At 44.7% G+C, this 218,252-nt stretch overlaps 5 protein-coding genes and 1 long non-coding RNA gene across 11 annotated transcripts; 3 read left to right on the top strand and 3 right to left on the bottom strand.

Moving 5' to 3' along the window:
• The first annotated feature begins 4,591 nt into the window (after positions 1-4,591).
• TMOD1 (tropomodulin 1) lies at positions 4,592-89,437 on the top strand. 2 transcript variants are annotated; one of them, XM_043487003.1, is made up of 10 exons: positions 4,592-4,742; positions 24,882-25,025; positions 43,869-44,025; positions 52,060-52,179; positions 60,680-60,769; positions 61,697-61,827; positions 63,160-63,267; positions 68,525-68,668; positions 81,824-81,968; positions 88,859-89,437. In XM_043487003.1, the coding sequence occupies exons 2-10, from the start codon at positions 24,906-24,908 to the stop codon at positions 88,921-88,923; spliced, it is 1,080 nt and encodes a 359-aa protein (XP_043342938.1). In that variant the 5' UTR covers positions 4,592-4,742; positions 24,882-24,905; the 3' UTR covers positions 88,924-89,437. The 2 variants fall into 2 exon arrangements, with proteins under 2 accessions (XP_043342938.1, XP_043342939.1); XM_043487004.1 differs by having other exon boundaries at positions 4,614-4,742; positions 24,879-25,025.
• Positions 89,337-115,270, bottom strand: TSTD2 (thiosulfate sulfurtransferase like domain containing 2). Of its 4 annotated transcripts, none has more exons than XM_043487000.1 (11): positions 115,010-115,254; positions 114,329-114,424; positions 111,736-111,947; positions 107,369-107,682; positions 104,912-105,032; positions 99,542-99,667; positions 98,608-98,713; positions 95,365-95,483; positions 94,728-94,886; positions 94,034-94,172; positions 89,337-91,996 (listed from the first exon to the last, which is right to left on the bottom strand). In XM_043487000.1, the coding sequence occupies exons 3-11, from the start codon at positions 111,901-111,903 to the stop codon at positions 91,707-91,709; spliced, it is 1,542 nt and encodes a 513-aa protein (XP_043342935.1). In that variant the 5' UTR covers positions 111,904-111,947; positions 114,329-114,424; positions 115,010-115,254; the 3' UTR covers positions 89,337-91,706. The 4 variants fall into 4 exon arrangements, with proteins under 4 accessions (XP_043342935.1, XP_043342936.1, XP_043342937.1 ...); XM_043487001.1 differs by lacking the exon at positions 114,329-114,424 and adding an exon at positions 113,383-113,587; XM_043487002.1 differs by lacking the exon at positions 114,329-114,424 and having other exon boundaries at positions 115,134-115,270.
• A 67-nt stretch (positions 115,271-115,337) lies between these two features.
• Positions 115,338-153,059, top strand: NCBP1 (nuclear cap binding protein subunit 1). The gene is made up of 23 exons (XM_043486997.1): positions 115,338-115,655; positions 123,609-123,697; positions 124,256-124,356; positions 126,184-126,340; positions 128,371-128,478; positions 128,832-128,953; positions 129,874-129,943; positions 130,441-130,656; positions 133,286-133,383; positions 134,122-134,185; positions 135,742-135,852; positions 136,569-136,633; positions 138,165-138,227; positions 138,460-138,534; positions 140,391-140,494; positions 142,476-142,598; positions 143,557-143,659; positions 144,473-144,566; positions 145,372-145,475; positions 147,135-147,249; positions 148,591-148,719; positions 149,480-149,593; positions 151,223-153,059. The coding sequence occupies exons 1-23, from the start codon at positions 115,622-115,624 to the stop codon at positions 151,334-151,336; spliced, it is 2,373 nt and encodes a 790-aa protein (XP_043342932.1). The 5' UTR covers positions 115,338-115,621; the 3' UTR covers positions 151,337-153,059.
• A 1,647-nt stretch (positions 153,060-154,706) lies between these two features.
• On the bottom strand, positions 154,707-181,534 carry XPA (XPA, DNA damage recognition and repair factor). Of its 2 annotated transcripts, XR_006272958.1 has the most exons (7): positions 181,257-181,534; positions 174,234-174,344; positions 170,684-170,789; positions 166,636-166,801; positions 164,823-164,940; positions 161,460-161,696; positions 154,899-154,929 (listed from the first exon to the last, which is right to left on the bottom strand). XR_006272958.1 is itself a non-coding variant. In XM_043487005.1 (6 exons), the coding sequence occupies exons 1-6, from the start codon at positions 181,426-181,428 to the stop codon at positions 154,781-154,783; spliced, it is 822 nt and encodes a 273-aa protein (XP_043342940.1). In that variant the 5' UTR covers positions 181,429-181,531; the 3' UTR covers positions 154,707-154,780. The 2 variants fall into 2 exon arrangements, 1 of the variants encoding a protein (XP_043342940.1); XM_043487005.1 differs by lacking the exon at positions 161,460-161,696 and having other exon boundaries at positions 154,707-154,929; positions 181,257-181,531.
• A 4,768-nt stretch (positions 181,535-186,302) lies between these two features.
• Positions 186,303-190,928, top strand: LOC122453075. Its single transcript, XR_006272938.1, has 4 exons — positions 186,303-186,387; positions 186,713-186,801; positions 189,172-190,550; positions 190,644-190,928. It is a non-coding gene; the product is annotated as an uncharacterized LOC122453075 (long non-coding RNA).
• Positions 190,929-192,937: 2,009 nt separating this feature from the next.
• LOC122453074 (non-histone chromosomal protein HMG-14-like) lies at positions 192,938-193,249 on the bottom strand. The gene has a single exon (XM_043486934.1). It carries the CDS (start codon positions 193,247-193,249, stop codon positions 192,947-192,949), a length of 303 nt encoding a protein of 100 aa, XP_043342869.1. The 3' UTR covers positions 192,938-192,946.
• Positions 193,250-218,252: the final 25,003 nt, after the last annotated feature.

Here is a 218,252-nt window from a genome sequence, read left to right as displayed (position 1 = left end):
TTGTATGCCCTTCTCTCAAATGTTTGATTTCACAACAAAAGGATTTAAAATTTTAAATCTGAAATGTTACAGCATTGCATTGTTTAAAAATATAGGGTATGTGCCCCTTGACAAGAGTATTTTCTTATAGCCTTGAGGGTTTTGCAATGTAGGAATACATTTCGTGGAAGCAAGTTTTCAAAGGTGTTTCTCATTAGTGATCTGTACACCAATATTAAAAAGTTTATATAAACAGGCTCTACCCCACCAGAAACTTTCCTGTGATAATCCAAAGATACATTCCATCTACACAAACTCCTTTTTATGAGCCATGTTTAAAATTAAAACAGAACTTTAATTTAAAAAAAACACAGAAAAAAGTTTCTGTTTGGGTTTAAGTGGTTTGTTCTGGAAAACACATTTGGCTTTTAACACTTTTGAACACAAAAGTAAAAATAAACAAATGGGACTACATCAAACTAAAAAGCTTTTGCCCAGTAAAGGAAATTCATCAACAAAACAAAAAGGCCACTTACTGAATGGGAGAAAATATTTGCAAATGATATATACAATTATGGGTTGAGGAGGCCTTACAAATAGCTGTGAAAAGAAGAGAAGCTAAAAGCAAAGGAGAAAAGGAAAGATATACCCATTTGAACGCAGAGTTCCAAAGAATAGCAAGGAGAGATAAGAAAGCCTTCCTCAGTGATCAATGCAAAGAAATAGAGGAGAATAATAGAATAGGAAAGACTAGAGATCTCTTCAAGAAAATTAGAGATACCAAGGGAACTTTTCATGCAAAGATGGGCTCAATAAAGGAATTTCTGAATGGTATAGACCTAACAGAAGCAGAAGCTATTAAGAAGAGGTGGCAAGAATACACAGAAGAACTATACAAAAAAGATCTTCATGACCCAGATAATCACGATGGTGTCTGATCACTCACCTAGAGCCAGACATCCTAGAATGTGAAGTCAAGTGGGCCTTAGGAAGTATCACTACAAACAAAAGCTAGTGGAGGTGATGGAATTTCAGTGGAGCTATTTCAAATCCTAAAATATGATGCTGTGAAAGTGCTGCACTCAATATGCCAGCAAATTTGGAAAACTCAGCAGTGGCCACAGGACTGGAAAAGGTCAGTTTTCATTTCAATCCCAAAGAAAGGCAATGCCAAAGAATGTTCAAACTACCACACAATTGCACTCATCTCACACGCTAGTAAAGTAATGCTCAAAATTCTCCAAGCCAGGCTTCAGCAATATGTGAATTGTGAAATTCCAGATGTTCAAGCTGGTTTTATTATTTATTTATTTTTACTTTTATTATTTTTTATTTTTTCCATTTATTTTTATTAGTTGGAGGCTAATTACTTTACAATATTGTAGTGGTTTTTGCCATACATTGACATGAATCAGCCATAGATTTACATGTGTTCCCCATCGTGATCCCCCCTCCCACCTCCCTCTCCACCCGATCCCTCTGGGTCTTCCCAGTGCACCAGCCCTGAGCACTTGTCTCATGCATCCAACCTGGGCTGGTGATCTGTTTCACCCTTGATAATATACATGTTTCGATGCTGTTCTCTCTAAACATCCCACCCTCGCCTTCTCCCACAGAGTCCAAAAGTCTGTTCTGTACATTTGTGTCAAGCTGGTTTTAGAAAGGAGAGGAACCAGAGATCAAATTGCCAACATTTGCTAGATCACCAAAAAAGCAAGAGAGTTCCAGAAAAATATCTTTTTCTGCTTTATTGACTGCCAAAGCCTTTGACTGTGTGGATCACAATAAACTGGAAAATTCTGAGAGGGGAATACCAGACCACCTGACCTGCCTCTTGAGAAACCTGTATGCAGGTCAAGAAGCAACAGTTAGAACTGGACATGGAACAACAGACTGGCTCCAAATAGGAAAAGGAGTACGTCAAGGCTGTATATGTCACCCTGCTTATTTAACTTATATGCAGAGTACATCATGAGAAACACTGGGCTGGAACAAGCACAAGCTGGAATCAAGATTGCCGGGAGAAATATCAATAACCTCAGATATGCAGATGACACCACCCTTATGGCAGAAAGTGAAGAACTAAAGAGCCTCTTGATGAAAGTGAAAGTGAAGAGTGAAAAAGTTGACCTAAGGCTCAACATTCAGAAAATTAAGATCATGGCATCTGGTCCCATCACTTCATGGCAAATAGATGGGTAAACAGTGGAAACAGTGGCTGACTTTATTATTTTGGGCTCCAAAATCACTGCAGATGGTGACTGCAGCCATGAAATTAAAAGATGCTTACTCCTTGGAAGGAAAGTTATGACCAACCTAGACAGCAAATTAAAAAACAGAGACAGTACTTTGCCAACAAAGATCCATCTAGTCAAGGCTATGGTTTTTCCAGTAGTCATGTATGGATGTGAGAGTTGGACTATAAAGAAAGCTGAGCGCAGAAGAATTCATGCTTGTGAACTGTGGTGTTGGAGAAGACTCTTGAGAGTCCCTTGGACTGCAAGGGGATCCAACCAGTCCATCCCAAAGGAGATCAGTCCTGGGTGTTCATTGGAAGGACTGATGTTGAAGCTGAAACTCCCATATTTTGGCCACCTGATGCTAAGAGCTGATTCATTTGAAAAGACCCTGATGTTGGGAAAGATTGAAGGCATGAGGAGAAGGGAATGATAGAGGATGAGATGGTTGGATGGCATCACTGACTCAATGGACATGAGTTTGGGTAAACTCTGGGAGGTGGTAATGGACAGGGAGACCTGGCGTGTTGTGGTTCATGGGGTCGCAAAGAGTCGGACACGACTGAGTGACTGAACTGAAATGAACCCAAAATATACAAAGAACTCATACAACTAACATTTAAAAAAAAAATCCAATTTAAAAAATGGGCAGAAAATCTGAATAGGTGTTTTTCCAAGGAAGACATATAGACGACCAATAAGCATATGAAAAGATGTTCAACATTACTAATCAGCAAAATACAAATCAAAACCTCAATGAGCTCTTACCTCACACATGTCAGAATGTTTATTATCAAAAAGACAAGACATAAGTGTTGGTGAGGATGTGGAGAAAAGGGAAGCCTGCTACAGTGTTAGTAACAATGTAAACTGGTGCAACCACTATGGAAAATGGTAGACGTTCCTCAAAAAATTAACAGAACTACCATACAATCCACAAATTCCCTCTGGGGATTTATACAAAGAAAACAAAATACTAACTTGAAATGATACATGCAGCCCTAGTCAAGATACAGAAGCAACCTAAGTACCTATCAATAAATAGATGAATGGATAAAGAATATGTGGTGTGTGTATATATATACACAATAGAACATTACTCAGCCATTAAAAAGAATGAAATCTTACTATTTGCAACAACATGAATGGATTTAGAGGGTATTGTGCTAAGCAAGATAACTGAGACAAATACTTTATTGATTTCACTCATATGTGAAATCTAAAAAAGCAAAACAAATGAACAAATATAAAACAGGAAGAGAGTTATAGACAGAGAACAAACAGGTGGTTGCCAGAGAGGAGCAGGATGGAGGGAGGAGAGAAATAAATGAGGGAGATTAAGAAGTACAAGCTTCCAGCTGTAAAATAAATGAGCAAAGTATGAAATGTACAACATGGGGAATTTAGTAACTATGTAATGTCTTTTTATGGTGACATTATCACTGGGCTTGTGATCAGTTTGAAATGTATAGAAATATCTAACCACTATGTTGTGCAAAAGGAATTAACATGTTGTAGGTCAATTTTACATCAAAAACAAACTCTAGGAAAAAAGATAACATTTTTTTGTTTTGAGAGCGGGGGGTTGGATGAGCAGTCAAAAGGTACAAACTTCCAGTTGTAAGATAAGTAAGTACTAAGGATAAAATGTACAGGATAAATATACTTAACACATGAAAGTTTTTAAGAGTAAATCCTGATTTCTCATTACAAGAAAAAATTTTTTTCTTTTATATCTATGTGAGATGATGGATGTTCACTAAACTTGTGACAATAACTTTATTATGTTTATAAATGAAACCATTATGACGTGCACCTTAAACATGCAGTACTGTATGTCAATTATATCTCAAAAAAACTGGAGGAAAGAACAGGTGGGGCTTTTTTGGGTGGTTGTGATTATTTTAACCATGTGCCTCTGTTGGAACTACGTGTTCACAAACTGATCGTGACTAAAGCTTGGGTTCAAACAAGACTCAGCTGGGTTGCTGATGAGACGGGATGGGTCGTTGCTTCAATTAAAGCAGGTAAAGGTGTAGCAACCGCTTGGCTGGCTTTGCTCCATCCGAGGACCTACCGATTCTTACGTCTTAGACCCAGCAGGAATGAAATCCGCCCACCTTTTTCTAGACCTGGTACAAGAGGGGGAACCGAGACGAAGACAGGAGGCGACGTGCACCCACTTGGCCAAGGAGCCCATCTTCCGGGGGGCTGGAGCCCTTGCCCCGCGCTTCCCCAGCGGACGTCTCTACCCGGCGGGGGACTGTGCGCTGCGCCCCGGCGCCCCCGAGTGGAGGGAGAGGTAAGGAGGGAGCGCCGGGCGGGTGGGGCGGGGCGCGGTGACAACGCAGAGCCGGGCCCGCCCCTGGCTCCTACCCCCGGAGCCCACAGCGCCCGCCCGCTCGCGGCCGCCCGGGAGCTCGTCCAGCCCCGCGCTCCGCTCGCCCGCGCCCGTCCGCCGGCCGCCTGCGCTCGCCCAACCGCCGCCCGCGCCCGTCCGCCGGCCCCCCGCGGCTCCACGGCTCGGTAAGCGTCCTACTGGCCAGGGGTCCCCCTCGTGCTCGCGGGGTTCCCTGCCCCCGCGCCGGGGCCCCAGCCATATCTGGGCAAAATATTCAGCTGTCGCCGCCGCAGCCGCCAGGAGGGACTGAGCGTGGCTCCCTCTATAAATAGCCGCCGCCTGGGGTTGCCTCCGGGGCTGGAGAGCCGGTGTCTGGGTCCGGAGCTGGGCGCTCGCGTCCCCACCACTCGGCGCGCGTGGCCCCGGCCAGGGCGCCCTTCTCTCTGGACCCTGGCGCCGCGTCTGTAAACGGGAGACGGACCTGGGAGCTCCGGAGGGCTGGGGTCATGGCGGGGCCAGCGTCCCCGCCGCGCGCTCGATTCCAGCGCGGCGAAGCCAGGCGCCCCGGGCGCTCAGCCGGTACAGGTGCAGCCGAGCCGGCGCTCAGGCGCAGCCTCGGTCCGGCTGCCGAGGCTGTGCGGGTGGGAGCGGGGCGCCTCCGCGCTCAGGTGGACTTGCTACCTGGGCTCGCGCGACTCCTGGTTGCGGCAGGAAAAGTTTCCCAAACTGCGGGAAGCGACAGGGTTTAAAGCCCCACGGTAACTCGCCCTTCGCTCGGAGGCGGAAAGAAGAGGGGGAGAGCCTGAAGGCAGAAGTCCCCCCACCCCCGCCCCGGCTATCGTCTACCCACTGGGTGGACTTGATAAGCCTCCTCCCTCTCCGGGCCTCGATTTCCCCATTTGTGGGGGCAGGGTTTGATTCCGCGCAGGAGCTGGTGGCTGGGCCGAAAGCAGTAGGGCGCGCTCTTGACCGTCGGCGCTCCCCCCACCTGTTCACCAGCTCCAGGCCTGGGACCCTGGGGGGCACAGACGCGCACATCCAGAGGGGCTGCGGAGACTGGCGACTTTGCCGGTCCCTCTGACTCGGATTTTATACTAGACCTAGCAGGCCCCTCGGAAAGCCTGGGCCGTATACACCCAGGAAGCGCGCTCCACGGTAATTATGGGCATCTCTGCTGGGTGGCAGCCATCACCTTCGCAAAGAAGCTTGTGAGTCAAACAGCTTTAGATCTACTGAACTGGGCAGGGCTAGAGGCTCCAGTCCCACTGCTCACTGCCCTCTGTTTTCACATCTGATGCTGCTGCCTCGGAGCCCTACACACACCTCCTCCCCCTCCCCATCTCTTCTGGCCTTGACCTTGGCCCTCTCAGACCCTTGGAGATGGCCTGGCCTAAGCTTTTCCCTGTCCGAATCACAAAACCAGACTCTAACCCAGGTTCTAGGCACTCCGCGGGGGCACCGGGAAATTTCCCATTTTTCTCCCAGTGGTGACAACCATTTTGTTCCCGGGGAAGGGACGGCAGAGCCCCCTGCTCAAGGTCACACACTACTGGGCATGCCAGGCAGCCTCCACCAGCCTTTTCCACTCTTTTCTGACACTTGATACTCAAGCAGGTCTTGGGGATCCACGAGCACCCCACCAATGCTCCCCCCTTCTTTGGTTTGCTATTGTCTAGGACTTTCTCTTGCTCAGACAACAGCACCCTCGTCTGGAAGTTTCGTTTTTGTTTCTCCTTTACTTTGGATCTTCTTTTTTTTTCCCCCCTAAAACCATCTTAAAGCCTCACAGATAGAATTAAGAAGAAATGGAGACAAATAGTAAGGGTCTTCTCAATCGCAGCGACGGATCAAGTAGGCTGAGCGTGAGAGCAGAGAGTGCTGTCTCTCTGATGTGTTCATTCTTTTTAATGAACCAGCCTTGCAGATCCAGGATTCAGAAGATGTTGACTCCTAAGTTTAAGTGGAAAGCCTGTGTTGTCTAAAAATAGCCTCTGCCCCACCTTATCAGGGTCTCACACTTTCTGCCTCCTCTGGGGTTGGGCTGCTTCCTGCTGCTCAGCAAAAGCACAACCAGGAGAAGGTAGTGGCCGCTGTGAGTAACAGGCGACCTGGATGTTAGGACACCCTGCCTGCCACTGACTTAGCGTGACCTTGAGCACGTGGGCGTGATGTCTCCACTGGATTCCGAGTTTCCCTTGGAAGGTTTTCTATCATGAGAAGAGTGAAGGGCCAGGGATACAATTCAGGGGAACCCACCCTGTGAGGAGGAAGGAAGGAGCAAGGGGAAACTGGCTCCCAGGAGCCACGGGAGGAGAGGTTGGCGGTGCCAGTGGGCGCAGAGAGACAGGATGAGGGCTGGGACAGGGCCACCATGATTGGCAGGCGCCATGGGTGACTTTGGCCAGGGCATTGCCGAGGGTTCAAAACGGGATCTGCTGCTGCTTTACTGAAGCCAGTGGCCCAGCCGGTCTGAGCCCATTTCCTCCTCCACACAATGGGGACAATAAGAGCACCCATCTCATGTGGGTTTCTGTGGGGACTGGTGTCAGGGCGATGATGCGGGGAAAGCCCCGGTCCTGCGCTTGTTCCCTGCGATGCTGTGAATGCGGGCGAGAGGAGGAAGAAGCTAACGGGAGCTGAGGGTGTGGAGACAGAGCCCACGGCTCTTCTAAGAGCTTGGAGGAGAAGGCAGGGAGAGAGAAGGTAGTAGGAGCTGACAGGAGCCGCAGGGGTTTCCAGGCTGAGGAGTGTGAGAAGGGGCTGAGCCAGGCCACAGACCCCGGAGAGGGGAAGAGGGAGAGGAGTGCATCTGACGGACTGTGCATGGGAGGCTGGGCCTTCCTTCATCACCTGCTGAATGTCACAGGCTCTGGAATTAGTCTCAAACATCACATTCCTCTAGATTCAGGCTGAGCGAAGAAAGGGTAAAATGAAGCCAGTCATGGCTCAGAAACTGGTGTCCCCTTGGGAGACTTCAGTATCTGTGACGGGGGGTAGTGATGGGCCACAGAGGGTCGTTTGTGGCTGCCAGAGGCCTTGTGACCTTGGCTGGCTTATTTCTGAAATGACATCATCTATCGATGACTCCTGCTGAGCCCAGTCATAATGGCCTTTTCCAGGCAATGTTTTGATTTTTCGGTCGTACTAATGGGCCAGCCAGGCTGCCAACATTTCTAAAGAGGCCATTTCACTTTTCACTTAAAGCCAGAACACCAAGTGATCAATTATTTGGCCACTAGGAGCTATTACCAGTTTAAAGCCACAAATGTATCTGTATGAAAAAACAGGAATCACATGGCAGGATTGGGGGACCGTCTCCTGTTTCTTGTTGTGTAAAATCCTCCTTTGATTAATCACGATAAGACCAGACTTTCTGCTTTTAACAATAGGAAAGAGTGAGCTCATTGAAGTCAACCTAGGACAGCCTGGGAGTTTTTCTTCAATGTTAGGATGTGCTGGATCCAGATCATTTCTCATCTGAGAAACGAAACAAGCTCAAGCATTTCTTTTGTTTCTCCTTTTCTTACATCCTTTTGTTTTCCTCTTGGAGAAAAACAGATCTGTCTGTCTCGGTTCTTCTCAGGGCCCCAGCCCCGGCCCCCACTCATTCTGGGGCTTCTAGAGAGGTCCATTTCTGGGAGATGCTTCTGGTGGGTGATGAGCAGAAGGGCCCTGAGCCTCACTCAGCCTCCTTCCTGGACTCATCTCTGCCATCTCTTGAATCTTAGTGCCACTCTCAACCCTGTTCCTTTTCACCCCACACCCTCCTGCTGTCCCGTTCACTCCCAGGGCTCCTACCACCCGCTCGACACTCAAACTCCCAAATTCACATGCCCAGCCTGGACCACTCTTCTCAGCTCTAGGCGTCTATGACTCTAGCCTACTGGACAAAGCCAGAGGGTGTCCCGAGCGCACCGCGCACCCAGCAGGCCTGACTCAGGCTCAGCACCCACTCTCCTTCCTGTGTCCCCACCTCTTGGTTAACAGTGACGTCCTTCACCCAGGCTCGGAGCCAGAAAGCCCCTGCCTTTCACCATCCCATTCGTTTGGTCAGCAGTCCTGTCAGTCTCCCTTACTTAGTATCTCTCCGCTTCACGTCTGTCCCCATAGTCACTACACCAGTCAAACACTTTGCCATCTCTCCCCGGAGCTAGCATCAGAGCCTCTTAAGTCTTTCTGCCCCAGTGTTTTCTTCTCATGCTGTAGTGAAAAGATCTTTGTGTTAATAAAACGTAGCTTAGACAGCATTATTCCTCTCCATTCAGGGACTCCCCACTTCCTACCAGATTCCTTGGCATTGATCCCCAGGACCATCAAAGATCTGACCCTAAGCTACTTCTCCAAAGCCATCCCTTGACACTCCTCCCAGTTCTCTGTACCTTCTGGTCACGGTGCAAACATATATGACTTGATGCCTTGCTGCCTCGCTGCCTTTGCCCCTGCTGTTCCTTCTGCGTGGAATGCTGTCCTCTTCCTTATCTGCCTGGCGAACTTGGGCTGTTCATTCGCTAAGTCACCTCCGACTCTTTGCCATTCCATGAACTGCAGCATGCCAGGTTTCCCTGTCCTTCACCATCTCCCAGAGTTTGCTCAAACTCATGTCCATCGAGTCGGTGATGCCATCCAGCCATCTCACCCTCTGTCGCCCCCTTCTCTTCTTGCCCACGATCTTTCCCAGCAAACTTGTAATCCTCCGTTAAAGCGAGCTCCTCATTGCTCACCTGCGCTCCCCCAGCCCCAGCTATGGGGAGTTCTAAGTGTAATCAGCTCTTTCATCCTTATCTCTGACCAGATCGATAGGTCCTTGAAGGCAAGAGTTTATGGCTCATTTATTTCTGCCTCCCCAATGTCGAACCCTGGGCAGAGTGCAAATGTTTTACATTTTAATCAATGACAGATCACCGAATGAATGAATATATAAAAGAATAAGCAAATGAAAGCCCTGTGTAACCGTGATGATTACACAACAGCTACACTGTTTTCCCATCCCACCACCTTGCCAGTTCCCTGAGGGCAGAAACCACACCTGTTCTGCTCCCCACCAACCCTGCAACCTCTTTGGGCCTTCTCACAATAAATGGAATGAACCCACGATCTCATTGGAAACTCACAGTAATCCTTAAAGGGAAGGAGGGCTGGTATAATGACCCCTTTTTGTAGCTAGCCCAGTGAACCCCAACAGGAATCATCCCAGGTCATCCAGTTCGGGTGTGCTGTCCCTGGAGAAAAACCCAAGTGCTCTCCAGGGTTTGGTCAACTTGAGAAATCGGAGTCCTTGTGTTCTGTACTAGTGAGTCTCTGGCATTAGCATCTCTTAGGATATTGTTGATGCAGATTCTGCCTCTGTAGGCCCAGGAGGGGCCTGAGACTCCGAGTTTCTAAGAAGCTTCTTAAATAAGAGGCTTAACAATTCCTAATAAGGGCTAATGCACAACTCATAACGTGAGGGTCATCCTGCACACTCTGACCACCAAACCTTGGGCACCAAGGTGCCCATGACTTCTCTCAGTTTTCCCTTGGTGATTGCATTTTTTTGTTGTTTGGTTGCTAAGTTGTGTCCGACTCTTTGCAACTCCATGCAAACCTCCCTGTCTTTCACAATCTTCCAGAGTTCGTTCAAACTCTTGTCCATTGATTCGGTAATACTATTCAACTGTCTCATTCTCTGATGCCCTCTTCTCCTGCCCTCAGTCTTTCTCAGCATCAGGGTCTTTTCCAATGAGTCAGCCCTTTGCATCAGATAACTAAAGTATTGGTGCTTTAGCATCAGTCCTTCCAATGAATATTCAGGACTGATTTCCTTTAGGATGGACTGGTTTGACCTCCTTGCTATCCAAGGGGCTCTCAAGCATCTTCTCCAACACCACAATTCAAAGGCATCAATTCTTGGGTCAAAGGCATCAGCTTTCTGTGTGGTCCAACTTGATGGGCCATTGCATTAAGATAGTGCTTTTATTAAAATCTACAAATGAATTAATTTAAGCCTTGACTCCGAATCAAAAATCCAGGGCTCTTTCTGTTTTGTTGTTTGGTTGGTTTTGTTTTTGCCACAGCGGGGGCATGAGGGGCGTGACAAGGCCAGGCGTGAGGTGTGCAGTGGGGCATGTGGGAAGCCGGGGTAATTGGAGGTGCAGGGGGCGGAGACTAGCAAGGGGGCAGGGTGTTGGGGAAGGGCCTAGTGGCCAGGTGGCTGGGGCACATGGTGGGGTCACGTGTCCTGAGCACACTGGCAAGGAGGAAGTCCCAAGGAATGGCAGGCTGCTGGAAGGGTCAGGCCTGCAGCTGTGGGTTATTTCCACCTTCTTCTACCTTCCTGCCTTCTCCTTTCCTCTTCAGAGAAATTTAGGTCCAGAAATGGCTTTAATGTCAAGCTGCCTAGTTCCTGGTCAGCCTAGAATCCCCCCTGAGCACCAGAACTCCAGGTTTCTTGTCTGATTGGGTTTTTGCAGGGCACACCGCTTACACGTTTGCTGTCTATGAACCCAGGGTGAGCACCTGGCCCGTGCAGGGGTGGGAACCCGACTCCTGCCTCAGAACCATTCAAAGACAAGAAAGAGGGGAGCCGGGAAGGCGAACTTCCTCCTTGCAAATCCAGGAAGACTTAAAAAGTCAGACTGAATGGCAGCATTGAGCACCTTTGTTTATGGTTTTTCTATTGCATTTCACTTACACCATTAAAAGGCTATGAGATTGCTTAAAATAAACCCACACCAGCCACATAATCAGTAAGAAGAAAAGAAAGGAAGAGAGGAGGGAGAAATGGCAGAAAACTTGAAAATTAGGATCATGAAACTCTGAGAATCTGGTGGGAGTCATGGTCCCTTGCTCCAGAAAAATGAATATACCCATGCACACAGCAGTTTGCATGTCGTTTCTGTGGATGCATGGGTCACTCTGAAGGCCTTTCAAAATGGACAACACAGAATAAGGAGAGGAGTTATTTCATGTCCTAGCTGAAGATGGACCTTCCAATCAGCTCTGAGATAAATCATGATGGCCAAAGGGGAAAGGGAGAAGAGATGAATTAGAGGCCACGTCATGTCTGATTGAAAAACACCAGTCCTTCAGGAGAAAAAAATGTTTTCTTAGCCCCGGTTCTCAGAGTCTTGGGAGATAGTTTTGCATAGTGGTTATAAACATAGCTTCCTGGGTTCAAATCTAAGTTCTGTCAGTTACTGGCTGTGTAAACTCGGGTAAATGTTAACCCCATGTGCCTCAGTTTCCCTATCTATAATGTAGGGCTACTGTGGGGATCTCAGTTCACACATGTATGAAGTGGGGTTGTTGTGGGGACTCAGTTATTATAGGCAAAATGCTCAAGCCAGTATCTGGAACATTATTCATATTAGAAAAGTGTGTGCCATTATGAGAAGGCGGCGTGGAGCAGCGGTGATAAGTACGGGTTGCCTGTCTGGATTCAAGTCCCGGCTCTGCTACTTACGAGCCTTGTTACCTAGGCCACTGTAGTAGGCTAAATAGTGTCCCCTGAAAAGTCATGTCCACCCAGAACCTCAGAAGGTGACCTTCTTCAGAAATAGAGCCTTTGCATATGTAACGAGTTAAGACGAGGTCATGCTGGGTTGGGGAGGGCCCTAAATGCAATGACTGGGGTCTTTCTGAGACATAGAGTGGACTGACCCAGGGAAGAAGGCTGTGTAACCATGAGGCAGAAATTGGAGGGACGCAGGTACAAGCTAGGGAATGCCCGAGGTTGCTGGTCATCACCGGACGCCAGAGGAGCATGGAGCAGGGTCTCCCTGGGAGGCCCCCGAGGGAGCCAACCCTGCCCATGTCTCAATTTCCAGTTTCTGGCCTTCTGAACTGCAGCAGGGTGAATTTCTGGAGTTCAGAGTCATCCAGTTTGTGGTAATTTGTTATGGCAGCCCCAGGAAACTGCTGCAGTCAGATTACTGCTTTTCCGTTTCTTCAACTAAAATGGGAGTTAAAAAGTACCTACTTCACAGAGTTATTAGGATTGCTTGAGATAATCCACATAAAGGGTTTGGCACTGTGCTTAGCTTGTGGTACATATAGAAAAATGGTTGCAATTAGAAGGTACCTTGACATAATAAGCAATGGTAGCCTCAAGGATGGTGTTAGTAGCATCCTATTGTACATCTGCATTATAATTCATCTGTCCTATTGATGAATTTTTATGTGGTTTCCAATTTTGGGATAATATAGATAATAACCAGATTCTCTGGTTATTCTGGTTATTCTCTGTCCCAGATGGTAAAGAATTGGCCTGCAATACAAGAGACCTAGGTTCACTCTCTGGGTCAGGAAGATCCTCTGGAGAAGTGAAAGGCAACCCACTCCAGTATTCTCGCCTGGAGAATCCCCATGGACAGAGAAGCCTGGCAAGCTACAGTCCATGAGGTCGCAAAGAGTCAGACACAACTGAGTGACTGACACTTTCACTTTCAGATAGTAACCAAATAATTTGTATATATATCTTTGTACAATTCAATGATTAAACTAGCAGAATAAACTCCTAGGAGTGGAATTGCTGTGTTAAAGCATGTGTGCATTTGGGTAGATGTGGCTTCACCCGTCCTGAGAGACAGTATACCAAAGCATCCTTCTATTCTGTGTGAGAGTGTTGATCTCCACATCTTGTGAACACTAGGGATTCTCACTAAATCTTACTCGTCCTTTAGATATAACTCAAATGGTCCCAAATTATGAGGTCTTCCTTATTTGTCTTACTTTCAACCAGAATTTATGTCTTCCTTCCCTGTTTCCCTTGGAGTCATTTATGCATCCGTATGTCCATCCCTCCCTTTCTCCAATCTTCCCTTTCTCTTTCCTCCCCTCTCTCCATTCTTTCCTCCTTATATCCCTCCATCCATCCATCTATCACCCAGCATTCAAGGCACTTCTTATCTTTTTTGATCTGATAGAGGAGAACTGGTGTCTCATTTCTCGATTTACTTTTCTCTTATTATGGGTGGATTTCATTCTCTTCTCATAGGTTTATTGGCTATTTGTGTTTCTTTTTATGTGAATTGCCTGTTTTTTTCCCTCTTCCCATATTTTTGCTGGGCTCTTCTTTTTTTTTTTTTTCAATTTAGGAACTTTTGTCTATTAAAACAAATTAGCCCTTGTTCAATGTACAACAAATATTTCCCCCTACAGCTTGCCTCTTGGCATTGCCCATGCTACTTTTTCATCTTGACTTTTTAGAAAATACAAAAATGTGCTTCATAAAACTGTACCTATGTTGACTGCTGCTGTAAGGCAAGGTGACAGAGTTCACAGGTGTGGAATGGAGAGTGAGAATAGGAGTGAGTTCGCAAGCTTTTCTACAAGCCAACTTTTAATTCCACCAAGGCTTTTGTTTTATGACTGTCAATGCCAGTAATAATGCCAGGCATTCATTCATTCACTTATTCCACAAACCTGATTTCAGCCCCTGAGAGAGGCAGGACTCTATGATGGACCATGGGAGACAAGGATGTTTGTCTTGAAGTAGCTTTCAGTCTTGAGGTAGATGGGGTACAATAACATGATGCTTCTGATGGCAGAACTCTGATGGCCTTGGTGTTAGCTATTTAGCTTGCTAGTACCCTTTTCAGCTGGTGTGGAGAAAGACATCATGGGTTAGGGTTAGGGCAAGAGGCTGGTGAGAGATTGTGGTGTCCTGAGTCGGGGTAGTTTCAGAGGGGCAGGAAGAAGGAACTATAGTGGGGAGTGTGGCAGGATTTGCAGGGCAGGTGGACCGGCCAGCTGGGACAGGGCAGTGGGTTCAGCATCTTCTCCTGGAACACGGCTGCTTACAATGATTCATGTGGTGACTCAGACAGAGCGATGACCTCAGGAGGTGCAGAATGAAAACACACCCTGGTGCTCACACACACACGCGCACTTTTCTAATTTAAACCTGTTGACCACTTTGACGTTTGGACCTTTGAAGCTCCGTGTGAACTGGGATCTGGCTCACGGCCACTGCAGAGAGTGATGGAGTCAAATGATGTGTTTTGTTGCCCTGCTTTTTTCAGAAGGCCCCTTGTGAGTAAGAGAATGAGATCAGCCACAGAGAATAAGGCAAACAAACCAAAGAACAAGTCTTTCAAAGAGAACTGATCATCTCTGAGTCCCCACATTCTCTCCTCAGGGGCCCCAAACGTATCTTTCATAATAGAACCAGGTCTTGAGGGGCCTTATAATCTCACCTTGTCAATTCCCCAGACCCGCCATCAGTCGAGACGCCAGCCCTCCCTGGGAAACCTCATCTAGGGCTCTAGGCTCTGTGCTCACATGCCTGGCATAGCAAGTGCTCACCACCTCCTGAATCAGCCCAGCTACTCCTCGGGCGTTTTGTATTTTTAGACAGTTTCTTGTGCTGATCAGAAATCCACACCCTGGTCACCTTGGTTTTAAATCTGTGTCTTCTGAGCGCTGAGATCCACAGACCACTTTTGTTCCTCCCTCCACAGGTCAGTCCATTAGAAGTTTGCTGAGTGTGACCGTGTTCCCTCTGTCCTTCAGCTATTCATATGACACCCTGCCCACCTTCTCTGGACTTAGCTGGAAATACTCAAGAGAAAAGGCCCAGAGGGATGGGATGGGGAGGGAGGTGGGAGGGGGGTTCAGGATGGGGAACACATGTACACCCATGGCGGATTCAAGTGAATGGATGGCAAAACCAATACAATGTTGTAAAGTAAAATAAATAAGTTAATTTTAAAAATAAATAAATAAATAAAAGGCCCGCTTCACAGGAGTGGTCACCCATATGGCCAATAGTCATATGAAATGTGCTCAGCTGACATCCTTAGTCATCAGGGAAATGCACAATGGAATACAACCACCCACCACTGTAATGGCTAAAATGGAAACTTACTGACAATACCAAGAATTAGCAAGGATGTAAAACAACTAGGTTGCTCAAACACTGCTGGTGGGAATGTAAAATTATACAATTACTTTGGGAAACTGTTTGACAGTATCTCCTGAAACTAAGCATATGCTTACTCTGTGATCCAGAAATTCTACTCCAGGTACATACTCAAGAGAAATAAGTGACTATTTCTACCCAAAGACATTCATAGCACTGCTTATAATTACCAAATCCTGGAAATAACTTAAATGTCCATTGACGGCAGAGTAAATAAATTATATAATTCATGTAATGGACTACTACACATCAGTGAAAAAGAACGGCCTGCCACTGTAACACACAGCATGAAGAATCTCACAGACATAATGTTGAGTGAAAGGAGGCAGACAGAAGAACATAACCAATGTGTGTGTCCATTTACATGATGTTCAAAAATAGTCAAAGCCAGTTTATTAGATGGTGTTAAAAGGTCAAATGCTAGTTACCTTGGAGGGTGATGAATTGGGATGGGGATGAGAAAGCCTTCTGTTGAGCTAGAAATGGTCTGTATCTCCATCTGAGTGGTGTTGGCATGGGTGTATGCGTATGGGAAGATTCAGTGAGCTGTGCTCCTAAGACTTGCCCACTTGACTGTATACAGCCAATGCCTTATTTAAAAAGAAGAAAAAAAAATCGCACACCCCCAGTGCAAGAGTTGGAGCCCAGAGGTGAGCTCCAGCCTGAAGCTGAGCAAGACCATCATGTGCTTACTTTGTCTACTTTATTAATGCAACTCAGGTCACACCATGGCTCTGGGTCCCACATTGATTTATGTTGAATGGACAGTCTCTGGAGAACCCCCGAACCTTCCTCATGGTTGCCCAGCCGTGACCACCCTTCTAACACATGTAGGGTAGGCTTATTGGGCTGGAGCTCTGTGGGACTGAGAAAGAAGAAAGAAATCAGTTTGTGCCCTCACCGGACAAACGAATCCATGAAGCTCAGAGGCACTGACGCGCCCGAGTCTGCCCAGCCAGTTAGAGGCAGGGCAGGGATTTCAGCCCAGGACCGCGTGACCCCTGGTCCATGCTCTCACCTACCATCAGCTCAGCCTCCCCTGAGGGTGGTGGGGGAAGAGAGGATGTGTGTGATACCACTTCAGGAATTCCTATGTGGGTCTTATCCTCCCGACTTAATTGTAAGCTTGCTGAGGATCGGGACTCTCCTATTAACTTCTGTCTCTCCCAAGAAGCAGAGAAGGCGATGGCACCCCACTCCAGTACCCTTGCCTGGAAAATCCCACGGATGGAGGAGCCTAGTGGGCTGCGGTCCATGGGGTCACTAAGATTTGGACACGACTTTCACTTTTCACTTTCATGCATTGGAGAAGGAAACGGCAACCCACTCCAGTGTTCTTGCCTGGAGAATCCCAGGGACGGGGGAGCCTGGTGGGCTGCTGTCTATCGGGTCGCACAGAGTCGGACACAACGGAAGTGACTTAGCAGCAGCAGCAGCTCCCGAGAAGGCCCTCGATGCCCTGCACAAAGTGGGTGCTCAGTAAACACTCAGTGAATCAGCTTGTGGAAACAGACCCAGAGAGGTATAGCAACTTGCTTGAGGCCACACAGCCAGCCCTCAGCCACAGTCAGGACGGGTGGTCGGGTCCCCCGGCTCGGGTCCCGGTGTCCCTCTGCCACTGTGCCATGCCTCTAGCTTCCTGTGGAGCCCAGGGGCTGGAGAGTCCAGGGACTGGAGGATACTAGGGAAGAAAAGGACCCTCCTCGGTGAGCCAAGGCTGAGTCTGGCCCTGGGGCCTCGGGGCAGGGCGGTGCCCTGGGAGGCGGGCTGGGAACGGGCTGCAGTCTGCGCAGCCGTGTGGACCCCTGTTCTCAGAAGTGCCCTGTGCTTGGCAGTCATTTTCCTGAAGTTCTTCATTTTACTTTTGGATGTATATTTTTAAGTGAAGCCCTGTGGACAGTGGCGCACACACCGGGGCTTTGAGTCTGACCTCGCATGAGCTCTCGTCTGCTGCTGCCTACCTGCTTCCTGGGGACAGGTTCTTAGACTCCAGCTGCCTGGCCTCCTGACACCCCCAGATCCAAACCGCCTCCCCCTCCCTACCCCCACTCCGCGGCTACCCAGGCTCTCGCCCCGGGTGCATTCAGCTGGGAGCCCTGCAAGGCAGTGTTCTCGTGATCCCTGGATCCAGGCATTTAGTGTCCTGGTGCAGAAGTTGGGGTACCATGGGGATCACCCATCTCTGGGTATTGGACAGTGGTCCCACTGGAAGGGCAGATACCTGGCCCGACTGGCGGGTGCCCTCCCAGGGCAGAGCGTGTGTGTCCCGCCCGGGGCAGGGGAGGGAAGCCGGCAGCCAGAGGGCTTGGCCTGCGTGCCCTGAGTCGCAGCACCCAGGCATCTGTGTGCACCATGATATTCACTCGTAAACGTGAAGGACAGTGTGACAGGTCAGGGCAGAGACCATGAGAGAAAGGGAAAGCTCTGTGTCTTGGTACTTTTAATGGCAGTTTTTCCCTGTGTGAACTCAGGATGCCACAGTCCTCTCTGGCGCTGGGCTCGGCGGGTTCTGCAGCCAGCCCTGGCTGGCAGAGTCCGTCCTCAGGCCGAGGTGGGACTCGGGCTGTCACGCAGGAGATTTGGCGCTCCTGGTCCTTCTCCCTGTCTGTCTGGACCCAACCACAGGTGACAACACGCCGAGGCACCCGTGTCTTGCCTTGCACGGGGACGTGAGGCTGCAGGCTTGACTGGTGTCTTGGTTTTGTTGTGTTGATCTGCAAAGTTAATCTGCACTTTGGAACTGTTTCGCTGTAATCGTTGCCGCATGTTTTATGACGCTGTTCCAAAATGTAGACATTGAGGAAAGAGCCGCAGCCTTCCAATACCCACTGGTCTACCTCTTCCACAGCCTAGCCCGCCCCATCCCGTCAAGGGACAGCTGACTTTCTTCCCTTCGCAGTCCCCGGCCTGGGCTAGAGTTCAGGTATCCCCCCGGCTCCAGGCCTTTGTATCTCCGGCTGACCTGCGGTACCGGCGCTGCAGCGAGGCCTCAGCCCTCCAGTGTGGAGGTGGAGAGAGGGCGTGCAGGCCGCGGGCACCCGAAATGTCTGGGTGCCCAGGGAGGGGTGCTGGGTGCCGCTGGAGGGGCGGCTTTGTGGGGGCTGGGAGCTCTCCGAGCGCCTCAGGCCCCGGGCTGGGGAGTCGGCCCTCCATCTGTCATAATGGGGACTGTTCAAGGCGGCTTCACCTCAGGAGCGGCATCAGGGCTGACTTTCGCAAGCATCGTGTGGAGGCCGAGGGACATGCGGACAGAAGGTAGGAGAACTGAGGCAGGGAGCCTGCTGTGACAGCACAGATCCAAAACAGGCAGTCGCCGTGACGACGGGGAGGAGGGACAGGTACCAGGAGGACAAGGAGATGGGAGTCCGGTCCCTGAAGGACAGTAGTGCGTGGTTCCGCCCAGACGAGTCTCTTGGAGCAGTCAGGTCGGTAGAGACCAATAGCAGAACGGTGGCTTCAGAGGCTGGGGGAGGGTGGGGGGCTTAGGGCTTCGAGGGGGACAGAGCTTCCGTTGGGGAACATGAAGAAGTTCTGGGGATGGTGGCGGTGATGGTCATACAACAGTGTGAATGTATTTAATCCTACAGAACTAATTGCATGCTTAAAATGGTCACATTCATTTTGTGTTGGGCATTTTACCACGAACAACAGCAACAACCAAACCTGTACCATTCAAAAGAATAAATGGGAGGGAGGACTGACAGGTGTGGGGACCTCCCAGAGCTGGGGGAGTCGAGGGGTGGGTTCTGGGCTGGCCCCCAGGAGTCTGGATTGGCCGGCTGATGGCAGCAGGGTGAGAAGGTGGCAGCCGCAGCAAGGTGGCCACACGCAGGGCTGGGCTCATGGAGCCAGAGGGGCTCCCGGGGACGTGCAGCAGAGCCTGGGCCGCAGAGACCATGGGAAGGTCATCAGCTTATCACTGGTCACTGACCCCCCGCCTCGGAGATAGCCCCCGGGGAGGGTGTGAGATGTAAGCAGAGGGCAGTAGCCAGGCGAACAGGCGGGCCAAGAAGAACGTGTCACCAGGAGCCCGAGAAGGAGAGGGGAGAAGGGAAGGAGGCAGATGGAGACAGTCACGTACTTGTTAGGCTACAAGGGGCAGGGGGGGAGCGTGAGGAGGGCCTCACATGGATGGTGGTGGACGAGGGTCTGATGGGAATCCAGCATGAGCTCCAGCCGTCCAGGCCCGAGGAGCCGGGACGGGGCTCTTCTTGCGACGCCGCGATGCCCATCTCTCAACTCACTGTCAGAGCCTCCAGACGGAGCCCTCCCCACCACACCTAGATTCTGGACTTCCAGCTCCTGAGCTGAGAGACAGTGAATTTCTTCTGTTGAGACCCCTCCATTTGTTGGAACCAGTACAAAATGCCAGGAAATGAAGGAGCTCATTCATCCAACTCTTTTTTTTTTTTAATCCAAGTCACCACATAGGTCATCGATTAGCCAGTGGATGGGCTGTCCATGAACCCACCATCCAGTCTGTCCAGTCATCAGGGGCGGTGGGGCGTCATGTGGTCTAAAGCGTTGCTGCCCCCAGAGGTGCCCTCGGGAGGAGGGCAGTGGGGAGACTGCTCTTGCGGAAGGGACGGGACATCTGGGGCACTCTTATGTCCCGGACCCAATGGAAGGGAGAGGCGCAGGGATCATGGGCTTAAATCACATGTGGCCAAAATGTCTCCCCAAAGAGAAGATGAGACAAAAGCAGAGGAGAGAGGCTGTGAGGAATCAGCTTTATTTTGTGAATCCACCTCCCTTTCCTGTGGCTGAAATAACAAGACGGTATAACTGGAAAATAATCATTTGAACTTGTGACTCAGCTCTTCCCGACCTCGGGGAAGTGCGGTCCGTAAATCAAGATGCGGCTCCAGCACCTCCCGCTCAAGTGTCCCTCGGGGCAGACGCTGGAGGAGCCATCAGCCTACGTGACTGCGCCCGCCTCCTGGGAAAGATCTGTTGGTCCTCTGGGGGCTGCTTCCAGAACTTCCATTCCCGAAGCTTCCTGAGAGGTGGCCTCAGTGCTTGACCCGTCCGTTTTTACTGTCCATCCTGCCTAGTTTTCCTCTGGCACAGGTGGCAAATTCTCTTTTTTGCATATTTAGCAGCAGCTTAAGGCTCCTGCCCTTGAGAAGCTGGGAGGCCAGACATGCCATTCATGTGAAAATACACAGGGTTTGGAAGACTTCCGTTTTTAAATGTGTTTTAAATTGTCCTTTTCTTTTTCTCACCAGCTCTCGCTCAGGAGCCCGTCTGTAAGGCAGGCAGCAGCATCACCCCTTCCTGCCCATCCCTCCCCTCTTGGGTTCCCAGCCCTCCGAGATCTTTCCACTTTAAAGATGGGGAAGCAGAGGACCCGAGAAGAGAAGGACTTGCCCCAAGTTCCCAAGACACTAGATCAAAGCCCAGATGTATTCGTGCCCAACTGACACCGTCCCCAGGCGCAGGGCTAGGCAGCAGGGCCATGAGGATAAGACACAGCTCTTTACCTGGGGCATGGCAGTCTGAGGAGAGGGCAGGGGATGCAGGGGAAGGGAGGCAGCCGCAGCAGTGGCCGTCGCCATGGCAGCCTCGTAATAACGCGTCTGATGGGTACGGTGCCCATGCCAACCACGCCCCAGCCCCAGGCTTTTGCCCCTTACCCGCGTGCCGCAGGCTCATCCTCACAGCACCTGTGGCTGCTCCTGACTCAGAGCTTGGGTACTGTGATCCTCTCACTGTGCAGATGAAGAAACTCAGCCCACTGGATATCAACCTTTTATTTTAGTAGGTGAAGCCTTTTGTCAAGAGCAATCTTCTGTGGAATCCCCATAAATCAGGCAGTACTGCGGAAGCACCCTTGCTTAGCCTCTCCCACTTAACCCCCTTGCAGGGGTCTGGGAGACCTGAGGTCTCCCCAGAGCACAGTGTAGACACCACCCCTGGGGACTAGGTTACGAGTAGAACTTCCTGGTCCATTGATACTCATTTTACCGATGAGCAAGCAGAGGTCCGGGGAGGGGAGGGATTTATCGAGGGTCACTCCAGCGAGTTACCAGCTCAGCTAGCACTCCGGCCAAAGTCCTGTGCATCTCAGGCTGTGTCCATCTGTGACACCTCTTTTACCAGGAAACAGAGGCTTTTACTAACAGCCATAAAATACCCTCTCTTCCAAGCCATCATTTAAAGCCGAGCTTTCAGTGGGCTCTTGTTAACACGGTGTTTCCACCTCCCTCCCGCCCTGTCTCTCCCCGACCTCCAGTTTCCACACGTCACTGAGCACAGGAGAAGAATCTCACTTTAGAGAAACCACCCCTGGGAGCCAAGTGGATGAGTGTGGCTTGACGCCGACAGCTTCATGGTTTACCTTTGGCGTTCTCCGTTCCTCTCAGCTTATTTAATGAAATGCCTGGTCGCGCTGTTCACAGGACACTTGACATTAGAAAGGGCCTTTTAAATCCTTTGAAACAGGATTTTTAAATTCACTGGCACCTCGGAGTGTGTAAGTGGAACAGTGACTTTCCTGTGTGCCCTGAGATGGAGACTTCTCAGGAGCTTTAATGATTACAGCCCTCAGGAGGGCATCCTTGAAGGTGCCTGCCAGCCAGCCCCACCGCTCCTTTAGCAGGCCCCTAGCTGCCACCTGTGTGTCTTCTGCCTCTTCCCAGCTCCTTTCTCCGCCGACTGCTTTGACATGGATTCCTCTCTCCCTGTCTGTTCCGTTGTCCCAGTGTGTCCCTTCTCCGGGGTCTGTCCATGACTTTTTCTAAGGATTTTAGTGCAAACCATCTAGGAAAATGAGCCAACCGGCTAAGGACTCAAGCATGGGCAGCTGCCGGGGCCCCAAATCTGTCTCAGCTGGTCCCCTCCCCGAGTCCCTTCTTGTCCCTCATGTGACCCAGAGGTGAATCTAAGGCTGTGTTTCCCACACTTTGTTCCGTGAGACTCCGATTCCAGGAGAGGCTGCTCAGAGATTTGGTTTCATGGTCCAGAGGACAGGGTAGCTCTGCCTGCACCCACACCATCGTGGTGACGGACCTCTGCCGCAGCAAGCTCACCGACAGGTTTGAGAAGTCGGGGGGAGTCCAGAGTCCTGTGCAACTTTGTCCAACCCAGGACCTGTCTGAGCACCAGAAACGTGTTCCGCAGCCCACCTGAGAGATGCTAGTTTGGAGATGTCTCTGTGATGGCCTGGAAGCATCTGAGCCCTTCACTAGGGTCCTCTTGACCCCGAGATGGAAATCACAGGGCCTCTCCTGGCTCCCTACTCAGGAAAATCCAAATTAGGTTATTCTCTGAAAGCCTTCAGGAAGGGTTGTTTTTTTCCATCGATACCAGAGCATTGTCAGTTGCTTGTGTTTTCTTTGGAAACAAATAGAAATGAATCAAGGGGGACCCATTTATGGTCTGAACACTGCAGTCTTGGGGTCTGGTCAGAGGAAGACATCAGGTCAAGCTGAGCTATGCTTAAAAAAAGGGATAGCGCTGGCCTTTTCTGTATTTGGGAAGCAAGCCCTTTCTTATCAAGCCAGCTGTCACACACACGGGCTTCTCCTACAAACAGGCCCACACAGGCACGGGCTTGCACTAATAGCATGGGTCTCTGCTTTCTTCCTGAAATGGAGGCTGCTTCTGGTAGCTGAGTCAACTTTGGTTTTTGTTTATTTTTAATTACTTTGTTTTAGATTAACAATTACTCTCAGCTTTTTGATTGATAAGTTGGTTTTTTCCCTAGGTTTTGTTTTTCTCTACTCTGGAAAATTCCATCAGTCGTTTCACAGATGAGCCACGGGTTTTGTTTGTATTTGTTTGCACTGGAGTCTGAAACCACAAACTGCTGCAAGAAAGGTGATGCTGATTGTATTAGTTGCTGTGGTTGCCATTAATAAAGTACCACACACTGAGTGATTTAAAAAGCAGAGATTTATTGTCTCAAAGTTCCAGAGGCCAGACGTCCAAGATCAAGGTATTGACAGGATTGGTTCCTTCCAAGGGCTGAGGGTCTGTTCCAGGCTTCCCCCCAGGGTCTGGCGGCTCGCTGGAATCTTTGGTATTCCTCGGCTTGTAGAAGCATCGCCTCCGCTTCTGCCTTCATCTTCACGTGATGCTCTTCTTGTCTGCCTGTCTGTTTACATTTCCCTTTTTCATAAGGACACCAGTCCTATTGAATTAGGGGCCCACCCTTCTCTGGCATGACCTCACTGAACTTTAATTACATCTGCAACACCCCTCTTTCCAAGTACTGTCACATTGTTTCTTGGAACATGGTACTGGGTTATTGAGGTGGGGTGGGGAGGTTAGAGTTTCAACGTAAGAATTTGGAGGGGATACAATTCAGTGTTAGGTGAGAGGTGGGGTCCGGTGACAGGGATTCTGAGTCGAGGCCTAAGCCATCCCTCAGTTTCTTTGTTGATAAAATGGTTTTAGTTAAACTCAATTTACAGGGCGTGGCACCAGGATTGAATGAGTTCTCAGGTGTGGAAGCGTCCTGGTGATGGAAGTAGCAGAGACGGGATCCAGACACGGGTGCCAGGTACCCCTGTGCTGTGGGGAACGCGCAGTAGGCGTCTCCAGCAAGGAGGACAGCTGGGAAGTGGCAGACCTGGACCCCCTTTTCCCAGAGCCCCTCCCTCCCGTTATTCACTGCCTCTCTCAGCCAGCTCCCTCAGAGGTGAAATGAGAGGTCTGGACGAGGAGGTCTCCTTCTGGCCGGGAAGTCAGGGGATTCTGTGAAAAGGTGCAGGTGCAGAGGCTAGAACACTGCAGGCTTGGAACACAGCAGATCTGGTTCCAGTCGTGATTCTTCGGCCTCTTAGTAGTGTGATTTGTGAGTCCCTCACCCTCTCTAAACTCAACATCCTCATCTACAGGATGGGAATGAATGCCTGCCGCAGAGGTTAAATTATTAATAGGATGTCCTTGGGAATTACTTAATCACAGCCTGGTGTATGGTAGTATAAGTTAGCTATTAATGTCAGCTGTTCTTTGCGAAGATTGAATGAGATGTGGGGAAAGAGCCTGCATACAGCAGGTGCTCAATGAACCACTGACGCTCACCCTGCTTTTAAGATAGGCCTTGGCAGGATGTCCAGCCTTCATGTTTTCCATAAGGGTATATAGGGTGGAGAGTTATACAGAAAATATTTGAACTACTTGAAGAATGAAACACTTTTCAGGCACTCATAGGCCATTTATAATCATCTATTACTTGTAACAAATGGCCATGCCAATTACAACAGTTACATTTTGTTAAACCGCATATGCCCTCGGGACTTTTACCTTGCACAGTTTATTAGAGAACTAATCCAGCTTAATTCAGGATTCCATTATAGTAATTATTATCCTGACAATTCATAAAACATGCCCAGGCCTCCTTGTGAGTGACAAGCATCTACTTGCTCTGAGAATGAATCCAAGGAGGATCTTTCTAAGATTTTTCTCTTTCCAGTAGGTCAGCACAGAAAGCTCTTTCACAATGTCATACAGACGAGAACTAGAGAAATACCGTGACCTGGATGAAGATGAAATCCTTGGAGCCCTAACAGAAGAAGAGCTGAGGACCCTGGAAAATGAGCTGGACGAGCTGGACCCTGATGTGAGTAGGCACTAAAGGGGGCACATTGTCACACGTGCAAGGACGGTGACGCTTACCGCCTGGGGGAGGGGCAGGCTGACCGCCTGGAGTACCATGTCTGCTTTCCTTCTACGGCAATAGCTCTAGGGTCATCTTGCCTTTGTGAGGGTGTGTGCGTGCGTGTATGTATGTTGTGCTAGTCACGATTCTCTAAAGTAATAGAACAAATAGGATATATATATATAGATAAATAGATTTAGATATAAAGAAATTTATTATTATAAGTAATTGGCTTCCATGATGATTGAGACTGACAAGTTCCAGGATCTGCAGTTGGCAACCTGGAGACCCAGGACAACAGAAAGTGTCATTCTAGCCTGAGTCCAAAGGCCTGAGAACCAGGAAAGCTGATGGTATAATTTCAGTCCAGTAGCTGGCAGCCTCAAGACAAAGGAAGAGCCAGTGTTTCAGATCAAGTCCAAAGACAAGAAAACAAAACAAAAGCGATGACCCAGCTCAAAAAGGTCAGGCAGAAAGAAACTCCCTCTTGCTGGTAGGAGTTTCGGCCTTTTTGTGGTACATGTATTCAGACCTTCAACTGATTGGATGGGGCCCACCCACCTTAGGAAGGGCCAAATGCTTTCCTCAGTCTCCCGATTCAAGTGCTAATGTCATCCAGAAATACCCTCACAGGCACATTCAGAATCATGCTTAGCTAAATGTTTGGGCAGTCTGTGACCCTGTCAAGTTGATGCATAAAATGAATCATCACATGTCCACTTGTGGTCAACTTGGCACCCATACACATCTTTTAAAATCACACTTATCTCCATATAGGACAATAGCAAGGTCATAATTCTGCCCAATGTGATACAACTATCCTGGGTACCTGCCAGAAGAAGTCAAGTCCTTGCATGATGTTTACTTTTCTCCTTGATAGCCTGAAGCTTAATCCTATGATACAAAATTAACCATACTTAAATGCCACCATATAAAATCAGTACATGCCTTGTGACATGTTAAGAGAATGAGGGAAGAAAACAAAGATATTTACTTAATGCATACATACATACATGGACTCACACATACACAAACATGTTCATAAAAAATACAGAGGAGATGCTCATAACAGTATTGTCCTCATTTGTCTAACTGATCACGTGGCCATAGCTGGTGTTTATAACTGCCTCTTCTCCTACCCATTCTCTGCTCCCTTGGCCTTCAGCAAGCACCTCAGTCTTTGCCTGATGGAGTGAATCTACTGAAGGGCCTGGACCATTAGTAGTCCTGCCTGGATTGAGTTATTATAGTTTTCCATTGACTTTAATCCCTGGGCCTTGTAATACTGAGAAAGCCCTATAGAAATACAAGGAATCCCTTGTATTTCAGGGGATGCCCTTCTTTACCACCCCTCTGGAGCAGCAGGCTAATTTTCCCCTCAGTAATCAACACACATCACCCCAGCCAGCACAGAAATTCCCTTTCTGCCTATTCATTCAGAGGCAAAATAAGGAGCCGCAGAAGTGGCAGTTTTAACTTCCAATCCAATGGAGTCATTGCTGTGTCTCCTGGTAGAAGTATTCCTCCCTTTGGAACGAAGACCTTGAGGCCAGCAGAGCATAAGGTCTTAGGAACAGGAAGCAAAACTTTTGCCGGTCGGTCACTAGGGTCACCGGTTGTGATAGTGAGTGGGTGGTTGTTTTTTAGTCACTCAGTCATTTATGACTCTTTGCGACCCCGTGAGCTACAGCAGGCAAGGCTTCCCTGTCCTTCACCATCTCCTAAAGCTTGCTCAAACATATGTCCATTGAGTCAATGATGCCATCCAACCATCTCATCCTCTGTCATCCCCTTCTCCTCCTGACTCTAATCTTTCCCAGCATCAGTGTCTTTTCAAATGAGTTGGCTCTTCACATCAGATGGCCAAAGTATTGGAGCTTCAGCTTCAGCACCAGTCCTTCTAATGAATAATCAGGATGATCTTCTTGCAGTCCAAGGGACTCTCAAGAGTCTTCTCCAACACCACGGTTCAAAAGCACCAATTCTTCAGCTCTCAGCCTTCTTTATGGTCCTACTCTCACATCCATACATGACTACTGGAAAAACCATAGCTTTAACTAGACGGACCTTTGTTGGCAAAGTAGTGTCTCTGCTTTTTAATATGCTGTCTAGGTTGGTCATAGCTTTTCTTCCAAGGAGCAAGCATCTTTTAATTTCATGGCTGCAGTCACCATCTGCAGTGATTTTGGAGCCCAAGAAAATAAAGTCTCTCACTGTTTTCATTGTTTCCTCATCTATTTGCCATGAAGTGATGGGACCAGATGCCATGATCTTCATTTTTTGAATGTTGAGTCTTAAGCCAGCTTTTTCACTCTTCTCTTTCACATTCATCAAGAGGCTCTTTAGTTCTTCTTCACTTTCTGCCATAAGGGTGGCGTCATCTGCATATCTGAGGTTGTTATTTCTCCCAGCTTGTGCTTCATCTAGCTTGGCATTTCGTATGATGTACTCTGCATAGAAGTTAAATAAGCAGGGTGACAATATACAGCCTTGACGTACTCCTTTCCCAGTTTGGAACCAGTCCATTTTTCCATGTCTGGTTCTGACTGTTGCTTCTTGACCTGCATACAGGTTTCTTAGGAGGCAGGTAAAGTGTTCTGGTATTCCCATCTCTAAGAATTTTCCATGATTTGTTGTGATCCACACAAAGTCTTTGGTGTAGTCAGTGACGCAGAAGGAGATCTTTTTCTGGGACTCGCTTGCTTTTTCCATGATCCAGTGCATGTTGGCAATTCCTGGATCCCTGTGCCAACCCTTGACTCCGGGGCCCGTGAGTCCTGGTCGTGGGAGAAGCAGCAGCACATCCTGGACACTGAATCAGAGCGTGCAGGGACTCATGGGGATCCTCGCCCTGGCCCTGCAGGGTGTCACCGCCCAGCTGCGCTGTAACTGAGTTTTCAAAAGCCCTACCCACCATTCCCTCAAGCCAGCTGCTTCAGGGTGGTAGGGAATGTGTCATGGCAAGACTTAAGTGAGAAGTAGAGGGCTTCCCCGGTGGCTCAGGTGGTTAAGAATCTGCGTGCGATGTGGGAGACACGGCTTCGATCCCGGGTTTGGGAGGATAACCTGGAGAAGGGAATGGCAACCTACTCGGATATTCTCGCCTGGAGTATTCCATGGATAGAGGAGCCTGGCGGGCTGTAGTCCATGGGGTTGCAGAGAATCAGACACAACTAAACAACTAATGTACAAAGATCTAGAGGAATCCCTTCCACTGATGTCTTTATCTTTGCATTTCATAAGTAGTACATGTAAATGTGTTTAAGCTCAGAATTTGCCTCTGCAGCCAGGTGATGGCATCACAAGACAGGAAGCTCACTGGTCACATCTGTGGCTTGGCCAGTCACCACAGAGCTGCGGCAGAACCAAGGGCGGGGCCCCGAGGTGGCCTGCTGCACTCTCGTTGTATCTGTACATCCTGGGTACCCCGGCCGATGACCAGTTCAGAGAAGGTACAGAATGAATATTACTGAATTAAGTAAATTTCCCATTTGATATACTTTTATTTAAAAATGGGATATTTCACATCTTTTTTAAAAAGCTGTCACTCTTCAAACCTAGTTTAACAGTGATCCGTACAGTAAATCCTACTGTACCGTTTCACTAACCCTGAAGTAGCCACAGCTCGTGTAGAAGGCAGTGTAGGTTAGCAGAGAAGATGCAAGACAAGAGCTTAGATGTTCCAGGGCAGCCCTGGCAGGGTCCCTTACATTCACATCACCGTGAGCCCGTTGCTGTCCTTCAGACCTTATTGCCCCGGTCCATGGAATGATGGAGCCTCATTGGCCCCACTCAGGGCTAAGTCTCCATGAGCTTATAAACCGATCCTACCTCCAGATTTGACTAAATGTCGTCTTTTAGATAACCTAGCATCCTGGTCTGGGGGTCCTGAGTTTTAGGTCCCACAGAGTGACAGACCCCTCCGGGAACGTATCCTCTGCTTGCTCTTCACAACCTCTTGCCCACACCGACAGCCAACCAGGGGGAGATGGTGCCCGAGGTGAGGCCACTGGAGTTGACCTTCAGGCGCTCAGCCCAGTGGGGAGCGGCCCGGTGAACCACACCCCCCGTGGAGGCACGTGGAGGGTTCAGGGAGGGGACGAGCTCCGCCGGGAGGAGGCTTTACAGAGCAGGTGCCGCTGAGACTGGGCCCTGGGTCTTTCTAAGCCGTGAAGAAAAACGAAGAGTTCTGTGCTGAGTGAAGGCCACAAGCAGAGGCTCGGGCACAGAGCCGCTGGTGCAGGGGGTGTAGGCGGGGTCCCGGTGGAGGGCCAGCCGAGCCTGGAAGGGAGCTAGACCTGGGGGGAGAGGGAGGTGAAGGCAGACTAAAGACTGTGGATTGTCTCAGCAGCCCGGGGAGTTCCGAGGACAGAGAGTGGTGGGTTTGCTGACAGAGATCTTTCCTGAAGATCAGCAAGGGCCCTGCCCTTCTCTGCAACCCTTCCACCATCTTGCAGAATCTTTGCTGCTCCCAGGGTGAAGTGCAGACTCCCCGGGAAGCCAACAAAGCCTTCCGCCTCTGACTCTTCAGGCTGTTGGACTTGCCCTGAGTCCCTAGACGGAGATGCGTTAGGATTAAGCTGTGGCTGCAAATTGGATGTGTGATGACAAGGTTCAGAGCCAGACGTCAGACCTTGGAGTAGGCAGAGAGAGGAACCCTCTCAGAGCAGAGCCCCTGAGAACTGTTTGAGCCTCAGCTGGGAGCTCCATTTCCCCTTCCAAACTGGCAAATGGCCCCACTCCTAATATCAGAGTATCTGGCCCCAGAAGCAAATTCCCAGGGCCTCTGTGCCCTGCCACACACGAGCCCTCCTCACAGGTGGTTAACAGGAAGGTCTCTTGTGAACACAGGTGGGATGGGGAACCTGGGGCACAGAGAGCTGACTATCTTGCCCTGCATCACAGGACCAGGGCGTGGAGACTCGGATTTCAAGCAGGCTCCAAAGAGCGCCACCTCCCCCTCTGGCAGGAGGAAGGTACAAGTACATTTGAATTTTGGAGTGGGGTTGGCAATCCGAGACCTGCGATCCTCATACCACTGTGGTTTCAAGTGGACATTCTCAAAGACCGCTTTCTCTCTAAGTTCAAGAAAAAGAGATGAGAAATCAGAGCAAGGATAGGAGATAACTGAGACCAGTGGGGTTTTTGTCTCCACTTCACAATTGGCCCTTCACAGAGGTGCCTCTATTACCTGATTTGCAAGTCAGGATGGGAGCTTTGAAAAGATCTAGTGGGGCTCCATTCCTGCTGGGAGCACAAACATTCCAGCTTGAGTTTCACCCGACCTCCACCCGTGTTCTGAAATCACAGCGCAGGGAGAGGCTGAAGGTATGCAGACCACAAGAGGCCTCCAGCCGCTGGCCTGGAGGGGACGCAGAGGCCGGCGGGTGTCCAGCCCTCCAACTCACAGAGCAGAACCAGAGCCCAGAGAGAGGAGGGAACTTGCATTGGTCACTCATCTGAGGAGAACCAGCCCAGGTCCCGGGCCCACTGTCCTCTCTCTTATATGCTCCACCCTTCCTGTTTTAATTCTGGTTTAACAAGGGCTTAGATGGCACTTTTTATGTGCAGACACTGTTCTTGCATTTTGAAAATATTAATTCATTCAACTGTCATCCTAATCCTGCGCTGCGGGCATCCCCATTTTGCAGATGAGAGAACTGAGAGGTGAAGTAACCTGTCCACGAAACTGCAGTGAGGCGGTGGCGGAACCGTGACACAGCTCTGAGTTCACTCTTAGCCCCAACACTCTAAGGCTCCACTGGAGTCCTCAGGAAGATAGTTTGAGCCATGCATGTGCTCTGGCCTTATAGTTGGGGGTGGGGGGTTACTGTATGAAAACTTGTCCCCTTTCCTTCCTAGGGACAACCTAAGATGCAGAGATCCTTATTCAATCCTGGCTCTGCTCCCAACTTAGGCAAGTGCTTTTCCCTCTCTGGATCTCAGTTTCCCAGTCTGCAAAATGGACACAGGTGGCCTAGCTGCCCTCTGACACCCCCTCCAGCTCTAAGCATCTCTGAGTTTATGAGCAGTTGTTGGCAGTCTCATGACCTGAATTCAGTTAACAGGTATGTTTGCAGCGATGCAGTTGTTAAGCCCCAGTGTCATGTGACACAGTAGAGTACGCAGAATTGGAAAGCTGCTTTGTTTGCAGCAGAAGATTCCAAACTTGTGCACAGTTTAAAAAAAAAAAATCCTCAAAACTGTCTTAGTCTGCGGCCTGGAAAAACTCGAGCTTATCATGAGATTGTTGCACTTGGACTCCCACGGGAGAGGAATGCTCCATGTGCTAAAAGTATCCGCTGTGACTGATTCCCCAAGGGGCCCTGTCCTTTCTTGTCTCTGTGGGGTTAAGTGGATGCTTCTCTGAAGCTGAGCCAGCTGCTCGGTTCAGACTGCCTTTGTACCAGACGGCGGGGAAAACGGGCAATGTATAGCGATGTTTGAGAATGACAGGTCACACCACGACTTGAGCAGGGTACAGTATATGAGCTCTTGGAGCATCAATAGACAGTCGACATTTACTGCGACAGAGCCCTTCATGGCTTATCTTCTTTAGTCCTCCGAAAGCTTTGGGTATCAGCCCCATTTTGCTGGTGGCTCACACAGTACAGAAGCTGCCTGCAATGTAGGAGACCCAGGTTCAATCCCCGGGTCAGGAAGATCCCCTGGAGGAGGAAATGGCAACTCACTCCAGTATTCTTGCTGGGAAATTCCATGGACAGAGGAGCCTGATGGGCTACAGTCCATGGGGTCGCAAAGAGTTGGGCACAACTGAACGACTAACACACACACACACCCATTTTAAAGATGGGGAAACTGAGGCTTAGAGAGATGAAGTAGCTTGCCCAGGAGTTGGGACTCCAGCCCAGACAGTCAGACCCAGTAGCCTGTGCTGTTAACTACCACCTCCAGTGAGGGCATGTGGGATGAGCCTGGAAGGGACCTTGGAGAGCAAAGCTGGGAATTACCAGCAAATTATTTTTTCTAACTCAGTTTCTTTTGAAGTTGTTACATTATTTTTACATAAATACAAATCTTAGAGAAGAAAAAAAAAAAAAAACTACCAGCCTAAAGAATTTAACTATACACGTTACTTGTTAATGAGGCTTTGAGGAAAAGGAGTAATATTTTTTAGTGTCTCAGTAAAAGGATGAAAATATTTGCATGAAAGAAGGTAGAGATAATCCCAGACTTATAAAGAAATTGGATCCTTCAAGTGGATTCTGAAGTCTGCAGTTGGGAACCTGTGACACATTATAGAGACAACAGTAGAAAACAGCAGGCCCCTGCCAGCAACAATAATTTAAAAACTGCAACTATTCTCCGTTGAGATCATCTCACGTGTCAGGTGCTGGCCTGTGTTTTATGGGCCTTGTCTCATAAAATCTCCACGAGGATTCTATGAGATTGATCCTTGCAGGTTGGGGTTAAAAGCACTCTAAGGAAAGGGATGCCCGAAATCACACAGCTGGTAGGCGACAGACCTGCCTCCCCCAGCCCATTATGTGTTCAGAATTCTGGGACCATGAATTGCAGGGAGAAAGGATGGTGGAGAAGACCTCTATAACTGCAGGATCTCAGAACTAGATGACCTAAGCCCCACCCCAACCCCCGCCTGTACGAACACAGTGCAGGTCAAAGAAGCCCTGGTTTGCAGAGTTTCTCCGCACACGTGTCACTCGCCTGGTGCTTTCTGTAGCTCATCGAAGCGTTACTCCTGAGGTCAGGAGTATTATCTGTGCTTTCTGTAGCTCATCGAAGCGTTACTCCTGAGGTCAGGAGCATTATCGCCACTTTGGTGATGAAAAGCCAACGTAACAGCAGTCTGAAACCCAGGGGAGGGAAGGGACTGGTTCAGGGCCACACCGCAAATCAGCCGCTGCCCCAGGACAGAATCCTGGGACTCCTGGTCACACTGCGTGGCTTCCAACCACAGTCCACAAAATCATAAGCCCTCCCTATTCGTGGCCCACATCCCATCCTATACACCGAAGACACTCTTGGCCATGCAGGAAGCAGCCACGTCTGGTCCATGGGGCTGTGGTTCTCCCTTGTAACACAAACCGGCAGATTCACAAGCCCAGGACAGAAGTAAACAGTTGAAATGGAAAGAAAGAAATCTCTGCTCTAAAAATAGGCACACATCCTTAGAAACACTGCCGGCCGCGCAGGGAGCCAAGGGTGGGCCTGGCGGGGTGAGGGCGAGTGAGGCCCGGTGTCCCTGTGTCCCCAGCCCACCCTCGGTCTGCTGGCACCCTGACCACCTCCCCACCCTCCTCTGCACCCCGCTACTTCCCCCAGGCAGGCCTCCAGCCTCCCCGGAACCCCCTCCTCCCCGCCTCTGCTTCTGGGCGACCTCTTGGATCTGGAGCCCTTTATTCTCAAGTCAGAACCCTCCCATCTCTCAAGGCCCAGCCTCTCCACCCCTCCCTTGGGAACCCTTCCTGACCCTCCCCTCCACGCTCCCAGTGAAGAGCCTGCCCCACTAAAGAGGGCCCCCCTGAGCCGTTTCCCTTTTGATTGTGATGTTTTTAATAGGCAATATGTTAAAAATACAGTAGTGTACAGAATACACCTGTGTTCCCATTATCCAAATTTCACAAATGTAAACATGTTGCTTTATTTGATTCCGATCACCCTTAAAGAAAAGTGATGGTAAAGTTTTAACCCGGCCTTCCCACCTCCCCCAGTTTCTTCCCCATCTCTCTCACTCCCTCACTTTCTGCTCAAGAGACAGCAGACAAAGCCCCCACAACATCAGGGAGGTAATATAATGAAGGAAGGAAGCTGGGCCAGTTTTCTTGAGGCACATGGCCGTCTTGGGTCGTTTCTTACTTTTCTGCTCTTGAAAAGAGATGGTGGACGTAAGGCAGTTCTCATTTACCACGTCACCCTCAAGGAATAAAAGCAACAGCAGAGCTGATGATTGTTAACTGTTTGTCGGCCTCTGTGTCAGAGACAGTAGGGAGTGGTGGGGACTGAGGCAGGCAGGAGGGTTTGTGTTTGACCAGACGGCACCTGCTATTCCAGTCCCCCAGCTGCTCCCCGGTACTGTCACATCATCTAAGTCTTCAAGAAATGCTGGAAATCTGAATGTTTATGTGCAAGTTTCCTATCTGAAAATGTTGGCCGGCTCATTCAATTATACAGACAAAAGCAACCAAGTTTTGCCATTTGATTGGACTTTAGACCTCCCCGTTTCCAATTTTGATGACTCACATGACAGATTTTTAGACAGATAAACAGACAGATGGAAAAGTACCTATCCCAGTGTCTGGAACATAATAGGTGCGTGATAAATGTTTATTGAATGTGAATGTATGACCTGCCCACTGGAATCTAGGGTTTTTGCAGTTCAGAGCCACATTGTACCAGCACAGATGTAGGGCAGCCAGGCACAGCTGTGGAGGTTGCGCACTGCATAACTTCAGGAACCACTGCTCGTATAAACCAGAGGACGTATCACGCCCGTGGAGTTGTGCAGTGCACAGTCTGCGCAGTCAGAAGCTGCTGCCCTCACAGGGTTTCCCTGTAATGCGGCGTCTTTTCAGTTGAATGGAAGTGAACAGTTATGCCCTGTGGTGACAGAACTGATCGCCATCATCTGCTTCTCATATAGAGTTCAAACCTTTATTCTGAAGTTTCAAAAATGATGTTGACCATTTTACAGAAAGGGGAGTCAAGGTCCAGGAGCACCGGTGCCCTGTGTGTGGCCTCAAAGCCCTGGGATGAGGACCCAGTTGTCAGTTAGAATAAAGTTTGTCTATAAGTAATAGAGATTCAAAATAACATAACATAAGCAGTGGTAGCTCAGAATTTGCTTGCATTTTAGGAGACCTGGATTTGATCCCTAGGTCTGGAATATCCCCTGGAGAAGGAAATGGCAACCCACTCCAGTACTCTTGCCTGGAAAATCCTATGGGCGGAGGAGCCTGGTAGGCTACAACCCATGGGCTCTCAAGAGTTGGACATGACTTAAGAGACTAAACCGCCACCAAGAGGTGTTTTATTCATCTCTCAAGTACGCCCAGAGGTGGGAAGTCTAGGGCAGGTACGGAGCTTAGGTCCCCAAACTTCCCAGAGTCCCAGGTAGCATTCAGCTCATCTTCCTTCCATCGCTAAGGTGTAGCCCCCATTTCTCATGGTCCAAAGTGGTGGCCATAATCACTGCAGTCCAGACATTAGAATAGAGGGAAAGGGTGGGAGGTGGGGAGAAAAGGAAAGAAAGCCATTTTTCAAGTATCTTTTAAGGAAAGTTACTGGAAATCGCCCCTGGACATTTCTCATACTGGGACCCAACCTAGCCACAGGGGAGCCTGGGAAATGTAGTCTTTTACCTAGGTGGCCATTGCACAGCTAAGCGCAGAGTGCTTCTATTATTGCAGAGGGGGAGACATGATACTGGGGGCTATTTGAAGCCTGTCGCTGTGAGTTTGGCAGTTTTATGGCCTGATGTTCTGCTCTGCCGAAGGTTCCGAGGGGAAGTGAGAGGAGCTCACTTCCAAACCAAATCCAGATCCCTGAAGGGAACATTACAAAGGTCTTACTCTCTAGTTTGGCATTTTCCCCAAAATCTCCATCAGTAAATTCTGGCCCCTTGGTGGGCACCTCCACTCTAGCACCTTTCATAATGTTTCCCCTTCCCCAGACCTGCATGGGGCGGCAGTTGGATAGATCAGCAAACATCTCAGGGTAGCAGGTGTGATGCTGACCTGAAGGGCGTCTAGGAAATACCATCTTTTCCCTGCTGGAGCGTCAGTGCTGTGTGATTCTGGACAATTCAAAACACATGAGCACCTATTACTTGGGATTGGGGATTCAGAGAAGACTAGGATACATTTCAGCTGGCCTTTGAGGGGCACTCAGTCCCTTTGGGGAGAGGGATATGGCATAAATGTGCTCCAAGACAAATTAGAAGGAGCATTATATAAGAACTGGCAAGATGCCTCCGGGTGTTTGGAAAGAGAATCACCAGATCGGTGTGGGGAGCACTGCAAAGGCTGGACAGGGTGCCCAGGAGAAGGGCTTTGAAGGATGAATGCAGTGGGGGAGGAGAGGTGGAATTCCAGGCAGAGGGCATAGCTTGAGTGATGCCCTGGCAGGGTGATGGTGTGGGGCGAGGCTGCGGAATGCAGAGCAGCCTGGAGTGGCTGGAACATGGAATACTTAAAGCGAGAAGATGGGGAGGCTGGAGTCAGTTGAGGTCAACTCAGGAAAAAGCTCTCTCTGCCAGCCTGATGAATTGGATAATGATTCTGTGGGTTAGTGGAGGTGCTGAGTATCTGTGACTGTGCTGGGGAGTGACCTGGTCAGGTACACAAGTCGGTGTGGTACCCACGCCAGCCTGAGGCTACCCTGATGCTTCAGCAGTAGACACCATGGCTTGAGCTGGGCTGGTGTCTGGGACAGAGATGATTCTGAACCCTGTAGCCTCCAGTTCCTTCCCCTGACAAGCCAGGCGCCCTCCTTCTGCCAAGCCTCCGTGCTGTGCCTTCTGTCCCCCGGTAACCTCCCTCTTCTCTCCTCTTCACCTGGCTGTGTCCCACCTGTGCCCTGGGACCCATTCAGCTCAGGAGCCCCTCCTGCAGGAAGCCCCGGGGGAAGGAAGCTGCTCACACTCATGTGTGTCTCCCCATCTGAGAGCCCCTGTGGAGTGCGGTCACTCATTCATTGTCTCAGGATGCCCAGTGTCCTCCAACAGCAGGGAAATGGGACATCTTCCTTGAACGTGAGGCAGAAAAGGAGGATCAGGAGAATGCCCAGAGGGACAGGTTCAGCCCTGCCTTGTGTCATGAGACCCGCTGTGAAGAATCAGGTTAAAAGACATTGTGTATATGCTGAACCCCTAGTCTGAAGACAGCCATGCTGATCCTCGAGATGCTAGTTATGGACACTGTCACCTGTATATTAGCTCAGGCTTCCTGGCTGTGTGACGAACGAGGTGTGTGACTTTGGGCAAGTGACTTCAGTTTCCCAAGCCTCAGTTTCCCCAACTGAAGACGAGAGAGTTGGCTCAGGGGCTCTCCCCAGGCTTTGCAGCTCTGAGCTGCCCGTCTGAGGTCCTTTTAACACACGTGTGTGTGAGCGTGTGCATGCACGTGTGTGTGTGGCCTGTGTGTGCATGCATTGTGCACATGTACTCTGCTAACCATCCTGCAGTGGTTCTGGCCGAGATGGCTCCTCATGTAGCCCCGACTATCTATAGTAGTGATAATTGTGCAGATACTTACTATTTGGCCTTCACTGCACCTGTTTCCAGTGTGTTAGAGCTCCCAGCAGCACAGCTGAGGGTTTGTCCACGTTTCCATCATCCTCTGGGCAGCTGGATTCCAGAGCTTGGGTGAGAAAACTAAACAAAGATGCCAACCTATCAATCTGTACATCCAACTTTTAAATTTTACAACATTTGAAAGAGAATTGCCATTTAAAAAACTACAGCTAGGAAACTACAGGAAGAGATTGCTTAACTTTACCTCTTATGATTATTAGAAACAATTTTTAAAACCTCTGGATTAAAAAAAAAATGTATATACCTCTTTCTTCCTCTAGCCCAGAGCCTGAAATGAGCAAGATAGTAAACATTTGAGGGATAAATGAATGAGTGTCTTGACTTTCTCTATCTGGAATTTTAGTCTGATAGGAACTCAGATCAGAGGTGGCAAAATCGCAGCCTGTGGGCTGAGACTGGCCTGCAGCTGTGTTTTATTTGGTCTGAACATTGTTTTTAAAATATTTGGATCATGTGTCAATATTTTAAAATCAAGAGCTTTCACATAAAGATCAGCAGATCTAATAACACCACCCACGGCAGTTCTTAGCTAGAGCTGTGTAGTGTGGAGGCATTGAAATCTCCAGGATGCCACAGTCCTCCTCACTCCCAAGTGTATACCAGCTCTAATTTTATATTTTGGCTAAGATCAAAGAGTACCTAGAAATTCTTCCTCCTTAAAACCAACACTAGGGACTGCCCTGGCAGTCCAGGGTTAAGACTCTCTGCTTTCAGTTCAAGGGATGCAGGTTTGACCCTTGGTTGGGGAGCTAAGATCCCAATGCCACATGGCTTGGCCAAATTAAAAAACCAAAAGCAAAACAGCACCACCAACTTTCCTGTTTGGAGATAACAAAGAGATCGCGCGTACATGAGCCACTGCCCTCCTCACGTGAGCAAATTTCTAAGTAAGGACCTTGAAGGCATGCTCAGGGTCGTATACCCCAAAGCTATCTCCCAAAGCAAATCTCACCCTAATCCACTGGTCTTTGGAGTGAAGATGTGTGTATGTGTGATGGGTTAAGGTTAGGGTTAGGATTCCCTCTTGCAGAAGTGACATCTGTCCTGGAGAAGCAGACTGCTGCCTCCCTTTGAACTAACCGTAAAGAAAGCACATCCCCAGCAAATTTACACTGTGCAGACGTCAAGATTGGGAAAACGAGACTGAAGTGCCTTGAAGGTTAGATGCTTCCACTTACCCGCGGGCACCACGGACGCATGTGACTTTTACAGCAACGTAGAGGCTAGTTATCAACTATTCTTTGCTATTCAGTAAAGTGGACCCTACTTTAGCATCTTGATTAACCTTAAAAGCTAAAACAATCCATTGTTTTGCATACATGCTGTAACTGAGACTTTTCTCTCCTTTTACCCTGCTTTCCCCGTTCACCTTCTGTCTCCTGTCACTCCAGATTATGGAGTCCTTGGTGGGGTCCTGGCCCTGTGTCTTAGCACACTGCCTGGCTTTGTAATACTCACCCTGTAAATGTTTGTAAAATGAGTAAAGAATTTAAGGAAAGATACATTTCTACACAAACATCTTCAGCAAATATTCTCCTGGTCAAAGGTGATGATAAAATGTTGTAGGAACTCTTTCTTTACCAATTGGATAGCTGGAACTGAGAGTCAGTTTTAGGTTCTAATAGTTATGAGAGATCTAAGGCAATATTTTCTAACCCATGTAACACCTCCATGCCTAGTTTACATAGTACGGCTCCTCACTCTGTAAAACAAAATGCCACATTAAATCTGGCCAGCTCTAGCCTGCCCAGTCTCAGCATCATTTTTGGCCACGGACACACAAAGAGCCTTAGCATTCTATGGGCACTTAATGTATTGCATTGACCATTTTTGTAATCTTTCCCTCAATAACATTTTTAAAAAACACCTTTTTTTGGAGATATAATTCTCATGCCATAAAATTCACTCATTTAAAGTGTACAGTTCAGTGTTTGTTAGTATATTCACAGAGATATACAACAATCACCATAGTCAATTTTAGAACATTTTCATCACCTCAAAAAGAAACCTGTCCCTGATAGCTGGCATTCTGCATTTCTCACCATCCTCCTCAGCTCTGGGGCTTCCTTGATAGCTCAGGTGGTAAAGAATCCACTTGCAATTCAGGAGACCCTTGCAACGCAGGTTCGATTCCTGGGCCGGGAAGATCTGCTGGAGAAGGGACAGGCTACCCACTCCAGTATTCTTGGGCTTCCCTTGTGCCTCAGCTGGTAAAGAATCTGCCCGCCATGCGGGAGACCTGGGTTCCATCCCTGGAGAAGAGAAAGGCTACCCACTCTACTATTCTAGCCTGGAGAATACTATGGACTGTATAGCTCATAGGGTTGCAGAGAGTTGGACATGACTGAACAACTTTCACTTCACTTCCTCATCTCCAGGCCACCATTAATCTACTTTCTGTCTCTATAGAGTTGATGTTCTGGACATTGCATATAAGTGGAATCAGACACTGTGTAGGCCTTTGTTACTAATGGCTTCTTTCACTAAGTATGATGTTTTCAAGGTTTCACCTATGATGTAGCATGCACCAGCCCTTCATTTCTCTCTATTGCAAAACGGCATTCTGTTGTAGGGGTATACTACATTTTCTTTACCCACTCATCATTGATAGAGATTTGAGTTGTTTCTACTCTGGGGCTATTATAACTCAGGTTACTATGAACATTCATGCATAAGTTTTTGTGTGAACATATTCTTTTATTTCTCTTGGGTTTTACCTAGAAGTGGAATTGCTATCTCATATGATAACTCTGTTTTTAATCTGTTGAGAAACTATCAGCTTTCCAAAGGGGATGCATTTTTTACATTTCCCTCCACAGTGTATGGATGTCTCAATGTCTTCACAGTCTCACCAACACTTGTTTTTACCCATCTTTTTTATGGGTAAAAGGGTGTGAAGTGTAATATCTCATTCTGGGTTTGATTTGTGTTTTCTTGTTAGTTAACGATGTTGAGAAGCTTTTCATGGGCTTATTTTTTATATCTTCTTTGAAGAAATGTCTATTCAAATCTCTTGCCCACTTTTAAATTCTGTTATTTGTCTTATATTTTAAGTTAAGAGATCTTTATGTATTCTGCATACTAGATCATTCTCAGATATATGATTTGTAATAACTTTCTACCAAACTGTGGGTTGTCTTTTTACTTCTTAGTTTCCTTTGAAGCACAAACATGTTCAATTTTGGTGAAGTCAAAGTTATTTTTTCTTTTGTTGCTTATTGTTTCAGAATCATATCTAAGAAACCATTGCTTAATCCAGGTCACAGAGATTTATGCCTGTTTTCTTTCAAAAGTTTTATAGTTTTAGCTCTTACATTTAGGTCTTTGATTTATTTTGAGTTAATTTTTGTATATCAGTTGAGTTCATATGCTGTTTTTTCTATCATATGCTGTTTTTGAAAACAAGTTAAAATGATAAATAATCAAGAGTTTAAAAATATGCAACTGGCTATGGTTTTAATTGAAAATCATGTTGTATTTCACTAAACGTACCATTTAATGGAATGAAAATAAACTCCTAACAAGGCTAATACTCTCAGTGTTTACTTTAAGGAGTCAATAAGCAGAGAATGGTTAGAAAAATTGTTTTTGTTTTTTAAAAATGAACTGCTTTCAATGAAGATAAATAGAACTGCATTTTAACATGCCACATAAGTAATATTTTTAAAACACATGACAAGCATCTTTACTCCCATATTATAATGATATGGGTTTCAGTTCTAACACAGTGGTTCTTAGTCAGGGGTGATTTTGCCCCCCAGGAGACATCTGGGGGTGTTGGGGGATATTTTGGTTGTTACAACCTGGAGAAGTGCCAGTGGCATCTGCCAGGCAGAGGACGGAGATGCTGCCAAACAGCCAAGAATGCACAGAACAGCTCCCGTGACAAGGAAGCATCCAGCCCCAAATCTCGCTTGTGCCGAGGTTGCAAAACCCTACTTTCCCCATCCCAGTTTTATTGAGATATAACTGACATATAGCAATGTAGAAGTTTAAGGTGTACAGCGTAATGACTTGACTTAATACATCATGAAATGATGACCACAATTAGTGAACATCCGTTATCTCATGTAGATACCAAAAAACAAAATTGTGAAAAAACTCTCCTTCAAATCGCTGGCCTCTATCAGATATATTCAAAAAGAGCTGTAAGTTCGCAAACCCCTTTCCCCTCAGTTACAACCTCGTGGGTTTTTACCACCACAATACTGATCCTTTCAGAGGCTAGAATGCACCCCAGCACCTCACCACCATCAAAATCCTTTATGGTAACAAGAATCTGTCAGATCTTCCCTTGTGGGGATCGTTGGGAACCACTTGCTTTACATGCTTAATTCATTTTATATTTGTATTTGTTCATTTTTTAAATTTTAAGACATATTTGGATAACACATCCCCTGTCCAGCCTACATATTTGGGTAGCCTACCTCCTGGCAAAATGTATTTTATCTGCTCACAGAGCAGCAACAATCCTCAGCATTAATTTGTGTGCTCACTGTGTCAGGCCCTGTGTGCTCAGCCCTCTTCCGCGTTATCTGATTGAGTGTTCTCAGCTGTTCTGAGAGAGTGACTGTCATTATTCACATTTTACAACTGTAGAGATGGAGGAACAATGAGGTTAGTTGACTTGCCCAAGATCATAGTGCTGGAGATATCGTTACTCCAAGTGAGGGCATAAGCCTGGGGTGGGGTCAACTGTGAATTGCCAGCATGTCACAAAGAATTTGATTGCTCATCACGGGCAGTCACAGATGGACATTTGCAGGACGGGTAGGCTGTCCCCTCACTCAGCTGAGCTATAGTAGATGTAGTTACTCGGAGTGGACGCACACAGGTAGCCACAGGAAGTCTCATCTCACCTGGGACATGGCTCATCCACGGACAGTCATCACGTGGAAAGTGTCTAAGGACTGCTGCTTGGGGAAAATTAGGGTGTCTGTGATACCACTTACGTTCCTGATGGTCACCCACGAACCAGTCAAGGCTCGGTCTTCTACCTGCTGGCCATTCTCTCATACTGTCCTCTCCAGTTCCCAGATGTCCCTCCTGGCTTGTGGCCTAAGTCCACTTGCATGGACACCAGCCCCACTCTCTGAGCCCCGGTATGTACTGGCCCTGATGTCTGTGCCAGGCCCTGCTCACCCCGACTCTCCCAGAGCTGGGCTCACACTCCAGTGTCCTGATCTCGCACCTACTGCTCTTATGGAAATGGCACAGTGGTAAACTGTCCTGTAAAAAAAACATCAGACTGCAGCCAAACAGTAGTATTTCCCTCCCAAGCTTTATCCCTCCGTATGCCAGGCCCAGAGCTCTCTTCGTGTGCCCAACAGCATTCTCCTCTCAGAGGCGGCGTTTAGGAAAGGATCTGGAGTGTGAGTGGGTGGCTGAAGAGATGCATGTTCTTACTGAATGGTGCAGAGATGGGAGATTGAATGGCTCTCTGATTTGCCCAGTTAGGGAGTACAGCAAGGAGTGAGGTTAGACTCTGCTCACATCACCCTTCCTGGGATCCTCCTGATCTCCCTGAATGAAAGAGGGTCGGGGAGAGCACTGATCTGACCAGAAGATTTCCCTTTTCCCTCAAGTCTGAAGAAGGAGCCTGATTTGGGTTCTAGATTTGTGCAAGTCTTTCTCTGCCCTTGGCCTCAGTTTCCTCCTGAAGGGAGTGAGTGTGCACTGGCTGATCTCTGAGCATCCTTTCCAACCATGAGTGTCTTTGAATCTCTGCATTACTGAGTTAAAGTGAAGCCCGTGTGATTCAAATCCACCCTGATTAGGAGCCTGCTTTTGTAGTGAGCCCACACCTAGAAGCCTGCCCATGTTTGAAGAAGAAATCACGGGGATTGGTTGATGATATCTTTCTTGAGAGACCCATCTCCAAGGGCAACGTTCAAAATATTTAACAGCCAGCGTGCATGAGCACGCGGTCAGGAGGGTAGGAAGCAGCGGGTAGGGCCAGCCGGGGGCCTGCAGCCTGCCAGCCTGCCTGGCCCTTCCCGCCGTCCTGCCCCACTTTCTCTGCCTGTTTTGGGGGGCCTGCCTCTTCCTGCCTGATTCTGCATCCGAGGCCCTAACTCGTCCGCCCCCTCCAGGCTGCTTCTGTCCCCAGCTACTTTCTACGCAGCGGCTGGAAATACCCTCCTGCATCCAAACCCCAGTGTCATCCTATTTCCCCCTCAGCAGATGCTCTGGCAGCCCCCTGCTGTGCCTGACCCCTGGGCAGCTGACCCTCACCCTCATGCCTTTGTAGAATGTTCCAGACTGGGAACGGGTTTGGTTACGAGAGCTGAGTCCTAGCCGAGCTCGGCCCCTGTCTGCCGTGACCTCTGGTGTCTCTCCGTGACCTCGGCCAGTCCCTGCCCCTCCCAGGGTGTTAGTTGCCTTACCTGTGAACGAACAACTTAGATGGCGCTCCCCTGGTTCCGTGAGGAGTTTCTCCGGCAGCTGACCGCTCTCTCTCTCTCTCTCCCTCTCTCTCTCTCTCTGCACCCGCCCCGCAACCACCACGGTAGAACGCACTGCTGCCCGCGGGCCTGAGGCAGAAGGATCAGACCACCAAGGCGCCCACAGGCCCCTTTAGAAGGGAGGAGCTCTTGGATCACTTGGAAAAGCAAGCAAAGGAGTTTAAGGACCGAGAAGATCTGGTCCCCTACACGGGGGAGAAGCGAGGTACTGGACGACGTTGCGCCTTTGAATATGTCAGCCCTCCATGCACCCCTGAGTGCCATCTGTCAGCCAGGCCCCGTGTCGGGCCAGATGTGACCGGGTCGCCTTGCCTTCATCCCTGCCCGGCCCGGAGTTACAGCCCAACTCCAAAAGCATCGATGCGTGGGGTAGATTTAGTGAAGTTTTGGGCTCAACCAGGCCTGCAGCACTTCCCCCTAAGCCCCCTCTAACTGGGGTGTCCTGATTACTCTTCATCCAAACCTGATATGGTTGAAAGGGAAAGAAGGGACTATTGAAATGATATCAGGACGGGAGGCCCAGACAAAGCCTGTTCCCTCCAACCAGAACCAAGAGCTACCTTCTCCCTAGCCTAACTGTCCCCGCTCTTTGCCCACAGCTCCTCTCTCCTTCATCTGTCCCCCTATGACTCTCTGCCCCAGCCTAAGGCACACCATCTAGAAGAGTCAGGGAGCAGAGAGGCACCCCGACTACCCAACCCTTCCAGAACTTCCCCTGCACTCCAAACCCTCCTCCTGTCGTCTGGGATCATGTTCATCCTCGCTTACTACCCTGCTGCCCCCACAGGCCTCTTTCTGTCCCCCAGGCACTCCCAGCTCTTTTCCGCCTTGGGACCTTTGCACAGATGTTTTCCGCCTGAAATGCAGGCCCTCTGTCTGGCTCCATGCTGTCTTCAGGGCTCCCCTCTTCTGTAAGAGATGTGATGGTTAGAAGCACAGACCGGAGCGGGGTCTACTCTGGCTGCAGCCTGGGCACTCCCCCTCACTAGCTGTGTGAACTTGGGTACGTTTGTTTGCTTGTTGGCCGCACTGCAAGGCTTGTGGGATCTTATTAGTCCCTGACAAGGGATGGAGCCCGCACCCCCTGCAGTGGAAGCTCAGTGTCTTAACTACTGGACTGCCAGGGAACTCCCTCAGGTGCATTTTTAAACCTGCTGTGCCTCCATTTCCTCATTGGTGAAATGGGGGTGATGAAAAGAATATTCTTACCAGCCTCCTGAGGGTGTTCTGAAGATTGAGTGAAGATATATATATATATAAAGCACTCAGCAGAGCACCTGGCCCATCGTGAATGCAATATCAGTATCAGCTATTATTACCCTCTTGGTCTCAACTGTACTGTCTCCTCTTTCAGGAAAGCCTTTCCTGTCTCCACTGGTTAGCACATTCCATCCATTCATCTCCCCCTCGGTTAGTCTCCCTCTCGGAAGCCTTTGTGTGTTCTTCAGAACGATTTATTCACACTGGCCTGTAAGCTCCATGAGGCAGGCACTCAGACACGTTCGCTCACAGTTCCCCCAGCACCCAGCAGGGCTCAAGGGAGAGGTGCTGAATGAATGAATGAGTTCAAATTGACTACGTGCATAATGGATCTTGCAGACTTTTTCCTTAGAACATAAGCTCCGTGGGTACTAGTACCACATCTGTCTAGTTCATTGTTATATTCCTGGACCTCATAAACCCTAGCACGTCGTAGGCACCCAGTATATAGTTGTTGAGTGAAAACATTAGCTCTAATGAATTAATTGAGTAATTGTTTATTTTCTGCCTCTTCCGTTGTCACCCCCCCAAGGATGAGCCGCGGGTCCCTGTCTGTGGCTGTGTCCCTGTGTCAGCTGAGCTACTGAGCAGGCATGCCCTGCTGTGTTAGCACAATCCAGTTCGCAGAGTAACTGCCTGGTAAACGATGAAATGAAAGAGCAGGCAGGGGTGGACGGTGCAGGGAGGATGTCAAGCCATCCAGCGCTTGCCGCTGGCGCTCAGCCCAGATTTTACCAAAAACTTGGAAGGTCAGGTAAGACCAGGAGGCATCTGGATCACGGAGCTTTGGAAAAACTGTGCTCTGAGGCATCCTGGAGTGGGAGGCAGGGGAAGGGAGCCTGGACCTTAAAGCCCGGGTGTGCCTGGCTAAGAGTATAGGTGCACGCTGGTTTTAAGCAAGGTACTTGTGCCTTGAGGAGTGATTTCAGGTGCAGCAGGTAAAGATTAAAAAAAATCTGTGGATTTCAAGGGGGTCTTAAAACTCCCACTAGCCCACCTACGCATCTGAAAACTGGGGAAAGCAGGGCTGTGAGAGTCAAGAGCAGACCTGGGTGGACAGTGAGTCATCACTGCCATCTGCTCCCTGGTGTAGCCCTCCCCTGCCCAGGGGAGCAGCTGGAGATGAGATGGGAGATGGGCAGGGAATCTGGGCCGCACACCAACCAATCCTGCTGCCCCTTCTCAGAATGCTGACCTGGCCCTGAGCCTGGAACAGCTCTCCAGACTCCCAGAGCCTGAGTGCCTTCATCAAAGACCAGGCTGACCCAAGCAGGGTAGAATAAATATAGTTTATTCTATTTTCACAATAATGACAAGCCTAAAAGGTTTATCATCACTGACATCATCACCCCAACATCGCCATCATCATCATCATAAAAGATTTACACGATGATCGTCGGAGTCCATGTATATTGAATAAGTGCGGGTCTCAACAGAGAGTGTGTGGAAGGAGACATTCTGGCTGTAACAGGCAGACTCGGGGCCATTCAGTCCAGCCTGCTGAGCACGTGCCCCACACCAGGCCTAAAGGGAGCCTAGGCTGAGGGGAAATAGCGTATCAGTCACTACAAGATCTGGCAGGATGTAGTAGGGGCCATAAACTGGTGCAAAGTCCTGAGGAATTTGGATTTTCCTTCACTTTCATTCAAGTGGGGGAATCAGAACAAAGTTCCAAGCAGGGTACTTTCATTATGCAGATTTGGCTGCATGTGCTGGAGAAACAAGTAAAGTAAAAGAGGCTTAAGATGAAACTTTAGGTTTCTTTTTCTTAGTAGAGCTGCAGGGTTAGACATTCCAAGGCTGGTAAGACGTCTTTCTTGGGGTTAGGAATCAAGAGCTTTTCCAGTTTTTCATTCTGCCATCCTTGCAATACATCCTTGTCCTGATGGTTCTTTTGGCTGCTGAAGCTCCAGTCATCATAACCATACCCCAACTAGTAAGATGAAGGAAGGGAAGAAGTCTGAGTCTTGTAAAATCTGAGTCACCACCTCTATGGAGGCCCCTGCTACCGTACTATAATAAACCATAAGTCTTAAACATTTACTGAATGTTCGTCCTAGTCACTGCATCAGCTGTTTCCACAGTTTGTTTTCTTTTTCGCCATTTTTGCCATTTTCCAGATCCACCTCTGGTGAGTTATTATACATTTTATCCCAGATGATTTTTTGCCTGTTCTGCTTATATAGGTAACTGATCCTTGCTGTAAATATTTTTAAGTAATAAAACAAAGTAATTCTTTCCACTGAGAGATGGCCCCCTGGTCCTATTTTAATGAATATCCTTGTGGACATTTGTCTGCACTTCCCATCCCTCTTTATCTGTGGTCCAAGTCACTATTATCTCTCATCTAGACTTTTGCAGAAGCCTCCTAACCATCAACCACCTCTTGGCTTCCATCCTGGCCCCATTTCAGGTTATTCTCCATCAATAGCCAAAGTGAGCAGTTGTTTTTTTTTTTAAATTAAACTCACATAACATTAACTATTTTAAAGTGAACAGTTCAGTAGCACTTAGTATATACCCAATGTTGTGCGACTACCATCTTTGCTGCTGCTGCTGCTAAGTCGCTTCAGTCGTGTCTGACTCGGTGCGACCCCATAGACGGCAGCCCACCAGGCTCCCCCGTCCCTCTCTATCTAGATCTAAAACATTTTCATCCAAAATAAAACCCTGTGCCCAATAAGCAGTTAGTCTCCATGCCCCCCTGTCCCCCACCCCTGGCAATCACCAATCTGTTCCTATAGATTTACCTATTCTGGATATCTCCTCTAAATTATATCATATAATATGTGACTTTGTGTGTCTGGCTTCTTTCACTTAGAATATAGTTTTCAAGATTCATTCATTCCCATTACTGAATGATATTCCACAGTCTGTCCATTTATCCATTGATACACTTTTTGGTAGTTTTTGGGCTATTGTGATTAGTGCTGCTATGAACATCCCTGTATAAGTATTTGCTTGGGTAATTGTTTTCAGTTCTTTGGGGTATATACCTAGGAGTGGAGTTGCTAGATCATATGTAATTCTACGTTTAACTTTTTAAAGAACTACCAAACTGTTTTCCAAAGCAACTGCACCGTTTCACATTCCCACCAGCAAATATATGAGGGTCAGTCTCTCCACACCCTTGCCAGCACGTGTTACTTTCCATTTTAATTTTTGATTTTTGTTATAGTCATTGTCACAATTGTGAAGAGGTATCTTGCTGGGATTCTGATTTGCATTTCCCTAATGACCAACGTTGTTGAGCACCTTGCCACATGCTCGTTGCCCATCTGTACAACTGACCCTCCATATCTGTAGGTTCTGTATTCAACCAACCATGAATCAGAAATATTTTTTAAAATTTCACAAATTTTAAAAAAGCAAAACTTGAATTTGTCTCACACTGGCAACTATTTACATAGTATTTACACTGTACTAGGTATAAATAATCTGGAGATGATTTAAAGTACACAGGAGGATGTGTGTAGGTCATATGCAAATATTATGCCATTTTATATAAGTGACTTGAGCACCCAATCCCCCTCAGATACCGTGAGGCAATTGTATATCCTCTTTGGAGAAATGTCTATAGGCCCTTTGCTCATTTTTAAATAGGTTGTTTTTCTTTTGGTAGTTGAGTTGTTAAAGTTCTTTATATATTCCGAATACTAGACCCTATAAAAATATATGACTTTTGAATATTTTTTCTTCTTCTCTATGTTGTCTTTCTACTTTCTTGATGATGTCCTTTGATGCTCAAAGGTTTTAAATTTTAAATTCAATTGATCAATTTTTCTCTAGGTGCGTATTCTTTTTTGTCATATATGGGAATACTGTGCCAGATCTAAGGTCATGAAGATTTATGTTTATGTGTCCTTCTAAGAATTTTATAGTTTTAACTAGTATACTTAAGTCATTGATCTGTTTCCAGTTGGTTTTTTGTGTATGGTGTGAGATAGAGATCCAGCTTTATCTTTTTGCCTATCGATATCCAGTTGTCCCAGCACCATTTCTTGAAGAAACTATTGTTCCCCATTCAATGGATTTGACAAGTTCATCAAAAATCAATCTGCCTAAGATGTATGGGTTTATTGCTGGACTCTCAATTCTACCCCATTGTGTTCTATGTCTATCCTTATGTTTGTGCCACATGGCTTAATCTTACAGTAAGTTATGAAATCAGGAAGTCTGAATCCTCCAACTTTGTTTTTATCAAGATATTTTGACTGATTGGAGTCCCTTACAATCATATGAATTTGAGGTTTGGCTTTTCTATTTCTGCAAAAAAAAAAAAAAAAACATTGAAATTTTTATAAGGATGGCTTTGCATCTGTGGGTTGTTTGGGGCAGTATTACCATTTTAATATTGCCTTCCAATCTTTGAAATTGGGATTCTTTTTTGCTTGTTTAGCAAAAAAGCAGTGTTTTGTGGGCTTTCCAAGTAGCTCAGTAAAAGAATCTGCCTGCCAGTGCAGGAGATTGTACAAATCCTTCACCTCCTTGGTTAAATTTATTCCTAAGTATTTTGTTCTTTAGGATGCTATTGTAGATGAAATTATTTTTCTAATTTCCCTTTAAGATTTTTCATTGCTTCTGTATAGAAATACCACTTAGTTTTGTATGTTAATCTTGTATTCTGTTTCTTTTGTGTGTGGAATCTTTAGGGTTTTCTACATATAAGATCATATCATCTGAGAACAGAGATAATTTTACTTTTTCGTTTCCAGTCTGGATACCATTTATTTCTTGTCCATTAGGTCTGACTAGAACTTTATGTACACAGTTGGGTAGGAGCCGTGAAAGTGGGCATCCTCGTCTTGTCACTGATCTGAGGGTCTCATTTCCCCACTCTGTTAGATTCCAGCTCACAGATCATCTTCCCTGACCACCCTACCCCAAAGAGCAGAGTCCACCTCACCCACACCCCAGCCTGGAACTTCCTAATCTTTTGCTTGGCTTTATTTTCCTTTGTGATGCTTAGTACTATCTGCTATCTTTACATGTTTGCTAATTATCTGTCTTCTTTCACTGAACTGTAAACTGTTCCCTGCTGTCTGCCTAGTGCCAAGAAAGGTACCTAGAACATAGGAAGGACTCAATAAATTGTTAATTGTTGTTCAGGTGCTAAGTTGTGTCCGACTGTTTGCAACCCCATGAACTGCAGCATGCCAGGCTTCCCTGTCCTTCACTATCTCCCGGAGTTTGCTCAAACTCATGTCCATTGAGTCAGTGATGCCATCCAACCATCTCATCCTCTGTCTCCCCCTTCGCCTCTTTCCCTCAGCCTTTCCCAGCATCAGGGTTTTAATGAGTCAGCTCTTCACATCTGGTGGCCAAAGTGTTGGAGCTTCAGCTTCAGCATCATTCCTTCCAATGAATATTCATGGTTGATTGCAACTCAGTAAATATGTTGCATGAATAGATATGTGTGTGTGTGTCTGTGTGTATGCAATTTTTCAGGCTTCCCAGGTGGCACTAGTGGTAAAGAACCTGCCTGCCAATGCAGGAGACATAAGAGCCGTGGGTTCAATCCCTGGGTCCGGAAGATCCCCTTGAGGAGTGCATGGCAACCCACTCCAGTACTCTTGCATGCAGAATCCCATGGACAAAGGAGCCTGGTGGGTACATAGGGTCACACAGAGTCAGACACAATTGAGCAACTTAGCACGCACACATGCAATTTTTCATAACCAGAATTAAATAATTTATGCTATTCTGTAAGCTTGCTTTTGATAGCTTACAGAGAACGGTGTTGGATTCTTGATCTCCGAAGAAGAAGATTTAGCTTCAGGACCAGGGACCAGGCTTGATCACTCAAGAGCTCTTGTGTAGCAGAGTTTTATTAAAGTAAGAAAAGGGACAGAGAAACCTTCTGACAGAGACATCAGAAGGCGGACGGAGAGGGCCCCCCCTGCTAGTTTTAGCGAGCTGTTTTATGTCTGTTAGAAAGTGATTAATCAGATAAGAAAGACACGTCAAGGCTGACGGAGCTTCACCAGGCCCCTCTCCCACATGTGCATTTTTGAGATAGGGTGGCACGGAGGTGTATCATCCCCCAGCCATAAAACAATTGATATGAATATGGGTTTTTTTGAGCTATTATCAGCCAAAAGTTAGTCTTAGGTGGAACCATTCTGAAGAAAGGCAAATTCCAAAGCAAATACACAGTTTTCATTAACATAGCTTAAGGAAAACATTTCCATAAGAAAAACGCATTGGTTAGCTCAAGGTTTGAGAAAAGGTAAGTTCAGGTGGAACCAGGTGTCATCATAGCAACACACAGTTTTAAGAGACACTTACAGCCTATTTCCTCCGTTTGGAGACCCCTGGCCTTCCTGCCTGTTAAGCTGTCACCCTTTTCATACATGTTGTCTTGGGCATTTCCCTTTCTTAGTGAGTAGAGCTCTCCATCGTCCTTTTGTGGGATCGCCGTTGTGAGGATGCCCCATAATTTCTTCAAAAGGCCACCTTGGTGCACTCTGCGGCCGCCAACCATCCCCGTGTGTGCCTCTTTGCTCTGTCATTCAATTATGAGCCTGACACTTTAAAAATATAATGTCCCAAGTTTCTCCCTATTCCTCTTTTACTAATCTGAGTGTGTGTATTTGTGTTAGAAATGTTTCTAAGTTTTTCTGTCATACGAGAACCCTTGTTTAGAGCATTCCAGACCCTGGCACTCTATTATATTTTTCTTTTGCATTTTTTTCTACTTACTGATTGTTAAAATTAATGACCAGTGTTTTCAATAGTGAGCAGTCTCCTCTGACCAAGTTCTAAAGTTCTTCTTTTTAAACATAAGGGGTGCTCTGCTGGAGATCTCGGATTCCCTTTCTCTGAGCCAGTTTGGCACTGGATCCCCAGAGAGAGAAGCTTTAAGGGCACCTTGGCATGGAGGAATCCGCAAGACTCTGGACAGTCCACCTGGGGTCATCCCCAGAGGCTGCCCCGGTGCAGTGGCGCTCCGTGTAACAGGCATCTCATGTGTTTTCAGGAAAGGTCTGGGTCCCCAAGCAGAAGCCGATGGCCCCCGTGCTGGAAAGTGTGACGTTGGAGCCAGAGCTGGAGGAGGCCCTGGCCAATGCCTCGGATGCGGAGCTCTGCGACATCGCAGGTAGGAGGCGCTCCTGCCGCTTCCCCACGTCCTCTAAAGCCTTTGACCTGCATCAGCAGGGGAGCCTTGAGTGATTCATTTCAACATAAATACCCTCTCTGTTTCTAAAAAGGACTGGAGGAGATGGAAACCTATTACCAGGAACCAAAATGAGTGAAATAGAGATAAAAACACCCAAACCCTTTCCACCTCGGAGCCCATCCCAGAGGAATGTGGGAGGCAGCCTAAGCCCTTCCCCAGCCATTGCATCAAACCCTGCCCAGGCCTCCTGGGAAGAGAGGGGAGGAGACAGAGGGCTGCCGGTATCTCAGGTCCAGGCGGCTCCCAGAGGCCTGGAACAGGTCACCTGATGTTACCACTTTGCACAGTTCAGAGAGCTGGGCTTGGAGCCGATCACTGCATATCTCATATTCGTAGAGCACCCTCCATCTTCATGTGTGCTTCCATGTGATCTCACAGACAGCCCCTAAAACTCCAGAAGGTGGCCGGGCATCCAGAGCCCGTCACCACCCGCTCCCGTCCCCCTCTTCCTGTCTGGTCCCCGCCCCGCTTGTGGGTATCGCTTTCTCCCCGGGGGTCAGGCTCTGGCTGTGGCGTGCCCACCTTCGTGCTGTGCTCCCTGGCCCCATGGGGTAGGTGGTCTTTTTATTCAGCAGTCTTGGGGGGCTACTAACCCTCACCCAGATGATGACAGGAGGGTGGATGGGATCGGGAGAGACTCAAAGCAAGTGGGAAGGGGAGAGGCAAGACAGGGTCAACTGTGAGGTCAGGGGAGAAGTCCAGTTCTCCGGAGACTAAGTCGGTATCACTGGTGAAGGTGGGTTCCCTAGTCTGCTTGGGCTGCCCTCACGAGATGCCACAGGCTGGTGACTTAAACAACAGCACTGTGTTTGCTCAGTAGTTCTGGAGGTTAGCTGTCCAAGGTCAAGGTGTCCCCAGGCTTGGTTCCCTCTGAGCCCTCTCTCCGGGCTTGCAGATGACCGTACCTCTCTGATGACCATATCTCTCTGTGCAGGGGTCCCCTGGGGTCCCTTTGTGTCCTATCTCCTTCTTGTAAGTACACCAGGCAGATTGCATTAGGACCCATCTTAACAGCCTCATTGTCATTTAATCACTTCTTTAGAGACCTTATCTCTGAAAACAGTTACAAATTCTAAGGGGCTAGAAATTGAACTGTGGTGTTGGAGAAGACTCTTGAGAGCCCCTCGGACAGCAAGGAGATCCAACCAGTCCACCCTAGAGATCAGTCCTGGGTGTTCATTGGAAGGGCTGATGCTGAAGCTGAAACTCCAGTACTTTGGCCACCTCATGCGAAGAGTTGACTCATTGGAAAAGACCCTGATGCTGGGAGGGATTGGGGGCAGGAGGAGAAGGGGACGACAGAGGATGAGATGGCTGGCTGGCATCACCAACTCAATGGACATGAGTTTGAGTAAATTCCGGGAGTTGGTGATTGACAGGGAGGCCTGGTGTGCTGTGATTCATGGGGTCACAAAGAGTCGGACACGACTGAGCAACTGAACTGAACTGAGAAATTACCTTATTCAACATAGTAGAAGGACAAAGCAGGACACAATCAACAATTTTGGAGGGACAAAATTCAGCCATAAGAGTGAGGGAGGGACAAGTGTAGGGGAAATAAGGCCAATGGCCACCCACGGGGGGCAGGTGTATATGAAAGTCCTTGAGTTCTTCCAGGGTCCACGCTGCAGATAGGGAGGTGGGTATCATCAGTATCGTCAAGCTCTAGGGTGGAGGGCCTGGCAGGAGTGGGGTCTGGGGCTCTGGATGCTCGGGCCCTGGCTGGGGTAGAAGTCTTTGGGAGAAGAGTGGAAATAGGATGAAAGTAGCCACCGTGGATACCACGAATGCACTGCGAACCCAAGGCTGAATCAAGATGGGCAGAGCCTAACGCGAGAGCTAGGGAGACAGTATGAGGGTTCAGGGCCTGCCGGGAGACTCAGAGGCGAGGCCAGAGGCCAGTGAGGCTGCCGTTGCCAGGGGCCTCAGCTGGCTGCAGTGTCTTATGCTTTTTGCATCCTCCAGCTTTTTGTGCGTGTTGTGGACCAGTATGATGACATTCTTAGGGGAGAGGAGGAAGGGGAGCCAGAGCCAGGTTGCAGCAACCTGCAAGAGTGAACAGGGGGAGCCAGTGTGCAGACCCTCAACCCAGATAGCCTTTCCTGGGGAGGCGGGACATTTGGGAAAGGACAAAGGGCCGTGGCTTGAAGGGTGTCAGGGCTGAGGGGGAAAGGTGTCCACTTTCACTGTGAGGTACACAGCAGTGAGGGTGTGACCCTGGAAATGCAGCACTTAGGTCAGGATACTCAACTGCTGTGCTCATCAAAACCCACACATGTCCCATTAGATCCCACGTGAGGCTCCGGTATTAGGACCCAACTGTCTTCCCGGCTCAGAGTTTGCTTGAGTTCCGGTTCATCTGTGCACCTGGGCAGGGGGTGGGGGACACAGCTGTGGACCCAGTGTCTGCACACCGGCTCACCCCAGTGACTGTGTTTGTCCTGGTCCTTCTCTGATCCCCCTCGTGACGTCACGCTCCTCATTAGGCAGCTCAGAAGGATTATCAAATGACTCCACCGTCAGAACCGCCAGTTCCTATGCCAAAATAGAACTGTAATATCATGCTAAGTTTCTGTCTTGATTTCTTGAAACTCTTCCTCCTTGTTTTTGTTGGCATGGCTAATTACTAGTATCTGTTCATGATACCATACACTTCCAATGCCCAGAAAGGAGAGGGGGAGCTGCAGGACACCACCAGTGTTCACGGGCTAGCCTTGGACGCCTATCGTTGCATGTCAGCTGCTTGAAAGGTGGCCGTGGAAGAAGGTGTGGAACACTTGTTGACCACCAACTATGTCCTCGCTGCTGTGGGCGTTGCTTTCCACACCTTGCTGCATTTATTGACCACAGCGATCCTATGAAGTGAGTTTTATTGAAGTCCCCGTGTTACAGATAGAGAAAGTTGGCATCGTGAGGTTATCCTTGCCCACGGGTTTGAACTCCGGCAGCTTGGTTCTAGGGTCTGCTCACAGCATCACCACCCAGTCCACCCTGGATAAAGCCTTCCGCAGAGTAGCGGAGTGGACACAGAGTAGGGAGGGGGTGCATGGTTGAATCTCAGAGTCGGCCGGGGCGAGGATAGGAATTAGGAAAGGCTCTAGATGTCACACTAAAGCATTGAGGCCTGGGCTGGGGAGTTTTGAGAGAGGACAGATGAAAGCAGAGGTTTGGGCAGAGAGGTGGTAGTGTTGGAAGGATGAGGGGATGGAGGGGACAGGCCCCAGGTGAGGCCAAGGGCCAAGGTGGCCTGTGTCTGAGATATGTTTCTGAAAGACCAGCTCCTCCTAGAGCTGGATCAGAGGACAAGAGGCTCAGATGATGAGATGAGTGCAGGCTTTTGGCCTGAGGCTCCAGAAAACAGAGCTGGGTGCCTGCAAGGACTGAGGAGAGCTGCCCAGCCTGGAGTCAATTTAAGAGATGGAGTCGCTGGAGGTGGGACATCTTGTTGGAGTGCTTGGGGGTGTTGCCGGCAGTAGCTGGAGCCCCGAGTGAATGATGCATTAGGGAACGAAGAGGAGGGCGTGCTGGGCACAGGGTCTGCAGGTCCTCTCTGCTCCCTGGGACTTGACTCTCGGGCAGAGCATTTCTGTTAACTAAGCTTCCAATTGCGCTGGACTAACGGTAAGAAAGCAGCCTGGTTCCTGCCCGTGCAGAGCTGAGGTTAAACAAACCCCGAGGCCAGCATGCAGGGACAGGTGGGAGCAAGTGTCGCAGGGAGAAAGGGCTGAGTGCAGGAGGGGGCTCGGCAGGTGGTGGGGCCGTCAGACGAGGTGGGGACCGAAGCTGGGCCGAGAGGAGGAAGAGCAGAGGTGAGCTAGGCCAGGAGATGGGTCCCAGTGGGAAAGCGGCCCTGAGCTGGGGCTGAGGCAGCCCCCCTGAGCCGTTGCTCCACAGGTGCACGTGTGGCAGGCCTGCTACCTGGCTGAGATGGGAATGTGTAGGGGGACACCCAGGAGGTGTGTCACACGAGCCAGACCTGTGAGCTCTCACTCACTCGTGTGTTTTCTCGTCTGTGCATTCCCTCACCAGTCAGCGTACACTGCTGGGATGAATCAGATCCAGTCCCGGACCGGGGTGCCCCAGGATGTGATGAAGAGGACAGAGCAGAGACATACAAATATCCACATGCAGTGTCATCATAGGTGATGAGCAATGTGCTGGCCCCCGACCAGGCTAACTCCTTGGCATGTGGCCTTGGGTTGTGGCTCCGAGGCCACTGGGAGTCAGCTGCAAGCAAGTACATGATCACTGCCTCCCCTCCCCAGTCAGGGGTATGACCTTGACTCACTTTTGGGGAACTTTCAGGCAGGGCAGGACCCAAGAAGGAATTGAGGGTAGGGAAACTTACCTTTCAGAACCCCCAGGCCACCCCAGGGCGGTTGGTACCCCCAGCTCCTGTGACGATCAGAGGCGGTCTTAGTCAGACCACCCAGCTTCTGCTGTACTTTGATGTCCTTGGGCATCTCTTCTCCTCCGATAAACAAGGGTCAGGGTATGGCTTATTCAGGAGTAGCGGGTTCAGCTGCTCTGAGGTCCTGGGCTGGAGCCAGCTTCTCTCACCTGCTCCCAGGATTCAGGAAGTACCTTCCGGCCGTCTGCCCGAGTCAGCCCAAGCACTTGGCAGCTTGAGGAGCCAAGGATGTGTGCCGCTGTCTCTCTGTGTCCTAAGTCAAATTACCAACTGGGTGAACCCTGCCAAGGCAGAGTGAGCAAAGAGAACTTGATGTTCTTTTTCAGAGTTCAAAAATAGGCCTTTTTGAGTTTTGAGGAAGATCTAGACTTTTTTTGTAAGAAATCACATTCCCCTGTGCTAAATTCAGCCCTGCCAGTATCTACAAAGAATGAAGCAGCAGGCAATGTTGATGTGCTGTTTTTCTCTGTCACTCACTCCTGGTGACATGGGGTGTGCAAAGCCAAGCAAGGAGAACGTCATGGTTTGGTCCTTAGGTCGGGAGAAGGAAATGGCGGCTTCGTAGCCACGGGCAGCCTGCTCGGTGCTGGAGATTTTACCTGGCCCCTCCCCCTCCAGTCCTCCTCCCTCACCTTCTTAGAACTTTAATCTCTGAATTGCAAAGTTGTTTTATTTCCTCTTCTGGCTGCTACTGATATACATTACCTCCTAGAATATATGTCGTCTGTCTTTAGAATTCTGAGGTCGAGGGGAAATTTTAGAACTTTAGACCAGTCGGTGACCTAGCATGTGGAGGTGTGGGTGAGGACATTAACTTAGAAGCCAGGAGGGTCTTCACCAAATGGTCTTTGACCAACCATTACCCTCTTGAGCCTGCTAGGAAAATGGGGGTTGACGGTACCTGTCCTGGATGCTGCTCATAAAAATCAAACACATAAGACAGTGAGAAATTGTCAAGTGGCTATTAAGGCCCATGAGAAGGTAAGAGATTGTCCCTCATATGTGACCCATTTTAGAGGTGAGTACACTGAGGCGCAAAAAGTGGAAATGATCTGGACAGAGTTACTCGGTAAGTTAGCACCAAGGCTCAGGCCAGAGTCCAGGTCTCCTTCCTCTGTTCCCCGGCACTTCCTCGTAACCTTCCTGCCTTGGCCCCCTCTTTCTGGACCATTAGGAAAAGCTATCATTCAAGCACAAAATTCATTTCCCATTTTCCCACCACTCTATACACTCTAAGCAGGAGAAGCCATCTGAGGTTACATCTTTCCAATGATTCCCAGCAAACTGTTTTTCCAAACCTAAAACTCAGCAGCAGCCCAGAACCACCATCAGAGCCACTGTCTGGGTGGGGGCTGGAAGAGCCCACCCCAGAAGGTGATTCCAGGTGATCTGATTCACCTGCTGCTGACGCAAGCCTCGGCTCCCTCTGCCCACGGAGATGCAGCCTAAATTAAGGCCCAAAGAGCTCAAAGCAGTGCAGAAGCCTCTCTCCTTACCAGTTCTTAACGATGAGCAGGCAGGTCTAATTTTAGCAGAGAAGACTCTCAGAATGTGAGAAACAGAAGGGACTTTCAGATCATCTTGTCTTGTGGTTCTTAGCTCCCACTGAGCATCAGACATTGTCCAAGGAGATTAAAAATACATTTCCAGAGATTAGATCAGTTTGTCCAGGAGGACCACTGGTATTGTTGTAAAGTTCCTGGGTCATTTGTATGTGTAGCCATGATTGAGACCCAGTGGTCTAGTCTTACCCCTCATTGTACAGGGGAAGCTGAAACCCAGAGAGGGGAGTGGACTTATCCAAGGACACAGCAGCATCAGAGGCAGAGTCAGGACTGGAACTTGGGTCTCTTGACTCTTCGCTGAAGGTTCCCGTGTTGTCTAACTAGAAATCGCATCTAATGAAATGGCCAGGGGAGGTTTGTTTTTTGTTTTTTTTTCATGAACAAATGTTTACCAAATATCATCTTCTGAAAGAGGTCCCAGACAGAGAATACTCTTCCCTGACCTCTGGAAGCCCGGACAGCTCTAACACTGTGCTGACTCTACAGGGACCCCAGGTGCTGTGAGAGAACTAGAGGGGAGGCGGAATGCGGGGGCTTCTGGGAAGGAAGCGTGATTCCAGACTCAGAGTATGGGGAGGTAGAGTTGTTAGATACTGGATGTTCAGTTGGATTTGAATTTCAGATTAAACACTTAAGTTTCCCGTAGAAAAAGTTCTCAAATGCTGAACGGGGCGCGCTCATATCAGAACATTATTCATTGTTTATCTGAAATTACCGCTTAACTGGGTATCCTGTCATTTTATTTGCTAAATCTCAAAACTCTCCGGTGGGGGTGGGGCTGCATTTCAGCAGTGGGGGGTGTAGATGGAAAGAGGATCGATCGCCAGCGAATGGGTGGCGTTGGCAGAAGCAGGAGCAGCCGCTGAGCATTGGTGTTGCCGGAGCAGAAAGGGCCTGGGCGAGGGACAGGGCGACTGAAGCAGGACCAGCCCAGGGAGGATGGGTGAAGCCAGGCCTTGGGGTCACAAGGCATTGTCCTCCCAAGTGAGCACTGCACCAGCCTCGCAGTCCCACAAGCTTGTCTCTCCTCTCTGTGGTCAGTGCTCCGCATTCAGCCTGAATAACGGGAACCTGAGTCAGACCATCTCACTTCCTGCTCAGGCCACACCTAGAAAAAGATATCGGAACTTCTTCTCTCGACCTAGAAGGCCCTAGAAAGTGTGACCTGGCCTATTTGAATCAAATCTACTCCAAAGCATTGTTGTAAAGATTCAGGCAGTGTTCTCAACCTTGGCTGCCCACTGAAACCACTTGGAGAGCTTTTAAAATTTTTCTTGGAATATAGTTTTGATTGATTTACAATGCTGTGTTAGTGTGGGGAGCTTTTAAAAAGGCAGATGCTTGCCCCCAGCCCTGGGGATTGTGGTTTCCTTGGTCTGGGGGAGTCTGGGCATCGGGAGTCTGGGCATCAGGAGTCTCAAAAGATTCCCAGGGATTCGGATGCATGGTGACTGAGGGTCACTGCTGTAGAGCGTGCTCTCCAGCCCCACCGCAGCAGCTGGTGAGGCCACGTTGCCCTCTGCCACGGGTCCAGCTTCCCCTCTGTCCATCTTCAGTTTCCCCTTCTCTCCCTGGCCTGTGGCTTCCTACCCACCATCCCTCTGTCCAAAATATTCTACCTTCTTTCTTTCAACTTGGCCACCATCTCATTGCTCCCATCCTTCTGTCCTCTTCTCCCAGAGCACCTTGAACTTCTTCTTGACGACACTGGGCATCCTCTGCACTTAGGTTTTCAGTTGTGTGGGTACTTGCTTAGTCTCTAGTTCCCGGCAGACTGTAGGCTGCATGGCAGAGGCCCCGTCTCTCTTAGTCCTCACCATCCCCACCCCCACCCCAGCCCACCCCGGAGCTGGACACATGATGCTGGATTTCAGTAGATGCCGAACAAATGAAAGGATGAAAGAATGACTGATGAGGAGAGGGATACGGTCAGGTTTGCATTTCCAGAGAGATCTTTCTGGCTGCTCTCTGCTGAATGCTGCTGGGGGAGGGTCGGAAGAGACTGAAGCCAGCATCCCAGTGATTCCGCAGCTGGAATCACTGGCGAGAACTGATAGGGCCGTGACCAGGACAGAGGTGATGGGGTGGGAGATGGGACAAACGAGAGATCCCGTGCGGGAGGGTGAGGGCTTGGGGGGAAGGGTGCCATGTGACTGAGGTTCTACCCCAGGGCACAGGCAGGGTGAGAAGATGAGAAGGAGGAGTTCTGTTTTGGCCAAGTTGGGTTGAATATGTCAGAAGGACACCTAGGAATCTGAGGCCAGGGACTGGAGACACCTAGGTTGGGGATAGAGATTGGACAGTAACATCAGTATAGCAGCAAGAATAAAAACCAAAGTGTTTCTTGCCATTTCTGTGAGCAAAACTTCCTGGGGCATGGAATGTCTGTGCCTGGGAAGCCGTCTGTCTGAGAGGCGCGTCACGGGCCCTTGTGTCCCCGCAGCTATCCTCGGCATGCACACGCTTATGAGCAACCAGCAGTACTACCAGGCCTTGGGCAGCAGCTCCATCGTGAACAAGGAGGGACTCAACAGTGAGTACCGGCCCCGCTCCCTGCCCCACCATGAGGGCATCTCAGAAGTGAGGGATCCTCCCGAGTCTTGCTACCTCCACCCACTCTCTGCAATCTCAATGCAGAAGATTTCAAATTCTACTAGCTAAGACTGTCCACCTCTTCTTTTTACCCTCCTGGGATCCTTGTGGCTTGATTACAAAGGCGTTCCCCATCCCAATATTATCAGAACATCCTCCTTTATTTTCTTCTGTAAGTTTTAGAGATTTACTTCTTATACTCCACTTCTTAATCCTCCTGGAGTTCATGTTTGTGTGCAGTGTGAAATGAGAGCAAGCTTTCATTTTCTTATGTCAATATTCCATTGTCCCAGCACCACTCTTTGCAAAGTCCATCCTTTCATCCCTGATATGGGGCTCCACCCGGATCATAAATGTTCATGTATCCACACCGGTCTGTGTCTGGGTGCCTCTCCTCTTCCACAAGTCTCCTTGTCCCTTCCTGTGCCAACACTGCATTGTCTGAATTGCTCCACTGCATTGTTCCAAGCTGGCAATTTGGCCCCAAAGAGAAATGAAGGCGCCCAAAGCACAATTACCTTTTCCTCTGGAAGGCCTACACATTTCTTTCCCATCTAGTCTTCATTTTATCCTCACAAGAACCCACTGGGTAGAACGACTCTTCCCACTCTACCGTGAGGACTCCCAGCTTCAGACAGTTTAGTGAATTCACCTAGTTCTTGCAGGTCGGCAGAGGCATTGTCCAAGCGGGGCCCAGACTCCTGGCCCCATCCATCACCATCCTCCTCCAGCCCCTCCCCTCGTAACCCCCGAGAGGCCCAGGCTTCCACGTCCCTGGGCTCCACCGCCACTTCCTTCTGAGGTCCTGGTGTCGCGGGAAAGTGACGCCCGTCTCTGTGAGCCATCTCCCTGTTGTCGGTCACTCTAGGTGTGATCAAACCTACACAGTACAAGCCTGTGCCCGACGAAGAACCAAATGCCACAGACGTGGAGGAAACCCTGGAGAGGATAAAGAACAACGACCCAAAACTTGAAGAGGTCAACCTCAACAACATCCGGGTGAGGCTGCCTTCACTCTGCTTCCCCTGCTCTGGGAGTGTGGGGGAGGCCGAGTCCACTCAGACGCAGACAGCCCAGGCCAGGCTGCACACGGACAGCAGCGTCCTGCTTGGCCTCTGGGTGCTTCTGCAACCCTAAGTGGGAAGCATTTGCCCAGTGTCCAAAGACATACTCTAGGCTGTTGGCCCACATCTCTCTCTGGGCCCTTCCTGTGTGACCAGCAGGCAGAGCGGGGACGGGTGGCCAGGCTGTGGGAGGAATGCAGAAGCAGGCCCAGCTGCCCGCTCACCTGCTCAGCCCGGGAGCCAGAGAGATTAGCTCTCAGGGGGTGTGGATGTAAGATAAGAAGTGGGCCCCTCACTTCCCCCCAGCTCCCTTTCCCTTTCTTCTCCGCTTTCTTCGGAGTGGCTGCCAGCCTCATGGCATGATCAGATTGGAAACCTGCGCCTGCAGCGTCTGCCCCACCTGCGCTCCTCTCCCACGGGGGCTAAAGTGACGCTCTGAAACGCGAGATCCCTTCGGGTGCCTCCGCTGTCTGCCATGTGCCGTGGGAGACACTGGCACAATTCAGAACTGGGCACCCTGGCAACATCTATGGGCTCAGAGAAGTGTGGGATGGGGGGACCTGGCCAGGCACTGTGCCTTCCCCGTGGGGCCTCAGGCAAGGGCTTACCCTTTTCAGGCCCGTTTCCCCTCTGCATGTGAGGTAGTTGGACTAGGTCAGTGGTTTTCACTTGAGATTAAAATAATAATAAATACCAATGCCCAGCCCCTCTTCCCACAGACATTCTGATTTTACTGGTCCAGGGCAGGGCTGAGCATCAGCATTTTATGAAAGTTCCCTAGCACCTCCAATGTGTGGTAGGGCTGAGACCCTCTGGGGCAGATGTCTGTTAAAGATTATCTAGGGCAATGCCCCACCTTAGTTTATGGGAACAAGCTCAGAGACGGGCAGAGACTTCCCCAGAGTCACACAGCAAAGTCAGAGACATCGCCCGTTGCCCACACCCCCAGGCTGAGCTCTCAGCACGACACTCTCCTGCAGCTTTGCCTTGATGTTTTCTGCTCCTCCGGTCTCTGCGTGTACAAAGAGAAAACTGCAGGTGCTATCTGAAATGTTCAGGGAGGACTTTCTCAATCTGCTTACCAGAAAGTTCTCCCCAAATCTCAGCCATCCGGGGCAAAGCAAGAACCCTTTGCCCTTTCAGCTCTTTGGTCAGAGACGTGCTGGGCATCAGGTTGCATCAGGTTGTGAGAGAATTACTGCCCCATCTCTCTGCCCTGCCTGCTCCCGGCAGGGCTGCTGGTCACTGCTTGCCTTTCTCTCTGCAGAACATCCCCATACCCACTCTCAAGGCGTATGCAGAAGCCCTCAAAGAGAACGCGTACGTGAAGAAGTTCAGCATAGTGGGAACACGAAGCAATGACCCTGTGGCATTTGTACGTACCTTTCTGTTCTGTTGCATTGAGAGTGGGAGGCCTAGAAACAGGAAAGTTGACATTTGTGGCCCCAGGACTGGCCATGTGCCACCGATGAAAAGCCCTGTGTGGTGAGGTGTGATGTGGTGAAAGGCACACGGCGAGGAGCCAGGAGGGAATGTGGACGGAACAGCCGTTAGCCAGGCACCGTCTGTGCATTATCCTAGTTAACCTCCACCATCATCCCCGATCCCGGAGGTGCAGAGCTCCCCACGTTACAGATGAAGGACCGGGGGTAGAGGGAGCTCAGACAACTTGCTTTGTCCAAAGTTTCACAGCAAGTGAGAAGTGGAGTTGAGGTTGGAATGCAAGTCACACGGACCTTAGAGTTGGATCTCTGTCTCCACTCTGCGTAGACAAGGGCCTGCCCCTGCTTGGTCCTCAGTTTCTCCATATCTAAAACTATTGTCTTCACTGGTGGTTCCCAATGATCAATTTTATTTGATTTTTCCTGTGTCTGAAAAATATTTCTGATTAGATTCAGTTCAGTTCAGTCACTCAGTCATGTCTGACTCTTTGTGACCCCTTGGACTGCAGCATGCCAGGCTTCCCTGTCCATCACCAACTCCCGGAGCCTGCTCAAACTCATGTCCATCGAGTCCTCTGTTGTCCCCTTCTCTTCCTGCCTTCAATCTTTCCCAGCATTAGGGTCTTTTCCAATCAGTCAGTTCTTCGCATCAGATGGCCAAAGTCTTGGGGTTTCAACTTCAGCATCAGTCTTTCCAATAAATATTCAGGACTGATCTCCTTTAGGATGGACTGGTTTGATCTCCTTGCTGTCCAAGGAACTCTCAGGAGTCTTCTCCAACACCACAGTTCAAAAGCATCAGTTCTTCAGCACTCAGCTTTCTTTATAGTCCAACTCTCATATCCATACATGACTACTGGAGGAACCATAGCTTTGACTAGATGGACCTTTGTCAGCAAAGTAATGTCTCTGCTTTTTAATATGCTGTCTAGGTTGGTCATAACTTTTCTTCCAAGGAGCAAGCATCTTCTAATTTCATGGTTGCAGTCACCTCTGCAGTGATTTTGGAGCCCACAAAAATAAAGCCTGTCACTGTTTCCACTGTTTCCCTATTTGCCATGAAGTGATGGGACTGGATGCCATGATCTTCGCTTTTTCAATGTTGAGCTTTAAGCCAACTTTTTCACTCTCCTCTTTCACTTCCATCAAGAGCTCTTTAGTTCCTCTTCACTTTCTGCCATAAGAGTGGTATCATCTGCATATCTGAGGTTATTGATATTTCTCCTGGCAATCTTGATTCCAGCTTGTGCTTCATCCAGCCCAGCGTTTCTCATGATGTTCTCTGCATATAAGTTAGCTAAGCAGAGTGACAATGTACAGCCTTGATGAACTCCTTTCCCAATTTAGAACTGTCAGTTGTTCCATGTCTGATTCTAACTGTTGCTTCCTGACCTGCATACAGGTTTCTCAGGAGGCAGGTCAGGTGGTCTGGTATTCCCACCTCTTGAAGAATTTTCCAGTTTGTTGTTATCCACACAGTCAAAGGCTTTAGCATAATCAGTAAAACAGAGTAGATATTTTTCTGGAATTCTCTTGCTCTTTCTAAGATCCAGTGGATGTTGGAAATTTGGTCTCTGATTAGATTAAATTGTACTTATTATAAAGTCACCATCAACTCCTTTTTTAAAAATATTCAATGCATATTTATGGAGTGTTTATGTCCAGCACTGAATTAGGCTCTGAGAATACAACTGTGACCAAGATAGTCATAGCCCCCACTTTCATGAACATAATGGTCCATGTAGACAGATAAAGGATAACAGTACAGTATGATTACTACAATACTAATAGCAGGTTAAAAGGTACATGAATTAGCCTACCAGCCATGGTAATTAACCATTTAGTAGCAATCAGTTTTGTTGATATCCACAAAATAACTTGCTGGGATTTCAATTGGGATTGCATTTAATCTATATCAAAATGGGAAGAACTGATACCTTGACAATATTGAGTTTTCTTATACATGAATATGGAATATATCTCCATTTATTTAGTTCTTCTTTGTTTTCATACAACAGAGCTTTGTGGTTTAGCTCATATAGATCTTGTACATATTTTGTTAGCTTTATACCTAAGTATTTCATTGTTTGGAGTGCTAACATAAATGGCATTTATGTTAAATTTTAAATTCTGCTTGTTCATTGCTATCTATGGGAAAGCAGCTGACTTTTCTTTATTAACCATATCCTACAACCTTGCTATAATTGCTTATTAGTTCCAGGAGTTTTCTTTGTCAGTTCTTTTGTATTTTCTTTGTAACCAATAATGTCATTTGCAAACAAGTGCAGTTCAGTCGCTCAATTGTGTCCGACTCTTTGCAATTCCATGGACTACAGCATGCCAAGCTTCCCTATCCATCACAACTCCTGGAGCTTGCTCAAACTCATGTCCATCGAATTGGTGATGCCATCCAACCATCTCATCTTTGCACACAAAGACAGTTTTATTTCATCTTCCCAATCCAATCTATATGCTTTTTATTTCCTTTTCTTGCCTTAGTGCATTGGACAGAACTTCTGTTACAATGTTGAAAAAGAGGGCTGAGAGGTGGCATCTTTGCCTTGTACCTAATCTTAGAAATAGTTTCAAATTTCTTACCACTAAGTATGAAGTTAAGGGTAGGGATTTTTTTGTAGATAATCTTTATCAATTTGAGGAAATTGCTCTCTGTTCCTAGTTTACTGAGACTTTTTATCACGCATGGATGTTGGATTTTGTCAAATGCTTGTTTTCCGTCTATTGAAATGACTGATTTTTCTCTTTTAGCTTGTTGATGTATTGAAATGTCCCACTTAGTCATAATTCAAAATACTTTTTAATTTATCTTGAGATTTCTTCTTTATTAGAAGTGTTATTTAGAAGTGTGTTGCTTAATCTCCATGTATTAGGGGAGTTTTCTACTTATCTTTTTGTTATTGAATTTCTAGTTTGATTCATTATGGTCTGAGAACAGACATTGTATGATTTCTGTTCTTTTAAATTTGTTATAGTGTGTTTTATGGCCCAGAATGTGGCCTGTTTTGGTGAATGTTCCAATGTGCATGAGAAGAATGTCCATTCTACTGTTGTTGGATAAAATAGTCTATAGACATCAATTATCTCTAGTTGATTGATGGTGGTGTTGTGTTCAGTTATGTCTTTCCTGGTCTTTGACCTGCTAGAGCTTTCCAATCCATAGAGGTGTATGGACGTCTCCAGCCATGATAGTGGATTCATCTCTCTCTCTCTTTGCAATTCTATTAGTTTTCGCCTCATATAGTTTGATGCTCTGTTGTTAGGCACATTCTCATTAAGGATTGTATGTCTTCTTGGATAATTGACCCCATACTTTCCTTCTTAATCCTGATAAATTTCCTTACTTTGAAGTCCATTCATAGCAATCAATTATTTTCTCATTTTTAAAATACACAGGACATTTCCATGGTTGTTTTTGAAATGATAGGAATAGCTCATAGTCTCACTGCTGCCGGTGGAGAACCTCTGGTTAGATGTTCTCTGACCTCAGGATGTCTCCCGTGGGTCCTGAATTTGCCCACAGAGACTCAGCTGGCAAAGTCACATGCTCTGCCCACTGCTGTTACTGGATCAGAAACCAAGCCCATCTGTGCTGGCAGCCAGCTCCGCTCCTCAGATATTTACGGGGAATTGACCCTGCGCCAGATCGACAGCTGATGTCATCCCCTTCACACCAGGAGACCCATTGTTGAAGATGAAAATTCTTCTGGGACGACTGGGAACAAGCTCCCAGAGCTCCCTTAGTGTCCGCACTGCCTGCCCCAGCTCTTCTCCTGCCCACTTCTTTACTCTGGTCCAGCAGACAGAGTGGACACCTGGTCTGACACTGTCTATAGGACCAGCCCAGTCACTAGTGTGTCTACTTGGATCAGCCTGGTACACTTACATACTAGCTGCCAAGTATTTTGATTATCAGGCCACCCCTTTCCTGGGGAGCAAGAGGGATGCTGTGGGTGGGCACAGACTGGGTCCATCCCCACAGGAGGGTCCAACCTTCGCAGGGCTGTAGAGGAAGCTGACATGTCATCCCGGAGTATGTGAAAGCAGGGGAGCTGAGGATGTGGGCTCTGAAGGCATCCTAGGAGCTGAGCCTTGTGAAGGCTTCAGCAGGCAGGGCCAATGGAAAGGGCATTCCTGGACCAGATCGTCATTTCAGACAACCAGGACCCACTGATCTTACATCCTGGCTCATCAGCTGCTGGTGTCTCCTTTCCTCCATGACACATCATTTCCACCACCTGCTAATTACTTCATTTCCTCCAGAGGCTCTGATTGTCATCTACACCCCCTGGCTGAAGTCCTCCAACGTGCTGGGGCCACCCGGGCTCCTGTCTTCCGGTTTGCGCTGGTTACCTGCCCAGCGGATGGCTTCCCAGGCTCCCCTCTCTGCTGTTCACAGAGAATGACAACTCCATGGAATTCCAACAGGGACACAGAAGAGACACGTTGAAAGCATACAGGGGACTTGGGACTCTGCTAGTCTAGTGACCAGTGGCTGAGGACCTACTATGTGCTGAGCACTGTGTGGGTGGGAGGCTCCCTTGGGGTGAATGAGGTGCACCAACAGCCCACCAACAGCATATCGGCTAATGGAGGAGACAGAACCGCTATGAAAACAGCTCTGAACACAGAACACAAGTCCCATGAGGGAGGTTATGGATAAAGTCTGTGAGGTTCAAGAGGGCGGGCACAGCAAGCTAGCGGGCAAGACTTTTAGAGAAAGGGGAATCAAGAATGGCCTGGGAGGATGGGCAGGGCTTGGATGAGTGAAGCAGAAAGGAAGGGCGTTCCAGGCGGCGGGGAAGGATGAGGAAAGGCAGAGGGGAGGGAGAGCGCTGGGTGCCGGGGCGGGGCGGAACTGAGAGCAGCACCACCAAGAGGGGCAGCTGGAGTTGAGGCTGATCAGGGCGGGGGAAGCAGGTAATAGAAGGTTTGGATGCAGGTTACGGAGCTGAAACTCTCCAGCTGGAGTTTGGGGCCACGGCAAGCCAGAGGGGAGCAGAGACGCAGAACGGTGCTTGGTGAAGGACGCTGAGACCTTCCTGGTCCCTGACTGCGTGTGAGGGACTCTCACTCCCAGCAAGGCTCCCCCAGTATTTTAGGTTCTACCCACAGGGGTTCCAGCCTTAATCAGATCATTCATGGGTACCCTACCTTTTTCTCCTATGGCTCAAGGCCCTTGCCGAGATGCTCAAGGTGAACAAGGCATTGAAGACGCTGAACGTGGAATCCAACTTCATTTCCGGAGCCGGGATCCTGCGCTTGGTGGAAGCACTTCCGTTCAACACTTCTCTGGTGGAACTGAAGATCGATAACCAGGTGGGATGGGCAAGGGCCTCCTCGTGTCCTTCACTTGATGCTTGCAGTTCTGCACTTTCTCATTTGCTGCTGCTTGTGAAAGCTCCAGAGCCCAGCTTTAAAGAGACCTCCAAGGTCATCCAGTCCATCCCCTCTACCATGCTCACAGTTCCTTCTTCATCATCCCCACCAAGTGCTCCGCCAGCTTCTGCCTGGGTACCCCTAATGATGGGAGGCTCACTCTTTATTGAGATCACCCCTTTCATTCTTAGTGAGGATATCCTTCCTTATATCCAGTAGAAGTCAGCTCCCTGTAAGTCCTGTTTGCTGAGTTTAATTCTGTTCTCGGCAGCATACAGGGCACATCCGATGCACAGATCTTATAAACCACTGGAGCCTTCCTCACTGGGCAGAACAACACCATTTTTATCCATCACCCCCCCACACCCCACCACTCAGTGGGCGTTTGAGTCTCCTTACCATCAAGGTTATTCACTGGGCAAATTCTCGTTTGCCTTTTTTCCTTACAGGGTTATCATTTCTCTATAACTTCCGTAGTTCAGTCATTTATTTTCAGGGCAACCATTTCAGCTCTAACTCTCTAAGATGATCCTGATAACAGTATCATGTCTGTTGCATGTGTTGCGGGTTCCCTGTGGGCCGGGCTCTGTGCCGTGGCCGGGCTCTGTGCCGTGCACCCGATACACATCATCTCTGATCCTCCCAGCTGCCCTGCAGGATGTGAGTGTTACAGTCTCAGTTTTCAGAAAAGAAAGCAGCTCAGAGAAGCTGAAGGCTAGCAGCTTTCTCAGGGCTGCCAAGTGAGCACTTTCAGAAGCAGGATTTGATGCAGGTCTCTGACCCTGAAACCCACTCTTTTCCAGTACACCATGTTGCTTCTCGTGCTAAAATGCTTTCTTCTTTATGGTCTGATAGACAGCTTGCTTTTTTTCCCTACATGAAAATGTTTGCTGAAGGGTCATGTAAATGTGTGCATAGGAAAACGATTGGATGAAATATAACAAAATTGTATACAGTGGTTGTCCCTGAATGAGATTATCTCTACTTTTTATCCTCATTAAAAAAAATACTACAGATATATAGAAAAGTGCATAGAAGTTAAGTGCACAGCTTAATGACTCATATAGGCAGGTAACCTCTGTCGAGAGGTTAAGCATTACCAGCTTCCAGAAGACTTTGGCAGTCCCTTCCTTGGTGGCTCAGACAGTAAAGAATCTGCCTGCAACGTGGGATACCCAGGTTTGATCCCTGGGTTGGGAAGATCCCCGGGCGAAGAGAATGGCTACCTATTCCAGTATTCTAGCCTGGAGAATTCCATGGACAGAGGAGCCTGGCAAACTACAGTTCATAGCATCAAAAAGAATCGGACACGACACGCTGACACTCCTCCCAATCTTAAACCTTCACAACTCTTCACAGTTTGCTCCCTACTTACGTTCATGGCTCCATGACTTAGAGCTATACTTTTCTCTCCCGAGGAACGTCCTCCTCTGCTCTGACCTCTTCTCTGCCTAGAGAAATCCTCCTCTTCCTTCTGGATTTGCTTGTAGCCTCTCCTTCTCCCAGTGGTTCTAGAGCCAGCCTGAACCAGCCTTCTGGAGCTAACTGTATAGATCCCTTCCCGACTCCACTTGAGTGATGGCATACTGGTACCGTGAAGTCACTCCTAGTGAGAGCATTTACACTGTGGAAATTGGCAAACACTACAAATCCAACCTTTTTTTCCCCCGCCAAGAGCCAGCATATAACTGCTTTCTCCCTTCAGTCTGCCACAGGGCCTCTGAGCCTCCCTGGAGAGAAAGTTTAAGCGCTCCTTCCCTGGTTCTCCTAGCACCTTGGCTTCCTTGTGAGCATCTCAGAAGTGGGGCTGTGTCCAAGTCATCTCCATATCCCAATACCCAGCTCAGAACTTGGTCCTGCAGTGGCACCTGATAAGCAGGGCTGCCCTGGATGGTTGTATGTGTTGTTCACTGTACAATGAGGAGACAGGGGACAAAACCCAACTCATAATCTACTCTTTAAAACTTTGTACAGGGCTTTATTCATCCGGAGAAGGCACTTTTCTCTAATTCATAAAGAGAGGCGACATGAGCCTGCCGCAGCCATGTTGTGTGAATTTGCTGCATTAAATTCTTTCCGTCTCTCACATGCCAGTAGCCTGCTGTAGCACCCATTCCCAGCCCCCACTGCTTCCATCCTTTCTTCCATTGCTGACCCTGCTCTATTGCAGGCAGAGGGGGCAGATCAGATGGAACAAAGGCATGTAACAGGCTTGGCAGTAGCCTTAGGCCAAGCCCTGGGATTGGCTACTCATGTGACGCCAGGCCTACCCGGGCAGGGAGTCAGGATCTACCCAGCGTCAGCTGAAACCTGATTTCCTGGGGCAGAATGTCGGCCAAAGATGACCAGGGCACTGGCTTCAGGTCATTGTGGTAGCAGCTTACAGAGAGCAAGCTGCCCACTCCCCTCCCAGTGCTCCCGCCCGGAGACAGATCCCGTGCCGACCATCACCCTCACCCCGGCTAAACATCTGTGCAAGGACATTCACTGCCCTGAGCCTCAGTTTCCTCATTTGTAAAATGGGGATAATACAAATCTCTCCTTCTTAGGAGCTAGGAGATGAATACTATGAAGTTGTCCACTTTTATATTTACTCTGAAGGTGACCTAGGGAGTTCACACATTTTTCTAAGAGTTAATGTACTGAGCAGGTACCATGTATCCATTATCTCATTTAATGCTGGCAAAGACTCTCTCAGTGGATGTCACAGCCTACTCTAGTATTGTGGATGAGGAAACTGAGGCCCAGGCAGGCTGTGTAACCTGCCTGAGGTCATACCGGAAGTAAGAGAGGCAAGGTTAGAATCCAGGTCTATGTGACTCTAAAGTCCGTGAGCTGTGCCTGTCTGGGTTCTTGAATCTCCTGTAGTTTTGTGCAGGTCTTGGTTCTTCTCAGCTGTCCCTTCCCCTTGACTGGTCACCACCTGCTCCCACCCCATCCTAGGAGTGTCTCCTGTTGTTTTATCTCAGGGTTTAGTAAGTGCCTGCGGGACCCAGGGCTGTGCTGGGCTCTGTGTGTGAATACTGGCTCTGTCCTCTCGAGATTCCACACTGGATGAGATGACAGACAAGTGTACAGTTGATCATCCAGCCAGGTGCTCTAGCAAGCCACACACAGTGGGGTACTGTGGGGAAAATTTTCAGTCAGGAGAAGGCATCAGGGAGGGCTTCTTGGAGGAGGTGGAATTTGAGAATAAACCCTAGGGTGGACAGTATGTCAGAGGGTAAAGGGGAGGCCGTGGCATCCCCGGTGTAGGGGACCACAAGAACAAAGAGAAGGCGAGAGGACGGCTGTGGAGTCAATTCAGAATCGACTGATGGGACCACCTGAAGAAAGCCAGAAAGGGAGCTGGGGGGACCCCAAAGGGCTGGGAGCGGGTAGTTCGAGGGGAAGTGGCCTGCGGGCTGTCATCAGCACCCCTCACAGTCATGCTCTGCAAAGATGGTTCCCGGCTGGATGGGAGAGGGTTGGGGGCAGGAAGAGGGCATCAGGGCTTGGAGACCAGAGGGGGCTCTGACCACCCACATGCAGGGGGCCTGTGGGGAGGTGCTCCTGAGAGCCTGAGTCTGGAGAAACAGGTCTCGAGGAGGGGGCTCTGCTGGCTCGGGCTCGGGGAAGGCCACCCATGCCTGTCTCAGTGCCCCGGGAGGCATGGGCTCTGGGGGAGGGTGGCCAAGAGGAGGTGATGAGTGGTGTTGGATTTATTCCTCGTTCTTGTTAGTCACCGAGGTCCCCAGAGGCCACAGCTTTCTCCTCGGCCCTGCGCCTGTAACCTGTGTCAGAGTCCTCCCTTCTCCTTATACGGCCAAGGAGAGGGACTCGGGGAGTTCTGCCCAGGGTGTCACAGAGCCTCGCAGGACGCAGACAGGATAGGGCTCTGAGGCTGCTTGCTGACTCAGCCAGACCCTCTTTTCCTTCCACGCTCTTGCTGCCTGGAGTCACCCTGGGACAGTGATGAGGCTGGGCACGCGGGAGGGCAGGGGGCCGACTGCAGCTGAGGGCACTGAGACGTGTCTAGCCCAGCCCCCCTTTTGCAGATGGGGAAACCAAGGATTTGAGAAGGGATGGAACATGCCCAATGTCACAAATCAAGTTAGGCTCAGAACTGGGCTGGAACTGAAGCACCCAGCTTCCAAACAGGCTGCATTTATGAGCAGACAGGAAGACTCTCCCAGAGCCCAGGAGGCAGGTAGGACACATGGGGTGCCTGCAGGCCCATCCGTCCCGAGCCAACCATGTCCCAAGCGGTGGCTCTTCGCCCCTCTTGATCCACTTTCCTCTCCCACAGAGCTCCCTCCAGCAGGCCCTTCCCAGGACACTTGGGGCATGGGATACGCCCTGCCCCTCGGCAGAGACGAGGCCTGAAAACAGGCTCCCTCCCCACGTGAAGACATGTGCAAAGTTTAGGGGGATTTCGCTGGGTGTCTCACATTTCATTCCAATATTTGACAGCAAGAATGTGCTTAATATTTTGAAAAGAAGCTAAAGGGAGTGGATCATGTTTTCTTGTTTTTCCAGATTGGATTGTTTTCCTAGTGGAAGTAAATTTAGAAAACAAAAGCTATGCTAGAATAGGATCCTGAAGGTTTTCACAAATGGTGACACCCATTAATTTTAGATTCCACAGTCAGGGCAGCTTTTTAAATGAGGCTGAATATAGCTTTTGGTGTTGCAAGATATAAGGAAAACACACTCTTGAAAACCAAGAGAGCAAGACCAACTGTGTTTTATTTTGTTCCTTATAGTTTTAGCTTCTACGCAGCAGGTCTCCGTCTGTGCATGGCTTTTGAGTCTGCAGGCTCGTTTTGTACTGAAGTAACTCAGTCTGGAAGTATTCAGCCTCCTTAAGAGGCCAGGCATGTGTCACTGTCCCTTCCTCTAAATGTCAATTATGCTCTTTTACTGACCTCACTCTAAGGGAAAGATGAGATGAAGTCAGTGGAAATGACAGAGAAAACCCTTTTCCTGTGCAGATCAGAATAAGCCAGAATAAAGATTTGGGACCGTGACCATCCCACACCATGTCAGGTCCCCACTGGAGGCTGTACTCTGTTTGGAAAAGCTAGGCAGGAGACGGGCTGACCCAGGGGCTCCCTGGCTTCAGATCTCTGACGTTTGAAGTCAAACAAGGGATCGAGTCCTGGCTAAGCCCCAGCTGTGTCGTGTCTTTCTGGGTAACGGGGGAAAGTCACTTATTGTATCCATGCCTCAGTTTCCTTACATGCAAAATGGGAATAATACTCACACTTGCCTAATAGGCCTATGCCTCATATACCTGACATATAGTCTCTCCGCAATCAAGGGGGGAGATGTTTCTATTGTTAATTAGGCCCAGTCGGTGGTGGGGAGGACATCCAAGAGATTCTAGCTCATGCAAGGAACAACTTTTAACCACTTTCTTTTCCTCTCTGAGTCCCTCTCTTCCTTTCCTACTTGAGTTTATTTTTTATTGACGTTAACTTATATATAGTGAAGCAAATGCATCTTGAGTAGACAACTCAGTGGATTTACGTATTTATGTGTAGCTGTGTGATCCCCACCAAGTTCAAGATGTGGAACACTTCCAGCACCCCAGCAGGCTCCCTCAGGCCCCTTTGCCAATCAGCACTCTGCAAATGCGTGAATATTCTAATTCCTGTCATCAGAGGCGAGTTTTGCCTGTTCTTAAACTTCACTTAAATGGAATCTTTCTGGGTCTGGCTTTTTTTGGTCAACATTGTGAGTCTATCAGCTGTCTACAGCTGTGTAACAAAGTATGCTCCCTTCCCCCCAAAAACTGAGCCTCTTAAAACAATATGAACGTGCATTTAGCTCACAGTTTCTGAGTCAGGAATCCAGGAGCAGTTTGACTGCATAGATCTAGCCCAGTCTCTAATGAGATTACAGTCAAGGCTTGCCCAAGTCTGAAGGCTTGACCAATGCTGGAGGAACCGCTTCCAAGTGGCTTCTTCCATGGCTGTTGGCAGGAAGCCTCAGCTACTTGCCATGTGGACCTCTCCACAGGGCTGCTTGAGTTCCTCATGGCATGGCAGCTAACTTCTCCCTGAGCTAGCGATCCAGGGCAGGGAAAGAAGAACGCCCAGCCAAAAATGCCTTTTATGAGCCAACCTTGTGTCTGTTAGAAATGAGTCCCTAAGCAAAACCACCCTCAAGGGGAGAGGAATGAGGCTCTGCCTTTTGAAGGGAGGAGTGTCAAAGAGCTTGCAGGCGTTTTTATTTTGGCTGCACTGGGTCCTTGTCGCTGCGCTCGGGCTCCTCTTTATTGCGGTGTGAGGGCTTCTCGCTGCAGTGTCTTCTCTTGCTGTGGAGCACGGGCTTGAGACCGCCCTGGCTCACTAATTGCATACATGGGCTTAGTTGCTCTGCAGCATGTGGGATCTTCCCAGACCAGGGATCAAACCCATGTCCCCTGCATTGGCGGGCTAATTCTTAACCACTGGACCACCAGGGCAGTCCTGCAGGCATGTTTTAATTGGCAGAGTGAGAATCATTTATATCCTTTTTCATTGCTGCAGTTTGACCAGAAAGGCCTTTCTAACCAGCAGAGCAACCCAAGGATGGAGTAGGCACCTCAAAGAGTGGTGTACTGCCATCCCCAGGGGGTGTGGAAGTGGAACAGAACAATCTGGGAGCTGTAATAAAGGAGGGAATGTTAATATCAGCCAGGATCTGGGACTCTGAAATTGGATTCGATAATTCCCAAGGCTCCTTTCTGTTGTTTTTTCAAGTGTTCTCAGTTGTCTGTATTTTCTGGATTAAAGAAAAGGCCATAACTGGCCCCGTGAAATGTATCAAGTGAGCTTCTCGGTGTCCATGGCACCTCTGTCCAGCTCCAGGTCACAGCTCAGCTGCACCTGAGTTGTTGGATGGTTGTTTCGTTAAGTGGGGAATCTGATCATCTGCTCCTCAGATTGATAACACACGGCCAGAGTAAAGGCTGAGGGAGCAGGAGGTGGCATGCCCTCCTGAAGGGCACATCAGTGTTGGTGCCCTTTGCGCACGGCAGTCACACGTTTCGTTCAAAATATGCTTATCTTTTTAACCCACCAACACTGCGTCTCCACATCCAGCCTGAAGAATCCTCCTCCCTCTCCAGCAAAGCCCACTCCTGCATCATCTGTGACAGGGAAAACTGGAAGCACACACGATTATCTGTCTCTACTCGGGCATCCCATGAAGCAGTTAGAAGGGATGAGGTAGTTCTCCATGTGCTGACCTGGAAAGAGTCCAGAAAACATTAAATGAAAAAGATAAGTTACCTAACAATAAGTACAGTATGAATCCATTAAGGTAAAACATGAAAAATAAGAAAAATCTGTATATTTTTGTTACATATTGCATAGAAAAAAAAATGCATAGGAACACATCCTGTTGGTCATGGTGGTTTCTTCTGTGGGAAGTGGGTAGGACCGAGGATAAATGATGTGAAGGGAGACTTTTAATTTACTGCATCTGCTTTAGTATCATTAGAATTGTTAGTAATGAGATTATACTTACTCACAAGTGATTTATTTAATTTTCAAGCATGTCTGAAGTGGGGCAAGAGTTCTTCCCGACCCCCTCTCCCTGGCCCTGCCAGAGTCTGCTGCTCCACTTCAGTCTCCCCGAAAGAGGCTCCTAATTGTCTCATACACACTGTCAAGGTCACCTCTTAATTTTTTATGCCCTCCCAAACAAGCTAGTGATAGACTGAATGCAGGCTCTGGAGGCCTTAAAGGTCATGGAGCCTAAGCCTCCCCCAACAACATCTAGGAGACCCTTACGGGATGCCGTCTGCCATCTCGTCCCCAGGGACGAGCAGTCCACTCGCTCACCAGGCACTGTGGATGGTTAGATGATAATCTGCACGCTGAGCCAAGCTCTTTTAGAGGCACTTGACTGAAGTGGAAACTAGCACAGGCTCGGAGTAAACTGTGCAAATCCTTTCTGCAACTGACTAGCTCTGTGATTGGAGGGACATTTCTTAATATCTCTGCTTATCATGTCTCTTGTTTATAAGATGAAAGTTATAAGAATACTACATATTCCATTGGTTTATAGGGAAGAGAAATTGACTTAGCTTATGTAAAGTGCTTATGCCATGCCTAGGACATAATGATCACTAGATAATAAGAGACCAGAGTTTTAGTCCTGACTGTCTGCAAGGCTGCCTCTCTCATCTGTGAAATGATTGAGGTTCTTCTGGGCTCAGAGTCCCTGGAGAAAGGAAGGGCTTGAGAAGGTAGTAAGTAGGAAGCTTCTTAAGATGTATGCACATTTTCTATTTTAATGTAAAAATGTGGTTTGGGTCAGAGATTAACACTCCAGGCAGACAGGCAGTGATTATCTAATGTACCCTCTGGCGTACACCTGACATGTCTGCATGTATTCCAGGGCTGTCGGAGAAGGTGGTGCTGGAGCATCCTCTGAGGTCCTTCCAGCTCCAGCCTCAGCTCTAGCCTTGGCTCTCATTTAAGCAGAGGAAGCACAGCCTGGCTCCCATATGCACACGGGCTCAGTTTACTCATCCCCAAGCCCGGGGTTGCCTCTTCTTGCCTGCCCTGCCAGCCTCCCAGGGAAGGAGGGCAGTCGAATGGGGCAGTTTGCATCTGAGTGCTTCGTGCCCTAGACCAGGCAGCACGATGTGCCAGCTTTGCCGAAGCGGCCCCTGCGGTCATTGGCAGTCCCTCCGCTCAGGGGACACTGGTGCTTTCAAGACTAGTCCATCTTGCTTTCTAGCAGAGCTCGCCTGACAGGTGACAGCAAGGACAGGCCAGGTTTCCTGCTTAGTGGGGGGGCAGGGGACATGCCGGTTCCTTACCGGGGTCTCAGACCGTCTGAATCATCTGCCAGGCCGAGCCAGCCAGAGCCCAGGACTGTGCTGGGTCCTTCGAGGACAGGCCTGAGCCCTTCCCAGCACTGTCAGAAGCCTTGCCAGATGGGCTGGTGGAATCTTACCATCCTCCCTCTGCCTGCTCTAGTCAGCAGTTCCGGCTCTGTCTGAACCCACACAAGCTCCAGTGAACTCAGGAGACCTGGGAGGAGTTCTCTATCGAGAGTCTCAGCTGCAGTTCCACACCTGTCCTTCTGGATATTGGGCTGATGTATCTTCTCAACCTCCCCAAGCTGCTGCGCACTGATCATGTTCCTATTTTTTCCATCCAGTTCAATGCCTTGCCCTTGCCCTAGAGATGCAGGGTACTATGGGCTCTCTAAGGGCTCACGGTCTGGGTGAGCCACCATCCAACAGAATTTTGTGTTGATAGAAGTGTTCTGTATTTGCACCAACATGGAAGCCACTCGCTAGTGGCTCTTGCACACTTGAATGCAACTGAGGAACTGAATTTTAAATTTTATTCAGCTCTTAATTCAAGGATGGTTGCTTTACAATATTATAGTTTCAGATGTACTGTGACTCAGTATTTTTACAGATTATACTCCATTATAAGTTATTACAAGATAATGTTTATAATTCCCTATGCACTACAAGATGTCCTTGTTGCTTGTCTATTTTATATGTGGTGGTTTGTAGCTTCTAACCCCCATCTGTATACTGCCACTCCCCAGTTCTCTAACCCCTCTGGTAGCCACTAGTTTGTTTTCTATATCTGTGAGCCTGTTTCTATTTTACTATATATATTCATTTGTATTTTTTTTAGATTCCATATAAATTTTATTTATTTAAATTTTTAAGAAATCAATCAAAAATGGGCAGAGAATCTGAACAGATAGTTTCCCATAGAAGACATACAGATGACAAACAGGTACATAAAAAGTTGCACAAAATCACTAATCATCAGGGAAATACAAATCAAACCACAGTGAGCTATCACCTCACACCTGTTAGAATGGCTATTATCAGAAAGACAAGAATTAACAAGTGTTGGCGAGGATATGGAGAAAGGGAACCCTTAGGCACCGTTGGTGGTAATTACAATTGGTGCAGCCACTATGGAAAATAGTATGGCTGTTCCTCAAAAAATTAAAAGTAGAACTAACATACGATCCAGCAATTTCACTTCTGGGTGTTTAGCCAAAGAAAATGAAAACACTAATTTGAAAAGATATGTATCCCTATTCATTACACCAGTATTTACAATAATCAAAACATGGAAACAACCAAAGTATTCACTGCTGGGTGAATAGATAAAGTAAATGTGGTATATCCAATGGGATATTATTTAGTCATAAAAAGAATGAATTTTTGCCATTAGTGACAGTGTGGATGGGCCTAGAGGATATTGCGTGAAGTGAATTCAGAGAAATATAGATACCATATCCTCTCATCTGTGGAATCTAAGGGAAAAAAAAGATTAAACCAACCAAGCTCATACATACAGAGAACAGACTGGTGGTTGCTAGAGGCAGCGGGTAAGGGGTGAGCGAAATGGCTGACAGATGTCAAAAGGCACAAACTTCCACTAATAAGTAATGCATGGAGGTATAATGTACAGCATGATGATTATAGCTGATAATACTATATTGCATATTTTAAAGTTTCTAAGAGAGTACTTTTTTTTTGGTTGTGTGGCTTGTGGGATCTCTGTTCCCTGATCAGGGACTGAACCTGGGCCACAGTAGTGAAAATCCGGAATCCTAATCACTGGGCCACCAGGGAACTGCCAAGACGAAATCTTCAAAGTTCTCATAATAGGAAACGATGTATGTGACTATGTATGGGGACGGACATTAACTAGACTTAGTGTAGTAATCATTCACAGTGTATGTAAATATCAAATCATTATATTGTTATGTCTGAAACTAATGTTATGTCATTAAAAAAAGATTTAAAGAGCCCCATGCAGCTGGTGACTGCTCTGCTGAACAACACAGGTCTAATAGGAGAGACAGTTACGGAGGCAGGTGACCCCATAATGCAGATTGACTGGGCTGGGAGTGGAGAGGAACATAACAATGCTTGAGTGGCAAGTAGGGAAAGATGGTTTCCAGGGGTAAAGATCGGGAAAGGCCTTGTCAGGGAGGGGCATTTCCACTAGCTATCAAAGCACTGATGCTGGGAAAGAGGAAGGCGGGAGGAGAAGGGGATGACAGAGGGTGAGATGGTTGGATGGCATCACCGACTCAATGGAAATGAGTTTGAGCAAACTCTGGGAGATGGGGAAGGACAGGGAAGCCTGGTGTGCTGCAGTCCATGGGGTCACAAAGAGTCGGACATGACTGAGCGACTGAACAACAAATTAAAGCACCAGGGACACATCAGCAGGAGGGTGAGGGAGGGTAGGCGCATTCCACGTGGAGGCAAGAGGACACAGGAGCCTTGAGAGGTAGACCTCTGCCTGCATCAGGTACCAGACTCTCCACGCCGGGGTAACCAGCCTGAGGAAAGGAAGGTGAGGACACAACTGTGCAGGGCCTGAGCGCCAGGCTGCAGAGAAGGCAGGGTTTATCCTGTCTGCTTAGTGAATGAACTGAGACCCTACAGGTTGGGCACAGGGCACTGAGAACATAGTGAACTCCCAATAAACGGCAGCAGTTATCAGCCGTGGGGAGTCGTCGGTGGTGCTTCTGTGTTTCGTTGCTGCTTCTCCAGGTCAGTTTGGGAGTATTGCCCTCTTAGCAGTACGAAGTCTTCTGGTCCATGAATATAGGGTGTTTTTACATTTATTCAGGTCCTCCTTAATGTACAATGCTGTTTATAGTTTTCAGCATGCAAGTCTTTGTTTCTTTATTGAATTTATTCCTAAGTGTTTTAATGTTGTTGTAAATGAAATTATTGCCTTAATTTCACTTTGGGGTTGTTCATTGCTGGTGTGTAGAAACCCAGGTGGGTTTTGAATACTGATCTTAAACACCCTGCAAGCTTGCTGAATGTGGTGATCAGCTCTAATAATTGCTTTTTGTGGATTCCTTAGGGTTTTCTAGATACAGTACTGTGTCACCTGCAAATAGAAATAGTTTTGCTTCTCCCTTCTCTGTATGGTGACTTTTCTTTCTTTTTCTTACTTAATTGTCCTCCAGACAATGTTGGTGAAAGTGGACATTGCTTTGTTCTTGTTATGAGGGGGAATGTCTTTAATCATTAAATAATACTGTGTTAGCCTTCCTTCTGTGTCTAAACCTTTTTAAAATTATGTTTACTTTTTAATATCTTATTATACATGGTAACAGAAAACTCAAAACAATACAAAAAGAAAACAAACTCCCAAGCTCATCACCATCCGTTTGCATATGTATGTGTGTGGGAAATATAGCTAACTTTACATAATAAGTACAACCCATCTTGTCACTAGGCTTTGTCTGTTCAATATTGTGTCACAGCATCTGTCCAGGCTTGGGCCCAAAGAGTCACATCGCTATTGTAGAGCTGCCCATGTTCTACTGTAAAGCTTAACCATCTTTTATTTGAGAAACTGCCTCTTGATGAATGTTTGTTTCCCTTTTATTCCCACCGTTACAAACAGGAAGGGTGAATATCCACATCATATCCTTCCCAACACTGTGTATTGTCATGTTTTACTTTCCTTTTCTTCTTTGTCAGATGATCACTGTGGATCTGGGAGTAGAGAATTAGCATAATTAGAGTGAGGCTTTAGGAGGCTAACTCTGGCAGTCCCAACTTTCGGTGTGACCTCAGACAAATCCTCTTCCCTCCCTGGGCCTGTTTCCTCATTTGTAAATCGGAGAGATTTACAAATCTCTAGTCTAAAGGACTGGTTAGCCAACCTGACCTTGCCTGGAAATCACCTGGGGAGTTTTAAAAACCATGGACACAAGAGTACCGCAGCCAGTGATTTAATTAGTATGAGAGATAGCCTGGGTTGTAGGATTTTTAAATCTCCTTGAGACTAAACGATATGCAGGTCCTTCCTGCTCAGATAGTCCAAAAAGGCTGCTGTGGCGCAGCGTAAAGATCTCTTCCTGGCGTTCAGCAACCCAGGGTTTGAATCCCAGCTCATTGGCTCCCGGCTGCCCGACCTTTCAACTTCTCCACACTTCCGGCTTCCGGTTGCCCTGCTCGTGGAGTGGGCGGGGGCAGGGAGGTGCTAAAATCCCAGCCCCGGCGTTCAGGGCTTCTGCGGGTAGAGATTTAGGTACCTCACAAGTGAGCGAGAAGTGACTGTGTGTGTTTTCTTTCTTTCTTTTTTTAAATCAAAGAGCCAGCCTTTGGGCAACAAAGTGGAAATGGAGATTGTGAGCATGTTGGAAAAAAACGCTACGCTCCTCAAATTCGGCTACCACTTCACCCAGCAGGGACCCCGGCTGCGGGCGTCCAACGCCATGATGAGCAACAACGACCTTGGTGAGTAGACCTAAGCCCCCCAGCCGCCGCCTGTCATTCTTCGTACCTGTCGGACGAGATATGGCAGAGAAAACTCCACTGCCGATTTGCCCAAGGCAGGCCTCTTCCTGGGCCTGACTCTCGGTTTTCATACCAATCCCATATTCTTGTTCTCGGTGTTTGCGCCTTGCTTCCCCCCACCCGGAACCTTCCCCAGACTGCCAGAGCCCTGGCTGCAGACGCCGAGGCCAGGCCCTCCTCCCCAGAGGTAGCTCAGCTCAGCACAGGGCTGGGCCCAGAGCGCACCCTCAGCCTGTTGGCCTAGAGAGTGAAACGTAGGAGGCCCAGAGCCAACGCTGAGTCTCTACGTCTTCTGAATACCTTTTTTGGAGCCCAGAATTCTCTCCAAATCATACAGTCTGGCCCAAGCCCCAGATCCCAAAGCCATCAGTCAGCCTTACCACCCACACCTGAAGCCTGGGGGACTTCATGTTGCTTTTAAAGTAAAGGTTGAAAATGTTGACTTCATAGTCAAGTATAACAGGTTACATTCTCAGTTACAGGCACAGTTTGTATTTTTTCCTTAAAAAATAAAAAGAAAATGTCACAGTCTTTCTTAGACAACACTGAATAGACAAGTCAGTTGAAGAAAAAGAGAGATCAATCACCGACTTAGTTCCAGACGCTAATTGTTCTCAAGCTCAGTGGGTAGTTTCTCCTGTGTTTTCCTGCTGCTTGCTTGAAGAACTCGATAGTGTCCAAAGAGGAGTATGTCTGATGAGGCTATAGGAAAATAAGAGAAAAAAAAACAAGAAAAGGAGTAGGCCTGTTAACTTAATTGATCATTATATTTAGCTGTGAGTTACCTAGACTCAAAGGCAGGAGGAAGACAAAGCAAGTTATACTATTCTTAGAAGGAAACAATGAATTTTTTAAAAAGAAGAAAGCTTCTTTCTGAGATTGAATTATGAGCTAACTGTGTTTCTAAAGGATGATGTGTTCAGTGAGTTTTTCATCAGATTTGAACCTGCTCTAAACATGTTTCTTTTTGTTTGTTTCTGACACTCAGTAGAATGCAAGGAGCTTAATACTAAAGCACATCTCAGAGTTCAGGTGTATCACTTCCTGGTGATGAATCCGAACTAGGTTAATACACGGAAGGCCTAGAAGAATGGGCATGAGTATGTAGGTGTGTATGCACGAGGCAGGTACTCAGAACCTGTGCATAGATAGCCACAGAGCTACTCAATTCAACAAACATTTGTCAGAGACCTATAGTGTACTGGGTGTTGAAGGTATAGGTTCATGTTCTTAAGAAGCTGTTTATTCATTTCTTACCCCAGCTGTTACTTTTTTCTAGAGCTGCAGGTCTAGAAAAGTCCATCAAACAAAAACCCACACCAGGTGTCCTGGTTTGTGAAGTGTCCTTGTTTGAAATAAAACATGAGCAAACACAAACCACTAAGAATTATAATTATCATGTGTAACAGAGGTTACTGTTGTTAAATCACTTAGTTGTGTCTGACCCTTTGCAACCCCATGGACTGCAGCATGCCAGGCTTCCATGTCCTTCACTATCTCCTGGAGTTTGCTCAAACTCGTGTCCGTGGAGTGGATCCAACTGTCTCCTCCTCTGTCGCCCCCTTCTCAGCAACAGCTACACTGAATTGTTGAGGACGGCCCACACCCTGGGCTCTCTTGGCTCTGTGGTGATCTGGCTGCAGAACCAGCACTAAAAAGCCTTGAGATCTAATATGCGGTCACCTCACCTTTTTTTTTTTTTAAATCTCAGATTAAACGGCTTATGTGTCCCTCGGTCCCTGTCTCAGGGCTGATTGAGCTTTGGCCTTCCAGTGGCAAGATGGCTTGGAGGACTTCTTTCTAGGGTTAGACGTTTCCAGATGAGTCAGGAGTGCTGTAGGGGGGACTCCGGTATCAGCTGGAGGCTAGAGGAAATGGCCCTTGAGGACACTATGTCCTGAGAGTCTGTGTTCCAAAATCCAGGCCCAGGTCCTATCACCAGAGACTTGGTGAGGTCATGGCAGGAGCCTCACGTGCCTTTGCGGACGGGACTTTAGGCTCCTCCTCCCGTTCTCTTCTGGAGGAACTGAGGCCTGGGAGGGACTGCACTTCGAGGCAGTGGCTCGGTCACGTCGCACCTTTGTTGGTTCCAGTGTCACACCTTAGTTACAGTGAGCACTTTGTGAGCACCCTTTGTGTGCCCAGGGCTGTGCGGGGCGACATAAAGTGGTAGCAGAAAGCCAATTCCCTGACTCAAAGACCTTTACAACTCTTAGGAGAGAAAAAGACTCCAAGTCGGACCCCTAGGTTCAGGAAGGCCTGCAAACCGTATGCAGACGAAACAAGCAGATAATTTGTGAGGACAGAGGCCAGCTAAGCCATGCCTCCTGGTGGGGCTGGGCCTGAGTCAGCCTCGTGAAGAAGAGAGAGGTTGTGCGGGGGGTCGGCCGCAGTTCCTGGTGGGGTTGCTGGCGAAGGCAAAGGCAGGGTGACGGGACCCAGCTTGCAGGATAGGAGAGACAGGAAGTTCTGAAGGGAGGAGGAACTGATACAGGAAGTTCTGAAGGGAGGAGGAACTGATACAGGAAGTTCTGAAGGGAGGAGGAACTGATACAGGAAGTTCTGAAGGGAGGAGGAACTGATACAGGAAGTTGCACCTGGTAGGAGAAGCAGGAGGCCTCAGAGAAGGGAGGGAAGGGCATTCCAAGCAGAAGGAACAGCATGGGCAAAGGCAAGGGCGATGGCCAGGCCATGGTGTGCTCGTGGGAATGGGGCTGAGGGGGCAGGGGTGGGAGGCTGAGAGCCACAGGCCTCTCATGCTGAACTCAGGACTTTGGTGAGGAAAACCGGCGGGTCGTGGGACAGTGGCAGTTTCCTAGGCGGGAATGACCGGGTATTAAAATGGGTCCCCCCCCCCCGCCGGACCTGTGCGGCAGTTGCCTTGGGTTTTCCCACAGAAGGAATTGGAGCAGAATGATCTAAGTGACTGCCCACTACAGAGTACCAGTTGGTGAAGTAGGATTTTTAGCTTTAAAAGCAAATTGTGCCTGTCTGCTAACTTTTTGTGAAAGAAACGCTTCCAATCCTGATGGTGCATCAGTGTCCTCCTCTCAAAGAAATTCTGACTTTCTTTCCAACGTGGCTTTTTCATCCTGCTCCTGATGCTCTGATGAAGCCGACAAGCTTCCGCATTTCCCAGCTGAACCCATTTGTCATTAGAGCCCAGCCCCGGTGGTTGTGACTCGTCTGCTGCTGCAGTCCAGCGGCAAGGGGCAAGCTCTAGATGGAAGGGAACAGGCCTCTCCGGCTTCCTTCTCACTCCGACCAGCCTCTGAGCTGGGCCCTGGCCATGGGCCAGGTCTGCGGGACTGTGGCATTGCTTGCCTGCAAGGCACGTGGGCTCCTCCTTGGGAGACATGGGTCCTCAAGGCCATGGGTCAGCCAGTGGCTCTGCAGACAGACAGCCTGCCCAGGACCCATCCTGACTGGCGCGTCTTTGGTCCTTCCCGCCCTGGGCTCTTAGCAGTGTTCCATGGGAGAGAGCAAGGTGTCAGGAAGGAGCCGAGGATCCCCATCTCTGCTTTCCCAAGGTGATAGTTCAGATGACTCCTGGCTCCGCACTATTATAGCTGACAGCCAGGCTGCTGCTCAGGGTCCTGTAACTCTGCCACTGATGCTCTGGTCCGTTAACGAAATCTGAATTGCAGCCTCCAGGTTAAGACAATTGTATGTTTTTTGGGGGGTGGGGTGAGGAGAGAGTGGCATGTTGAAAAGCAGAAAACATCTCTTTCTGGGAAAGTCACTCCTTTGCTGTTTTCTCAAGGAAGACCTAACAGGCACCCCGGACACAGCACACACACATACCCCACATCAGTTTCATCATCTTGGGAAAGAGCACTGCTTTCCTCACCATTTCCAGCCAGAACTCGGCACTTCTGTCTGCGCTTCCCTCAGCCCGGCCAGCCACCTCCTCACCATCCACGTCCCCTGGTCCCTGGTCCCGCCCTCATCACCTTTACCCGGCATCCTGCAGCGTCCTCGGGCCCCTGCAGCTCCTCTAGGGCCTCTAGGGCAGGCATCTCTCTCAGTGCTCATCCCAAAGCTTGTCCCAGCACTCTGCTTAGAACCCCGCCCGCGTTCCCACTGCTCTCAGGGTAGCTCCGTGACATGGCTTTCCAGTTCCCTTTGCAGTCACAGCTGACACCTGCGTGGCCATTACTGTGTGCCAGGCACTGCCCTAAACACCTCAGTCTTACTGACTCGTGTAACATTCCCAGCAACCAGGTGAGGCCGGCACTGTCGCCGTCCCCACTCTGCGGTAAGGAGGTGGGGCCTAGAGAAGCAGTCAAGGTACTTGCTGTCGGCGGGCGGAAGTGGGCCTGGACCGGGTGGTCATTCTGGCCCCGGGACCTGTGCTGTCCACCTCTGTTCCAGGTGGGGCCCTGCCAGATTTCATCTCTCGACACCCCAACAAGCCATCCCCTTGCCATATTGGTATCAACCAGTCCAGGTAGGCTGAGTGTCTCCCAGTGACCCAGGCAAAAGCTGCCCTTTCAGAGACTATTGCTCCCTGCACTTTCCCACCATCTACCCCTTTACTGTTTAAGATTCAGTGGACAACTTACCCACCATCCTTGGAAGATCTGACCACTTTGTTCACTGGGCCTCTCATACTTAATGAGATCTACCAGCATACTTGTGATATTTTACCTCATTTCTTGTAGGTTTATCTTTATTATAGGTATAGGTATATACCTTGTATATACCTATATGTACCTTGTAGGTATATCTTTATCTGTTGATCCTTATTTCTGATCCTTGTGCTTGGCACATCACAGCACTCAGTCAATGCTGCTGCATATAAATGTACATACGATGCGCCACAGAGGCATGATGGAGGTATAAAGCTTGGCAGGAAGTGGTGGAGGGAGCGTTAGATGCTGATGGGGATTGGCCCAGATGACTTGAGATGCTGGAAGCCTCTGACAGTTGTAATGATAAGCAACATAGAGGAGTTTGCTTTAATGGACGTAAAAAGCAGGTTGATTTGAAGGAACCTGGAAGACCTGGCTTCTGCTCCCCGTTGTGTCTCTTATTCACTGTGACTTGAGGCAAGATACTTTTCCTTTCTTGGCCTCAATTTTCTTCATTATTAAAGTGGGGGGAAATAATGCCGAAGTGGTGTCTTTCTTTTCTCCCCATCCAGTTCCTGTAGAAGCCAGTGCCTGGGGAACCTTGTGCATGTGTAGCCCAGCATGCTTACTGAGGGCACGTTGGGGGAGACACCACGGGGTCCCTTTCTTACCTCAAGCCACGGACTGGCGCCTCAGGTTCCAGTCCTGGCTCTGCTGCCTCGCCCTCAGGAGCCCTGGCTCCCTTCTCTTCTCCGGGGGAAGGGAGCTGTCCCCTCGTGAGCCCCAGATGAGACGTATATGTGGACAGCCTGCATAGACAGGGCCTGATGTGCCGGGAGGCGCTGGGCTGAGGCTCGAGATGAGTCACGGCCTTGGTCCTGTCTGGTGCCGGCTCTGTTGTTTTGCTCCTGCCACGCTTCCCTCATCCATGACACAGCAGTGGTGACCACGCTGACACCCTGGAATTGCTGGAGGGGCTCCAGTGAGGCTTGAGTGCACATGGGGTGTAATGCTTACACAGCTGACGTGGAGATGCTGCCAAGCCTGGTTTGTGTAAACCCTCTCATCACTCTGGGCAGACCTCTTCTGCTCTTTGGGCGTTGGTGGTGGTTCCCCCCACGTCTCCCCCCAAGCTGCTACACATTCTGATGGTCCCCAGGAATCTGGCCAGACACACTGTCTTCTCTCTGGGAGACGGCCCGCTGATTTGCGTCCATGGCTCTTTCCAGGGAGGCGCAGGGGAGAGGAGGGCCCAGGCAGAGGCTGAACTCCAGGCCCCAGCTGGGTGAACTGTGCACCCCCAGGCCTCTCCCGCCAGCTCCCAGCCGCACCCGGAGTCACACACCTTCCCACGGGGTTCCGCTCAGTGCCACTCACAGGCCGATTCGGTTCTTGTTGTAGCCTGTGAGCATCCACCTGAGATCTAAACTTGTCTAGCTCGGGAACTGGAAGTTGTCCAAGTATAGACAAACTTTTCCTCTCACAGTAGCATCCTGTCTCTGCCACACCTGCAGCCCCCTTTGACGGCCGTCACTGGCTCCACAGCCTCTCTGACCCGCCTTCCCTCGTAGCTGACACGGCCTGCTGCTTTGTTTTCATCTGCAGACACTGTTTTGTTTCAAACACTCTCCCTTATCACAACAAAGGGGATCCTTCCCCCTGCCCCCCTCCGTCGCCGCCATCTCCTAAGCTAATGACCCCGCCTGCAGTCCCCTGGCTAATGCTTTCCTCTTTGCGACATTTTAACTCCCTTGCTATGTGAACAGTGTTTGGACTTGATACTGTCTTGCCTCTGGGAAAATGTCAAGGTTAACCGTAAGGGGATACAGATAATGCAGAGTAATCTTCAGGGCAGATGCTGTTGTCTACACAGGCAGGCCAGGGACCCGGAGGAAAGGCCGAGGGAAACCTTACCAGCAGGTTAAGATTTCACTAAGATGGACTGAACTTAACCCCTGTCTGACCTGGAGTAAGGGTCGTCAGCCGCGGGGCCTCTGTACACAGAGGCTGACGGTAGAGTTGGATAAAGCGGGTTTTACACCCGTGTGGCCAGCGCTTCACAAGTGCTTTATGAGCGAACCTACGCCACCTCAGGCCCTCCTCACAGTGAAGACTCACACGCTGTCCTTTAAAAACAACAGACTTCAGAGCGTGCTCGGCAAAGTTGTCAAGAAGATTCCCAGCGCTCTCCGAGCCACGGTGGTGGTTCTGGGACCCAGGGACAGCTGCTCACATCTCATGTCCATTCCTTTCCAGTGAGGAAGAGGCGGCTGGCAGACCTGACCGGGCCCATCATCCCCAAGTGCCGGAGCGGCGTCTAGTGTGTGCGGGCGCCGACCACGCCTTTGAACTGGACGTGTTCTGCTGATAAGCCCTGCTTTGCGGTGGGAGCCGGAAGGCAGAGTGCAGCGCAGACCCTGCTGTGGTTCAGTTCTTCATGCACTAAGGTTTTAGGTTAGCTAGTGGTTGTAGCTGAAAACTTTATAAACCATGGTTAATGTGAAGTTTTTCTTTAGTCACAGAAATTCAGTCTGTTTATTATTTAAAAACTAAGAGGCCCCTGAACTGGCAGATCTTACTGAAGACGATGTTAGAGCAGCACTGACTTAGCCCCGGAAGTCCAGTCTCAGTGACCTAGGAGTGTGGTGTTTCAGGTGTATTTTAAATGTGTAACACGAACAAACAGCACCCTCTTCCACATGGTTGAAAAGCATTACAATTATTACAGATTTGATTTTAGCTCTTTAACAAACAGGTCATCATTCTTTATTAATTCTCCTTTAAATTTTAAGAACCTCAAGATTAAAGTTGCTAAATTGATTTCTGGGTCAAAAACAGTTTTTTGTTTTGTTTTGTTTTCACCTCAAGAAAGACAAGCCCACAGAGCTCTGCCAGCAATCAAAGAACGATCCTTTTGCTGGTTACCAGGAAATGACAGAAAAAGCCAGTAATGAAAATTCAAATTTTAAAATCATCCTTTTTTAAAAAAACAAAAACCAATTCCAGGCAACAAGCATTTCCCTGGATGTTCTTTATCAACATCTGGGATTTATTTACAACACTGGAGTCAGAAAGAATTGTTTCCTTACTGAATGCCAACCTCACAGTGGATGTGAGAACCTCTGGCCAAATACTTGAGAGCACTCATAATTGCAGTCAGTAGTGGGCCAATGCCTTATGTGAAGTAAATCATTATCGAGATGAATTTCCAGTCCATCATGGCTTATGCTTACAGCGTTCAGCCACCCTGTCACATCACTTACTAGACAAGTCACCACTGATCTCGCCTGTAAATGAAACCTCTAAAGGGCAATGGTGAAGAAAATCTAGATATTGAAGAATTAGGAAACCTGGCCAAACCACCCAGGAGGGTGAATTCTGAAAATGTAATTTTGGCATCTCCGTCAGATCCCTCTTTAACATCACGTGCCTCCTGGGATCCAGCAAAAAGGCTAAGTCACACTGCCCTTGTGCCTTTTACTATGCCACAGTGCCAGTTAAACTAGTATTTCTGTTGCTTGGGGAGTTCTTTTTATGAGTGATTCGGCAAATCTTACGACAAAGGAGAGGCCAAAGAGCAGACGAACACAGACTTAAGCTGCGGAGCACGGAGCAGAGGCTTTTGATGAAAAAGTCTCGCACACGGACTGTAACTGTAACGATGTGGACAGGACAGGGCAACCAGAGACGGAGCCAGGGCCTCCCCTCCACGGAGGGGCGTCTACGGAGGCTGCAGACGGGCCCAGGGCTGGCTCCATGCGGCAGGCACGGCCAGCCCTGCTCGGCTTCTCCTTGAAACACAGTTGCAGCTGTATTCTGCATCACTGGAAACTGCAATATAACATTAAATCTGTTGGTCTGTGGGTGGCTGTGCATGTGTTTCTTGGGACGTGTGGGCCAGAGGCTGGGAAGCCGCCGCAGCAGTGCCCAGCAGCCTCACGCAGGCTGTCTTTGTTCTGAGGTGTAACCTAAAAACTACAGCCCAGATGTCCGTGTCGTCGAGCTCATAAAGTGGTTCTCTCAAAGACGCTGAAGAGCTAGTAGTGTGGGTGTTGAGGGAAGCAGAAACTATTACAGGGAAATCTCTCAGAAAACAAACCCATAAAAAATGAAGATGGCCACATCTTTAGGACTCTCCTTCACCAGATGAGCTGTTCATCTAGACTAGAGGTGGCAAGGTTTTTTTCTTTTTTTTTTCCTGTAAAGGGACCGATAGTTCAGGCATACCTTGCTTTACTGTGCTTCACAGATATTTCAGTTTTTACAAATTAAAGGTTTGTGACAACCCCACATTGTCAGATGATAGCATTTTTTAGCAATAAAAAATTCTAATTAGGTGATACACAGTTTCTTTAGATACAATGCTATTGTACACTTAATAGTCTACAGCATAATGTAAGCATACCTTTTATATACACTGAGAAACTAAAAAGTTTGTGTAACTCATTTTGATGTGGTAGTTTGGAACTGAATCTATATCTCCGAGGTACACCTGTAAATACTGTAGGCTTTGCAGGCCATAATGTCTTTCTTGTAAATGCTTAATTCTGTCAAAGATCATATGTAAGTGAATGGCTGTGGCTAGTCCAGTAAAACTTTACTTACAGAAAGAGGTGGGCCACATGCTGTAGCTGGCAGACCCTGGTGCAGTGCTGAGGCTGGCAGGGAAAAGAAGGGCAGGGGTGGATGGTGGATTGACCTAAGAGGCCCGGTTCTGAGAAGTCTGCTTCTCGGGCCGCCCGGCTTTCATTTCTGCCATCAGGACAGACAGGTTTGCTGCTAAGAGCAATGACCGGCCAGTCCTGCTGGTGCAGAAGGGGCAGGTCAGGTCACGAGGCTCAAGGCTCTCCCTTAGGAACTTTAGGGTCCCACAAAGCTCACCTTTTTCTGTGGTCTAGCACCGCTGAGCCAGAATGTCTCTGGTAAGAGGTCAGCACCCAAATTCCTCTTCCCTTCTCCTGTGGAGGACAGGGGCCAACATGGTGGCCAGCTGACCACAGTGGCTCTGGCGGCCCTGACCTTCCCTGTTCCTGTTAGCGCAGCCCTGACATCCTCCAGACCTAGCTGTGTGAGGGCCTGGGGGATGCAGAGGGGGCTGCTCCCGTCAACGTCCAGCCTGGGCCCCGGGCGGGAGGGCAGAGGCTCCTGCTGCGAGAGGCCCCCGCTGTGAGCGCTCCCTCGGTACCCGTGGCCGTCGGGCGGTACACTGGCATTCCTCCTTGAAGTTGCTCTGGGCTGGGCTTGCAGCCTGTCTGCTCCCCTTGTCTTGACACGGGACACAGCAGGCTGTGCGTCCTCGTTCCTGGCAGGCAGGGCAGGTCAGGACGAGCTGGCGGCACCGGGGCGTGGAGCAGAGCTTATAGTGGTCCCAGGGCACCCCACAGTAGGAACATGCTGGGGAGAAAGCAAAGCCTCGTCATAAACACAAGCACGCGTGTGTGCGCACGCCACGCAGACAGGCACACACGTGTGCGCACACCACGCAGACAGGCACACGTGTGCGCACACCACGCAGGCACACGTGTGCACACACCACGCAGACAGGCACACACGTGTGCGCGCACACCACGCAGACAGGCGCACGTGTGCGCGCGCACACCACGCAGACAGGCGCACACGTGCGCGCGCGCCACGCAGACAAGTGCGCACCACACCGACAGGCGCGCACGTGTGCGCGCGCACCACGCCGACAGGCACACTTCTCCAGGTCCTAAACCTGGCCCTTTGCTCATCAGCATCTGACGTATCCTTTCAGGCCTGGGGAAGGTTTCTACACAGTGTAAACCTCTTGTCTTCTAACCAGCAAGGTTCCCCCATCCATCCCCACTTTTTTGGGTTAGGTTGCTCCTGGGAATTGTCTTTTGATTCTAGCATTCATGGACCATATTTCTTTTCCCCATTTAGAAAACAGGTAGTAACTTTTTTCTGTTCCCCAAGCTGGCCAGCACCCTTTGTTGGCCTTTTTCCTTGACACCATTCCCTTCTGCCCTGAGACACACCTCGCCTGAATACAGGTGACTGCACGTGGAACTTCTGCATTCCACACCCATCTCCCCAGGCTGTGGATCTGCTCTCGCCAGGGTACACTCCGCCATACAAGTCCTAAAGCTCATGGATCTACTTTCTCAGCCCCTTTCCCTGCTGACTTCCTATGGCCACTGATGACATCATTCTTCAAGTCTCCTTACCCAGCTTATCTGAGCTACCTTTGGGCCTCTCTCCCTCCTTTCTTCTCCCTCTAGCATCATTAGAGATCTGAAGTTGCTTCCAATAAGACAGACAAAATAAGACCATTAAAATGAATAAAAAGATTAAGAAGAAAGGGGAGAGGAAATCAAACTCCCATCTTATTTATTATCCAGGTGTTAATTCAATCTCGGTCCCTGGTCAAAGAAGTTCTAAAAAATTCTGACAGTCACTAGGGTTGTCTGCTTATGACCTTTCCCATTCAAAACAGTGGCATCCAGAAGGAAGATCCATTTTCTTAAAGATTAATTTCATCCTCCTCCTCCTGACTGCTCTCATCTGGTACCACATGTTATTGTGGACTCCAAACTACAGTCTCACCACAGGCTTCCTGTAGCCACTCTGCCTCTGGCCCTGGGCTCAGCTCCCACCCTGGAATGCCCCACCCACCACTCTAAACATGCATAACACATGTGTCCACACACCATCTAACTAGGGGTTCTTTGACTTGTCCCATGATTTACTTTACAGTCTAGTGAAGACTATTCTTGGAAAATGTTTTTAAAATGTAGAAAATAAAATACATAGGATCACAAAGGAAACCAACTATATAGAAATACAAAATAACAATATTCTTCAAAGTCTGGGATACAGTATGGTATTTAACACAGAAAATAAGATTTAGTGATGGGCCTAATAACTTTCCATTTTGAATCAATGATGCCCATAAATGCTCTTTTGAAATATTCACAGCAGCTGTAATAATGAAAATACTGTGATTTCTATTAATGACAAAGTCACAAGTACATCCAATACACCTGATTTGCTTCTTACATTCATAATTGAAGTGCTATATTTAGTGAGGGGTTATGAAACCAAACATGAAATTATTTTCCAGTCCAGATCACAGGCCCCCTTAGTACAATATTACCGACTCCAGGTTAAGACTCTAGATTTAGCCTATTAGTTCAACTCTTAGCAGGTGGATAGAGGTTACTCCCATTTTAAAGGACTTGTCTAACTAGTAAACAATAGAGTCAGATCCCAACCCAGGCCTCCTAATGGTCAGGGTTCTGTCTGCCCCACCACTGCATCCCCGGCTCTGGGGGGAAACGGTGGTGCTGTACAATCCTCCCCCTTGCTTCATTCGTCAAGTAGTCAGTACTGGCCTGCCTTCCAGAAGGTTCATACAGAGGGTGTGCCTGCCTGCTCAGGAGCTCCGGTTCTGAGCCGGTGCCGACCTACCTGACACTATGTCATTGTTGAAAGATAAGGCATAACGCTCATCGAAAACAAACAACTTCCCTTTGTAAAAACCATCAGGAAACTCCTCCAAGTACTTGTGGATGCCACCCTTGAGCTGGAACACTTCCTTGCACACTCCCTGTGTGTGGAAACACAAGAGGAAATTTGAGGAGACTAGCAGAGACCAATAGGAAGCTCTGCAGAGAAGTGACATGTGGTAGGAACAAAATGGGGCTCCTGGTTCCCCTCGTGGGACATTGAAGAACTGCTGACCAAGGCGGGGCGAGGAACCAGCTGGCCAGACCTTGCCTGCCAGGGGGATGGCTGAGGACAGCAGTCAGGGCCTTCACTCTCTAGATCCTGCGAAGCCCAACTATTTTTGTGGCTCCCTAAATATAGGTAGACACCTGTTGGGACTTGTAATGTTACTGAATTTGCTCTTCTCCGGATCAAGCAAAAGGATTAGGAAAAGGGAGATGCCAAATGATCTTTCCCTTTTGTACTTGATTCGTCTCTAAGACTGATGAGTGCTTTTCACATCTTGAGATTTAAGAACTTCAGACTTTATACTTAGAAACTCTATGCTGGAGCCATGCAAGGGGACAGTAAGTCCTGCTGGTTGGGGGGGGGGGGGGGGGGGGGGGGCAGCTTCCTTCGCCTCCAGGCCTGCAGCGCGCTGAGGTTGGTAACTCACCTTGGTTTTCAGATAGGCTGAACCCCGCTCACAACGGATGCCCCCAGTGCAATACATTAGCACCCTCTTCTCTTTGAAAAGTTCTAGATTTTCATCAATGTAGCTAGGGAAATAACTGAATTTCCTGATGTCTGGGGCTAAGCAGCCCTGGAATCGTCCCTACAATATAAAAGCAGCAGAAATAAAATTATCAGAAAAACATACCTGGTGAGAACAAAGATTCTTTCTGTGTCAAACACCACTCCCCAGCCCTGCCTTGGAAAGGAAGCACTTGCTTGCTGCCATTTTCATCCCATACTCTGAGCTTTCAAACTTCAAGAGCTAAAATTTAGAAACAAGGCTGGGTAGGCTGCGGGTTACCCATTCAGAGGCCCTGGGGAACTGGAGAGGTTGCCCAAGGCAAACTTGACAAGATCCTGACATGTGTCTAGGGGTAGGCATATGGGAGACAGTTCATCTTGTGCACGATGTCTTTAATCCATATTTTCTTAGCCTTTCTCACCAGATGCTGAGTTCAAAGGCTTGGGCTTTCTCTGCTAGCAGCGGGAGGAGAGCCAGTGACTGGGCCACAGGTGGGCACAGCGTCCCCTTCAGAAACAGGCCATGCTGCGGGGACTCAGTTGGTTTTCTTACTTACTATTTTGCTTTCATAGAAGTTTCTGCAGTCCAGTAGGATAGTATCACTTTCCTCTTGATTTGCCTGAGACAGAAACTTTTCTACTTCTTTATGAAATTCACCTGGGGATAAATGGATTCCTAAAACCAAAAAAAAATTGGGTAAAAACAAAACCAAATCACACAGGGCCCAGCCCAATGATTTCCATTTGTTCCTCCCCACCTAAACGTTTCCTCTTTATAATTAACAGTTATGTCTGAAAATAATGCTACCTGATCAGCATAATGACAGAATGTAGTTAATTCCATGTCCTCACTCTCCCTCCTAGGATGAGCACTGTAGAGACCTGGCAGTTTAGAATTAGTCACAGAATCCTGCATCCTCATACTCGGCCTCACCCAGTGATATAAGCCAGCCTGTAGAGGTGTAAACTGCCATGTGGGTTTGCTGGTCTATGTGACGGCCAGTGCTCAATTGTTCCTGTATATGGAGGGGCCTGGACATGTATATGCTTGCTGTAGGCTTTAGAAACTGTTCTATACCAACATCAAGTCCAAGGTTAAGAACCTCAGACAGACAGGTGTGAGCATATGGTTAGGGAACAAAGTTTGAATAGTCTTTAAAAAATATAACAGAGAAGAATGTGTCTAAGTTTGTGTGCATGAGTAAAAAGAGAAAAGGGGTTGACAGCAGGAATGAAATATGAGAAAGAAGCAAGAGAGAAAAGAGGAAAGGCCAGAAGTAGAGAAAGGAGATGAAGTAAAATACAAGGAGACTAAAAGAAAAGAACCTGTCTGCTGGGGCCTTTTGCCTTCTCTACTCTCCAGGGGAGAAATACTCCTATACCTTTAGGGGTCCAGACATCTCAGTAGCTTGTGAAGAACTTTCGGTGAATCTGGCAGGGGAGCAGCCACACCTCTGGTGCGCCAGTTACCACTCATGATTGATCCCGACAGCCCCCTGAAGCTGCTGGGTACCCAGGTGGGGTTAGAGACCCAGAGCACGACCAGGGAATCTAGATCCCTGCCTGCCCGTCCGAGGACTGCAGGGAGAATGTAACAAGGCCGGATTTTATGTGCGATTGTCACATAATTACACAGTCACCAAAATAGTGGGGTGGAAAGGGAGGTTCAAAAGTGCGATGACAAGCATGGAAGTCCACTGAGCCTTCCCTCACAGGGAGCTGCAGGGAACCCAACCTGTTCCTGCTGTTGCCACTGTGGCTACTCTCCGGGCCCTCTGTGACTCACGTGGACCTGCTTAGAAGAAGTGCCTTCAAACAACCCAGCCCAGACGAAGGCAGCACAGCACTGCCTGGAGCCTGTTCTCCCCTCACCGCCGCGGCGAGGTCCTCCTGCCCAGGTGAGGGCGCTGAGCAGACAGGGCGCTCACATGCTGGTAGCTTACTCCCATTTCCCTCTGGTTCAACTCTTATCCTCTTTAAATATTTACATATTAAAAAATGAACATAGAGCCAGCCAGACCTTTCTGTTTCCTGAAGAAAGGAGACAATGCTACCTGTGAAGTAGACTTGGGGGGGGGAGGAAGGAAAAGAAAAATGGAAATCAAACCTGCATCTCATCAAGTCTCTAGATGTGAGCTGTCTAATATGGTAGCCACTAGCCAACATGTGGCTAACGGGCACTGGAAACGTGGTTTGCGATGTGCTGTGATAAGGGCAACACGTGCAGAATTTCAAGGACTTACTATACCAAAAAAAAAAGTAACATATCTCTTTGTTGTTAGGATTTTTATTTATTTTTGGGCAGTGCTGGGTCTGTGTTGCTGCATGGGCGTTTCTCTGGTCACGGTGAGCAGGCTCCATGTGGTGGTTTCTGTCGCTGCAGAGCACACGCTCTAGAATGCGCCGGCTTCGGGAGCCGTGGCGCGCGGGCTTCGGGAGCTGCAGCTCCCTGGCTCTAGAGAACAGGCTCAGTACTTGCGGCACACGGGCTCAGGTGCTCTGCAGCCAGGTGGGACACTCATGTCTCCTGCGTTGGCAGGCGGAGTCTTTACCACTGAGCCACCAGGGAAGCCCCTATAAGATCTTCTTAATAATTTTTTACATTGGGTACAAGTTGAAATAATATTTTGGCTACACTGCATTAACTACAGGGTATTATTGAAATTAATTTCACTTGCTTCCTTTTGCTTTTTAAAATGTGGCTACTGGAAATGTAGAATTCCATCATGGCACACATAATATTCCTGTTAGACAGCACCACCGTAAGTGTGACCAGAACTCAGAGGAAACACAGAAGACAGAGGAACAGTACATGGAGATGCAGTCAGCATCATCCTGACTGTGGGAAATACTACAAGCAAAATTTTCTAATTCCTTCAAAAAATAAACTGCATGGGAAAATAAAAGATGGAGGCACTAGGTTAAAAGGGACTTAAAAGGCTCAATCACAATGAGTAGACCTTACTTGAATCCAGATAGAAACAAACTTTAAAAATTATGAGATAACTGGGAATTTTAAGACCTGGCTGGATATTCAATAATATTAAGTAATTACTATTAAAATGTTTTGGATATGATGGTTTTATAATTATTTTTTAAAAATCCTTTTAGTTTTTAGCAATATCTACTAAAGTAGGAATGAAATGACATGACATCAGGATCCTCTTCTAAATAATTTAGGTTGGGGGAAGGGAGTGGGGATTGATGAAAGTTGGCCTTGAATCTGTAATTGTTGAAGCTGCAGGATAGGAACATGGGCGTTCACTGTAATATTTTTTCTGCTTTTTAAAATGTTTGAAATTTTTCATAGTAAAAAGTAAAACAAAACCAAAAACCCCAGCCAAACAATGTCTTTCAACCACCTATGGTACCCATGAGTGAGGGGGAAGAGAACATTCTAGAGCACTTGCAAACAAACTGCTTTTGTGTTGAAAGCTGCTTGCTTCCTGTAGCAAAAAGTCTGTATGTCTTATCCATTTGATGAACTATTTACAACTAATAATTATACTCTTCCCAAATTGCTATCTTTGGAAAGAGAAAACAACTTCTTTCCAAACCATCACCAAGAAGAATACTAAGCCAGGTCATTCTAAGCAGTGAGTCTGCAATCACCAGAGCGCCAAAGAGAAGGGCCAGCCTGAGCACTGAATGACCCGCGTGTCAGCCACCCCACAGCTGTTGCAAAGAGAGAATTCGTCACAACCCTTGCTGATCAGAATGTCTAGCTTTCACATTTGTCTCTATATTAAGATTTGTCCCTATGAAGAAAAGGAAAAAGTTTCTTCTTAAAGCAAGCATACCAGGCTTCTTATAGGAGACCTTATTGGGACTGATCCCCATGGGCACAATTTCTTCAAACACACCAACACGCAATTCTGGAAAACAGCAAGCTCCTCCTTTGCTGGTCTAGCCAATGAGAGACAAAACAGAATACAGTCTTTCTTTCTCATCTCCAGGTATAAGATATTAATTAAGTTGAATTATCTGGAACATTCTATGCTCTAACTCCCTTCTCCCACTGAAACAGCTGTTCCTAATTTGAGGTTTCTTAATACTTCAGCTACCCTATTATTACACAACAGATGTAATCTTATATTTGGCACTTCTTTATTGCGTATCTACCATGTGTAGAGATGTCAAATTGAAAAGGTGTTTCTATAGCAATAAGCATTTAACTATAAAACTGAAACACCACTGAGCAATGTCTATATGTAAGACTGCATCCAAGCTTTTGTTCAGGAGTCACAGCCTTTTCTTTTCGTATCATCATCACCAACGCTAACACTAGCAAGGTATTTCCCACCACCTCTGTAACCCATGACACCAAAGCATAAAGTCACTCCAACATAAAGCCTCTCCTTCAGAGAGCAACGGCGTCATTCCCGCTGTGGTGTGAGTGCTGATCTGATCCCACCAGGTTTACTAAACACGCAGTGACCCCCTGAAACAGGTGGTCTCTCAAGTGAGCAGACATGGCTAAGTTTGAGTTTAGTGGGTGTAAGCTGTAACGTCCTTATTCTATATAAAAAGGCCCATGGTCCCGTGGTGGCCACTTGGAAGATGAATTGGAAGGAGCACACTCTTTGCATGAGCTGCCTCAGGACCCAGAGGGGAAGTGGTTTTCTGCCCGGCACCGCTTGCTGCTTTATGGTGGTCTTCATAGCCTGAAGTGGGAAGAGGCACTGAAGCAGAAGCAGATGGCTCTCAATCCATTTTATTTTCAATCTCTCTTACCTTAAAATCATCCTTACAGAGGTAATCCTTAAACAGTGGGCAGGAAAGCATGGCGCTGACATAGAGTCTGGTGGCCAGTCTGCTCCCACCAACAGTCCCGTTGATTCCTTCCGTAGCAATTCGAACCTGAGACACAGAACAGCAGAAAGGGAATGCAGCCGTCCGCGTTGCTCTTTGTTCTGGTTGGCAAGTTGTGTATGACTCTTTGTGACCCCGTGGCCCACCAGGCTCTCCGTCCATGGTATTTCCCAGGCAAGAATACTGGAGTGGGTTGCCAAGCCCTCCTCCAGGGGATCTTCCCAACCCTGGGATCAAACCCGCGTCTCCTGCGTTGGTAGGCAGACTATTTACCGCTGAGCCACCGGGAAGCCCATATTTGCAGCTCAGTTCCGATTTCTGCAGGGCAGAACAGGTTCATGTGTATTGATGAACTTAAGAGGAAAAGCAGAAACACTGCTATGAACACACCAGAGTGTTACCACACAAAGATGCCTGTAGTTTTCTGAAATGGCACTGACCACAGTTCAGTTGAGGTACTCAGTTAACATGTTGCTGAACCAGAGAATAAAATGGATAAAACCATGGAAAGCCCCATTTGCTATGATGTTCCAGCTGTCCAGTGGCCAAAGCTTAACCTACATTCAGGGCAGCAGATCCAGAATCAGGATTCAACTTTGTCATTTAAATTGCCAAGTGGCCCTGAGGAAATTCTCTTTTCTGAACCTCAATTTCTTCATCTTGATAAGAGATGAAAAAGAACCAATAATGAAAAACTGCTGAGGAGATATTCCTCAAGCCCTAAAGCACAGAACACACCTGAGGGCCAGGAATGCACGCGAGCACTCTCTGCATGGTTTGGGGGGGGGGGGGGGGGGGGGGGGGGGGGGCGGGGCAGGTAAGCCCACCACTGCAGACCCACCTACTGGGAGGAGCTTGCGTCTGTTTTATTCTTTGTTGCATACTCAGGGTCTACAGTAGTACCTGCCCACAGTAGACATTTGATATGTATTTGCTGAGCAAATGAGTGAGTATCCAAACCTGAGGCTTTCTGGCTTCTCAAACCCTCTGTTCTCTTTGAAATGCTTCACTGGTTGGGGGACATTAAAGCCTGGATTAAGGCCCCCACCCTAGGAGGCAATGCTCTGGGGGGCCTGCCAAGTTAGTTGTTCTGGTACCACAAAACCCTTCGGATAAGTTTAAAGATGGATCATCTTTAGAAGAGCTCCTTTCTAAAGTTAGAAAGTGCAACATTGTGTATCATGGTATTCTCTGGAAAGAGAAGTAACTTAGAGGGAAGTTCTATATTATTACATTGTTACTTATATAACAATTATAACAATGATACCTACCAGTGCCTTAGAATTTGAAAACTTTTAAAGGCTCCCCTTTGATTAGGGCCTAGAGAAGGTACTTGTTTGTTGCCTCACTTGGCTCAATTCTTTAGAGCATGGATAGAAATGGATTTCATTTCACAAGCCAGGGCCTACTCACTGGCAGTAGCTCTCCAGAGTACCATGATTCTGAGTCACATCCAGGCTCCTTGAGAAAGAGATGCAGTCTAGTGAGCCTGATCTGGGCTGACAGAGGGAAGCAGGAAGCATATTCCATCTCTGCTGTAAAGGTTTCTGCACCTATTACCAACTAATTTTTTTAAGGGACAACATAGAAAAATAGAGCTGAGCCAGCATTAACTGGAAACTACCCTAAAACCGTCTCTGACAGGGGCAAATATGATGAAGAGGTACAGGCTTCTATGTAACTGTCTTTTGGGTAAGCCAGAGGACTCTTTCCTATGTTATTTTAATCCCAGAACCCAAATAAAATATAAGTATGTGCACTCCCTGAATACTGAGGATGGGCAACCTCTAAAACCCATGCATTAGACTTTCAACTCCTGTTCAAGTATTCCTCAGCTGAAATCTTCAAAGTAGCTGCTAGGTGAGGAAAGCCTTATACCTCAGAGACGAAGAGCAACAGTTAGCATTTAATGAGCACCTTTATATTATAAAGTTCCTGTCTTTACATTATAATCCTGAAAGGTAGATATCATAATTCCCACTTGACAGTAAAGGAAACAGAAGCTTAGAGAAATCAAGTAATTTACCCAAGGGCACAGAGTTGAGGGATGGTGGATCTAGGATTCAAAACCAGATCTTTTGAGGTCCATCTCTCATAATTTTCCTTTCTAAAGCCTCTAATGCATCTGCTCAAATTTCTTGAGGCAGTAAGAAGTATATAGCAAGGGGTCAGAAGCTTCTTTCCATAATTCTAGAATTTTCAAGTTCTCCCCTTTCCCCACAAATGCCAACATTCTTCCAAATCTCCTACCAACACGAAACTTGAGAACTCGGTGCGTTTCCCGGAAGCTTTAGGATTTAACCCGAGAGCCAGGCACGTGCTGCCACCTTGTGGGTAGAGACCCTCACTGCCGGCTCACCTTGCCCCAAACCACAGAGATGAGTGCCTGTTTTGTGCACTCGGGTTTACGTTCATTTTTCAAGATGTTCTCTAAATACAGATGATGATATATGTATATAAGCCACAAATGTTCATTTTTTTTTTAAACAGTGCACCAGCAATTTTTCCAGGAATTGTGGACATCGTGATTAAAAAATACATAGTTTTTGCCCTTTGGGAACTTACAAACTAAGGAAGGTCACAGATATTAAGATAAAAGTCACAAACTGACAAGTGCTATGAAAAATAACTGCAAGATGCAGTGAAATAGTATATCTGGAAAACTGAATTTAGATTAAAGGTCTGGAAAGATGTCTTTGACAAAGTGTCATTAAAACTGAGAAGTGGAGACTGAGTAACAATCAGGAGAAATGAGTGGGTGTGGGAAAGCTCCTTGAAGAAAGTGTTCTTGTAAAAAGGCCCAAAGGCACCAAAAAAAATTTTGTGGGCTCCAAGAAACTGAAAGGCTATTTTGCTGGAGTGTAATGAGTAAAGAGAGAAGGAAATGGCAACCCATCCAGTCCTCTTGCCTGGACAACCCCAGGGGCGGGGGAGCCTGGAGGGCTGCCGTCCACAGGCCGCACAGAGTCAGACACGACTGAAGCGACTTAGCAGCAGCAGCAGCAGTGAGTAAACGGCATCAGACAAGTAGAAAAGGTGGAAGGGGCCAAGTATGCAGGAAACCTAACGGCACCTTAAGGATCTGGGTTTTACTCTAAATACACTGCATAGACACTGAAAGATTGTGAGGAGGGAGGGAGAGGATTTCATTTACTCTTTAAGATCACTCTGGCTGCTGTGTAGAAAATGATTAAATGGGGGCAAAGATGGAAGAATGGAGTGTAGTCTAGAAGCTACTGAAATGAATGAGGTAAGAGAGGGTGGGGCTAGGTCTGAGGTGGAAATGGAGGATCAAAGGATATGTTAGAGGCAGAAATGTCAGGACTTGGTGATGAAGCGATGAGGTAAATGCAGCTTTCAGTCACTATCTGCAAAAAAACATGGGTGTGAAAAATATCACTGATCAAGTGACTGCCTCAGGGAATAAAAACCTGGGACAAGTGTAGGAAAGGTTAGTGTCATAACCAGAGGATATATACATATATATATATGTATACATATATATATGTAATTATCAAAGTTTTTTTAATTCATAATCCTATCATGTAGAGATAGTCATGACTTAACATTTTGATATTTACTACTTGTCATCTTTTTACACACATGCTTGTGGTTTTGTTACAAACATTCATTTTTTATTCTACCTTCTCCACATATTTACTGTCTGCTATATTCAAAGCCCTGTTCTAGCACTGACAGTACATCAGTCGATTAAGACGCAGTTCCTGTCCTCTTGAATTCAAGAGAGAAAGGAAATAAAACCATAAAATGATAAAGGACTGCCATGTTCTAGGAAAATTAAGCAGCAACTTGGTATCACACCTGTATCTACAGTTCTATAAAACATTTTTCCAGTTGAAGTGAAGTGAAAGTCGCTCAGTCGTGTCTGACTCCTTGAGACCCCATGGACTATACAGTCCATGGAATTCTCCAGGCCAGAATACTGGAGTGGGTAGCCTTTCCCTTCTCCAGGGGATCTTCCCAAGCCAGGAATTGAACCAGGGTCTCCTGCATTGCAGGCGGATTCTTTACCAGCTGGGCCACCAGGCAAAGAATCAGAGCACAGTGCCCACTTTATGCAGTTTTACTGGGACACGTGCTGTGCTCAGTCAGGCGTGTCCGGCTCTTCGTGACCCCACGGACTGCAGCCCACCAGGCTCCTCTGTCCATGGGATCCTCCAGGCAAGAATGCTGGAGTGGGTTGCCATTTCTTTCTCCAGTTATCTTCCCAATCCAGAGATCGAACCAGGTCTCCCACATTGTAGGCAGACTCTTTACTGAGCCACCAGGGAAACCCCTGGCCATACCCATGCTTTTACCTATTGGCTATGGCTGTTTTCATATTAAAATGCCATGGTTGAGTAATTTTGTGCAAAGTCTAAAATATTTAGTATGTGGCTCTGAAGTTGGCCGATCCTTGGTCTGTCTTTTATATAGTCTTATAACACACCATTTCCTTCTCACTGAAGTGCAGCTGATTTACCGTGTTGCACGAGTTTCCACCGTGCAGCAGAGTGACTCAGTCACGCACGACACACTCAACATTCTTTCCCATTGTGGTTCATCACAAGATCCTGACCGTAGCTCTCTGTGCCTCATTGTGGGACTTGGTCATTCACCCATCCCGTGTGTAACAGCTTACGTCTGCTAACCCCAGCCTCTCACTCCATCCCTCCCCCAGCCTCTTCCCCCTGGCGACCACGAGTGTTCTCTATGTCCGTGAGTCTGTGTCTGTTTCATAGGGAGGTCCATTTATATCATATTTTATATTCCACATATAAGTGACATCACACGGTATTTACCTTCGTCTGACTTCACTGACTGTAATAATTTCTAGTTGTATCCATGTTGCTGCAAATAGCATTATCTCATTCTTTTTTTAATGTCTGAGTAGTGTCTCCGTACATGTGTATGCACCACATCTTCATCCATCCATCTGTTGATGGCTATTGTGAATAGTGCTGCTATGAATGTAAGGGGGCATGTATCTTTCTGGATTAGTTTTGTCTGGATGTATATTATTGTAAGGAATGGGACTGCTGGATCATATGGTAATTCTATTTTTAGTTTTATGAAGAATCTCCACACTGTTTCCCACAGTGGCTGTACCAACTTATATTCCCACCAACAGAAAACATCATGTTAATAGCTATTTAGTATTCTATTTAAATGCTTAGCAGGATTTCGCTAATTTCTAAGAACCCAACTGGGGAACCCTTTTTGTAACAAGCAAACCAAGGAGGCGGCGAGATAAACCCCGTGAAGGATAAGTGGTCAGGGAGACAGTGTTACCTTGCCCGTGAGATGCAGGTGCTGACACAGAGCTGTCTGCCAGGCACAGACCCAGTCGGGATCCTTCAGGTCACAGTAGCAGTAATAAAGTAGCACCTCCCCTTCATCGTCGCCCTGGCCACTATAAAAAGAAAACCATGCGGAAAGAGCAATTGAGTCAGACATGAAAAGGCTACCGTTCATAAAGTAGATTCAGACAGTCAAGAGGGAAGGCCTAATGGAGCGACTCACGCCTGCCCTGGCCCCTAAGTGTCGTTCTCCTCCTGGACTGAGAAGCAACTCTGGCCTGTATTTGCTCTCAAGAAGACAATGCCTGCACCTAACTCCTTCCTTTCTAAAAAGTGAGCTTACTTTGATTTCCTTGTTTAATCATCATATCCCTGAAACAGATACTAATAACCCCTTTTTAAATTTGAGTCCATTCTGGCTGATCCTCTAAGAAAAGGCAGTATCTGTTTTAAATCTCTCTGTACAAAAAGGTTTCACTTTCCTCTTTTCATGTAATCCTCTTGCCCATGAGACAGGCTGTTATCATCCCCATTTTATAGCTCAGTGGACTGAGCCCAGTTCATCCGGCATGAAATGGATGCAGCGTGACAGTCAGGGCTGGAACACCAGTCTTCCGACACGAGACTCCACACTTTCCCACTGCCCTGTGCTGACTCTGACTGACTAGTCACGGGCCCTGGGTGGGTGTCTGATCGCTGAGCCTTGACTTCCCCAACTGTAAACCCGGGGGCCGATACCAACTGCCTCTCTCAGAGCTTGCTCTGCAGCTGTCCCATGAAATCGCCCGTCTGAGAAACCCTGCAGACAGCATCTCCCTCTGTGAGAGTCACAGCGAAAGCCCCTCGTATACTGAAGGCTCTGGGAAGCTCTGCAAAAAAAGAACATTTTAACCTCATGTGTCCCCAATTTAAGTGTCTTTAGCACCTCTTTTCAATACCTGAGAGCACCCTCCAGAGCTAGTGCTGTAGAGGCATTTTAGAGAACGCTGTCATAGATGGTAATTCAGGTCCCATCCAGCTCTGACTCTGTGACATTCTCATCAATGCTCTCTTATTTCAGGGCCTCATCTCCTCTAACACCTGCTTGTCTATTAGTGTATCTGTTTTCCTCTCTCTAAATTCCTGTAACAAATTACCGTCTGAGCCACACATTTTAAGTGATAATTGCATCACTTGTCTTATACCATCTGCTAAATGTTTTGTGTATCCTTTTTCTTTGTTTTTCTAACTAAAAAGCAGCTCCATACAGAAATGAAGAGATCACATTTGTATAGCACTTTACAGGTCACGTGAGCTCTTACCATCATCATTTTATCTAATTCTTAGAGCAGTTCTGTGAGGTAGCAGAGCAGGCATTATTTCCAGTTTTAGAGTTGAGGATGTAAAGGTATGAAGAATTTAGTGACTAGCTCAAGTCTAACTCCAAGTTCAGTTCTCTTTCTTTCTCTTCTTTCTAATAAGCAAAAGGAACTGGCATCAAGACCAGTGACAAAAGTGTATCAAATGTAGGCATTTTCTATTCACTGAATAGCTTAGGAAGTTGCCTTTTTAATGTAAATACCCTTAGGTATCATTTAACAGTTTTAAAATATTGTGGTTTAGTAAAGTTGATACCTGGTTATAAATATTATGCCTTTATTTTTGGTTAGAAGAAGAATTATTTTTAGCCTAGATCTAACCATTTTCATACTCTTAACTTACTGAAACAGATTCAAAGAAGTATCAAGTGCTATGCATTGAAACTTGTTTTTAAATGTTAACTGGCACTATGTATATTAATGTAAAACAGTTGTTAATTTACTCAAGTTTTCAGCTTGTACTGCCTGGTATGTCTGTGTAAGAAGCCAATTTTTGTGTATTGTTACAGTTTCAGGTTATTTATATTTGATGTTTTGTAAAACTCAAATACAACTATACTGTACTTGCGGACCAAATAAATGACATCTGCATACTTGTTAAAAAAAAAAAAAAAAAAAGGAATTCCTTAAAGTCAGAAATCTATCCTCTACGATTACATAATATTATGATGCGGTAAGGTTTTCAAAGGCAGATCTGAACTTCTAACCCTATGCCTTAGTTCTAAAAGTTAACTTACTTTCTTAAAACATATTCAGCTCAGAAAACCAGATCTGGTAATGTGACACTTCAGGGTAGAGGAATCATGAACATGTCTGGGCCTTCCGACTTCTCTTTGGAAATAACATTTTCTGTTCTTTACCTCTCCCTGGAGAAGTCAAGACACAGGATGGCTTCCAAGATACCGAGAGCGCACTGCCGGCTGCCCATGCTGTGGTCTTCTGTTACGCACAGAACATGTTTACTGGCCTAGCTTAGGCGGTAGAGGAATGCCGTGCCTTAAGGGTCTGCCGTTTTAGTGGATGGGTGGTATCTCATTCCAACTGGAAAAACATGTTTCAGTGAAACAAAAGGGACAGAATGACATTCTTACCTTATCAGCTCATCGGGGCTGAAGCAGCTTGTATCCGGCAGCCAGGCAGACAGTTCTTGGTTACGGGTGAGGGCATCTCTGGAAGGGTTCCCGCTGTCCGCGGACTCGGGACCCGTGGAGGGGCTCGATGTCGCAGCCAGCTGCTTCAGAACAGCAGCGGTCTCACGGCGGATCTCGTCAGCATGCTGCGTCGCCACATGTCTGTGGATGCCGGTCGGGTCTGTAAATCGTTGCTGACAGCATTTCCACCATTTTTCTTTACATCCACAAGGAGGTGCTGGAACTTCTTTACTTTTAACGAAAACGGCAAATGCCTGCAATTACATTTCAAATATGTCACTAGTAAATAACCTTAGGTTTTAGGTTAGAATGAAAGTCTCAGTGAAATTTTTTCCATTGGGGTTTCTAGTTTTAGGTCCTACAATTCTGCAGAACTTCCTGAGAGACTGAACTTCCTCCAAAAAGGAAATAGTCAAAAGAAATTATGGAATATACTTACTATGGAATATTAAGCAGCTAGTTTCAAACTACATGGGAAAGTATTTATGGTATAATGTTAAACGGGAAAAATTGAATAAAATTTGCTTATATCATGTAATCTCAATTACATAAAAAAGCACGTTGAGGGACCTGCTGGTGGTCCGGTGGTTGAGAACCCACCCTCCGGGGAAGGCTGGTCTGATCCTTGGTCCAGATAGTGAGGCGCCACGTGGGGTGGAACAACCGGGCCCACTGAGCCTGCGCGCTGGAGCCACAGAGGAAACCCCACACGTCCCGGCTGAGGCCCGCGCAGCCAAAGAAATGCATTGCTTTTAAGTATATTGAAAGGCATGGAAAGAAATGTACCAAATGGTTTGATTTGGTTTTTCAAGATAACTTTATTGTTATTATAAAGAGGATTTAGGCAAATTGTTAAAAAAAAATTAAACGGAAGAGAAAATGATAGATGTACCATAATTCTTTTAACCAATTCTAAGTGAATGAGCTTTTTGGGTTTCCAATATTTGCAATTATAAGCAATGGTGAATGAGCATGTCAGCATACATCTTTCTATACTTCTTTAACCAGCTACTTAGAATAAATATTTAGAAGAAAATTTTGGAGGTGAAGAAGCATAAATTTTAAACTGTGATTAAGTAGTGACTACCTGAAAAATCATTACCAATTTATACATTCAGCAGCAATGCATGAGGATTCCATTTTATCCACAGCATTTTATCAGTATTAAATTTTTTGTAGTCAGTATTTTCAATTTTGACCCAAATAAAAAGCAAAATAAATACCATGTTTTTATTTTCCAATCTTTGATTAGCAGTAAGGTTGAATATTTTTTCATATTAATTCTATGTTCTAGTTTGCCTATTCATACCTGTTACTTATTTTTCTACTGTGGCATTTATCTTATTGATTTGTAAGTAGTTTTAGTGACCTTTTATTGATCATAGTTATTCCAATTTGTTTCTCTGCTTGTCATTTGTTTTTCAACTTTTCAACAAGACCTTTGTTTTTTGATGTCAAAATTGAAGTTTATACATTATGGTACAGTTTATGGCATCTATGATTACCAGTCTTTCAAGATATTTTCCCTCTTGGTTTCTAGAAAGAAAGGTATTAATATTTTTACATTTTATATATATATATACATACACACATAGTGCTTATATATATAGTTTTAAATTGTTTAAAATACATAAATAACAATTTATATTAATGTAATATGTAAAGTTTTCTTAGTGCATCTGAAGACTACTGTAAAGCATCCAAAATTGGGCACTCTGAAGGATAATAATTACAAACATGGAGCATCATTTTTAGATCTTCCTCAATCTGTGCACAACCATATCTGGGTTGTCCCAGCCTGCAGCAGGATGGGGTAGTCTGAAATTACACTGGAGGGCACTTTTTAGCCTCTCGTGCAGTTGATCATTCTGTATAGGCCAAAAAAAAAAAGAGCAGTATGTCAACTTGAGTGCTTCTTTGTATTATACTTAGAACTTCAAATCTTGTTCTCTTATTGAGGGGACTAAGAAGGAAGCACTTAGAAGGAAAGGAGAACACTTTTTACAAGAACAGGCTGAGCATTACACAATTATTTTAGTTGACAATTACTGTACATCAATAATTACTATGACTATTAGTTTATATATAAATGTAAGGTATTGCATCCAAGGCCTCATTAGCATCATTGAGGCCTTAAGAAGTCATGATCCTTAAAAACATGCAGTATATAATCTGAATTTTTTTTCCTTCTTTCCTCCCTTGTTCCCTTATCAAAGGTCCTCAGGCAGGCCTGAGTGAGGTGGGAGGCCCAGTGTGAGTGAGGCCTGGCACTGGTCTTTTAGGGCCTTTTGAGCAAGGCACTGAGGAGCCAGCAGCAGCCAGGGCCCGCGTGGGTCTGCTCAGGAGAGAGAGGCAGGCCAGCGCTAGGGGGGTGGCTCAGAGCGGGTGAGGCCTGTGTGGGGGAGGCGGGCCCTGATGGAGGAGGCAGCTTGGCAGAGCGGGGGACTGACTGCATGCAGGCGAATAAGCAACTAAGTATCCATACTGGGACTAGAGAGCGCTAGGTCTGCCATCACACGTCATCACATAGGGAAGTTGCAACTATAAGGAGAGAGAATAAACCTGGCAATGTGGGAATGGAACTGCAGGTTCCGTGAGTATGAACTCGTCTGGTTTATGCTGATATGAAAGTAACTGTGAAAGTATGATAGAGAGAAATGTATGTGTTTTCATCTATATGGACTCTTGCTGTGTCACCAGATGTCCTGAGAAGCAGCACCTTAGTGGCAGTGAGCTCACCGAGCCCCTTGGTTTCGGTCTTCCGCCTCCATGAGAAAGAACCAGTGTTCCTTGAAGAAACGTCTGACTCCAGGGATGAGACAGAGAAAGAACAATATGACCCTGAAACATCTTGTTAAATCAGAAAGCAAGGAAATGCTCAAAGAATGATGGGGCAAGTCAAAAAGACATAGATACTAGCTGGAATCCCAGCCAAATCTGAGATGATCTGAGAATCAAAATGAAAAATGATGATAATGGATTATTGCCCACTGAATAAAATGGCATTCTTGAATACACAGTGATACAAATAAATTGGGAGCAAAGAAAGCTCTTCCTTACAGAAGACTGCCAAGTAAGAAATACAGAAGGAATGAAGCAATTAGAAAGTCACCATTTAGAAATCATCACAGTAATAATCAACTGAAGCAAAGAAACACCAATGGATCTAAAACTAGTAGATGAAAGTTCACTGTGAAATAGACTATTTACATAGTCTCAAACTATTTTCCCTCAAATACTGAATAACTAAAAGGGAAAAAAGAACAATTTTAAAGCAAAGAAACCTGACAAGGCACTTCCTTAATCGGGTACCCAGGTTAACCTCGCCAGTGATGGGACAGGTTGGCACATGACCGCCAGACAGAATGCAGCCAGCCGAACAGTGTCTCTCATGGAGCAGTCTTGTTAACAAAAACCGTAACTCGAATCTAATCAAAAGGAAACATGAGTGAAAAGTCATGAGACGTCCTACACGTAACTCAATTATCACCTTCCAAAAAGTCCCGGTCATGATTTCAGGGGAAAAAATGAGAAAGTGGTCCAGAGTGAAGACTTTGAGACATAACTAAACGCGGCCTTCGAGTGGATCTGTAAAAGCCCTTTGAGACAACTGATGAGACACGGATGGAGCCGCTGGGCAAAGGGGGCCTCCGGGGAATTCTGGCAGCCTTTCTGTAGGTTTGAAATTGCAAAACAACAACAACAAAACGTCTGTATCCTTTGGGTTTCATTTTCAAGGAAATCTGTGTGGGATGCGGGCAGAAGGGTGGCCTATAGAACTTATGAGAAGAGACATCTATTCTTCATGGACGTGGAGCCAATATAAGATGATTTTGCAAGAGAAACAAAAGCCTGGAGGTAAAAATTAAGTCTCAACTGTATGTCTTCAGTCAAGTCATTTCCCTTTGAGCTTCAGCAGGAGAAGAAAGGTTTAGTCAATGATCCCTGAAAAAAGCATAAATGGCCCAGAAGAACAGCGTCCATACTACCACGCTGTAACACAATTCTTGGTAAGCCTGCAGCATTCCAGGCCACTCTGTTCCTTCTCCTAACCAGGCGAGCCCTGCCAGCTGGACCGGAGCGGGAGTCTCAGACAGCAGCTGCCCCAACACCTGTCTGTTCTATGACTCAGGCTCCTGGGAGTCTTCCCATAACCCCAGGCGGGGAAAGGATTGGACGTGAACGTGGCAGCAGCCTGGTGTCTCACCAGTGCCCCACTCCCTGGAGGACAACCTTGATGAGCTACTTCTAGATATATCTACATTAACTGTACCTACATGATCCTGAAACATCAACAGCAATTTTACCTTTTTCTTTGCAAATGAGTATTTCTTCTTTGTACTGACATCTAACTCTGCTTTGAGACTGCTACTGGGATTGATAAGACTCTTGTCTTTCAAATCCAAGTCTGAAAACCTTAAAACACAGGCCTCTGGGTCATCATTTCCTTGGTCTGGTGAAGTGGAAGAAGGCATCTGGTTTGGCTCCAGCCGTGGGGTAGGTTCCTTTCTGCTGTCACCTAGGAAGTAAGCAAGGGAAAAACAACAATGTCCAAGTCTTTGATTACTTCTTGAAGTAAATCAATCATGCAAATGAGCATTGCCCAGTAGCCCAAGCTATCCATTCATTCACTTGTTCATCCAAGAAATATTTATTTAGCACCAACTCTATGCCCTGCACTGTTCTAAGCCCTGGAGATGTAATAGTGAAAGAAACAAAGTCTCTTCTTTCTTAGAGCTTACTTTCCAGTGGGGAGAGAGAGGAGGTAAACAAATGAATTAAACTGCTTTTTTAAAAAAAAAAAAAAAGACAGTAGAAAGGGCTGTGAAGACAAATAAGCAAGGTAAGGAGACAAGAGTGATGGAAGGACTCTTTAGAACTCAGAGGGTAGTTCAAGTCTTTCTGAGGCAGAAGCATTTCAGCAGAAACCTGAATTAGAGGGTAAGCCATGCCAACGTTTAGGGGAAAACATAGCAAAAAAAAAATAGTACCAGGTGCAACCAAAATCAATCAAGCTGTGTGTTAGTATCTTTAATTCGGAGAAGACAACGGCAACCCACTCCAGTACTCTTGCCTGGAAAACCCCATGGACAGAGGAGACTGGTAGGCTACAGTCCATGGGGTCACTAGAGTTGGGACACGACTGAGCGACTTCACTTTCACTTTTCACTTTCATGCCTTGGAGAAGGAAATGGCAACCCACTCCAGTGTTCTTGCAGGGAGCATCCCAGGGATGGGGGAGCCTGGTGGGCTGCCATCTGTGGGGTCACACAGAGTCGGACATGACTGAACCGTCTTAGCAGCAGCAGTATCTTTAATTATAAATACTTTTCTTTTTTGTCCCCTAGTTTTTGAGCTGGTCAAATTCCCTTCCTTAGAAGAAATAACTATCTAGAGAACCTCATTTTAATGCGTCAAACTTACACTTTGTATCGCTCAGTCGTGTCAGACTCTTTGCAACCTCATGGACTATACAGTCCATGTAATTCTCCAGGCCAGAATACTGGAGTGGGTAGCTGTTCCCTTCTTCAGGGGATCTTCCCAACCTAGGGATGGAACCCAGGTCTCCTGCATTGCAGGCAGATTCTTTACCAGCTGGGCTACCAGGGAAGCTGAAAGAAATGAGCCAAAAGAAATATACAAACTGCTACTATGGCCAAGTCTTGTCAAAGGGAACACAGCACACCAACAGGGTGCATTCATTTGTAAAGCAAATGTTACAAGTGATAAATGTGAAGAGTAACAAGAACGACTAGGGAAAGGATGGGCTTTGGCTTGTCGTGCAGCTGGGTGCAAGTAAGTGAACCTGGGCAGGATATTTACCTTCTCTGAGTTCTAATTCCCAAAAGTGTATGGGGATGACAGTGTCTACCCTGCAGGACTGTGGGGAGGGCTAAGAAGCTGTTCAAATGCAACTGTTAAAACCAAATTCTTGCTCTTCCTGTCTTCCTTACCTCAGTAAACAACAATTCTTTTCTTCCTGTTACTCAGACAAAAACTGTGGGATTCTCATTTCCTTATTGTTTCAGATGATTGAGAAGCTTATCAACTCTGCTTTTGAAATACAGTCACACCAGACCACAGAGCACTGCCTCCACTGCCAGCCTCCTTCAAGCCATCATTTGACTGAATTACTACAGTTGCCCAGCTGCCCTGTTCCTGTAGAAGCCACAGAGGTAACTTTTTTAAAATGTTTATTTATTTATTTTACTTTTAGGTGCTAGGTCTTTGTTGCCGCACACAAACTTTCTCTACTTGTGGTGCAGGGGCTTCTCCTTGTGGTGGCCTCTCTCGTTGTGGAGCATAGGCTCTAAGACCCCAGGCTTCAGTAGTTGTGGCTTGCCGGGCTCTAGATCTCAGAGCTCAGTAAAGTTACGCAGGATTTAGCTGCCCCACACGGCATATGAGATCTTCCCGGACCAGGGATAGAACCCGCGTCCCCTCAATGGCAGGTGGATTCTTAACCACTGGATCACCAGGGAAGTCTCTGAGGTAGCTATTAAAAAATAAGTCAGATCACCCTCCAAAAGCTTCTAAATGTACCAGGATAAAGTCCAAGGTCCTTACAAAGCCCCATCCACCACCTCCCTAATCTCATCTTCTCCCACTTTTACTCACTACCTGATTGCATTGTTTGCTGGTTCCTGAATTAGTTGTCACCACTAAGAAAGCAGGAGTTTTCTTTTGTTCACCTCTGCATCCAGGACACTGCCTGGCACATGACATATACAATATATTTGTCTAATGAAGTTAGAGTGATTGGGTGGCCAGGGAAGACTTCACTAAGGGCCCGATGATGTTTGAACTGAGACAAGGAGCCATCCATGCAGATTTAGGAGCAGAGATCTTCAGGCAAAGGAGATAGTATAAATTCCTCAAGTGGTAAACAGCTTGACTTACGGCAGGTGCAGAAGTCAGTGGTTGGAATACAGTGATGATGAGAGTAAAACGCTGTAGAAGAGGTTATGGCGTTTACAATAGAAAGTCACTGGAGAGCTGGAAACAAAGGAGTAGCGTGGTCTGACTCCGATCTGTTCTGACGGTAGAGCCGGCAGCGTCTACCGGTAGAATGTTCTTTAGGAACTGAAGGAAAAGAACTGAAGAATGACTCGTACCCACGTTTTTGGATTAAGCAGTAGAATGGATGGTGCCGTTTACTGAAATGGGTAAGACTGAAGGAAGAACAGGTTAGGCCAGGAGAGTGAAACAAAAGTTCCGTTGCAGACATGTGACAATTTCATATGGCTAAGGACACGGCCGTGAGCGGCTGTAGCGCTCACCAGAGATGTCAGAGCGAGGGATATTCAAATACACGTATGGAGGTACCCGATAACTATTGAAAAGGTTACTGAAGCAATCACTCGTTACTTCCTAAACCACAAGTCGGAGGAGCGAGAGATCAGATGACGGCCAGAGAGTAACCCTGGAGTAGCTGGCTCAGTAGGAGGGTCCTCCTGTCCCCGGGTCGCTGGAGCCGCCTCCCACCCCGGCCTCACCCCGCGCACCGGGCTTGGCCTAATCTCTCCGCCCAGCTTTCCCCAGCGGCAAAGGCCGGGAAGTGGGAGAAAGATGAGCACGTACCCGCCCGTCCTGATCCTGTCTCAGATCTTTCTTCACCGAGCGGTCTCCGCCTAGCAATTGCCGCCGCTCGCAGCCCTCGCGCTCCCAGCCCCGCCTGTGTTTAGGAAGGAACGCCGTCCCACACCTCGCTCCGGAAGTCAGGCAGTTGGCGAAAGGGCCGCCGGGAAAACCCCCGGGAGGCCCCGAGAGAGGGGCAGAACTGGAGGCGAAGACTAGAGGGTCCCCCCAGACGACCCGCCTCCGGGCGTGGCTCGCGGCCTGCGGGCTCGGCCTGGCGGAAGAGGCGGTGCTCTCCGCGTGGCCCCGGAAGGGCTTTCAGCGAAGGCGGGCGAAGGAAGCAGCCGAGAGGCGGAGGTAACCCGAGAGGGTCGCTGCGCGCAGGGCAGAAGCCACCGGCCTGGTGAGCTTCCAGAAGCCGGCTTTCCTGGATCCGGACTCGCGGAGCCATCCAGCCGTCCTGCCGTGTGCTTCCGGGAGCCGCCGAGACCGAGAGCGCCTGCGCGCCGGCCACTCCGCGCGCCTCGCCGCTGTCCTCCCGCCGGCCGGCGGCCTGACGGTTCCTGCGGCGCTTCGTGAGCGGTGTCTCAGCTCCGCGGAGCACCAGCGTGCGGCATGTCGCGGCGGCGGCACAGCGACGAGAACGATGGTGAGTGCCCTGAGATCGGCCGCCGAGGCCGCGCTCAGGTGGGCCGAGGTTTGGCTTCCTTGGTCTTCGGTTCTCGAGAGAAGGGACGGGAAGCCCTTCCTCCGGGAGCGTTCGGGGAGCCGCGGCGAGAAGGGGGTGGCACTGCGGGAGCGCGGCCGGGCCGCTTTGGGAAAACCCCTGCTTGCCGGGTCCCCACTTTCTCAGTCGTTGGCCACCAGGAAACCTGGTGGACCCCGGTCCCTAGGAACTCTTCAAAATTTGACTCTTAGCATCGCCGAGCAGGGAATTACACCTGTCTGTGCCTCCGCTTCTTGGGGACCCACTCGACCCAGTGTCTCGTTTTGATCCTCAAATTGCACTTAAAAAGGACTCTCAAAAGATGAGCGATCTGAGCGTTCTCCTGTACCCGTCATCCGTCGTCTTGCCTTCTTCCAAGCGATAGGGAAAGAAATCGGTGTCTTATCCACACCCAAGAGGTCTCTTAAGAGAGATGTACGTAGATTGTTGAGTTAGATTTTGAGCTGACCGTAAGCATCTTTCCCTCGTGTAATAGTGTCGGAAGACTAACTGGAGAGCTCCTAGAGATTTCGATCAAGCATTTGGATGGTTGCGCTCATAGGGATCATGGAGTTGCCATCGTAATAAAAACCAAGAATAATTTTGCTAGTTAAAAGTAGAAAAGATGTTTATCTTACAAAAATCAGTTAGGAACACACATTCAACAAACAGAAAACCTAACGGTTATTGTTATTAATAGTTTAGGGTATTGTTCTTTGAGAGTGTAGTTGGGTGGTTAAGAGGCCAGACTTTGGAATCAGAGAGCTTTTCAAAGCCAGACCCTGCTGTTTACTTTGTGATCTTGCCTGGGTTATATTACCTCTTTAAACCTTAGTCTGTAACTTAGAAATAATGATACAGACCTTTTAGTTTTGTGAGAGGTAACACATGTAACTAATTGCTCATCAAGATGTGTATTTTATCACCTGATAATGCTTAAGAGCTGATAAACTTTGGCAGATGGTGACTCTAAGAAAAAGTACAGAACAAACAAAATTGAATTACTTTTCTCCACTGACATTTTTCTCTCCTTGAATGTTGGGGCAACTTAGGGGTAGGAGCAGAATCCCCCTAATTTAAGGTTTTTTTGTTTGGTTTGTTGGTTTGGATTTTCTTTCTTTCTTGGCTGTGGTATAAGGATCTTAGTTAGGGTTAGGAATTGAACCTGTGCCCCCTGCATTGGAAGCACGCAGTCTTAATCACTGGACCACCAGGGATGTCCCCCACTTAGTTTTAATAGTGAAGTATCAGATTTCTGCTAGAACTAGGCTTGGGAGGATATTCTACCCCAGCCTTCTCACCTCACACCTGAGGGTCTACAGTTTTAGTGTAATTAACATGGAGACAGCATTAGCAGTGCCTAGATACCAGTGAAAGCAAGTCAAGAGTTACATTACACAGGTATTACTATGCTGTATCTTTGATTTTTATTAAACACAACATAATGTACATACAGGGCACAGAAAATAGTTTTTGTGTGCTTTGTATCTGATTAGTTAAGAACTTAATCTCCTAGAAGTCATCACTTGGGATTTGGAGAACTTGGGTCGTTTAAAGTTCTTCCCATTGTCTTTGTTCTTCTCATGCTTTCTCTACTCTTTTATCTTCTCCTTTCTAGGGCATCCCTAAAGGGAGAGAAAGTCTTTCCAAGGGGCATCCTGGAGAATTGGATGTAAATTTGTAGAAAAAAAACTTTTGCTTTGGTTATTGGGATGCTGGTATAACGTTCTTAGGAGTTAGCTTCTGGCAGCTAAATCACTGTCCATTTCGGTCTTGCTGCAGGAATCTCAGAATAAATAAGTAAAGACAAAACAAAATAAGGAGTTAATTAAGCAGCGTTTACTATAAATAGTAGTTGAAGGGCAGTTTATAACCCCTTTGAGATACTACACCAAGTCTGAAGCTTTCATAAATTGCCACAATTTGGGTAACGGTCATCTAGGGTTTATACTAAATGGTGATCTGAGTCAAATATTTTAGATAACTTTCTTTTGGTTAAATGCCTACTGAATTTTTTTAAAATCAGAAATTTTGAAAACTTAAGTATTATAGAAGGCTATTTTAAAATAGGCCAAATTATTGTTGTGTTAGATGCATCTAAGCATTTCTGGATTATTGTCAGCTCTTACCAGTCCCTGACTCTCCATGTGCTTGACTAGACACAGTAATTTATTCAACAAATATTTAACAGTGCCAGGCACAGTTCTAACTCCTGGCAGCACAGCAGAGGACGATAAAAGGTGCAGTCTCCCTTTTACAGGCAGAGAACAATCAAGTAAATATAGTGTATCATATGTGTTAAGTACTGTGGAGAAAAATAAAACCAGTTAAAGAGGGTAAGGCTCTTATCGTGGAGGTGTTTCTGTTTTGTATTGGTTTGTCAGTGAAGGCCTCACTGAGAATGGCATCTGATCAAAAACCTGCAGGAGGTGAGGGTGTATTTACATTTGATTAATTAAAAGGTGGGGGAAAGCAGTAGTCTAAGCAAAGGGAAGCTTGAATGCCAAGGCCTTAAGGCTAGAATAGTCCTGTCGTCTTCGAACAGCGAGAAGGCCAGTGCTGCCGTAGTGGAGTGAGGAAGGGGAGATAGGAGATGAGGTCAGAGAGGTAACGGAGGACCAGCTCACAGATACCACTTAAAATTGTCTCTGTTGAGACTTCAGAGTCCAGGACCCAAGGCTATACCAATGAAGTTCACCTGGAGATGGATTTATAGACAATGAAAATGGAAAGAAATGTGTGTGGATACTGGTCCAGTGCTAAAACTAACTCATTTCTTAGACTCTTTTTAAGAATATCTGAAGCTCTTCAATTATTTTGGATATGCATACAGTAGCTGTTCAATGTACTGTTTTATTCTTGTAAGAAAGTATTTAGATTGTCCATAACCTTGGCCAAAAACCTCCTTAGTCCCTTTTAAGCTACTTAGTATTAGATGCTTACCTTTTAGAGTGTGACTCTTTTTTTTAATTGATACTTAACTATAGAAAAAATAAATAAAAGTGCAGGGATTTGTTACACTGAGGAAGAGTATAGTTTGTTTCAGAAGTGATTGTTATACCTCTGCTTTAAATCTGCAGGACCAAAGGTACCTTACTTTTCCCTTTTCTCTTGTTGGTTTTTTTTACTTTCTCTTCCACATTAGTTGGTTTTTGTTTCCACTTTGTGGGTCTAAAATTTTTTGTAGTGCATTTAAATTCTAAATAAGGATATAAAATATGTAGTATAATGTATCCATATAGAATTAGGATCATCTTACAGGGGGGAAAATTATTTGGCTTATTAAGATTTTTTTCTAATGGGTTTTAATAGAGACTTCCTTCTCTCTTCTATACTAACCAAGGGTGTCAGAATGAAGTGCTAATGTGTAACTTTAATTTCCATTGTAAAACTTATACTTAGGTACTTGTTAATATAAAATCTGTTCTTGTTTTGTGAACTACCTTAGGTATATTTTCTTGAGGATAGGTGAAAATATTCAGCTGATTCCGCAAATTTTATTCTTAAAGTTTTTATTCTCCTTGCCTGTGATCTTGCCCACGTTCTCTTGAGTTCAATATCCTATTACTGTGTGTGAGTTTACACGGTGTCTGTTAAGTCCACCTCCCCTTAGAGTCTCTCCAGTATCAGCTGAGAGTCGGGCATCTTCTACTTTCTGCCTCTTATTCTCCAAACATACAAGAAGTAGGAAGAAGAGAGGAAAAAAAGGTTGCAGTTCAGAGAGAGGACTGAATATTTGTATTTTCCAGTTTTTCTTCAAAAATCCTGCCTTCTCTCCCCACAGCAGTATTTTCTTCTGTTCAGTCTTACAAGAGTGCCTAGGAGGCTGCTTTAAAGTCTGGGGTATGATTCTAAACTGATTTGAAAACAGGCCAGCTGGATAGTTAATTTAGAGATGGCGTGGAGGTGGGATGCGAGTTAGCGAAGTAGATGGGCCAGAAAGAAAGGAACAACGGTTAAGGTTTAAAAGAAAACAAAAAACAACTGCTCTGCTTCAGTCATTTTTTAGCATCTGCATTCTCCTAACCTTGCTGGAATCTGATTCTGAAGAACAGTATTATTCTGCTTCCTAGAACAGAGTTACTCAGCATCAGCTCTGCTGCCATTTTGCGCTGGATTGTTCTTTGTTGGTGGGAGCTGTTCTCTGCACTGTGGTATGTTTAGTAGAATCCCTGGCCTCTGCCCACTGGAGGCCAGTAGCACTCCCCCCGTGTGACAGCTAAAAATGTCTCCAGAGATTGCCAAGTGGCTCCTGGGGGACAAAATCCAACCTAGTTGTGAGAACCATTGCTGTTGGATACGGCTATTTTAATGTCCTGGCTGATAGCTTATGTAAATGTTCCTTCAAATATGCAATTTTTTTCAGTGAATGAGTTCTGAAAATAGAAGTCCTTTTGTGTTGGGTTTGGCTCTTTGGGTGGTGGAACCTTTATGCAGATTCTGTGCCTTCAGCCTGATGTATACTAGAGACTCAGGGTTACCGGTACCGTGATACTGCACATGTCCACAACTTTACATGGACAGGTGTCTTCAGGAATATGTTGCAAAAGTTATGTTGCATGCTTGTTGTATTTTTTTTTTCTTTTTTTTTGCATTATCCCTTCTAATCTATAGTCAGTGATTACTTAAACTAGATCCTAATGATCACTGAGGGGTTGGGGAGTCAAAGCACACAGTGTTTTGCCCTGTGGCCTTTTATAACACTGATTCTATTTAGATGGTAATCAGTTTAGTTCAGTCGCTCAGTCCTGTCCAACTCTTTTGCGACCCCATGGAATACAGCACGCCAGTCTTCCCTGTCCATCACTAACTCCCGGAGCTTGCTCAAACTCATGTCCATTGAGTCAGTGATGCCATCCAACCATCTCATCTTCTGTCGTTCTCTTTTCCCCCTGCCTTCAGTCTTTTCCAGCATCAGGGTCTTTTCCAGTGAGTCAGTTCTTCACATCAGGTGGCCAAAGTATTGGGGTTTCAGCTTCAACATCAATCTCCTAATGAATATTCAGGACTGATTTCCTTTAGGATGGAGTGGTTGGATCTCCTTGCTGTCCACGGGACTCTCAAGAGTCTTCTCCAACACCACGGTTCAGAAGCATCAATTCTTCAGCACTCAGCTTTATAGTGCAACTCTCACATCCATACGTGACTACTGGAAAAACCATAGCTTTGACTAGATGGACCTTTATCAGCAAAGTAATGTCTCTGCTTTTTAATATGCTGTCTAGGTTGGTTATAGCTTTTCTTCCAGGGAGCAAGTGTCTTTTGATTTCATGGCTACAGTCACCATCTGCAGTGATTTTGGAGCCCAAGAAAATTAAGTCTCACTGTTTCCAATTGTTTCCCCATCTATTTGCCATGAAGTGACGAGACCGGATGCCATGATCTTAGTTTTTTGAATGTTGAGTTTTAAGCCAGCTTTTTCACTCTCCTCTTTCACTTTCATCAAGAGGCTCTTTAGTTCTTCTTTGCTTTCTGCCATAAGGGTGGTGTCATCTGTGCATCTGAAATTGTTGATACTAATCCCGGCAATCTTGATTCCAGCTTGTGCTTCATTCAGGCTGGCATTTTGCATGATGTTCTCTGCATATAAGTTAAGTAAGCAGGGTGACAGTATACAGCCTTGACATACTCTTTTCCCGATCTGGAACCAGTCTGTTGTTCCAGTCCAGATCTAACTTTTGCTTCTTGACCTGCATACAGATTTCTCAGGAGACAGGTAAGGTGGTCTGGTATTCCCATCTCTTTAAGAATGTTCCACAGTTTGTTGTGATCCACACAAAGTCAATAAAGCAGAAGTAGATGTTTTTCTAGAATTTCCTTGCTTTTTCTATGATCCAACGAATGTTGGCAATTTGATCTCTGGTTCCTCTGCCTTTTCTAAATCTAGCTTGAACTTCTGGAAATTCTTGGTTCACGTACTGTTGAAGACTAGCTTAGAGAATTTTGAACATTACTTTGCTAGCATGTGAGATGAGTGCAATTGTGCAGTAGTTTAAACATTCTTTGGCATTGCCTTTCTTTGGGATTGGAATGAAAACTGACATTTTCCGGTCTGGTGGCCACTGCTGAGTTTTCCAAATTTGCTGGCATATTGAGTGCAGCACTTTCACAGCATCACTTTTGAGGATTTGAAATAGCTCAGCTGGAATTTGATCATCTCCGCTAGCTTTGTTTGTAATGATGCTTCCTAAGGCCCACTTGACTTTGCATTCCAGGATGTCTAGCTCTAGGTGAGTGATCACACCATGGTGGTTATCTGGGCCATTAAGATCTTTTTTGTATAGTTCTTCTGTGTTTTCTTGCCAGCTCTTCTTAATATCTTCTGCTTCTGTTACGTCCATACCGTTTCTGTCCTTTATTGTGCCCATCTTTGCAGGAAATGTTTCCTTGGTATCTCTGATTTTCTTGAAGAGATCTCTAGTCTTTCCCATTCTATTGTTTTCCTCTGTTTCTTTGTATTGATCACTTTGGAAGGCTTTCTTCTCTCTACTTGCTATTTGAAGCACTGCATTCAGACAGATATATCTTTCCTTTTCTCCTTTGCCTTTTGCTTCTTTTATTCAGCTTGTGTTCACGTGGTAGTTCCCTGAAGGTCATGTCAGACATTGGGAAAAAAGCCTTTGACTCCCCAGGTTGTAATAGCCAGGTGCTGTGTTTTATGGAAATTATCGGGTTTTTTTCCACTGCCAGATGTTCCAGTGGCAAGTAAGTTGTGAGCTCTAAAAATGGTTCAGTTCCTCTGGCTGTACAAGTCTGGAGATTAAAAATATAACTTGGTCCTGAGTGACCCTATATCTGCAGATTTTCATTATTAACACTGATCCCCGGTAGAGTTACAGATTATTGCTTGCTTGTCTGCTTGCTGTCCTAATAATTTAATTTGGTGGAAGTCAAAAATTGAATTATATTGAGAGAGTGGCCAACAGTCTGTGTAGCAACAGCATCATTTTTCATATTTAACACTAGTATTTGAAATTTTTTCAGCCTTATGTTATTCTACAAAAGGATGTGAGGTAGGAGTATTGAGGTTTTAGACAAAATGGTAAGAGATCACTAACACCAAGACTAAATGATAGACCATCTGGTCCTTAAGGATGCCCATCATGTACTTTCTTCCGCACCAGCTCTCTGATATCGCGCTCAGGATGTTTCTCTGCGTGTCTGCCGGTTGTGAGTCTCATTGTTTGGGATAAACTAGACCCTACTGCCTCTGTGGTCTATAGAACCAAAACCATTAATTGAAGACTTCAGAGCTCAGAAACTAGTAAAATTAGTAAACTAGTAAAACTTTTGTAAAACTAGTCCTAATGTTTTATGCTTCCTTTCCCATCATTTGAAGTTTCCTCTTCCTTTCTTTTTAAACAAAAGCTTACCCCCTCATCTCGTCTTTCCAAAATGTTCAGCTTGGTCTTTATACCCATATTTCATCAGTTTACATAATTTTCATTATTAGAATAATGAGCACTACTGACACTGACAGGTTTTAGGAACACTGAGGATGATGAAACAACTCAGGTTAAGCCCTTAAAAGATGGGAACAGCCATGCATGAGTGTTCTAGGGAGTTTTCCCACTGCTGGTGGCTAGCATGGTATGGACACCTTTGCTACCTATCCAAGAAATGGACAGGGCTGCTGCATTGCATAGTTCTATGGGGACACTATTCTTGCAAAACTTACATAATGCCTCTTGGAGTTATGATGCCCCGGGGTATGGAGACTTTGGTTGTGTCTAGCCTTGTTTATTGGTTGTATCTAGCTTGTCTGAGTTACTAAGCGCTTCTGCTGTGTCTAAACAGTAGGGCTTCAGGTAGAAAAGAGATGATAGCATTAAAAAGTTAAAGCTTTTGGTAACAGATTCGTCCTGTAATATTCATTTTTTTACATTCTTGAAACAGGGGGACAGCCTCACAAAAGGAGAAAGACCTCTGATGCAAATGAAACTGAAGATCACTTGGAATCTTTAATATGCAAAGTAGGAGAAAAGGTATGATCGGAATAGGTACAGATTGTGCTGGGCCTAGAGTGTTAATTGACTGTGCTTGATTAATTTCTGCATCTGAAAACTTGATGGTCTAACTTATGGTCAAAGTTTGTATGGCCATGCATCGACATCCCAAAGTAGATGCATATTAGAAGCTTTGGAATGCAGATGGTTGAGAGTTAAGTGTTTTTAGTAATTTTCATGGAATTTAGGTCTTAGAGGAGATCTTAGGAAGCAGTCTGCTCAATTTGCAAATGAAGACCAAGTACGTTCTGGATACTTGAGGTAGTTTGCCCAGTCATATAATGAGTGAATTAGTTAGAAAAGTATCAGTAGACAGAGCCTGGGATGTCCTCCCACTTCTAATACTTGTTACGCTGCTTTTTAAGTTTCATTTGTTTTCTTTACAGGGTTTTCTAAAGAATAATAACAATCTGAATTTATTTACACTAAACTCTCAGAGTGCCTCTTGTGTAACTTTTTTTATCACAACCTGGAAAATTTTAATGCACTAACTGCTGGGTACCTGACATATTTAATATGCTATCCAATCCTCTACAGAGTGCCTGCTCTTTGGAGAGCAACCTTGAAGGCTTGGCTGGTGTTTTGGAAGCTGATCTTCCTAACTACAAGAGCAAGATCTTAAGGCTTCTTTGTACAGTGTATGTATACAAAAGATTTATGAATCCAGGTGATAATGGATTATCTACTCTTAAATGCTTGGGAATGTTCAGAAGATGTGATTATGTTCCATATGTCATCTACTTTCATTCCATGAGGAATTTGTCAGATGAAATGACAAATTTCATTGGCCCTTTGGTGAACTCTTAGAGATAAATAGCATGAAAATTGAGCATTTTTTTGTTTCTTGGATCCTTAGACTCATTTGAGTTGACTGCTTTTAAGTGAGAAAGCAGACAACTTCACGTTTAGCAATCTTCTTTTAAGCACATACAATTAAATGTATATAATAGAGTTTAATTTATATTTTTAATCAGTAATATCAAACAAATTTGAGAACTAGTCAGTCACTCAAGTAATGGCCCTTCTAGAAGGCTGAAGATGCTTTTGGAGCTATGACGTAATAGGCAGCATCTTTCTCTGAGCTAGGTTAGCTGGCATGAGTATCGGCACTTAGTTTGTAAGGATGTTAGTGTGGGAAGGTCTCGTGTGAGGTCAGGAAACACTCTCTCCCAACAGTGCAGTTAGCAGTCCAGACTTCTTGTCACTCCAGTAGACAGTGATTACTCTGAACTGTATGCTTTGCAGAGAAGTAGCTGTGATTTCTGGATAAAAGAGTCTTTATTATGAAAGTGACTTCAGTTGTTATTTCAGTTATTTTGAAACAATGTTTTTGTCTTAAATTACCTACAACTCAGTTTTTAAATTTACAAATGTACACACAGATTGAAACTATAGGTCGATTTTTAACTTCTCATAAAGTATGAATAAATTCGATGCAGTTTTTTGAAGGAATCCAATTAATATTCAGGAAGACATGTGCTCACACTAGGAAACTACTAAGAAAAATAACTTGGCTATAGTCATCCATAGATTCCTTATGTTCTGAAAGCATTTATTGGAATGGTGTAGATTCATGTTTAAACTCTGGAAGCCATGACTTTGAGGTGGGGATGGGCTGAAGAGAATGGTTACTATCTGTGCAAGTATTTTTTTTAAGCCTGAATTGTCCCTAACACTGCTAGGAACCTTGGGAAAATGCAAAAAATGTTAAGAGAATCTGAATGATCATGAGTTCCCATTTGCTTTTCTTTTTCAGCTAATTGCTAAAGGCTGCCTAAATTAGGGATCAACATTTGCTTTTTTTCAAAAATTTATTACTGTGATCCTCTGCTTTTCAAGTAACTTTAACGAAAATTAACACACTTGAGTAAGCAAATTGAGATGTAAAGAAATCTTACTATATTAGAGTACTGTGTTCAAAATTGAGCAATTTAACTAATAGGAACTGGCATTAGTTCTGAACTTTTTCTAAGGAACTAGAATCGTGTTTCTCAAAGTGGAATTCTGATCCCATGACATTTGGTCAGCTGAGTTTAGAAATGTTGATTGCTCTGTCTCCCCCTTAATGATTCTATATTTAAAAAAACTTGTTTCATTCAACAATACTCAGGTATTTTACCACAGAAACCATTTTCTGTAAATCTGCCATTCGATTCCACTCAGCATATTGGAAGAAAAGCTAGTCTAGAGTTTTATCTATATTAGTTTGATGACTTCACAGTTAGAGTGTTTTATTTTCTTAACTCTAGGATTAACTGATTAGAATCAAAGTGAAAAAATTGAGGTAGCTCTGTCTACAACTCTTCTCAATATTTATGCCTTTTTTGAAGTAGTTTTAAAAATAATAGTTAAATGTAATGTTTTTCTAAAGTTAATAAAATGATTAAAAAATTATATAGTATAAAATTCAGCAACTTAATGTTGTTGTGTTTGGGTCTTCTTGTCGTACTGGCTTCTGAAATCAGTGCACGTCTGTTACCTGAGAAGTTGACCATTTATACAACATTAGTTGGACTACTGAATGCCAGGAATTACAACTTTGGTGGAGAATTTGTAGAAGCCATGATTCGCCAACTGAAAGAATCATTGAAATCAAACAATTATAATGAAGCTGTATATTTGGTAAGTTTTTGGCTTTTTGACTTTTGGGAGGTTTTGGCTGTTATGAACTTAGTGTCGGAATGGAGGAGAGAGGTGAACCAGAACCAAATAATTTATCTTTTCTCTTGAAATACAGTTCTCCACTCGCCATAACAGCTACCCTTTTGAAACCATTCTTCTTAAAGATACAGAGTTCATTACCAAATCCATTGATATGGCTTCTTTTAACTCCAAATCCAGGTTGACCTCCCTGTAATAAATGATGCTTCACACTTCTTAGCTCTTGGTTTCTGCTGCACCACTTTTTTCAGGACCTCCTGCTGCCACCTGTGTTTTATTTCTCAGGCTCCTTTTTCTGGGTCAGCTTCCTCTGCCCCTTTTAAGTTTCTGTGTTTCTCAGAATTCTGTCCTCACTTCACTTTTTTTCAAACATTCTGTCTGAAAGCATTCCCATTCTCTCTCATAGCTTTGTAAACTACCTTTATTTTGATGACCGCCCCCCCCCCCCCACTATAGTTTTAACTCCTGCTTCCAACATTTCTCCTGAGCTCCGGACCTATGTTCCAGATACTTCCTAGATAGCCCTAAGATATCTTGCCTGAAAGTTTGTCCCTAAATTAATTCATTATTCATACCTCCTTTTCTCAGTCCTCACCCCAACCCACACAAGTGGCTGGTATTTACTGGATAGCTGCCCCAAAACCTGAGCATTGACTTTTGTCTTCCTTTGCCCCATCATACTCTAAGCAGTCCCCAGGCCCTGTCATTTCTACCTCATAAATTTCTCTCCAATCTGTCCCTTCTCTTCTGACTCCAGGGCCTCTAGTATAGTTCATGCCTTCCTAAATGGAAATGGAATTAAGCCTTATTAATATGTAACATGTAGACTGATGGCCTTATTAATATGTGTACACAGTGGGCCTGTGTATATTAGGAATAAATATATGTGCGTGTTGAAGCTATGTGATCAAATTCTTTTCTACTGAGTATACAATCAGAAGAGTTGGACACTGATTAGGCTATAAGATTAAGCTCAAACCTCATTAAGCCTGACTGGTCGTGGTTGCCCCTGCCTGTCTCTCTCTCTGCCGTCCATATCCTCCCGGCTCTGTCAGAATTACTTGTGGGGCCCTGAAGACACCTTGTTGTTGAACGTCTTGTTTAGAAGCCTCTCCAGTTGAGGATTACTTTACTGATTCTTCTTGACCTAGTTTGATTGTTACCCACTTTATGATGTTTTCCCTGCTCCCTTTATCTCTGTTTCTGGAGCACGTTTTCTTTATCTTCTGGCATAGGCGTCATCCTTTTGGGTCTAGGTGGTGTTCATCCCACTCGTCTGTGAGCTCCCATTTGAGAGACTTCAGTAGTGCTTAGCAGTGGCACACAGGGACACCCAGTAAATTTCTGTTCGTTTCCATTTCTGTGGTCCAGTTTCACAACCAGACGAAAAAGATGATTGGTTGTAGTAGCTAGAATATTACAGTTTAGGTTCCTAGTCTAGTGGACTTCCCTTATAGCTCAGCTGGTAAAGGATCTGCCTGCAATGCAGGAGACCTAGGTTCGATCCCTGAATCAGGAAGATCCCCTGGAGAAGGAAAAGGCTACCCACTCCAGTATTCTGGCCTGGAGAATTCCATGGACTGTGTATAATCCATGGGGTTGCAAAGAGTCAGACACGACTGAGTGACTTTCACTTTGACTTTCCAGTCTAGTATAAATGTAGAGCTATACCTGTGGATTCCTGCCCTTCATGTGGTCTCTGTAACAACTCCTCAGCCCTGCTGCTAGACCACAAGAGCAGCCAAAGGCTGCACGCAAACAAACGAGCTCGGCTGTGCAATAATGGGTTTGTGGGCACTGAAATGTAAGTTCGTATCATTTATATTATTTTGTTTTTTTCCAAGCCTTTAAATATCTAAAACACCATTCTTAATTTGCAGGTTCCTTAAAAAAAACAGGTAGTGGTCTAGATTTGGTCCTTGGGCAAAATGCTTGTTTTATAAATCTTATAAAGGACATTTAGATTTAATAGAAATTGCTTTCCCCAATAGGTCCGTTTTCTTTCTGATCTTGTGAATTGTCATGTCATTGCTGCCCCATCAATGGTCGCTATGTTTGAAAATTTTGTAAGTGTAACTCAGGAAGAAGATGTGCCTCAGGTAAGAAAACCCCTTGTGCTGAATCTCATTCATATGGTATGAGGAATTTTTTTACTAATAGCCCTTTAGCAAAAAAAAAAAAAAAGGTTAATAGATATCACATTATAAATTCTTAATATCTAAAAATTAAGCCAACTGGCATAATGGTCGATCCTCATGACATATGTATATTAGTTAAATGATTCTGCCTAATAAGATTAAAACTAATATATCTGAGAATCCTCTGAATGAGCCAGATGTCTTCGTTCAGCCCTATTAAATAGTGTCCATAGGATTTCATTCAGGAATAAATGTGATGCGAATGAAGATTCACTAGTGCCTGTCTTAAAGGTACCTTTTAAAAAATTCTACAGGTGCGGCGGGATTGGTACGTGTATGCATTTCTGTCGTCTTTGCCCTGGGTTGGAAAGGAATTGTATGAGAAGAAAGATGCAGAGATGGACCGAATCTTTGCCAACACTGAAAGCTATCTTAAGTAAGGGCGCAGCAGCATGGTAATGGTTTTGTGTCCCCTTAAGGTTTTTCACAGGGAATTTTGTTTTAAGTTTGGTTTGCTATTAATAGGTACCTCTTTAGATATTGTTAATATCTACATAGTTACAAATAAAGCTGAAGAAGTCTAAAGATGAAAATCTGCTTTCTCATTACACTAAGCTACCTTCAATATTTTTTAAATGTTTCATATTATTCAAAAGTTGTAGTTTTATTTTTAATAATATATACATGTTCGCAAAAGAAGAATGAAAATACGAGTGTGACTATTCCGACCTTTGAATACACACCTCCCTCCTTTTATACACGTGACGGCCCGCATACAGGTGCTCTTCTGTGCACACCCCCTCCCCGTGACGCAGCTTGGACTTGCGGTGTGGGGCGCCTCGCTCTGCCTCGTTCTCCCAGCAGCTCTGTGGTACTCCACTCCTTTAACGTACCGCAGTTTCTTTAATTCGATTCCTGTTGGTGACGCTGAGCCTATTGCAAGGCTTTGGCTATTTTAAACTGCGTTTCAGTGGATATCTTTGTAATATGTCTTTGTGTACATGTGCAAGTGTGTTTGTGGGTTTTGTGAATTTTTAGAAATGGCATTACTAGGTTGAAGTGTCTTAACAGTTTTAATTTTGATAGATTGTTTAGTCAGATTGCCTTCCAAAGAGATTATACTCTTCCAGATCTCTTCTAAAGTGATTGATTATTTATCAGTTAGCCTTCTGCCAGCAGTGTTTTCAAAACTGTGTATTTGCCTACATTTTGGCAATGCAATACATTATCAACGATATCTGGTTAAAGGTTAAAATGTTTCACTCCTATAATTTGCATTTTCTTAATTATGAAAGAAACTGAACACCTTTTCATGTTTTTAAAAACCTAAATGTAGATTTTCATTCTAACCTTTAGAAGACGCCAAAAGACTCATGTACCCATGTTACAAGTATGGACGGCAGAAAAACCACATCCGCAAGAAGAGGTAAATTGACTTCAGTCTCTTGTGATAGATACAAGCACAGAGTAGATCCTTAATCTCTGACATACTCAGATCATCCCATTTGTATACCACAGCTACGTTTTCACACTTCATATCAGGGGTTCAGCTCCTCGTAGCCCTAGGCATATAGTGTATTTTTTTTTTCTTTTTTTTTTTCATATAGTGTATTTTTAATAAATGTTAGAATGTCCTTGAAACGTTCCCTATTCTGTGGGATTCCATGTATCATAGAGTTGATGTATTTTTTACTTAAATGCCCAATTTGAAAAAATAAGACGTAGCAGCCCCAGACAGACTTTGTAAAGTAATTAAAATGTGTACAGAAACAGCACCATTCCTTTGTATTATATTTAATAAGTTAGCTTGCTTTTGTATCCTGTATTTTAGAAGGTAGTAGATTTTTGGTTTTGTCTAGTCAAAATGTTATTTCACCTAGTCTCCAAATATCTATTAATTGTTAAAAATCAATCTGTCTTTAGTATTTAGATTGCCTCTGGGCCCAGATTCAGAAATTGAAAAAGGATCGCTGGCAGGAGCGGCACATCCTAAGACCTTATCTTGCCTTTGACAGCATCCTGTGTGAAGCCCTGCAGCACAACCTGCCTCCCTTCACGCCGCCGCCTCACACCGAGGACTCGGCGTACCCGATGCCCAGGGTCATCTTCAGAATGTTTGACTACACGGATGATCCCGAGGTGCGTGCCTGACCGGCAAAGGGCCTGTGCTGTGTTGTACTTCTGGTTTCATCTTGTTAGAATTATACCTGTGGGACATTTTAATTTTGAGTCGTTTATTGTCTGAGAGGGTCAGTGGCAGTGAAGTTAACGTCTAATTCAGCGAATGGTATCACCTCAATATGCAAGAAATCATATTTAGCTTATATAAACGAAGAGACAGCATGGTGTACAATTGAAAAGTGTACGTTTAAGAGCCACGTTGGTTTGGGTTTTAATCCCAATTCAGGCATATCGCAACTGTGTGATCTTAAGCGAGTTATTTACCTTAGTTTCCCAAATAGAATAATAATTAGGATATAGCTCACAAAGTTGTAATGAGGATTAAGTTATTAATATACACACATAAGGTATATAGAATGATATATGACACATGGTAAGTGCTCATATTTTAAATATAAATATACATTTATATATAATATATATTTACATAAATATAAATATATTTATAAATTATAAATATAAATTATATTTTATATAATTATATATATCTCATTTATTTAAATATATTTAAATATATTTGTATAAATATATTTTTTATTATGAGGTCAAGTTGTTGGTAGCCTTTATACTTTAGCAGTCTAAAAAATGTATAATTTTGACAATAACATTTAGTATAAAAATGTACATTTTAACTGTGCTTTGCTTCATGCCTTTGTGTTTAAATGACCGTGTTAACTTTAACACCCAAGCGGCAAGCACAGTGATCCTGGATTGGTCCTGAATGGAAACTCGCCCTGTGCTGGTGGTGGTGTAGTCGTGTCTGGCTCTTCATGGCCTCGTGGACTGCAGCCTGCAAGGCGCTCTCACACCTGTTGCTTATGTGATCCAGTCAGCATAGAGCAGGGTTCCGCAACCTCAGCACAGCTGATGTTTTGGGCTGGGGAATCCTTAGGTGTGAGGCTGTCCTATGAATCGTAGGATGCCTAGAATTCTCCCTGGCCTCTACCTTCTAGGTGCCAATACATAGGTGCCAGTGGCGTGTCAGTTGTGACAGCCAGAAATGTTTCCAGAGATCACCAGACGTTCCCTTAGGGGCAGAACTGCCCGCGGGTGAGGGCCACTGGCATAAGAGCCCACATTACCACCTAAGGTCAAGTTTGAGTTTTCTTTCCCCGCCTTCTCTCTTCTACTCTATGGAGAGTTGATTTTAATCAGTGAAATTTTAGTGTATGTATACTCTTTAGAGTAAATGGTTGTTGGGTAATGGGTTAGTTAGTGTTAGTTGCTCAAGTCATGTCTGACTCTCTGCACCCCCATGGACTGTAGCCCTGCCAGGCTCATCTGTCCATGGAATTCTTCAGGCAAGAATACTGGATTGGGTTGCCATTTCCAGGGGATCTTCCCAACCCAGGGTAATCAGTTATAAATATAGAATTATCAGCTTGCTACCCACTTGCAGTATTCCATATATAATAAAATGCTTTTAGTCAGCTTTAGGTAATGGTCTCATTAGGTATATGTAATTGAAAGTCTACTTTGTAGTAAGACTGTTAGAATCTTTGTGATTAGTGTTTATTTGTGCAGAGGGGACACTAGAATAGGACCCCGAGATCTGCCCCTCCTGCACTGTTTGTAATGGGCATTGCCTCTGACGTGCCCGTCATCCTTGCCAGAGGAGCATAAATACACAAGATATCTTAAGAGGATTTGGTTGTTTAGTTCTGGTCTTTCAAAAAAAAGTTTTTTAATTAGAAATTATAAAGTAAAGTAAAAGTCACCATTAAGAGTCTACAGTGGTGACTAAAAAAGTAAATAAGAATAAACTCATTGAACCTGTTTGCTATGCATATTTTTTAAAATTAAACAATACATAGATAATGTTCTTTAATCTTTTTTAAAAACAAAACAGTGTGGATACCTTTCAACATATATGTGATTTTTTTAATGTCTACATAGTGTTTTAAATAAAGTTTTCCCCCCTCCATGTGTTTTTTTCCCCTCTGGTTTTATTTTTTAATTTATTTTATTTTTGGCTGTGCTTGATCTTGTTGCGGTAAGTGGGGGCTCCTCTGTGTCGCAGTGCTGGGCTTCGCATTGCAGGGGCTTCTCCCGTTGCGGAGCACAGGTTCTGGGGCACGCGGGGTCCAGCAGTTGCCGCTCCTGGGCTCCAGGGTTCGGGCGCGGTGGCCGTGGTGCACAGCAGTCGTCGTGGTCTCAGTTGCTCTGCAGCACGTGGGATCTTCCCGAATCAGGGCTCGAACGCGTGTCCCGTGCGTGGGCAGCTGGATTCTGTACCATCAAGCCGCCATGGAAGCCCCCTCTCCATGTTTTTTATGGAAGTAATCCATTCTTATTGTTGAAAAACATAAATCAAGGGCTAATAATAGTTTGCTTCATTTAAGACTTGAGGTGGGCAGAGATAGTAGTGTCAGGTAGAAGAAGGAAAACTATAACTGATATTCTAGTTCTCTAATAGGTAGGTGAACACAGAAATAAAATTTGTTGAAATACAGAGCTTTCATGCTTGTGAACTTTTATCCTCAGCATCCAATATAAAAAGTATCTGGAACATAATAAGCTCTCATATGTTTTGTTAAATAAATATTTTGTCTGGGTCTGTAGTATATAGCTGTTGTTTTGGTTCCAGGGTCCTGTAATGCCAGGGAGTCATTCAGTGGAAAGATTTGTAATAGAAGAGAATCTTCACTGCATCATTAAGTCCCATTGGAAGGAAAGGAAAACTTGGTAAGATGCTTTTCATGGTACTTTTACTAGTGTGGTGAAAAAGTAGCGATCTTGATTTAGAAAGAGCAAAATCTACGTTAAGAGTAAGAAAGTCTTTCCTCTTCCTGGTTTCCGTCTCACTAAGACCAATTTCAGAAACACTGGGCTTGCCTCCTGGCGGCGTCACCTTCAGACGGCGCTTCTCTGGACGCTCTGTGGCACTGCAGTGCTTTCTAGTGTTATGCCTATGACGCCTGCTCTTTTATGTGGATATTTGCCGTATGTTCTGGATAAATTAACTTGAGTGACAAAAGCTATTTTGGGGATGAATGTTGCAGGAATAAATGAACACTAACGGTTTTGCTCTGTTTCCTAGCAGTTAGAAATCAAGCTTTGGAAAAGTTTATTTTTAATGTTTTCTAAAACCTTGCAAAGTTTCAATTTGGATTTTAAGACGGAAAGGGATATAGCATTTTGGGGATAGTCTACCATATAGAACTTTTTAAGTTAGTAGATCTGAATGTATCCCTTACTATTATTTACGTTCTTTCTGATCTTTCAAGGAGTTTTGGATATACGTTAAGGAGTTTCCCTTAAAGTAGAAAAAATAACTCGTGCTGTAGTTAGGTGAAGTAGCTGAAATCCAGAACATTTCAGAGAATATTCCCCCTGTATCCACACGCACTGTGTTTGAAACTGCTGCTTTGGTTTTTCATGTATCTTTGTCTGCTCACTAAACTTAAATTACACTTTTTATAGCGCCGCGCAGCTAGTGAGTTATCCTGGGAAGAACAAGATCCCGTTGAACTACCACATAGTTGAGGTATGCATTCCAGATGGAGCTGGTTTCACAGTCTCAGGGGCTTTCTGTTGACTGTGAAGTGTAATCTGCTTCTGGCCTTTTGTTATTGTTCTTGCTGCTTGTCAGACAATGAAAACTAACAGAGAAAAGAGGAAGCTGCTTTCAGTTTTGGAGCTCTGTTAACCATGTTAGTAAAGAGGAAAGAGGAGGTTAAGCCCAGCAAGCAAACAGAGTTTTGAGCTGCCTGTAATTTATTTATATAGGATGTCTTCATTCAGGGGTAGTTATCAGTGATACTGTGAGTTACCTCCAACTCTAGCGGTACCTTGTCCATGTAACAGACGTGTGCGTGCACGCGTGTCTGTGTGCCCTGCTGTGTCCCCCTCAGTGACCCCATGGACTGTAGCCTTCCAGGCCTCCTCTGTGCATGGAATCTTCCAAGTAGGAATACTGAAGTGGGTTGCTGTTTCCTTCTCCAGGGAACATATGTATAAGCGGCTTTAAATACTTCTTTAGGCAGATAACCCATTTTTAACTGTGTTTATCTGGTTTCTCACTACTAGCATACTCTGGACTAGTATATTATTTCCTGTATCACAAGAGTAGGGAAATACGAATCCTTATTTATTTTTAGAAATCAAAAGAGTCAATTGTTTTGGAAGTGAAAAAAATAGATAATGCTTTTTTTCCATGTAAGTCATACAGAGGAGGATATTAGTACCGTTGAACACCTTATAGAAATTTATTTCCCAAAAAACAGTATTTTCACTTGACACGAGTCAAACTGTCAAATACATTATTCCTTTATGTTAAAACGCTCAACATGAACATAATTACAGTGTATTATTTAATTCACTTTGTATTCATACTATACCAGTGTGAACAGTGGTATAGTGCATCTGTTCTATCTTTACAAAACTTGAGAGCATGCTTAGGCTAATGGATTTCACTCATTGACATGTCAATTGAAGTGCAAAACTTAAGTCACATTTTAAAATTGCAAAATGTATAGAAATTCATACAAAAGTGTGGGAGATAGGAGTGAGGAGGAGGAATGCGAACTAGGCTTTAGAAGTCTAGGTATGTGGCCCACAAATTATATATGGAGGATGAAAACAAGTTTCTGAACAAGAGCATGGCCAAAATGTCTTGGACTACCAGAAAGGTAGTAACTGTGCAGAATGACTTAACTGTCTTCTGATCCCATATCCTCAGAGTCTACAAAGGGCTCTTATTTCTTGTAGAGCTGAAACTCTGATGGCTCTGTGAGTCCCTAGTAAACTGTACCTCCCTGAATTAACTCTGATACTTTCAAAGTTGAAATTTAATTCTCTGGAAATATCAGCTAAGCATTAATTTTTGCATATTCTTATTGATTGAGTTACAGAGATAAAGAAATCTTCATTACAGTATTCAATCATAGATCTTTGTGTTTTAGAAAGCATAGTTTTTAAGGTTAAAAAGTTACTTTTTAAAATTATGAATATCATAGAATTTAGAACACTGAGGTCTTTCTAAATAGTAGAAGTGCATGGATAGCTGTCAAATTGAGTTGCTGACTCGTGATTCCCTTGTAGGTGATCTTTGCAGAGCTGTTTCAACTTCCAGCACCGCCTCACATCGACGTGATGTACACAACGCTTCTCATTGAACTGTGCAAACTTCAGCCTGGCTCTCTACCCCAAGTTGTATCCTTTCTTTTGTTTTTAAATGTACTCTGTTTGGCCTGGTTTTACAAGATTATTAAATATTTCTGCTGGTGGGTTTAAATCACTTCATGAAAAGAGTTTGGCATTTCTTTAAAAGTTAAAAATCACATGTACCATACAATCAGCCACTCTTTGACTGTTTACCCAAGAGTATTAATGTTTATAACTTTATGTGTAACAACCCAAAACTGGAAACCGTCCAAATATCCATCAATACATGAATGGATAAGCAAATTTTGTTACAATTATACAATGGAATACTACTCAGGTTAAAAAAAAAACCAAAATAGATTTTCAGTGCAGGCATCAACATGAGTGAATTGCAAAATATATGTTGAATAAAACATGCCAAACAAATATGAATTCATAGTATATGATACCATTTACACAGAATCCTAGAAAATGCAAATAATGTAGTGACAACAGACCAATATTTGCTTGGAGGCATAAATGGGAAGAAGGGAGGATGGATTATAAGGAGAATGTGGCAATTTTGGAGGTGATGTAAATGTTTATTATCTTGATTTCACAGGTGTGTACAGGTCAGGTGTACTGTATATCATTGATACCTCTAAGATCAGTTACTTGAAAAGAATTACTAGTCATTACATAGACTTCTAGGAAATGTTATTTGTTTTTTCTATCACAGATTATTTTCAAAGAGAGTATAGTTTTCCTTATCCTGAAATTCACAGCTTGCACAGGCAACTGAAATGTTATATATGCGTTTGGACACAATGAATACTACATGTGTAGACAGGTATAGTATTCCCCGCCCCCCGCCACTTTTTTTTTTTTTAATATTTGCCTGCGGTGGGTCTTAGCTGCTGCAGGTGAGATCCAGTTCCCTGACCAGGAATCAAACCCACGTCCCGTACGTTGGGAGCATGGAGTCTTAGCCACTGGACGACCAGGGAAGTCCCTGCCTTATTTCTGTAGAGTGTTAGCAGCTTCTACTCCCTGTACTTTATAAAAGTGTATGATCAGAAAAATATTTGCCCTCTTAAGAATTTCCAAGTTGGTTTTTCTTTCTTGCCTCCTCCAAATAATCCTGTATATAATAAAGCTCATACTTGTTGTAATATAGCATTTCACTTTCTAGTCTTAATTTTCAATATGAAATGATACCCATGCTGAAGTTTTCTTTAATTTCATTGCTTATTTGTTTGGTGCTTTGGTATGGTTACACTTTCCCTCTGTAATTAGGTAGGTAAGCTTTTAAAATAGGCTCTATGCTAATTCATATGTAGAAGCAGAGTCTAATCCTGTATATTTATTATGTTTATATATTATGTATTTGTTTATAGATAGTGTCTGTTTTTAAAACAATTAGCTTCTCTATAACTACAACTTCAAGACTGAGTTTATACAAAAGACCGTATTGGATTTTTATGGCTGTGTTAGTTGGCATGCCCCTGTTGTCTTTTGGTTGAGATCTTACTGCCTGTTAGCTAATATGCTCTCTTACTGTCACTTTCCCAAATTAGCTCAGAACAGAGAGTGACTATTTTCCGTAATCTGTCATGTTCATTGTTCAAATGCATATTTGAAAACTATCAGAAAAGGCTGTCCTGTGTGTTGACCTATTATCTTGAGTAGTTTTAATGATTGAAATTATAGGGACATAAATGATGTGCTTTAAGGTGTCTGCTGAGGTTTTTCCCAGTCTAATTAATAAACTGCCAGTTGCTCTGGGCATTCCAACTATGCCATTCATTCAGCAAGTATTTGCTGGGCTCTTACAAATTTCACAGCATTATATAGTATACTAAAGTGATCCCTATCTAGTTGGAGAGATCAGGGGTGTCTTTAAGAGAAAAAGGGGCTTTGATGGTATGTTTCATTGTTTGTGGTAAAAAGGGCATGGTATGATAATGAAAGACTGTGCTTTGGCTCTTGCGTTTATAAAATGTTCTTAATCTTTTTTTGCACCTCACGGAGTTTCATTGTCAGTTAAATGGAATAATACATCCCTCAGCAGTTACTGCGAGAATTAAATTATATAATATAAACACATAGAAGGTTCTTGATATAAAACAGGCACTTGAGTTGCACCTGTTATTCTCTTGAAAAGGATAGCACTGTTAGGAGGAGTGAGATGGGTACTGTTTTTTTTTTGAAGTAGAAGATGAGTTGCAGGGTTTGCACAGAGAGGGGTAGGTGGCAGAAGAAAGGAACAGCTGTAGGTAGGGTGAAAATAGGGTCTTATTTGTCTGAAGAATTATGTGAATTCCTATTATAAACTGCAACCTTTCATCCTTTTCCACCCCCCCCCCCACTTCTTTGTGTAGGTTTATTAATTGGTTTTCCCATCATCTAAGTAACTTCCAATTCCGTTGGAGCTGGGAAGATTGGTAAGTAGTGTTATGTATATCTGTCTTTCTCTACAGTTTACCATTTTAAAAAGTAATATTTAAAACTATAATATAAAAACAATCTTTTTTGTGATCTGAAAGATTTAGTTTTTTTAATACATATATATAAATGAAATAATGTAGGTAGAAGGGAACTATTTGCAGCTTAATACAAGGTAGATACAGATGCGGATTATGTGTAAGAACTTGTAAAACTGTATTTTGTCATTAGGTCAGATTGTCTTACTCAAGATCCGGAAAGTCCCAAACCAAAGTTTGTAAGAGAAGTTCTAGAAAAATGTATGAGGTAAGTTCTTTGTGTTTTCTCCTTAGCTTAGGTTGTCTCATTTCTGTGGGGGAGGTTTCCCTTCTCAAATGTATGTCCAGAATATCATATCATTAAAATCCAAGTACCTTTCTTTCTTCCCTTTCAGATTTATGCTGAAAAATAGGGCAGCCATGCCATCTGGATTCTATGTGAATTAAGTCAAAAAGTTTATTTTTGTCAAATATACTTTGAAATAATTTCAAATTTTAGGAAAGTTGCCAAAATAGAACTCTGTATGATGTTCATCTAGATCCCCTAGTTAACATTTTACTACATTTGTTCTAATGCCTAGTCCTTTTAGCCTCTCTGTATAATATCTACCCTTTATATTGGTCTTTCTCTGAACTTTTTGAAAACAAGTTGCAGATATGATGTCTGATCCTAGTCGGTTGTATATTTCCCCCAAACAAAAAAACACTTCTCCATGACGAGAATACAGCCCTCCAGATCAGGATGAGCTGATACAGTAATACCACTTGTACAATCCACAGATGCTGCTGAAATTTTACCAACCATCCCAACAATATTTTTTTCCTTTCTGGCCCAGAATTCTATCCAGGAGCATGTGTAGCATTTAATTGTCATTTTCTTCTGATTCCTTCACCTTGAACTGCTGTTACTCTTTCTCGTTCACATCACTGTCAGTTTTAAAGACTGTGGGCCTTTGCTCTGTTGGCTTGGTGCATCCTCATGAGTCACGTCTCACACTGTCCACCACTGAAGATGTTAATCTTGATTAGATGGCCACGTCAGGCTTCTCAGCCTGGAACTCGCCCTTTCCCCCTTTGTAGTTGATCGGTGTTTTGTGGAGAATGCCCTGAGGTGGCGCTCAGGTCTTAGAGCAGACCTCCACTGCAGCTTGTACTTTTATCGCCACCACTGTGATGATCCCCTTTTTCCATTATTCCGTCTACGTTTATTAGTTGACTTTCTCCTGTAAGAAAGAGCTTTCCTTTTTTAGCTATTAGTTCCTGCGTTTATGTATCAGCAGAGACTGTTTTGTTCAGTGACACTCATCACTGTCGGTACTTACTCTGATGCTCAGATTTTACCCCCATTTGTCCACTGCGAGTCCCTTGTGCCTGCTGTGTCCCTGTTTTTCCCTTCCTTTAATGTTCCCCCTCCATTCATTGAGCGTTTCCTTATTTCTGGCACAGATGTTCCAGGCTCTTCTTACGTTTCCTTGCCCCTTTCCTGGAATCATCTATTCATATTCAAAGAGGAGGAGCTTCTTTTATGGGGCATGGTATTTAAGTAGCAAGGTCTGGACACTTGATGTGTTTATTGCTATTGGGTATAAGTGGTTTTCTGCCCTCTAGATGGACAAGCATAGTGAATATATTTATGCAGACATGTACCCATACATACACAAATCTGTTTTTATATCCACCTAGATGTGTGTATCTTTCCAGTTCCATCCCAACATATCATTTTTCTCCCTAGCCTTCCCCTTTGCCATGATTTCTAAATACCTTGGCAGACATTAAGAAACTTGTCTCCCATGGTCTGGATAAGTATTTATCTACTACAATATAACCAATCTTCCAACCGTACAAACTGTTTGCTCCACCTCATCACACCCTGCCATCACCACCTCACATCCTTGGCCACCGGGCTTGTGGACCCACTGGCCCACATCTCCGCACAAAGCAGGAAGTTCTGAAGAAGACGTGGGTTCTGGTGTGCTGGCCCAGACGGGAGTTAAAACGACGCGTTGCCCTTTACTTCCTGGTTGTCAGCTGAGTGCCGGGTGCTGCTCTCCTGAGTAAAGTTGGCTATTACCAAAGAACGAGACTGGTGAACGGTATTTTCTGAGGCTTTTATTTATATTGTAGGTTGTCTTACCATCAGCGTATATTAGATTTTGTCCCTCCTACCTTCTCAGCTCTATGTCCTGCAAACCCGAGCTGCATTTACAAGTACGGAGATGAGAGCAGCAGTAAGTAACGAGCCCTGTTCCCAAAGGTGCTAATGCAAGGGTTGGCTCAGTTTTCTAAGGTGGAGAAAGTAAATTATTCCTCTTCTTGGGTTTATATTTTCTCTGTTTGAAAGGTGATTCTCACCAGCCTCTGTTGTTTTCTTTGCCCTGTCATAATTTTAAACATTTACTGTGATTTACTTAGTAATTACTGTCTTGTAACTGTTTTTAATATTGTTTAAAATGTTTTCTTCATGACATTTTAAGTGTTGTTAAGTACAGCAAGATGAATTTATAGCCAGAACTTACTGAAATGAAAGTATGTGTTTGTCATGGCAATTTTGATTACATGAATTGGTTTATCATCTGCTAACAGTACAGGAGTGGGAATGTAGATGCACATGGAGACTACATGTTTTACCTGCAGCGAGCCTCTAGTCTAGAAGCAAATTCTTAAACACACTTTTCTTACTGTTTGGTCACGTCATTTCTGAGATTTGCACTGAAAATCAAAGGGACTGTTTGATGTGCCGTATTGTGCTTCAAACTCACTCCTCCCCCCTGCTCTCATGTTGCACCCCTGCTTCTCCCCCTGCACTTGAGACTACACCTGTTTCCCTTGAAACAAAACTCGATTCCAGTGCTGAGGATTCCATTTCCTATGTTACTGTGTCACTTATTCCTTAAAACAACTTTTGAGAAATAGGTATGTTCTTAACAACAGTTTTACAATGAGGGAAGAGCTTCAAAGAAGCTATTCTGGGCTAAAGCCCAGACTTAAATACTGAGCAGCCTTGTTCTTGAACACTGTGTTTTCTGCAAAAAGCAAAGCTTGATGCGGTACTTATAAGTGCCACATTTTGATTTCTGCTTTGTACTGGCTCAGAGAACCATAAGATACAGTCTTTGATATCAAAGAGTTCAGACTTTTGTTGAACACTGAGCTTTCTTTTTTCCCCACAGAAATAACTCAGCCTTCAGCCTAACACTTAAGGCCCACCTAACTGTCGTTTCTACTTTATGATTTGTCACTTCTTCTCAAGTGACTGCAGCCAAGCCCACTTTGTTTTTTCCATGCTTCTCATTCTTGGTCTTACCTGTTTGTACCATCATCCCTTTCTGTTCTCTGGTTCCTGTTCTCTCTCCAGGATCTAGCCCGAGCTCCACTCTTGTAAATATTTCCTTAACCTTTAGCAAGCCAGTTTTGTGTTACTCTCTGGCTACTTTTTATGTATCTTGGTTCCTTACCTAGAATGTAGTCTTGTCGCTGGTGGGGGATTTTTCTTCCCTTTCCCTCACACTTTCAAGAAAAGTACAGAGCACATGTGAATTGTTGGAACTGACTTTATTCATTCCAAGTGCTTAGTAACTCGTATTCTGTGTCAGAATTGCCTTTTTTGCTACCTCTTTGTCTACCTTACATTAAAAGTAGAGTTCCCGTTGCTCTGGTGATGCCGTGCAGTGTGTGTCAGCTCAGACTGTACACAGTAAGGACCAACAGTAAACACTGGAGTCACAGCACGCGAGCATCTGGCTCATACAGACTCACGCGTGCGGATTCAGCAAAGGAGCAGAGCAGAGTCGGTCTTAAGTTGGCAGCCTTCACCTTGCTCAAACCCAAACTTAGTTTCCACTGTATCAGGGAAAGGAGGCGCACTGACCAAAATGAAAGAGAAATACATTCTCAGCCTTTCAGCTTACAGAGGCCTAGGGATCAGAGACCATCCAAGGAGAGTTGAAGCTGTGTTTCCCGAGGAAGATCCATACCTGCCTCACACTCTGAATTCCAATTAGCTCCGTGTTCTTAAGGAAGTATTGAGGCAAGAAACCTATTATGCCTTATTTCAGGTGAAAAGCCATTGACATACTGAATGAAACTTTCATGTGTGGTTATCTTTATACAGAATAAATATTAACCTTAGGATAGAGAGTACTCTATTTTAAAAGAAAGTCATTTCTTCAAAGTTTTTCAGTTATTTAACTCTCTGCATTCTGTGCTTAGACTCTCTTCCTGGACATTCGGTTGCCCTCTGTTTAGCTGTTGCCTTTAAAAGTAAAGCAACCAATGATGAAATCTTCAGCATTCTGAAAGACGTCCCTAATCCTAATCAGGATGATGATGATGGTAAGGGAATTAAATATTTGTTGAATGGAACTATGTATGGGTCAGGCTTAAGTAAAAACATAATTCTCGTACAGTATATTTGTTTAGCCTGACAGCCTGTCAGTTATTCCCCAGAGCACAGGTATTCACTTAACTGAATTCACTTAACTGTGAATAAAAGTGCACACACTGTTCACTGAAACACTGCCTGCTTTCACTTTAGAGAGGTTCCTGCATAGGAAGACTTGGTGTATTATAAAGTTGGGTGTTCTCTCCAAATTGAACTATAAGTTTATCATCAACAAAAGATAAGACAAAAAGCCATGAGAGGGACTTGCTTTGTCATCTATTAAAACATCTTGGAAACTACAATAACTCAAACAAAAAAAGACGAATTAATGAAACAGATCAAGTCTCCTGGGACAACGGGGTAACCGTTTAGGAGGAAAATTTTGTTAGATCTGTACACAGAGAAAAATGGCTTAAAATATTAATGGTGTTTAGATTATTACTGAGATTTTGTTTAGATTTTTCTAAGAAGTTTGTATTATGATGTTAGAATATATTTAGAAAGTATAATTCAGAATGTTAAATATAAACATTGTCAGACATCTTAGGACATGCACCTAAAGTGTAAAGGGCTTAGTGTATTTTTTTCTTTTACTGTATTATCTTGCCACCCATGTAGAGAGATAAGAACAAAGAAATCTATGTGGTATTTGTAAAAAGAAATGGAACATATAGAATAATTTGGGAAACAATCCCCCAAAACTTCAGAATTAAGGTCATGCTTAGTTTTGTATTTTGAGGACACGCGATTAATCAGTGACGGTCTTTTATTGTCTGTTAGTGCGCTGAGACATTGCTTGAACGTGGGACTCAGTATTTGGATATGAGTGTGCCATCTGCTTAGCAATACAGGTTAGGGACCAGAGAATTGCTATGCTTAATCTTCCTGACTCTCTCTGCTGTTGTTCAGATGAAGGATTCAGCTTTAACCCACTGAAAATAGAGGTCTTTGTACAGACTCTGCTACACTTGGCAGCCAAGTCGTTCAGCCACTCCTTCAGCGCTCTTGCAAAGTAAGTGCGGCCAGAGCACACATGCCCTCTTGAGGGTTTCAGACCTCGCTGCGTGAATACAGTGGTGTGGTGGTTTTTACCTTACGATGGTTGAATAGAGAGATCTTAATAGCGTCATATAACTTGATACAATGGGCTCTGGCTTGTGGTAGCTACCATCCCAGTTGGATGGCTCCTGTCTGTGGTTTGCATGTATATATAAAGTGTACATTTTTTCCACATAAACCTTTAGAGAGAGAAAAACCTGGGTCCATAGGACAATCAGAAAGTTCCCACCTTGTCCAAGGATCTTCCTAAAAAGAGGGTGAGCAGAATTGAGAGCCAGCTGCATTTCTGGGAGCCACCCAAAGGTTGGCATCTAAAGACAGAACTTTTTAACTCATCATACAGTCTAAATGAAGAACGAACATATAGATACTCTTCCCAGTCAGGCAGAGAAACTAGACTCCTCACCCCATCTCAACTTCCTGGTCTCTCTATGAGACTTGCAAGGCTCCCACAGAAGATGCAGGCAGACTACTACACGGGTGTTAGACTATTCCTTAGCCCTCATCTGTCCTTAAATACACAGTAAACTAGAGTCCTTGGCTAATGACAGTACTTTGTAATTCTCCTAAGATTTTGAGACAGATGCCATACAAATTGAATTCCTAATCATACCTTTTATATTCCTCAATGATTAATGATGTTTGGTTATTTTGTATTTTATACTGCACTGGAAATTGAGTAACGTTGTAAAGCTTTGAAAATGTTAAGATGCTCAATAAGTTTATCTGTGCTATTTCTGCCCCCACCCCCACCAACCATGAAAAGGTTTCATGAAGTCTTCAAAACCCTAGCTGAAAGCGATGAAGGAAAATTACATGTTCTAAGAGTCATGTTTGAGGTCTGGCGGAACCATCCACAGGTAAAAACTAATTAGACATGTTGAGATGCTGACTGTATAGGTATAAAAAGAAGGCACTTGATATCATTGTTTTAGTTTGTAGAACATGAAATTTAACTGTGCCCTTTGAACAGTTTTTAAATCTATAATTTTAGTGCTGTGGAAGTAATGATGTTTGAGTCATTCTCTAAAGAGCAAGTGTTATGATTTGGTATGATGTTATAATATCTCAACACATTTTAAGTAAGAATGCTTATTTCTTGGAAGGTTCTCCAGTTGGGTAGGAAATAGTTCTTTAGTCTATCCAGTTTCTATTTTTAAACAGGCCCCAGATTTCTCAAATCTCAATATACTATTTTAATACCATGTGTTATAAAGAGGCATTAAAATAAGTTTTGGAGTATATTTACGATATTTTTCATGATAAAACTTTAGGATTAACTTTGACACATTATTAACCAGGATATTTTTGCACTAACGCATGCTTATGGCCAGCAGTTTATTATATAAATGAATACTGAAACATCTGTAGTCAATAACTTCCAGGTAACAAAAGATGTGTTACTAAATCTCTGGTCAGTATGTTTTAAGTATTAACATTCAGAGTTTCTTTTTGCTCAGTCTTTATTTGTGTTATTGTATTCTTACAAAAAGTACCAGAGCCAAGCAGAAGGGAAAACAAATCTTGAGACCTAATGGTCAAATTGTTCAGTTCCATAGCTACTGAATGTTCACACCCATCCTATTTTAACTGTTTAGCAGTGGGATTATTGTGGCCTACATATAACTGTGACTTCCCGGAATAACGTCTCTCCTCTGACCATAGATGATTGCTGTTCTGGTAGATAAGATGATTCGCACGCAGATTGTCGACTGTGCTGCAGTAGCAAATTGGATCTTCTCTTCAGAATTGTCTCGTGACTTTACTAGGTAAAATGGGTTATTTTACAAAGTTCTTATTCTCTCAGAATTCTTATACATGAGCTCCACATTCTGGTCCAGACCAGGTTATACTAGCATCACAGTGGTCCAGCCTGGACTCGGCAGAGATTCTTGCACAATGGAAATACACACAACCAGTCTGGTTGCAGAGTGTGTTTTAGGGACACACACATAAAAGGTGAATTAGGACTTAAAAGTAGAAACGCTTACAGAGGGTCCAAACTGTTGGGCGGGGAGATCGGGCTGTATGTCAGGGTCTCAGCTAGACAATGGGACGGGGCAGGAGTTCACAGTAGGAACCGGCAGAAATCAGTCTGTTGTAGATTAAGTGCGCATTACGGAGGGATTGAGGAAAGCCTGGTGGGCACCTGAATGCCACTGGGGGAGGAGGTCTCACCTTAGCCATAAAATTCCTAGATGTAATACACAGAAAATTCTCTCTTGACTCGTTCCCCCTAAAGGAAAGAGACTTTTCTTTAAGTTTGGTTCTTATGCATGAAGCAGAGTCCACAGGCTTTATACCTGATCCAGGGCTAGGACAACAGGAGTTGATACAAAATAGGAAACAAAGGAACCCATTACTTGCAAAGACATAAATATCCATCACAGCCTTTATCCTCTTCACTGTGTTTGTTATTGGCTTAGGACACTAAGCTGAACCTTTAGGGTGAAGGAATGTGGTCTAAGATGATCACACCAGCCAAGCTGGCACTCAGAAATAAGGGCAACAGAAGGACATTCTCAGATGTGCAGCATCTCAGAAAACTGCCCACTCAAGTCTGTCAGCCGCCAACCCGTAGCGCTTTACGTCTGCAGCTCTCCCTCCGCAGGGCCTTTGCTGACCAGCTGCCGGAGGCAGCGTTCGGGCACTCTGCTGCTTCACCCTGTTTGCTAACACTCTACACCTTGTTTTATTATGTTCCACTTGGAACTGTCACCATCCAGATTAAACTTGTAGAAGGAAGTCCTCTCCTGCGCGGTATACCCTGGGGTTAGGAGACATAATGTTACAGACGTAAAAAGGAGTTAAGAAGCTACTTAAGCACACTCATATTTATGCGGCAAACATGTAACACTCCTACAGGTGACCCTGGTACTTGAGTAGTTTGAAAAAGTAGTTGACTTAAGTATCTCATTCCTAAAGGCCCAGCAGTTGATAGCTCTTACCAACTAATGAGGTTCTTACATGTTCCAAGAGAATTGGCTGAGTTTGTGCTAGTATAAAGCATGTCAGTGATCCTCATACTAGGTTTCCATTTCAAAAAAACCACAACACATAGTGTTTACATTCAAAAGAGAGAAAAATGTATTTTTGTTTCTAGGGTGTTTTCTTCTGGTTTGCCATTTCATTGACTATGTACACATACGTTCTATGTATGTCTAGTAGGGGGTGGAAATAAATAAATGACGAGGACCCCAGTATTGCCTTTAGGAAGCTCATCTGAATCTAATGGGTAGAGATAGATTGTGTGCATGATTGATAGTACAAGAAAAATTATGTTGCTGGAGAAATATACCTTATTCTGCCTAAAGAAGAGAAGGCTATATCAGACCTTAATAAGTATGTGTAGATTACGAAAGTTGAGAGGGCTTATTTTCTTTAAGTATAGTTTAACATACAGTAACCAAATGCCTTATTACTTTAAGACTGTTCGTTTGGGAAATCTTGCACTCCACAATTCGTAAGATGAACAAACACGTTCTCAAGATCCAGAAAGAGCTAGAAGAGGCTAAGGAAAAACTCGCAAGGCAACACAAACGGGTGAGTCTTGTGTCGGCTGCAAATCGTCAAAATAATAAAAGAAATCACTGAGAATATTCATTACCTTGATGGGAGCTTTTTTTTTTTGAGACCAAATCATGCAGAGCTGTTTGTAGAAATGGAGGAGGGGGAAGGACTGGCGTCTGCTGCTCTCTGTCGTTTTCCTGCATGGTGAACCTGTTTAGCAAAAGCCACAAAGCTTGCTTTTTCCATAGTTTACCATCCTATTGCCTTCCCGAAGGAGAAGGGAGGAGGACACTTGTGTTTCTATAAGAGTTTCTGATGCAAGATGGAGAGAGAGAGAAGATTGTTAGGGTTCACCCCTTCCCTGGCACAGGGGTGGGGAGGGAGCAGAGCAAGAGGAGACAGCCTTTTCCGGACCCATAAAATACTCCTCGTATTATTAACATGTTTAGCGTTGTAGCCATCTGGGGCAGAAGCAGTGAGCTGGATGTACCTTGAGATTTAACAGATAGTACTGGTGTTCTTCGTGACCGTTTTCCAGGGTCAGGCACATTTCCCAGAGAAAGGTAAAGCCAAGTTTAATGACTCATACAAACCCAGAGCAGTGTCAGGCGCCAGTCACCGTGCGGGCACGCACACATACATGAGGGACAGTATGCAAACACAAGCCGCAGACGCTGTGAGGTAAACGGCATCATCCCCATTTTACACGTGTACCTGCTCCAGAGACTGGACTTCACACCACCCTCTTCTCTAGATATGTGGTGTCCGTGTGATATTCACTAGCCACATGTCACTTTAATAAAATTTGAATACAATGTAAAATTCAGTTCCTTGGTCACACTAACCACATTTTAGTGCTCAGTAGTCATGTGTGGCTATTGTAAGGGCAGTGCAGATTTATGTTAACAAAAAAGTTTTGTGATGAGAGGTTCCCAAGACCCTAGCCCTATATTTCTCCTAGGAGCAACAGTTCAGCGTTCACAAACTCAGGGTTCACAGCAATTTGATAAAACAACCATTGTGAATAACAGGAATCAACTGTACATTTTCCAAAGCTGTTTTCATTTTGAATGAAGATTGTGACATACATTTCCTCCTTGAGTGGACTATCCTGTAAAAGGCATAACTCATTCTGCTACATAGGAAACCCAATGCCGTCACCCAAGACAAGTGCCACTGAATCTCCCTGGCCTAGATAAGCACTCACAGGACTTTGGATGTTTGCCTGTATGTTTGGTTCTCCTCTTATAGAATACAAGTCTTCAGATAGTATTTGACCAGACACAGTAAAATTCTCAGGTCTGCTTGTTGGAGTTTGTTTAATATACTGGAATTCTAAATGGTGGTTTCCTTTTGTTCCTCTGCATTCTGTAGCGAAGTGATGATGATGACAGAAGCAGTGACAGGAAAGATGGGGCTCTTGAAGAACAAATAGAAAGACTGCAGGAAAAAGTGGAATCTGCTCAGAGTGAACAGAAGAATCTCTTCCTTGTCATATTTCAGGTATCGTGACTTGGGACATTGATAGGTTCAAAAAAAACCAGTATATTTCTTTAGTTTTAAAAAGTTTTTAATCATTAGAAGTAATACATGCTTATTTGTAAGGTCTTAAATGTATAAAAATTTACACAGGAAATAAAAGTTCACTAACTGGAGGTCATTCTGTTGTTAATTAGCATGTATATTTCTTCTTGCTTAAAAAATGGGGGATGCTATTACTAAGTACTTGTAGATCTGTTTAGATGATTGCTTTCCTTCCTGAAGATTTTTGTGTATACATTCCTGTTAACATTTCTGATTATGTCCTTAAAACAGATTCTAAGAAAAATTACTAGCATAAGTAATCTAAATACTAAAGGTTAGATTACTTTTGTATTGCCAAAAATGATGTGCTACTCACCTCATCAGGCTCCCCAGGTGTCTCAGTGGTAAAGAAGTCTTCCTGCCAATGCAGGAGATGGGGGTTTGACCCCCTGGAGAAGAAAAGGGCAACCCACTCCAGTATTCTTGCCCAGGAAATCCCGTTGACGGAGGAGCCTGGCGGGCTACAGTCCATGGGGTTGCTAAAAGTCAAAAGCAACTTAGGGACTAAACAACTCATGTTATCACTGGTCTGCCTTTCCACACCTCACTATTTATTGAATCATGAACGTTAGGGATACATACCACAGAGATAGGGTGAAACAAGCAATACCCTTGAGGTCTCTTAGCCAAAAATGTGATTGTTTACTAACACCTCTGGAACTTTTTACCCTATTTCCAGCGCTTCATCATGATCCTGACCGAGCACTTAGTACGCTGTGAAACTGATGGGACCAGTGTGTTAACACCGTGGTATAAGAACTGTATAGAGAGGCTCCAGCAGATCTTCCTACAGGTTTGTGGAAAACTTTGATTAGGATAATAAACTCACTATTCTCAGCCATGGGGATTCTCTCCTAGCTCAGTTAGACTCTGCAACCTGTAAGTAATAGAGCTTCAAAATGACACGACTTAAGCAGCGGTTGCTCAGTTGGTAAAGAACCTGCCTGAGAAATCCCACGGACAGAGGAGCCTGGTGGGCTGCAGTCCACGGGGTCGGAAGCGTCGGATACGACCCAGTCACTAAGCACAGCGCATCCTCAGCCGCAGGGCTCTCCATTTTACTTATTTATCATCTTTTTTTCTCCGTTTTAAAAAGCACCGACTCTGTCAGGTTATCTAGTACCTGTAAGTCCCTCAGTTAGTGTCCATTTGTTCCTACTGCTGCTCGTCAGGATATTCAGGCTTAAAACTGGCTCTGTGTCACTGAGACTCCTAACTGCCATTCTCTTCGTTGGAGAGCCTAGCTGTAACACAGAATAGAAAAATGCTAAGGGAAGCGTAATAAGATTTTAAGAACCTCTATAAATCCAAAGTTCAAATGATAACCGTGCTTCTGGAGGCGCTATTAATAATGTAAGTTCCCTGAGGTTCTTAGAGAAAGCAGACTGCAACACATCCTCCGCTGGATTTAAGTTAAAGATTTGAAGTAGAGTGGTGTCTTCAGACACCAACACCCCAGGCAAGTCCTTATCTGTTTGTTCTAGACAAGAGTCATTAAAGCAGAAGGCTTAAAGGGGAAAAAAGGTTCCTTAAAAAATCTAGAGTAAATTTTTGGTTGAAGGCTTATTTATTGTCAACAGCCTGATCGTATAGGAATCTGAGTATATTAAAGTTTATATATGTACATGTAGAAGAAACTTTCATTTTCTGACAATTTTTTCTAGTTAGGCTCAATAAGTCACTGATTTTCAGTAACACAGATGACCTCTATTTTAAAAGATAAAAAACAGTGAGGTTTGGGTTTCCTGTTTTGTGGAATACTTAAGAGATCACTGGCTAATTCTGAAATATAAATAGGTTAATTTTTTTCTTAACACATCTCTTTGCTTAATGCCCTAACCAAAATAGGGAATGATTTCCAAAATTTCTTCTTCATAGTTCATCCTTTGTCTGGGTAACTTTTACAAAGTCACACTGTAGGGGAAGGGCTTCCCTGGTGACTCAGATGGGAAAGCATCTGCCTGCCGTGCGGGAGACCCGGGTTCGATCCCTGGGTTGGGAAGACCCCCTGGAGAAGGAAATGGAAACCCACTCCAGTATTCTTGCCTGGAGAATTCCATGGACCGAGGAGCCTGGTGGGCTACAGTCCACGGGGTCACAAAGAGGCGGATGCAGCTGAGCGACTTCACTTTGAATTAGAGAAAAGCACCAGCTGAGCCCGTCCAGCACTGGAGCAGTGCTGCTGCCACGGCCTTGGAACATGAGCTGCACAGAGACAGACCAGAACTGGTCCTTCATTTCCCCCTGTGTTTTCTCAGTACTTGGGCTTTCCAGGGTTATTATTCCTACCAGCCAGACCACTTTTTTCTCTGCTCTTTGGCATCACTCCACAGTGTGGGTGGGCTTTAGGGGAATGTTCCGTGAGATTGCTTATGTGCTCCTTTTCCCAACCTAAACTTTACCCCCTTTTCTGTGTCTGCAGCATCACCAAATAATCCAGCAGTACATGGTGACCCTGGAGAACCTGCTCTTCACTGCTGAGTTAGACCCGCACATCCTGGCCGTGTTCCAGCAGTTCTGTGCCCTGCAGGCCTAAGGGTCATTTTTTTTCCCCCTTCCTGTCAAGATTTTTTTAAAAGATCTCAAAATAATCTGTCTTATTTTTGATTGTTTGAATGCTTGCTTTCTTGTAGCATCCTGTCACTTTTTTAAAAGAAAGAGAGAGGAGGACAGTGAAGAAATATGGTATTGATTACCCTTAACTGCCCCTAAAAAGCAGATATTCCGTAATGACAATAATGTGATAATGACCATAGGATGTATTGTATATGTGATAAATACAGCTTTTCTGATATTTTTTCCTCCTTAAGGCACAAAAGATAACTAATTTGAGGTATGTGAAACACTAGAGGGTCAAGCTTATTTACCAAGTAGTATATAGAACTGATGAATTTTATCAAGTAGCATAGCTTTTCACAGCTCATGGGTACCTCTAACATGGCTGAAATAAAAACTAAAAATGTTTTTTAAACTTTGGTATTTAATGATTTATCATCTCAGTCTACTTTAGTGATTTCTTTGTAAAATAACTCCATCTGAAATTTTCTCTTCAAAATACTTTTAATTACTGTAGTATTTTTAAGATACTATTAAAAAGTTACTAGAGTAGCAAATTCCTAAATCTGAACACAAATCACCTGGGGCTGTCTAAAAAGTTATTTTTTAAATTAATATTAAACCACAGTCTTTCAAACACAGACATATCTGGTAGTTCTTAAGGCTCCCAGGTAACTGCAATATGCAGACAAGTTTTGGAATTATCATCTTAGAAGATCTGGTCATCTCAAATCTGAGACATATCTGTTCAAGCTCATATAGTGCATTTCTTGTTAAAGTGTGACTCAGAAGTAGCTAGACTGACTAATGCCTAGGGTTAGATGTAGGTTTGGATTTTATTTCTGTGGAATCTGGTCCAAGTAACTACTAATTCCTAAACCTGTTTCCTATATGGTGTTGAGGCTTAACTAAGATAAGAAAAGTACATTGTAAAATAACAAGGCGTTATCTGACATTCCAAATTTCTAGGATCTTTAGTTTTTTTTCTCATTGAACCTTTGAAAAAACTTAGCAATAATCCCACAACTGAAGTAGCTTTGTTCATTTGTACAATATAGGTTTTTTTTTTTTTTAAACTTAGTACATCATAAGTTTATGGTGCATAATATATGGGGTCTCTTTGGTTTGCCATATACTTAGTGGCTACAGAATATAGTCTACTCAGTAGATGGAAATTCCTAGGATTTTAAAACACCATACCATTTAAGACAAATAATCACAAGATTAAAGTTGCATGGCAAGTTACTGGCAGGGAACTAAAAGCCAAGTGCTTAGCTAAATGTTCTTTTGTTTATACTGTTCCTCCTTCCCACAAACTATGTAATTAGTTAGAAATGGCTCCTGTCCTCAAGAAGCTAAAGGGTAACATTCAAGGCTTTGGTAACTTTGACCCTGAAGCTGCTTTGTAATCCTTTCAGAATGTATCGCAAAGTCTGGCTACTTAGACTTTTACCTGATCCACCTCCTTTCTCTGAGACCCTCTTCACGTGTAATGGTTGCTTCTAACAACTGCTTACTGATGTGACCCTGCTCTGATCCAGTCTGGCAAACTAGGTGTATGGAAAAACCAAACCAGAGATTGAATTCTGAAGAAACACATTCAACAATCGCTCTCTCCACAAATGAAGCTCACAGAAACAAAAGAATGGCATGTCACACTGTACATCGTACCTTACAATAAATCAATATTCTGTTAAACTGAACTGACGCCATTTAACATGCTTTTTTGTCCAAGTAAACATAATTTTTGTTTTCCTTGACTCTAAATCTCGCAGGAATTACTCAGAAAGCAGTTCAAATGAAGATAAAGTTTGCTTGCTTTTCCTGGAAAGTACTTAGCAGGGATTTCTAGAACTTACTAATAATCTACAATTATATCTGAAAATGAAAGATGAGGACAGAACGTGGCAAGCTGAGCAGAGCATATGTGGCTGTCAGTGATGTCTGGACACCAGGACTTACATTGAAGGTAAAGAGTGACTGACTAGAAGCCCACCCCAACTGGCAAGTCTTAGCCACACTGGTCTCGGTAATACATGCTCATTAATAACGTGTCATTTGCCCTATTTAATCAGGACAGTCATTAGATTATTATGCCTATAAGACAGATAAAAACAGGCCCACTGAGCAACTCACCCAAGGTCCACAGCTAGTAAATGGAATCTGAAACTATGTCCATGTGGTGGTTCAAGGGTTCCTTATCTCTCAATGCAGTAATGCTGTGGTCAGCAGCCTGAAGCCCTAGTTACTTGCTGGAAGCTTTTGGTTTTGTCCAAAGAAGGTCCTGCTGCCCATTCAGAATCGATTTTTACTGAGCTGTAATATTCAGCATAGGACATGAAAGAAAAAAAAAAAAAAAAAAACATAGTAAACATTTCTGTATTGAATACTTATATAGAGAACAATTAGTAATTACAGTTTCAAGTCTTTGGCTTTGACTTGTTTTGACTTTTGCTCTTCTTCAAGCGTAATCTCCAAGAGCTGATATGAAGAAAAACATGAAAATGTATAAAAAACTTCCTATTAGTAAGATAAAAAGTCCTGTCAAAGAACAACTTAAAATGATCTATCTTGAATTTGTATAAAAAAGAATGCATACACCCTGTTAATCAAGCACTTGGGATCGATTGCTCTTACCAGGTAACTACCTTGTAATCCTTTTGACAAGATAGGGTAATATTTGACTATTTAAACATGATCCAAATGTCTGGGGTGACGTCAGGTTGTAGGTTACGATTCCTTTAGAAGTGCTACATAAGCACAGAAGCAAGCTGTCTTCCCTCCCAGGATTACATGAGAATACCCGGAAGGCACTTTGCATAGTGTCTGCATGACACATGGAAAATGCTCAGTAAATGTTAACAAGTTATCATTACCTTTGATCAACAAACAGTATAGCTGTTTTTCTGTTCTACCCAGATTTGAAAAGGGATATCCAGACACTGATAGATTATCATAAACCCTAAGGATATAGAAAACTCGCCCCAGCAAAGCTCCCACACACCCTGACTTAGAGACAGACATGGTCTAGAAGACCTGGCCCAGGGTCTGGGGTGCAGTGGTCTCCCACCATCCCTGCTGGTTCCTGGGATATGAACCCAGCTCGGCCAGCTTTTGCCTTTACTGCTAAAAACGCCCTCCTACCTCAGTCGAGGGTTTGCCTTGGTCGCTTATTTCTCAGCTTTAGCTCTAAGCTAACACTTTTGAACCCATTTTACTGCTCAGCTCCCACCCTTATTACAGTAAAAATGGTCACACACACAGTGTTCTGCCCACCAGGCCTGCTGGACCTTAACTGAAACCCGCTGTTCAGCCAAAACATACATAATTATTGAAGCATTATTTATACAAGTGGTTCATTCATTTATGAAGACTTTACATTTTGAACAGGACACTAAATGTCCACAGATCACTTAACTAAAAATCACATCTTCTCATATGTCAGTTCATGGCCACACACAGTACAAGTCTTCCGGTACATGTCATCCTCCAGGCTTTCTTCAGCCCCATATTCATGTTGATGAGCAACTGTTTCCTTTTTCCATAGACTGCTTCTTACCGCTCGCCGTAACTCTAAGGAAAAAATAAAAGCCAACTGTTCAGTGGCGCTATTGAGCTGAATTAAAAATCCATTGCTTTTCAGCTGTGTTTAACCAAATATGGTCTATGCCTTAATTTTATAACAAGTCAAAACTAATGATACAGATTTGGCAGGCCTACTTTCTTGCCTCACTAGTTTGGCCTGTGGAATCATTTTGAAAGATTGAAACAGGAGGTTCAGAAATGGGGTATGTGGATTAGAAGAACAGCAAGAAACTACATTCAGAAGACACGCAAAGAACAGTTTAAGCAACTGACTGTAGAAAGCAGGATGCCAAGAATGCGAGGGGAACCAACTGGGATGACTGAGGACAAGGATTTAAGTTCCTGATAGTCAGGATCTGCTTCTCTAAGAGGCAAGTCAAACTCGGCAAGAAAACTAGAAAGCCAAGAACCCAGCCACTCTGCTGATGTTTCACCTTAGAAAAGCTGCTCCTGCAACTGACCTTATGTCTGCTGAATTCTTTATTTTACAGAATGACAGCAGTATTTTAGGAGACAAGTTGCTAGTAATTGTTACAAAGTACAACAAATAAAAGAATCACTGGCTATTAAGAGCTGGAAAGAACTAGAGAGTTATTTTACTTCATTTTATTTTGCAGGTAGGAAAAGTGAACAAAGATATGAATAGCAGGGGAACCCAGGTCATGTATTCCAATGTTGAGAACTTTTCCTACTACATCATGCAAAACAGCATTTTCACAAAGAATCATGTTGGATGCTCTGAAAAGCACCCAGGGCATGCTAAAGTTTGCACTGCATGTTACCTGAAGAAACCAAATACTTTGTGTTAATTAGAAACTAAGCTAATAACATCTCAGTTTCTAGTTTAATGAATAAAAAGCAAATTTTCTCTACTCTGACCAATGATCCAGCATTGTCTTTGATGGCCCCCCTACCTAAGGGAGAGCATGATCACTACCTTCTATGATCTCAACCTTAAAAATCAAAGTACACCAAGTAATCACACATTTTCTTTCATCCATTTTACTATAAGTAGTATCAAAATACCACTTGAATCTTTTTATGTTTAGCCTTTACTATATCATATGGATAAGCAAACAAACAAGGCTAAGTATCAGGCACTGTCCTAAGTACTTTATATAAACACATCCAGTCCTCACAACACTTTGTAGCAAGTACAGCTATCACCCCAGTTTCACAGATGAGAAGACTGGCACACAGGGGCTACGTAAGCTGTGCCCGAGGGCAGACAGGCAGAGGCACAGTGCGGCTCAGTCCGTGTTCTTCGCCACCGGGCTGGGCTGCCCTCCCATAGCGTCCAGTAGGAAAAGCGCCCTATCTCAGGCTACTTTCAAGCCTCAGGGCACACACGTCTAGATAGTGTGTATCTATCATGTTCTTCTAAGCTCTGATCTTTATTCCTATATCCTCCCATATCCTGAAGAACCTTATTTTAAAGTGGGATATTTTAAAATAAAAAACAGTATGCTAACCAGAACTGCACAGATACCTCATGGTTTCAGATAATGACAAGATGATGTTTCTGGTCAAGTTCCAGTACCTACTTTTCAACTTTGTTCTGATGTAAAGTATTCCGGCCACTTCTCCTTTACTACCCAATGAAGACAATCTCAAAATGTGACTGCATGCCAATCACTAAGCTAACCTCTGCCCCATTTGAGCATTCTGTGAACTTGAGAGATAAGAAAATTGTTCTCTTAACACTAAAAGAATACTTAACAAAAATATACCTTACTATCCATAATTGTCACAACTGAACATAATGTTTTATTCTGACTTCATGGCTTTTCTTCCCCATTCTTCAGCTAACCTCAAGGTCTATAATGACAAGAACAAAGCCTGTCTTTAGGACATTCCTGAAAAAACTTGTGCTAGAGAGGAAGTAATAAAAAAAAATTTAATAAAAACCTGCTGTCTCATTTTTTGCCACTTTTCTCCACCTGAACAATCTAGTCCTAAAGCCATGAGGAGGAGCAAGTAAAGCCAGCATCTGTGGTAGGGTGGGCAGAGCCCAAGAAAAATGAGGAGGGTCTCCTAGAGAGGAGGCAGCACGTGAAGGGGACTTGGTTACATTCAGGAGCACCAATCAAATAACTACACATATTATAAAGGATAATGGAAATCAGGCTTCTGACTGTCAGAGAAAGGAATTACAAATAAGGAAAGGGAGAAAATCAGAATAAACCCTAAATTCTGGATTAGAGCTGGGTGTGAACTCAAGGTTTCAACTATACATTATAGATATATAGTGTATACATATTGGCCACCTGATGTGAAGAGCTGACTCACTGGAAAAGGCCCTGATGCTGGGAAAGATGGAAGGCAGGAGGAAAAGGGGATGACAGAGAATGAGATGGTTGGATGGCATTACTGACTCGATGGACAGGAGTCTGAGCAAACTCTGGAGTTGGTGATGGACAGGGAAGGCTGGGGTGCTGCAGTCCATGGAGCTGCAAAGAGTCAGACACGACTGAGCGACTGAACTGAACTGATACATACGTGCGTGTTTTGAGCTAGAAAGGTGTGCTCAAAGAATATGAAGACACGCCAAAAGGACACAAGAGCTGGTATGGAGAGGCTTCTGTTGGCCTAAATCTGAGGCAATTTGAACATCAAAATAATTGAGGGCAGAAATTAACCAAAAGCCACTGAGAAGAACAGGAATTAATGAATCCATACCAGTAACAAATAAGCAGGGGAGACGATGCTATCAGGGCTGACCTCCAACTGTTAAATGTGGAATCAGTGCTGAAGTCAGAAAACAGTCTTTGCAGCCATCATCCTAGGTTCAGGCAAGAACCACCCATGGATGGATGCTAAATTAAGGGGAAGTATTGAACAGAAGCAGGCACTTACATGGTCTTACAGGACTTTTGCCTATCAAATAAAAAATAAATACATCACCACTAAGGGCAGATGGATATCACATGCCTCCAGACGTGATACCCTGGAAAAGTCACATCAGTTGTGTACTACCCAACCTGAAATGAATAACCTGAATCTGACCATCAGGAAACATCAGAAAAACCCCACATGAAAAACATTACTGCAAAAAAGATAGGCAGAGGAAGGGGAAAGACTTCTTGAAAAATGCCAGTGTCATAAACAACAAAGGCTATGAAAATATCCCAGAATAAAGAAATTTAGAAAGATGTGGCACCTAAAGACAATACCTGGTCCTAGACTAGATTTTACTGGATGAATAAACCACACAAGACGTAACTGGGTCAACTAACAAAACTGGAATAAGGATGACTAAGTAAAAACACAGATACTAAACTTTCGTAAGACAATCTCCCTATTCTTTGGAAATTCACATTTTTAGTATTTAGGGATAAAAAAGGCTGGCAGTGTACACAACCTACTCTTAAGCGGTTCAGAAGAGGAAACGTGCAGAGAGAATGCACACGGCATGAAGTGCCAACAACGGTAAATCCAGGTGGAGGATATGCAGGCGGCCCTTGTGCCACTCTTATCCTTGCGATTTTATGTAAGTTTGAAATCATTTCCAAAGAAAAACGTTTTTAAAAAGACAGGCGCTGGATTGAAGGGACATCCACTGGCCAAATTTGGGCATTAAGAGGAATAATGGAAAGAAGTACAACAAGGCCATACACTGTCACCCTGCTTATTTAATTTACATGCAGAGTACATCACGAGAAATGCCAGGCTGGATGAATCACAAGCTGGAATCAAGATTGCCAGGAGAAATAACCACCTCAGATAGGCAGATGATACCACTCTTAAGTGCAGAATGTGAAGCGAAACTAAACAGCCTCTTGAGGGCGAAAGAGTGAAAAAGCTGGCTTGAAACACAGCATTAAAAACCTAAGATCACGGCATCCAGTCCCATCGGTTCATGGCAGACAGAAGGGGGAACAGTGGAGGAAGTGACAGGTTTTGTTTCTTGGGCTCCAAAATCACTGCGGATGGAGACAAACCTATACAGCATATTAAAAAGCAGAGGCATCATTTTGCCAACAAAGGTTCGTATAGTCAAAGTTGTGGTTTTTTCAGTAATCACATACAGATGTGACAGTGAACCATAAGGAAGGCTGAGCACCAAAGAACTGATGCTTTCGAAAAACTGTGGTGCTGGATAAGACTCTTGAGAGTCCCTTGGACTGCAAGGAGATCAAATCAATCAATTCTAAAGGAAATCAACCCCGAATATTCACTGGAAGGATTACTGCTGAAGCTGCAATACTCTGGCCACCTGACATGAAGAGCCAGCTCATTGGAAAAGACCCTAACCCTGGCAAAGACTGAAGGCAAAAGGAGAAGGGGCTGGCAGAGAAGATGGTTAGACAGCATCACTGACTCAATGGACACGAATTTGAGCAAACTCCTGGAGACAGTGGAGGACAGAGGAGCCTGGCGTGCTGCAGTCCCTGATGTCGCACAGTCAGACACAACTTCAGTGACTCAACAACAAAGAATGGACAGACTGTAACACTGACTTGAGAATAAGAATCCATGATTCCAACTGCTACTAAAAAAAAGCTCTTCTTTCCAAAAGAAGCCAGATAATAACTATAGAAATAACAGAAATACAAAGTCACCAGTTATATTTACTCTAATAATAACCAACTCACTCAGACAAGATGCAACCTGTGTGCTAAAACCACTGAATGAAACTTAAGGAATGAGAGATTCACACAGTGTTGAGTCACCCCACAGATTTTCTATTAATTATAAAGGGGAAGGGTCCCTTTACAATGGGGAAATCCGGAAGATACTGCCTGCCTTAAGTGATACCACGCGTCTCCTAGGTGACTGATCCAAATATAGTCACGAGAAAACAAACTGCTAATAAATCAGATGGAGGGACATTTCGGAAAATGGGTAGCCTGGACTCTTCAAAATTATAATAAAAGAAGAAGGCTGAGGGAAAAAAGAGACTCTGGATATGTATCATCCTTGATGGGCCCCTGGATCCAACAACTGAAAAGCTATGAAGGACATTGGAACACCTGGGGAGAGACCACATAGATTACATGCTGGGTAACAGCATTATATTAATGTACAGTTTGAGTGGTATTTTTTAGTCAGTAGAAAAATGTCCTCGTTTATAGTAGATAAATGCTGAAGTATTAAGAATCACAGTGTCTGCAAATAACTCTTAAATGGCTCAGCAAAATGTGTGTGTGAATGAATGAGAAAAAAGCAAGTGGAAAAATGTCAACATCTGGTGAAATAAAGCATTTGTTTAATTACGGATTAGTAACAGTTTTTCACATTTCTTCATTTAAGCAACTTAAAATTTCGGAAAGTAGAGGTCAACTACTACTGCTGAGATTGACAAGAGGGTAGTGAGGTCAGAGACTAGCAGACTGAGAGAAGGTCCGCTAGGCCTCAGGAGAGCTGGGGAAACCCTGGGGGTGGAGAGGGGTGTGCCAGGCAGGCCGGAAAAGCCTGAGACTGCAGGAGACAGCAGCAGTTTGCCATGTTCCCGCCTCCTGGTCCCACTGGCCTAGAATTCCACAATGCAACGAACTGTGGACTACTTCTGTTGGAAGGTTCCAAAAATGCTCATGGTAACCATCAGTCTTGCTACTGCCTATCTTCGGAGACTGCTTCTATTTTTTACCCAAAGACATTTTCCCCTAAATGCTTGTTTCAGTGAAAAATATATTTTATACCACTCTAAAATTTGTATTTCATCCAGCTTAGTACCTTAATTTTGCAAAAGAGGCAGCCTGTATTCAAAGAAGCCCAGTGCTGCTTATGAGGTAGACTCACAATAAAAGAACCAGTGGAGGGAGACCAGGGGCTTCGAGATACCTGATGGGACCCAGGGCAGGAAGTTCGGACACAGGGTGCCCGCCGGTAACTAGAGGGGGAAAATCGCAAGGAAGTAACAACACATAGAAGCTTTGATTTTACTTTGTCCTCCAGAAACCAAGGATAGGAAACTGTGTCCTTCCAACTCTCCCGAGAGAAGCCCCCAAATACCCATAAATATAACCACAGGCCTAGAATGTAAAATGTTCACAAACTGAGAAGGAGCCCCCAAATACGATTTTCTTACCCACTTCTTTTGGGGAAAAAAAGTGGACACTAACAAACGATGAAAAGTAATCATTCTTTTTAAGAAGGCTAACCTCTACCAGTATTAAGAGAAAGCTGAGTATAACTCTAAAGAAAAACTTTACAGCCACCTTATCTGTGGACAGGAGCTGTGCAAACCCAGAATGTTGTGTATTTGCACCAGTTCAAAGTTCCATCCAATATCCAGGCGAACGCATTTCGCCTTTATAAAAACCTAGTTAAACTAAGCACCAGGGATGCCATCATTTCTACTTCTGCCTTCTCAGGTCTAAGAGAGTCAATGTGAATTTGAACAATTTGAATTTGCCAACGAGAAAATTCTCTTTCACTTTATCTAAATTTATACATACATACACACACACACCTTATATACTATCTATAATTTTCTTCTCTAGTAAGATCAAGTCTTTCTCAAATTGCTAAAGGAGAAGACCATATTCTAAAAGCAGGTAAATGTAATCTCTTACCTTTCTATAAAGAAGTAAACTTTGTGTCAGCATCTTTGTGGATCAAAATCAGAAGGCCAAGAGGAACCAGGTTCCAATTCTTTCAACTAAAAACACTTTCAGACTCGCTCCTCCTCCTCTCTGTCCCGAGCCTTCCGAGCAAAGTGCACAGCCAGCCCCTCGTCTAACCTCTAGTGTCTACGCCACTCCCAGCCCTCTGCGGCCCAGTCAGGCGGACAGGAACATCTCCACCAACCTCTGAAGCAAATCAACAAGGAGAAGCCATAGTTAAAGCAGGCACGGCATGGACCTCTGCACATTAAACACCAGAAGACGATGGAATAATGCTTATACAACTCGGAGAGAACTCAGGTTTTCAAATGCAAGAGAAACAGAAAAACATTCTTAGATTTGTAACAGGGTCTTAGAAAATATACCCCTCTAGTAACCACTTGGAAAAATTTCCTCAAAAAACATGCTTCATCCAAACAAGGAATAAACTAAAGAAACCAGTCGTAAGAGCTCCAGGAAAAACTTCAGGGAAAATTCAAAATCTTCAAGGATGAGAAAAATGCACAGTAGTTCATCTGGTGGTTAATAGCAGAAATTTAACACAGTGAGAAATGTAGTCAATTATATTTGAGTTTATACTTCTTTTAAAAATTATCTAGGCTAATTGTGTAAATCTTGAAAGAAATGTTCTATTCATGCTATTTAGTAGGTGTGACTATCTTAATAGAACTGTTTTATTAAAAAAATTAAACAGATGCCTTTTGTTGTCAGTCAGATCATCAGAATTCAGCCGCCTTTAGAGAACATCTTGACCAAACTACAGAAACAGTATCTAAGTAAAATTACAGACAGACCTTTTTCAAAAAGTATTTTACTCTGAAGGTACAAGTTCCTAATTCCTTTATCTGTTTATTATTGTCTATGCCAAAAGACCACAGCTGCTGCTGCTAAGTCACTTCAGTCGTGTCCGACTCTGGGTGATCCCATAGACGTCAGCCCACCAGGCTCCCCGGTCCCTGGGATTCTCCAGGCAAGACCACTGGAGGGAAGTGGTTTAAAGAGGCAGCTGAAAGGGAAGAGCTTACAAGATTCAAGGAGCTGGGGTTAACAAAAGCCTGAGGCTGATATGTGATTAGTCTATAAATATGCCCTCCTCTCTCACACCCCTTAAGGTGTCACCTTACCCCTCCCATCGAGGGACTCCCTGATGCCGGCAGAGAGGAAGGCTTGGGGCAAAACATGGAAGAGATTAAAGAAAAGGACCAAATTCAAAAGAAGCCTTTCCAAATCCTCTCAATTGGCCCCGCAGGTATTTTGGAAGACTGTGGTACAGCGGTGGCTAATGTGGGGATGATTCTTCAATGAAATCCTCTTGCATGGCACAGTCTGCTATAGGAAACCTCTCTACAAAGCCATAAAAATGTGCTTACTCTCTGATTCAGCAAGTATGTTAAGTAACTATAATTTATATAAAGATGTATTTATCATGAGACTACCTGTCTTAATAAACTTCTTTTAAATTCAACTTTTTTATTCTTCACTGTTAAGTCTATCAATTTATATATCAAAATTTTCATTTGTAATCAAAATTAAGAATGTTAAAATGGAAACTTGAAACACACCTAACTCTTCTTCCCCGTCCCATAATTAAAGAATAAAGTAATAACTGGCAAATACGTGAACACTTATACCAAGTCCAAGGATATATAAGTGAATTTTTTACCTGCCTCCATTATGTAACATCTATCGGGGAAAAAAATGAAGCTTTTCTCTAGAGTACTCTTTCACAGCAGCATATGCCGAGCTGCCCCGTTCTTGTAACAGGTTTAATACCGCGTGGTGGTGGTACCTCCGGGACAGCACTCTGTCCGCGTTCTTGTCTAAGCAACTTACATATAATGTCTCAATGATTCCTTACAAAAACTTATATAAGGTGGGTGGTATTATAATCATTTTTATAGTTGAAGAAACTGAGATACAGAGGTAAAGGGTCGATAAACTGTTTATGAACTTCATACATCTCCAATGGTGCTTCCATTTTTATATAAAAAAAAATTTTAAGGGCCTATGCACAAAAAAGAACTGGAAACATAGACATTAAACTGTTACTGATGACTGTCCCTGGGTAGTAAAATTATGGGATAGAAAAGTTCTTTGTAGTTTTCTAACTTCTCTGTACAGCACATGAATTACTCTTATACTGAAAAGGTGGAAAGCAGTCCCTCACAATAAGAAGCAAAGTAGGCTGACATTCCATTTTTTTTTTGGCTCTTTTGTTTGTCTTTAAGACATCTCAGCTATCTTCATTCACCCTCCAAAACCTCTTCTCAATCCTAAAAAATAAGCACAATTACTTATGATGGCCAAGACACTCATTTTAAATGGATCTATTTAGTATACGTATAACCCTGTATATACAGAGAACGTATGCTGTCTGTATAAACTAGACACCCCAGTGGGGCTCCACGGCTACCGAGGAGCACGTGCGCCTATTTATTTAAGCCTCTCTGGGGCTCCTGTGCCATAGCAACGGGTGTTCTCTGCGCTCCTCTGACACCCCATGTGCATCGCTAGCCCAGCATTTACCACATCAGGATAACTTGACCAGTTCTTCTCCTCTGATCTACTGTGATTTCGGCATCTGTATTAGCACTGTGCCTGGGACACAGTAATTGTTGGATACACTAACGGACAGATGGACAGACAGACTTCTGCACATATGCATACACGGATGGATGGATGGACAAATAAATACAGAGACAGATGGACAAAGGAGGAGAGTAACACAGACGGACAGATGCATGGTCAGAGGAATGAATGCAGACTCTCAGCCATGAAATCTTGGCTCCAGTCCCAACTTTCCAGCAACTGTGTAACAAGTCACTCTACCTTTCCAGGTCTTTTTTTCATATAAAAATAAAAATGATTAGACAGACTATCTGACCTTAGAAGGTACCTTCTAGTTGTTAAGTCAGATGACTAAGACTTAACGACATTGCCCCTTCATGTTAAGCGATTAGAGAGGTTTGCTGGTAGAAATCTTCACTTTGGATAACCCTGTGGGTCATATTTAAGACTGAATTGATGCCAAATCCTTAACCAGAGGCACATCCCTGACCCTAGTACCATTCCTATACAAAACCATGATTCACTTTAAGATGAAGGCTTACATGCTTTTTTAGAATTGCAGTATTGTGAGGTTTGGACTCAAGACTTTCAAACACCAACCTACCCAAACTTTAAGCCTTTTGTTCTTAAATTTATGGGAAAAAAATAAAATTCAATTGTATCTTTAAACTGGAAGAACTCAGCTAAAGGCTTTTTGCGAAGCAGCAGAGCACAGTCCTTCATGATGTAAATGCAGCCACTTACCTTTTACTTTTTTATCAAACTTCTTCTGTTTCATTTTTTCTCGATTTTTCTGTCGAACTTCCTTCGCTTCTTCTAATGCTTCCTGACTACCCCAAACTTCAAGAGACCTCTTCACAATCTGGAATACAGAATCCACATTTAAATTAGTTGTGATTCACTGCTGTAAAATAGTTATAATTATTAAATCCATAGGTCCCAAAGAATGATCAAGTGTAATTTTATAAATATTTATTTGAAATTTAAAAGGTTTTACATATTGGCTAAGGAAAAAAATCTAATAATATCTGTATCTAAACTTATGAAACCCTCAGTAAATAAATGATGAATCAGATTACATACACGTGAAGCACAATAGAATCGGGGATGCCTGTGTATATAAATAAAGCTGCCCTCTGAGTGCCCTTGCTTTTTTGTATTCACATGAATCAAAGATTTGATGAATTTTGGCAGGATCACCAAAAAAAAAAATTGCTACCCAATTAGCTATAGCAGATCTAAATATGAGGTCATCTCTCAAAATCTCCCATCATAGGAAATCAAACAATGCTACTCTACTTCTGAATCAATAACAGTTTACATCCATTCAACTAATTTCTGATCTTCAAAATATGAATTTTTTTTTACAACTTTGGTAGCTGAATGATCTAAAAAGTCTTTATTCTGGTTTAAAACCTTTGAATTTAATATATCTAAAATACATAAAATATTAAATATTATAAAGAGTATATACATAAAAATACTCTTTGCAAACATTTATTTACACTTAGGGAAATAATACACACACTGAGAGACTACTCAAGATATCTCTCACAATATGTTAAGGGGACCAAAATGTCCATCAATGAAGCCAAGATGAAATTTCTTAACACAAAGTGATATGTACTGTTATTTCATAAATTCTAACATCACATTTCCCACAATTTAACATCCCTGAAAATGCTGCATCGCTAATGTAGTTAATGGTATTTTAACAACTGAGTCAAAAAGTGGTTCAGAAAAAAAAAAAAAAGTGGTTCAGAAGAATTGGACTCTGAATGTAAGGAAGTTCAGGAATACCTTAATAAATCTGTGGTACCTGCATTTTCCTTTTGAAGTACACACAAGCATGACTTATAGCAAAAGGGAAAAAAAGCTACAGTAAATCTAATGACACTAGTTCAGTAAAATAAAAGCACCAAGTGGAAAGAGAGCACTGGGTCTGTTTCAACACCAGGACTTTTATTTTTAATGGTGCATAAAATAACAGTGAGTCTTTTAATTAACAGTGTCTAACACTTAGTGAAAATTCAGTATGTTTGGTTTTACACATGCCTTCTATATTAGAACATACAGGATTTTCTCGTATATTCCAATCAAACTGTGCTCGAAAGCAATGCCTCCCAGCATTTTTTACATAATGGCATGAAAAAGAGTGTTATTATATGTGTACCATTCTGGGGCAGATACAGGAAACTGGAATTAGATTCTAGGCATTTGGGAAATTCCTAAATATTTTTTTATGATTTTATTTGGGGGGTGGGTGGGCAAGGGAAACATGGGCTGACTTCTCTATTTCAAGCTTTCTTTAGTTTCCAAATGGTACTTCTAACATGACCCAACAGTAATATATTTGCTCCAAACTGCTACATCAAAAACATAATAAGTAAACATGTTATTTAATGTCATTATGTATGACTATGACTCATGCAAAACAAAAAAACAAACAGGATCTTTTTAAGTCAGTAAGTAAAAACTAAACTAATTATAACTAGTTTGTTGCTAAAACGTCACCTAAACGAAGGTTTAAAATGACTGAACATAACTTATTAGAGACCTGTAATTTTAAGTAGAGTTTCATATCACCCCACTGTGAATGATGAGGATTCTTCTTCACAATAAATTTAAGAGCTGGTTCTCTTTTTTCTAAATCACAGTCTTTCAGAAGGTATTCTTCTTTTGCTTCTGTTTTAGTTATAAGCTTGTGTTTATCATCAGCATCTCTGAAAACAGATTAAGTCCATCACATAAAGGAAATAAACTTTCAAGTGGCTCCAAAACCTAGGGGCATACATGCCGAAAGAAACACAGAAATGCTTTTTCCTAAAACTCTCATGGTCAGATGAGCAGCATAAGAATTCCAACAGAAAAATATTTTATTAATTCTGAGAAGCTGTGTCAGCAACAGGTCCATGTTATTTAACCTTTTAAGAATTTCTTTTTACTTAAGTTCCTCTTTTCCACAAGGAATTAGAAAAGACATGAGTACAGCAAATATAAATGATGACTAAGAAAATATAAAGCTTAAAGTCAGGATATAAGGAATATAAATACACAAGGTCCAACTGCACCAAATATAGGTGAGTTTCCAGTTGGCTCTTTCTCAAAGCCCAGGTAAAAATGGAGACACAGACAATGACATAGCTCTTCTCATTCACTGGTTCTCCATCTACATGCTAGGTATTATTCAAGGCACTCAGAATAAAGGAAATAAAATAAACCTTGTTTTCATGAAACTTACATTCTATTTAGGAAAAGACAATCAATAGCAAACATGACGACAGATCAAAGTGCTATAAAGTAATACAAAGCACAATAAAGGCATAGAAATTTCCAGAGACTGGGTAATCAGAAAAGGCCAGTGGTGAGGGAGCATTTGAGCAGGGCCTTTAAGAAGTCAGAGAACAATTCCGAAAAGCTGGAGAAAAAATATCTCTAGCAGAGAGAAGAGTAAATGCAAAAGCTCTAAGACAGGAGTGTGCTTTGCAAATGGAGTTCATAGCAAGAACGTCAGTGTGACCAGAATGCTTAAAGTTAAGTGATGGTGAGGAGTGATGGGAGATAAAGTCAGAGATAGGCAGGGGTCTTGTGAGTAATGGTGAAGACAATTTTATTCTGAATGGATTCAGTGCAGCTCAGTCCAGTCGCTCAGTCGTGTCCGACTCTTTGTGACCCCATGAACCGCAGCACGCCAGGCTTCCCTGTCAATCACCAACTCCCGGAGTTTACTCAAACCCATGTCCATCGAGTCGGTGACGCCATCCAACCATCTCACCCTCTGTCGTCCCCTTCTCCTTCTGCTTTCAATCTTTCCCAGCATCAGGGTCTTTTCAAATGAGTCAGTTCTTCACACCAGGTGACCAAAGTATTGGAGTTTCAGCTTAAGCATCAGTCCTTCCAGTGAACATCCAGGACTGATCTCCTTTAGGATGGACTGGTTGGATCTCCTTGCTGTCCAAGGGACTCTCAAGAGTCTTCTCCAACACCACAGTTCAAAAGCATCAATTCTTCAGTGCTCAGCTTTCTTATAGTCCAACTCTCACATCCATACATGACTACTGGAAAAACCACAGCTTTGACTAGATGGACCCTTGCTGGCAAAGTAACATCTCTGCTTTTTAATATGCTGTCTAGGTTGGTCATAGCTTTTCTTCCAAGAAGGAAGTGTCTTTTAATTTCATGGCTGCAGTCACCATCTGCAGTAATTTTGGAGCCCAGAAAAATAAAGTCTGACACTGTCTTCACTGTTTCCCCATCTATCTGCCATGAAGTGATGGGACCGGATGCCATGATCTTAGTTTTCTGAATGTTGAACTTTAAGCCAACTTTCTCACTCTCCTCTTTCACCTTCATCAAGAGGCTCTTTAGTTCCTCTTCACTTTCTGCCATAAGGGTGGTGTCATCTGCATATCTGAGGTTATTGATATTTCTCCTGGCAATCTTGATTCCAGCTTGCGCTTCATCCAGCCCAGCATTTCGCATGATGTACTCTACTGCTGCTGCTGCTAAGTCACTTCAGTCGTGACCGACTCTGTGCGACCCCATAGACGGCAGCCCACCAGGCTCCCCCGTCCCTGGGATTCTCCAGGCAAGAACACTGGAGTGGGTTGCCATTTCCTTCTCCAATGCATGAAAGTGAAAAGTGAAAGTGAAGTCGCTCAGTCATGTCCAACTCTTAGCAACCCCATGGACTGCAGCCCACCAGGCTCCTCCGTCCATGGGATTTTCCAGACAAGAGCACTGGAGCGGGGTGCCATTGCTTTCTCCGGTGAACTCTGCATATAAGTTAAATAAGCAAGAGCACAATATACAGCCTTGATGTACTCCTTTCCCGATTTGGAACCAGTCTGTTCCCTGTACAGTTCTAACTGTTGCTTCTTGACCTGCATACAGATTCCTCTGCCTTTTCTAAGTCCAGCTTGAACACCTGGAAGTTCACGACTCATGTCCTGTTGAATCTGAATGAATTAGAAAGTGTTAAGAAGCCTTGAGTAGAAGGCTCCGGGAGAAGAGACCGATGGAGCAGAAGTGGGAGGAGAGGCCGGTTAGACGGCTGCACGCGGTGGTCCAGGTGAGAGCCGCTGGGGGACCAGCCTAAGGCATGACGGCACAGAGAATGGGAAATGATCAGATTCAGGGTACGGCTTACGCCCTTAAACACAGAACCAGATGGATCTGGAATTAAACATGGAATACCAACCAATGAATGAAGCTGTCCTTTACTCCAACAGTGAACCCTGAGGAGGTACAGGACGGGGGGCGGGGGGGGACAGTTAATAACCAAGAATGACTTCAAGATGACGAAATAATTTGGAAGTACAAACCAAAGGAAGGAAAACTATCATTGTATGAATTCTATCGTTGTCAAGGATGTTGGAAAAACACAGAACGGATGGCTATATTCCCAATTATGTTTAAACTTCTCGAGTACTTTTCCAGACTGCTACATGTGCCGAGCTCACTCGGTCACGTCCGGCTCTTTGCATGCAGCCCACCAGGCTCCTCTGTCCGTGGGATTCTCCAGGCAAGGATACTGGAGTGGGTTGCCGTTTCCTGCTCCAGCAGACTACTACATAACTTTAAGCTGATGATCACTGGCTTCCATTTTCTCATGGAAAAAGGCTACATGCGGTAATTTAGTTCCTGAATGCTATCTGTACTTTAAAGAGAGAACACTGTGGCCCTTAACCACTGTGTGCATCGATGACATTGTTATGCATAAACACTGGGGACAGAGTTTATGATTCATAATTCCAACGGGTACCAGAACATTTCCCATCACTGATTATGAGACCAGAAACACCTCCCATTCTATCTTCCAAGGATTCTACTTGGCAACAGGTCGATGGTGCCGGCTCTCAACATCTGCAGCAGGGACTCTGCAAGGGCAGGTCCACCAGGCATATGAGCAGTTGATCTGGGGCTGAACATAGAAGTGGGCGCAGGGAGCAGATAGGAGGCTGCGTGAGAACCCAAGGCGGGATCTTCAGGTGTGAAAGACACCAGCACAGGACCTGGCTGAGGTGAGCAGGAGGCACAGAACCGACAGAGCAGTGAGGGGCAGCCGTGGTGATACAAAGAAGAGAGAAAGGCCAGGAGAGAAAAAGGAATGACGGAAGAATCTGATTCTTCCTCATCTATGCTCTCCCCTGCCAATTCAGGAGAACAGAAAACGAATGGGAAGGAGGTGTTCTGAGCACCAGCAGGGTGGTTACACTCTCCTCCTCTCACGGAGGTGCCAGTCCTCTAACCAAGGTGGTCCCACGGCGGTCAAAGAGAGAAAAAGACAAATGGATCCTTCGGGGCGGGCTAAGAGAAGGATTAGGAGCCTGCTACTAAGAGACGGTTAAAGAAAAAAGCAGAAGGACGTATCCACGGCAGACCCAGGCCGTCCTTCCTACTGATGTGGCATGACTGGTAAGCACAGGCTTCCTGTATTTTTTTGGCAAAATGGAAAACACAAAAATCTTAGGAAACTCTCAAAACAAAAAACAAATTATGAAAATGTTGAATCCAAATGGATCAAATCATTATTTTGCCCTAAACCAACATGCAAACGTTAAACTTCAGTAATTTAGAACATGCTCTGAAATAAAAATAAGTACCTGCAATTATCACAAGTTGCCAAATCAAAGTGGTTCATAAGGTAAGAATCCATGAACTCTTTACCACATTCTTCACATATAACATAATCAAATTCCATAACAGGTCCTAAAGAATGGAAAATTCATTCTTAAGTTCCCTTTTTGTGTGTAATTAGAATACATTTTCCTCTATTTTATTAGCTTACGAAATGTATTTTATGACTGATACAAATATATTTACATATGACAACATAACACTTGAAGTAATCTTCCATTTATTAAAAAAATGTTTAGAGGAAAAAAGAAATGAGAAAGGAAATAATGTAAAGGAAAAAATTATCAACTCGTTCAGTACTGTTGAACACAAACCACATGTAAAGTACTTTGTATTAGTAATACTTCTGTATTGCTGCTATAACAATTTACTACAAATTTAGGGGCTAAAATAACACAAACTTATTTTATCACAGTCTGGAGTTTATACGTCTGACACAGGTCTCAGTGGGCTAGAGGCAAGTTGTTGGCAGAGTTGCGCTCCTTTCTGGAGGTTTTGGAGAGACAATCTATCACCCTGCCATTTCCAGTTATAGAGGCCACCTGCATTCCTTGACTCATGACTCCCTTCCTCCATCTTCAAAGCCAGCAACTGTAGCTTCTTATTTCACTATGACTTCTCCCATGATCACATCTACCCCAGACTTTCTCCTGCCTCTCTCCTACTTTTAATGATGCTTGTGATTACAGCTGGATAACCCAGAATAATCTCCTCACCTCAAGGTCTTTAACCTTAATTTTATCTGCAAAGTGCCTTTCGCTCTGTAAGGTAATAAATCCACAGATTCCAGGGTGATTAGAAGGTGAGCTTTGCTGGGGACCATTACTCAGCCTACCACAATACAGATGACAGCACAAAGATTAGTCCCAAGGTGGAAGCAAGGCGGGTGAGCTGCTGACACATAAGGGAGATGGACATAACATACAGCACAGAAAAGAACAATGAGCAAAACAAAAGTAAAGAAGAGACAACACAGAACTCACTTTCAAGTGGGAAACTCCCTCCATTCCACCTCCTACCAGCAGACTAAATGGCTTCCTCTTCATCTATCTCCACCACTACATTGAAAATCTCTAAAGGGTAGAGATTGTACTTAAGCTATACAACCTCAACACCCACTATGGAAACTACTCCAGGTAAAGTAAAGCAGAATTTTTAAAAAAGATTTCAAATACCCAGCTAAGGGTCTTTATCCTGTAGAATTGTTTTCTTTTTATCAGCAAATCTGAAAGTTTTACTATTAAGTCTTTAGGATGACGGCCGCTGCCCACCCCCAACTCTGAGAACTGCCACTAGTCCCAGTGGGAAGAAAGATGGAGTTGTCATTTGTTTGTAATTCGTTCAACGTATTCCCATCACTGCCTCTCCTTACCTACTTCCAACACAAGAAGGTCAATTAACATTCCAGCACTTCTTAATCTCACTAATCTCCAAGCCCTAACCAAACCCAAGTTACCAGATGTATGATTTGCAAATATTTTCCCTCATTCAGTAGGTGGTCTTTTCGAAGGTTTCCTTTGCTATGTGGAAGCTTTTTAATTTGACCCATTTGTTTAACAGTTCTGTTTCTTTTTTTAAAATTTTTAAAAAATATATCAGCTATAATTTATCTAAAGCTTTATTTTCAATTATGAAGGTTCTGCCTCTATTGCCTCTGCTTTTGGTGTCATATCCAAAAACATCATTAGCAAGACCAATGTCAAGGAGCTTTTCATGTTTTCTTCTAGGAGTTTTACGGTTTGTCTTATATTTAAATCTTTCATCTATTTTGAGTTATTTTGTATGATGTTAAGACAGTGGCCTTATTTCATTCTTTTCCATGTGACTGTCCAGTTTTCCCAACTCCATTTATTAATGTCCTTTCTCTACTGCATATTCTAGGCTCCTTTATCATAAATTACCTGACCATATGTGTAGGCTTTTTCTGGGCTCTCTCTTCTGTTCCACTGATCTATGTGTCTGTTTTTATGCCAATATCATATTTATTTTCATTATGATGGCTCTGAAATATAATTTGAAATCAGGGAGCATGAGGTCTCCAGTTCTGTCCTTCTTTCTCAAGATTCAATGGCCATTCAGGGTCGTTCATTGGTCGTGTGAATTAAAAATTTTTTCTATTTCTGTGGGAAAATGCTATTGGAATTTTGGCCGGGCCTGCACTGATTCTGTAGATTGCTTTAGGTACTCTGGACATTTTAACATTAGTAACTCTTCCAACCCAGGAGCATAGAATGTCTTTCCATTTAGTTGTGTCTTCTTCCATTTCTGTCTTAACAGTTTTCAGTGTACAAGTATTTCACCTCCTTGGTTAAATTTATTCCTAGGTATTTTATTATTTCTGATAAATAGGCAGTTGTAAATAGGACTGTTTTCTTAATTTCTCTTTCTGATAGTTCACTAGTAGTGTACAGAAATGCAACAGATTTCTGTGTATTGATTTTGTTTCCTGAAACTTTACTGAGTACATTTATTAGTTTACACATACACATGTGTATACACATATACATGTTTCAGAAATCACGAGTTCATACCCATGATGGATTTTAATCTATCCAATTTTGATCCATTCCCATAGGGTTCTTTCTTGCCTTCTCCCATTCCATATTTGTATGCCCCTTCTTCCACAATGAGAACCCTGGCTCCCAACATCAAGAAATACATTTGTCTATTTGAGCCAATAATACATCTAAAATAATCTCAAAACTGCTTCCCTCATATCACTCTATAAAATGAGTTCAGGAATGTTGCAGTTTTTCCCCTTACCCCACCGATCTCAAACTGAGGATATACTGTCAAATACTACGCTCATAAATCATGTGGACTAGTTCCTTCTGTCCTCCCCCTCTTCAATATGTGTTAATGCATTTGGAAAAATACATCCGCTTGTTTATTTGCTTTTAGGTTGTTTACTGTTTCTATATATGTTAACTTAACTTTTTTTAAATATGTAAACTTTACCAGGAGTATACATACTATTGGGCCAGTTACCCAACTGCTGCGAATCGGAGAGCTGGACAAAAGTTTACCTCCAAATATATTCACTGCAGGAATAATTATTAGAATAGAGAAAAGAAACAAAAGAGCTGCATTTAAATGAACCATGGTACAGCCATCAAATGGAATACTATGTAGCCATTAAAAAGAAAGCTCTGAAAGAATATTTGAGAAATGGGGAAACCACTTTTCCTCTAAACATGAAGAAAGAATGTGCTAAATTTTATCTCTTGCATTCAAGACCCTCATTTCAACCTATCAAGATAATTTTAAGTATTTATTCTATCAACCTATTATAAGACCAAGAGCATCAACTCTAAGCATATAAACCACATTTTTAAATGAATCTGCCAAATTTGTTTAATTTTTAATCTACTAGCAAAACCGCCAAATTTTATCATTCTTATGAAGTCCACTTGCTCACTGACTAAATGTGCCATTTTTAACATCAGTTTGCAAAAAATCATGCCTGTTATTCAAAACGACCAGTCTAGATATCTGTTTTTTGAAAACCCACTTTACCTGGTTGATGAACAACTTTTCCAACTGTATGTTCTTCTTCCTCCACCTCCTCCAGGATGAAGCCTCCTCCCGTGTCAATTATCTTTGGGGCTGCTTTTACATTAGCCACGCCTACAAAAGTAAAGAAGTGGTCAAGAAATGAACCAGGTAAGCCCGTATGCTCCCCTGTGTATAAACAGGAACTTTCAAAAATTTACTATATCTCAAACAAGACAAGATGTCCACTATTACCACTTCTATTCAACATTATACTGAAGGCCCCAGTCACTGTAATATGGCAAGAAAACAAGACAAGCATAAAGGCTGAAAAGGGTAAATCAGTATTTATTCACAGATGCTGTGATTATGTAATAGGGGACATCCATAAGAATCTACAATTAGAATTAAGAAATAATACCTAGGAATAGATGTGTAAAACCTCTATACTGAAAACACCACAACAGAAATCAAAGTCACTTCTCCCCAAATTCACCTAAAGATTCAATGTGATCCCAGTAGGTACTTGCAAGTGTGTGCTGGGGGTGAGGAGGAATAATGGGAGCTGACAAGCTGATCTAATGCTTATATGCAAATACAAAGAACAGAGAATAGACAAGATAATCCTGAACAAAACTAGAGAATTTACACTACCCAGATTTAAAGATTTACTACAAAGCTTCAGTAATTATGACAGTGTAGTACTGAAACAAAGACAAAGAGACCAGTGTAATAGAGTCCTGTTAATAGATCTCCACATATTTACAGCAAAGGCTTAACTTACCGCAAAGGCTCCAAGGCAATTCAGTGAGAAAAAGATAGTATTTTCAATAAACGATGCTAGGATTTATGACTAAGGCACTTCTACAAAACAGTGAGGAAAAGATGGTCATTCCAATAAATGAACTTTGACTCTATCGCATACAATATACACAGAACAATTTTTAAATGGATCACAATCTTGAACATAAAAGGTAAAATAAAGCTTCTAGAAGAAAACATAAAAAAACTTTATGAACTTGAGGTAGCCAAAAACTTCTTACACATGACATACACATATCCACCATAAGAGAAAAACTGCTTAATTGAACTTGACTGAAACTATTATAACTTCAAATTTTATCAAGATGGTGGAGTAGAAGGATGTGCACTCATCTCCTCCTGCAAAAGCACCGAAATCTACACTAGCTGTTGAACAACTAGGACAGGCGAACACTAGAACCCACCAAAAAACACACCCCATGTCCAAAGACAAAGAAGCCACAACGAGAAGGGAAGGAAGTTTACAGAAGCCTCTTAGCCTCATTCACCAGAAAGTGAAAGTATTGATCAGTTGTGTCTGACTCTTTGCGATCCCGTGGACTGTAGCCTGGACAGGCTCCTCTGTTCATGGAATTCTCCAGGCAAGAATTCTGGAGTGGGTTGCCATTTCCTTCTCCAGGGAACGTATGTATAAGACCATCAGAAGAAGAACCACAATCCCACAGCAGCTAGAACAAAAATCACAGGACAGAAAATCAGGATGAAAAAGAGAGTTATGTCCCAGGTGAAGGGACAATATAAACCCCCTGGAAAAACAACTAAATGAAGCGGAGACAGGCAACCTTTCAGAAAAAGAATTCAGAATGATGGTGAAGATGACCCAGGACCTCAGAAAAAGAACGGAGAAGATGCAAGGAATGCTTACCAAAGAGTCAGAGGCACTAAAAACACACACACACAGATGAAGGATACCTAGAAGGAATCAACGGCAGAATAACTGAGGCAGACGAATGGATAAGTCACCTGGAAGGCAGAATAGCGGAAATCACGGCTGCAGAACAGAATATAGAAAAATTATGGGGGAAAAAAAAAAATGAAGACAGCCTAAGAGACCTCCGGGACATGAAACACACCAACATTCGCATTATAGGGGTTCCAGAAGGAGAAAGAGAAAGGACCAGAGAAAGTATCTGAAGAGATAATAGTTGAAAACTTCCCTCACACAGGAAAGGAAATAGTCAACCAAGTCCAGGAAGCAGAGTCCTAGGCAGGATAAACCCAAGGAGGAACACACCAAGACACGCAGTAATCAAAGTGACAAAAATGAGAGACAAAGACAAAATGTTAAAAGGAACAAAGGAAAAGTGACAATTAACATACAAGGGAACTCCCATCTGGTTACCAGCTGATTTCTCAACAGAAACTCCACGAACCAGAGGGAACCACACGACATACTTTAAGTGTTGAAAGGGAAGAGCCTACAACCAAGAACACTCTACCTAGCAAGATTCTCATTCAAATTTGATGGAGAAATCAAAAGCTTTCCAAACAAGCAGAAGTTAAGAGAATTCAGCACCACCAAACCAGCTTTACAACAAATGCTAAAGAAATGTTTCTAGACAGGAAACACAAGAGGAGGAAAAGACCTACAGAAGATAAACCCAAAACAATTAAGAAAATGGTAATAGGATCATATATATTGATAATTCCCTTATATGTAAATGGATTAAATGCACCAAGCAAAAGACAGACTGGCTAGGCAGGTGAAATTGTTCAAATACACACTTCCACTTACCACATCACTCTGCTTGACCTCCCAAGCTGTATGTAATTATTTTATATTGTTAAGTTAATCTTGTTCCCATTATGGCTTACAACTGTAACTATCTTTTATTTTTTTGTCTGGCTATTGATTGTGAAAACTGATAAACATCTTTTACTATTGTGATTGGTCAACAGAAAAATAATTCTTTGTCACCCAGACTACCATTTAATAGAAAAACCCTGTAATCACTTTTTAAAATCCAGATGCATATCAGAATTATCTTGGAATTTTTAGAAAAATACAAATGCCCAGTATTGTTTTTCTTCTCCAAAGCTCCAGATATGTCTCTAACGAGCAGCCATGTTTAAAAACAACTGGACTACATGATGATCTTTTACTTTTATCTAGTTTGTTTCACATTTTCTATTTCATATTCAGTGCTCCCATTTCATTTAATTTTCCAATTCACTGTAAGTCAACTCACTTCAATAAAATACATAAAGGAAAAAACCTCTATTCATCAAAAGACACCATTATGAGAGTAAAAAGACAAGATGAAACCTGGCAGAAGCTATTTGCAATATGTATATCTGACAAAAGACTCATATCCAGAATACACAGTGAAATCCTATAAACAGGCGTCCCTGGTGGCTCAGATGGTAAAGAATGCTCCTGCAGGAGACCCCAGGTTTGATCCCTGGGTCGGGAAGATCCCCTGGAGAAGGGAATGGCAACCCACTCTAGTATTCTTGCTTGGAGAATCCCATGGACAGAGGAGCCTGGCGGGCTACTGCTAAGGGCTCGCAAAGAATCGGACACAACTGAGCAACTAACACTTCCACTTCAGTAAAAGAAAGACGGAGCCTTAAAAAAAGGCAAAAGCCCAGAAGGGAAACTTCACAAATGAAAACACGCAAATATCCAGTAACCACAAGAAAAAAGTCTCACTATCATCAGAAATTAGGAAAATACAAATTAAAACCATAATGAAACACCACCACTCCCACCAGAATACTCAAAATGAAAAAGACTGACAACACCAAATGAGGATGTGGTATTGAGACTCTCATACATTGCTGGTAAGATTCTAAATTGATATAATCACTGTTTGGCAATGCCTCAGTTCAGTTCAGTCGCTCAGTCATGTCCGACTCTTTGCGACCCCATGAACTGCAGCACACCAGGCCTCCCTGTCTATCACCAGCTCCCAGAGTTTACTCAAACTCATGTCCATTGAGTCGGTGATGCCATCCGATCATCTGATCCTCTGTGGTCCCCTTCTCCTCCTGCCCCCAATCCCTCCCAGCATCAGGGTCTTTTCCAATGAGTCAGTTCTTCGCATCAGGTGGCCAAAGTATTGGAGTTTCAGCTTCAGTCCTTCCAATGAACACCCAGGACTGATCTCCTTTAGGATAGACTGGTTGGATCTCCTTGCAGTCCAAGGGACTCTCAAGAGTCTTCTCCAACACCACAGTTCAAAAGCATCAATTCTTCGGCGCTCAGCTTTCTTACAGTCCAGCTCTCACATCCATACATGACCACTGGAAAAACCACAGCCTCGACTAGACAGACCTTCGTTGACAAAGTAATGTCTCTACTTTTTAATATGCTGTCTAGGTTGGTCATAACCTTTTTTCCAAGGAGTAAGGGTCTTTTTATTTCATGGCTGCAATCACCATCAGAAGTGATTTTGGAGCCCCCAAAAATAAAGTCTGACACTGTCTCCACTGTTTCCCCATCTATCTGCCATGAAGTGATGGGACCGGATGCCATGATCTTAGTTTTCTGAATGTTGAACTTTATTTAAGCCAACTTTTTCACTCTCCTATTTCACTTTCATCAAGAGGCTCTTTAGTTCTTCTTCACTTTGTGCCATAAGGGTGTTGTCATCTGCATATCCGGGGTTATTGATATTTCGCCCAGCAATCTTGATTCCAGGTTGTGCTTCATCCAGCTCAGCATTTCTCATGATGTATTCTGCATATACTAAAGCTAAATATACATTCCCCCTAGGAGCCAGGATTACATTTCTAGGTATATACACAAAAGAAATGTGTGCATATGTCCACCATAAAACATATATCAAAATGCTCACAAATGTTTTCCTTTTAATAGCTCCAAACTGGAAACAACCCAAATTTCCATCAAACAGGAAATGGAAAAACTAAAATGTAAATGTAAAATGTAAAAATGTAATAACATAAAAGAGTACTATAGAACATAAAAACGAACAGATTATCAATACATGCAACAACAGAGATGAATCTCTCAGGTATTACTTTGAGCAAAAGAAGCCAGATACTGTATGATTCCATTTATATAATGTTCAAAAACAGATGGTACTAATCAAATCTGCAGAAGAGTAGTTACTTCTGAGGGTGAGTAACTGACCAGGAAGTGACAGTAGGGAAACTTCTAAGGTTCTGGAAGTGTCAATACAGTATATTGATGCCATGGTATTAGACACGAGCACTCACACAGGTAAAATTTAGATAAGTGCATTTTACATTAATGTATAACTAATTCTTTAAGACACAGAGGTATTATTCTGCTTAAATCACTCCCCTTCCCTGGCCTCAATTTCTTTTTCTATTATATACTGGGATTAGAGTATAATAAACCTCTTTCTACAGTTAACAGCAATTTTCATATTTTACTATACCGCCCGTCCATCTCCTTATATCCCTGCATTAGCCTGAGCGCTTTTATGTCTGTAATTCTGAAAAATAGTTTAGCATTCCATGAATATTTACTGACTGGATAGAAAATGTACCAGAATATGATTTTGATTTCATGAATGTCATAAGAAGAAGGGAAGCTGTGGTTATTAAGACTATAATTAGAGCAGGATCCTGAACAATGCTGCTGCTGCTAAGTCACGTCAGTCGTGTCCGACTCTGTGCGACCCCACAGACGGTAGCCCACCAGGCTCCCGCCCCGGGGAACAATGCTAAATCAGGCCAAAAACCAAGCCCCATTTCTCTCCATGGCTGTGCCTTGCACTTCCCCAGGCCCTCAGCACTACTCCTAGCAACACATTCTAAGCAAGTTCTTCTCAGTCTTTTTCAAGGCGTATGTCACAGCACACACAGAATATGAAAACTATACATATGGAAATAAAAGTATTACAAAGAACAAAAATCTCAGCACCTAACTCGAAGCACAGATTGTCTATAATGCTACAACACAGTTCAGTTCTTTGGTAAATGCCCAAGAAATCTTACAAGATATTCATGCTGCCTTGCTTTCCTTTATCAGACATTTAATACCACTTTATGCTCTACTTTCCACCCCTGTCCCATAGCCATTTTACACATTTAGAAATCTTTATGGAATCATGAATATGAATTAATCCATGCAGATGAAGAACATTTTGTCCTGACCCTAGAATGCTTAAAAGTGGTCAAAATGTGCAGATTCCATGTCAGTATGAATGAATACAGACATGCAGCTAGCTCTTTTCACTCTTCCTTTCTTCTGGCTGATGAGAGGGGGTAGTAGATGACACAGTTCTGACTGAGCTCAACTGCTCAGGTAGGGTTGGACACAGGTTTAGGAACACAGGTGCTTCACATTATAGAGGCAGTCCTGAAGAACCACATGTCAACCAAACTGTACTTCTCTGGGGAAAATGATTAGTTGACCCCACTGGAGAATTACATGATAGGCAAAGAGATAGGCAGCCAAGTGCTGCTCCAAGAAAAGGGAAAGATGAAATCCAAGCAAGAATAACAGCCCTTCATCTAACAGTGACAGAAATGCCTAGTATAGCAGAAGCAACTAGTGAGCAAGGAAGGGCCCTGAATCCAGGGTCAGACGACCGGAGTTCTAGTCCTGATTAGCCTTTGCACTTACAGGGATGAACCTGAGCAAACCCCCTTTCCTTTACTGATCCTCAGTTATCATCTCAGGACAACACGGATACCAAGCCCTGCCCTAAAGACCTCCAGGTTAGCTGTTTGAATCAAATGAGCCAATCTGAAAAACGTGAAGCACAACAGGTGCACTCTGCTACCCCCACGAAGGCAGGAGCTAGGGTCTGTCTGCCCCCAGCGCGTAGCAACCACTGCGTATCAGCCCGTGTTATACGGATGCATGAAGGAGCTGGCGCAGGACTACTCCTCACATGTGCTGCAAGGTCTAAGAGCTTTACACAAAGACCACCCCCGGGACCCGCGGAAATTGCAGGAAGAGAGCAGAGAGGGAGAGCTGAGACACTGGCTGGCACCTCCAGACGGCGAGGGAGGCTGCATCCCCAAACTAAGGACGGTGGCTGGACCGCCCAAGGCAGGGAGGAAAGGCCAGGGCTGGGAGTCAGGGTCGCCTTGTGGTCGTGGACAGTCCGCAGGGACAATGTCCGACGAGCGGATTCCCCTACCCCCTCCCCTACCCCTTCCACCCGCCCCGGCCCGGGACTGCACCAGCGTCTGCGCTCAGACGCGAGAGGAGGGACGCCCCGTCCAGGATGCGCCCCCGGCCCCCAGAAGAGAAGAGGCAGGCGCCGCCAAGGGCCCAACGACCTCCAGTAGTTGCAGCTCCCGTGGCCGGGTAAGGCCGGGCCGCCAGCCGGGCCTGGCGCAGCATCAGCGCCCGCTGCCGCTTCCGCTCGATGCTCGCCCGCACTGAGGCAGGCAGCTCCGTTGGTTGTTCTGAAGCCGCCGGCTCCGACGAAGCTTCCCCGGCGGCGGCCATCTCCAACCTGCCCGAGGGTCCGCGGCTCTAGCTCCGCGCACGCGCACTGGTGGCCCACAGCGCGCCCAGGGCTCCCCCTCGCGGAGCCGCCAGCACCGCCCCCTAGAGGGAGCGCACCTGCGCAGTCAGAGAAGGAAGTGGGGGAGGAAAGGGCGGGGCGTGAGGTCTGCGCACGCGTCGGCGCCGAAACTTCCTGCGGGTTCCTAATCCTGCGCGAGAGCCAGTGCGGAGATCAGTGATCAGAATCTGGTCATCTCTGAAATAACAGTTTCGCTTGGTAGTTCAGAATATGGGCTTTGGAGTCGGTTCAGTTGCTCAGTCGTGTCCGGCTCTTTGTGACCCCATTGACTGCAGCACCCTAGGCCTCCCTGTCAATCACCGACTTCCAGAGCTTGCTCAAACTCATGTCCATCCAGTCGGTGATGCCATCCAACCATCTCATCCTCTGTCGTTCCCTTCTCCTGCCTTCAAAATTTCCCAGCATCAGGGTCTTTTCCGATGAGTCGGTTCTTCTCATCAGGTTGCCAAAGTATTGGAATTTCCGCTTCAACATCAGTCCTTCCGATGATATTCAGGACCGATTTCCTTCAGGATCGACTTGTTTGATCTCCTTGCAGTCCAAGGGACTCTCAAGAGTCTTCTCCAACATCACAGTTCAAAAGCATCAATTCTTCAGCACTCAGCCTTCTCTATAGTCCAACTCTCATATCCATACATAACTACTGGAAAAACCTTAGCTTTGACTAGACAGACTCTGTTGGCAAAATAATGTCTCTGCTTTTTAATATGCTAGGTTGGTCATAGCTTTTCTTCTTAGCAGCAAGAGTCTTTTGATTTCATGGCTGCAGTCACCATTTGCAGTGATTTTGGAGCCCAAGAAAATAAAGTCTCTCACTGTTTCCATTGCTTCCCCATCTATTTGCCATGACGTGATGGGACCAGATGCCATGATCTTAGTTTTCTGAATGTTGAGTTTTAAGCCAGCTTTTTCACTCTCCTCTTTCACTTTCATCAAGAGGTTCTTTAGTTCCTTTTCACTTTCTGCCATAAGGGTGGTATCATCTGTGTATCTGAGATTATTGATATTAATCGCTGCAATCTTGATTCCAGCCTGTGCTTCATCAAGCCCAGCATTTTGCATGATGCACTCTGCATATAAGTTAAATAAGCAAGGTGACAGTATACAGCCTTGACGTACTCCTTTCCCAATTTGGAACCAGTTGATTGTTCCATGTCCGGTTCTAACTATTGCTTCTTGACCTGCATACAGATTTCTCAGGAGGCAGGTCAGGTGGTCTGGTGTTCCCATCTCTTTAAGAATGTTCCACAGTTTGTTGTGATCCACACAAAGACTTTAGCATAGTCAATAAAATAGAAGTAGGTGTTTTTCTGGAACTCTCTTGCTTTTTCTATGATCCAATGGATGTTGGCAATTTGATCTCTGCTTCCTCTGCCTTTTCTAAATCCAGCTTGAACATCTGGAAGTTCTCGGTTCACAGGCTTGGAGAATTTTGAGCATTACTTTGCTAGCATGTGAGATGAGTGCAATTTTGCCGTAGTTTGAACATTCTTTGGCATTGCCTTTCTTTGGGACTGGAGTCAGACTTGGGTTACACCCTATCCCTGACACTTGCCATCTGCGTGACTTCAGAAAGTCATGAATTAACCTGAATTCAGTTTCTCCAGTAGTAAAATGAGGATAATTATGGAACCACTTCCACGGTTGTTAGGAGGATTAGATGCAGCCTTTTAGCACAATGCCTGGCACACAGAAAGATTCCAAAAATGATGGCAGCTAGTAGTTACAGTAGTGCCAATTCAAGAGAGATCAATAGATGATTGGTCTGAATATATTGAATGCCTGGCCTAGGGGGACAGGGTCTTTTTAGATTTTGGTTTAAACAGCAAAGAACACCTGGGTTTTCACTTGCTGTGTGACATCATACAGATGTAGCACCAGGTACCCAAGGCTGGTAAGCAAGAGCTCAGCTATCTTTTCCTAGAATATTTCTTCAGTGTGGATGAGTTGCCACCAAGTAGACAGTGGGTTTGGAATTTGAGCCAAATCCTAACTTCCCAAATGTGTGGCAAATTTAACAAATGAAACATTGCATGATTTTCTTAAAATGTATGCTTTTTCTTTATTACAAATAAAACTTAACTAAAGCCAGCAAACATTAAGTTCTAATTACTACATGTACCATTTGGAACTAGGTTTTAGAGCAAGCTGGCACACTGCAGTTTCCCTCAATATTCAATGATTCAAGTTTGAGAAACATTAAGTTAGTGGTTCTATCAATTATACATATATTCAAGCTGAAAGACCTTATATAAAGCATACAAGTGCTGAGATTTTCTGGTTGAACTGGAGACAGAAACCTCAAGCCATCACTACTGCCTTTCCCCAATGGATTGCTCCCTATCCATTGATCTTGTCCAGGTGATAAAATCTCAAATTCTATTTGACACCAAAAGCATGAGCAGCAAAAGAAAACTCAGTTAAATTTAACTTCATCAAAATTAAAAATTTTTGTTCATCAGAGGACACCATCAAGAAAGTGAAAAGACAACTTACAGAATGGGAGGAGATATTTGGAAATCATATACAGGTTCTCAAGTCCCCTATCCAAAAGTAGACCATTGCTAAGAAATCTTTTGTAAACCAAAATGCCACAAAGCAAAGAAGCAATTAGCTTAGAACACATCTTGCTAATGAATGTGTATGCACAAAATAAGTGAAGATAAAGCACAGATGCTCAGAGACAGTTCACAGCTTGGTGACTGGATGCCAAGGTGCTGAGGGTAGATCCAGGGGAAGGAGCTTCTTGGTGTCACTCTCTCAAAGTGTGCTACTTCTGTAATGGCTCGTTGCAAAACAAATATGACACATGTAGAGAACAAAGGTTGGATACCAAGGAGGGAAAGGGAGGGAGGAATTGGGAGATTGCTATTGACAAATATAGACTACTATGTATAAAACAGAGAACTTATGATAACTATCGAGCTACTGTATAGTGCAGGGAACTCTACTTAGTGCCTGCTGGGACCTAAATGGGAAGGAACTCCAAAAAAGATGGGATATATGTATATGTATAGCTGATTCACTTTGCAGAAACTAACAATGTAAAGCAATTATACTCAAATACAAATTAATTTTTTGAAAATGCAAAAATGGGTACTAGTGAAGGTCTTTCATAAGTGCAAAATGACATAAAGCAAAGTTGAAAAGCAAGAGATATACCTGTATCTAAAAAGGGAATTCTTACAACTAAGTAACAAGAAGACAATGGTTTGTAAATGAGCAAAGGACTTAAATAGATATTTTTCTACAAATGGCCAAACAAGCACAATGAAAGGATATTCATCATTAGTGAAATGGAAACAGAAAAGCATCAGATCAAAGTGAGGTGAGAGACCATTTCACACCAACTACATGACTAGAATTAAGAAAAAAAGAAAACAAAATAGCAAGTGTTAGCAAGGATGTGGGAAAATTGGCATCCTCCTAGTGGGAATGTAAAACAATGTTGCTGATGGCAAACTGTTTGGCTATCCTTCAAAAAGCTAAACACAGTCAGCAATAAGTCAGCAATTTCACTTCTGGGTAAAAAGAACTGAAGGCCTCAAAGACTGAAAACAGGTGTTCACACAAAAACTTGCATACAAATGCTCATAGCAGCACTATTCACAATAACCAAAAGATTGAAACTACCCGAATGTCCATCAAATGATAAACACAAATACAATGTGGCATATCCATACAAGGAAAATAATTCAGCCATAGAAAGGAAGTACCGACACATGCTACAACATGAATGAACCTTGAAAATATTATGTGTTTCTTTTATATGAAATATTTGGAATAAGCAAACCCATAGTAACATAAAAAGCATATTAGTGGTTGGCAGGGACTGAGGGGAGAAAGAGATGAGAAGTGACTGCTTAATTAGTGTGGGGTTTCCTTTGGGGGTAATGAAAATGTTCTATTGTGGCAGTTTCACAACATTGTGAATGTACTACATGCTACTAATGGTAAATTTTATAATAAGTTTTTTAAAAATTCAAATTCTGACTGGGCCCAGGCAGGTAATGGAAGTTAATGAATCCATCCAGGTGTCGCACTCCGGTAAAGTGGAGTGTGAGGGCCCCTCTAAGGGAAAAGCTACCGCCTAGCTCCAGTGAGCAGACAGAGTTTGGGCCCCTTGTTGCCAACTGCCCAATGTTTGAAGAAAAGTAACTGCTTCTCAAATTATAAAGCACATACAAATCACCTGGTGATCCACTTAAAATGCCGATTCTGATTCAGCAGGTCCTTGGTAGGACTCGAGCTTTGCATTTCTAATGAGCTCCCTGATGGAGTTGCAGCTCCACCAACCACAGGTCTAACAGTAAGGGTCAGGTCCACAGGTTCCCAAACTTGGCTGCACCCTGGAAGCACCCAGGGAATTTAAAAAACACAGATTCTGATGTCATTGGTCAGGGGTGGGATCTGGGTATTAGGATTTTATAAAGCACCCCACCCCTATGATTCTAAGGGGCAGCACACTCTGAGCACCCTAAATGACCCCCCTAGACTCTGCACAGCTCTAAGAGCCTCGGTGGACATGAGTTTGAGCAAACTCCGGGAGACGGTAAAGGACAGGGAAGCCTGGCGTGGTGCAGTCCGTGGGGACGCAAAGAGTCAGACACAACTGAGCGACTGAGAGTCAGACACAACTGAGCGACTGAACAAAAACAAAGAGCCTTTGAGACTGCAACATTTGTTTCTTTTCCCTTAGAGAGACAAGATAACTGTTCTCTCCCAAGGTAACCTTTTGAGAATAATTAGCCCCTAGAACCTCCTCCCCAAGAAAGCACTCCAAGCTTGAATACTGAAGGACATGGACCACAACTCAGATGCCACTCCGGTCCTGGTATTTTGTTAACTCTTGACGAGCTTCTGGGTTTTCCTTTTACCAGGTAACTCCCTCCCCTTGGGCTTCCTGACCTTCGTTAGCAAGTTTCGTGTAACTGGGTCTGAATTGTTAGCTGAAGCCTCAACCGGGCTAAACCAAGGCTCCTCCTTGAGAGAAAAGAGGAGAACAGGCCCCAATCTGCACATCCCACGCAGTGACAGAGGCTGCAGGGCTTGCCCGGAGCCCAGCGGCATGAGTCATCCTGGTGGGGCACAGAAGGGAAACAGGCGAGGAGAGAGAGAGCGGTAAACAAGTTCTTGCCTCACCCGTTCAGTCAGGAAAAATCTGTGACTAACCTATTTTCTTGCCTTGCGCCTCTCGCCTCCCAGACCAACCATGCTCCTGGCTGAAAGAGGAGTAACGAGCAAAGCAAAGGAAGAACTGAAAGCCCCAGCGGAGCTTGAAAAGGAGCAGGCAGGTACGAATGGAAGCCAGGAGGGGGGATGAAAAGCTTGGCAGCATTTCCTGATCGACCTCCTCTCTGAGAGCATCATTGGGGTTACTCACGCCCGAGAGGACAGGCTGTGAACATACTTGTCTTCATCCTCTAGTAAACAGTCCATGTGCATGGCTTTCTTTTTTTACTTCCATTTTTACCCCTGGTTGCTGGGCTTTACCTCTTAAGGTAGCCACTTTGAACATCACTAGCAGAAATGTACAATAGGAGAACACCCATGGTAAGGAGCTCACCTAGTCGGGCAACTGTCTGGGATGAGCACACGGGAACACAGAAATTAGCCTGATCCTGTAGACCTATGTTGTATTGCTTTAGTGGCCTAGGAAATGCAGTCTCTTTTGTCTGTAACTGACGCCCTTCTGGAAAAACTTAAGATTTCAATCTCCCTGAACCAAAAGATAAAGCGATTGAGGCAAAACCATCATATTGAAACCTTGATCCATAAAATGTATGTGCAAAGGGATTTAGAAGACATCTTAAAGACTAACAACAATATTCTTTCCAGAAGCAATAAGAAGTAGGAGGGTCCAAACAATTCAATTAAGGACAGGAACTAGGAAAGATGATTATCAGTGCTGAAAGCCAAAATCTAGTCACCCACTGACCAGCACGGGCAGATCTTTTCCCACTCTGCATTCCCCAGGTCCTGAGTGTGGGCCAGGGGACCTTGCTTCTTACTGCCTTTTCCGGAAACCTGCCCTGTCTCCTTCCTTGGGCTCCTGTCAACCTCACGTGTGCTGGTATTGTGGCTCCTCCACATAAGTGATACCTACCTGCCTCCTTAACTAAATTATCAGGTCCTTGAGAGTTGGGACCGTCTGGTTCATCCCAGTATCACCAGCACAGCGTCTGCACAGAGTAGCTGCTCATTAAATGTTTGTGGAATTAAGTAAACAGAATGAATAATGCTGAATAAACCTACTCAGAGGCCTCACCAGTGCTGAAAACTCAATGTCCAAAGCTGAACCTGATAACCAACTCAGCTCTGGTATTTATACACCTTTGGAAACAGGGAACACTCTACTTCAGAACAGCTCACTCCACTGTGGCCTAGCTTTCGCCATTATTTTTTGTAATAATAATAATAACAGGAAACACTTCCCAGTTCAGTTCAGTTCTATGGTGCTTAGTATATTGTAGGTGTTTCTAAGCATTTAAAATTTATTAATTAATTTTTGTAGCTACTCAATGATTGTATTCACTATTCCCAGTTTATAGATGAGATAATAAGGTACAGAGATGTTAAATAATTTATTCAAGGCCATAATCTAGTGACAGAGCTGAGTTCAACCAGGCACAGCCCAGCCCCGGTATCAATAATTTCAACCACTAAACTCTAAGTCTCAACATTATTAACAGAATGTCTTCCTCTTACTTCTCCACTAGTACTCATTCAGAGCAGGGATCAGAAACCAGGTCCTTGCAATATGCTACATGGCTAATGCCCTAATACATGGTCCCTGCAATGCCCTTCGTGACTTGAAACAGACAGGACTGTCTCTGTTTGAAGCCTCGTTTGAGAGTTATTGTTGCCTGTCTTAAACAGGGCCAAAGGAGGATGAACATGACCTAGGGCTCATTCATTATGTGGGTGAACTCCAATCCACATAATGGGGTGATAGTCTTACGGTTCCCTGTTTTCTTACTACCCCCAATTGGGGTTTTTGTTTTCCTTTCAATTACCTTTATAGAAAGTGTGGTCGCAACTTCAGACCACAAGCCACTTAAATTTTATTGGCAAGTACTTCCTCTAATAGTTGGAGTCCCATTGAACAGGGAACTATTTGTCACCAGACACACTTGTTTTTACAGTTTTTATAATGTTTGGGAATTGGATGAGGGCCTCTGCCTTCCATCCCTTCTCTGGTCCTACTGCAGGCCTAATTCAGCTCCCATTGTCTTCTGCCTGAACAGCCTCCAGGCTGGTCTCCCAGTCTCTGCTTCTGACCCATCTTATACTTGGTCTTACAGTTTCATTTTTCTAAAGAACAGCTTTAGGGAATTCCCTGGCGGTCCAGTGCTTAGGACTCCATATGCTTTCACTGCTGAGGGCCTGGGTTCAATCCCTGGTCGGGCAACTAAGACCCCACAAGCTGCAGTGTGGCACCTCCCCAAGAAGAGAGTACATCTTTAACCGCTTGCTCAAAAATCATTTGACCCCAGTTCAGTTCAGTTGCTCAGTCATGTCCGACTCTTTGCAACCCCAAGGACTGCGGCATCTGACACCAAGCCTGCAGTTAATCCCCAGCACGTGTTCCAGCTGCCTTGGGGTGGGGACTTACCCCCCATGAATTTTCACTGAACTTTATGCTCTATCTTTTTATCTTCTAGGCTGGTCCTGCATTCCTCTTGCTTCTGGACTATTTCCCTCCCTGCAATTCTTTTGTTCATACACTCCCTCATTCTTTCATTTGTACATACATTCAATCAGCAACTTTAAGACCCCACGCTCCAAGCGAGGTCTTCTGCTGAGGACCAGGGATACAGCGACAAATTAATGATGCGCCTCTCAGGAAACTGATTTCCATTTCCTTAAAGATTAATTATGTGGAGTATCTTTTCATGTGCATATTGGCCATTTGCATATCTTGTTTGGAGAAATGTCTATTCAAGATCTTTGCCCATTTAAAAATTGAATTGTCTTTTTATTATTGAATCATAAGTTTTTATATCATAGATATCCCAGTTTTCTAATTGTTTCCTTAATGCTTTTGTATTTTCTAAGTTTTCTACAGTGATGAGTGACTCTGATAAGCAGAATATCTAAAATGTGATACCAACCTACATGAAAATGTAGAAATCGTACTAATCAAACTTATGAATGATATTAAATTAGGAAGAATGTTAATGTATTTGGGGGTTTTTGCTTTACAAAATCAAGATCCATTCTTGGAGGAGCATAACTATGGGTAAAATATTCAGTGTATTAGTGTGAACTTCCTCATTTCAACAATCTTGTCAGGGTGTTTGATGAAGTGGTCTTTCTCTGTGTAAGTGGGAGCTGAAATTATATCCTGCATGTTCAACCTGCACTGTCTATGATTTTCGGTTAAGGTAGGGGTAGAACTCTCTTGACAAGTGTTCATGAAAAGGCAATCTGAAGGTCTTGGTGTCTCACAGACTCAGTGGGGATCAACATGTGATGTGACTGATGAAAAGAGAGGATGCGATCTGAGATGACAGGAATCAAAGCAGGGTGTCTGAACTGAGGGCGAGGTCTGTCCTGCTGACTGAGCTGCTCAGACCACACCAGAAGCATGTCCCCACTTCTGAACAGCACTCCAGAGCACCATCCGTGTGGTTGGGTTGGGGAAGGAAGGGCTAGGAGGAAAGTGCTGGGAGGATGGCCACTTCAGGAAAGTCGTGATCAAGGCACTCCATCTCTGAAGGGTTTCCCTGGGCAGAGGCATCAGTGTGGTCTGCCAGGCCTTTATCGTCTCACTTAACTGGAAATTCACAGCAGCCTCTCCGGGCAGGATTTCTTCTTACCTTACACCACGAGACCCAGGACGACACTCACGGCAGTTCCGACGGCCCCTCATCTCGGAAGCTGAAGACCCAAACGGCAGTCAGGTGAGAATCTGACCAGAGGTCCACAGAGCAGGAACAAGGAGACACCAAGGACACTCTAGGGCAGCAAACTCAAACTGTCCTGGGGTCCAAGCTGGCAAGGGAAACCAACAGAGCCAGTCGAGCCCTGCCTTCTGAATGTATGCAAGTTTCCTCACTTTCACGGATAAGTATGTTGGGCTCCATTTTTTTTTAAACAAATGACTTGGTCTTTTACTTTTCCTCTTTTTCAGAAAGAACTAAAAAAAAAAAGTTTTATTTTTATAATTAAAAAAACAGCAATGTACAATGAGAAATGGCATCCCAGTCCTCATTTCTGGGAGGACAACAGGGAAATGAGGGGACAGCCGTGAAAAGACTGCAGCAGGCCCAGTGAAGCCAGGCCTTCCACTCTGTTAAAGAGGAGCTGAACATCGGGATTTTTATGTGAAATCATCCAATTTCTAAATCTTGATGCTGATGGTGGGGGGACATATGTATACCTATGGCTGATTCACGTTGATGTTTAACAGAAAACAACAAAATTCTGTAAAGCAATTATCCTTCCATTAAAAAATAAATTAAAAAAAAATTTTTTTTAATTTAAAAAAGAAAATATCATACAGGAGCTGGAAATCCCTCTACAACATCTCTGCTGGGGTCATCTTAACTCTTCTGCTTGCGAATCTGGGAACTGGACCCAAGCCTACGAATTCAGCCATCTCTGTATGTGGACTGCTCCGACTGATAGGAACGGATTCTTCAAATGAAACTGAAATCAATCTCTTTAGAGTATTCAATACACCCGCCTGACCACCGCTGACCTGCACAGCCTCTGCCACTCAGCCACTCCGTCGATCCATTCACTCATTACACAGACACACAGACACACCAGGGGCTCTGGAATCATGCAGACAGGGTTCCTCACAAGCTGAATATGTGCTTTCTCTATCTTTGAGTCCCTTGGAGCCTGGAACACAGGTAGGTCCCCTGGGTGGGAAGACGGTCTCCCAACCCCTCTCCTGTGTGAAGACTGCCCCCGGAAGAAGTTCCCTTGTGGACCCTGTGTGTGCTTCTGCTGGGCAGCAGCCTGGCAGAGAGTTTACAGGGCCTACTGGACATGAACCCTGGACACGTCACTGATGTTGCAGCCCAGGCCTCCCTACTGTGCAAACAGGCATTAACATCCAGGTCCTGGTGGATTTTGAGGGATGTACAGGTTGTTTTAATGGGACCGTGCTACACACAGTGTCAGGACTGTGACAAGTGGTATTGACACAGAGGAATGGAAGGAACTTGGGATCCCACAAAACTAGGTTTGAATCTAGGCTCAGACACTTTGGGCAGAATATCTGATTTCTCAGTTCAGTTCAGTTCAGTCGCTCAGTCGTGTCCGACTCTTTGTGACCCCATGAATCGCAGCACACCAGGCCTTCCTGTCCATCACCAACTCCCGGAGTTTACTCAAATTCATGTCCATCGAGTCAGTAATGCCATCCAGCCATCTCATCCTCTGTCGTCCCCTTCTCCTCCTGCCCCCAATCCCTCCCAGCATCAGGGTCTTTTCCAGTGAGTCAACTCTTCGCATCAGGTGGCCAAAGTACTGGAGTTTCAACTTTAGCATCAGTCCTTCCAGTGAACACCCAGGACTGATCTCCTTCAGGATGGACTGGTTGGATCTCCTTGCAGTCCAAGGGACTCTCAAGAGTCTTCTCCAACACCACAGTTCAAAAGCATCAATTCTTTTTTTTTTTTTTTCTTTTATAACAAATTATATTGGTTGAGGATCACTACACAGACATTTCAATTTGTACACAATTCTTCACATACGTACCAGAAATGTAAAATATCATGTAGTTGTGATTCTTAACAGTTATTCCAGTGACTTTGCAGCTTAAAATTTGGAGCAAACTTTCCTTAACAGGATATCAAGTACCAATATCTTCATATATTGATATGTTATTACATCATAAGTCCCACTGATTCACAATTTAATATCATATACACTACATACCCAAACTATCAATTGTTCACAGCACATTAACCAAGTTACTAGGAAAACTGGACTACCATGACCAAAGATGTTATAGTATAGTGCACAAAATTCTGACCAGGAGAGCCAAGATCAAAAAGTGGTTTGCTGTAGGAAATAATTCTACCAAAACAATGTGGGAAGAGAAGTAATATAAAGTGTTCAAGACATTAAATGCATAACTGACTCCAAACTCCATTTAGCATGCTTTTGTATTATAGGATATAAAAGCTACCCCCCATCTATGGAATGTTAAGCTGACACCCAAGACAATCAAAGCCTCCCGTATCCAATATCCCACTATTTTCTGGTTGTACCAAAAAATAAACAACCAGCAAATGATTTCACCTCTTAAAAAAAAAGCATTTACACTTAAAAAATGGGATGAGGTGGGATTCCCTCCTTTTTAAAAATGTTTTTAGAGCTACTAAAAAACTTGCATTTACGAAACAGTTGATAAAAATATTCCTCTGGATTGTACAAGAAGGGAAACAGGGACCACTGAGAGGCCTGAGTGTGTGGTTATTAATCAGACTTGGCTTCTTTCTCTTCTGCTCCATCAGAGGCTGGGCTCTCCTTGTTTTTAGTCTCTCCATTTTCGGCAGGCAAGTCTTCTTTAGTCTCTTGGTTGGCCACTTCCGCCTGTTTTCCCTTTGCTCCTCTTTTCCCTTTTGTTTGCACTTTTTTGTCTGAAGATTTATCCTTTCCCGCCGCCTTTTTTGGCTTCGTTTCCACTTTTGCAGGAGCCAGTTTAGCTGACAACCTCGCCGATCTCCTCTTGGGCTCCTCCTTCGCCGCCCCTTCCTCGCTGACCTTCCTCGCGGGCATCGTGGCGGCGGGGCGGGCGAGAGCCGGGTGCCTGACGGCCCGGCGCGCCGAGACCCTTCGCGAAGCTGAGTAGCCTGACCGCGGCCGCTCCTCCCGCCGCCCGAGCTGCTGGGACCCGCAAAAAAAGCATCAGTTCTTCTGTCCTCAGCTTTCTTCACAGTCCAACTCTCACATCCATACATGACCATGGGAAAAACCATAGCCTTGACCAGACGGACCTTTGTTGGCAAAGTAATGTCTCTGCTTTTTAATATGCTGTCTAGGTTGGTCATGACTTTCCTTTCAAGGAGTAAGCGTTTTTATTTTCATGGCTGCAATCACCATCTGCAGTGATTTTGGAGCCCAGAAAAAGAAAGTCTGACACTGTTTCCACTGTTTCCCCATCTATTTCCCATGAGGTGATGGGACCAGATGCCATAATCTTAGTTTTCTGAATGTTGAGCTTTAAGCCAACTTTCTCACTCTCCTCTTTCACTTTCATCAAGAGGCTCTTTAGTTCCTCTTCAGTTTCTACCATAAGGGTGGTGTCATCTGCATATCTGAGGTTACTGATATTTCTCCCAGCAATCTTGATTCCAGCTTGTGCTTCCTCCAGCCCAGCGTTTCTCACGATGGACTCTGCATAGAAGTTAAATGAGCAGGGTGACCCTAACCCTAACTCTAACCCTAACCATCTCTTAAAGAATTTTCCACAGTTTATTGTGATCCACACAGTCAAAGACTTTGGCATAGTCAATAAAGCAGAAATAGATGTTTTTCTGGAACTCTCTCGCTTTTTCATTGATCCAGTGGATGTTGGCAATTTGATCTCTGGTTCCTCTGCCTTTTCTAAAACCAGCTCGAACATCTGGAAGTTCACGGTTCATGTATCGCTGAAGCCTGGCTTGGAGAATTTTGAGCATTACTTTACTAGCGTGTGAGATGAGTGCAATTGTGTGGCAGTTTGAGCATTCTTTGGGGTTGCCTTTCTTTGGGATTGGAATGAAAACTGACCTTTTCCAGTCCTGTGGCCACTGCTGAGTTTTCCAGATTTGCTGACATATTGAGTGCAGCACTTTCACAGCATCATCTTTCAGGATTTGAAATAGCTCAACTGGAATTCCATCCTCTCTACTAGCTTTGTTCATAGTGATGCTTCCTAAGGCCCACTTGACTTCACATTCCAGGATGTCTGGCTCTAGGTGAGTGATCAGACTGTCGTGATTATCTGGGTCGTGAAGATCTTTTTGTACATTTCTTCTGTGTATTCTTGCCACCTCTTCTTAATATCTTCTGCTTTCGTTAGGTCCATACCATTTCTGTCCTTTATCAAACCCATCTAAGAGCCTCTACTTCCTCATCTATAAAATAAGGATAAAACTGCCTAGTGGAGGCCTGTTTTTTGAATTTTAAATTAGCAGTAACGGCACACACTGAATGTCCTGCACTGTGGGCGCCCAGGACAGGGTAAGCTGGTGGTGGTGTGACTGGTAACCAGTAGAGGGCACCAAACTACTCCATAAACGAGGCTGGCCTGCCATACTCAACCACAGATGCAACAAAGCCTTTACCTAGGCAAAGCCAGTGGGGGACACACACACACACACACACACACACACACACACACACTCTCATACACATCTTCATTGAAAAGTCAGAAATTACACTTTACACCGTACTGTTGGGCAGGGGGTTCATTTATTAACAAAAGCAGCTTGGGGTAATGGAACGAGCACCCAGAAGGAAGGGAAGCCCGTCCCGGGACAGGGGTTCTTGTCCATGCTCTGTGACCCTGGGAAAGTCTGGACCCTTTTTTGAAGCCCAAGAGGGCTGAAGCAGTTGATCTCTAAGGGACCTTCTAGATGTCTATGACTAAGATTCTGGGACATGTATTTCACGAAGCATGCAGGTGGTCAGGGTTGCGGTGGGGAGAAATGGACTGAATGACCTCTGGATGCCCTCCTGGGGCTGCGATCTGACGTTTGTACACAGTCACGGGAAGCCTCGCACGGGCTAATCCTAGCCTCACAAAGGAGTGCGGTTAGAGTCGCTGGGTGGTGGCGAAGTTTTCCTACACGCACTCATGATGCTTATCATCTTTTGTGCAGGCTGCTGCTGAAGCCACAGAGACCACCCAGCCTGACAAAGAAAGGAATTCTTGTCTGCAGTTGACAGCCTTCAGGCTGACGGCTTTCCATTTGCCCCGGAGGCTGTCACTTGCAAACAATGGCGAGGAGCAGGGTGGCTCTCACCTGAGACAGGGGAAGGGGGGTCACTGTGGTCTCTCCTCCGGGATGTGGAGGATGCAAGCCAGCAGCTGGCATGCAGGAGCCGTGCCTGGAGAGGCTGTGGAGGATTATTTCCTGTGTAGATGGGGTTGTACTCTACAGATCAGAAAGCAGTAAGTGTTTAGCACATTACTGTTCATTTAAAAAAATTATAATGAATTATTGATACACACAAAACATAGATTAATCTCAAACCTCAAATGGAGTGAAAGAAGCCAGACACAAAAGGTTACATACTATATAATCCCATTTCTGTGACCTTCTAGAGAAGATAAAACTTAGCTATATGGTGCTAGAAATTAGATCAATGGCTGATTCCTTAGGAGGGGGAGAAGCTGACTGCAAAGGAACAGAGAAGAACTTTCAAGGAGGTGAAAACTCCATGTCTTAATTGAGTGATGACGAGATGGTGCACCTTTGTAAAACTGAACTGTTTACATAAAATCACTGCATTTGATTGTCTGCAAATTATATTTCAATAACACTGATTAAAAACTGAACTGCAAAAACAAGTTTAGGGACATCCCTGTCAGGCCAGTGGTTACAACTCAGCATTTTTTACTGCTGTGGGCCTGGGTTCAATTCCTGGTCAGGGAACTAAGATCCCACAAGCCACACGGCTCAGTTAAAATAGAAGCAAAAGCAAATTTAATGACTTTCTTATTATCAAAAGAAACACACACTGGGCGTTCTCTGGCGGCCGAGGGGTTAGGATCTAGGCTTTCACCGTAGGGGAACTGAGATAGCACAAAGGTGCACAGCTCAGCAAAAAAAAACCAAAAAAACTATGCTCACATTAGAAGACTGAGAAAATACAGGTATGTTTAAACAAAAATAAAGAAAAGCCATCCATAATCCCATCACCCAGAAGTAAACATGGTTATCATTTCGATAAGGCTAGTGTCAGACCTTTATTATCACAGAAATGAAATAATAATCTGCATTAATTTATTTGTGCATTAAATAGCCAACATAGGTACATAGTTACAAAAGGGCATAAAGTAAAAACTAAATCTCTTTCCCAGTCCCCCTTTCTAGAAGCAATTACTTCCATCATTCACTTGTATATCCTCCTGGAGATATGTTATACGTTTACAAGAATATATGTGAGATGTTCATGAAGGAAAGATGGTAGCATACTCTATGTACAATTTTAACCTGTATTAATCTACATTTTAATATGACATGAATATCTTTCCATGTTATTGAAATTTTCTACAGTGTCATTTTTAAGCAACTTTTGATTCAAGTAGAACATAAAAATCTAAAATTATAAGTGTAAAGTTCAAAGTGTTTTCATATATTGAATCTACTTTTATATCAAGTACCAATGAACCAAGAACTTCCAAATGTTCAAGCTGGATTTAGAAAAGGCAGAGGAACCAGAGATCAAATTGCCAACATCCGTTGGATCATAGAAAAAGCAAGAGAATTCCAGAAAAACATCTACTTCTGTTTTATTGACTACACCAAAGCCTTTGACTGTGTGGATCACAACAAACTGTACATTCTTCAAGAGATGGGAATACCAGACCACCATACCTGCCTCCTGAGAAACCTGTATGCAGGTCAAGAAGCAACTGTTAGAACCGGACATGGAACAATAGACTGGTTCCAAATTGGGAAAGGAGTACGTCAAGTCTGTATACTGTCATCTTGCTTTTTTAACTTATATGCAGAGTACATCATGCAAAATGCCAGGCTGGATGAAGAACAGGCTGGAATCAAGATTGCAGGGATTAATATCAATAACCTCAGATACACAGATGACACCACCCTTATGGCAGAAAGCAAGAGGAACCAAAGACCCTCTTGATGAAAGTGAAAGAGGAGAGTGAAAAAGCTGGCTTAAAACTCAACATTCAGAAAACTAAGATCATGGCATCCGGTCCCATCACTTCATGGGAAATAGATGGGGAAACAATGGACAGTGAGAAACTTTATTTTTGGGGGCTCCAAAATCACTGCAGATGGTGACTGCAGCCATGAAATTAAAAGACACTTGCTTCTTGGAGGAAAGCTATGACAAACCTAGACAGCATTTTAAAAAGCAGAGACATTACTTTGCTGACAAAGGTCTATCTAGTCAGAGCTATGGTTTTTCCAGTAGTCATGTATGGATGTGAGAGTTGGACCATAAAGAAAGCTGTGCACTGAAGAACTGATACTTTGGAACTGTGGAGTTGGAGAAGACTTTTGAGAGTCTCTTGGATCGCATGGAGATCAAACCAATTATTCCTAAAGGAAATCAGTCCTGAATATTCATTGGAAGGACTGATGCTAAAGCTGAAGCTCCAATACTTTGGCCACCTGATGTGAAGCACTGACTCTTTAGAAAAGACCCTGATAGTGGGAAAGATTGAGAGCAGGAGGCAAAGAGGATGACAGCATGAGATGGTTGGATGGCATCACCGACTTGATGGACATGAGTTTAAGCAAGCTCCAGGAGTTGGTGATGGATAGGGAAGCCTGGCATACTGCAGTGCACGGGGTCACAAAAAGCTGGACATGACTGAGCCACTGAACTGAACTGAATATAAAACAACAGGTGATTACCAGCATTCCAAAAATCCTTTCACTGTCTCCTCAGTTCAGTTCAGTTGCTCAGTTGTGTCTGACTCTTTGCGACCCCATGAACCACAGCACACCAGGCCTCCCTGTCCATCACCAACTCCTGGAGTCCACCCAAACCCATGTCCATCAAGTCAATGATGCCATCCAACCATTTCATTCTCTGTCGTCCCCTTCTTTTCCTGCCCTCAATCTTTCCCAGCTTCAGGGTCTTTTCCAATGAGTCAGCTCTTCGTATCAGGTGGCCAAAGTATTGGAGTTTCCACTTCAACATCAGTCCTTCTAATGAACACCCAGGACTGATCTCCTTTAGGATGGACTGGTTGGATCTCCTTGCAGTCCAAGGGGCTGTCAAGAGTCTTCTCCAACACCACATTCAAAAGCATCAATTCTTCTGTGCTCAGCTTTCTTTATAGTCCAACTCTCACATCCATACATGACCACTGGAAAAACCATAGCCTTGACTAGACAGACCTTTGTTGACAAAGTAATGTCTCTGCTTTTTAAATATGCTGTCTAGGTTGGTCATAACTTTCCTTCCAAGAGGTGAGCATCTTTTAATTTCATGGCTGCAATTACCATCTGCAGTGATTTTGGAGCCCAGAAAATAAAGTCAGCCACTGTTTCCCCATCTATTCTGCCATGAAGTGATGGGACCGGATGCCATGATCTTAGTATTCTGAATGTTGAGCTTTAAGCCAACTTTTTCACTCTCCTCTTTCACTTTCATCAAGAGGCTCTTTAGTTCTTCTTCACTTTCTGCCATAAGGGTGGTGTCATCTGTATATCTGAGGTTATTGATATTTCTCCCGGCAATCTTGATTCCAGCTTGTGCTTCTTCCAGCCCAGCATTTCTCATGATGTACTCTGCATATAAGTTAAATAAGCAGGGTGACAATAGACAGCCTTGGTGTACTCGTTTTCCTATTTGGAACCAGTCTGTTGTTCCACATCCAGTTCTAACTGTTGCTTCCTGACCTACATACAAGTTTCTCAAGAGGCAGGTCAGGTGGTCTGGTATTCCCAGCTCTTAAAGAATTTTCCACAGTTTATTGTGATCCACACAGTCAAAGGCTTTGGCGTAGTCAATAAAGCAGAAATAGATATTTTTCTGGAACTCTCTTGCTTTTTCGATGATCCAGTGGATGTTGGCAATTTGATCTCTGGTTCCTCTGCCTTTTCTAAAACCAGCTTGAACATCTGGAATTTCACAGTTCACATATTGCTGAAGCCTGGCTTGGAGAATTTTAAGCATTACTTTACTAGTGTGTGAGATGAGTGCAATTGTGCGGTAGTTTGAGCACTGTCTCCTAAACACTGTCTCCTGTCCTGCGAAAGAAGCCACGATCCTGACTTCTAATTTCTAATGAGTTTTGCCTGTTTTTTTTTTTAACTTTACACATTATTTATATACTAATAATAGAATTACACAGTATTTATTCTTACATCTGTATTCTTTCACTCCACAGTATATGAATGAGATTAGCTCATGTCATTGCATATAGCAACATTTCATTCACACCTACTGCCATAGAGTATTCCTTTGTATAAATATATCACAATTTATCTATCCATTCGGCTGTTGATGGACACAGGGGATGTTTTCAGGTTTTGGCTATTATAGCTGTTCATGTTCTATAGAACATGAACATTCTGTAGATGTCTTTTGGTGAACATATGTGTGCATTTCTGTTGCATACATGGCTAGGAGTGCAACTGCTGGGTCATAGATATGCATGTATTCAGCATTAGAAGAAAAAAAGTCTCCAAAATGGTCACACCAATTTAAACTCTCTCCTGACTGTGAGAGTTCCAACTCCTCTACATTCCACCTACAAAGCCAGTTTTAATGGCCATATAGCATTTCTTATTTTACACAAATATGCCATACTTTATTTTACCTGTTTCCTGTAGTCCAGGGATTCCTAACTCTTTTGGGGCCATAGGCACACTGATGTTCTGACAAAACTTGAGGACTCCTTGTCCGAATATGACATAGTAAAATATGGCTTTACTATTAACATGCTAAGTGATAATACCTAGCAGCAGGTCTAATAATCACAGTAACATCAAAATTCCAAAGTGAGCATCAATATTAAAATGCTTATTGGCCTTTAGTGTTGCTTCTCCTATGAAATGCGTATCTTAGTTTTTGCCAATTTTTTTTTTTTTAGTTTTTGCCAATTTTTAATGGCCTTTTTATTTCCAAATTTTTATATAAGCACTCATTTGTTATAGATATTACCCATCTCTGTGAAATGTTACAATTTTTTATTTGTCATTAGCTTTGCCATTATGTTTGTTTTTAAATAATAGCTTTATTGAGGAAAATTTATATACCATAAAATTCACCCTTTTTAAAGTAGAGACTTTGGTGGCTATTAGTATACATCAGCGTGTTTTCAGGGCTTATCCATGTCATTGCAGGTATCACTATTTCATTCCTTTTTATGGCAGAATAATGCCCCTTGGTATGGTATGGCAGATCAGATTTTTATCAGTTGATAGTCAGGTGGGTTGTTTCCATTTTTTAATTATTATGAATAATGCTGCTATGAACATTCAAATAGCAAGTTTTTGTGGGGACATGTATTTTCATTTATGCTGGGTATATACCTAGGAGTGTAATTTCTGGGTCATATGATAATTCTACATTTAAACACTGCTAGACCATTTTGCAAAATGGCCACATCATTTAAAAGTTCCACTAGCCATGTATGAGATGTTTATGGTTTTTTAATAAATTAAAAAATTTAATTTTACATAGAAAAATAAGTCAAATCTGTGTTTTTCTTTATGCTTTTGTCTTTGAGTTATTCTTAGAAAGACTTTCACCATTCCAAAATTATAGAAATAGCCTCCTATACACACACACACACACAATTCTTTTAGTACTTCTGTGTTTTTCCTTTTTGTAAATAGAAGCTTTAAACAACCACTTGGAATCTACATTATACAATGCCAGGCCTTCCTACTCTCTCTGCCATTTTTAATAGACTCTTTTTTTTTGATAGATTTCTTAATCCAGTTCTGTCTGCCTTATAATTAACAGCAATTTCCCTCAGATTCAGAGGTATGGTGAATTGTGACTAGACTCTTTTCTTGTTTCTTCAGTTTTTATGGTTGTTTGGGATAATTCTAGCCATGTCTTTCTTCTTTCTGACACAGGATTTTTAAATAGAGTGCTCATCTGAATGCATTTCTCAGCAGTATAAACATTTTATCAGAACTGAGGAGAAAAGGATATGGATGGTGTTCTAGACACACTTTATTGCATGTGTCCTGCCTTTTCCTGCTTTCATCATCTTTAGAGTGAAGAGAAACTCTGTGCTCGGCAGGAAGACAAAGGCTGTCAGATAAGTGCTGAAGGGACTAGCCAGGGCTGAGAGAAGTGTGGGCATCTCTGGGGAACATTCGGTGGGTTTTCCAGCCTGTCCTGTTTTTCCTCATTCTACCCACCACCTCAGAACCAGAAAGTAGACTGTTTCCACTTGAAACAGTGTAATGAAGCCTTATACTTCCAAATTCCCACACCATTTTTATTCTGTTTTATCCTTATCACAGTCCGGGGAGGTGAGACAGGACCAGGGTTTATGAGCCCCATGTCACAGATGAAGAAACAGGCGAAATGCTGAACCCATAAGCCTGGGACCTGGTAAAGCAGGATCTTAACAGTCCAGGACTCCTGACTCAGAGCCTCGAAAACCCCCGTTCAGCAGGCAAAGAGGGTCAAAGGTCCAGGGTGTGCACACACAGCCCTCAAAAGGAATGTGGGGTTTTGTGGTTTGGGTTTTTCTCCCCCTTTCTAAGCACGCTTCGCATGCCAGCCAAGGGTGTGCGTGTGTGCGTTGGGGGATGGGAGGGGTGAGTTTCAGCAGTGCAGGTCCTTCCCGAGCCGTTTTATAAAGGACGTCAGAGCACGGAACATGGGATGAAGCTCACAAGTCCCTTCTGCTCGTCTGGTGTCTTATCAGCGCCCAGCGTCCACAGGGGATGACGGCATGAGCCTCAAGCTGATGGTAGGGGCTGGGTGACGTGACCCATCCAGGGGTTTACTGTGACGCGCACCTGAGCTTCAGACAGAAGCTCTGTGACAACAGAGAGGGCCACACTCCGCTTCATGGGCCCCCAAATTAAAGCTGGTAGGTGAGAGCTCAGAATCCCAGCCCTGGACTCCGGCATCCTAGTCCCTGGCAGAGATCCCTGCCACCTCTCTGGGCAGACCTGCACCCCTGCTTCCAGGCAGGCATAAAATGCCATATAAAATGTTGCACCAGGGATTCCTCTGGCAATCCAGTGGTTAAGACTCAATGCCTCCACTGCAGGGGGTCAGGTTCAACCCCTGGTCTAGGAACTAAGATCCCACATCCCTCTTGGCCAAAAAAACCAAAACATAGAACAGAAACAATGTTGTAACAAACTCAATAGAGACCTTAAGAAAATGGCCCCTGTTAAAAAAACAAAATGTTAAACCCAAGTACAGCTGTCTTTGTCTGTGTGCCATTAGACGATGTTTCAACCCAACATAAAATCACTGGTGGCTCAGACGGTGAAGTGTCTGCCTGTAACGCGGGAGACCTGGGTTCAATCCCTGGATCAGGAAGATCCCCTGGAGAAGGGAATGGCAACCCACTCCAGTATTCTTGCCTGGAAAATTCCACGGATGGAGGAGCCTGGTAGGCTACAGTCCACGGGGTCGCAAAGAGTCAGACACGACTGAGCGACTTCACTTTCTTTCTTTTCTTTCTTCCTTTCGACCTGACAAAATGAATGGGCTCTTATTACCAAATCCTTGTAATTCCTCAGTCAGCTTGTCTGAGCCCCAGTTCTGGGCCCTCTGCGGCTGGGTGTTCACCTGTGGCTGACGGATGCTGCACATTCAGGATTAAAAGCACGCAGAACTGGAAGGTGGCTTTGGTTTTCACAATGGCCACAGGTGTTCTGCTCTGCCTCGCTGCTTCTCCCTTTATACGCTTTGCCGAACGACGCGGATGATGGTGAAGACGGGTCTACCTCTCTGAGGTGTTACATAGCAAGGACGATGTGCTCTGTGGGGCAGCTTTCATTTGCCTCCCTGTGTTTTCCCTGGGAAAGCGGGACTCTTAAAAATAGCTTCAAAACTTTGAGTTGGGGGAGGGGGGCAGTTCAGCTTCTAAACTTAGTAAGAAAACATTAGGAAAAAATTAGAGTGATGTATAAAGAAAAGTCACACAGGACATGTATAAGACTAGGGTTGAAATTTGCTGGTGATGGCCAGAGAATAGTAAGAAAGAAACCAAACTGTATTTTTCTTTAAAACAGACAAACCTCACCATGAAATGCAGGCTCTTTGCCATCTGACATCATTTCAAATAAATACAGTTTCCCAAATGGAACCTTTCCATTTTTTATTCTCATCCTTCAAGTTTTCCTGAAAGACTGGGCTAGAAGATGTAATTTCCCAGTTTGGGTCTTAGTTTCCCTGTCTATAACATGGAAGGACTTTGAACACAGAACCACGCAGGATCCTTCTAGTATAGTTTCTATTATTTTCACATAAATTCAGCTTAACACACACCACTGAACCCTTATCCTAGATCATTTCTTGTTCCTGGCTCTGAGCATGCAGAAGATGCTTGTTTCCTGCCCACAAGGAGCCACTGTTCACTGGGGCGGATGAGACCAGTGGAGAGGCTTATAATTCAAAGCCAAGCCTGGTATACACACAGTCAAGGGATGCAGACAGCCAAAGAGTGACAGGAGGAGGGATGCTGGCCTTGAATGATAAGGTAAGGGGTGTGCAGTTCATTTGGCAGGGACTGAGGAGCCACTGAAGGCCTGAAGGAAGAGATGTAATGTCATCAGAATTGTACTTTAGGAATATGAATCTGGCAAGATGGGACTACTGGCTTTCCTAAGGGTCCCCCCAGGTGGCAAATGGAGGTACTGACAGTAGAACCCACACAGGCTGACCCCCAAGCTTGGGCAAATAACTCTCCAAGAAAGCCACAGAAACACTCTAGATAAGCTTCAAAGCAACGACTGCCTAGACTGTTTAGACCAGCATCCTATCCAAAGGATACACTAGGGGAAAATAACCTCTGCCAGGAAGGGCTGAAGATTTACTGCCTAACTCCTAAGTATCGAAAGCTGACCCCAAAATATATGTCCACACCCTAATCCCTGGTGCCTCTTGTGTGGCAAGAGACAAGAATAAATTAAGGATCTTGAGAGGTGGAATTTACCCTGGATTATTCAGACAGCCCTACATGCAATCACATGCATCCTTACAAGACAGACACACAAAGGAAAGGAGGAAGAAGCCATGTGACCACAGAGACTGGTGTGACGTGGCCATGAGTTAAGGAAAGCCTGGGCCCACCAGAAGCTGGAAGAGGCAAGCCATGGATTCCCCTGAGAACTCCAGAGAAGAGCGTGGCCTTGCAGCACCTTAAGTACACACATCTGGCCTCTAGAACTGTGAGCAAATAAACGCCTGCTGTCTTAAGCCACCGAGGCGATGGTCATGTGTGACAGCAGCCACGAGAAACTAACATACAGATCACTTTTTGTTACATTTAATTAATTCACTTGAATTGGTAACGCATGCATGCAGGGTCAACACTCTGAAAGGGTAAAGGATAAATAATGAAAGGGAAATCTCCCTCTTTTCCACACCCACCAGTCACCATTTTCCTCATCAGATGAACATTAAATCTTCATTTAGGTGTATGTGCGCCTACAGATGTGCAAATTTCCCCCAAATTATGTGGGAGGTAGCATGTGGTCATGGGGTAACAAAAATAGACCTTATTCTTGCAGACAGACAGAGGGACCTGGTTCAGATTCCACCCCAATTCCAACCCATATACGGAGATGCTCTGGACAAGCTCCCCAACTTTGAAGAGACTGTGTCTTCCCCTCTGTGAAGTGGAGACTGGGACTGCGATGAGGATGGAATGAGATGACGCGGGTGAAGCTCCCAGCAGAGAGAGGTGTGTGAAGTACGGTCGCTGCTGCCCGCCTGGCCTGTTGGGGGCGCTTCTGAGCTCAGCCCTCAGGATCAGTCAGCACCTCTTCTGCCAGCAAGCCTTGAGAGACGGCTGCATTCTTGTCATTCCAGGGTTGTTTCTGATGATCTGTCTGTCTGTGGGCCCTTCTTTCAGTGTTGATGGAAAACCAAGGGTATGTAACATCAATAAGCCAATTCTTAAAACCGTAAAGAGAAAGTAAGGAACATGAGGAAAGTAAGGAACCGACGTGCCTGGGCTACACGGACAGGATTCCGGGCTTCAACCCACACTGTTCCTTCACCTGCGGGAGTACAGGTGAAGGAGTACAAAAATTCCAGTCGCAACTCTGCATTGGGGTCTTCAGTGTAACAGAAAGACTGAACTGAACTGAAGGCCACCATTTACTTTTACAGATGAGGAAAATTGGAACCCAAAAGAGACAAATTACTTGCCTAAATTTACACAAGGAGTCAGTAGCTGAGGCTGAAACTCAGCCTTCAAGAGACAGCCCTTTTCTCTTTAGCACACTGATGAGACATAGGTGATAAACCATCATATACTATGTAAATGTCATTTGAGGTCACTGGTCTTAATGATGGCTGGACCTTGGCCTACCTGTTTGTTTTTCTAAAGCTCTATTCAAAATGGATGCAAGCCCCAATCTTCTGCTTTTCAGCCTTCGAAGGAAGAGTTAAGGGGGTATGTGAATTACCCTGACAAGAACTATGAGCCTCTGGTCCTAATTCCCAACGGCTGCTCCCCAACCTGTGTGCCCTGGATCAGGAATGCAGAGAATGAGCCGTGTGCAAGGCCACTTGACCTTCTGCAGCAGGGCATGGCGATGCAGACAGGGCAAGGGCATCTTCTCAGTTCAGGTCAGTCGCTCAGCCATGTCCGGCTCTTTGCAACCCCATGAACCACAGCACACCAGGCCTCCCTGTCCATCACCAACACCTGGAGTCCACCCAAACCCAGGTCCATTGAGTCGGTGATGCCATCCAGCCATCTCATCCTCTGTCGTCCCCTTCTCCTCCTGCCCTCAATCCCTCCCAGCATCAGGGTCTTTTCCAATGAGTCAACTCTTCCTATCAGGTGGCCAAAGCACTGGAGTTTCAGCTTCAGCATCAGTCCTTCTAATGAACACCCAGGACTGATATCCTTTAGGATGGACTGGTTGGATCTTCTTGCAGTCCAAGGCCAAGGGACTCTCAAGAGTCTTCTCCAACACCACAGTTCAAAAGCATCAATTCTTCAGTGCTCAGCTTTCTTTATAGTCCAACTCTCACATCCATACATGACCATGGAAAAACCATAGCCTTGACCAGATGGACCTTTGTTGGCAAAGTAATGTCTCTGCTTTTTAATATGCTGTCTAGGTTGGTCATAACTTTCCTTCCAAGGAGTAAGCATCTTTTAATTTCATGGCTGCAGTCACCTCTGCAGTGATTTTGGAGCCCCCAAAAAATAAAGTCAGCCACCGTTTCCACTGTTTCCCCATCTCTCTGCCATGAAGTGATGGAACCAGATGCCATGATCTTAGTTTTCTGAATGTTGAGCTTTAAGCCAACTTTTTCACTCTCCTCTTTCACTTTCATCAAGAGGCTTTTTAGTTCTTCTTCACTTTCTGCCATAAGGGTGGTGTCATCTGCATATCTGAGGTTACTGACATTTCTCCTGGCAATCTTGATTCCAGTTTGTGCTTTATCCAGTCCAGCGTGTCTCATGATGTACTCTGCATATAAGTTAAATAAGCAGAGTGACAATATACAGCCTTGACGTACTCCTTTTCCTATTTGGAACGAGTCTGTTGTTCCATGTCCAGTTCTAACTGTTGCTTCCTGACCTGCATACAGGTTTCTCAAGAGGCAGGTCAGGTGGTCTGGTATTCCCAGCTCTTAAAGAATTTTCCATAGTTTATTGTGATCCACACAGTCAAAGGCTTTGGCGTAGTCAGTAAAGCAGAAATAGATGTTTTTCTGGAACTCTCTTGCTTTTTCGATGATCCAGTGGATGTTGGCAATTTGATCTCTGGTTCCTCTGCCTTTTCTAAAACCAGCTTGAACATCTGGAAGTTCATGGTTCACATATTGCTGAAGCCTGGCTGGGAGAATTTTGAGCATTACTTTGCTAGAGTGTGAGATGAGTGCAATTGTGCAGTAGTTTGAACATTCTTTGGTATTGCCTTTCTTTGGGAATGGAATGAAAACTGACCTTTTCCAGTCCTGTGGCCACTGCTGGGAATCTTTTAGTGGCAAACAATTCTTACTTGGGCTAGGTAAACATTCTTTGAACCCACACACACCTCTCAAACCCCTGTCTCCATGACTTGGACTTTATTCTCTCCAAATTGTATGAAACTTAAAAACAACTTGGGAGGTTTCTAATAAATGTCTACCACCATCCAAAATGAAATGTCTTCTTTTTTTTTTACCTATTATTCAAAATAAAAAAATATACTATCTGGGTAAACAAGGCTGTTTACATTGATGGGGGCGGGGGGGGGGGGGTATTTGAATTAGCAGGAATGGGCAGAGAGGAGATAGGCCACCCAACCCTACAACTACTAGATAGATCCAATACTGTTTCCCCTATCTCATAACTAGAGATGCCAGAAATAAATGAATAATTAAACTCAGTAGAATTTAAAAGAGTCAATCAATTTTCATTTACAACAGATTAGTCTCGAATGAAGATGACTATAGGGAGGTCTCCTGGAAACTACCAGTGTGTTTTATACTTCCATTTGTTTTCACGTTACTAAGCAGCATCCTTTCATTTCAGCTTGAAGAACTTGTGTCAGCACGATGATTCTTATTTCAGCGAAGCTTGACCATGACGGTTGCAAAACAAAAATCTTCCAACCCTAACATTCTCTTCACATTTACTGGCGGACATTTTACTGTAAGTGAGAGCCTTTTCCTCCTGTTTGTTCATCCATTTATTATTGGTCTATTTATTATCAGTACAGATTCACAGAATCCTATTTTTCAATGGTCTGTTGTTCCTTATTTCCTTAATTATTTTGATGCTCAAATTATCCCAGATTGGCTGGCAGGCTCCTCTTCAAGCAGATTCCCGTGTCCTTTTGACTTGCCCCCATCTTTTTTTTTTTTGAGCACTGCTTTACTTTCTAGCACTGGATATACCAAGCTCATCTTGTGGAAAAAAAAGAAAGCATGGAGATTAGAAAAAGATAAAGGGGCATTTACAGATCAGTAAAGATGACTGTGCATTGGCAAAGTACGGTAGTAACCAAGAATAATTATTCTAAGTTTTTAACACATAAAGAAATAACTATGCACAGAAAAAAGAAAAGAACTGAAGAAAATGCTAGGAAACTAGAAGACACTCTATATAGGGATTATGAAAATTTTTTTCATATTGGTTTTTTTCTTAAAAATCATGTGTTGAGCCAGCCTCTGAGAACATTACATAAGGACTTATAAGTATGCTAACAAACACTATTAAAAATCAGTGAAAACAATTCATCCACTATTCTATGAAAACAAAGCCCGGTGGTATGCCACACACACCAGGGCACAGAGAACGGGCTGCTACACCCGGTTCTGCCCTGTATCCCTGGGTAACTTCAGGCAATTCACTTAATCAATTTGGGCCTCAATTTCTTCATCTGAGAAAGGAGATATACTAATTTCTTCCTCTATCAGCAATGTAATGAGGCTCAAATGAAATCATGTGTGTGAAAAATCCTTTAAAATGCTGCAAAAGTAAATTTTTTAAGAGCTTTAATAAAAAGTTTGCTTAATGCTTTATTGAAAGGCTAACCTTTTAGCAGTTTCCTTTTGTGGTATTTTTCTTCCAGCTTTATTGCGATATAATTGATCTACAGCACTATATGAGTTTAAGGTGTACAGTGTAATGATTTGACATACATATATAATGAAATGATTACCACAATCAGTTTAGTGAATATTCAGCATCTCATGGAGAAACAAAATAAAAGAAAAAAATTTTTTCCTTGTGATGAGAACTCAAGATTTACTCTCTTCACAGCAATATTAATTATATTAATCATGTTGTATATTACATTCCTGGTACTTACTTACAACTGAAAGTTCACACCTTTTCCAATTCCTTCTCCCTTCAAAACCCTAGCAAATTTCTTTTTAAAGTGAGTGACAGAAAAACAGAGGAGTCTCTGTGAGCCTGCTTGAGTTCTGTCTTACAGTCAAGACAGCAGCATCTCCACGGCTGCCCCTTAAATCAGGTTCTGTAAAAGCAACTTTGGTGGGAGGAGTCATGTGCAAGTGATTTACTAGGGAGAGATCTGGAGCAAACTGGTGAGGACATGAGGAAGAAGAATCAGAAGGGAAAGGGGGTCCAGCAAAGGTAAGTATCAAACAAGTCGCTCAGAAAACATCTTTGGCTCACCCCCCAAGGGAACGCTGGCGAAAGTCACACCCCAGAGCTGTCCTAGGAAAGGGCAAGGAGCTGGAGGGTTTACACCTCTGCATCCCTGGTTACCCCTGGTTATGGGGGCAGGGGGGGCGGTAGGCAATCTCCTGGTCACTTCCAGGTCTCCTGGGTGCAGGCAAAACAGGTTGAGTGACTTGCCCAGGGTCACAAAGGTGATCACACAAGACTCCAGCCTTGGGCTATCTGGGAGAAGTCCCTCCGATGTGACCACAGCCCACAGGCCCCACTGTATGCTGTGTCCTCACTACACTGGGACTAATGCCTTTCCTATCGAGGGCCACTCAACAGGGAATCCTTCACGCGCCACAGACGCTCACAGACCACCGGCTGTCAGCAATCCCAGAGTCACCGTGTGCGTCCCAGGATGCCATCAGCGGCTCTTTCCCCATAGTCACCCTTCTCTTCTAGAATTGTCCAACACAAGGCACCAGGATGGGCTGAATCATGACTTTATGAATTCCAAAAAGAGACGCCCATGTCTCAGGTACAGGGTGGCCCGTCTCCTGGCTGCAGAGACATTGTTAGTGATTTGGGGAGAGTCAGTTAGATAAACAGGTACCATCCCAAACAAAAGACCTTGTGAGCTCACCTGCTTGGTTCTCCCCTGTTGTATTAATACTTAAGGGCAATTTCCCCACATCCTGCACGCTGAACATGAGCGAACATGTGAAGGAGCAGACACACAGGAGCTCAAGTCACGCAGACCTTGCATGTAGGTAGCGAGAAAGGGTCCGGAGCCCCAGGTCCATGGCCAACCCCTACAAGCTAGCTGAGGGATCTCGGGTAAGTCAGAGAATCTTGCCAGCCCTGAGCATCCCAGTTCATAAAGGGGTTAAAGCAAAAACTACCCCATTCAGGTGCTGGGAGGATCTATGACATGTTTCAAGGGCTTCATAAAGTGTCAAGCTGAATGCACATGTAAAGGTATTGCTATCCACATTTGTCCTCCCAGTGTGATTTTTTACAAAACCAAACACGGTCGCTCCTCTTTCTTGGGATCATTGATCCAACATCCCCAGACACGCAGACGCCAGCCGGGAGTTAGGATATAAACCTGGAAGGCCTCTGGGCGGCTGAACCACATGACAGGCACCTTCTTCACAATGAAGCAACCGGGCTCCAACGCCCAGCGCGTTCTCTTCCCGGCAGTTCTAACGAGCGTCCTTATTGTGTCTGGTTTTTAGAGGAGAAGCAAATAAAGACTCAAGAAGCTGGCCTGCCGACCCTAGGAAAAAGCGGCATTTAACAGCCCGGCAGGAGAGATGTCCGCAAGAGTGTAAGTGACAGCTGCATTCACTCAGTCACGCTCTGCATTGAGAGTCTACACATTCCAGAGCTGCTAAAGACACAAGCCACTAAGAATCAAGCTGCTTTGTGATGTGGGCTCTCTATTTAAGACTGCAGGACTTTGCAATAACTGTTCATGGATTGTAACCTTTAAAAATTGTATAAAAATTTAAAAGACAAAAAAGGGGTGCTGGGATAACTAGAAAAGTTGACAGAAAAATGTCCAACAACACTGGAAACTAAAACAAAAGCACATCACACAATCATAAAGTCTGTGACGTTTAAATTCGCATGTATTTTCTGAAATGAAAACACTTCATGCTGGTGATGATCAGGTAAAACTGGCTCTACACAGAAAACAAAAACTGTATACATTTCTCAAAGGAAAGGTAAAGTGAATTTTAATTAAATACGACATTATGCATTCACTAATAGTGAAATTTTTGAAAACTATACAGGAATGTGAAAATTGCTTATGATACTACATGAGAAGCCATAAGACACTAAAAAAACAATAGCATGCCCAGACCGAATATATTAATAACAGCCCATAACTATATGCCTAAGAAAAAGAGACTGGAAGGAGTGTCACTGTGCTTCCTTCTTTCCTTCCCCTTTTTACACACAGGGAGACTGAGGCCAAGTGGCTGCCCTGCCATTGGGAACCTGTCCCTACGGTTTCCATGTGGCCTACAGGGCCAGCTGAAGGGTCAGGTCATGGAAGGCCTCTGGGGCTGGGGTGGAGAGGACCAGTTCAACATGTGGCCTTGGCACATGCTTCCTCAATGACAGGCCCTGAAGGACAGAGGTAGATCAGACCCCGTGCCCACCCTCAGAGCAGCTGGGAGAAAGAGAAGGCTTCTGCCTGAATTAATCAGAGAAGACATCAAGGAGGAGGTGGCATTTGGACCCAGAATCAGAGTGAGGACACCTGGCATTGCTGGAGCCAGTGCATGCCAGCTCGTGAGAGCTGACTGCTAAATTTTCAGGAACATCGAGTGTTGGTGCCTAAACATAGCCATGATTAAAAATAAATTATATGAACTTGTAATTTCATAAATACTATTTGAAACAAAGGTAATACTCAATACGAATCACTTCCAAATTATTTTACTTTACTTTGCTAAGACCTATGTCCTTGCGGTTGTTCTCACCTGTTGTTAACTGTATGGTCTGCACCCACGCGTTCGTTCCCAACTCCATGCTGTTAGTGACACCCTGTCTGTGGCCTGAAACTGGCAGTGGTGGGAGTATTTACACCATGGAAATGGGTGTGATGCTTTGTTGCTTTCTAGAGTCTAGACTCTCGACTTTAAAAAGTGATGGAGAAAATATTAATAATGCAGATTAAATTTAAAGACAGTCATGTCTACGGTTTTTTTAAACATGAATAGCACCAAAATATGAGGAAATACTTCTAATACTCACACTACTATCTGATTCAGCAAAATATTTGTCATTGATGAATAAGTGAAGTTCCATTAATTATTCTTCATTATTTCATTTTTGTCTTACTCATTAATGTAAATGAAAATACCAGCCAACACTTATGAAGGAACTTGACTCTGTGACATGAGTGACTTCTTGGCTGAATTCTGTGGTAACCAAGTATTTGTTTATAGTGTGATTTTGTAACCCTATTATTGTTGATAGAGTTGTACACACTAATAGTGGATTTCACAAGGAACGAAAGTGAAAGTGTTAGTTATCCAGTCGTGTCTGACTCTTTGCGACCCCGTAGACTGTAGCCTGTCGGGCTCCGCTGTCATGGACTTCTCCAGGTAAGAAAACTGGAGTGGGTTGCCATTCCCTTCTCCAGGGGATATTTCTGACCCAGGGATCAAACTCGGGTCTCCTGAGTTTGCAGGCAGATTCTTTACCCACTGGGCCACCAAGGAAGAGCAGCGCTAAAGTTTAAGGTGCATGGAATTTACCAAAAGAGAGTATTTCATGTTATTGTTTGTAAAGTGTGTGCCATACAGCCTTTATATCAGGAAAACATAAACTTACGCACAGGTATCTATGCAGGTATCTTTTTCTAAGAGAGTTTTTGTTAAACATTTACTAACACACCGCTGGCAAGGCTCAGTCAGGAAGAGACAGGGCGGGCACGGGTAGAGAAGCGCATACAGTAGGGATGGTTCAGTGGGCTCTGCAGTAGAGCGAAACTGTGGGAGACGACGCGGCTGCTCGCTCTCAGCAGGGGACCAGCATCCTCACCACCCTGGATTCCTCTGGCCTGGGTCCCTGGCCCAAACAGTTCTCGGGAGGAAGGAGGAGGTCCTGGGTGTGGCGGCTCCCGACCTCCCACTGAGTGAGCCTGGCTGGAGATACACTGAGCCCGACCACCCCGGGAGGAAGTGCCCTGGGGCAGCTGGAGAGAGGGACCTTCCACATCCAAAGCATCCCGGGGCTGAAACAGCCAGATCTAGGAGAGCCCAGAGATCTCTGCACACAGTGCCAGCCCTCCTAAGGTCAGAGAGGAGGCAAGCGCTGGGGTGGGAGGTCTGATGGCTGAGCCGTCTCCAGGAGGCCCTGCACACCCAGTCTGGAGCCTGTGCTTCCGCCCTTCGAGAACACACACCATAACCCCTGACTGCGCTGCTTTTCTTGCCCGGTTCTTGCCCGTTTTGTTTTGCTTTTTTTAATATTGGGGGTGGAAAAAGGAAACTTCATCTGACGCAAACCCGTTTGTATTTTGCTTTTTGTTTTTGTATACCTGAAGTATAGTTGACATACAAAATTACATTAGTTTCAAATGTACAACGCAGTGGTTAGGCATTTATATCTAAAACAAATTGACTGCCACAATAAGTCTAGTAATCATCTGGGGCCATACAAAGTAATCACAATGCTACTGACTAAATTCCCTATGTGTATTACACTCCCATGACTTGTTTATGTTATAACTGGAAAATTTCCTCTCAGCCCCCTTCACCTATTTCACCCAGCCCCCCATCCCTCTCCTGCCATTATTACTTTGAATCTCAGTGAGACAGGAAACTCCAGGAAGCTCACTGGACGTGCCCATCCGTAAGTTCCTTTTACCACACTTACCTCACTACTTGTTTTCTACAGTTTTAAATGTCTGTGTCTATAGTCAGATCTTCTTTTAACCCCTGCCCTTATTTTTGTTCCTGGTGTTGTTTGTGTCCTTTTCTCCCCTTAGTTATCCCTAAGACCAAACTATTTTATCAGCTTTTCAAAGAACTGGTTTTTGTTGTGTTGATCATCTGTACTGGGTTTTTAGGCTTGATTTAGTCGTTTCTTTTTCAATAATTTCTCGTTTTAGCTGTATCAGTTTCTTCCTTACACTTCTCTGGGTTTGTTTTACTGCTTTTCTAGCCTCTGGGATTGAAAGTTTGCTGATTCCATTCCTTAAAGCTTTCTCTTTTAATAGTGAGGACAGTTAATGGTATAAATTTCCTTCTGAGTATTACCTTGACAACATCTCACAGATCTGATATCCAATCATTCGACAAATATTTAAGTTCCTTCTATGTACTAGGAACTAAGAAATGGTGCTCCTATCATAGAGTTCTAAATAATGTAATTTCCACTTGGATTTCTCTTTAACTTAAGAGTTATTTATAGGGGTTTTTTTGTTTCCAGGTGTATGGAATTGCAAGGGGGAGGTATCTGTCAATAACTGAATTCTAGTTTTGCATTCAGGTGAGTGAATACAGTTTGCTTGATGGCAGCATTCTGTAGTTCATTGAGATTTCCACTACTTACTATTTTTTAATGTCAAAAAAAGTGACGTATAATACATTCTCAGTAAAGTGCGTTACTTGCGTACAGCTTGATGAATTTCCACAAATATATATGCTTGTGTCCATGCTGTATTACCTAGACCACAGAAGACTTCTTGCCCCTCTCCAGTTAATACCCCTCAGAGTTCCAAATACTAAAAATAAAACTACCATATGATCTGGCAATTCTACTCCTGGGTATATATCCAAAAAAAATGAAAACACTAACTTGAAAAAATACATGCACCTCAATTTCACAGCAACATTATTTGCAACAGCCAAGATATGGAAGCAGTCTTAGTGCCCACCAACAGATGAATGAATAAAGAAGATATGATATATATATATGATGTATGTATGATTCTTCTTGCTTCTTGATATTTTTTCTTTTGTATTTATATATCTAGGATTGAGTTGTTTTCTTTTATTTGCCTTTATTCTAGCTAAAAATGTTGTTGTAAAATTCCTGGTTTACCTGGCTGCTTCAGGATCAGTATGTAAATCAGTGAAGTTAACCCCCTCACACCATACACAAAAATAAACTAAACGTGACTTAAAGACATAAATATAAGACATAATACCACAAAACTCCTAGAAGATAACACGGGCAAAACAGTCTCTGACATAAATCATACCAACGTTGTTTTTTATACCAGTGTTTTCTTAGGTCAATTCCACAAGACAATAGGAATAAAAGCAAAAATTAACAAACGGGACCTAATCAAACTTACAAGCTTTTGTATAGCAAAAGCAACCACAAACAATATAAAAAGACAGCCTATAAACTGGGAGAAAATATTTGCAAATGATGCAACCAACAAGGTCTTAACTTCCAAAATATGCAAAGGGCTCATACAACTCAATAACAACAACAAACAATGCAATCAAAAAATGGGCAGAAGACCTAAATAGACATTTCTCCAAAGAAGACAGACAGATGGCCACTAGAGACATGAAAAGATGCTCAACATCACAAATTATTAGAGAAATGCAAATCAAAACTACAACGAGGGGCCACCTCACACTGGTCAGAACAGCCATCACTGAAGTTTACAAAGAATCAGTGTTGAAGAGAGCGTGGAGGAAAGGGAACCCTTTACACTGTTGGTAGGAATGTACATTAGAGCAATCATGGAAAACAGCATGGCGGTTCCTCAAAAAACTAAAAACAGAGCTGCCATATGATCCAGCAATCTCACTCCTGGGCATATACCCAGACAAAACTACAATCTGGAAAGATACACACACCTCTATGTTCACGGCAGCACTATTTACAACAGCCATGACACGGGAACGACGCAGATGTCCACTGACAGACGAATGCAGTACACCCTCACACGCACGCACTGGAATACCACTCAGCCACGAGAAGACTGACATAATGCCGTTTGCAGTTACTTGGATGAACCTAGAGATTATCATGCAAAGCAAGTCAGAAAGAGAAAGACAAATACCACATGACATCACTTATACGTGGAATCTAAAATATGACATAAAGAGGAGTCTTCCCTACTGGTCCAGTGGTGAAGACTCTCTGCTTTCAGTGCTGGGACTGTGGCTTCGATCCCTAGTCGGGGAACTAAGATCCCACATGCTGCATGGTGTGGCCAAGAATAAACAAATAAACAAGTATCCCTTCTGTGGTAAAAACTTACTGCCATGTTAAAAAAAAATCTCAAAAATTAAAAAAATAAAGTATGGTACCAATAAACAAATCCACGAAATAGAAACAGACTCACTGACGCAGAGAACAGACATGGTTATCAAGGGGAAGGAGGAAGGGGAGGGAAGGATTGGGCGTTTGGGATGAGCAGATGCAAACTAGCACATATGGGACAGATAAACAACAAGGTCCTACTGTACATAGCACAGGGAACTATACTCAATATCCTGTGATAAACTATAATGGAAAAGAATACATAAAAGAATATATATGTGTATAACTGAGTGACTTTCCTATATAGCAGAAGTGAACAAATATTGTAAATAACTATACTTCAATAAAAATTTTTTAAAAAGAAACAGAAATGATCAAGAAAAAAATGCACAGTCATGTTCCTCCTGCCCCAAACCTATCACCCCAGTCCTCCAGGATCAGAACCCAGGAATCTGCATTTTAGCAAGTGTCCCTGGTGATTCTGCAGCTCATCAGATGTGCAAGTCTTCCTGGGTTCCAAGTTTCCATGGGCTACGAACCCAAAAGGTGACTTATCACCACCCCAGGCAGCCTGAGTCCTTCCCTGCCCCCTTCTGAGGACAGCTGTTACCACTGGGGCCTCCCCTTGCCCCACTGCCTCCTCGGCTTTGCTCCTAAAAGTTCGAGTAATGAAAGTGGATGATTTGTCAGAACTGTCAATAAATTTTGGTGGATCTGGTCCCTGCCCTCACTGTACTCATAGGAAGACCGAGGTCAGAGGATGAAGGAGAGGCAGGGCCCAGGAAGAGCCTCTCCTCCCTACCTCTATAATAAGAAAAACATCCCTGCAGAGGGTGATCGCCTAGTCCCAATCTCCTGGGAGCATCAGGAAGGCGTCTGTCTTATCACAGAATAAGCATGGCCTTGGGAATCAGACAGACCTGAGGTCCAGTCCCACTTCCTCTCCCTGCAGCAAATAAATGAAGGTTTCTGAGCTTCAGGCCCCCATCTTGAAAATGGGATTAGAGCTGATTAAGATTGTTGTTCAGTCACACAGTCTTGTCCGACTCTTTGCGACCCCATGGACTGCAACATGCCAGGCTTCCCTGTCCTCCACCATCTCCCAGACCTTGCTCAAAGTCATGTCCATGGAGTTGGTGATGCCATCCAACCAGCTCATCCTCTGTCGTCCCCTTCTCCTCCTGCCTTCAGTCTTTATTAGAATTAAACATATATGAAGTGCCTGGCACATGGTATGTGAAATAAACAGATGTGATCTTTCGTAGGAGACTCTGCCACCTGCTACACAGGCTGGGTGGCAGGAGCCGAGGGGCAAAGGAGTGTTGGCTTTCCCAGGGCTTTACGTCCTGTTTTCCTTCCTCCTGTGACCTGCATGCCTCCACTCCAAGTCTACCTGGGAGCCCCCCCACTTCCTGAGCAGTGACTGTGGGCTGGGTCCTGTGAGGGGCACTGGAGTTTTGGCCCCTACTGGGAGGGGCGCCCAAGCTGGCAGACGTTTGGGCATGTGAATGGAGAGCTCAGTAAGATCGCCAACTGAGAGTCAGGGGGAGGACGTGGGGGCTGGGGCAGACCTGAGGGGCCAGGAAGGTGGGAGCCAAGAAGAGCAGCGAGCATAAGCCTGGAAGTTCGCAAATGGGAAAGCCCAGGGTCAGGGACTTAGGCAAACACTCCTAGTGGCCCTAAAACCCAGCTGCCTTGCCTCTATTTCAGAGTTTACCTTTTAGGGAAAGCGGAATGGATACACTGTCAATAAAAAGCCTGACAGATATGCAAGGGCTTAGTGTGAACTTGTAGGCAGAAAGCAAATCAAATATGTGAAGCACAGATTCACAGTCTTTTGTATGCCTATCTGAGCTAATATTTCACAAAGAAAGAGGACCCTCCCCGCCTTACCTGCGAATTTGTGATAATAAATGCTGTTTACAAAGCATTGTGGTCTCAAAATCACATCCACGTGGATGCTCAAATGCAAGAGCAAGAACTTGCTTTCAACAGTGCTTTGCTCTCTTCAGGGCCATGCTTGGTGAGTCAGGAGGCCTG

This window comes from Cervus canadensis, chromosome 14 (genome assembly GCF_019320065.1).
Source record: "Cervus canadensis isolate Bull #8, Minnesota chromosome 14, ASM1932006v1, whole genome shotgun sequence".
Classification (NCBI taxonomy): domain Eukaryota; kingdom Metazoa; phylum Chordata; class Mammalia; order Artiodactyla; family Cervidae; genus Cervus; species Cervus canadensis.
The sequence above is the reverse complement of the archived record's forward strand: the minus strand, read 5'-3'. Positions and strand labels throughout refer to the sequence as shown.

Coding starts and splice junctions, on each gene's coding strand:
- TMOD1 (XM_043487003.1), top strand. CDS start 24,906: ATGTCATACAGACGAGAACTAGAGAAATACCGTGACCTGGATGAAGAT. Junction 44,026..52,059: donor CTACACGGGGGAGAAGCGAG/GTACTGGACGAC, acceptor ATGTGTTTTCAG/GAAAGGTCTGGGTCCCCAAG. Junction 61,828..63,159: donor TCAACCTCAACAACATCCGG/GTGAGGCTGCCT, acceptor TTCTCTCTGCAG/AACATCCCCATACCCACTCT.
- TSTD2 (XM_043487002.1), bottom strand. CDS start 111,903: ATGCCTTCTTCCACTTCACCAGACCAAGGAAATGATGACCCAGAGGCC. Junction 105,033..107,368: donor AGCCCCGATGAGCTGATAAG/GTAAGAATGTCA, acceptor TTCTTTTTATAG/TGGCCAGGGCGACGATGAAG. Junction 99,668..104,911: donor ACCTGCATCTCACGGGCAAG/GTAACACTGTCT, acceptor TCTGTGTCTCAG/GTTCGAATTGCTACGGAAGG.
- NCBP1 (XM_043486997.1), top strand. CDS start 115,622: ATGTCGCGGCGGCGGCACAGCGACGAGAACGATG. Junction 128,479..128,831: donor AGGAAGAAGATGTGCCTCAG/GTAAGAAAACCC, acceptor AAAATTCTACAG/GTGCGGCGGGATTGGTACGT. Junction 144,567..145,371: donor TCTGGCGGAACCATCCACAG/GTAAAAACTAAT, acceptor CTCTGACCATAG/ATGATTGCTGTTCTGGTAGA.
- XPA (XM_043487005.1), bottom strand. CDS start 181,428: ATGGCCGCCGCCGGGGAAGCTTCGTCGGAGCCGGCGGCTTCAGAACAA. Junction 166,802..170,683: donor GCAACTTGTGATAATTGCAG/GTACTTATTTTT, acceptor ATCTGTTTTCAG/AGATGCTGATGATAAACACA. Junction 164,941..166,635: donor AACTCTACTTAAAATTACAG/GTCTCTAATAAG, acceptor TCTGTATTCCAG/ATTGTGAAGAGGTCTCTTGA.
- LOC122453074 (XM_043486934.1), bottom strand. CDS start 193,249: ATGCCCGCGAGGAAGGTCAGCGAGGAAGGGGCGGCGAAGGAGGAGCCC.